The following is a 227,076-nucleotide window of genomic DNA, read 5'->3' as shown; positions in this document are numbered from 1 at the left end:
TCTTCAACTCTTCCCAGCACATTCTTATAAACCATCTGTAAAACAAGACTACAGACAGGAAGTAATTGAAAACTTAAAAGAATGAGAACAAGCCATCCAGACAAAAATGTCACGAGAAGACAGAAGAAGCTAGCAAAAGAAACTGAGAAGGACTTTGAAAGAGTGTGTAAACTTTTTTCTTAGACCTATTTTTTTTTTTTCTCAGACCAGTTTCAAAACAACCACCAAAATTCTGTGTGAGTGCAAAAGCTGTGCTACATGCTCCAGTGTCAGCACAACTTTGGAGAAAACTGTCAGTGTTTATAAAGAAAATGAAGGTATAAAGAAGAAAAAAGATACAGGGTTTCCCATGCTGCCACTTGCATTTTTGCTTCTAAGGCTTTTTACACACTGCAGACATGAGGCTACGGCTTCTGGTCCAAAATCTTGCCTCCATTTTGTCAAACACTGATGTTCATCCTTAACATGCCTTCCCCATACATTCATTTTAAAACTCAATCTCGCTTACCTGTTTCCCTCAAAATTCATTTTCAGGTCACAGTTCACTTTCCCTACCTGTTTCTTTCTCAAGTTGCACCAGGGGGAGGTCTAGATTAGATATCAAGAAAGATTTCTTTGCTGAAAGGGTAGTCTGGCATTGGGACAGGCTGCCCAGGGAAATGGTGGAATCACCAGCCCTTGAAATGTTCAAATAATGTGTGGATGTAGCACTTGGGGACATGGTTTATTGGTGACACAGTAGCGCTGGGTTAATGGTTGGACTTGATGATCTTAGAGGCCTTTTCCAACCCTAACTGGTTACATTCTATGGTATTTTTGGTCCTAATCAACTTTGTTTTCGTTGTATTATGAATAAAAAGGTACATCTACAACAGCATTTTGGTCTGCCACCAATAATAACAAAACACTCTCTTAAAATAATAAAACAACAATTTCAAAAAAGTGACAGGACCCAGTATATTAGAAGTTCACTTCACAGCTTTGCCAAGAAAATATATCCAGACCTTAAGCCTTTAACTGGTTCAGGGCCTGTACAACTGCACAGATCTTAATTGCTCATGAAGTCTGTCCAGCAAAGGAATATATTCTATTTCCCATTATGAGGTTGGAAGCCAGAAAGTTTTTTCTCTTTAGCCTATCAAACGTATTTTTTTCCAGAGTCTAATGAAACACAGAGAAAATAAACCCAGGGGTGGACATAAGAAACTTGCTAACTTAAAAATAATCTATTTCTTTTCCAATTTTGGGGCTTTGGTGAGCTGGGAGCATATAAAGTTTCAAGCTTTATCACAGTCTAATACAAACCTATTTTTTATTCCCACCTACAGGAGTGAGTAGATTGCCAGGAGCCCTTTATCAACAGGGCTTTGAGGGCTGTTCAACTTCTTGCCTATGAGCAGCAACACATTCAGGGGAAAAGCACTTCCAGTTAAAGGAGAGCAGGGGCAAAACCAACAAGAAGGCTTTCCTCAAAACTTTTTTGCATTTTGATCATGTTATGCAGGGAAAAAAAAAAAAAAAAAAAAAAAAAAAAAAAAAAAAAAAAAAAAAAAAGCGCACCATCTCCAGTGTGCTTTTTAGGCCTTTTTTTGTGCAATCCTATTGATGAAAAACTGCTGTAGGCTCAGCAAGGATACGAGCCAAGTGGTTTGGTGACTTTAATGGAGGCATGAATTCAGCTGCATGGGTAAGTGTGATAGCCCCATTATAGTAAAGTGCATAAACACACACTTTGCCTGGAATATATACACGATACATAAGTTAGGTTTTACTTAAGGACATTTCTCAATTACTGAGGCACTTTTTTTAAAAAAAAACACCACCGATACCAGGCTTGAAAATAACTTTCACAATGCTGCTGAAAGTGTCAATATGTTGAAAATAAAATTAATGGGTAATTTTAGAGCCTGAGGATATCTACGGAGAAAGGCAATTGGAACATCTTTAAAATGGCTAGCAATTTCGACATGCATTTCAGCTTCTATTGAAAACTTCTCATGAAGGCTGGGTTTAAAGACTGTAGGTTATAAACATTGTAATTTTTACTGATGTAATTATTCAAAGACGCCTCCTAGCTTAGCCTGCGCTTGCCATCATTGATTAAACTCTGGATACCAGTGAAAGATGGGTAAGAAGGTGGGAAAATCTGGTAGCCTGGGGTTGTGGTCCTAATCTCATGCTTACATTCACAAGTCTGTAGCTTTCAGCTTGATGACATTGTAAATAGAGTGATTAATAGACCTTTGTTATTTGCAATGTACACATTCAACAGTGCAGGTCAGATAAACTAGACAACATAAATTAACTACCTTATAGGCAGGTTTACATTACTGGAGCATCTGGTCCTCCCTGAATCAATTTGTACTGTAGGCAGGAATCCAGTGCAAGTCTTCTTTTAAATTAAAGTGTAAAAAAAAAAATAATATTCCAAATTTTCACTTGACTTAACTCTTTATCAAGTTGAGTTTTCCTAAACAGGTTCTCCCAATCTGAAGTAACCCAAAATACCTCTAGGGGTCCTGACTGCTTTTGCCTTTTCATGACCAGCATTTACCATGTGGTGCAATGGTGATCTGCTCAGCACAGTGGTAGCTTTTCAGGAAAGACAACTGCAGGAAATGGGTTTATCTGTGCAGCAAATAAAGCAGTTTACCATTTTTTGGCCTGCTAGATCCTTTCATAGAAGTAGCACATAGGAAATAATGCTCTACAGTTATGCATAATCATTTTTCTAAAGACTCCAAGGCATTAATTCTTTATCATACCCCACTATCCCTGCATGCCCTTGTCCCTCTCCAGCCTTCCTGCAGGCTCCCTGTAGGTATGGGAAGGGGCTCTAGAAGGTCTTCCCAAGCCACCAAACTTGTCAGGTGTGATTTGTCAGGAGTGAAGGCATATTGGCAGTCACCAATTACCACATTATTTACCATGAGCCTTAGCAGAGTTTCCAGAAGGACCTGCTCTATAACCTTGCCAGGCACCAAGGTAAGACTGACTGGCCTGTGGTTCCCTGGGTCTTCCTCATGCCCCTTTTTAAAAATGAGGGTTGTGTCTCCCCTTCTCCAATCAGTGGGAACTTCACCAGAGAGCCATCACTTCTTGAATATGATGGATAGTGACTCAGACACTTCCTTGGCGAGTTCCCTCAGAACCATGGATGTATCATATTAAATGTAAAACACTGCTGTTCCTATAATTTAGGTCATGAAATAAAAATGCTACCAGTGTTCCTACTTTAGGTTTTAATAATAATTTTCAATGACATGAAATAGTTTCATTACCACAACCTACCAGTGGTCAGTGATGTCAACTCAGAAAAAATGCTTCACACACTGAACAAATCGCACACAAAACTTACCTTTCATTATGCATTTTAATAACTGGAAGTCATTCAATTCTGATTTTTATACAACCAATTATACATTAACATATACACATACTCAAGTCCAGACACAGTGTATACATATTTTTGAATCTGCAGCAATATAAAATGAGTTCTACCTGTATATACATGTGCAAGTCTGAATAAGTCCTGAGTCATTTTAAAGTACTATTATTTAAATCCTGTAAATTTTAACTGATGCAAATAAACCTCAGGTTTTACAACTATTGTGAAGAAGCTATTTAAAAACCAATATATAGCACTTTGCATCAGCTTTGTGCATAGCTAGGAGCCCTGTACAGTGCAGAGTTTCCGATTACAGTCTGAATGATTACAAAATCTGAAAAGATGCTGACCATGTTATTCGGTAACTATTGCTTCCTTTGCTTCTTTATTAATGGTGAGTGATTTGTTCTGCCTCCAAACAACCAAACGTGGACTCTGGCAGGGTTTAAATTATATTCTTTCTGCTGCATATATTTTGTAAGCATTCAAGTTATCCAGGCCCTTTAATTCTTCTGAGAAAAACTATACAATTATACAGTCAAACAGTTAAACAGTGTATCTGGAAGGGAAACAAATGAAACAACAGTGGAGTAGGATCATTACCCTAAACATGACACTGCTATAAAGAAACAAAGGATGGGATTCTTTAAGGAACAGCTTGGACAGAAACCAAAAGGCTGCTCAGAAACCCTCTGTCAGCATGACACACTGCCATGGTAAACATGAGATGCTCTCCAATGGCCAGAACAAACTATCCGAGCAAATGAGAAGGAAGCACTGCTGCCAAGAAGGGGATCCAAACTCATCACAAGAGTCAGAATCTTTGTACAGTATTAACAGACCAAATAAATGTCTGTATACCCCATGCCAGGAGAATGCAGGCACCAACTTGAGAGCTGGTAAAGGATACAGGTTAGTGTGGCGGGGTAGCCATCTCTAATTGGAGCTGTTTGGATGCAACTTTCCAGGTATGGAGGAGATACAATATTTTTTTTTTTTTCTTTCCCTCATTCCTCTCACAAAAAAGTGAAGGCACCACTCCAACCATACTCCTCCAGGGCATAAGGATCCTGGCCCAAAACTTAGCTGGTGCCATGGCTGCTGTAGTCAAACACGCCTTTCCTGAAGAAGGGTGAGAATTCACAGACGGTGTACTTTGACAACGTTAGCCCCACTTTATCGATGTTCAGCGGAGATGATGGAGATTTCAGCATTGCAGAGAAAAAGCTCCTGAGGTATTTCTGTGGAATGAAATGTAAAATGTCATAAGGTTTTACTTGATCAAATTGATTACAACCCCTTTGAAAAATTAAATAACGGCAAAAGAACCCCGAAAAGATTTCCATGGGCTGTGAACAGTCCTTTCAATAACCATAAGCATTTAAATCCATCTATAAAACAGTCTACTGAAACGTCTGTATTAAGCTCAGGAAAAGCAGAAAAGAAGTATTTTCCACTTCCTTCCTATGCTCAGCTTGGCAACTCTTCTTTTTCTGTGGTTGTGTGATGCTTCCTGGTTTATTCTGCAGTCAGGTAATGCTTTCTGTTAATTGTGACAATGCTAATACTATTGTCCAGCATTACCAAACACAGCAGGTGCAAACCTCAAGTCCATTCTGCAGGATATTCACTACATATGGACACAAAAGGACTTTAAAAATCTTTCCCTCATGAAGCTTCCACAATCCTTGCATTGATTTGGGTTTGTTTTGATGAAGGCTATCTGCAGAAAGATTTGCGTGAATTCCATATTATGTCAGAACCTACCAGTATCTTTTCACTGAGTTGCCCTCAAATTTTCCTTTTCTTTTTTTTTATTTTTTCTTAAGTCTTACTAATGAGAAGAAGCATGTGGGAGACACTTCCTTCCCTTCCCATAGGTTAATATTCACCAACCACTGTGCAACTTGCAGCCACATTTGTACCCAGAGAAACTGGGGGATGTACATTAACGCAGTTAGTTTTCACAAACCTGACAATGCTTCCGTCACATTGGGGCTCATTTAGCGTGACTTAATTACTTAAAAATATAACTTTTGAATAAAACACTCTAGGTAAAAGGTTTGATCAGAGAGATACTACAAATGCATCCAGTGTCTCCCAAACACCTGAAGGGAAATTTCATCTGGAGCACAGGGATAAACTCCCTATGTGTACCAAAACCAGAAAGAGATAACATTCAAATAATTCACTAGTCTTGGATTCTGTGGGAAATATATTTGCAAGACAGAGAAGTACATTCTCCTCTGAAGAAGACAACATTTAGTTATTTGAATGCGGCAGCTTTGGGGTTATGGAAATGGTTTGTTCAGGAAACTGTCCTAATTGTTCACTCATTTCTCAAGAATTTCTCCAAACTATAACAACCTGCTATCTATTTAAGAAACCAGCTGTTTCGGTATTACAGAAAGAAGGAAAACAAACAAAAAAAAGCAAACAAAAAAAGCAGCTGAGACACAAACTATTCTCTTGGCAAAAATGGTGAAATTTTCTATTTCCTTCAGATCTGCCACAGGTGTTTTAATGTTCACAAAAAAAATTCATTACAAAAATGCTTGCAAGATGAACTGCAATAGACCAAGAGGTAATTTAAAGTGAGAAACAGAAAAACGTTTTTCATAATTAGTTCTCAAAGGAGGGTTCTTTACAAAAAGTCCCAAACCAGTAATTCCTGAAGGATGAATATGGAAGAAAATCAAATGTAAAACATAGCATTCTGTTAGCGTTTTAGCACTGTGCTGAAAAGTTACTGCAATAATTCTAGTTTATGACTACCAAAAGCTCAAAGGTACCAAAATATCTCACTGGGCACATCACAAGACTTACTGCATTCACCTTGGTATGCATGGCCAGATAATTGACTGTCATGCCTTTTCTGTAAAGCCATTACTCATTGTTTTGGCATGCTGGCTCTAATGGCAAAGTAAAAAAATCCCTCTGCTCTAAGCATACACTTCTGTGACACACTACGAACAGCAGGTACACTTCTTTTCCACATCCGTCCTCCAGAGTTGATGAGTGAATATCACAGGTTCTTTGAACACAAAATAGATCCTTGGGAAAATGGAAACAAGCAGACCCTACCAGATAACGACGGAATTAATTTTGTATGAAGGTTTCCTGCCATATGGCTTGACATTATGTGCTCTTCAACAACCACCTCTGAACAAATTAGCTCTCTTATAAAACCCAGATCTGCCTTTAACCCTGTCTGCAATGCTGATATGTTAACATAGCCCAGAGCTGCTGTGCCCTTGACACAAAGAAGCTGTTGCTTCACTGAAATACAGGCTGCTCTGCCCAAAGACATTGGCTGGGAGTATTCCCCTGTAGTGAGGAAACAGTGACTGATGGCAGAAGTGCTCACATCACAAGCACTGATCAAAGAGCTGTGGCAGGCCACTACAGGGGAAGGCTGTTCTGTCCTGTTGGCTGCAATGGACAGCAAAGTGGAAGAAAGTGACAGGGGAAATAGGAGAGTGATCCTTGCAACATATGGAAGGATGCTTCCCAAATTCAGATGTGACAAAGAGGGGACGAGGGTCACAGCAAGCTGGGAGAGGGCCAGGAACATATCAACACCAAGTGTCAGGAATGACCAAATGCTCCTTAGAGATCCAGAATTCTTAGGATTCAGCATGGACTTTGCTGCAGCCCAGGAGGCCGCTGCAAGCAGCTGGAGTAGGAACAAGGCTGGATAAAAAGATCTTCTCTGCCAGCACTCAGTGGACAGGAGGAGAGCCGTTTTCAAATCTTTTGTATTAAAATCCCTTTCCAGCAGCAGACACAATTTTTGTCTATTTACAGAACTCTTTTGATGTGTCCTTGGGAAAAAAATTCTTAGCAGAGACTGGCAAGCTCAGGATACCTTCATAGGTCCAAATTTTATACAAATTAATGATGTGATTTCCTACTGACAGCAACACTGTCCCTGGCATGCAAAGCACTGTGCAATAGTTACTAGGTTTGCACAATTACCTGGGGGAAAAAAACCAAAAAACTATTTAACTGCCAAAATATTCCAGCACGCTTGGTTTTATTACTCATTTTTGTTTGTTAGACTCTGGCCATTTGTTCTGGATTATTTAGTCTGGCAATCAGTGTTCCTCCAAATGCATTTTGGAGTTTCATTTCACTAACAGCATTTGACCTGCTACGCTGCTGGTTTGCTGGAAAAAAACCTAATGATACATTTCGGTGTGAGGGCACAAGACCCTGGCACTGTAACAGAGATGTAAAATGGGCAACTTACACATCAATCATGTTGGTTGTTCTGGCTAAACACTCAGGAACATCAGTTTAGAGAATAGAAATACTCTGCATGTACAAAACAAGGATAGGAAGCCAGGTTAAAAAGCTAATCCAAAATAAGAAAAGCAGTGGTGTTTGCCCTCTGTGAAGGCAATACAACCTTCAAGCCCTCTAACTAAGAACTTATTACAGCTGAACCTGCAAGTTTTAACTCTGCAAATGAAACTGAACTGGAGAAAGTGGTATGAGGCCCAAAGGCTTTTCTTTCTTTACCTAGTTGGAGTACTTCTCCCTCCCTTTTAATTATGTGAATAGCAAAATGGAAACCATTTAAAAAGCTTATTAAAAATCATTTTAATAAGGTTCACCTTTTTAGCAGTAGGCCAGTGTTCATCTTGTGCTCAATTCAACAGCACAACAAAGTCATTCTAACCATTTTTGCACTACTTTGTGATGTGGGGACTTCATAATTTTATACATTTTAATGTAAAGCCATATCTTAATTTAAAGTTATTAAAGTTACTACAATCCAAAAGCTTTCTAAAATGTGAAAGTCGTCTTATCATCCTTTCAGTTGTGGCATATTAAAGAGGAATTCAGTTCAGTGACATTGTTCTCCTAATCCATTACTAACAGTGATAGCCTCACAGATCAATAGTAGAGCTTAGCAAGAATTGTATTTTTTCATTAAAATTTGGTGTGTTTAAAAACTCATCAACTCTGGTACTTTCAGAAAGTGAAAACACTTCGAGCTTTTGCTTTCATACTGCTATTTCTAGCAATTTCCTAAAAAAAAAGTCAGTGCTTAAAATACTTTAGAAGTTACATTTTGAAATTGGCATTAGAAATACCGCCTGCTAATACACGTCAGAGCTGAAAGCACCGGAAAGTTTAATAAGACAAACCTTACAAGGCTTTGGGGACATTTTTAGACAATAGCTTCTTCTCTGTGAAACAATACCACCTTTTCAAGAACTACATGTCAATCTGACAGGCAAAATCTCTACCACAAGGTCATAGAAGGTCACTGGTGACAGAGGCAGGAGTAATTAACTTATTGCTCATCTAACTTCTAACATAGGCTTCCCTCTCCCTTTAATATAGTTCCTCCTAGCACCAATCACATAATTATTTTGTTGACTAGTGTTAAGTGCTGCAGGCTTTAAATCAGATCTTGATTTGAATTATCCATAGAGCAAAGCATACACAAGTATCACAGCTCTTCCGATTACCAAAAAAAAACCCCAAAGCCAGACAGATTGAAGCATTTTCCCTGACTCTAAAAAATCACATTATGTTGTAATTAGGTATTTGCAAAGTCAGCTCTTCCCAAGAAAGATTCTACCCCATAGCAAGCAGAAAGGTACATGATTTGCTTCCAATCTGTGATCACAAAACCAAGGATCTGTTCAAAAGATAAGGCTTGCAAAGGGAGCTACTGCAGTGCAGAAATGGGAGGGCATGTCCTCCTGCATTTGTCTACTAAAAAGAACTTGTTGTGCATATGCAAAGGAAAATCAACATTTGGAGGTCCATCTCCAAATTAACCAACTTTTTCTATTTTGGACATTTCCACTGATGTGTTTAAAAGAAGAAAATTACTACCAAGGTGGTTTTGCAAAATACCAAAAAATGCAGAAATGCCTGCTATTGGATCTAACTACATCCTACTGCCAAAAATAAAACTGTGCTGAAATGGCACCGACAAGTGGTGGTGTCCCACAGAGACTTCAGGGTAGCAAAAGGCCCTGTCTAGGGACACGCTTTATACAGAACATGGTAAGAAAATACACAAGTTAACCAAGAAAAATAGGATTCAAAGTTTTCATTGGACCTGCTTCTTCCTTGTGGTGGAGGGGTGGTTTTGTTTTGTTTTGGGTTGGTTTGGTTTTTCTTGGTGAGGTTTTTTTGTTTGGTTGGTTGGTTGGTTTTTTGTTGGGTTTTTTTTGTTTTTTTTTTTTTTTTTACTGGGAAAGAAGAATTAAGACACTATACAGGGAGATAAATTAGGATTGGAATGCAAAAGATGAAAACTCTTTGGAAAAGGGCTGCAAGCTAAGCCAGCTCTGCTTCATCCAGGACATGCACCACATCTCAATCACCACCCAAGAGTGGATTATCTGGATCAGGTATGGAAGACAAGGACAGCCATTAGCCACAACATAGAAAATTCGTTTACAAACTGAGTTCCAAGGTAGCAGGTTTTCTTATGCGAAATATCCCGACATTACATGTCAAGGCATATCCAAGCTGTCCAAACGTGTTTTGGAGGCAGTGATCCCAGCAGGCTCCTCCTACAGACTGCAAGTAGGTCATAAGTCAGTTCACCACAGTTAAGCATCCCCCTTATGTCTTCCACTGAAACCATCTCCCCACTGGGCCTACCTAAGGCACAAGGAATTTTTCTCCCATTTGTTGCCTGAAAGACAGGAATGACAATACTTAAGAGAGACAGAACATGTGGCCACAATGGGGAGGACGGGGAAAGCGTGCAGTTGGCTGCAGTCTCTTAGCTGGGGGGCTTTGTCTTGGGAAGTGCAGAGATACATTGAGACTTGACTAGAAGCCTTGACATACATTGCAAGATATTATAAAGCAGAAAGTGTGAAGGAGAGATACCTTTGCCCAGAAGGTATCCAGCTGCAGCAAGGCCTTTGGAAGACCACGGAGCAAGGAACCCAATGCTTGTGAGAACTGGCTGTGATAGAGATCCTTCTCTCAGATGGCAACCAAACCTCTGAGAGTCCAGAACTGGTGAAATGTACAACACTGACATGGTTCAAACTCTCACAACTAGGGACACAAGCCTATGCCTTAGCACCACTGCAGTGGATTGAGGAAGATAAGACAACGGGTGTAACGACAAGGAGGTTTCGAGTGTATGAAGACCTTGCACACCGCCCGACAGAAGCCCAAACGTCATCTGTGGAAACAGACCTGACAGAGCATATGTGGAAATTGGAATACAGGATTGCAAAGATTCATCAGAAACTCGGCAAGGAGCTTAGGGAGAACCCTTTTTGGGTTCTCTTTTCATTTATTTTTCCTCAGCTCAAAGAGTTAGGAGTTTTGAGCTGCCTTGGGGTGAATTACACGGGCACTGTCCCTACAACGCTCCTTTGGGCATGTTTAGAGGTACCTAAATGACTCTGGAACTAAGCAGATAAGAATCAAGCTTCTTTAAGCAGCTAAATTGCACTAAAAAATACTGTGATTTACATTTTTAGCCTCTCGGGGAAGTCTCTCTATGTTTTTCACGCACAGCATGATGCAGATTCCTTGAATCAGTGTTAGTTTCCTCCAGAGTTGTACAGGTGAAGCAGATTTTACCGCTACATCTCCAGAAGCACTTGAGTGACACTAAAATTTAATTTTACCCAAGGTGGTACTGAAATTTACTCAAATTCATATAGCTTTTTGAATTTTCTTAATGTGCAAGCATTCTAAGAGATGCTAGTTATGATTCAAGGTGAAACTGCTCTCTCAGGTTTTCAAAACCCACAATATTCATTATAGCTATTTGGAGCATTTTTCTGTGCAAGTCTAATGGCAGGAGCACATTATGCTGAATTACTATTATGCCACATCAATTGAATTAACTTCTGAAGTCAGTCTACATCCCAAATTATAATCTTATTCTGCCTAAAAAATGTTTAAAATCCACAGGACTTATTATTTCTTACAATGTCTGCATGCTAAAAGCTTACATTTATTGGCTTTAGGCAGCTCCAATGAAAACTGAATTGTAGGCTGGCAAGGAAGCAAAAAAAAAGGCAGCAAGGGCTTTGATTTACAGGTGGTCTATCAGTGTGAGTCTTCTTTGGGAAGTGAATGGCCATACTGAAAAGGATTAAAACAGACCTGACAAGTGAAGGAAGCCAAACTTTTCTCCAGAGCACGAGTCAAAACAAGTCCTGCCAAAATTTATTTAGAAAGAACAACAGGATTGAATTTAGCACACATCCCTGGGCCAGTAGTGACAGTGTGTAATCTGCTGGAGTGGACTTGGCAAACACCTACCAAACAACTTGACATTCATCACCCTCTGCTTCCTCTGGTGAAATCCCATACTGGAGGATGACTGATACACTTGTTTTGGAAAGGGGTAGCACCGAATTCAACCCAGTGTCCTTGGCTGAGCACACCTTTCATTCATCTGCCTACATCTCTATGTGCAGAGCCATCAATGGAGATTGTGATGAAGGTACACAACTTCAAAACTTGATTTGTGGGAGTATGTTGGGAAATTTATTCCATCCTGACAGCAAAACACATCAGGATGTGGAGCTAAACTGGAGCTCAAACTATAGGCTGTCCCGATTTCTAAACTTACTAAATCATGATAAACATACCTCCTTATTTTCTGATACTCTGAAATAGCTAAAAAGGAAAGGGAAAAATAAAAAGGCCTTCAAACTGAAAATCCTATTTAATTATTTGGTTGTAATGGAGATAAACATTTGATGACAAAAGATCATTTTTGAGGTAGGGACATGAAGATATACATATACATACACATAAAGAAAGAAATACCAAAATTCTTCTAAAGAGATACATATATTATGCCAAGTTACCTCTAGTAAACTCTGCAGAGCAAGGTTTCAGATCTGATTTTGAATCAGGCCCAGAGTTTGAGCCAAATGAGACCACACTTACCACTCCTTTTGCATCCAGTAGCCTGCTGAACCAGAGCTTAAAATTAACTCATCCAGAAAATAACCTCAGGCTATTGTTCTTTCTAAATGACCATCTTTATCACATGTTTCTATTACAAGAATAATGTCTTGCACTGTTGTGGGATAGTTGAAAGTCACCAGTGTTAATCAAAGTAACTTTTTATCGGTATGCCTTCAAGGGCTGACATGTGCAAAGTTCTGCTTCTTTGTATCTAGTGACTGCAACCAATCAGTAAAATTAACTTTACTTATTCATTTCTTGAAGCCAACAGGGTTTCACACAAGAAGCAGAACCACCCAAAAACTGATTAAATGCTTTGCTGCCGAGAACTGCTGCAACTCCTTATTGAGAGTTGATGCTTCAAAACCAGAAATGCCACGTGCCTTGGGCTGCCCTAATGATGTGGTGAAGGATGGGAGTCTGACACGGGAACTTGCTCTGAGATGGCTAACTGCAAAGTCTTACTGTCTGCCAGCAAGACTTCAGTGCTGCTGCTGAAAAGCAGTTATTTTTGTTCTTCAGTGGTTACTAGAGGTTATGAAAGGCACCTGGTGCAGACTGACTATACCTAAGTTAGAAAATGATCTATGACATGGATTTCATATAACTGATATTCACAATATGGCCCAGCCACACATACTCTTCTCTTGGTGGGTGCATCTATGCTCTTTCCTTCCCTGATCCCACTGCATCCCTATTCCTCTAGTGGGAAATTAAAGCCATCACTTCAAGATACTGCATTCTGTAGCTCAGACTCTGGGTATGGAACAATCCTCTCTAGGATTATCAAACACCAACACTGGCAGCAGTTTGCTTTTGCACCAGCAGTGCTACTGGTGTGCATTTAAACTTCTGAAAAAAGAGAAGAGTTTCCTTTTATTTTCCAGCAAGCATCAAATGTATTCTGAATGCGTTCTGAAGTTCATCTTACCTAGATTCTGCTAAGAACAATATTTACCACCACACTGTCAGAGGCAAACACATTCTTCAAGAGCAAGGCTGGTGAGCAGCTGCATAAAGCTCCTTTTAGACAGCTTTGGTATTAGGGGTGTTGTAAGCTGATGCCTGTGTCTCAAAATTTCCTTTTAGTAATAACTTCGAACAAACATGTACACAGTAGCTTTGAAACATGTATACAGTAGCTTTGTGACTAGTGTCAGGGGAAAAAAATCGAACAGAAGTGGTAACTCTAACCCCACTTCATAGGATTTTTGCAATATAAACATCAATTCCCCTATAACTACCATAGATTCTCTCAGTTAAATATATTTAGGAATGGGGCAGTGAAACAAAGACTTGTGGGGAGTACTAATGAAGTTCATACTGAATATTCAGGTGATGAATAATCTAAAATCTGAGCAAAATGTTTTTATCCTCATGAATTCAAGGAAAACCTCAAGGTCTGAGGCAGATTCAAACATTCTGTTTGCTCAAATTTGTTGACAAACATTTTGGGTTTTTTTCCTTCTCACACCTTTCTATTGCTGGCTTCCACCACAGTGTTAATTCAAAAATTAGTAAGAAAAATAAGAAGAATCAATCTAAGTTCAAGAAAAAAGGTGCTATTTCCATTATTTCACCTTTTCCTTAAGAATCAGATTCCTGGAGCCATCTCAACATAATGTTACTTTTAAAGGGGAAATACAGCACAGCAAAATTTAGAACCTTATTGAAAAAAGAAAACAAACCAAAAACCACAGAAATCATCACCTCCAAAGGAACTCAACTGAAAATGCAAACTCAAAACTAAACAAAGGATTTGACTTCTAAGTTAATCCAATTTTGAAAGGTTAATTTTGGCTGAAGGTAACAGCAGTATTTCAGCCAGTTCAGTGTCTACAATACTTTCCCCAGACAGTTCTACAGATTGAACAGCAAAATTGAATTATGCAGCTCATTCAAGATTTATTTCTGCCTCTTGCATTAACACCTATCATTGAAATCCTCATCGGCAGACATCAGGAAGTGAGGAGGTTAAGGACAATTATATTATTAATTTTAAATAAATTGAGCGTGTCTGTCTTTTAAAGAGGTTCAAAGTACCAAGACAAAAGAAGAGCAGAGGCAATGCCAGGAAGATGCATTTGCTTCTACAGAACTCGACATAGGCTCACATTACCTTACTGTTAACAGGTTGACTTTCATTCCCTGAGCTCTGGAAGTGGCAGCAAAACACAACACATGACTCCTGCTGACTGCTGAGCTTTATTTCTGGATCACAGGATATTCTGAGTTGGAAGGGACTCACAGGGATCAAGGTCAACTCTTAATGGAATGGTCAGTCTGGGGATGGAACCCACAACCTCGGTGGTACCAGCACCATACTCTAACCAACTGCTGATCCCTAAAAACCCCACCAGGGATTTTGCTTGTTTCTCCCTTTGCTGTCTGCAAACCAACCTGAGGAAATGCAGCTCTGAGAACAGGGAAGAGAAAACAGGGAACAGAGACAAGGAGACAGACTAAGGCTTGGGAGAGTTTTTGTTTTCCTTTAAGGAACAACCTGTTTGGATTTTGTTGGCATAACAGTTGTTTTTCCCTAAACACACTGGTGACAGCAAGAGCAGGAAAGAAAGGCTGGTGGGTCAACAAATGCAAGGCTTCTGACCAAAGAGTCAAGAAACGCAGCTCAATCTGCTAGGCCACCTTAGACTCCTGCCCAGTTTCTCTGGCTGCATAATGGGAAAACAGCTAAAAATAATCTTCATTACTACAACAAAGCATGAGTCTAAGAGTAGAAGAAAAAAGAAAAGCCAGGGGAATGATATGATACAGAAACACAGTATCCATAGAAGTTGGGATTTCAGAAAAATTTCTTTTTAGTGTCATTCACAGTCCTAGCAACGCACCAAGGAATAAAAGACACTTTGGAGTTAAAACAGGAATAGATACATTCACTGACTCAAGTATTTCTTGTGGCAAGTACTTCCTTTACAAATCTTTTCCTAAAAAAATACGAGAAATTGAATATACATCATCTGAATTCACTTTGAAAAAAGAATCCTACACTCTCACCTACTGATTTCTATTTGCAAAAAGGGACAGATACACACTAACTTCTGTTCATTAACTTTACCCAAAAAAACCTGGCTGTTTCATTTAAGGTGGATTTAATCAAGCAAGGTTGGCTCTGAAGTGAAATTACAATCTTTAAACTGCAAAACAAATAATTTAGAGCTTTGCCTTGCAACAGGTCCTTGATGAAAAGCTAAATTAATAGATTGCAACAGGGATTTGGGGTGGATAATTTTAAATACAATTTAGATGTGTTCTCTTAAGATGTATAGGTAAAAACTTGCACATTATTTTCCAAAGCTCTATGATAATGTCAAATACAGTTCAAAAGGCTTGACACCAACAAACCCCAAAGCAAAAGTGTTTACAGTGCAACTACATATCTGGTTAAGTAGATTAAGGAAATAATTTTTTTACTGGTACAAAAATACACATATTGAGAACTAGACTGGAATATGGACATGCCTTTATGCTATCTATCGAGGTTGTGAAAGAAAAAAAATTCATTTTGTGCTTCATGTAAGACAGTCTCACATAGGAAGTCAGTGGGAGGATGTTTTGTTGGTAGATCAAAGAAAAGGTGAAGTATGTAGAAAAAATTCAAACCACCTAAGAAAAGACTCCAGTCATAAGCAATCTACTTTTATATTAATTTCTCTAAAGCTCTACCCAATACCATTTTAGCTCTACAAAGAATATAATTCTTAATGACTTGCCCGATCAAGTAATCCCCATGTTGCTACAATATAGTTGCAAGGTGTGCAGTTTAGTCTTTGATCATGCCTCTTCTTCTTTCCCAAAATCCCACCTCCTGCCCCTGGGCTGCAGTAAAACATGCATTAACATAGAAATATAAAGGCCTAATGTGTGATAGGAGTTCAAAATCATGCTATCCACCCAGCCCTGTAGAACTACCAAAATAACTCAAATCCTCAAACTCATTGACCTTGTCCACAATAAAATTAATTTCTAAAATTAATTGAAAGACAAAGAATATGTTCACAAAGCTGGGTTATGAAATAAAACTCAAAGATGCCTAAATATCACTTTACTTCTGTCATGAGGTATTGGATATACTATGATAAAATAGTAAATCTCCAACAAACGGACTGCATTTAAAGTAGCAGTATTTTTTTTTAATTTTGTCTTGCACTTGTCTACAGTGAACACTTACCTCACCCACCACCTTGCCTCTTAAATAAATCTACCTCCCATGAACACCTCTAAGAGCTCCTTTTTTTTCCCCTAGACTAGGAGTAATTTCGTTTTTAAGAGATGTTTCCTTACTTTGCAATGTACTGCTGCCATCTCCTGTGTTAAACAAGGCAGCAAGTAACTTGATACTTACAACAGGCTATTTAATGTTGATCATGTGGGAATGGTTTCTGTTGGTCAAGCAGGGAGTACATTCCCACCTAAACACAGAGCAAAAGCCTGTTAAAAAGTTGGTATTACCTCTAAGTGACAGCGTCGTTCTGCAATCACTCGCTCATCCTTGTTTCCAAAGAGCTTCTTTGGAGGGAATTCTAAAGTGGCAACCTGGAAGACATTAAAGGATGAATCACCATCAGAAGTGACAAGCTCAAACGAGAAAATTCTTTTTAAACTACAAAGCAACTAGGAAGAAAAAAATTGCCAAATATTCATGAGCTACACTATATGCTATTAGTAAATATCACATTATACATTTCTACTGAGGTCATTGTGATCTGCTCTGTAGTGTTGTTAAGATAACAATGCATTTTGTCACTAGAGAGTGACTGGAAGAAAATTTAGGAATTGGACTGCCACTGTTTGTCCACATAAATATTAAAAATTTGCAATCCAAATGTGATGTGATCGTATCAAATAGGGAGGAAGAACAATTTCTGCAGGGAAGTGTATCTTAACAGACTGCATTTAGTATCTTTGTCATTTGTTTGGTTTTACTTATGTTCTATCACAAATGTAAGATCATTGGATCTAAGAACTATCACTGAAGTCATGCTCTGGGAGATGCATTGCTGGACTCCAGACAACACCTGACTTGAAGCTTTTGTTGTGCCCTGAACTACCGCTTCTTGTAACTCAGTTGTAGCTCAATGCCATTCAAACGTGTGTCCACGTTGGAAGCTGACAGCTTTATTTCTGAAGAGAATTCACACATGCAGCCAAATCCTGCTTTATCACACTGAAAATGAGAACAGTGGCACAACTTCTAAAAACAACTATTCATATTTCTACTTTTAGTTCTTCCAGAGAGGGGTTTAAAGCTATCTCCTCATTTCTTTCTCCATCCTATGGGGGAAAGGGAGGTGGGGAGAGAAGAAAAAGAAAGAGAGAGAGAGAGAGAGAGAGAGAGAGAGATTGAGAGAGAAGGAGGGAGGGAACTGCCTCCCCTTTTTTTTTATACCAATAAGTAAAATGCTTGAACTAATTAAAGCCAGTTATATCTGGAAAACACACAAAAGACTCAAGAGCTGGTAACAAGTGCCACTGAACTTGGTCTGCTAAGACACTGCTGGGAACAGTGCAGGAGCAAGCAGGCCCTCTCCCCATAATTTGAGTTTGCACTTGAAGGTAAATCAAACCCATTTTTTTCCCAGCACTCACATCATGAGACAGAATAACACAACCTCCCACTGGCACTGCTGGAGTTGTTTTGCAGGTGAAATCCCTGTGTAAAACTGCCTCCCGCATTAAATCCCCAGGCTGTTTGATAATATTGAACCAATAAAAAAGATGCATCATTTTCTAGTGTATCAGCACATACAGGACTGTAGAGAATTTACGGCTGGTTACAAGGAGCAGACATACACTGATTTAAATGAGGAGCTCCATTATTAACATTGAATGTAAGCATCTTTAAAATACAGAGGAATTCTGCAATACAAATAATTTATTCCCACTCTCTGATTCAACTCCAACTTCGATAATTTTAAAGAAATGTCTAGACATTTTAAAATTATAAAAGTGATGTGAGGCACCAGAGGAGATGGAAGAGATGTCTTCTCTCCAACAATCTTGCCAGTATGTCCCAATTATATTCTTCAAATAACCATATTCTCGGTCTGCCCTCCTTCATGTTGGCAGGACAAACAGTACACAACCAAACAGTATCTCATAATGATGTCCTGGGGACTTATTCTCACTCATTATTCACTTCTTCACCTATACACAGTTGAAAGTGCTATTATTTTCAAGGACTTCAAAATCCCACATCTGCAGAAATGATATTTTATTAAATAGTACTGCATCATGCCACTACCAGGAATAAGCAAGGTAAAACAACTACCACCACAATTCCCTCCTGGCCATAGGGAGATTTTTTTTTTATATTTATTTGTTAATAAATACTTCCATTATGGAATTTTAGAACAGTGTCTATTAAAAATCAATTTGCACAATGAACCTACCACTACAGCATCCTCAGACCTACTCTGTGGAGTCAAAGCAAGGTCTTAGAGCTAAAATCAGGAATTATTTCTTTATCCAAATTAAGTTCCATCTGAAAGGGAATTTGGGGACTAATTCTATATAACTGTGGGACGAGCAAGTTGTTTTCCTAAGTTTTCTGGATGCATCTTAGAAGAAAACCAGTTGTATTTTATAAAAGCAATGTGTTTTGCTGAACACTTTCAAACAGAAGTAGCTACTCACATTGTTTCAACATTCCTTAACTCCCAATTCAGTACCATGCACATATCTCTGAAACCAAAGTCCATAACTTCAGTCATGAATTTAATATGCAGGACAAAGGTCTCAGCCTTTGCTCTGCAATGTTCAAAGTCATAACACGTACCTGTATGAAAATCATGAGTTTATTGCTGGTCAAGAAGCAGGGATCTGAATACTTTGTATGTAATAAAAGCCACCGGAATGTCAATGTGCCAAACTATTCTCGACATACACATATATAGTTAATATGTTTGTAATATGCCAGTGTTGCCAGTATGTGTATAGTATGTATATGTATTTATATGAGTATAAATATATTTCTATGTATTTATATGTATATAAATATACCTATTTATACATATGTGCCACTTGGAAATATTTTTCACCCTACAGTGCTGCATTATAAATGACTAATCAATTACTGCAGATAGCAGAAGTTACAAACCTCAGGCCTGCTGGACCATTTCTGTATCTCACACTTTCCCAGTGGTCCCCTGGCTCCTCTTTTAGCCAAATAATTGGCAGATGGCTATCTCACAAATAAAGTACAAAGATTAATTTCTGTCACACAACAAATGACCATCCATCTACCCGACAGAAAATGCTCCAGCCACAAATTTAATCATCACTTCAACAACCCAGTTATTTCAATGGGTTCTACTTCACTACATGCCCACAGTCTAATGCTCACCAAAATAAGAAAAAGATATTTAAAATTCTGCAGGCTTGAGTTTCAGGCTATCCAAACACTTAATGCAGACATTACAGCACTAGTTCCCACCTACTATGTACCTTGAAAATTATCTTTGCAACATAAGAACTGGACAACCATGCAGCAAGGTGAATTATGCAGTCCTCTATGGGACTGAAATTTCAGTTTAATGGGAAGCCAGTCCACTGTACTGTATTTATATAAAAATATACTATGAGTATATTTACCAGACATAGTGTGCTTGTTATATATATATATACACATACATGCATGTATATATACATACACCATTGATCTTTGACACTGACTTATTATTTTAATGCAGGGGAAAATATGTTGGTGGAGTCCCACAGATATACAGAGTGATGATAAAACATCCTTATTTCATCATGATTTTGGTTCATAAAAAAATTAATTTAAAAAGCTCAGCAACACAAATACACCAAAGTAATGGTAAATGTCACAATAACTGTCTATAAAAATCCTCTGTCCTAAAGTACTGTTTGATATGCAGACTCTGAAAGCAATTGTGTGAGATTCAGCAAAGCAAGGTTCAACAGAATTTTGAGGTTTATTTAAAATACTTTACTCATTTAAGCCAAAGTGTAGTAGAAAATATTTCAATAAATTCAAATATTAGTGGTGCTACAGCACCTTTATGAAACAGTACAGTAACTTCAGTGGGGATAATCACTGTTACAGGTTAATGCACACAGTACAGTATGTGAGTGAGCAGCATTAGTTCTGGCACTGAAATATGTAAGAGATCTTGCAGGTATGGATTTTGCATCGAGATGTTTGCCTTGGTTCAAACACTGTGAGGGAGTTTCACACTATCCAGATTCAGGAGTATAAATTATTCTTTCAGAATTAAAGGTTTGTGTACCCTCAGGCTCCAATTAATTCTTCAAGGGTCTCACCTTGACTACGAGATGAACGTTTTGTGACAATGTAAGGCCTAACAGCGGAACTCGACAGGTAGCAAGGCAAATTATTCACCTTCCATGGAATTTCTGAAGCACACCCCTCCCCTCCCTGTCCCACTTCCTGCAGTGGCAATGGAAGCATTTGGCAGGCAGTCTTTTTTGGCAGGGATGTTTTGTCATTTTCCAGCGCTGCTGATGAGGTGATGTATTTTCTGTCAGGGGAAATTAAGAGGCATATTCCCCAGCCTGATAGGAAGAGAAAGCTTGAATGATTTCCCGAGAAGCTTCTGTACGTAGCGTGCAAGATTTCTAATTTTTATTTTGACAGCAGAAGCATCTCCCTACGAAAATTAATCACTGCATTGCTGCAATCCAAATTTCTGTATATCCACAGGGGTGTGCACAAACATGCATACTTGTACCATGGGCAAAGCTGGGACTATGCCTGGACCCAAAAGGCAAAGCCAAACGATATATTTGAAAACAGTACAGAGAGTCCTCAAGACTGCATATCAGCACTCCTAATGTCTTTCAGACATTAAACTTTTTACAGTTAATGATGTTTATCCTACCTGGCAATGGTTGCTAGGCAGTAGCAGCTGTAGAGAGAGGCAAACAGTCATTTGCAATTTACCCCCTCGTTTCTTTACACTAAAGGAAGGCCATGTTTTATTTCTGGGTCTAGTATTACTTAGAGGCATGTTATTTGTCTGTCTCAGCAATATTAGCTGTAAGAAACAATACTTAAATGCCACAATGGAGTATTTGTGAGTTAGTACAATCAACTTCAGCCAGTATTAGGTTCAGCCTCAAGTGGAAGGTGCTTCATACCCAGTGCACGTTAAAAAGCTGAATGGATTCCTCTTCTCCCACATTCCAGTCAGGAGACTGGTTTTTGGCAGGCATTTAATGCTGGTAAGAGCAGATGGCAGAACAGCAAGAGACCCATTTTTTTGTCACCTGTTCTATCCTACATACAACTCCAACCTCAAGATTCTAGGAACAGCACATACCTAACATCTATAGGGAAGCAAACCCTTTTAAAGTGAAACCATACTTCATAGTCTTCAACCGCTGAGCCCCAGGGAGAGATGCAATTTGGAGACTGGCCTTTTGGTAGCCAAGAGTGAAAATGAAGGCTCCAATACCATGAAATTCTCTGCCTGGGATGGGGTGCACTCTCATTTCAGAACCTTTATAAAAAACAGTCATCATCATTTGAAGGGTGTCCTTTAATTTCTACTATAATCTGTCAGAGACTCTTCACTGACATTATGTCTGCTCAGGGACCTGCTGGATTTAATTCAGGTCAGGGGTTTTATGGTGCAGCAGAACAGAACATGTTAATGAAAACTCTTGTGCAATACTTTGCAGATGATATTTCAAGATATAGTGGACCAAAGTAAAATACTGCATAATACAGTCATGTAGGCTTGTCACTTCTGAAACATGGAATTGTTCCAAGTGTTATGCTCCCTAAACATTAAAAAAAGTTCCGTTTTCTGACATCAAGCAAAAATCTACAGGATTGAAACATCTCATTATTTCTGGCTTTTACAGTCTATGTTTTAGTGCCTACAATAAGGTAAAAGACTTTTTTAAAGAAGACAAACAGGGCAGACATTGATGGAGGCTGAGTCATCTTTAACCTTTCATCTCAAATTCTCTTTGTACTTCAATGTTTTGATACATTTAAATGGGGGGAAAAGAGGGAAAAAGAAAATTAAGGAAATGCTAACTATTAAAATTAAAAAGTCAGTCATCTTTAATTCTCATGTTACTTTTACATTTTCTCATTTTTCAGAAAGTAGGTCTGACTTTTGATCCTTTGTACCAGAAATCTCTGTCACAGATGAGAAAAATCAAAGAGAAGAACATGCCACGGTTTTGCCGCCACTGTGGCTGCACCTGACTTGATTTTGCAGGAGTAATGAAAGAAAAAGCTCCTACTTTTAGTTTTTGAAGTTTAAACAAAGTAACTTAAGCCTCAATTTCTCAAGACCTACTAAGACTCCCAGAGTCTAAAGAAACTAGACAGAAGCCGTATTTTTATCTAGAAACTTGTGCCAATAGAGATTTTTCATGGGGGGGGAAAAAAACCAACCCAAACCACCACAAGTTTAATTTATATATATATTTATTTATATTTTGTCTGAAATAATTACCTTTTCTACACAATTTCATAAGAAAGCATTAGGCAAAGGTAAAAAGTTAACACTTACAGAACAGATTAAATGCTGCTTTATAAATTCTGAAAACAAACGGAGACCAAAGAGAAATCATTTGATATACTATCCACTAAAAATGAAAACAACAAAATAACATTTAAAAACACCTAAATCATATTTTCAGCTGATATAGCTCAAACTATTTAAAGTTAAGCGAAGAAACCTCTAAACTTATTTTCCTTAAACAAAATAGTAACACAGTCCTCCAGTATGTACACCCTTCAGTGCTCTCCCAACATGTCTGCTACAGGTAAGTCATACCCCCAGAGGACAGAGGGATCAGAGACATTCTTTTCCACTAACAATTAATCTGGGAGAGGGAATATCCAGGGAATTATTTTTTGGATATTCAGCTTGTGACCTACTTTTCCTCTTCCATTTCTAATGCTTTCTCTTTACTTTTTCCACCTCTCCCAACATGTTCTTCCCCCAGTTCCCAGCTTCTCAACTTGTCTCTGTTTCAATGTCATGCTTCTCTCCACTCCTGCATGACCTACCTAATTCTTTTCCTTACTCCACTGGGCCGTTTGCAATCCTCCCCACAACCTGCCAGAAAGGGAGAGGGATCTGATATTCTCAAAAGGCAGCATATCCAAGGACTAGCCAAAGCTCTGAGGTGGACTCGTATCAGCTTTCTTACGGAGGGAACCCCCTAGAGAAGGCTGAACTGCAGCAACAGAAGTCACTATTTATTATAACAAACAAGGGTAATTAACCTCCTAAACTGAGGAAAACTCAAATGACCAGGAAATAGGAAAAAGGAAGTAAGCAACCTTCCTCCTCCACAAAGGGTCTCTGCAGAGGGGTCCCCAGTCCCAGCCTAACAGTCAACCCTTCACTGTCTTTGAGGGGAGCAAACTCTGCTCCCAAGGCCTTTGCAGTGTTTTTGAGAGCTGAAGAGCTGCTTTAGGCTCATCCCTGCTATGTCTCAGCTCCCAGGCTTACAGCTCTCTGTTGTTTTCTGTCCTTGCTGCTACAGGCACCAGAGCCTGGATCTCCAAACACACACAAGGAAACGAGCATCTCCCTCATTCCTTGGGTAAGTCTGCTCTGAAAAACCTTAAATAAATTGGTTGGCAAACACTTCCCTTCTGACAAATGCAGGAGATTGCAGCAATGTACTAGAGTTTTGGGGTTTGGGGTTTTTGCCCCCTGGTATCTTCTGTACACAATTTATGCCACAATTTGGTTTCTAGACTCTTCACAGCATAGCCTCTTCCCTTCAAAGAAGCTGCTTTGCCCCATGTACAAGAGAACATTCTTTTCTTTCTGCTGTCCATCCTTTTTGCTCCATGCCAAAGGTTTACCTAACCACAGAACTGGCAAAATCTTTTCATTTCTGGCTGGCAGGGGCAGCTCCTGGTTTGCACGTTGCTTTTTGCTGGGCCCTAATGCCAGTAACCCAGTGAGCCAGGTTTGTTTTATTCCCTCCAGCACACATCCCATTGAGGTCTGAGTGCACTGGAGACCTTCTGAGGGTTAACCTGCCAAACAGGAAATTTGGCAACTTCTCCACTTTACCTAGATTGGTTACAATTCCTTGCTTTTTTCCTACTTATCTCACTGGAACACCAGACATATTTGTATCTATAGCTGTATCTACATCTATCTATCTATCTATCTATCTATCTATCTATCTATCTATCTATCTATCTCTCTCTCTATCTCTCTCTCTCTCTATCTCTCTCTATCTTAGTACCAAGAAGCACAAGCACTTATATCTCCCCCCATAAATATATGCAGCACTGTTGCAAGTCAGGATGCTGTGACTAAGCTCCAATACATTGGTATTCACCAATCAAGGAGCATCTTCTCAGGACACATAAGCTCTCACAGCTCTGTTGTCTTTAGTTCTGGGTAATTCTCATTGAACTTTCAACATCTCTTGTCAGTTACCTTCCTCAGACAGGCATAATTGTTTCTCCAAAGAATATTTCAACTCTGTCTGTCCCACTTAAGAGGGACAAGAACGCAAAAAGAGAAATTCCCCTCTGAAGCACCCTGAAACCTCCCTATGATGATGCAAAATGACCAAATAGGGTCAGACACCAAAGATTTCTCACTTTGAATCATGCCCACCTGCCCATCAATCAATCATTTATAATTATCAAAACCGTTTGAGAGCTCTCATATTCATGTCTCTCCTTTAAACCAGCAAGATGACCTAGACTTAATCTGCAGTTTTGGAGCTATGGTGAGATGTTGAGGCTGTGGTTTAGCAATGTAATTTTAACTCCATTTAGTTTGCTTCCTGCTACCGAGAAAAATCAAATTAACTGCAGCCAAAGAGATTACCTTGCACTACAGAGTATTTTCCTTAAAGCAATTCTAGACTCAGAATAATAGCATACCAAAATAGAGCCATAAACAAGAATCTATATCATATTTGACAAATTACTTCATTGTTTGGTCCATTACAAGCAGTACAATAACATTCAAATACAGAATACCTATGAAAATGAACAATAGGATGTAACAAAGTTCATGCAAACCTTGCATATTTCTATAAAATCATGCAGTTTGGGGATTTTAATCTTTTATAAAAATCAGAAGCTAATATAGCCAGGGCATCTTTCTAAATAGAAACAATGCCTGTATAGCTCTTAGGATTACCAATGAAGAAGAGACAGACAAAAATTGGCCCAAATGGAAAAGAAAATGTTTTAAGTTTCATATGCAGGCTGTAAAAAGGCAGAATAAGACATTGCCGAAGCAGAACACATCAACCAAAGGATATAGCTGCCTTAGAGGCAAACCCGTCAAAACCAAATAAAACCAATTAAATTTGAGCTGTAGATGTGTTTGGAAAATAAGCATGAAAAATTCCTAAGACACCATGTCTTTGCAACCTTGATTTTGCTGCCTAGTTTGTCTATCCCTCACCCTATGAGAAAAGTCTCTCAGGGGTAAAAATACCAGCATAGCATGGCAGACCATCATCTAAAGACAAGGGTATGTGCCAACCCAGAGATTAAATGAACAAGTTTAAAACCTTCTCTCTATGCTTTTAGGTAATGATTTTGCCAACTAAACATTAATCCTTCTTCATGTAGCCTCAGGTCTGGGTTAGTTCTTTAAAGAATCAGTAATATGTGCTGGTTTTGCAAGGTTGTGTCTTCAAAGTTCAACACATCAATCAATCTTTATAAAGGCATGACTCTTCTCAAAATGGTTATGGAGATCTCTGGAGAGTTTATTTTTCTTTCAAAAACGATTTGGGATTTGATTCATTATCTTCCTGCTGTGATTTCCAGCAAGGTCAAGGCAGTACCTGCAATAGCACAAGGCGGGCCATGCATCATCAACCCCTACCTTCACCATGGCTGCATACAACCTTGCCCCAGCTCTGCATCACATTCCTGCTGATGCTCCTGTGCCAATCCCACTTGGACTCCACGCTGAGAAGTCGCAGTACCATTTGATTTAAGAAACAGAAACAGGCTCAGAGAAGGGGATTTGCCACAGCAGTTTTTACAGCTCTCCCTAAGAAGGTTTGCTTGTTGCACATGAACACATCTCAGTGACATCTGGCAGCATTTATGCCATATCCCCATCTCATGTGGCTGACTAATACCATAAATTTCAGTCACCCTTGCCTTTGAGAAATGTTAATAATGAAAACTCATCAATGATTTGTACTGCTGACTAGATGGATGCCTTTCTGACTACTCAAAATTAATGGCAGATCTCAGGGTCTTAAAGAACAGCTGTCACAGAGAAATACACCTGCAAACAAACATGCAGGAGGCCTTCAAGTGTGATTTGTTAGAAGATATAAAGCGCTAACTCTCACAACAAACTGGACTGATTACAAGGAGAAGTTAGACAGCCTTCTGCGCCATTTAAAGTGATAAAACCAGAGAAAAGGCAAATGGGAAGCTTAAAAGGAATGACTCAGTCCCCTCTCCAACATTAAGAGTGATTGATAATCACACAGGTTATACATTCATTTTCACTTGTGTCTAGTCATACAGACACTTTAGAACTAGCTGCTTTATCACAGACTTAAAAACTAGCTGTAAGCCTCATACAAATTTTCCTTCCACTACTGCTGTGGCCAGTAGGTAAAGCTTAAAATGACGGGGAACTAAATAAATGCAATAAACTTAACAGATACATTTTTCAGGAGCTTGCTTCACAAAGGATTTTGAACGTTCAGGATAGAAAAGCAACTCTGTTTAGTTTAGTAACCACTGTTACTATCAGTTTCAGGAGCAATATCATATTTAGTACTGCTTTTGAAAGTCAGGAGAAGAACAGATACTTGGGGGGTAAGAATAGATATTTCTTTCCAAGTACAATAAAATGTATTGATCAAGCACTTAAAGCTAAATGCTTCGTGAGACCCACATAGACATGGAAATCTCAAAGACACACTCATGAAAAACCAACATGGTTTTGAGCCAACATCGTTCCTTAGGGCAGGGGAGAAAACAGGGATGTGTTTTCCCACTGCGAGAATTTGGGGGTAGATTACATGTCCGTAATTTTGTAATTCCCATCTATCAGACGGTTTCGAGAACAATGTTTTTCCCCAACAAACACTGCTTAACTGAGTCATGCTGCTCCAACTACACAAGTTCTAGTAAGCCAGGAAAACAGGGGAAAGCTAAAAAAACACGTTAGTTTTTTCACTGTTTTTTTTACGGTGACTTTTCAATGAGTTACAGCACATATGAGCCTTCAGGTACAATCAGAATGGAAATTATGCTGCTCAACCTATTTAAATAAAACCCTGCAATACATTAATTTGCAATTACTTTACACTACTGGTACTATCAAAAAAACTGAACTTAAAAGTAAAGGTCTCCTTATTCATTCCCTGATTTAAAAATAAAATTGGATTTAGATTTGAATGTAGAGTGATTAATTTAAGGATTTATAATACTGCTAAAGCTCTGTTTCAACATTTTTTCCATAGAGAACATTACAAGACTAGGACATGTAGTGTTTAGCAGCAGTTTTAAAGAAATTTTAAATATTTCCTGGAAAATGTAGAAGATACATTTAAACAGATTCAGAGTACCTGCACTGCTGACAACAGTGCACAACACAAATAGCAAAGCATCATTAATACCCAGCAGTACCTACTGTTAAGTATGACAGAAAATAATAAATTCAATAGAGAAGAAATTAACCAAACAAAATCATACCTTTAATTCTTTTTATGATTCACAGCATTTTAACCAATCATAGATAACCATTAATTAATCAAATGTTTTAAAAATGTGTCCCAAAGTTTGGCACCCAGGAGAAGAGTGCTTCTTCATCTCGCTCTCACTCACATCACTTACATTCTCATACTGAATTTTGGTTTTCAGACTTGGCCAGATAGCTTACCCTCCAACACTATTATCGCTGGCTTTGGTTCTGAAATATGTCCTACAGTAAACTGGACAACATCCTCTGCTTTCAGTCTTCTCCTGACATCTTCAATTCTATACCTGCAGCTCGATATTTTTCCCGAAAGCCACTTTTTTGTGTTTATTTTCATATTAAACCACAAGAGATTGTATTTTATTGATTTCTGTCATGCAGGCATGTCTAATATATATATATATATATTTTTTTTACTTGGGCTTTCTTGCTTTAGGCTCTCTAGAGGGATAAAGAATTCTCTTTTGTAAGATGGAGCTTTCTGTATGTTGTGTTGCAGAAACAGATGGTAAAAAGGCCCTTCCACTTTTTTTTTTTTCTTAAATATATTTACATTACAGCAGAGAAGAGAGCTTTACAGGAAGATCTCACTGTGAATACAAAACAAGGCATTTAGAAACATATTTAGTAACTGTACTACCAGGTGCACAGGCCAGAGAAATTAGTTTTCTTCCTTTCTTCTAAAGTCAAATAATTTTTAACTAAGAAAGACAGTATTATTTTCACCTTATTGAGTCTGAAAGACCATTAGCAGGAACATGATAAACTAATACTTTAAAAAGATCTTCAAACAAAAAATGCTTCTTGTAGATTGTAAAAATGCTAACCTTAAGGTTGGTTTTAGATCCATAGTATGGTTTGGGCTGGGAAGGACCTTAAAGCCCATCTCATTCCAACCCCCCTGCCATGGGAGGGATGCTTTCCATTAGACCAGGTTCCTCCAAGCCCTATACAACCTGACCTTGAACACTTCTGGGGATGATGCAGCCACAGCCTCCCTAGGCAACCTGTGCCAGTGCCTTACCAACCCCACACGGAAGAATTTCTTCCTAAGATCTCACCTAAACCTACCCTCTGTCAATTTAAAGCTAGTCCTGTCACTCCATGCCCTTGTCTCCAGTCCCTCTCCAGCTCTCCTGGAGCCCCTTTAGGTACTGGAAGGTGCCCAAGGTCTCCCCTAAGAGAGTCTTCTCTCCCCCAGGCAGCTCCCTCAGTCTACCTTCATGGGAGAGGCACTCCAGCACTCTGAGCACCTTTCCAACCTTCCTCTGGACTCTCCCCCAGGCCCACCTACTGCCCACCGTGCTCCACACGCAGTTGGTTTTCCAGGCCGCAAGCACACAATCCTGGGTCACACTGGTGTCATTGGCAAACATGTCCCTTCTTATTTGGGAGCACAAGGCTCAGCATAGCACTTCTGCTCTTTTACTCCTCTAGAGTAGCTAGAGAAACTAAAAGCCATAAATATATATTAAAATTAGTAATAATTGTTATTAGATACAGAGGAGAAACATTTTCAGAAGCTTTCCTTTGTTGCAGATTGCATCAGTTAAGAGTCACCTGTATCTCAATCCCATTTAGATAATGAATCACTCATTTGATGAATACAGCAACGCCAAAACAAACAGCTAAATATTCTCACTGTGGTGCAAAATCTGCAATCTGTATTTCCCTATTCATTCTCGCAGTGGTTCCAAAGAGAGGAAAAACCTGAAATATCCTACTCAAAAGCTGCCTCATGAAGCACAAGAGAGGCATGGTATAATTCTCCAGATTAAAGAGTGAATAAAATTTAGCAAACAGTTTCACATGTGCAGTTGTGTCAGTAATACCATCTAAATATGTAAGATAAAAATGCAACAGGCATTACAGCTGGAGCCTGGTAATTTTTGCTACTCTCTATGCTACTTGTTCAAAATTAACCAGGGTATTTTCACAAAAACTAGAGTCTGAGCTGGGTCACTGTATCAACTGATCTGAAAGGACTCTAAAGACCTACTTAATCTAGCAGCATATTCCTGACAAAGCCAACAAGAACAAGCTGTTCTTCACAAACCCCTTGGAAGGCAGTGAGACTGTCACTAACAGCTAATGATTAATGGAGTACATGTCCAGAAGTCCCCTGAAGGAAGGTAATAATAGAAAAAAAATACAGCAAAATCTCCAATCCTCCCCTCTGCTTTTCACTAAGCAGCACGAAAACAGAGACACGGGGTTGCAGCCTAAGGCATTCCCCAAGCCAACCAATAGTCAGAAACAGCTAAAAAATGGCTCAGTATCCATGAGCACCTAAACCTCCAGCTATATTGCCTAGAAATTATTCTCAGAGGCATTTCTCTCTCACAGATAGCTCTTATCCATACAAAACAGTTTTACTGATAAAACAACATGAATATTTCGATATTTCACAAATTCAGCAGGCAACCGAGCAGAGCCTTGAAAATCAGATTATCAAATAATCAAAGCAATTATTCTGTCAAATGGTTCATAATTCATAAATTGTGAGATGATGGACTCACACCTCTCTAAATGGTTTTTTTATTTCAGTTTCTGTGTTACTCATGTACAAGACTTTTGCACAGCACAATCAGTGAAAGCTGGCATTTGATTAAACTTGTTTCATTCTGAATCTATCAGAAGACTGAGAAAGCTCAGAGAACTGTTTGGAAGCTCACAGGTTTCACTTGCTGCTAGGGAAAGACCAAAAAAGACCAGGTCTCATCAACATCCCCATTAGGAAAGAAAGGAAAGGAGAAGAGATAGAGAGAAGCTGTATTTCTGCAGAATCATATGTACCAAGGCAAGGAAATTTTGCTGCACGAATCTAGCACCCAAAGCAACAACAAATTAATCCCCAAAATGGGTTTGCAAGGCTTTTAGACATTCAGATTCAGTTCTGTGACAAGAAATTCACACACTGATTTCATTTTCCAACCAGAAATAGATTGAGAATTTTGCATTATGCTGGAAGCAAATATGCTGGAGAGTTTGCTCTTGTCTCTGATGCTCTAGTCCTGGTTAGCAACTATGAATTCAGAGAGACTATTTGGAATAAAAACATTTCCCTGTAATCAAGCTTTCACTGAACTACATGATACTGTTAGCAGCAATACTTTTCACACTTTACTTATTGGAATGAATTATCCTGCTCATTTGTAGATAGATGTACTGAGAAATATGCTAAAAATTCCTTTTAAAAATTTCAGCAGTCTCATGGTGCAGAAAGAAAGGTTGGGTGAAGCTTCTAAGGACCTACCACTTAAATCCCATCTGTGAGTAATGGTAAACTAGGGTTGATATGGAAACATTACACATATAAACCTGCAGGCTTGCAGAATGTTCTGAACATAACATAATTAAAAATGGGAGCTGGAAACACGCATGTGACAGAATATGTTTCCTGTGTCTGCACTTCCTGGCTGCTCTGGGTGACAAGAGTATGAATGTTAAAATTAACTATACTGTAATTACTGTAATTTGTACTGAAGGAAGCTGAAGGCTAGGATCACACACTCGTATAATAGTATTAAAGGGTTTACACACAAATATGTGTCCTAAAACTTACCACTTTTTTTTTTTCTCTTCCAATATTTATGGGATGATGTATTATCAAGGCTACTAAATTCCCAGGCAAGAAAGTAAAAAATTTAGGTCTGTCCTTAATTTAGTATTCATGCTTCAAAAACTATTTTCTAAATGCTTTTCTACATATAATTCTGCCAGAATGCACATCATGGCATTTGCTATTTCCAAGTACATCGATGTTGCAAATAATTTTCACTTTCACCTGTGCCCTAATACACAATCTCCATTAAAAAAAAAGGCCTTTAGACTGTTTATACATTCCTGGTGCTTGGTGTTTGTCCTATGGTTCTCATATTAAATCTGTGACTCCTATTATATTTTACCATTGTTTAAAACCAAAACTACAGTACATTAGTCTTGATTATTCAGAAAAAAACCAAACCAAATTTGCTATTTCATATCCAGACACCCAGAAACATCCTTCCAGTTCAGCCAAAACACATCAACACATTATTTCTTCACTGGATCAAATTTTCAAAGAAATAGACAAATCTTATAATATTGTAAGAGACTATGCCTACCAAGGGGCATAGGGCTCCATGAAAGAACCTGAAGTGAGAATCCAGATCCAAATAAACTGGAACTTTCTAAAATAATGAGATAGCATTTGTAGCAAGATATGTACAACCATGTTCACTATTATATGCTACACCCTGCTCTCTCTAGTGCATGTAGCCCCTGATTTTAAATTGCTTCTTGGTCTCAAGAGTTTCTAAACATCAATGTCAACAACGAATGAATTTGTGAATAGATTGGGACTTCAGTTACTGCAGGATCAAGGCTTTGGCATAAGCACAGCAGGTTTCAGAACAAAATAATTTTCAACATGATCTTAGGAAAGTTCCATTACTTACAAATACACTACACTATGCTATTTAAAACTGAACACTAGAAGAGTCCAAATGTCCAGAATGTTACATCCAGTAAGAGTATTCTACCTAAAGCTTCCATACTACCTAAATACACAGTTACTAATGCCAGTAAAAAATCCAACGGTAAAACCAGCAGTTTCTGGCCAACCAGCTCTGATGCAATAAGCTTCAGACTTCTTCTGCCAGATCAGCTCCAAAGCTCCAGGCGCTCACTAGCTGCATGGCAACAGGCATGCCAGCCCTGCAAGCCAAGTACCTTGATCACAGAATATTAACATAAATGTTGCATTCAATAAAACTCTACAGCTGCAGAGTTATAAACCAGAACTGGAGCAGTCAGACAGCCAAGATCCCAGCCCAAACACTGCCCCAAGTGCTCTGCCCATGTCTTGCTGCTTTATTGCTCCACTCCTGGTTTCATTTCTGTTTGCATTCTTCATTGGAAGGGAGAGTTCTGTGTGTCTGGTAAGACATTAAAAAATAATTTAACCATTACATAAGTGCACAGAAATTGCCTAATTATCCTTGACATTATTGGCAAGGGGAAGAGTAAAAATCCCCAAATTTGCACCAATCACATTAAAATATTGCATTTCTCTGTCAGTGATCTCTTCCAGAATCCAAGGATGTTCTCCTAAAATTAATGACTTCACCTCAAATTCATCCCCTCTCCATTATCTGTGCCAGCAGTTCATGTTGAAGATTTCTTCCACTTACTACTTATCAAGAGCACCAGATGTATGGACTACTTAAAAAGGAAAGAGAGATCCTCCCCTGGCAGTCACCCAAAAAAGGAGTACAGAGTCAAAAGGAAAGGACAGCGAGATCAGTCAGTGGTGGCTCCATAAACAGTTCATGACTCTTCATTAATCATTACATAGCTGAACTTCACCTGAACAATGAGTAGTAGTAAAAAAGTGTCTAAAATTAACTTTAACAATTAAAAAACTTGTGTCTGCTCTATTTTAATCCAAACATTACATATTATGTGTTGGGTGGTTGTGAGTATGGATGGATGAAATAGGTACTGCCGTCACTGAGACACAAACATTTGTCTTTCTTCACTAGAATGCAAAATACTTCAGGTGAAAACCAGACAGACTACCTTTTGAGTTTTGAAAAATCTGAGGTATTTCAAAATATTTAAAAATGTTTCTTAAAAAGGCTTGTAACTAATGCTTTGATTTCAGCATATTATTGAAAGCATTCACTTAGTACTTCTGAAAAATCTGAGAAATATTTTATGCTCCTTGAGTTTCATGTAATTCTTACAGGTAATGACCCATAATTATTTTTAAACTACAAACAGTGCCTTTGTGCCTTAGACCCTAAAAAAACCACATATATATATACTTATAACCAGACTTCCATAAATCAAATACAGATATTACAGAAATTATTGCATTCTGTGAAATAAGCTAGAAGTCAATAGCTTTGGCATTCCAGCTGAACAGGACACACGTATGTCCTTATGCCGATGAATGAATCTATAAATGCAAGCATGCCTTGTAGCTTCTCCTTGGCAGCTCTCCAGGGATTTTCTAATATTTTAAGTCAAGAATCACTATTAGCAATAAAAATGCCTCTATGGAAGGTGCTTTCCTTAACAACATGTAGAGATTTTTATGCACACAGAAACAGTTTTCAAGATGATTGACAGGGAAGTCCATAAGCAGAGCCTACAGTGAAAGCCCCACAAAACCTGGATGCAAGTGGGACTTAAGGACTCCCACATGAAGGAGAGACTTCATAAACCTCGGATTTGGTTAGGAGAAAGCCAAATAGGAACTGTTTCTCTGCTCTCCTTTGAAAGAGGGTAGAGATAAGAAAGTGTTAGAAGAGTGAGGAAGTGTTAGGACAGTGAGATTTCCCTTGCAGCAAGACCAGAAGGCAAAGTTTCCTGCAGAAACCAACACTCTGGTACTATTCCAAAACCAGTAACTGGTAAGAAAAGATGAAGACACGGGGAAAAACAGGAGAATCTAACTATGGAAGTTCTCACTTTTCTATGAGAATGAAGAGTCCATTTGCTCTTATTCTCTGACTAATAACAAACAAAAGGTGCATTCATTAGAGAGACTACTGCAACTGAAAGCCAAGTATGGTCTTAATTAAAAAACCAAAAGTAATAAAACGGTCATTAACAATCTAGCAGTGAAAGAAAGCTGGAGCTAGGCAAATGACAGTCATGTAGACCCCCCCAAAAATAGACACTGTTAAATGCTTGGCAGTTATCTGCCACTGCCTCAGTCTCACCCTGCTGCAGCTTCTTCAGTCTTTCAAAATTTGCATGTGACACATTTTAGTTAGATAAGCAGTTGTCAGCAGCCCCTTAATTTCATTAGAAGAAACGTGCAGATATATAATATATATGACATCTTGTAAGACCAGAAGATATTAGATAAGTTTCTGCTTTTGAAAGAGATACTTTTTTTTTTTTTTAAAGCTTCCAATAAATCAGTTTGCCAAGACACCCCTTTGGGAATTCAGTGGCAGAAACATGAAATGCAAGATCAGCAGATTATTAAAATACTGATATAGTAACTCAGAGCTGAGCAACTAATGAACTGTAAAGTTCACTTCTAAAAGGAGGACACTCATATATTAAACATGCCCACAGTATTTTTGCTGTTCATTATAAATATTAATTTAGAGTGGGAAGGTGAACTGTGCAAGATAAAACTCAACTCTGATAGATTCTGATAAGATCCTTTTAAGGATCAAGTTTCTTTGGAATAATACATAGTGACTAAAGACACAACTCTGCCAAGTTTGGTATTAAAATGCATTTTAGCATCATGGTGAATCCTAAATTAGTTCAATGACAGAGGAGCAGAAGCAGACAGATGAGTTTCGATTTACTGAACAAACTGAATTGCTACTCACACTGCAAAACTAATCCAAAATTACCATAAATTAAAGCTATTTTAAATAAAGGTAAAAATATGGAAAGCCATCAATCATTCACATATGCAACACTGTTAATGAAATTTCTTCAAAGAAAACAAATGCCAAATCTTTACTGCAGCACACAGTATTTTGTGTTTCATCCATCACAACATGCTCTTCCCCTCTGATAAACAAGGACACAGTAGTTTGTAGAAATGCTGATGAGTAGAAGAAACCCACTGCATATTATATAGGTCACTTCTGCACTCAAACCTGCAATTCCCTTGTGATGTTCCATGTCTCAAAGCAGGAATGGACACAACACAACAGCCTGAACTGTGCAAAACAGAGAAGACATCATCAGGGGTTTCCAGAACAGGTACTCACATGCCAGTACCTATCTAAAACCACTAGCTGACATGATCAAATGCTTATCTTGCTTCTCCTAATTTTTAGCATGCTTGGTATTTAGCAAAATGAGCATATTTGAACCTCTCTGATAATTTAGTGAAAGTTGTGAAGTGAAAGCTCAGGCAAGGCTGGAAGAAGATACTATTGACAACCTTGTAAGACTTGGTATTTGCAGTGACCTACAAAACTTCTTCACAAAGGAACTGATAGCTTAATAAAAATATCATGTGTTTCCTACATGGAAATTAGACACTTATGCTTCTGCATAACTAAACCAATAATTCTGTTAATGCATTACATGTGAATCTCAGTAAGTTTACCTAAGACACAGAAGGGTCAATAAGGAACAAACTGGCACAATAAACTAGCAAATGTATTGGCCTTGCAAGCAAAACCACAGAGAAGAAAAAATAAAGAGAAAGAAGATAAAAGAAAATAAACTGCAAGAGAAAATTGCCTGTATACTTATAAATAAGTATATTATAAATAATAATATACTTATAAAGTGAGTAGTGTAGAGAACTTAAAATACAGATAAAATCTACAGGAAAAATATTAACTATGATCTGTTAACGACAACAAAACTTCAGCTGGGAAGACTCCAAGATGAAGTAAACCTATATACCTGTGCTCTAGGCTCCTGTTGTACACTCTGGGATGCTGGACTTTATTTTGACCTAATAATACTACTCATGTTGTCATGCTCCTTCAAAACAAGCAAATAAATAAGAATAAAAAAACCCCACTTCCTCCTGTGACACCAAAACAAGCCTGAATTTGTACTGTCAGTCACAAATGTTTGGATCAAAAAGGTGAAATTAATACACTGCAGCACACAGGACATTTTAATAGTGGCTTTAAGAACATCAGATTACTCCTGAATTCAATTACTACCTACAAGAACGAGCTGATCTCCCTCTGATGCAACTGTTAAAGAATTCAGTTGTTCCCCAATGTACTGCCAGGACCAATAACCAACTCTGAAGAAAACTAATCTAGCACATTTTCCTAAATGGGGAAAATCAGTCCGCACAGGGATTCAGGTGGCCCTTTTCCATGTCAACTGGATGACTGCCTGGCTTTTTTTTCTGGAGTTCGATGCAATTAGGATATTCCTGTTGACAGACTCTAACATCCAAGAGGAAATGGCAATTTATTCAAATAAAAATACTGATGTGATACTGATGTTCACAAGTAATATTTTTAAAGCATTTGTATACAGAGAACAATTCAATTTCCCATTAAAAACTCAGTTTTACCTTAAAAAAATTCTGTCATTTAAAAAAGATGAGTTATTTTTATTTTCTCTCTCTCTCTCCTTTTTCTTTTTTCAACTTTTTCTTAGATATTTGGTGCACAGCAGTTTCCATTTCTGGTTTTCATACTGTTTCGATACGTGCTCAATCTTGAGCCTCAGACTCAAGGTCTGTTCCATGCTCACTTCATTTTTAGCTTAAAGCATATGTTAACAAAGACCAAGAAAGCACGTACACACTATTGCATGTCTCTCCTTCTTGAACATATTCATATTTTTTAATGTACTGCCCATGAATATATGGCCTAAGCTTCTTGTCCTAACTCTCAAATCAGGGTCACTTTCACTGCTCCAATGATTTATTTCTTCTAATATCCAAGGAAACATGTAGGAAGGAAGAAAAATGTTAATAATTAGAGGTCACATGTGAAAAACTAAAATCTGTAATTCCGTAAACACTCCAATGAACTAAAGCTCCACCAGGCACAGCTCCTCATCCTGAATGCCCAGAGTCTCCAAAGTGATCAGATCAATTTTTTATTTTGCAGGGAAACCCCACATGAGCTGGCAAATCATCTGCTGCTAGAAGTGCTCTGTAAAGCTCCTGCCTTCCCAAGAGGGATGTGATGGTATCTTGCCCCTTTGTCCTACAAGCTTGAGGCCTTGTGCCATCTCAGGAAAGGCTATTTCTGGCATTTCGGGTCTCTCCTTGTTCCAGTGGGGTAGTGAGTTTTTCAGTTTGGTACCTAGAAATTATTGACTCTTTTTTCCTTGGCTGTTGGCATTCTGTTGTTTAGAAATGTGTTGTTTTTTCACTTACATCTACTTGTATGTCACTCCTTATTGGTGGGAAGGGATTGGTTGGAACGAAGGGGAAGGTTACTCATTTCAGAATGCCCATCTCTTTAAACTGTCTCAAACCAAGACACCATGTCAAAGGCCTTACAGATGAAAAGAGGTGACACTCACAGCTCTTCCCATGTGCACTGATATAGCTACTCTATCATTGAAGGTCACTAGATTGGTCAGGCAGGAACTGTGTTGGTGAAATTGTACTGGCTGTCTGAAATCACCTCCCTTTTTGAGTTAAACATATTTCAAACCACTTTTTTTCATGTCTCTACCCTTTTTCTGTAAAAGAAGTTTTACCAAAACTTACCTCGGGGTACTTCAGTTTTAAAGTTTTATGCAATTCCCGAAAACGACTGTACCGCCGAAATACTGTCCACGTCTCATCCAGGACTGTTATCTAGAGCAGACAATATAAAAAGGAGAAACAGAAGTAAACCCACACAGTGTACAACACTAAAATCCATGCAGTATACAAGGTCATAAGATTAAAATGGCCAGTTGTTAGCTGTCTTAAATCCAAAAACTTTTATAAGTTTACTTTATTTTTCTTTCATTACAGTGACAGAACTGTATTTAATAAGGAGCCCTGACTGCAAAGCAAAAAACCACCTGAATGCTTTTATTCCTTCATCGACAGTGGTTTGACAAGACTGTAAACACATGAAAACATTCCCAATCCCTTCTTGGTGCAGTTATTTGACTCTCAGTATTACAATCAGTGGGTGTTCCATTAATGAATAAATATCATCCAGAGTAAGTGTAGTGTAGCCTCTCGAAATATTCACAGGACTGTATATTCTTATACATAGACACTGACAATTAATAAATACATATTTCTTGGACACACAGAGCTCATTACCACATAGAATGGGATTCCAGTTTGTCGGGGAAAATATTGCACCAGCTTTTAGTAGAAGATATTCCTTTAAGACACTCTTGGTCTGTGTCTTCAAAACGGTGATGAACATTCCATTTATATAGGAAGTTTTCTTAAAATCAACATAATTACCCTTGTGAACAGAATGCATAACAGGAGCAAAGAGGGAGGGCAATCCAACCTTATCATCAGTCACTCAGAAAATTCTCACTAGAACTGAGATACTAAACACTATCTGAAATTCGATGACATTAATTAAGGACATTTCTAAGTGGGTCATAAAAAGTGTTGTGTTATATATATATGTGTGTTAGAGCTGGTACGATTGAAAAACAAATTTCAATGCTAAACAAAGTCTTAACTGGCCCCCAAAGCACAGAAATAATGTTATTAGGACTCCACTTGTATAAAGAGAATTACATTGCACCTGGCATGGCAATAGCATTTCTAGAACATGGCCTTTTCTCCTACCACTGATCCAACAAGCCTGGGTTGGGATTATCTTCCCCCATTTAAAAAAAACTGAATGACAGACTATACCCCCAGTAGGAATGGGACAGGGACATATGCAGATGTTTTGAACAACAAGTAAAGCAATTCTGAAAAGTCCTTTGCTTTTTACATAACTTGCTAATACAGTTGAAAGTACTTTCTTAAGAACAGAAACCATAGTTAAGTACATCTGCAAGACAGATTTTTGGAATATTCTTACCTAGGCACTGTTGTGAGCCTAGAATTGCCTCAGAATTGTGGGTTGTTTTGTTTTTCTCACTCAAAGGCACCATTTCCTATGTAAAACCTATAAATCTGAAAGGACATACCACAGTCCTGTCTCCTTATCTTTCCCCCTCATGATGACTGATAGAAAATAACCTAGGAGACATTTTCAATCGATTCCACTGTAAAGCACACCACAGAATTTGTCCTCTTTCTGCCCCATAGCAACAGAAGTAATACCATGGCAGGGGGAGATAAAAGCAATATTCCACTAATTGCTGAAAGCAATTAGAAAAAAAGAGGAAATGCCAAATTTCTTTATCTGGGCTGATTAAACTGTCCACAGTCATCATGAGAACTCGTATTTCTTCAAATGGACCTCGTTGAAACTGTTCCTCACACTACAGAAAAAGCATGTAAAAAGCTAGAAGTTTTCTAAAAATTTCCTGTAGCCTTTTTCTATTTTATTATTGAGGGTATTAACCTGATAAGGTTGACAGAATATTAGACTTTTTACTAATTTAGGCAGTTACAGGCCATGCATCATTTTCTTAAAGAACTATGCAGCAATGAGAACTGCCTGTGCTTTACTCCCACTCTGCAAGAGTTCACCAAACTCAGAAATAAATTTAGACTAGAAATGTTGACTTTTTGAGCAGATCCAACACAGCATCTGGCTGAACAGAAATGTAACTGGATCTGAAAGAAAGCACTGCTTGAGGCTGCATCTGCCTGGATCTTTTCTTATAGAGCACTCGTCAGACACCATTAAAAGGTTTTGAAACACAAGAAAACCAGTTTTGAAAGGATACCAAACAGGATAAATAAAAAGAGGGAACTCAGAACAATGAGGGGAAGCCGAATAAGAAGGCTTATCTACAAGTTTCACTGTTGTCAGGGGATCCCTGCTTGATTCCAGACTTTGTTTCTATCACCTGCTCTCAGGAGACCCTGTGAGTCTTCATGAGAGCTGGAGTTCCACCTTCCCTTGCCTTGCTGCTCCTTCTACCAATTCTGCAACCACAGACACTGTCATAACAGATGCCTCTGCTTTTATTGATGCAAAAGCTTTTCCCACGCTCTTTCTAGCACAGCCTTGTCTGAATATCTTGACACAACATGAAAGGAAGGGGAAAATACAAGAATAGTTCTCTGGCATACTAAGTCAGCTCTAACATAAATATGTTTAAGCTACTACTGTTTCATCATGTCTTTAAAGACAACACATAAAACTGTCACTCAAATGGAAGCTTTTTTGTAAATGAATCAATCAATTCATACAGAATACTTAATAGCAGACTAACACAAACAACTCCATGATATATTCCTGCTGCAAAAGGTGGTACTGTCTTAGCTCTAATATATGATCAGTTTCTTCCTGTTTTGAATTCTCTCCAGTCAGTTCTTGTGGGACACACTCAACATCTTTAATTAGGATCTGTATCCAGTGAAAGAACCTGTGAACAGAACATCCTGCTGGCCTATTCCCATTCATGTCTATATTGACAATAACCTGAACCTGCACTAAAACAATATATTGTTGATAGTATGTTAGGGTTGAAAGACTTAGGAATTGACCAAGAAGCTGCCAAGGAAAGTGGATCTCATTCTCTCTCTTCTGGCATATAAACAAAATAATCTTTACTACTGCATGTCACAAGACGAAATTTATATACTTGCAATATACAGAAATGTATTGTATTTGTTCCTCTATATAACAATATGCATGATTTAACTACAAACACAATGACAAGGAACATCTGTTGAAGAAAAGACCTCTGAGATACCCAGGATTCACAGTTTTGGGGACTGTCTTAAAATTCAACTCAATCATCACTTGACACTTTGTCAGGTTCCAGAGTGCTATGACACGCAGATAGGTCAGCTACCCATTTTCCCAAAAGCAAGAGGAACCTTGCTGAAGAAAGCTTATTTAGGGCAAAGGAAATGAGACTAGCAACACCTCAGTCCTCTCCCTCAACTGACATATATTTCAGAAGACCTGAAAATAAACTAAAATTAAGTGAAGTAAGGTTGAAATCAGGAATTATTTTGACAGCTGACATGGTATTCTGACCTACTAGGAAGAGATTAAATTAATAGGTACATTTAATCTCCACCCCCTGCACATTTTCCTGATTTTTAAGGCAAAAAACCCACAAACCCACTATTCCATGCGTTTTAATTTTCTATAGAATTTCTGTAGGAGCTTCTGAAGATTAATACAGATCAAAGTAGATCTGGGAGCTCTGCATGGAAAAAGTTTAAAATAGAAGAGTTTGTAGAAGGTCAAGATTGTAGCATGGAGCTAAATCCTGACTACAGCAGAAGCAATCCACTGTGACCTGGAGGGAAAGGAAAAAGCATTAGCAGTTGATTGATTCAAGTAAGAGAATGACTGTAAGAAACATCCCCAAAACTGCCAAACTACACATACTCTTTCAACTGCTCCCTCATGCTAAGATCTCATAGAGGCTTACATGGGTTTTACCAATGAAGGGAGAATACTTGGAAAAGAAATCCATCAACACATTCAGAACAGACGCTACCTTTTTATTTTAGCCATCTTCACTAACCATTACCTAGTCTAGTAAATCTCATGTGCCGAAAATTGAGTAGAAGAGTCCTTGGGGAAGTTTCATGTTCACTTACTCCTCTCTCAGCATCTCCCTGGCTCTGGGCTTTCATTAGCCCTGAGAAAATCAAAGTTCAACAGGCAAAAGGAAGTATTCCACCCAGAAATGGCATGATATGTTTCAAAATGAAAATTTTATTAGCACAAACAAAGCTGAGACTGCCCATCTTAATTAAAACCTTTTCAAAAGAGAGAGCAGTTCAAAAATGGTCCTTTACACTGTGAGGAAGGTCACTCCTTCACCTCACAGCAGCTAACAAAGCATCCGGCAGCACATTCAGTAAAGGAGGCTGCCAGTTCTGTCTCTGATGCCATGTACACCAGTTATGCCACACATATGTCCACACACACTGAGAACACATTTCCAATTAGATTTTAGATCCTGCTTTGAAAAACACTGGCTGCATACCAGAGGAAACAAAATTAATATGCTTTTTTCCCTCCCAGCATTTCTGTGCAGAAAATCAACTGAGAGTTCAGAGAAGCAACACCTTGTAAATGCAGAGGGAAGAATAAGAACAATAAAGATAGCCTGAAAGGAATCAAGCCTTTGTCATGCATATGTGTAAAATACTTTAATAACGCTTTCATTTTTCAGGTAAATGTTTCAAGTCTAGGCCTTTTCTATACCTGACACTTGCATCTCAATAAAAGGCATTCCTATAACCAAGATGAATTTAATCCTCATCTCCGGAACTCTTCAAATTGAACTGACATTGGCTCTGGAACTGCTCACCCCAAGAGTTTGGCCACTAAGCCTCCTCTGCAAAATCAACCCACTTGGAAAATACTTGTCTTTATAATGTCCTATACTGTGCATTCTTCTCACCTCTCTAATTTAACAATATTGAGGCCACTCATACACGAGAACCAAAAATTGCACTTAGTGGAACAAAAGCATGAAAGAAAAGCGAATGATAAGCACTTACCTTGATTTCAAACTCATAGTGTTCATCCTTTCCCTGCCCACACAGGACATACCGTGGAATACTAATTTTAATTGGGTCCTTTAGGTCATCTGGATTTGCTCCCAGTGAACGACAGACCATCCGCTTCCATGCACATACCAAATAGGGAGAAGAAAGGAAAACCAAAATCACTACATAAGGAAGAAAAGAAAAGAACTTCACTGAAAATGAGAAAGTGTTCTTGGTCAGAGGAGCAGGGAAAAAAGGGAGCAGAAATTACTTTTAAAATGAAGGAATTCTTTGAAAATCAAGTGGATCGTGTCTTATAAGCAAACCCTAGCATATTTTTATGCGTACAGAAATTAAGGTGAAGTGTATTAAAAAATATTCCTTTATTTGAAAAGGCATTTTCAGATTAGATATCAAAAACAAGGGAAAGCAGAAGACTTTTTATTACCTCCCTTTTAAAAAAATCAGTGTATTAATCAAGCTTTAACAGTTAACTCTAATTTTTGTATGTGTCTATCTTTTATAACAAACGTTTACAATACCATGCAAAGCTGCAGGGGTCTAGGCAATTCAAAAAACTCTTAAACTTCAGCAGTTCAAACCTATTTTATAATTAAATACGCAATTCACTGTCAGAACAGTTTCCTACTATTTTTTTTAATTATATCTGAATCCCAGGAAACTAAGCTATGATAAATTTGCACAGTCTGGACAAAACAATCTAAAAATTTATTTCCAGTGAGGGCTCATTCTTCTGACAGCCAGATGGAATAGGTAACTCTGAAATTATGTCAAAAAGAAAACATTTTTGCAACTGAAAAGATTCATGCTTTGCAGTCACTATGTCCCAAAAGTAGCATAAGCATTTAGAGTGAAAAAGCACAGAAACTGCCTTAAAGAAAGTCCTCCACTTGCTCCATTGAACATATTTGGTCTGAAAACCTTAATGAACTGGCACTTAAAAAAAAAAAAAATAACAGCAGCATGACAAATACAAGTCAACAACCAAAAAGATTGAAAAATGACCACTTTAAAGTTATGACTACATTATATATTTGTATTTAGCACTGCTATCCATCACTTGAGCTGTAACTGTATTCTCAACATTCATCTTCTTGTAGCAGCTCCCGGTGACTTCCAGTACACATGAGACTGTGTAGAAGTTGGAGAAGAATTTGAAACTCATTCATAAACACCTCTGCCTGTTACAGAGAGCCTTTTAACATCATGGCTCTCAAGAAAAGGAGGCTGTTATTTCATTCCCAGTCAATTATAAATGACAATGCAATCTCCCTTAACATTAGCGTTAATAAGAGTGAAAAAGAAAATACAAAGAAAGTGAATTTTTGTTCCACTGACTTAATCTAGAGTGTATTTACCACAAATGTTTTCTTTTATTTTAAGAAAACATAAAAAAAAGTTTATGTTTGAATGGAAAAAATATTTTTAGTGACTTTTTTTTCCACAACAAATACTGTCTTCTGTCCATTTTGCTCTTCTGTAACTACTGCCCACGATACTGGCTTTTCAGCTAAAATTCATTTCTGGAGCACTGAAATGTAAGCTGCTCTTTCCTCGGGGGAAAAGAGAAATTCATTCCCCTGAAAACAACATCATGTGTTTTAAAACAGCGATAAAACCATAAAGCACTCTTAAAGCCACCTCTGTCAACAGGTAATTTATTCCAGTCACTTTCAGAGAACTATTACAAACAGCTAATAGAGAGGAAAACAATCTCGAACACAGAGTGTTGTGGAAAATGTGGCCTAATACAATAAATAATGTTTTGATATCAATAAACAATGATCTTTATGTTTACATAGTGAAAATAGCAGAAATATTAGAACAAGATATACTGCTATGAAGTCCTTTTTCATGGAAGTGCAGGGTATTCACTGAGTTAGATTTTTAAAAAAGCACAGAAGCGAAAAAGCGTTCTTGGGAAACACAAGATGCACAAACACTTAACTTTGGAGTATAATCAGAAAAGAAATTGCTTGCAGAGATTGATTCCTTTAACAGCCTTGATCAGTCCTCTCAGATAGCACCACTCAATGCTGACTTTGGGCAAGGCCCAGAAGGAATGCCATAGTGATGTCACTGAGAGAGCCACTCCTGAGCAGGACTGACATGACAATACTACTCTGTCTACTCATTTGCATACACATTCTTTGCTAAAAAAACCCCCCAAATACCTCAAAATAACATGACATAGTTTGCTCAGTTTTGGACTTCCTGAAGGAAGTAGAAATGTAATGATAAAACCCCCCATAATTCTCTATCCAAACAAGTGTTCATCCTTCCAGACATAACTCCCCTACCCAATGCAAGCTATTTCTTTTTAAATCCCCTGTGAGTTACATTATCATGTCCTAACATATGGTAAAAACAAATGGGAAATGTTCTTCTACTAGGAGAGAGACTGAAGTCTAACTCTGTCTAGTAGATTTCACCTCTGCTTGGCAATATGCTTACAGAATTTAGAATTTCAGATTAGATACCACTGCCTTTTCTGCCAAGAGCCATCTTCCTTAAACAAGGCAGATGGCACATTCAAGCAACAGGATTCAAAAGATACTCAGCTCCCCTTACAAGGGAAGAAACAAAAGATAGGAGACAACAGCTCATTTATTATTCAAACATCTGCCAGGGGTAACAGGTAAAATACCCCTTGTCCTAAGCTAGAGGGAAGCCTTGACTAATGGAAATATTCTGCTAATGTCTAGTATCTCCATTTTTTTCTTGGGATGTAGTAATAAAAAGACTGTAAGAGACGCACTCTTACAGCATCAACAACCCCATCAGTAAGCAAGCAGGGAATGATGAAAGTAAGGCCAAGCACATTACATGGGCAGAACTCCAGAGTTAAACTCACTCCATCTGTCAGGCAGTGTCCTCAGTTGTCAACAACCTACTTGGAGCATGACAAACGTGCACACAGATGATAGACCCCAAAACATCTGTCCTGCCACAGTCGCTTGACCAAAGGTCAAAATGCTATTTAAAGCACAACTCCTTTTGCAGTCGTGAAAAATTTTGATATGAAAGTTCAATAAACGTTAAATGTAAAACTCTGAAGAAAAAGAGAATTGTCAATGCTAATATTTCCAAAATTGCATATATATAAAAACTGTAAACATCTATAGTATTAAGAGCATGCAGTGAAAATAAGATTAAAAAATCTGCAGATGTTTTGAAGTATTGAGATCAAGGGTATGAAGTAAATGAGGTGCATGAAAAACAAGGATAATAAAAAAGATTAAGGAAAAGACAATCAAGGAGGAATAGAGAAGACATTAATGAAGATAGATAGTATATGGCAGGAGCTAGAAAACACAGCCAAAATGGAAATCATGAGACAGAGCTGTAATTACAGTTTTCATCCACCTACCATATAACATAGAAACATTTAATTTCCTCACCTTCCCAAGGAATTGTATGAACAGCATATCAGAGATGTACAAAACGCAAGCACTCAATTAATAATTATTGCTTAGATGTGTGTACACAGACTGTGGTATTCCCTTAGAGCTCAAAGGTCCCTTTTCTCTATTGATTAAAAAAAAAAAAAAAAAAAAAAAGGAGGGGGTGGGGAAGGATTTTATCAATATTTATTAGCCTTTTATTTTGAATGTATCTAAACGTATTTGGATTTCAACACCTAGTCAAATGCATAATTTGTCAAATGGCTTCTTTGCTTGAACTGAATGTTAATTTCCAGATTTCCAAAGGGATATGCAAACTGTTTTGAAGAATTGATGGGATGACTGTCAGCTGATTATTTCTTTTTCACAGTTTTTAGAAAAACCAACTCTTGAATCAGGTCCAACCTTGCTCCTTTTAGAAAGCTCAATTTTTGTGGACTTCACTTTCTCTAACAAAACCGCACGATGGATATCGTTCAAACTGTACAACCAAAGGCCGTCCAGTTGTGATCGCTAGCATGAAGTATCTAAAATGTTAGGTGCAGAAAAAAAGACATTATTTTTCTTTAAGAGATCAACATGAGTAGTTGTAAGAACAAGACTCCTTTACATAATCTGCTTAGCACAGTGTATTTTCACTGATGCTCACAGCAGTACATGAATGTCACCTAATCAAGGTTTAATACTTCCCATGTTTTCATACAGTAAGTAAACCAGGTCAGCTAACTCAGTTTGAAATTTACAGGACAATCATACTCCATTTGAAAGAACTAATTCATTTATTTCTGAAGTCCAGTCCAGTGAAATCTGCATCACATTGTCTTTTAAGAGCTGGTGATTTAAATAAACATCATCATCCAAACAATCAAACTGTAACATTAAAATTTCTCATTATGATGCTGCAAATTCTTTGAGTGAATTGTTTGTCATAGGGAAATATTGTGAGTAAACCATCTTCAGCAGAACACAGAAGTTGAATATTCTGTCCAGCAAAGCCAGTTTGAATTTCCTTTACAGTGCTGATAGGAACCTCATGAAACACTGCCAAGGAACTCTGGCAGGTGCCTTGTTCAGCTGACAAAACAACACACAGAATGGAACTGAACAAAGGCATGCAAGCACGCTCTGGGTCCAGTTTTCTGCAACTGCCAACAGCGAGCCAATAGATACCTTTCAACTCCTCCATCCTAACAGAACTTTGAGGCAAAGCACAGATGAAAAATTCCAGTACTTTTTCCAGAGAATAGACCTAAAGTTTCAGAAGGACATCTTAATACTAAATTGTTTAGTGTCATAACACTAAACTGTTTTCTAGCTCTTTGTTTTTCCAAAGACATGTAAATTCTTCAGGAGGCTTTCTCACAAAAGCGTCAGAGATCTCCCTCCCTATGCACATTGTGACAGCCTCTTGCATGGGGGGATTCAGGCTGAAGATTTTCAGTATGAGCTTTAGCACCATCACTAGTGCGGGATATGTCTTGTTTCATGCCTGACTTGAGGAACACATTTACTTGCAAATTCCTTACTGTGGTGGTTTTGCCAGGAAGCGATTTTCCCAAGGAAGTTCTAGCAAAACCCAATCAGTGACCAGGGTTGAATACTGATATCTGGATAAACCAGTAGAAAGTTGAGGAAATACACAAGATAAAATCTGAGAATTGGGGGAAAGCCTCAGGACAGGTAAGGGGGTGGCGGGGCGGGCCCCGAGCCTGGTGGGATTGGCCGGATCGGGCCCGGTGACTCCAGGCAGAGGGAAGGGAGGAGAGTACGCTCCCTCCCGGCTGCTGGACACAGGAAAGGGGGGAACCCCACAAAAAAATCCCACAGCTGTTCCCCTTCCCTCCCCAGAGTACTCCAGCCACTGTTAGCAAGACCCCTTGCTGGGAGGAGCCCAACCCCAGGAGAGATGATGCAAATGAGACCACGAGCGGCTCTGCATTGTGCGTTGGAAGCTGAGAATTACTACACTGGTCTTCAACTATCACTTGCACTGTCTTTAACGGGCTGTTATCTTTATAAGGTTTTGTTTCAGAATGCACATTAGACTGAGAAAAGAGAAGGCACAATATGCTAAAGCCAGTTTGCTCATTAGCACCCATTAAAGGATCCTGCAGGAGACACCTGTTTCGAGTGGGAACAATCAGATCCAGTTCTTGAGCAGTCACCATCTGGAGAAGTAATTATTTTATCATCAAAATTATTGAAATTTTCAACCTTGTGGAGTGAATAAGCCACATCAATAAAGTCAAAACTATGTAAAGAAGTAGTTAAACCATTCTGATATAGAACATTCTTACTCTTTAAAGTATTAGTACTTTTAGAGTGAATTAAAATACTTTTAATATCACAATGACAAGCAAAGCTCTCCTGCTCTGAGTTACTCCTCTCATTCCGAAACACCTTCTCTAATGTACAAGGGGAGGAGAGTCTTCCAGAACTGGAAAATAAATCCAGCATCTCCTTATATACCTTCTGTCTCTTATAGTTTCTTACTCCTGCATTTTCTCCCCACAACTCAGAAGCACAATTCCCATCTTTAGACAGAAATGGAACGCCATAGAGTGGCTGCCACTGTTGACTTTTCTGTTAAAAACCCCAAAAGAAGAAAATAAAAATGTCTTTGTAAAATGTTCTGACCTGAACATTTCTTAAACTGAGGATTGATTTTGATTAGATTTATACAATCGTTCAAAATCAGTACAATCTCTCAAAATTAGAGAGAAAACCCAACAGAAGTGATGGAGATCAGATTAAGGAATAGTTGATCTTTTTAACCCACCTCTGCTTCTTCTGTGTACAGTATCCATTTCACTTGGTTTATATTTGCTTTACCCAAAAAACCCAGGAAACTCAACAGGCAATGCAGAAACTTACAAGCCCTTAATTCTTTTTCCTACACATGCACAAAAAAGTAACTCCATAATAGCAAGGAGAGTGTGAAAAGTGCAACACAGCTGAAAACCCACAGTGTAAAAATTAAAAAACTACAAATTCAAGGCGCCGCAGTCCTCCTACTGCTACAGTTTAAATCCATGAAGATATTTAGGATTTACTCACCAAGACAGTAAATGTGTTTCAAGCGGCAGTTAGACAACTAAATATGGTGGGAGGGGTCTAAGCCTCAGTTTAAAAATACATAAATACAAGTACCAATCCTTCAGAACACACGCAGCTTGCCTGTTCTTCTTGTCAACTTATAGACACCCTTCCAGAAGTTCATTGTGAGTCAAAAATGTTCCATGTATTCTGAATTCAGACAATCATTAAATGCTCATTAAATGTTTTTCTCCTCTAAAAAGAATGAAAGGGATACTGTTCCAAATTACGAATCATGGCAAAACAATGAAGAAAGATCCACCCTAACACCAAACAAGGAAAAGCTAGGTCCAATCTGAAACAAAATCACTTTGATCCAGCTGGTAAGATGCACCACGACCTCTGTTAGCTGTTAATCTTGCTGTGAATTCAAAATTCTAATTATGCAGCTAAACTTTATGAAATTTAATTACAGGGCATGCCATAATTTAAGACAACAATTTCATTCTGACAAATTATGACCTACCTCATACTTCAACTTGCGTTGAAGAGTGCTGTTATTATGCCTCTCATTATCCTAAGCAGAAAAAAGGGTAGAGGAGGTTATTAAAAAGTGCCTTTCTTGCATAAGTTAATTTAAAAGTATTCAGAGGAAGAGACTTTCTCTATGATAGACAAAAATAACAATATTTATTAAACCACTGGCTTAGTAGTCCATCAATCCACTCTTTGGATAAATTAGATCACCAGTTTTTGAACAGACACTTGTTTGCAAGTATGAAATTCCATCCAGAAGAACATTAATTTTCATCAATTAAATTTTTCTGACATAAAATGAAGATTTTATTTTATCTGCAGACTTCTTATCGGCATTTACACACTCTTTCCTGCCAAAAAAACCCCAAAATACAGCAAAAAAATCCCACTGGAAACAAAAATATGATTAAAATTTAAAAACTGGTATCATACCTCATTTACTGTTTACATTTTTTGGTAAATTAAATGCAAGCAAACACAGGAAAACGTGAAAAGTACTGAATGACAAAACTAAATCAGTGGTTAGACATGGTCCATTGAAGGTCAGGATGTCCCACCCATTTCTGCTCACCTTGAAACTTTCTGTAGACCAGGAAGCACTAACATGATTATCCTCAGTTTTATGATGAATATTCTGGAGCCTTCTCTGCACTTCTTGTTCAATAAAGGCATTTATCCTTTAAGATACAGAAAAATGTGTGTGTGTATGGGAAAATAGACTAAAAGGCTCTTTGAAATGCTTTTAACCCTGAGTACTGCACAGCTCTGCATTGGGAGGCTTAATGTTAGACCAGTTTTATCTCTCCTTAAGGAAGGAACACTGACTTTGGAACGAGTGTTTTTAATAAAGGTTTAAGACAATTCAATTCACTTTGTTGCCTTAAGTGTATATGAAGCAAATCCATATAGACAAGTAACTGTCAACTCAAAAACTATTTAAATGCCTTTCAGCCTACAGTTTGCCAACCCTCTATTCCAAAACTGCACAGGAGCAACAGGTGAGGCTATTTGTTACTTACAGTAGAACATCAATTTTATTTCCAGATCAGTCTTCCAGTACAATCACAGTATTTAAATCAAATCCAAATCTAGCAGAATGGTCTTTCAAAGTATTTCTTTTCTAAAGCTACTGTTCGCATTCCATTTCAGGAAACAATTTTACCTACCTATCATCAACCACTGGGGCAGCAGGTGGCTGTGGCTTTGTTGGGCTGGCAGGGGAAGTGCTTTGGGAGAGTCTCTCATCTAACATTCCATGGTTTCCTTTCTGAGCTCCATCACCCTCATAGATTTTTTGCTTCAGCTGCTGAATTTCCTGGTCCAGGCTATAAAGATATGGTAACACGTAATTTGCTTTGGTTTAGAGTTGATTCACATAGTTCTGATGGGAAGTAATGTGTCTACACTGGTATACATGTACATAAGATTGTAGATACTAATATTTATGAAGGTTTAAAAATCATAATTTTTCCTTAAGCATATTTAGATTGGAAAATAGAGACAGCTCAAAACCATATTCCAAGAGTAGTATTAAGTCAAAAAAACAACTTCAATAATTTCCATCACAAGCGGTATCTAAATTTGTATATTAAATATTAACTCCTAAGACTTAGTCGATCTATTAGAAACATTTGAATAAATTCTCATTTTTACAGAACTCTATCAATGACCTCAGGTATTACACTCCACCGTGAAAGTAAATGAAGAAACACAGCAAAAGAAAATGAAAAACTCAAAATACAGCACTAATACAAAAAAAACCCCAAAGAAAACCTAAAACACTCATGTGACAAAACTTATCTATAAGAAAATCTTTAAATTGTGTACTACACATGTACATTTTCCAGTTGTTCCACCTGTATATACGTTTTTGAAAATTCACCTACAAAATAAACAAATAGTATTTCTTCTATATATACAGCTAAGAAATCATCTTTGGAAACCTCCTTGCTCTCTTAAACAAATAAATTTAATTCCAGCTTTATGCACAGAACACAAGATGTAAAATTGGGTACTGTGTTTCTGACTAAAAATGCCTGAGGCATTTGGTATGAAATAAGAAGCGCTTATTGCAATATTCATCACATTACAACCAAGTAATCTGCAGAACTTTCACTTGTAATGTAGCTGAGATTAGATTAGTAACACAGTAATAATCTTCCCCATTTTCATTACGATTTTTGTCTCCAAAAGTAATTGTTTTTCTAGAGGTTACTTAGAAATCAAATAATAAAAGAAAGTAAGTTCTTGCAAAAAGAGGAGAAACTATGCAAAGCTGAGATTCTACCACTTCTGCTACAATTGTATATATCTAAATTGAAGTGCAATTCTATATTCCATCCTGGGGGTTAAATAAGAAAATTAGAGAGATGATGAATGCTGAGGCTGAATTGTTACTTCAGTTTTAGAGTGGATTTTGCAGCACTTCCAGAAGTTATCTATTTCTTTTGATTAGCAGCAAAACAATCTTGTGTCCTGAGGGTAAGTGAATGAAAGATGGCAGATGTGTACAGCAAAGTGTTTGCATCCACGGAAAATCAATTTAACTACAAAAATCAGAATCACATTAAAGAAACAAAGCTCAGCTCTTGGTTTGTAAACATCCTCCTGTGAGAAGATATCAGCTAGGAATTTAGCCTTGTGATGCATCCACCAGTAGGTACACTGAACTGTGCCCCACCACTTGCCTCAAAGATGGCTCTAAAGTTGCTTTAGGTTCATTCTACTGCCCGAAGCCTCTGCCACTAAAGCTAAAATATGTGTAAATATCCCAGTTTAAGTTATCTCAAATTATCATTTTGGGGGTCATCCCTGTTGTCTTGGGGTGATTCATAATGATATTGAATCCCATAATTTTAAAAAGCTCCCTGCCAAAGTTTTTTCACAGCATGGTATTTGTCGCTGGCTGCTTGGTCTTTGAGTAGGCAAAGCCTTTTCTTTCCTTCGTGATGTGCTTTTTGTTGTTTCTGGGTTTTTTTGGGGGGTTGTTTTGTTTGTTTGTTTTTTGTTTGTTTTTCCTTGGATCAGAGAAATTGCAGCCTTGAGCCACCTTGACAACAAACTCTGCAGAATCTGATCTGAACCACAGCACATCATTCCCTAATGTGATCTAGATATTCAATAAGAAATGTATATAATTCATATGCTTACTATGGCATCATATAGTGTGAAATGTAAACTCAGAAACAAGAGCAATAAGTAGCCTGAAATGTTTAACATGCTCTCATGTATCTTTAGAACTTTGTCTTGCCTCAACATTCACAAAAACATTCTGAATTTAATTATTTAGGCTCGTGGGCTATTCACTGAAGGACTTCAAAGTTTTGTTTAGCCTGTGCAAGAAGACTTTGAAGTAAACAAGAAAAAAAAAAAAAAAAACAACAACAAAACAGGGAGAAAAAGAGGAGAAAAAAAAAGATCTTTTCACTTCCTTGCTATCTTCTCCAAACCTCAGTTTTCTGGCTGACAACATGTTTTTTTACTTATCACACAACCCTATTTTAGTGGAACCTCCAGTTGTTTATAGCTCACTTTAGTCAAGTGAGATGCTTAGTACAGAAAATGAGATTTTATGTTCATGACAATTATGGAAAATAATGGCAATATACACAAAATGATGAATCAGTGTTGAAAATGCTTAACTAAAAGCCAAACAATGTAGCTAAAAATGTTGAAAAAGTGACCTCTACACAGTCTTTATAAAGCAACTCTTCTGATAATGGTTTAAAAGGAATGGAATACAGAAGAGCTCTTCAATTTGGCTACAGGCAAGTTTCTTCTTTTAGGTGTTTTTTTCCACATCTGTTTGAAGGGCTTATGAAAAAAAATTCTGATAAATTAGTGAAATATTTTAAAAACAGATGACAAATGCTACCTCAAGAAAAAAAAAAAACTCATTTTTTTCACTGACAGTCACAGGTTTTAAAGCTCCAGTATAAGCAAATCAGGTGGCACATTTTAAAATGGCAATTCTGCACTTCTTCCATGCTGCAAGGATTGAACATATTAATCTTAGTTAATTTTTGCTCAGATCAAAAAAAAAAAAAACAACCCAGAAGATTTCTTCCTCTTCTTCCACACAGAAAGATCCTTCCCTACCTGACTGACTTTGAGCCTCCAATATTTATTATAAATGTTATGCTACAAGATATCTTGAGTGTAACCAAGACATTCCTTGTGTGCCTAAAAGGGATTGTCATCACACTGGGCAGTACTAAAGCCTCTGTATATTTTCCAATATTTTCCAAATTTTATATGGATTTATGGCTAACTTATTTTTTTTTAGCCTTGAAATCAGGGCTATTAAAAAATTAAACATTTACTTCCAATTACTTTTAATACCAGAATGGTTCAGTACATCACCAGTTGAGAGAGACAGTTGGTAGGTTTACTCTAAGTCTCCAAATCTTGAAAAAACTTCTAACTTGTTACTAATAAAGAAAGAAAAATGTTATACAGAAATAATTTAAGAGAAAAATGGTGTTAGATGGCACATTTGCTGTAAGGGCAGAACATAAGAAAGTCAGCTTTCTACACAGGTAAAACAATTCAAGTGCTGTGATGGCTAATGCAAATAATATCCTGCTGAGGATGGGTAAGTATCCAAACATACCAGAACTTAATAAGTGAGCGAGAATCCTTTAAAAAGCAGTTGAGCTTTAATTCTGGATAAAAACCTGAAACTCAAGAAACTTAAGTACTGGGACAATGAACAAGTTGTGCTCTCAACATTCAAGGTATAAAAATATTCCCCTTTAGTGGGCAGGTTCTGATAAATGGAAGATATTGCAGCACTCACCGTTCTCGGTCCTGTTCAAGAGCTTTCTGCTCAGCTTCCAGACTCGCCTGCAGCCCTGCCTGCTCCCCACAGCTGTTGTTCAAGGTGGCCAGCTTCTGCTTCTGCTCTTCAATTTCAAAGTCTATGGTGGAACGACGCCGCAAGGCAGAATGTCTCCTTTCTAACTTAGCAACAGCTTGCTCCAGTGCCTCTCTCTGCTGCTTTTCCCTTGATTCAAGTATTTCTTTTTCCTTTTTCCGAACCTTTCCTTCCTGCCGAGCTACATTGGCCGTGAATTCAAAGGTTTCTTGAAGCTGCTGCAGCTGATTTGTGCTAGCCCTATACTGGGCAAGCTGCTCTTCTTTTTCTTCTATTTCTTTCTCTATTTGATAGAGAGTATTATCTAACCCTAACAAGCCCCTGTCAAGGACTTCAGAAGCTCTTTGTTTTTCCTCCAGCAGAGCTGGCAAATGATTACTCTTCAGGTACTCAAGCTGGCGTACTTTAGACTGGAGCCTGTATTCCACTGGCTTTATCTTGTCAACCTCTTCAGCCTTGAGTATGGCATCCATAAGGTTGTCATCATCTCTCTTGAGATTTAAATGTTCTTCATGTGAAAATTTTAAGTGCTCCAGAGCACTTTTTTCATCTGCTATTTCCTTTTCCAGGTGATCCATTTGTTGAATTAAATCTTTTTCCAAAATAGCCAACTGTTCCAGCTGTTTCCTTTTAAACTCTACAAAATCATGCTGTGCTTTTTCTAACTCTTCATGGTTCTCATCACCTTCAGATCGGGCTTCCTTGACTTTCAAAAGAGATTCTCTGATCTCTTCAAGATCTCTTCTCTCTTCTTCTACTCTTTGCACATCCCCTCTCTTCAGGAGCTCTATCATGACCTGCTTCTCTCGAAGCTGCTCCTCTAGGTGAGCCACCAGCATCACCTGTTCTCTTTCCTGTTCTTCAAGTCTCTTTTTTTCTGATTCCAGCTTAAGATACTGCTCATCTTTTTCCTTTTTTAGTTTTTCTAGTTCACGAAAAATCTGCATTTTCTCTGCTTTTTCATTATGATTCAGTTCTTGTAGTCGCTGCAACTCCTCTTTGACCCGGGCAAAAATTTCTTCCTGCTGCTTTTTCTTTTGAAGCTCTATCTCCTGTTGCTCCCGTAATCTCTCTTCTTCGAATTTTTCTTTTTCAGCCAGCAAATCCTTTAACCTGCTTTCAATGTGAACAGTTCTCCGTTTCAGACTCTCCTCCTGTTTTCGGATTTGCAGCTGAACTATTTCTGTCTCTTTGCGCTGTGACTCCACTTCTTGCTGCATCCTTACAAGTTCTGCTTTGTCAGATTTTTGTTTTTCTTCCATCTCTTCTATTTGTTTCCTACAGTGAAACATTTACATGAAGTTAAAAAGGTTTGGACTATGATTTTTGACTATATATAACCATTTGGTTTTTTTAATAGGGTTGTTTTTTTTTTTTTGCTACAGGTTAAGATCATTGCTTGGAAATGACTCAATGCCTAAGACAAATCAAAAAGAGATTCATATAGTCTGTGTCAGTATAAAAAGCTGTACGAATATGAAGTAGTAGGAAGACGTTATATATAGCACTTACATTATTAAAACATTAGTTCTGTCAAATAAAAATATTAATAGAACATATCCATGCACACAGTGCAGAATAAATATGTGGATTTTTTAATGTACATATATTCTCATGCACAAAAACTTGTATTGAAGGACTCAATTAGCAATTTAAGCCGACAGAAGAATTAAAGCAATGTTTTCACTTTAGGTAACTCCATCTGAATTACTGATAAACAGGATTATAAGATTTAAGACAAATTATTATGTCCTGTGTAATCTGTCATACTTGAGGGTTACCATTATCCCCATAATACAAGTAGAGACAACCTGCAAGTGGACTGGTTATTTTGCCAGAAGTCAGAAGAATTAAGGCAAATCAACTTCTGAATTCAAAGAACTGAATTCAATCTGAATTCAAATTCTACCAACATAACAAAAAAGGATAAATATCAGTGATCCTATGTTGCATTAGTTGCTGAAGAGTATCTCAGTGCTTCAGAGCTTCAGGATTTTTCTGAATTTACTTCACTTAGTCCAACTGCATAAAGAGCTCTATCAAAATGGAGCACACCATCTAAAGCTCAGAGGGCAGAAAGGTTTTCAGGTTGTGAATCTAATCAGTGCTGATATCTGCAACAAGGCACAGCTATCACTTCCACAGACTTAGCAGGTATGATAAGCCAAAACAATCAACTCAGTTTGCCAACTAACAACATTTTTTTTTGTATTTCAAACCAACTTCCACATAATGTTCTGAAAGGCATGATTAATATGCCCATTCCACACCACAGTTTGATAAGAGAAGCAGAAGGTAACACGTGAGTTTCTCCTATCACAATTCAATCCAGAGACAATTAAACCACAAAAAAGAGATATGAATTAAGAATGTGATTTGCCATCTTTTAAAGTTAAACCATGAAAATTAAGAGCAAAGGCAATTCATTGTATCTCTACAATCTATCCAGAGTTTCTTCGCTAAACATCAGTTGGCTCCAACTCAGCTAGTTAGGATTGTCTGCTTGCTGAATAACAGCATGATTCCAAATTTGTGATTTAGAAGAGTCTACAACTTGTATACATAGACACACATACACACGTAAATACCACAGAGAACAATGTTACCTTTTACTTTCTAATTTTTCAAGCTCCTCTCGTTGCTGTCTCTCGAATTCTAGCCTGATTAAAAAAAAGATAAAGAATACAGCTAAAATGTTGTCTTCTGAATATCACAAACACAGGAAGACATGATGCAATTTTCTGTCTGTTTAGATGATAATGATACAAATGAAGTTTTGTAAGACTACTTTCTACAAGAACAGAAAATAGTTCCTTCATTAAGGTTACAAATTAGGCATCATGCTGACACGAGTATAAAAAGAAAAAAAAAATTAACTTCTCGGGGAAAAAGTATTTTAAAAGTAAAGGGAGACATACAGATGATTAGCATAGCCTCTGTGAGTTAACTACATGCAGACATGGCAATCAATACACAGAAATTTCATTTCTCTACCTGAGACAGATGGGTCCTTTTACAGGGAAAAGACTGCCATGGGAGGCAGGGGGAAACAGAGCGATCAATTGAGAAAGGAATTGATAGAAAAAACATATTAGCAGTACAGAATACTTAAAAATCAACAGCACTTTGTTTTACTGGAGGTTAAATTGGTTAGATTCATGGAACATTTCTCATATTACATCTCAGAAGAAGGATTCAAATAATTATTCTTTCTAAACACATTTTTCAAATGTCAGTGGCAGCTGAAGTAATTCTCTTCATCCTATGGTTTATTAACTCAGTCACTTCTGAGAGGGGAAAGGGCTGCAAACTGACAGTAGTGTGTGCTAATAGTTCTGCCATTTCCTTCCAAGAAAAAGAAGAAAATCCCAAACATTCCTAGGGTGTAATCAGTGGGGTTGAAAAACCCCAAAGTACATATTCAAGCACAGAACACAATTCAAACCCATTTAAGATTTTAATGCATTTAGTTTGACAAGGTTCTGAGTAAACACGGGACAGCATTTTATGTAATTTTTTAGTATCAGCTTTTATTTTTCTTATTTTAATTTCATTTGAAAGATTTATCTTTTATTTCAGGAACTTTTTAATAGCAAATATTAAAAAAGGCAGAAAGAACCTATATATGGATTAAGTTACTCAACCAAATATACACATATTCAGTCATTTCAGGTTTGTTACAGCATAAGGATATGCAGGTTAGTGAAACAGTCCATAAATACTGAAAAAACTGTAAGATTGCATCACAAGTTAACTTCAAGTTTTTGATAAGCTGCAGTTTAAGACATCATCACCACAATTACATAGATAGGTTTCTAAAAATAAGGAAATTTTAATATTTCTTTTTGAAGCCATAGAAATGCATACAACAAAAAGAAATTGCCCTTGGAAATATGCAAATAGTACACTAATAATCTAACTTTTATTGTTATCGATTGTAACAAACTGTCATTCCTGCATGTTCAAGAAGTCTCTTTCTAATGGTTGCAACAAGGGAGAATGACTACCTGCACAAATTCCATATTTAATTTTTCCCTATTTCTCACAAATTCATTTCAAAGAATGTCCTCCACAATCCCTAAGTGATTAGCCAAGGTAGATTTTTATACCCAGATCCAGCCATTCAAGCTTTCATGTGACTGTCTCACCAAAAGTCCCATCACATTTGCATTAAACTAAGGTGGGCGCTTTACAGCACAAGGATAGATGATGATAACTTAGTTTTTTAAATTTGGTCACAATTGCTGTAGCAGCAATGCTGCAGAAATCCACTAAGTGGATGTAAAATCCACAGAGCGCTGAAAGGGAACAAGCAGCCCAGGAAGCAAAAACTTAATCCAGAGGTTAACATGTGCTTTGGGTTCTCCTTCCCCCCCCCCTTTTTTTTTTTTATTAAAGCTATACCTCAAAATTTCTCCCTTTGGCTATGATCTGCTATGTGAAATTGAGAGCTTTTAGCTATCACTTCTCATCTAGGGCTTGGCTGGCAAAATGCCATAATTAGTCCAGCCCAGAATAATACAGACCCTGGGGAATGCTACTCTGGTTTGTGGAAATGCAGGTTTCCTTTGGGTGCTGTCAGCTGTAGACCATCCTTGCTTAGACAGTTGGCAAAGAACAATTTGATTGTGTTCTCATGCTTGGTTAAGCCACAGTGAAGGAAAATGTTAGAACAGCTAACAAAACATGCAAAACCCAGAGCAAAACCTTTTGGTGTCTTGACTGTCCCATAAAACACATAATTTGGCGGATATTATTTTAAATAAGCATAAAAATGGTAACTAAGTTTTGATTGAGATCTAATACAAAGAAAATGAACCATCACAGCAATCAGTCTGCTATGAAAACAGATCAGTGGTTTTCACTTTGAGGAACTGCCTCTAAAACCTTCAACGTTGGTGTTGTAACAATAAGTTTTACCTTAGACTGAAATGAAGTTGGAGGTGCCCAAAAAGCTGTTCAGGAAAAAGGGAGTGAGTTGTGCAAAACTGGTTCTTTCTTCAGTGAAAATGGTTCTTTCCCAAAGCAAAATATGGACCATCATTACCACTCCAGTCAACAGCCTCCAAAAGCAACACTGAGGTGTTTTAAAAATGCACGTTTAGTGTATTTTAGACCACTAAATACTTCTATGAAGCCAAGAGTTAGTGCTACCTGGAGATGCCTCAGATGGTTAGAGCTCCACAGAAGGCTCTCCAGTAATGAGGTTATTCACAATGTCTCCATTCTCTAAGGCGCCCTTCTTCTGCAGGGTAAGAATGATGCCAGTCTCCATTATCTGGCTGCCTATTTTCTTAATATATTTAGGAACTCACCACTTTTGAGACCTCTAGAATATTTGCTTCAAACTCATTGTGGGCTCAAAGTTATTTCAGGACAGGAGAGAATCTGGGGAGGCAGGACAGGCCTGACAGGAGTAACCTTGCTTCCTTAAAAAGCTACTACAAAACCATCTCAGCATCACAAAAGAAAAAAACTAAAACCACTGAGGTTATAACAGATCACTGTCAGCTTTACAAGGCACATACACAAGAATCATGTTTTTGTGTTTAGTCTATCCTAATAAAAATCTTCTTTCACATAACCTCGATTCCCTTCATTCATGTGAGCACCACTGTGAATAGAAAAAAGCATATTAGCTTGAAATTAAAAAGAAACACACAGATATTGAAGACTGGAATATACTCTTTCTTCTTTTGTAGATCTACCACAAAGGAACTTAATCTGATCAGTGTTGAATTAAACAGACACCATTTTCCTGGGAAGTGTGTCATATCTAGTGATAAGAGCAGTGTAGATAAGCTGCAGAGAAAGGAAGTTTGTTCTGCAAGCACAGTGCTACAGTGGCTTAATTTGCACAGCACAAAAGTGCAATCTGATTCCACATCTGTTAGCAAAGACTGAGCACTGGCAGAACAACAGAGATGTTACACTGCTGTTCAGCATGCCAATTAATGAGATTAATTTAAAAAAAATAAATAAATAAAAAACCATACTAAAATGTCAGAGGCAGTTCATGCCTCAAACATTGCTACAGAGTTTTGCTCATTATAAGAAAAACTGTATAAAGGAGCAACAACAAAAGAAGCCTCCCTGAAGATACCTCACTAGGACTTTGGACTGCAAATTAAACCACTAAGATTAGATAAAGGGAAAACCCATCCTTTAATCATCTCAGGCCTAGGAAAAAAAAAAAAAAAGAAACCAAACAAAGCTGAAGAAGAGGAATGTATCCACAAGAAAGGCAAATGCAGCAGAGATTCTTCCCTGGCTGAGTTTGGGAAGCCTGCAGTAGCCAGGTTTACACAGATTCCCCCCTGAAACGATGTGAGGGGAGTGGAAGAAGTTTCAGGTGCAACCTCTGGTCAGAGGCAGTGAACACCCATCCTCCTTTTGCACAAAGTGGCCCAGCCGTGGAATCCCCAACCCCACAGGACACATTCACATGGCAGGCAGCTGAAGGGGTGTTTTACAGTTACAGTAACATGTAGCTAAGAAAAGGTTCACAAATGAAATCTTCTGAAAAAATCTACATGCAAAATTCTCTTTTACCCAAAGCTCATTATCTGAAGCAGTGTTCCATGACACTAGATTAAAGACAAAGGCTGGGAAGAAGTAGAACAACGAATTTTGTACATTGAGCCAAAATTTTATGCAAGAAGATAGTTTCCCACATATGGGAAATCAACAGCCAAACAAAAAGGCACACACAAGAAAAGATCATCCATCTGAAAACACTATTAAGGACAGTGCTGGTTTTTACATGGAAAAGATCCAGATACAGTAAGCAAGATCCCTCAGCTGCTTTCACAACTGAAGGTAACACTCCACAGGCTCATCTGCCATTGATTGCTAAAGATGCTGGATCTTACCAGATTTCAACCTACAAAACTTGCAAATTTAGCTACCTCTTTATGTTATTAATACTGAAACTGGCAGAAAACGCTAAATTAATAACAGGCAGAATTCTAATCGGCCATGAAAACTGCTCAGAGAAAACCCCAAAGGGCCAGCTACTGAATCCTGGCCTGCACTGGTGGTTGGCAGTTTAACATCATGTTGAGAGAAACTGACACACCAACCTACAGCAGGAAAGGGTCTTAGCATTGCTCCTGAGAAAACAAACAAATAAACAAACAAACTAGATTTAGTGTAGGATATTCTTTTCCATTCTGCACTTTTCCAGAGTGCGAGATGCTCCACCACACTTCTTGGGTACAATTACCCTGCCTTTGATTAATCAGATATGATTTATTGAATGTTTCATCCAGGCTGAACACAATCTAAGAAGAACAACCACTCTGGCACAGCAGTTGCTTGGCAGTATTCTTAGCTGGAAGTAGAGAGTTTGGAGTATGCTTTATTCAAAACATATTTAACTTGCATTTGTCCCAGCTCCCTGTTACCCTTAAAATAACACCTTCTGATCTCTTATCATCTCTTTGTGACAACCTCACCACACAATCAGAAAAATTACTGGGCTGTTTGAAGAGAAGATGTTTAAAAAAAACAGCATTAGCATCAACATAAATGAATTTAAAATTGTCAGGGTATCCCAGCCTAAGGTGAAAAGCTGCTGTTGCCTAACTGCTGTCCAGAAAGATGTATCAATTATGGAAGGTGCTTTCTCCCATTGATTTGTAGGGCTCGGGTAAATGGCAGTGCAACCTTCAGAGCCTGCCTTTGCAGCAGTATAAAAGAGAGACTCCCAAGTAAAACTTGGGAATAAAGTTGCACTATCCAAGGATATAATTCAATTTACAGTCAATTTTTCAAAAGCACACATATGGTTAAATTGCCTCATCTCATACTCAAAACACAGGCCCTAGCTATGGAAAAAAAAAATCAGAACAAAACACCATCAGTTCTCTGCAAGTCACTTTAGGAACAGTGGAAAAATCACTAAAACCAGCTTCTCTACCATAAGCATTCTATGTCATTGTAACTGCATAATAAAACTTTTTTCCATATTTTAATTTGGCCACTTACTCAGTGGTACTGGCAGAGAACACAAAACATTCATTTCTCAGCCTTTTTATGTTTGTACTGGTATTATATGAACTCAAGAAATCTTAATTTTCAGTTCAAAATGCATTTTTCTCAGCAAAAACAGTTAGCTTGTAACTCTGAAGAAAATACACACATAAAATTTGCCATGTCATTATTTTGCTGAACTGCTTTAGCCATAATGCTTCTCAAACATTTCCAACAGCTAAAATGAAGAATGATTGGAATTATAACAACTTTATTTTAGAATATACTCACCCTGGATTATAAAGCATAACTGCTGACAGATTCTCACAAGATTTAGAAAGATCAGTCATAGACAAGCTGAAGGAAGACAGCAGTCCACTCTAACAACAGATCATAAAATAAAAGTATTAGACAAGCTTACAAACTCTTACTTTGACGAAATATTAACTAAGTACATGAAGCAATGAAAAAAAAAAGGCATCATACAACAATCAAGGGCATGCCTGTACTAGAAATAAAATTGTGAAAAGGTTTAAATTTACCAAACACTGATTTCATCTCACCTTTCTTTTCTCCCTCAGCTTAGCAGCTTCTTTAGGGTGGTTAAAGCGAAACATGTTGGTTCTTCCAAGCAATATAACAGCACCTGATAAGAAAAAAACACACACAGCATTCACTGCCAACATTCTGCAGCTGGAAGCACCATGTCATATTTCAGACAGGCCACATGTAAGCAAAGACAAAAAGAAAATGCATTTTCACAGGTGTATAACCATGCAGAGTCACAGCTCCCTTAACTGATGGATACAGTGTATTCCTTCCTCTTCCTACTCCAACAAAAATGAAACCCACACATGTGCACACACTGGATGAGTATGACTGACTCCAGGTCAAGCATGTTCATGGAGCTCAGTTAAAGAATAAAAACAGGGAGAGGAAGCAGCTGCCCAGATTTGATCTATATTCTCTTTAACAGCGCTACTTTGGAAGCCACCAGCAGATGCAGATTCAACAGGAACATCCACAAATGTGACCAAGAACAAACTTGTCCGTCCACTACTGATCACTGGTCAGGTTTGAATCCAACTGCACCAAAAGCTCCAGATCTCCATTATTTGTGCTCTCATGTTTTTCGTCTCCACGTGGAACACTGAAGTTTATTGTTATTCAAAACAGGATTGTTAGACTTTAATACCCAACAGCTATTTTCTCATGGAAGAACCTTGAATAATTCATTTTGCTCAATGCACATCCATTATTATATTTAATCAGTTAAGGTATAGGTCACAAATAAAGAGATTCTGAGCAATTTGAATCACATTTTAAAGACATTGGTACCAAGATTAATACTTCCCTACTAAGAAGTATATTGTCAGTGATGTCTCACTACTGTCAAAACATGGAAGTCTTCCAAGTTCACCACCTCAGAATCAAGCATTTATCTGGCAGTCAGTACAAAGCATTTTTCAAAAGAAAAAGCACTCCATTACACTCACAGTATGAAAAAAACCCTGTATTTAAACTCATCACTACAAATTCTTACCATCTGATAATGACATGATGTCCTTAGCAAGGGATGCTTCTCTTATAATCAGCTAAATTAGGAATATCAACTCAAATTGGGTGATCCAGTCTTAGCAAAAAAATGGCAGACAGCACTAAAATCACATCTTACTGTCTACACAACACCTGAGCTTCGGATCACATTTGCAGTTTACCTCAGTCAAATCTCAAAAAGAATTACCTTTCATAAATCTGTAGGATATTCCTTCAGTTACTTTCAAGTGAAGACAAAAATAATTAATTGTAAACATTTGTGACCACTTCACTAGGTGGTATTCACTTCATGGAAATAATTTAATTAAATTTTCAGAATTAATAGTTGAAAATACGTGTCTCTAACTTCATAAATTTTGAGGAAGGCAGGAGAGAGAGACTGAACAGGAAGCACATGAGAGTCAGTCCTAAATAATGGGTCATTTGAATAACTCCTAGGTTTCTCTTTTAAATGCAGAAGGGTTGACAGTTTGGCCTAAAACCCTGAAAACTTATTCTAAGGTGAGGATATATTTAAGGTAAATGACAAACTGTAATTGTGAATATTAACTCGGTTACCTTCAGAAATCCTACTTGTGACTAAAAAAATATTTTCTCAGTTACATTTACAAAAACACCAGGTTAGCCAGAACTTGCAAATGATCAAAGAAATCCATAGAAGGAAGTGACAACTGATTACCCTGCCTCTTATTATTTTTAAACTCCATGATGGGCTAAAAATTTACCACATTTTCAAATGAACAGCTATCAATGATGAACGGAAGCATTTAAATACATCAGCAGTTAATCAGTATTACCTAAAAGCAGGTATTTAAGGATGCTGACACTTCATGCTGTGAGACTAAATGCTAACACAGCTGGGAGAAATGGATTGCACACGAGTCCTTAAACTGGTGATTTCATCAGTTTTGCACACCTACTGTCACAGTTGCCACCTTCCTCTCAGACTCAGTTTCAGACATATAAAAGGTCAGCTTAGGCAGCAGTTTTTTACAACCCTAGCAACCCTTTCCCCTTTAAGTTGCAAATTTTTCTCTAAAGAAATTTGTGAGGGGAAAAATGTCGTGTTTCCACTTTCAGCAGTACAAAAATCAAGTTGCAATATGCATCTGAAAGAGGGAAACAGCATCCAAACTCCTACTTTCTTCTGAGGCACATTGAACATTTTCTGCCTATAAAATGTGGCAGGATGAAATAAAGATGATTAATCACAACTCAATTTCCAGAGTTGTTTGCTATTAATGTCAATGTTTCTGTTGTTAAGAATTTATACATGAGATTTACTCAAACCTAAGAGACAAAGGGGGGTTGGGATTTTTTCCCCCCTACCTGTAATAGAAACAAGTATACATGCCTCTCATTTTGCATGAAGAAATAGGCACCCTAAAAAAATGAGTCACGTAATCTCTCTACACCAAATCTCCTTGCTTTCTGCAAGCAGCCTTTACAGAAGAGTTTGTTAAGAGTTCAGAGAAGGATGCAGGACTCCCCTTGTTTAACACTGCATTCTCATTTTGTTAGCCTAAGCTTATTCTGAAAGTTGCTTTTCAGGGAAGTAATGTGAGATTGTTTTTCAGCAGCTCAGCTGTGTCACAGCCTCACTCCTAAACAGGTCTTTTTCAGCTCCTTGCTAAATGGGAAGATATTCTGGATGCTCCTGGAACATAAAACATTGTGAAGCTCTCCTGCAGCACTCACCAGCTCACTTGTCAGACAGTCCTTTCCAGGCCAACACAATATATCTTGTTCCCAGCTGTCCCAGTTGCTTTTTAATTTTCAGATTTTAAAGCTTTTACATTAAAAATGTAATTCTGTAAACCTCCTCCCTAAGGGTTAGCCTCCTCCTTTTTGTCACTTCCTATAGTTGCAGAGAACAGATACTCCAGCTCAATCTCCTGCTGGACAGGAGAATTTGGCAGCAGTATTAAGTAGGACCAGCCTGAAACTTGGGGAGAGGGGCAAGGGTGTGTCTGACATTATTTTAGTCCTCCAGAGATCTATATCCTTTTCCTTAATGTTACAGCAATCTAGCATGGAATTCCCTCTTGTGTAAAAGCGAACAGAATCAAAGGGTAACTATCAAATCATAACCAAGATTATGAAGTTTTTGGGGTTTAGGATTTTTCCTTTTGTTTGTTTCTCTTAGGGAATTTTCTCCCATTTTGCTGCTAAGAAATAAAAACAACCGGGACTTAAGAGACAAAAGTTGCCAAGCTCAGGAGAGGAGAGCACTGGCTGCACTTCTCTTATCTGAGGGTTTCTTTTGGAGGGGCAGAGATACCAAAGAATTTGGCTGGGGAAAAGGAGACTGGGTGCAGCTCCTAGCTCTCTTGCTCTCTTGGCTTTGGAGGAAAACACTCAAGCTGCTGCTTGGGAGGGGGAAATTCGCTGCCATTGCCAGAGCCCAGCCCTGCTTGGTTTCTCCTCCTGTGAGTCCTTGCTCCCGAGAGCAGCCATTGAACTAGGACCTTACTGGAACCCTGTCTCACTTGAAAAGAACCCTTGCCATCTGTTTGTGTGCCTCAGGGGAAAAGACCGGGACCCTGACCCCCTTCTGGGAAGGCGTATCTTTCCAGCTGAGAAGCCCAATTGCCACTGCTCAGATCCGCTGCTTTCTGCCGCTGCTTTGGGCTTTTTCACTGCACTCTAACCACGCACCCCCTGCCTGCTGGGACACCCTGCAGCCCCTGCTACAGCTGCTGAGTTTCGGCTATCCCAGGTGAGCCCTGCCATCCCAGCCACCGCTGCGAGGTTCCTGCTGCAACCCATTCCTGCCATTCAGCCCACCCGCCATCGCAGAGAGAGGATGTGGCACACGGCGCCCCCTGCAGGCGCGGGGGAATCCGCTCACCCACCCTGCCCGGCCGGGAGCCACCAGCGCCCCCCGCCGGCTGTGAGCGGAACTGCACCGCAGGGGAAAGCACCACAGCCCAGAGAGAGAAGGCCGGGACTGGGGTTGTGTTCTGTTTGTTTGTTCGCCTCGTTATCCATTCACATACCAGCAAAAAACTGTTATTCCTTTTCCACTCTCTTTGTCTGAAAGCCCCTTAATTTCAAGTTACAATAATTCAGAGGGAAGGGGATCATATTCTCCATTCCAAGGGAGGTTCCCACCTTCCAAACCAAGACAGACATGGTTGAAATGGATAAAGAATTCTCTTTTCACCACATGGCAATTCTTTGACACCAAAAACACCATAGAGTTTTCCTGGTGGTTTTGGATTAGAGTTGAGAAGACATAAAATTAAAACTAACTAAACAATAATCCCTTTATATACACACAGATTTTTTTTCAGTATTGTCAGCAGGAAGAAGCAAAGGGGCTGCCTGAAAAATGACATTTGGAAAAGTAATACCTTGGTTGAGGTGTGTGGGTTCTGTAATCTGAATACCATTGACAGAACACTGCGCTCCATTCAGTGGGATGAGGTTCACAGTACCATTGAGATTTTCAAAGATGCAATGCTCACTTTCCAGATCAAGGCCATGAAGAACTAAACACAAAGAAATAGGATAACATAATTAGACTCCTCACAACTAGTAAGATTAACATGCTAATAATAATTTATTAAAAAAACATTGCACTACATGTCGGAGAGCATATTTTCTCTTTATTCCAGACAATATTTTCTTCCTTCCTTTATCACGTCCTGTATGCCTTAAATATTTATTGTTTTATTCTAGTGGAAAGAAGTGTGCTAGGCTGGTTTTGCATTATTTTTGGTGTAATGCTCATTATTCCTGTGCTTTGATGCCTGAGTAGCAAATGCTCCTTTCTTTGCTATAAAAACCAGAAAAGTGCAATTCACATATTTGTACAGAGAGATTCTTTGACCTGTTTCACAAGGAAATAATGAAAACTTGTAGACCTTAAGGCAACCATGCTTAAATCTAAACAGACGGGATATAAGACACCATTGTAGACAAAAGGATGGTTGAAGTAAATTTCTCATGTCCTAAGACATTCAGGGCTTTCATCAATCAGTTATGCTACTTCCCATTTTTTCTTCAAATAATGTGTGATTAGGTGTATTGTTTAATAACACAAGGCATCACAAGTTTGGTAGTTTCACGGAATTTATTAGAGTAATTTAAACCCAGGCAACTTTTGGCCCATGAGAATCTACCAAACTGAGTTATTTGACTCTCAGATTTTCACCCAAGAATTAAAGGATACAGTTTACTTAATGAAACTGTCTTCCAGAAACTTATGTAAAATTTACGTGATAGGACAGTCCAGATCTGACAGTTAGTCGCATTGGTAAGAAATCAATAGGAAAACCAGTAGATTTTTACCAATTTTCACATTTTTTTAAAACTCAAATCTGAAGTCCCAAGACTACCTTAGGTATAATAGCACAACATAACAATGCTGTCATTATATAAAGGTTAAGAGAATGATTTTGCAGTAATTGCAACAGGTGCTATATGAGAAAGGACAGTATTTTTACAGTGTGCTATTTCAAGAGAAGCAAGAAATAAATTAGTAACAAGTATATAAATATACTTAAAGCCCACAAGCTATGCTAGAAGTCGTGCTCTTTGAAGCAAATCTCATGCAATTCAGCTTTCAGATTTTCTAAAAATTAAAATATGCAAAACACAAAACAACTAACTGAAAAAGGGAAAAAATGTATGAAGCTTAGTTCACGTTAGGATACTGGAAGAAGAAAGAGTACAAAAATGCCAAATTCCATACCAATATCCTGTTCTGTTATAGCATCTTCTCGGCCAACATATGTTTGGCCCTCCTAATTAAGAGAGAAACACACATTATTTCCAGTTGGAATCTCTTTATCTCCCCCACAAGAATATAATTTATCCTTCCACTTTCTCAGGGAAACCTGAATGAAATATATATTTAAACATACATGAAAAAAAGGAATCATGTAGCATTTTAAGAATGTTTTCACAGTCTTTATTTTACAATATTTTCAGCAAATTCAAGTTTTAACTGTCCAGTGCAGAAGCACTTTTGTAGTTTTGAGACAATCTAGATTTAGATTTTTAAGGTCAAGCTTTATAATTACATGAATAACAAACCAATACATACACATAAAAATATGAAACACCTGTATTCATAAAAATATGAAACTCTCAACCTGAGAGTTGACTCTCAGGATAAACCTAAACAGATATTTTAATTTCATTATTTACAACCTCTTAGGACCTTTTCCTACTGCAGCAGAGAAGCATTAAGAGCTTTTCTTACCACAGTAATGTAATCAGCCCTATATATAGATAGCAAATCAATACTGTAATTTTTCTACTGCAAAAAATTGTGAGGAATATAAAGGCTATGGAAACACAGATGTGTATTTACCTTCAAGTGGTACAAGATGATACCAGTACTGAGAAGATCATCATCAATGCCAATGAGATGAGGGAGTTCAGAATCTAACACAACACCTATCCCTTCTTTCCTCAGAGCCAAAGTTTGTTCCTATAAAGGACAAAAGTCTATCAGGACGTGCAAGAAATACCCATCTTCCTTCTCTTTCTAAACCACATTTAATGTAACTTCTTCTCTGTAATATCACACAAAAGAATGAGAATTTTTTTACAATTTTTTGATTTTACATTTTAAATGTGACTTCTTTACTTTTATTAAGCATTCCAAGTTTGCTGTTGAGGAAACCTGTGAAGGTGTTATTTGAAGGAAAGCAGACCAACAGCTCAATTATACCAGAGAAGAAATATCAATCAGGAGTGTAACAAAGCAATGTTGTCTAAAAGCAAGCCATGTGTCACCTTTCACAATGGTAAGGGGAATTTCAAACTCCTCAGCATTCAGTACAGCTAAAGAACAGAAAACTGAAAACTTTTTAGCAGTCCTTTAAGTAACCTGAACCTTGCACAATATAAACCCCAGACTCCTGACAATTCAGTAAACCTAAGCAGTTGAAATAATATGCAATGTAAGAAAAAGCACTGCCAGTAGTAAATAAATGTCAGAAATATTCACAGCACATAACTTCAATGATTGAAAATTCCTTTGGGTGACACTGTACATAGGCTGAAGCATCATTCAGCAGGACTTCAGGTGGGAGGTATCAGCCTTGGATAAAGTAATGTATGCTGGGACAAAGTAATGTATGCTGTAGTACACAACAGTCTATGCAATAAATAAAAAAATAATTCTAGATTTGAAACAAGTTTTAGTATTTAAAAAGTTCAATTTTCAAGTTGAAGCAGTATCCTACTGGCTCCTAGGCCTGAAAGATAACAACAATAGAGATTGTGAATGTGCACACATGCACACAATCTTTCAAGACAAATGTGTTTTTCTATGTAAAAGAGCTAAGCCCTGACAATCTGTGAAGCAGAGACAATGTCAGCAAGTATTCCTGTGTATTACAAGGAGCACACTTTTCTCCTGGTGCTAATAAAAATGGAATAAGTTTTCTGACAGTTGCATGACTACTCCTTTTCCAAGTCATCAAATACCTTCTACTGGGCCGAAAAGACACCACAGTGTAAGGAAAAACAACACATAGATTGCTATACGTATTTTCCCAAGTACAGCAACCTGCAAGTCTAAAGAAGAAAGCAGATGTAAAATCTCGTTTCCCTGCAGGAAAAATTGCATTCTCAATATTGATACTGTCAAAAAATTCCAAGTATGGATATATCTGGGCAAGATGAGACGTTGACACAGCTTATAAGATTCTGCAAAACAAAACTGGGAAATGTTACTCTGGTCATGGACGAATTAAAAAGTTCTCCAGCATTCAGAGACAAAAGAAATAAGCTGTGATTCATGTGCAGCTCAGACATTCACAATGCATCCCAGATATTTGTTCATATTATAAATGAGTCACATCATAAACCTAAAAAATACAGCTTAATTAATTGTTCAAGGGAAGAAGTAATTTCAGTCCAAAATACCTCCACATATTAGATATTTACTGAGTAGCATCTACTGTTATAATTTAGAATGTTCCCATATGACGAGGATGAAAACAAGACCCTGAGGACTGGTGACCGGTTACTGCTAGCACCTTCAGCCCAATAGAACTGATAAAATATTAAAAGCTGAATATTTTTTTCCACAGCACAACAAAGCATTTGCCAATGTCCCTGACAGAGGAAGAAAATAACCATCCCAGGAGACAAAAAAATTATCACCGGGTGAGAAAAATAGCTCAGAAATAATTAAGAAAAAAGAAACAATATGATTCTTTATTTTCCAGTCTTTGCATATTCAACACATTCTTACTATAATAAGAAATTAATCATGTATAATTGTGATTTAGAACAGATGGATTGCTTTTTTATTCAGATCTAAAATTAAAGAACATAAATTAATTGAGTTTCTAGAGTTACATTTTGTAATTGACTACCATTCACGCACAGAATGCGTCCTGTTAATGGAAATTTTATAAGAAATGCAGCAGACAGTAGCTGTGATTAACTGTAATTTTTTTTTTAGTTTAATACAGGCTGTAAATAAGCTTTTATCCTCAGATACAATTTATTAAAACAACCTGAATCTTAATCAGATACCCAGAGTAACTCCTGAACTTTAATTGCTTGGCTTAAAATTTAATTCCAAATCCAAAAGCTTCTGCAAGGATGCCTCAAAAGCCAAACTGTGCACTTTTGCCCCAAAATGAAATCATAGCAAGATCACCAACAATAAATCTTGATTACTCTGTTCTTTAACAGTGAGAGAAGGAAAAGCAAAAGGCCCAAAAGAAGTAATCAAACTGCCCCTCTTTCATTCTAGACAGCATAGGAAGAATGTTTCTGAAGAGGGACAGACCTCTTTTGAAATAAACTGAAGGGCTGTAATCTACTACAAGGCAGAGAAATTATAAGGTTTAATCCACTATTTGGTTCACTTCCATTTGGGCAACATAATTTGAAGTGGTGAATCCATAACTCAAATGACAAGAGCATAAAAATCACTGTCCCCACTAAAAATTACTAATTCAGAAAATTCATGAAAATCTCAAGATGCAGTTGAAGAAAGCTGAATGTACCCACATGCTTCTTAGCTTGAATTATCCTTGAACAGAAAAGTGTTAACATACTCCCTTGGTATTTAAGCTATGTTCACAAGTTGTGGAAAATAAAGCAAGCCAAATATTATCCACAAAGGAGCACTTAGGTTGGTACAAATGGTTGCTGTTTCAAGAGGAGAAAAAGTTTTTTTTCTTTGGGAGCTGCTAGATCAAATGGACGCACTTGAAGAGTAGAAACTCAGAAAGTAATTCTGAGACAGAATACAAAAACCCGTCCTTAAGTCAAAGTTAAAATAAAAGGATTATATTGCATATTCAAATTCTCATCTCTCTGAATTCAGCTCTGACTCAGCTGTCAGAAATATCCTGATACAGTAAATTCACTTACATTTATAGAGAGAGATATAAAAGCTTTTGTAAAATCTCATTTCCTTTGTACTGATAATACTAAGTTTAGTGTACTAACTGATAAAGTGGCACCTCTAAACTGAGATATGATCTGGTAGTTTCAGAACAAATCTATGATTAAAGTATTCACTTGAGGTGAAAAGTTCATCATTGTCATATACAACTACCCATTATAAAGACCACTGCTGTGACACACAGGATGTCTTTAAATGGATCTCTTTAAATGCACACACTAAAAAAGAAGCACACAGCTATACTTCTTTTGGCCAACAAGATATTGAATTAAATTTAAAAAGAAAGTAGATCCAGAAGGCATTTTTAACATTCCTTTACCAGTCTAACAGTAGAGGAAAACATTATGCTGCTATTGTCCCAGCACATATTAAAGAGCACATCTAATTAGTGCGCTGCAGTGAACGGAACCTCCCAGGGGAGTTCAACTTTTGTCATGCCTTCCAATGCAAAAATGCAATTCCTTTATTTAAATACTGAACAGAGAGCTGCTGGTACACAGTCCTGAGAATATACTGTAAAGACACTTTCAGTAAAACATGACAATTTACTTAGCCAGCATGATGTTCTGATTTCTACATTTAAATTATGAAAAAAAACCCCACATAATACCAAATTAAAAAAATGACGTGGAAAAATATGCAATGGCAAAGGTCTTGGCATTAATATTTAACCAGACTATATATGAGAAAATTCTTATGCCAACAGGTACTTCGGGTGCATTTGATTTTATTGAAAATATGCTATTATATCCCAAGTTCACAAAAATGTCTGACTATACTCAATGGCCCGGGACTAACATTAAGTCCTCTATAAAACATATAGACATAAACCGCACACAAGCCAAGTTCTTAATTCTTAATTGGTTTTCCTCCAGCTATGTATTCAATATACTTTGCATTTCCTTTAAATCATTGAAAACAAATGTTTCATACCTAGAGAAAAACTATATCAGAGTGTTCAGGATTCAAATGCTCCTGAAAAAGTTGATTTTGAAACCCAGCAGATACATGGCATTAAAGAGTCTATGTAAACAGAGAGAGGAAATAGGGTGAAGCAGCCTCAGCTGGTCATGCCATAATCAGCATGGGTGAAAATCCAAAACTTCTCCTGCTGAAGTCAGAAATTTATATATTCACCATCAGAGGACTACAGAAGATTAGGTGACTTAAAATCACAATTCCATTGCAGAGGTTCCGGACAAACACAGGAAGCAGAGGGCTGTACTGCTGGATTACAGCCAAAACATATAAGGCAATAGATGTATCACACTCTCCACAAATAGATAGGTAAATCCACTTCAAACCCAGTTCATACATCCGTGCTCTAAGAAGGCTACACTGTTTGAGTTTACAGAGTTAATCCTCCCACACAAAGAGAAAATGAGACAGAAGTGTGGGCAGGACTGTTTTGAATGTGCAAGAAACCCAAGGGGGGAAATTCCCCAACAAGCAGTGCTCACTTGATGCTTCTTGTATGAAGAAGTAGGAAAGAAAATTGATTATCAGGAGTTCAAAACCAAAAAGCAATCCCTTGTTGTTAAATACAAGGACTCTGCAGACACCAATAATTTACATGGCTGCAAGAAATTACCTGGAAAAAAAGGTGAGGAAGGGAAAAGAGGTACTTGTGGACGAAGGCACAGGGTATCCATGGCCTGGGGTTGCCTAACTTCAAGAATCACAGACACAGAAGGCATGGAGTTTTCTGGAGAAGGATTGCTATCTGCTTGCCCTATTTTATACTCCAAAACTGAGTACAGCTGAATAAACCATAACTCACCTACACGGAGCTTATTTCCATCATTTGGGTGGTACAGTCCTAATGCAGGCTTTGAACAGATTAAAAATAACAGGATATAAGAGGAATATACTGCAGACAGACCTCTGTTTCTGTTGACATAAATTATCTGAATAATTCTAGACATAACTCTTCTCAAAATGCTACATAAACAGATTGACTACTCCTCTGAATTTTCAACTGCATTGCATGCTAATTACTGTATTTATAAAGATGATAGGCAACTACTGAAGTTGCACTCACAGTATTAAGAGGCAAGTGTAGCAAAAAATTAGTAAAACTTCTGGTAAGCCCCAGAAAACACAAGCAAGGTGATTTGATTGGTTCTGTAATTAAAAGAAAACTTGAGGAATTTTACCTCTGCTTGAAACACCAGCAGTATTTCTCCTCAGGAGAAACAACTGAAAAGTGACCACCCGTGTCCTGAGTGCTGTGTCCAAATACCAGAACAAATAATTTTATAGATTACACTCAGGCTCTCATCCATTACATAATGTAAAATCATTTCAAATATTTGGTCTGAACTTGGTAGTAGCTAGTTAATATTCAAGCACTTTTGCATCACTATTGACATTCAGCTGAACTAATAATTTTCCTTCTTCAGCCTTTATTCCCTGATACTGGCAGCAGTGGTTATACTATGCCAAACTCCAAGCATTTCCCCCCCAGGAGATGACCAGGTTCACCATATCCCAGCATTTAGCACATCCTTTCTCAAGGTCTGTGTACAGTTTTGCCAGCACCATGTACACTCATCTTTTCCATTCACTGCACAGAATATTTATCAGAATATCTCTCTGATCCTTCCAGATTCTTGTGTCTTTCATGTAGATGTGACAGTAAAGTCTCACACCACCCTCCTCTTCCACAGTGTATTATGTCCTTTGCACTGCAAACTATTTACCATCAACCACTCTTCTGTTATCCTTAGACTCACCCAATCCTCTCTCAAATGCTCTGCTAGAAAAATTAGCTTTAGTACCAGCATTTAAAGAAACCACTAAACATGATTAAGCCCAAAAATGTGCTCCAGGACCACCTCCCCAAAACCCCTACAATTACAAACTTCCCTCCCCTCCCAGTAGCACTGCTTCCATCACATCCTCTGTATAAGCATTTCTATTATATTTAAATCCTTATTTTCACATATAAATAAGGAAATAGCTTCCTCTACATCCCAGGGTCAAATGCTCCATCAACATCCACCAAGATGAGAACCAGTCTCACTGTTCTGCTGTTTCTAGCAAGAATCACTGTTAAATAGAACTAGATCCAGCACACACTGAGCAGACAAACCAGGATCAAGAAAAAACACACAGACTACAGACAACATGACGAATATTCATTAAATAGGAAATGACTAAAACCCAAGAGATTTACAGGGAATTATTTGTGATTTTGAAAGACATGGCAGAAAAAGAGACACCATTTCAAGGAAGTCTTCTCAAGAAAAGCAAATTAAATTTTCCTCACTAGCTGTTCAGAAGGCAGTATCGGTCAAGTTTTTGAGTCCTTTCATAATTCACTTCAGCATAACAAATGTAAGTCAGAGCAACAGTTCTGAATTTAACATTTGCATTTAGCTTTAAATACTTAGTTCCACAGGGTAATGTTGCAGCAAATTATTTTTTCATCTGTTTTATTTTGAGAACAAAGTTTATAACTGCTTTTCTGGAAAGTGATGAAGGTATAATCACCTTACCTTCTTTCCCAGGCATTATGTGCTAGGCTTTACTAGGTCAGTTAAAGAAAATACAAGTTGTCACTTATGTGATGCTTTTAAAGCAAATTCAAGGCCTATTAAAAGGTCAGAAATCATAAAAAATATATTCCACTTGATCTCAAGGCAAACATTTGAGGATGTTACAAAAAGATAGGATAAAGTGCCCTTTAAAGACTATCAGTTGGATTTTGTGTACCGAAAGCATAAAATAATTGGTGTGTTAAGCTCGCACAAATAGCATTAGCAACGGGTTGTCCATCATAAAGTGACTAGGATTTTTGATACTACTCCTTTGTAAGACAGGTAAACTCAGCTGGGAAAACTGAACTTCTCTTATGAAAATGTCTTCCCTTTATTCTAATTCCAGTGAAATAGATCTCAACAAAAAATACACTCCAATTCCATCATTAATACTATAGAAGTTAAGCTTATAAAAATACAGATATAAAAACTGCATAATTATACACAACATACTGCCAATTGGCTTTAATCCTCTAAACTGAGTAATTTCTAGTAAAATGATTGAAAGCCAGAAGATACGCGGAAAATGCCCATGTCTTTATATTACATGTAATAAAACTACAATTTATTTCACACTTCTAATAGTGAAATGAAAACGAACAAGTCATTCAAACTTGCAACAGCCCAGTACAATAATTAAACTGCTTTGAAGGACAACATAAGAGGACACCAAATGCTTCAGTTGTAATTGCAATACAATGACCTCAATTTCAATTATGCACAATAATGAATCACACGTACAGATGCCAAACAAGATCACGGCAGCCTTTAAAAAGGTAGGCTGAAAAAGAGGATAAACACAAAATAGGGGGAAAGGACAAGATGACAAGAGTGCAAATCCAGAAATACAGTCACAGGAAATATGTACCATATGAATCAAAGGGAAGTGTCCTTTAAAACTAACTTAAATAAAAGCAACCTATACTGAGATATCTACAACCTGGCATCAGTTCGTAATAGCAAGGTCAATCTAATAAAAAACAAAGCAACTGAAATAATATCTCATCGGCAAGACAGACATCCCCAGTAATGACTGAAGGGTAAAGTTCCCATCACTTTTTGGTAAGTTTAGCAAAAATTGAATAGAAAAATTGAATAGAAATATGAATAGAAAAGTTCAGAAGGGAGGAATCTCTAGCACTGTACTATGTAATTTAAACTACAATATATTATGGCATTCTTGGCAGATTGCAGTTTTGCCACATTTGAGTATTGTAAAAATTTAGTCCATGAAAGGGAACTAGCACAGCTTTGCCATCTACTAATAGAAATGAAAGATGCAAACCTGCTGTACTTTTAGGGAAAAAAATGCAAAGCTACCTACCCAAAACTCAAGCAGCAACCACTGATAATTGCTTTTGGCTAATTGATCTGAACCTTAAATTGGATGGTTGTCACTTTCTTTGTATTCTGCCAAAAACCTTCAGGGAAATACTTTTCATTAGCTAATATAAAACAATAAAAGGGGAAGTCGTGTTCTCTCATAAAGGAGGTATGGTATTTGTTATATTTACTTCCTGTAAGAAGTGAGGTAAGTTTTATTTCTTCAGTGGACAAGCTTTATGTTATTTTTAAAACTTTACTGAGGTCTGAAAACACGAGTGTGAAAATGCTGTGTATTATGGCAGCCTTGTCTCTCACCTGAATTCTCAGTGACTCCTGACAGGTACTACTGCACCTCAAAACTATAGATCTGCTGGAGGGGATGCATTCCACTATGTAAATGACCTCAAAATACAGGATTAATGAACTGATATGGTGTAAAATAGAGCACTTTTTAATGACTTATAATGACTGACAAGTGAGTATCACCAGCCATAACAAATGGAGAGCAAATCCCCTCTTTCATCCTAAGCCTTTGAGCATACAGGACACCAAGGTTCGTAACTTCAGCAGTTAAAAAAGACCTCACAGTGGGTCTAAATCTAACCATTTGAACAAAACACAGACTAGATGTTTGAAATATTCATTTAAATGCTTCACTAACATAAACTATCAGGAGCACATGAAAAATCTCTTTCAAAAATGCTGCCAAAAAAGACTGTGACACAGAAGCAACCCTGAATTTAACATGTGCAATACATCCTTTCCTAACGAAAACAAGGTGACACGTGTATTAAGACCAACAAGAGCACTGGTAAACAAATCTACTTTTTGAAACCAGGACAAACTTTGGTATTGCTTTACCAGAAGCAATCTATGGCATTTAACTTTTAAATATGTTATTTTATTAATAGAGAAGACTTTTAGATTTACTCTTTTATTATGATTATGTAAAGCAGCTTATTCTTAGACAAAACTACAGAGATTTAAACATAAAACCAAATATAACCAAATTCTCTCCCAGGCATATTTCAATTAAGAGCATTAATGACTGTTTAAATTCAGCTAATCAATTTAGGTCTTAAGAGACTAGCAACTTTAAAGAAAAATGGCCAAAAGAAAATTCCTCAGGAGGAAAACCTCTCAAATTTCCCTGGGTTAGGGATACAGTAAGACACAATTTCCATGGGTTAATAGATTCTTAACCTTAAAATCCTCCTTTGCCTTTCTGTTATGACCCCTATACATGACTGTAACTCTGGAACCATCAAGGTCAATCAGACTGTGGTCTCCTTCCTTCCACAAGTCCATGTTGGATTTTTGAGCTATCTCTCCACTGACTGAAACCAGAGAAAGAAATAATAAGAGACAGCAAGGTGATCAAGTAATTAAAGACTGTTAAGAGAGGCAAAGGGCAGGCAGACTACTGTAAACCAGCTGGGCACTTCAAATATCTACATTTCAGCTGCTCAGAAGTGTGACTTCATACCTACCACATTATCAGTTGCATTTCTCAATGCAAAAAGCTTTCCTTGCAAAGTTGGGATATGCAACCAAAAAGACAAATGGGTCTGTGCTTTCTTATTAAGGCCAATTAACAACTCAAATGAACACCAGAAATCTGAAACTATATGCTTCTCCTCTTTCACACAGATAATTCTTGGTTGTGTTACAGTCTGCCTGAGTGTAAGATTTACTGTTTTTGCAAAATTCAGAGTATCCCTGCAGCACATAACTAGTAAATTAACAATTTTTGCAGATCAATTGGCATATCAATATTTCAAAGTCTGATTTTCTCAGTTGTAATCAAAAAGCTGTCACCACAGAAGCTGCAGAAGCAAAAATAACAGGCAGATCCCACTGAGGGGGAAAAAAAACAAACGGAAAAAAAAAACAAACAGAAAAACCACACACACAAACCACAAACAAGCAAACAAACAAAAAAAAAGGCAAACAACTCAGACAACTATGGACATGCCATTCTTCCATGCAAAACATAATGCATAATCGGGTATCCTAATTGGGTTTTTAAAAGCTTTTGGATAGCTCATCTTGTTCCTTAGAGCAATCAAACTTTGTATGATGTCTGCAAGGTAGAATTTTAAATTGTTTCCCTTGACCAGAGATTCTTCCTGAAAACAAACATCTCCACATTCAACTGGAAAAAAACAAGACAGACAAATCATGGCTTTTTGGAAGATTCAAATATGTTCTTTTCATGAGCCACACAAGCAGCTTTTTTGGCCTACTGTTGTAGAATCATAGAAGCATTTGGGTTGAAAGGGACCCTCACAGGGCACCTTCAACTAGATCAGGTTTTTCTGGGTTTTTTTTTGGAGCTCAGAGCTCCACCCATCACCTCGTCAAACCCTTGTGCTGACCATGCCGTTATCCAGTTGAAAGTATAAGTCTGATAGCCTGAGCTCAGGAATGCAAATGATGGAGGATGCTAAGAAGCTTCCAAGGGCAGGTAATAAACCAGTTTCACTCCCTACTGCATTAAACTGTTTCTTCAGATAATCAAAGGTCTTGAGCACCTTTGGATTGCTATGAAGAAGCTGAAATGCTGTTCTTGATGTTTTGAAACACGACCCATCTCAGATTTGTTTCCTTATGCTCTGTGAACACAGCAACAAAAAGAGAACAACAAGGGGCAATGAAAAACAAAACAATGGAAACATAAATAAACTTCTGACCTTTGACAATCAAGGGTTAGAGCAGTGTCTGTTCAGAAAGATACTTTTTAACACACATGTACCACAGAGTGAATCTGATAACTGAATTAAACACATTCAGAACAAATCCTTCAGCAAGTTGGTCCAGATGTTGCAAATAGGACATCGAAAGAAATGAAATGTGAATATTAAACAAAAAGTTCTACAGATGTTGACATTCTGAAGATGATTAAATCCTTGTCTGGTCTGTTGTGGATTAATTAGTCCTAATTATGTTTTCTATATTTACATAAGGGCAAAAACTCCAGACATAGAAATGCTGATATTCATGGATGAACTATTGCAAGGCCAGAAGCTGCCTGAAACCACAAGTCTTTTGCTGAAAAAGTTTCTGCAAAACAATGAGACTGCTTCCACAGTGAAAAAAAAATAATTAAATGCCCCACAGAATTCTTTCTAAACCCTGTGTTTTTAAGATATTCATACAGCCAAATCCACTTCAAAACAAATGGGAATCAGACAACCAAAATATCTTCAAGCACTAAGTGATACTTCAGTACCTGAAATAGGGAAAACCTGAAACACTAGCCCATTACCCTCCAACAAATAGAACTGAATCTGCACTCTCTTTAAACAGACTCCTATTGGATTAGTCAATCACTGCTGACAAGATATTTTGGTCCTTCTGGGAAGACTATAGTGGAAAGAGAAGGATATTAAGTTACATCAGATTGTCAGGGTTCAGTATACTCTATACTATGTCTCAGTAACATTTCATTCTCAGAAGGAAAAATATATAAGTGCATCAGAAGAAAAAATTCCGTATAATAAAGCAATCTTTCTGTGAACCAACTGGAAAAACCTACAAGAGTCAGAAAAATTGTCTGGAAACAACAGGGATATGTTCAGAGTGTTGCAAAATGTGGAATGTGTAAAATTTTTTTAAGGAAGTATGTTCTTTAATGCTTAATCTTTGTTACACTTTCAAGCCTAATCAACAGTAAGGGAGATTTAACCCATAAATCAGAGAGCAGCAAACAAGCTCCAAGTGATGTCCAGGTGTTAGAAAAACAAAGTTCTCATTGGTAAAATTGCTTAGTTAAGGTTTAGGGCTGGATGTGCTTCGGTGATCTCAGACTTAAGGAGAAGTTAACAAACCTTGGGAAGAAGGATGTACCACTTATAGCGGGCCCAGAGAATGCAGAATTTATGGGTCACAAGGACACATGGCAGAAATTCCAAGATAGGAAAAAAACTAATAAACCAAGCTCACCAGCTGTGCTGAAATCAGCTTCAAACTGGGTAAAAGGTTATTTTGGCAGGGGCAGATCACAACCACCAACCCTAGAAATCCACAGACCCAAAAGAAGAGAAAGCCTGAGCATGCAGACTAATTCACATGGGAAGTCAGAGAATCGTTAACCAACAGAAGAGGGAATATCAATTAAGAAGAGAACTAGGTGACTTGTAGCCAATGTACACTAATTCCTTTGTTTGTTAAAAAGTATAAATAGTAAAAAGTTCTAACAGCTGGTGTGCTTGTTTTGTGGAATACCACCCAGACACCCAGGGCTGTTCAACTCTGAAATAAATGTTCAATGTCTCTCCAGTGTGTGTAATTATTGCTTTGTTGCACACCAGGTAACACATCTGATTTTTGTGGACAAGAGCTTTTCATGCTTGCATTGAGGGGTTAAACTACCGAAGGCTGAAGAGATGGAAGTGACCCCCTCCTTACTTTCGAATGCTGCACTGTCATCCAGAAGATAGACAGACATTTCATCAGTAGTTTTCCAACTAGCATATACATAGTAACCTCCCAATATAAGAAAACACTGGAAATGGATGTCAATAAAAACTAGAAATGCCAGCATTAGGGAAGTTATTGATAAGAAGATTGAAAATGGAAATAGATTTCTCTATGCATAACATTGCCCAAAGAACTAAAAGGAAATTTCGCTTCAAAGTATGAAAAGCATTTACTGTATGGACAAGGGGAACAGAAGGTAGGAGAGGAGTAAAAAAATATTTCAAAAGATGGAAATCTGGTTTGGGCTTACTAGTAACATTTCCTTAAAAGGTGAAGGAATAAGCACAGCTGAAAATTTAGTTTTCTATGTTTTGGATGAAAACTGGTTACCTGAACACCCTTCTTGTTCTATAGGTTGGTTCCCATAAAAATACTTATCATAAACAGATTAGACAAGACAAAACACTAACAGCTGAAAAAAAATTGATTGTGTCTAATTGTGACTGACAAGACAATTCCAGGGTTTAAAAATGAAGTGTTCCAAGCACACAATTCTGAAATGTCTGAGATTCTCACTGAAGTGACAGCCTACACATTAAAGTAGGGAAAGCTCTTTTGCTCTGTATTGTACCAGTGAAGCTGCTCCTCTTCTTAGTGGGTGTCAGTTTAAAAAAACTTCAGTTTTTATAAAGCTGCATGTACAATATCAAATTTCTATCCCATGTTTTATTTCAGTTTGACCCAGGTATGGCTTCTGGAATAACAAAATAAATTTTGAATCACTAGCCTCAAAAGTAGTACACGTTATTTGGGAGGCAATGCAAAGAAAGGAGGAGATGTGGAGGTGTATGCTTTATCATTTGTGCTCATGCCAAAATTATGTTTGGGACTATCCTGGGACTTCAATAAAACACTTTTGATAATTAAAAATAATGTTCTTCCTTTACAGGCAATAAAACAATTATCTGTATAGCCATCAATTATGAAAGGGGATATTGATTTCCTTATGTTGGATAAGGCACAAACTCTTACTATGTCTTCTCCTTCTAGATAATGGAACCAAGAACTAACACTATACTGTTAGTTGTACTGGTTTCAGTGCATTTAAAACAAAAAGTTTAGTAGAAGTAAGACACTTCATTCTTCTGAGATGAAGAAACTTCTCCCATCCAAAACCATCACTGCAGAAACTTCTTAAGAGGTTTTCTCCCCATTTCCCAGAGCATTAGATCGTAGCACCCTCATCAAGCAAGAAAGGCCAATTAAAGAGTCAGCAAAAAGCAAGATCAGAAAAGTGCAGTTTTGCTGTGAGCAGCTTACTGTGAAAATGCAGGTGCTCCAGCATCAGCCCAGAAAGGCATCAATGCTGTCTGCAATGAACACCAGTCAAAAAGGCAGATGTAGAATGCAAAACCGCTTAAATGAGCAACAGCTAAGACAGTGAATCTAAAACGATGGAAAATTATTGATGCAATTCCAGTAAAAAGTAAGGAAATTACAGGAGCAGTTCTTAAGTCTCATGAGGTCAGCTTACCTTTTCCATTTTTTTTTTTCCATTATTTTTCATTATTTCTCTTTCCCTCTTGGAACAGATTGTCATGAGCTCACTGCTGACATACAACTGGCTACTAATACACAGAAACCCCACAGTTGTGGTGGCATATCAAAGCACCTCTACATTTCTTGTGCTGCTAGGATTTCCATCAGAAGCCTTGGCATGTTCAACGTTAATTTTCAGGAAATCTGGCCTTCATTCCTGGAATTCCAATGACCAACTTCAGCTGAAATGCCTGCTTCTTGACACTACACACTTTGTACAGACAGAACTACTTCTGATATCTGAGAAAATCCCCCAGACAGAGCTGCACGATTTAGCTAATTGTAACCAGAGGTTTCTGTTTTGGCTTTCTGGACACTAGTCTGTAAAATCTTGTGTCTTATAAAACTTAAACCATCAAAGCTGCTATTTTCCATGCTGGAACATCTGCTGCAGGCTGGTTCCTGTCCCTGCTAGCCTGGTCTAAGGGAAAACTATTCTTCTGTTTCAAGAAGCAAGGCACCCAGAGCAAATTTGGTTTGTCCCAAATGGAGACTTCAGACTCTCCTGTATGTGAACACACTGAGCACACAGTAGCCTCAAAGGGCGAGTAAGTCTACATATAGCAACACTGACATTCAGAGCAGAGAACAAGACTGTTCTTGCCACTACTGATGCTACCAAGCAGGAGATATTTTACCTCCCAGCTAGGAGACAGCAACTCCACCCTCAGTATTCTTCATACTGATCTCAAATAAGGGGAAAAGGCCTGGCTGGAAGACAAAAAGGCTATTTTCATTCATCTCTTCTTCCATAAGCAGTACAAAACAGCCTTTAATTACATGATAACATATTTTCTGCAGGACTTGTAAATAATTCATTTCATAGACTTTGTTCTGGGAATGAACCAAGAAGGCAGCAGACTATTAGCTACAGGACTCCTACCTCATTTGTTGCTAAAGCTGGATTATGAATGAATCAGGGAATTATAGAGAGGAAAAAAACCTAGGCTCACAGCAAATACATTTACTAATTTTAAAAGCTATTTTGCAGGTTTTTATGTTTCTAGGGCAATGGGAGAATTAAGTGTTTCACTTATCTAGAGTTCTGTTAACTGTTTACCTAGATACTCATCTCTACTTCAGTAGAGACTAATCTAAAGTAACAGACTGCTTTAAATCTGTGAATTTCTTCCTCTGGATCAACATGTAACCCATGCTATTGAATGAAATTGGAGGAAGAAGAAGGACTATGCATGCTAGCAAGCAACAACCACCAAGGAGAAAAAACAGACTTCAGGACTAGCAACACAATGGTAAAGACTTTTGCAGAGGAATATACACGGTTAGAGGCACATTCCTGATGGGCTGCAACAGCCACAGTCTGTGCTGCCACCTGTGTTTAAGACTGCATGAATCAAGGCTGATGCCCAGCTGACATTTAAGATGCAAAGTCAGGTGGACAACAGTACCATGCACTCAAAGGTATCACAATCACACAGCAATAAACTCCTAAATGTTCTGCTAAAAACCCACCAGCAGAATAAAATGGCTCCAGCATTTCATACCACATTGTCATTAGAAACAGCTCATTTGTGAGGCAGATATAAATTTGGGTTTCAACTAAACTGCGGATGTTGGAATGCCTCTTTCCCATCCCATAGCCAAATCCAAAGAGAAATTTACATTTTGTCTCTTTCTTTCTTAATCCTTCTCTGCTGATCCTTTGGGAGAAACAGTTTTTAGGATAGATTTTTTTTTCTTTCAGGAGCTTCCAGTGATTTCAATTTAGGCCACCTTCCTGGCACAAGATAATTAACAGGAAAGCAGAACAAATGCCCAGGAGGAATTGTTGAACAAGTGGCATGTGAGCTGTAGAAAGAATTTCAAAAGCAACCCGTTCTGTCTGACTCCCATTCATTTGAAAACAGTCTACAAGCTTTAGTGATGCATTAAAGCTGAGCATGGCCTGAATAATCTATAAATGCAGGGCCCCACTTGGAAGGAGGAGGGCAGTGAAATATTTGGCTACTCCTAGACACTGGAGGCCCTCTTCTGAAATACACAGCCTGATCAACCAAACGATTCAACCCTGGCTTAATCAGTGCTTGGTGAGCTCAGAAACTGTAGTTCCCAGTTGTGCTTTTCTTATGGCCCAGCTGGTTTCAAGTGGAAAAAACCAGTCAAAAATTGAAATTAAAAACAATCAGTAGCATGAGCATCTCTTGATCACAACTTTCTAGCAGAAACTGAAAGTTAAAAGTGGTTAGTCCACCACAAAGGCATCACAAGCAGCTGTAGCATCGGCAAGCGAAAAAGGAGATTTCTTAATCAGATGAACACAGGTGGCAGAAAGACTTGAAAGCAGACAATTATTCCTTTTGAAATCTACTTTTGACTGCTGCACTCAGCATTCCTCAGGTGGCTGGGACCCTTTCAATACTGCTTCTATTAGGAAAAGAGCTACAGCAGATGAGTAGTTCCAGTTCCCAATTCAGTATTTCTTTCATGCTCTGACAACAGCAAGGCACGGCTGAGATGGACGAAACAGTGAAAAAAAGAACTGTTGAGTGAAGAGCAATAAGAGGTGCTCCTCTGAAGAAAAAGCAATTTGTATCTCAGGACAACCATATAACCCATTAAAGAGTTTCCGTCTGTTTGCTTTCATAGAAAATTCTCTCCATTCTCTTTTCTCTCTTCTCAGTTTGCATTAACCTAGGTATACTTACCAGACTGAAGAAAAGAGGATTATTAGGTAAAGTCATAATCATCACTTAATAATGGCACCTGTTCAGTCATACAGTATGAAAAAACAATGTCTCTTTAAGGTAAAACAAATCATATTTGGATAATCTCTGTCCAAATTCAAATTCCAAAGGAGCAATCTTCTGACCAGAATAGATGATGTTATAAACTATAAACACTGCTAGTAACTGCTACACTTGGGAAATAAATACATAATGCACAAGGCCAGGTATAAGAAAACAAATTCTAATACAACTGAGAACTAAACTTAATATTACTTGTCACTGCTCAGGAGACAGGAGCTGTGGGTAAATATTGCAAAAGGACCAAAACCAGTAAACATTCCCTTGTTAGCAGATAACTTTCTTAAAAAAGATGGAAAAAAACTGAACAAACTTATTAAATTTTCATGTACTGAAACTCAATTATAAGTCTACAGAAGTGATTAATCAAGAGAAAAAATGTTAAAAAGAAGCAGTTATAAATAGGAACTGCATATCATTGCCACTCCTGTTTCAACTGCAATATCCAGTGAAAGTAATTAGCACAAGCGGCCTGGTGAAAGACTTCTATGTCCAAAAGTCTGTTTCCCTTCTCAACTGTACTACCTAATAAAATAAAAGATACTGCCTTTCTCAGGAACTGATATTCTACACCTCTAAAATATCACTGATAGAAATTTAAGAAAATAAATCTATTTTAAAGGCTTTAGCTAAATTTGTCAAACATTCTAGATATACTGTCAGTTGAAAAAGAGGGTTGAAAAATGCACTGAAAAATAACTGCAATAAATCTTAATGTACATAATCACTTTGCAGTGCATTACGACTGTGAATTGTTGTTCAGAAGTGTTTTTGTCAGAACAGTTACTCAGGTTCTTCAGGACTTGCTCCTAAAGCAATGTTTTGGCATTCTCCTAAACTTACTTTAGTGGATGTGAACAGCAATGAAATTCAAGATACTGCAAATAATTTTCCCTTAAAATAACTGAATTAAATCCAAATTAGGCATGCAGAAGAACCTGATTATTGTATCTGCAGTGACATCTAGTGCAAGAAATCAAAACCACAGTTAAACAGGCTTCTAGAGAAAAGATGCTATTTTTCACTTATTGAGTGATTACTGACCAAGATAAACAAGAATAATTAACATCAGCCCTCTTAAAACTTTCATAGTATCTTTTCCTCTGCACAGCACTCACAAGCCAGCTGAAGGCAATTCTCTTAAACATAATATGTTAAAGAGAGTCTACTTAATGTGAATGTGCATTTTTCTTTTCCATACAAATTCAGTTTGATAAATGAGCATATAATATTGCTGGATATATTACATAATTGCTGGAGGACAAACAACTGTTGAGAAAGCCAACATCCCCAGGAACAGAGTTGTTACTCTATTTATTCTCTGAACTTTTCTAAAAGAAAACAAATTCAGCAGCAACATCTGACTTAAATTCTTCCTGCCAGCTCCACAGCTGTGCAATCCAGTGTTAATTTTGCAGAGATTTTTAAACCTCTTAAAAATTCCAGCCGATGACACAGCTTTTAGAAAGGAAACAAAAACTGGAAGCATGCAATCAGAGTTTTCTAATACAAACAGATGATAAAAGAAGTTATAAAATATCAAATAAGATTTGTTCAAGTTGAAGTGCAGATGTAATTCCCCCTTTAGAAATAGGCAGATATGCTTCAAAAACAGCCAACAACAGACATTATACCAAAATGCAACACCAAGATGTCTAACTAACAAGTTTACAAAAATGATTCACTTACTGAAATATGAAAAAACAAACAAAAAAAAAAACCTTAGAAACAATTCCTGCCAAACATACAAATAAACACATATGCTAAAAGCTGTGAATGGTTTAAATACAGTATCATGTAGACATTGTTTTATATACAAATGCATACCAGTCTTGTAACTCCATTTTTTCCATTTGACCTGTAAATAGAACCAATTTTAGAACCTGTTCTCCACAGGCATGTGAGCAGAGGTCATTAAAATCCACATGCACTTTTAAAGGGCAGGATTAAAGCCTATTTACTTTTTAGAAGTTCTGCTGTTTGTTTTTCAGGAGCCCAGGAGCTTGTACAACTCCTCTACCCTGCCTCAATCAAAAGTGGAAGTAGACACCAGAATTTAAGGTGAAAGCAGAAGGTGCTAATTGAGAGCACTTCTCACCTGAGGACTGAGCTTCTTAAAGCAATGACATGAAAGAATGAAGAAAACAAATGCTCATCAAAGGGCGGCATACTGGGGTAGAACACAAGTGAGAAGAGAAAAAGCAGAGAAATGGGTCATGCTTAACAGGTAGTAACAAAAAAAGCACCAAACAGCAAAATGGTGATGTATGCCCAGCGTTTCAGGCAGAAGAACCCAGACAATAATTTAGTTTAATAGTTTAAATACCATTCAGCAACTGTGACTGAAAAATTATCTGGAAATGCAAATAAATGTAGACAAATGCAGCATTTACACAGAACACAACAAACTGCTCTTGAGAGAATTCACTATGGTATGCAAGCCACCATGGAAAGCAAATTGTTAAAATAAAATATATTTGCTTGTGCCACCCTAATCTACACCTTGTAATGAACAACACAACTGCTCTTGAGTTTTGGTCTCCTCGTGTCTTTACTGCATATAGCCAAGAATCCCAAAGAAAGAAAATTTCCCCGCTTAGATTAATATGTCCACCAAAATAATTGTTTGGTATTAGTCTGTATTTATTCATCATGGCAAGTCAAGGGTATTCCATTTCCCCCCCAAAAAGAGGCATGATATAAACAAACAGTAGAAGTTAATGCTTGAAGTTAAGCAGTTTTCAGACAGTTTTCTTCCTCATGTAGAACAACCATTGTTAAGGCATAACTGTGCGCTGTTAAGCAGTAGTCAACCAAACAGCACAAAAAAGCAGAAAAATAATCAAATAAATCATCAATAAACAGTGTTCAACAACATCTTTGCACACCATGTGGTAAAGTGCTGGTAGCAGAATTAGTATTATTGATGCAAGTGAGGTGGTGTCACTAAATCCAGAAGGACAAAGCCAGTTAAGTAGTGACAAGTTAAACTATTGATCACAAGGATTAGAGACACACACACACAAAAAAAATCCCGTCCTTTAACAGACTGAAGATAAAACTCTCTACATCCTTTGACATCAGTTGACCACCAACCCACAAAGCCAATGACATGATTAGAATCAAACAGGATAAGTAAATAAAAGGGGACTTTAAACCTACTTCAAACTAAAAAAAAAAAAAATTATAAAGAGCATTTAAATACATATGACATAGATTAAAAAGGGAACAGCTCAAAGTCATACCAGTTTCTACACAAACAGAAAAAGGGAAAGAAATTCAAAAGCAAGTTGTGAAGTAAAACCAGCAGAGAATTACATAAAGGAGTCCACATTTTAAAAAGAATAATCTAAAAGCTGGTAAAGGTTAGAGAAAAAAATTGAAACATGCTCAAAGGATGAAAAGAAAAAAAAGTGCCACTAAAAAAAAAAAAAAAAAGATTTCTAGGAGAATGACAACAGATGCAGTCAAATAAAGCAGCCACATCAAAAGAAGTATTGTACCAATTAATGCCTCAAGGCAAGAGAAAAATCAAAAGTTGGATGGGTTATCCTAACATCTTAGACTCCACGACTGATCTTTAGCACAACAGTACTAAAAGAACTAAACTAAGGAAAAGAGCAAACAGGATTTCTTCCCTCCTCCCCTTCTTTTTGGGAATGTATATGAAAGAACATTGGGAGAAGGCAAAAAAACACTTCACACAAAGATCCAATGAGCTTGAGATGAAAGCTAAATGTTCCAGTTAAGTGCTGAGGCTGCAAGACATCTGAAGACAGAGAAGCAATGTAAAGCAACTCTGTTCTGTATGGTGCAATCCTTTGGTGACATTTAAAGAAATAACCCAAAGCCTGTGGACTTAAAACCAAACACTCTCACTTTGGGTTCTGATGCAGTATTTTACCCAATGGTGAAGCATCATCCACATATTTATTAAATTTATTAAGCATTAAAATATCCTTGCTTTTATTAAAAACAAGGACAGGTGACAGATTGTAATACTAAGTAAGGTTAGAGTGAGAAGATCAAGGATGAAAACAAACATCACTTCTAGAAACAACACTTGGCACTTCAGGCAGATCAACACCACCAAGAACTTGCCATGCTACACAATACAGAATCCTTCATACAAAATCAGCACAAATTGAAACTCTGATGTATGCAGTGTCTTAAGCTTTGAATATAGAAAATGAGAAGATTAGGTGTGAGTTGACATTAATTCAGACTCCAGAGGAAGCCAGTCACCCTCCAAAAGGATTCTTCCAAAGCACAGAAGAAAGAGAGCAACCATCAGTGCTACCATGCCCAGCCAACATTTGTCTAATTGGTCACCAACAGACTGAAGGACTATACAAGATGTTCACAGCTGATGGTGGCATTCAGACACTGCACACTACCCCAAGTCCAAAACTAACCATGTTTGCAGACAGGAGAGTTCAACATACTCAGCCTAAAGATGGAAAAATGTAACCTCAGGTTAAGTACACACAAATGCCAAAGGGGATAAAAGTCAGAAGTAAGGAAGAATACTGGGATGCACATATGGTACAGTGCTGACTAGAATAATTGAATTTTAAGCTGGCAAATGCCTTTTATCAAAAACTTGCCTCCACACGGTATTTTCTGTTCCTTGGTATTTTCTAGCTGGGTAGTATTTTCCATTCTCTATTAATTATTTTCAAGGTAGCATTTAGATGCTGCTGGTCTAATTTTAAACAGGGCTCAAAATAACTAGCAAGGGTGAAAAAATTTAAGGAATATCTTCCCTGCAAAACATTGTTTCTTTGTCAGGCATCTTTGCCTGATAAAAGCACTGTATTTATTAAAAGCCAGGTAACTTTTTCCAGCAGTATCTGCTGATCTAGTGGAAGACACCAGCATGCCTGCCCTGTGATTCTACTTGTATTTTACAAGGCTTATGCAAAATCCTTTCAATTATTTTGGATTTAAACATAAACAGATTTTTCCATCAGCCTGTGAGAATGATTTGATATCATGTGAACTTTAATATTTAGAATTTAGTACAAAAAAGCATAATTACATACAATAAAGTAGGGAATCCCATTCAGCTACAAACAAGTGCATAAGCCTAAAAGATTTGGAGCAAAATGTGTTAGAAACTGAAAAGCAAAGGGTTTTTAATTCTCCAAGCCTGCTGCAGGGCAGGAACTGGAAAGCATCAGCTACCTCAGGATAGCAAAGCCAGGGGGAGGCAAGGGCAAGGAGGTTTTAAATATAATACAAACATGAAGTTCTAAGTACCTTAATGAAGAATGCCCTGAAAGTCACTGAATTATGGCATGGGGGGAGTGGCAGGTGTAACTTCAGTGATGTGGCCATACAAAGACAGTCTCACTTCACAGAGTGCCAAGACAATCTGTTTTTACAAATTACAATGTCTACAGTCTCTGTGTGCAAGGGAGGGACGTAAACGACAAAACAAAAACCCCAGTGAACTCACAGAGAATCCATAACAAAAACCACCACTGCTCTCTAAAGTTTAAACTCTGCTTTCCAGGGACTCAGCCTGGCAAACTTCCAAAAATCCCTTCCCCACTCATATGCTGTCAGTGATTTCACAAATCATTAAACAAGAAGTGAATAAAAATATGGAAACCTTCAGTGAAATGGTGTAAAATAAAACAGTACAACTAAGAAATATTCTGCAGGTTTTCAGGGGGTTTGGGACAAAGAAAGTTTAATCAATTGCCTTTATCCCAAAAGTAGCGTATAAGCTATATTCATACACTCAAATATCATCCTATGAGAGTGCAGTTCATACAGAAGCTGCAAGAATTATGCTAAAAAAGCTCAGTACTAGAAAATCAGAAATTACTGTTTCTGTGTTTAAGTCCTTTAGATCCAAGTATTTAACAAATGCAGCTTTCCCTTGATTATATGTATTGTTCAGTTAACACCTCTTCTGATTCTATAATTTCTGTGCATGAATCAGTGCATTTGCTTTCAAAGCTTCCCATGTGCAGCATAATGTTCACTTCCACAATTGACCAAAATTCACAAATGCTGCATGTGACAGTGGACTTCCAAATCCATGCATGAATAAAGAGAGAATTAACGAAGTTCCATGTATGTACAGATGCTTCAAAATAACAAAACAACAGAAATAACATAAAGTTGTAGCCAAAACATCTCTGACGAATATGCAATTGAAAATTTCCAGTTCAGTATCTAGATAGACATTAAACAGTCCATTCTGTCATGCCAACTGCTAAGTACTTCCCAACCCTGATCCATTCTCTCTGCTATTTGTGCTTTATTTTTAAGCACAGAGCCATTCAACTCATATGGAAGTGAGATCAAAGACAGTAGTGGACTTGAAGAAAAAAATTTAAGAAATCAAAAAGTGATACAAGAGAAAAATCAAGTTTGAGTTCAGTGACACTGAGAATTAAAAAAATCACTTGCTTGAATTGCACTACAAACAAGTTATGTTCAGCAAATGATGAAAGCTTAAGCTTTGTTTTCAAAAGTTTTATTTAACAGAACAGTTAAAACATTTGGCAACAAAAGTACTAGCTAACATGTTAAAAAAACACATTGTGGGAATTATTCCTCTGTGTGCGTGCTTGTACAAATGCATGTGTGTGCTTGTACAAATGCACAGAATTATCAAGTAGCCCATTAAATTATAACCTCATTCTGCCACCTTAATCATGCACCAAATACCAATATAAAATCTCACCAGGACAAGGGAAAATCTATATTTACTGTGTACCACATCCACTGAGATACCCAATGTAAGACAAGAAGTGATTACTGTTGATACCACACAAACACCAAGGATATGAGGGATCCACTTGTCCCTGGCCCAGGCTCTCTGCATTTGTAACTCAATAAAACTATTCAGTAATTGTAAGATTTGTTAGAGAGAAGCTGTTTTGCACTGTGGGGTCACTATGGTGAGTAACAGAAAGAGTTAGGCCGAAGAAGATGACTTAGAAAAATAACTTTTTTTAAAGGAAAAATACTAAGGCTAGGTCAAATGCCAAGAGGAAAATTTATTTATTTGCCTTACTTTCAGAATATCTTGAGTTTCATTCCACTTGTTTGTCCACTCTTTGGTCAGTTCTTGTACCTATGAAAAAAAAAATATTGAAGAAAATCACATCTCTTCTAAAGTTCTTGATAAATGAATTCTCAGAGAAGTTCTAAGTATTTATGTAATTCTTCATGAATCTTAATACTTAAGCATTTACAAGAGCACTGAAGCTGCAGCAATAAGTTGCCATACCTACAACACTTCTCCCTCAAAACACAAAATTGTTATTTACACTGTAAGATGAAATGGAAGTCCAGGATAATTACTTCAAATAACTGTCTACCTTCAAATAGTTTCATAAAGTGCTTCAATCCTACAAAGTCTACTGCCATAGACTGATCCCTCAGCTGTAACAGGACAGATCCCTTCCCATGGTACAGGTAGGCATGTTAAGGCAAAGATCCCTCCAGAGGATGGCATGCAGAGGGAGAGGCAGACCAGGAGCCTTCAGGAGTTCATCAGAGCAAAAATTTGCAAGTTAGAAACTCTCCACTTCGTTGTCGTCAGCAGGGAAGTGAGAAGATGCTTGCAAAGGCATTACAGACGGGGAGCACTGGGTATAGAATCATTTAGGTTAGAAAGGATCTTAAGATCATCAAGTCCAACTGTTAAGCCAGCACTGTCAAGCCACTCCTGAACCATATCCCTCTGAAGTGCCACATTTATAAGGTGTTTTAAATCTCTCCAGAGACGGTGAATCAAGCAGCTTTTTCCAGCACTTGACAACCCTTCCCATGAAGAAATTTTTCCTAATATCCAATCTAAACTTCCCCTGGAGCAACCTGAGGCCATTTCCTCTTGTCCTGTTGCTTTTTACCTGTGAGAAAACTGATCCCCACTTGTAGAGAGTGCGGTCACCCCTGAGTCTTCCTACCCTCCAGCAGACAAACACACCCACACACCTTATTGCCATCTACAACTGGACTAAGGGTGCACTTGTTTCCCTCATCCAGATCATCACCAAATATATTAAATAGGACTAGCCCAAATACTGAGCCCTGGGGAACACCACTGGTGACTGGCTGCCAACTGGATTTAACTCCACCACTCTTCTTGGCTCAGCCATTCAGAGAGTTTTCTGAAACAATGCACCTGTGCAAGCCATGAGCAGACAGTTCCCCCAAGGAAATGCTGTGGGAGACAGCACCAAAGGTTTTCCTAAAGTCCAGGGAAACAACACTCACAGCCTTTTCCTCATCCACCAGGTCATCCTCTCAAAGGAAGAGATGATGTTGGTCAAGCAGGATGTGCCTTTCCTGAACCCATCCTAAACTCAGGGCCCTGGTTCCCCTGGTTGTTCTGTACGTGTTGTGTGACTGCACTCAAGCTGACCCAACCCACTCCATGAAGTTCCCCCAAACTGAGGTCAGACCAACAGAAGGCTCAGGATTTGTCCTTCCTCTCCTCATCAAGCAGTTGTCCACCTCTTGAGTTAACTTTCATATAATGCCATTGCTCAAAGAAAGATGATGTTGATGCAGCAGCTCCAAACATCTCCCCATTTGCTATCTGCATTTTTTGGTCTTTGCAGGTCAGCTCCAAATTAATCCATGACAGCTACAGAAACTTCTCTCATCTCTACCTGCATCTCAAGATTTTAACAAAGACAAGTAAGCACACTTTTCAATGCACCACTATAGTTCCTAGTGCTGCTAACTGAAACATTAAAACAAAATCGATTTTAAAAGATTAAAGAAAAACATGAAGAAAATCTATCACAGCTCTATTCACCATACCAGAACAATTTGTATTGCTCAGAAACATTTCATCTCATTTTTAATTAAATTTTTAAAATGAAACATTTTTAAATTAAACTACTCCAAATTATTCTTATATAAGGAAAATCACCTCATTAAAGAAAGTCACCATATACTTGTCAGGCAATATAAATATGGTGATAAAGTCTGTAAATCTATATAAACAAATTAGTTATTGCACTCATTCAATTATAAAAAAGCTATAACCACTGCAATATCTACCAAGAATTTTCAGCAATTATGTCTACTGTAATTATCATGAATAGTAATCACATAATCTTTTAACAAGCCTGACAAAGGTAATAAAATATGCTTGATATACACCCCACACAGCAGGGCCAACACTTCTGAGCAGGGTAAGCAATGGTTACTGTCAGAACATGAATAACATATTCTAATTAGCCGAGAGTCAGCAATTTATATTACTGAGCTACTCTTAGATAGAAGCTTTTTGTTTGTACTCAAAAGTAAGACTAAGGATATGAATAAAATAGGATTCTCAAAGTAGGACATTAATATTCTGATTTTAAAGGTCCAAGCAGCACTACTGGAAACCCTACCATTTAAACCAGCTAAGGAGCCCCTTTTTTTAAAGGCATCACATCTACATTTGATTGGCATCTTTTGACGATATTCAGAACTAAACATTTGCTGCCATGTAGTTGAATAATTCCAATACTTCCCTCTTGCCCCTTCCAAAGTATGACTTTTATTCTTTTTTTTTAAACCAATTTGCAACAGCTTTCAAAGCAAGCTAATATACAGAAAAGAATTAACACAGAATGATACAATAAAGAATGAAAGATTGCTAGTCAGAGAAATGATAGTACCCTTATACCTAGATTCTTCTGGATGCTGTGAGTTATCCAAACTGTCTGGAAACTTTTTCCAGTCTCTACACTTGGCTGGATTATTGAAAAACCTTGGTGAGAAGCACACTGTGAAGTACACCTAGATCTAAGACTCCTCCAAAAAGGTAGCTAATTAGGCACTTAACATATTTGTACACACAAGATTTAAATACTGAAATTTTGTAAAACTCTACCCCACACCACAAGTAATTTATTACCTGAAAGCATAGAAGAGGTGACCATTCTCCCCATAAATCTTCAGCTGTTTTTTCTACACACCAAATATTTTGTTACTGTGATTACTTGCTACACATTACTATGATTTAGTGGCTTTTCCCTCTCTAATCTATTTACAAACATACTTTTTTAGTGAGGCAAGCTGGTCAGGGAACAAGTCTTTTCATTTCATATTCAGAAACAGAACTGCTACATAAATATCAAAGATATATTTTGTTCTTAGTTACAATGTTATATTAGTAGGATAACAAAATTACTAATTCACACACTTTTTTTTTTTTTTTTTAAAGCATCAATGTAATTATGCTGGTGGGACAAAACTTAATTGCACATTAAAGAAAAAAATCCTGAAAATTACAAACATTCCTGCATCCAGAGTACCCACCTTTCCTTTTATTTGATGTTTAAAAACTGCTGTAAGAAATTAGAACTCACCCTTGCTTCATTCTGCTGAAGCTTTTCTTCCATACTTAAAGCTGTTGGAGAATCCAAGAGTGCAATCTAAAATTGTAAAAGATAAACACCAATTCAAAAAGAAAACAGTCACAATTTCTGGGGGAACCAATTGAAATGCAATTGTTGAACTTTTCTGAGTCTTTAGCGTAAACTCCTTTGAACTTTAATATGTATCATTTTACCTTGAAATACTGTAAATAGAATAATCAAAATCCTGTCAAAGCTGATATTTCAAATACAAATTGGTTTGAGAGTATTATTTTCACTCACTACATATGTATGGTCACACACACAGAAAGTAGATACATTTATAACAGGTAACTCCTAATACAGCTCTATCTTTCTAAAATCATGAAAATTTATTATGCATGAGTAGTTATCCATTCTGCCTTAATACATATGTATATTGCTTTATCTTTAATAACTGTATCTAAGGTAATTGGCCTTAGAAGAGGAAAATTACTAAACACAAACACACAGGCAGTACTCATTGTATGTGACCTTCTACACTGAATCCAGCACCATATTTTGGTAATCAGTATCTTCAGCTCTACAGCAGCATTTGCAATACAGTGTTCTGGTCATACAAAGGAAAACCAGTGAAGAAGTTATGGAGAGATTTATACTACTGTGCATAGTAACACACCACCTGCTGTTTTATCAACCATCACAACTTCAATCAACTTTTTCTCTACTGTCTCCCACACAGCCATCTACCACATCCTACCACTGAACCAGATTTATTTTGCAATAACCACTATTTTAGAGCTTGAAACTAGGTCAAAGCATTTAAACTTCAAGGGGGTCCACGTTACATCTACTTTTCTAACTCTAAATCCAGCCATAATTTGAAAATAAATTATTTTTCCCTCTTAAAGAATATGAAACAAACACAAGTAATTCGACTCCATAAAGAGTTTTTTAATTGTTTGTAACATAGCAGAGCTCTCTGCTCTGATCCTCTACAACACCAATTTCTGCTTCCAACCAATGGTTCCCATCCCCTTTTTCAGCAATTTTTTTTATAGCATGAAATCCAGCTGAAGTCCCACCCTTCTTCTAACAATGGTCCATGCTGAACTGACATTTCACCTTGCACAGACCATCTGAAACAGAATCACATAGTTCTAGAAACAAATCTGAAGTAGTACTTCAGATACTTCCAAATTATATTTGCTCAAATAAGAAATGTAGCAGTCCTGAATGACATTATGTAGAAGAGACAACTGGCCTGAGCCATTTGGATCTTCGTTATTGTTACTTTGGTTTCACCACCCTGGCAACACAGGAGAAACTAAACTTAACTGAGCCTGTGCAGTGACTGTTTATAGCAGATCATACTGACAGAGCAAGAAAGAGAATCATGCCAAAGTGAAGCAGAGCATGATTTTTGCTTGCTTACACTACCACTGAAAATATTTTTACGTATTTAGCATGTTATGTGCCTTCTAATGTACTGTACAGCCAAACACAAATAAAATGTATTGTTTAAATCCATTCATACTCTACATTTTCATATTTATACATCTTAAATACTTTAAACTTTCTACTTAAGATACTACATAAAATACCTCTCTAGTCCATCAGGACAGACCCAGAAGGTAAGTTTCTGCTCAGTTTCCTTATGCTGTCTTGACTACCTGCTCCACACTGCGATCCAGCTCAGATTATATTAGAAGAAACCTAAAAGCTTTAAGATGACAACCTTTTCCCCTCTTATGTTGAAAGATCTGCTGGCCATATGGAAACTGATTCAATCAGGAAAAACTAATATTCATTCACAGCCTCATAGAGCTCGTTCACTCAAATCAATATAATGAAAGATAATTATCTCATTACATCCTAGAAATAGATGTTATAACTCAAGGAAAATTACACATAAATTCCAAGTAAAGCTAACCTGATTCCCCTGAGCAAGCAGGGCTTTTAACCGGGCTATTTCAGCTCTCAGTTCACGGATCAGTTTGACGTTGGGATCCTCATTAATTGTAGGCTTGTTGATGATGTTTTTGGCTCTATTTGCATAGCGAAGAGTACTTAAAGTTTCTCCATAATTGACATCAGCAGGTGAAATAGCTAAGGACATGAAATCAGAAGCAGTTTATCTAGAAGCATATGTTTCATTTACTGAAGTTAGTTTATATTTTAAGAGTCAGATAAATTCCATGCGGGTGAAGAGAGAAATATCTCATTTACCAGTATGGATACAAGTTGTTCCAACTAACTCTCCACCTAACTCCACTTTCATGTCACTATAACTTTGCATAAGTAAACACTGTATGAAATAAGTGTATTAGGATAATCAGGTCTATCAACCAAGTGTTGCAAAGAAATCTTGCTGCCAATCTATTTAATATTTACATTTCCCCAGTAAACATAAATAAGGTCTTAACTGGATAAATGTCCTATATACTTCACAGGCTTTTTTACAATTTTTTTACAAGAACAGTCAGGAAACAGTGAATATTTTTTAAGTATTAATGTAATCGTTGAAAAGACATTCCAGGTAAAACCCAGTAGGGAAATTTAACAGCATCAAAACAAAAAATAACCAGACAGAAGAACCAAAACAAGAGAGAGCTTCTGTAATTTACAAACCCAGCTGTTCTCCTGAGCTGCAGGCATCTGGGAGCACACAGAACTGTCAGCTATCTGATCCAAGAGAAACCAGTATTGTTTTTCAAACAACCTAACCAGGAAAACCAATGCAATTTAAATACAAGTCCTAATGCGATCCTTCCCTTAATTCTCCTAACAATATATATGAGGTTCCAAATTGAAAAGATAATTAAGGCATCCAAATAAATGAGTGGTAACAGAAGAGAAAACCATCCAGATATCTTAATGATCAAACTGAACAAGAGATCCAGAGAATCAGACAATGAAACACCTGAAAAACTAATCAAGCAACTAAAATAATCTGTCCTTTCTCATTCTCTCAAAAGCCTTTTTTTTTTGGTTTTTTTTGGGTTTTTTTTGTTTTGTTTTGTTTTTTTGTGGCAGAGACACTCTAAGCTACAGGAGATGCACTTGGAAAAAGCCTATACTTCCCCTAGCTCACACTCTCACTTCCCTGCTTTATCTACTGTCTACTCCCCATTACTCAATTATTCTCTTTCTGGAAGGATATTAAAAGATGTTACAGAAATATATGACAAATCAAAATCAGAAATATTTTTCTACAGCCTTTCCCTGCGGTCTGAAGTGATCTTGCTGCATTTTGTTGTGCTTAATTATAGAAGAGGCAGGACAAATCTACCTGGATAGCTTCGCTAGGCTGTTAGGGAATTCTACCACATCCCAGTAGATGGAGAAATGATCAACCATCAGGGCTCTGCCTAGCAGAAGCATCACTAATGGATGAGGAAGCAGCTGAAAAAGATCCTGGGTACTGTAATCATTAGTATAGGCACAGAAAGCTCATTGTGTTTCTAAAACTTCTCTTCCCAATCCCTCCTTAAAAAAAAAAAAAAAAAAAAAAAAAAAAAAAAAAAAAAAAAAAAAAGCTACTCTACCATGGAACTGCAAGAAAGCGGCAAGAAGGAAGTTGCCAGCACAGCCTTATTTAAAGAGCCAGAAAACCAAAGCAGAGTCTGGTCCACCATCATCTCTTGGCACTACTATGATTCCCCTGAGGAAAACAAGTGGCACGGATTCCAAAAACATCCCCAAAATTCTGCAACAAAGGAACTGCTATTGAGAGAATGTGACAAGTGCTGAAGGACCAGAAATTGATCTGATACATTTTATTCCCTCAATTCTGCTATCCCACATTCCTATAAGGGGACTGCACCAGTTAAGGTCACATTTCATTGGAGCAGGAAAGAGTGAGAGAAATTTCAGAGCTGCTTTTCTCCTCACATCCAGTGGTACCTCGACGAGCTTGACAAGTGGGCCCACAAGGATGTAATGAGGGACAAAAAATCCAAGTGCAAGGTGCAATCCCACATATGAATACAGACCGGGAAAAGATCTCATCTCAGAAAAAAACTCAGGGGTTCTTCTTGGTGGGTGAACATGAGCCAGCAGCCTGTGCTCAAAGTCCAGAAAGCCTGCTGCATCCTGGGCTGGCAACTGGTTTTAAGCTAAAAGTGGAGAGATTTAGATTAGATATTAGGACAAAATTCTTTAACCAGAGGGTGGTGAGACACTGAAACAGTGAAGTACTAAGGCCTGAACAACAGGCCCTGAGCCAAAGTTGATACACAGATGAACCTTCCAACCAAATGTTGATTGTATGTTTGGTCATTAACAGAGTACTGTTATATATATGTTCATTTATTGGCAAAACATGTATTTACCTTTACATATCTAGAAACTGGGTAAGGCTACATCTGGCCTAATTAACCAGGGTATTATGATCAAAGACAACTCCCTTGGTTCCTCCTTGAGTCCATGCCAGGCTTTGGGAGAAAGCCAACAGGAGAATGAAATCAAAAATTATGTCAGCTCATTTGTTTAACAGTATAAAAACTGGGCCACTGTGATAGCAGAGTGGGGGAGCCTCATGGCCTGAGATGGACCCACCACAGGAGCTTCCAGTTACCAGGTGTGGTTCTCCAGTCCTTCACTGACAGCTTCCCCCCACAGCTGATGTCTCATGGACCTGGGTGATGGATCTTTATTAGGGTAACCTGGTGATGTATCTTCCTTAATCACTACAGGCATTCTTTCATCATAATGATTAGGTGCACTTCTTAGTTTATCTTTTTGTAATTCTTTGCTAATTATCATGTGCTTTGCTTAGCTTATCCTTTTGTGATTGTTTACAGTTTTACATTATAGTAAATGACACTGTTCCTTTATTTGCTGTCTGGGCCTCTGACCCTACCCACCAGCAAAACAAGGCTGGGGTGGATGGAGCACTGAGCAACCTGGTCTAGTGAAAGGTGTCCCCATTCATGGCAGGAAGGATGGAACTAAACAACCTTTAAGGTCCCTTCCAACCCAAACCATTCTGTGATTTCCAACATCCAAAATCCTCACCTCCCCTTAAACATCATCCTGACTTCACTTTGCTTTTTTGGGAATGGAATTCCCATTCCAATTTGCTGACAAACCTGCAGTACACATGGCACAGGTAAGGGTTTTAAACTAAGTGATCCTTGCAGACCTTCATACTGGTAAAAAAGAAGCCATAAGAGTTTTCAAGACAACTGATCATAATTAAATTCAGACAAGAAGTTAAAAATGTTGTCTGCTTTTAGAAGGTTAGACCAAAGTCATGGCCTTTCCCACAGGATGCCAAAAGAGAGCAGGTTGCTACTAATGCAACAAAAAACAACAGTTTGGAACAGCAACTGATTCACACACCAGTATGAGACAAGATGCACAAAGCTTTAATCACACTGTGCACAGTGTAAGTAAAAGACAGAGTGTTACTAGAAAGCTCAGAGAGAAAGAAATCACTAATATGTGAAAACCACGTTCTGCCTTAACAAAACATCTGGAGTCTAGATATTTACATCCACTTCTATTAAGCATGAACTATTCAGAATTCCAAAAGAGTAAACTAAAAACACCTACTGGCAATCATTATAGTTTTGGAGTTTCCTCCTAGGCTATCTTTTAATAGCCAAGTCAACACTGAGTCTCTGTAAGGCACAAATACTTGTTTCTTCTTTGAAAGAGGATTTGTTGCATCCTGAGATAAATCAGCTGTGAGGAGAAGGTAGAAAAAAGAATCAAAATTAGGTCTTTTCATTCCTTTTTAAAAACATGTTAGGCCATTATTTGTGTAAGTAAACAGGAAGGTATCTAATGACTAAAAACACCTCAAGACAGACAAGCACAAAAAAAACAGAGACTTACCTAAGGCAGAAATTACGTTTCCCAGAGTAACTAGAGATTTGTTAATATTCCCTCCTTCCTTTAATCTAACCCCTGTGGCACCAGTGGCATCTGCTCTCTCACTTCCAGCAAGATCTACCAAATGAATCTTGCTAACAGTTTCACAAGGCATTTCAGAATCAAATTTAGCCTACAGAAAAGAAAAAAATAAAACAAAGAAAATAATGTTAAGCTAAGAAATACTGCACTTTTACTGAATCAAATTTAGTGGCCTTTGTGACACGACTGAATTTAACTTGTTTACAACAGCAGGTCTTGAGAAGACAGTTGTATTAGAGGTGCTACTGAAAGACATTTGATAATGAATGGTTGCATAACTCCCATATTATTTCTTTAAATTGTAATTTCTGCAACATTTTAGTCATTTACAGACAAGTTGTGACACTGTGAGTGGTAATTTACATGATCCAGTGACCACGAGCTGCATTCATTTTATTAAGCTTGCAAAATTTTTATTACATTTATATATCGCTTTCAACAAGTTATAGCATGCACACACAAATTTACACCCAATTTCTCCCCCACCTCCAAGTCCTATTCATCCGGCAGGCTATCCACGGGCTTTCTAAAAAGCCCCCAAAAACAACAAAAACAAAGAGCAGGACTCATGAAAAAAGGAGTTTGCCACATGTCCAATCTCTCTAAGGAGTTTTGTTTTGTTACCTGAGTGAAGTTGATTGTGAAAATGGCATGTGACCTGCTACTAACATCATTCATTCCAGTTGCAGCTGTCGTCCTATTTATATTTCCTGCATCCATAAGTTCCTCAACATCAGTATAATTTTGGACTAAATGTTTAGACAAGTCTGAAGAAAAGCAGAGTGTTACAGTATGCTCATATATGTCCTTAATTTTCTATACAAAAATATTCAAATTATCCTCACTACTGCAAATTATTGCTGCAATTAGCATTTATTGTCATACTTTAGACCCTAAAGAAATGAATGAGGCTTCATACGAACACTGGACAACTTACACATTTACAGTAAAAAAGAAAAAAATATGTAATGTTACTAAATTATTTAGTAGAATAACATGAGCATAATCCCACAAGAGACATGAACCTTCTCTGGCAGAGAACAGATTAAGACAATTAGATCCTAATAGGTTTTCATTTCATCTAAATATCTAAGATTTTTAGGTTATAGTCAACAGCTATCAAAACCAATTGCATCTCTTAACATTACTTAAAAATGTGTTATAAATTTACAGATAAAAAATCTCTGTAATAATTTTGGGACTGAGAAAGCAAGTAGAGATGAAAAATTAGAAGCTATTCCTTCAAAGCTTTTTACCTGCATCCATCATAATTTATATTTTAAACCATAAGATGCCCTATGCAATTAGACACTACATTTCAGAATAGATAAAGGTAATAAAATATGCAGTGTAAAACAACTGAAATGCTTTTACCCTCAACATAAGGCCCTTCTTTTGGATGTTCCCGTATTCGTAAATTATTCGTTTTTGACGATTTCCGTCGTAGAAGATCTCTCACGCGCTCATTATAAATTTCCAAATAACTGAAAGAAAAAGAACAGAAAGCCACTGACTGACTCAAGAGCCTTTTATAAAAGGAAAGCCATTTTAACACGAGTTTGAAAGCGAGATGCTTGGAGAAAGAAAATAGATCCAAAAGTGGTTTAAGATAATGACTACAAGGTATTGTGTCATAAAGGAAAAAGCCAAAAAAAGCAAGAAGGAAGTGGAAAGAAAGCAGACATTAGCAAGAACAAGATCTCCTAATGTTAGCCTGAAATAAAGGGTAAAAAAAAGGAAGATGCTGTCCAGTAGCAAAGGCATTTGCACCATCATATAAATGAAGCAATATGCACAGCTCTTGGATTGAAGGTGTAAGTACTATGCATTTTGACTACAAGTGCCAAGAAAAATCAATTACAGGACTGAGGCTGAGCATAAAAAGTTATTTTTGAAAAATATGCACTTTTCCCAGAGATAAACTGAAACAGAGTGCTTGTAACTGAAACAAGTTTGATAATCTGCAAACTCTTAACATGCCAAGACCTACCTGACTTCTGTTCGAAAGGATGCCTCATTCCGCTTTGTTTTTTCACTTATTTTGCTGAATAACCCTTCACAAATTCGAGGTATCAAACCTGCATCACCCTGAAAACAACAATAATTCTTAATTCCAAGGCCATACATGCATGCACAACATATTTTGAAAAAAAGAGAACACCCTAGATGACTAGTGGAGAGTTTAAGACTCCAGAAAGGGGGAAAAAAATCAAAGCTTTTCAGCAAATACTCTCTGGCCTTTTGTTTAACTGCAGCCACATTGCCACTTCAACCCTTTTGTGTGTTGAATGTACAACCAGCTACATTTCTTTGCTACTGGAATACATTTTGTCTCTCTCATTCAGTTTGAATAATCCCAACTGCTTAAGGCAGAGACTGGCTCCCCAGCGTAAGTCATGAACTGCCTTATCTCACCAGTATCTTAATGCTTCTGTCTCATTTCACTGTGGAATTGGCAACAACTGCAGAGAACAGGACAAGAACCATCTCCAAACAGCCATGGGGCATTCTCATTCAAACCCCCAACTCCCAGCCCTTCCTGTGTTGAAAAGTGCAGCAAGTCCTCTGAATAAATTAGTACACAATGACAAAATTAAACCTTCATTCACTGTATCCCACGATCCAGCCAAATTAAATTTGATATTTAACTACTGAATGTTTATCTCTGCAGATAGAGAGTTTTTATGCATGAAATGCTTGGCTGGTTTAATAAAGCAAACTGACTAAAACCTACCCCACAGAGATACCCAGAAATTTGGCATGCAGCTTCCCTTGGTGGTCCATGCAGAGCCCTCTCCAGCCAAGCAGTCAGCTATGGAGAGGGTTTTCCCCAGCAGCAGAGGAGCAGGAGAGGACCACACAGGTCTGGTCTCATCTGACATGGGGGTGCTCACTCCCAGCTGCCCCATTCCCCCCAAGTCTGATTATGTAAGTGACCAACAACCTGCAGAGTACATCTCCCCACTGCTTAGGGCAGTTAACACTTCCTCAGAGCCATGGTTCCCTGGAATAACGGGACAGACAGACACACACAGATGAGCTTTGGGGTAAGAGGTCCGGCCAATGGACTCCCCCTGCACTAAACTGTCAGAGTGAGTGCTCCATGAGCAAAGATTCCTCTTCTACTTGGACCCCCTACAAAAATCCAAGCTTTTTTTGCCCAAGCTCACTCAAATTTGCTTCCATAATGGTCCCTCTGCCCTCCTTCTTCAGCTTCCTTCTGCAGTCTCTGTCACAGCAATCTTCTTCCAGGTGCCAACTCCGAGTTCCTCTTCCTCATTCCTTTGCCCAGATAAAATTCCCAATTCATCACCCAGCCACTTCCGGTTTTTAATTATATTTTATCCCTCCATTTTGCCTTTTCCCAGCTTCTTCCTCCTCTTAATCAAAGCCTCTCTATCCTTCTCAAACCAAGCTTCAGTCTTTGAAATAATAATCCATTCTCTGCTCCTATCTTTCCTAGTTCTTCACATGACTGCACCTTGGGTTAAAAAAAAACCCAAAACCCAAAAAATCCCTAGATTAAGGGAGAAGCTTGCAGAATAATCAGGCTTTTTGTTGGGTTTTGTTTTTTGGGGTTTTTTTTGTTTTGTTTTGGTTTGGTTTTTGTTTGTTTGTTTGTTTGTTTTCTGGGACAGCTGCCTCTGGCAACGGAGGAGCAGCCTTTTCTTGACAATATATGTCAATTATCAACCTCGATTTCCAGGTAAAGATTCATGGGTCAGTGTTGGAAATTCCCACACACATTTTATTTTCATTTTTTTTAAACAATGGAAGAGGGAAAATACTTTTCTTTCATCTCATGCTTGGAAACACCTGAATAGTTTTAATTAAAGCTTAAGGGAAAAAATATGGAAGATCTATCACAAAGTTTTAGGCAAACCACTGGTGTCTGAAATAATTCAGCAACCACAAAGAGAGGCTTAAAATAGGAAGCACAAGCTCTAATTGAGTCATTTCAACCTTAGCAACAGAGTGCTGAGAGAGGAAGGACACACAATTCCTAGAGTGTTATGCTAGTAAAATGTACATCTAAAAGAATGTACATTCTTTATTGGAAACTATATTTAAACACTTTCTCCTTTTCACCCCCTAGAGCTGAAAGGCAGGATCAACTACAGCTTGGACTATTTTTTTTTTTCTGGCCTACAGAGTTTCCAAACATGAAAATCAGAAGAACCAAAATAGGTAGTTCACTCCAAAGCTGAATATTCTCATTAAAAGCCTGCTGTTCTTCTTCTGTGCTATCTAACCAGAAAACTCCTTATTGTAATTTAAATCTACTGAGTTTTGCCCATCTACCTTGACCATAAGGAGCAAATTTATTCTCTTCCTTTCTTCTGTAGCAGCCTTTCATGTCTTGGAAGATTTTTAATCCCCGATAGTCTTGCCTTCTCTGCATCCCCAAGTCTGACTTTCCTGATGTTTTATAGACCTCTGCTCATTTCAGTATCTCTGCTCAACATTCTAACGGCCCACATATTTCTTGAAATGATTGCTTTGCACAGAATTGCAAAGCAATTGCAGAAGAAGCCTTCCAGAGACAAGAACAGCAAATATTGAAAACTAAATGAGAACGGAACCCAGACTTTTTAAAGAGAAGTAGGGAAAAAAGAATATTTATTTCCAATTCAAGTTTTCTTATAGCACTGTAATCTCTCTGACAGGGCCATCAATTTTGAAGCATTTAACTTGCCAGCTGAGTATATTTTATATGCACTCTATACAAAGCCAGATTAAAGTATTTATGGATCATGCCAAGAAGATTAGACCTTTATTACTGGATAGTGTCAAACAAACTTCAGCTTCTATTCATTTGCTAACTGTTTTGATGATTACAGTCATTATATACAGTGAGGCAGTCTCATAAAAATGTCACTTTTATATATTTCTGAAATAGAAAGCCACATCTAGGTTGTGAGATCTTTTCTGGTTACAAAAGTCTATTCTGCTTATGATATTGAGGTAAATATAAAGCTACTTATTTTGTGACAACTGAAAGAAAAAGGTTTATGGCTAATTTACTCTCCTAAGCTAGAAGAGGTGCAAAGAGCCCAATCTTACTACATTTCAGAAGAGTGATGTATCCAAAGGATGATAAGTGTTAATATTCCCCTTCTCATTTCTACTGGAAGAAGACACAATACATTTCTTTTCCCAAGGATTAAAGAATGAAACCTGCAGAGGCTGCCTGGTGAACAGGCTTAATCAATCAGCCTTTTTAAACTGCTGCACTCCCAAAAGTTTAGTGGGTTCTCTCTGTCCTTGGACAGTCACAGAGGCAACTGTGAGAAACCACTCCCATCCTTTACTCACAAACTGCCAAATACTTCCTATCACACCTTCCTCTTCCTGCAGTGCTCAATAGGACATAATCCTTAAAATTAAATTTACCGTAGAATGTCACAACAGTTTGATGAACTACTGTCACGCCCAATTTCTGCTTCTCATCTGACAGCCTTCTCTAAGGACCTATTTTGGTCTTCTCACTCTTCAAAAGAGGTTTAAAAAGTACAGATCTTCAGAAAAAGCTAGTAAGTTTCTCAAAATCAGTATCTCCTTTTTTTCTGTCTCAAGTTGGGCATAGAAAGTCAGCCATAACATTTGAAATTTTTGGCTTTGTTACTGAACAAAAATTACTGAGTTTTGTCCAAAAAAACCCGAGCATCACTCAAATAAACTTCTTCTAACGATAAAAGAAACAGCTTCCAAAACCTCTGATTACTAGGAGGTGTGATACATGGAAGGGTTAGTAGCATACAGACAAAAGCAGTATTAAAAATTCCATTAAAACATGCTCCTGCATAATTTTAATCCATTGCAACAAAAATATACACCTGCTCACACGATGTGGTGCAAGAAGTGGACATTGTCCACCTGGAATTCTCCAAGGCCTTCTCAACATGCTTTCCCACAGCCTGCTGCTAAAGAAACTAATGTGTTATGCTCTAGACTATGGGGTGGGTAGGAATTGGCTTACAGGCTGCACACAGAGCGTGCTGGCAAACAGCTCCCTGTAAAACTAGAAAGGAGTGGGGGCTCCAGGAATCAATATCGGGCCCAATGCTGTTTAATTCCTCATAAGTGACCTGAACAATGGGACCAAGTGTACCACAACAAAGTCTGATGAAGACACCACACTGAGTGGGGAAGTTGACAGTTCAGAAGGGACAGCCAACCTGGAGGAAGACCTGGATAAGCTGGAATAGTGAGCTAACAAGAATCTCAGGAAGTTCAACAAACATAAGGTCTTGCACACGAGAACATAATCCAGGAGTGCAGCAAAGGCTGAGATCTATCTGGCTGGGAAGAAGCTCTGGGGAAAGGGACTTGGGGGTCCTGTGGACAGCAAGTACAATATGAGAAAATGGTGTGGCAAAGGAAGACAACAGGATGCTGCACTGCAGCATAAAAAGGGCATCATAACAACCAGGGCAGAGATTATAAAGTCATTATCCCACTCCACTCAGCACTTGTCAGGCCACACCTGGTACACTGCATTCAGTTTTGGTCTCTGCCATACAAAAAAGATGTGGACAGGCTGGAAAGGGTCCAGATAAGGGCCACAAGGATGACCAAAGGACTGGGAAGCTTCCATGTGAGGAACGGCAGAGAGAGGTGGATTTGTTCAGCCTTGAGAATAAAAGGCTTATAGGAGACCTCATAACCATGTTCCAGTACCTAACAAGTGCCTACAGAGAAGATGGAAACCCCTATTCTCAAGGAGTCACAAGCAAAAGACCAGTGCTAATAGATACAAATTACTCCTGCAGAGAACAGGACTGGATACAAGAGGACCATTTTTCATGAGAACAATCAGCAATTGGAATAATGTCCCCAGGGGACTGGTGGATTCCCCAACAATGGACACTTTTAAGATTCATCTGAACAGGAGGCTGTGCCATCTTGTTTTAACCATGCTTTTGCCAAGAAAAGTTGTATCAGGTGATCCTTGAGGGCCCTTCCAAGCTGGTGTTCCATGGTTCTGTGAAAGCACAACATACCGCATTTCCCATCATGGTATAGGACTTCCCAGATCCTGTCTGTCCATAAGCAAAAACACAGGCATTATAACCTTCAAATGCAGATTTAAGCACATCTGTACCAAGGTTTTTGAAAACCTAAAAATAAAGAAAATAATGTTTAAGTCAACAGAAGCTTGGGGAAGAAGATTGTCATTAGCCCAGCATGGCAAATATTGAAGAATACCCCAACAAAATGGCAAAACACACATTTACTATAGGAGAGGAAATTAATATTTCAAATAAAATACTAAGTCTTATTACCAGGTTTCATTTACAGCACTGCAGTGGTTTGTTTTTTATTTCTTTTTCTGTCATGGAATACTTGACATGTCAAATTGCCACTTTCTTTTCTAAAGTCCCAATTTCTTTCAGCAATCTCAGCTACTCCATTCACTTTTCATTGTTACTATCTACTCACTTTCTGTATCTTTGCCAACTCTCCACATTCTGCAAATAACCAGCCCCCTCTCAAAAGAAAACATTTCGTTGATTCTGTCAGTTTCTTCCTTTGTCATTTTGAAGGGTTTTGGTTGGTTGATTTTGGTTTTTTGCTTTAATCAAGTGTAAGAACATGACCCATAACCTTCTCTGTATTTTCCCATTAAGTGGCTTTCACGTAGCAATGCTTTTTAGGTTGGCAAACATGGAAACTTGTTTTTAATGTGGTAAGTGACCCTCTTTCATCATTTAACCCCTTCTCTTTTACCCTCAACATGCAATAACTGGTAATGATCCCTCCTCCACATCTCATAATATGGGACTCTGTTCTCACCTAATAAATTCAGCTCTCACCAGATGCCTTCACCACCTTCCTCTGCAATACTGGCTCCAACATCCCTCACAGATTTACCTGACCTTTCATCATCATTATCCTTCATTTCAATCCATACCCCTCACTGGGAAGGACTGGGGTACCATTTCTCCCAATTAAAATATTAATCTGTGTCTCACCATCAAGACATGATTTTAAAAAATCTCATAGATGCTCCACATAGTTTGGCTACTTGTCTGCACTTTATGTGGTTCAAATTCTCCAAGGCATACAAAGCCATTTTTAATTGTGAATGGCACACACACAGTATAATCTCACAGCTTCTCCCTGGAAGAGGAGTGCTGAGTAATTTCTTTAATCACTAATCTTCAAATGTGCCTTTAGAATAATTCCCTTGATCTTCTCTCAAGCAAAGGAGTTACAGTTCTGTACCCAGTTATATTTCTCAGAGAAGAAGAACATAAAGATCAGCCAAAGCTACTTTATTCTTTCCCCTATTTTTCTCTGTGCCCAAGTTTTTACCTCACCAAGTCTATAAGCACTACTGCTTTGATGGGATTGTCCTTGTTAAAAATTTGTGTATGTCTTGCACGTGACTGGAGGTCGTGCCCAGGACAGGTACAGCCTTGTCTGAACACAAAGGCTTAAAATACAGGTTAGAAGAAAAGATTGCCTGGATGGGACACCAGTTTGTCACAAAAGGGCAGTTAATATTAAAATTCTATTTGTTTCTCAGTCAGGAATTCACACTAAGAAGCTTGATGGCAAATTGCCATCCCCACTCTAACTCTGGAATACTAAAGTGTACTTTGCATTTACAAGACGCATTGATAAGGCATGTAGTATTAGACACATTTCCACTTCTTATTTTTCTGCCTTTCAAATGGAAAAATATAACAATCATGAACAAAGGGCACTAGGCAACCACATCACCAACAATCAAGATCAATTTTATTCCCTGGCAAGATGAATGTGAAAAAGAGGCCCTTCTATGCCAGTGGTGCAGTAAACTAGAATTTCTGTAGGAACTTGATAAGAGCTTAACTACAAAGTCTTCCAATTAAATATGAAATTATTAACACAAGCAAAACAGTAGCTTGTGCAGCATATGTCTAGGAATTACACTCCTATAGTTTAAAAACTCATTTTGTTTTCGATGTGCTGCACACAGTGTAATTAAAACAACACCTGAAAAACAATATTTTTTGTAGCTAAGCAAGAGAAGTTCACACTCCTGCCAGTACAGATAAAGGAGGTGTCCAAGGTTGTGGAACACACTGCAACAGCAGAATATTGAACACAGACGTTGAAGCCATGTTCACAATTTATCCTATTATTATCAATCATAAAACTCACAGCCTTAAAAAAATATTGCTGCAGCCATCACTATACAGGCATTTTAATTTATTTTTATTTCTATAGACTCCTGACCTGGGCAAGTAATCTTGCCTCTACCTGACCCACTCTGGAACAGGTAAATGGCACCAGAAGGAAAAACCTTGAAAAGGGAAACTTACAACTTATATGTGGAAACTGGACATCAATATAGACTACAACTTGCAAATGGTTGTTTTGACAAGAATTAACTTTATTTTTCACAGCAAATTTGGATTCTGGAAATAAACTGCACTGTAACAGCAAGAGCCTGCTAACACCATGAATCTCTTCTGAGGTTCCTCTAACGTGGTCTTGTCTTGATAGAGCTTTCCAGAAGTATCTAAAGGCAGGTATCTGGAAGATCCAAGAATTAAATACCTAATAATTTAAGTCACAATTGGTGCATAAGAAGAAGCTTCATTCAGCATCAGAGCAGAAAAATACATGATCAAAGCTGCTTTAGTTAAAATAAATAAAAATCTGACCCTGCATCCTCAATTTAAAGCATTTGCTAAAATTCCAGCAAAGCCATATGGCCTGAAACATCTGCCTAAAACCATTGACTAGAATCTGGGGTTCATATCATTGCTCCCAAAAACATTAGTACCTCAATTTGCCACAGTGCTGAAGTAATCAGGGTATTTCTACACTGATGGCCAAATAAAATATATGTTTCCTGGTATATCAAAAAACATAGCAAAAAAAATGTGGTAGTTAAAAGAACATCATCAAGAAATAACAATCCAGAAAATTGAAGAATATACGTGATCAAATGTTTGGATGAAACCTTAATATCTCACTGAAATAAAAGAAATATTCAGAATATAAGAGGATGTATCACTTACCATGATGGTTAAATGAACAATTCCAAGTCTAAATTCCCTATCAATTATAGTAATGAGATATATATATAGATATAGATATAGATATAGATATAGATATAGATATATAGGCAAAACTTGTCATTCTCATAAATATTTAAAAACAGCTTCAACTTACTGTTTTTTATGACTAATTTTAATGGTGAGGCTTTCTAGGATTAGCCACTACAGCATCCCTGATTTCAAGGGTTCCTGAACAGATGGGATACACACTAAGAAGCTATTTACACACCTGGCTTACAGGATATTCAGTAAACCACTGTATTATTTTAAGGGGGAAAAAACAACTCTCACTTGAAGCTTACAGCATCAAAAGCAAAAGAGAAGTCAGCAGTCACAACTTACTTGTGATTCATTTAATAAATTTATTAGGGAATGGGAAAGAACCAAAAAGTTCAACAAAAGTTCAATGTTCACATGAAATGCAAGGTCAGAGAGTCTGTCTGCTCATCTGAATAACACCTATAGCTCTCAGTTTAATTTTCTCTTCTGACCATACAGAAAGAAAAACTGTTTTGTCCTTTCCTAAGGTGAATACTCAAGGAAAGAGGAAAAAAGAATCTTCTTCAATGCGTACCAACGCTTTAGGACCAAAAAGAAAAAAAACTAAAACCCACCAAAAAAAATCCACACCATACTTCAACCAGATAAGAATGTTTCTTAGTGAATTTAAGTTATATGCTCGTTTCATAAAAGTGGTTTTTTTTCTAAAGAGCTTTTCAAAACAAATTTCACTGTTTAGAGATGTTTTCTAACTTGACCTTATACAATACTAATCAGACAAAGAACTTCAAAGAAGGCATTCAGCCTGCTGTATTAGAAAACACACCACTTACATTTTTAGGTAAGCTTAAAAAAAAAAAAACAAAGCAAAATTCAAACTCTCAGGCACCTAGAAAATTTCTAAATTACGGAAGAAGCACTTTCAATGGGAAGAAGTTTCATGGAATGCTTTCAAGCCAAAGAAAAGGGAAAGGAAAAATATCAATTATTAACATTCAGAAATCGTACCATTTCTTGGCAAACAAAGCTGGGACTTTTACTGTCTGCTGAGAAATAGGAAAAATCATAGGTAAATGTTTTGGTTCTTTCTCGTCCGGTGTCTCCAGTAGCACCCTCTGGTATCTATTAAAACAAAAAAGAAAATAGAGCCGGTACAACACATCCTGATGAAGTAATAAAAAACATTTGACAATAAATAATCAGAATGTAAATCTAACATAATGTTATGCACTTTTAGAAATGTTTGACAACAGGTCAGATTATGATTCCAGCCACACTGACAAAATCAGGAGGAGGTACAAGAAAGACAACCATGCCATAAAGCAGCACAGCAGGAATTATCTGGATTTCAGCTGACTCCTTCTAACCCCACAGCACATTTTTGTCACAATGCTTAGGTTCAGTTAAATGGCTCCATGTATGATGTTATTATCATCAGGGATTATCCTACACATATAATTTATAGGAGTCACTGTGAACAGCATTTCAACATGGAGTCATAATTAAAAAGGTGTGACATACCTGCTGTTTAAGGCAATCATCATGTTCAGGACATGACAGCTGACACTGGACTTCAGCAATACCCACCATGCTCCAAATAATCCTGAAGAAACTACACACTGAAACTCCTTTTCATATATTAGTCATGAGAAACCACCGTGCAAAAACCAATTTGCTGCACATGGCTTCTCTTGCTGAGAGAAATGTTAAAATATACCATCAAAGGTTACAGCAAGTGATGGGTACTTTGGGTTTGCTTCATTTTCATGGGAATTTCAGGAGACTTCTACAGATGAAGCAAAGATTTAATAGCTATCATTCTATTGTTAGCTTTCATCTCCCAGCTAAGTAATGACCTGAGAAATAAAACTTTGAAGAAATGATGAGACGGAGCTTATAGAGTGGTCTTCAGAAAACCACAGAGTAACCTGGTTTTCCCAAAGCATTACTTTAACACTGTATTTTAACAACTAGGGGCTAGTGATCACAGTGGAGCAAGCATCACTGTTTCGTCCAGTCATATTTTGGCAGCTATTGAGTTACAGCTTCCTTTCATAAATTGTGTTTACTCACCTTTAAGTTTGTGATTGTTGTTTTGTTTTTTTCCATTGAAATAATAAACTTTGCATTAAGATCTTTCTCCCTGAAAAAAGAAAAAACAAACAAACAAAAAAGGACAAACTTGAGTATGTTAAATAAAACACACCACCGTTATGCAGAGTCATATTTCCACCCATGAGCCTGCCACAGTCAATACTCAGAATAATTACTTTTTATTTTTTAATCCCTGTGCTCAATGTTTATCTACTTCTATGGCATATATTTGAAGTACTTGGGCTTGCCTCCAAATCCCTTCATCTAAAAACAGAGCAGAAGCTTGAGGAAACCTGCTTCAGAAATCTAACTCTGCAAGTCAATTAAGTGGTTTGTTCTTAACTGGAAGTACTCTGATCCAAAGCCCAGTTAAGTCAAATAAATGGCTTGAAGGAAGGGCAAAACAGAACACAAAATAAGCCCCAGCTTCGCACCAACATTCCAGCAGCAGCAGCTCCCACTCATTCACATAGGTAACAGGGACTGAATGTTTAAACCACAAAAACCTAATATTATAAAACTCTCTTAGAAATAAGCTACCAAACGTGTTTTGAGTTCTGATGCAGTGAAGGAGAGAGACTCTACTACCAAAAAAGAATTACACAACAGGTTTGTGGCTTCCCAAAGCACCAGGATGCCAGGAAGGAAAAAAGTCCAGTTCCAAAGAAGAGTTTTCATGCACTCTCCTTTATTTCACAATTGTTTCTGTTTTCAAAAACACCATAAAAATTTGTCAGCTAGGTGTTTAAACGCAGCATGTAACAACCTGCTTGCCAGAGATGCAATTTCCCTATTGTTAGTCAGGAGCGCCAATACAGGCTGCTCCTGAATGACAACCCTGAGCACACCACCTCCCGCGCTAATGAAAACATGCACGTGGGGAAACGAGCCAGAAGGGAAAGGTGAGCAGCACAGACCTCACTCCTCAAATGTTGACATGCCCATCCCAAAATCATCTGCTGAGTCACCTGATAAACTGGTGTGCCTGACCCGTGCAGAGCAAAGCAAAGCTTTAAAGCAATAAAGGGCTGCTTCACCATATCACAAAATATCTCAGCAACTACTGGATATTCGCTTGCACCAGCACAAAATGTAAAAGAAAAACTTCTTCCCAATAAAAGGACAACTGAATTCAGGACTATAGTGTTAATCTTCTTCATGGTGCACTAGATCACCCAATCTGTGTTCCTCCAGCTACTCTGTTCATATTCAGTTTTCCAGCAGAAATAGCAAAGAAAAGTAAAACTCATTTTAAAATCTACATAAATGAATAAAGATTAGACAAATAAAAACATTTAATTAAATATCAACACATTAGGTTATTTTCTAAGCTAATAAAAGAGAAAATTGTAATAATTACAGCATTAATTATACAACTGAATTTAGATCTACCATGGAAAGCTTTGAGGCATACCTTATGATTACTAGATCGAGACTGAAGAAACACCAAAATACAGCTACAGATAATAAACAGGGGAATAAAGAAAAGTAACCAATGGTATTTTTTTTTTGCAGGAAACAGATCTTGGCATTGCAGTAATGCAGCCTGTGGATGGCTCCCAGTCATCCTCCTCTTCCAGAGCCTCTACCTGTCTGCAGCCATTTGCTCAGCAAAGGTGTAATATGTAATTTGGCCCAATTAAAGGGTCAATCCTACTATAAAAATGTCTTTCAAATATAAACTGTAACTTGCTTCTTCTAGGAAGTCTGTAAGGACTCTAGGCAGGAAGAGCCTTGGGCCAGAATTATTGGGTTTTTAATTTTTATTTCTTTATGTTTAAGATGTTCAAGGGGAAATAATCAAGTGTGTCAGTGCTTTCTTTCCCAGGCCTAGCCAGCTCTCCACATTACTCTGCTAAAGCTACTCAGTAATGGAATACTGGTACAAAATATTCAAAGTCTAACATCCAGATATGAACTACACAAAATTCTGAGAAGCCTAAAGTAATTAATACTGATAATATTACTAAACGTTGTTAAAGAATGAGGATTTCAAAGTTTTAAAAAAGGACCTTGGAAAGCACTCGCCAATAATACAATTCATAAACAGAATTTTGCATTTTTGAAGGAGAAGGGGTACTAAGACGACAACCTGAAACAGGAAGACTAGGATCAGAATAAATAAGCCAAGCTGAAAGAAGTGGGGGGGGGAAAAAAAGAATCAAATACCCAAGCTTCATTTTAATACGAGACAGATGCACATAATTTATTGTACACACACAGAGTTTGAGAGCATCTCATAAAAACCAATTGCTCGGTTGATGTCAATTACTTCCAGGCACCCATTTAATGCAGTTCATCAGGGCCAAGTCACTTTCAAAAAGTTTTGATTGCCAAGTTCCACCTTGGTAAAAAGTTGTCCTGGTTTGTAACAGATTTGTTTCCTCCGAAGGGCAGAATTCAGCAGCTGGTTTGGGAGATAACCTCCTCGGAGAAAAGTGGAACAAACTGTTTATTTAACAAGCGAAGCGCTCACAAACGTGAGAAAATGAGTAATATTAAACAATGAAACTTCTCGTTTTTCTGAAGAGATGGAAATTTAGGAAGTCTTGTGGTTCACAGTCTTTTTGTGGGGTGTGGCTCAGCTCAGTCCCACCGTCCAGGCTTGCACGGCAGCTTCTGGGGAGGCCGGGCAACTCTCCCAGTGTTCTGGACTGCAGAGAAGCCCAACAGTTCCAGGGAAAAAAATAATCCTTGGAGAAACCTTTCTTGCCGTAGCTAACGAGGAAAACCAGCAAAAAAAAGCAAGGAGAACTCCCTGGTTTTTTTTCTCTCTCTCTCTACGACGGGGAACTCGGAGAGCGCGGCCGTGAACTCGGAGAAAGCTGAACTCTTTTATGTTTTAAATACAGCACCAAAAATTTCCAGCGCTTCTCTCTCTGAGCCCAGCTTAAAGCTACAAGACCCACTTCTGAGCAAAATCACAGACGATGGGGATACCAGCATGATAAAGTCAGCCCAGCACAAGGCTCAGGCTGTAAAGAGCTGTAATTTTAGTGTTGGATAACCCGGCAGCACCCAGCAGCTCTACCAACATCCACAGGAACTACTTGCCCACCTCATCCAGGGATGAGCTTCAGCCACTGACCAAAGATTCTGCAAATTCCCGCCTCCATCACAGAGCAATATAAAGGCACCGGCTGCCAAAACTGGTTCACAATTAAGGCTTTGATGATTTAAGAAATCCTGCTTCCCTCCTGAGCCAAATCTGCGCTCAGGGACAGCCTCCAGGATGTTCTCACTGCTCCTTCATACACCACGTGCAGTCCCAGGATTACAAGGGAAGGGAAACTTATAACCTGCGATCCCGTGACTCCTAACCAAATAAAGTGATCATGCGGGCAAGTTTCTTGGCACAGACACCAGAAAATACATCAGCCCAGTGCTGTAATTACCCCTCTACTATTGCTCAATTCAGCCAGTCATCCAGCAATTAATTACAAGGAGGAAAGAGGAAAGGGGAGATCAGAAAAACTACTTCAGATAATACTGACACCTTAATATAAAACAATGTCAGTGTTAGTACCAGATATGTTTAAAAGAATTAGTATCCTTCTCCTGTAATTGACTTGCTAGATGGATTACTTGGGCCAAGTTTTAATAATTACTTCACAAGGGGAACATGGGTTGTGAAAAACTGCCCTAAACTGAAAGTAATTTAGAAGCTGTACCAAAACACGGCAGCTCATGGAACAACTCCAACAGAACTATCTGCAGGTCAAGCTTCTTTCTCTCCCTCCCTTACATTCCCTGCTTATTTTGAGGGCAAAGGCCAGAGCAGTTTTTGCATCTCCACGGGGATCTAGCTGAAACCATACTAGAGACAGCCAAATATTAGCAGTATCTCCAGATTTCAAGGCACCTTCCAATGACCCCTGCTCATTAAATCTCTTACCCACCCCACACTTTTTGAAGATCCTCCCACAGAAGGGAGAGGAGCATGAAAAGGTGAAAGAGTACTGTGACTTCAAATATAAATCAACAAAGGAAGCTTTAGAAAAAGCTTTATTATTGACCTGCAAAATCTGTTTCGTCTTTTTCAGAAGTTCATTTTTAAGTTCCTTCCTTTAAGGTCCTTCAATGGAAGGTTATTAAAAGAGTGATTTTTTATTTATCTGTTCTGTACTATTCAGACATTAGAGCATTTATTATAGCTTAACCCACTAAAAATTCATGATATTATGACTTCCTTTACGGGAATGATTGTAATGACCTGTCAAACATGCCTCTTAAGTGAACAGAAAGAATGAGATTCATTTCATCCATGGGGTGGTAGGGAAAAAACCTAAAAGGACAGAACAGAAAGTGCCAGTTTTCCCAAAGAGCATTTAAAAAGTTCACTTCAGCAAACCTCCAAGGCTGCACAGCCAAGGACACTGTCTGCAGAGCACCTGTGTTGAAATAGGTGGTCTGTAAAATATACTCTTGGAAATACATTTGACTGAAGAAATGTAATGGAAAATCTGTTGGAAAAGGATTATACTGAAGAGGAGATGTACGATTTTGTTCTTCAACTACTCAAAAACATAGTCTGAAAGTTCATAAAAGTTCATGCACACTGGCTTTTCTTTTCAGCAAAGTTCCTTCTGCTTAAGTTTGCATTTTAGGCACAATGTTAGTTATTTCCTGCTTCATCACTCTTCTTGTTCACTACCAAGATGAATTTCTAGGATCACAAAGTGAAAGCATGAGAGTTATTTAATAGCCGGGAGAATTCAAGGTTGAATTTAACTGAAAAACAAGCACAGTAAAGAAGAATTCTGAAGTAACACACAATGTCTTTTTCCTGTTAGAGGTTTTTGTTTGGTTTATTTTTTGGGTTGTTTTTAACATCTTCAATGCTGATCAAATCATTTAGTGGAAAGTACACTTTTTAAAAATGCAATTCAGTATGTAGGTACAGTTAAAAACTGGTAGCCTGTAAATAAAATATCTTCATTACCGTTGGGGTTTTTTTTTTCCCATTAACATCAATTACAAGTAGTTTCAATGTAATGCTGGCTGAGACCCAAAACCAGAACAAATCAAACAATCTGACCTAGTCACACCATTCTGGAAATTAACCATGGTTTGGGTCACTGGTCCTACATGATTACACTGTATGAAAATCACAGCTGTGCCCACAGCTGGCCAATAGCACAGCATATCCTAAGCTCCCTGAGACCAACAGAGAAAAAAGGTGAATGAATCCCTCTGAACCCTGATCTCCAAGTGATGCCATGGTGTTGACTGATATGGCTACAAGACCATATTTCAATGGCTGAAGCCATATTTATACCAACATGTTAAAGTTAACACCTGTACATTGTACATCAAGCAGCAGAACCACAGTCAGAAGTCCTGCAGACTCAGTTTGAAAGGAGAAATTAAGGTGTGCAGTGAGAGCTGGCAAGGCTGGCAGCCTTCCCCTTGTTCAGGAGAGCTCTGGAGGCTCCTTGACAGCTGCCCATTTTCTTTGACAGCACATCTTCATTATCTTCAAGACCTCTACTATGCTGTCAAAGCCAGCTGACATCAGCCAACAGATTGAAAAGCCCTAAATGAGCCCAGGCTGGCTGACAGATGAGCTGTGCCAGCTCCTGAGCTTCACCTCACTTTCAGCCAGAGAACAGAACAGAAGGAAAAACTCCTGGGGATGGAAATGAAAAGAAACAGCTTTTTGATTGCATGATCAGACTGCATTTGTCTCAGTAAGAAACAAACTCTGCACCTATTTGGTACTTGGAAAGAGAATTTTATTGTAAAGCATGTTTCGTATGGGCATAGGGTGTTCTGATCAACAGAATCTTCATAATTTGCAAGTGCAGATTTTTGATGATACCTCCATTCCTTCTACAGGTTTAAAAAAAAAAAAAAGGGCAAATTTTGAAAAGAATTAAAAGAGAGAGTTCTGCTAGTCCCAGGACTTTCTCCACTGTGCAGCTGAAACCAGAACAATAAATCCAGTGACAGAATCCAGTGACACAAGGGAAATCTTGTATATGTCATGAAATAGAAATAATCTCTAAGTCTATACTAGTACACACATATTGGTTCTTGTATGAAGGACAGCCTAGATTAAATGCTTTCAGCCATAAGAATAAATTCTACCAACAGCACTGAAAGCCAGCAGTACAATATACTGCAGTAAGGCTCCTAAAATATGAACATGCAGGTGTCCTTGTGCTGTCTTCTGTCAAATGATATCTGGTGTTCTTGGGAAAACTATGCACGCCCCCAGTAACACACGCAGATTGATCACTGTATTAAATCACACACCTGACCTGCTCTTAAATTTGTTTTAACAGTATTTTAGGTAGCTCCACCTCCGAAGAACACAGATCACAACTGGTGAGTGGCCACATATGCAGATTTTTAAATCCTAAGCAGCAGCTAAGTTTTATTGTATCTACACACAGCATGATCTCCCAATAACCTGGGAAAGGTTTAATCATCAATTAGAAAACTGCATCAACAGAAACTTTCCTGCTTTGCCTGCATACTGAACAGGTTCAGTAATGGTCTTACCAGCAGGAACTGGTCCTGCACAGCTAAAGTTTAAAATAGCCACATGTGAATCCTCTTCTGACACATTTCTGATAGCAGCCTTTAAGAAAATGTAGCAAAACCCCATCTTTGGCAGATGCAACATAAAATATAACCTCAAACCCAACTGTTGACATGAATGACACTCTGGAATTCTCTTGTAACTATTATACCACTATGAATGTTATCTAGGACTCCTGGATTTCAGCCCATGTGATACTTTGTGTATTTGTTTTACTATCTTGTTTCTTCCAATTTGTTCTTTTATCCCTACTATCCCAAGTCGAAGTCAGTATTGTCTTAACCTCTTGTAGAGCAAAACATGATTCAGAAATTCAGTTTCTCTGCAGAGCCCTTGTCTTTTGGAGTAGGAAGTCCTCAAATTAGAAATTCAGGGGAGAAAAAAATTGTGCCTGACTTCATGGCTCTTTAGCTCCTCAGGTAATCCATAAGGCTTTTCTACTGTCATTTTTTTCTCCTTTACTGAGACACACAGAAACAATCTGGACTGAACAACAAATGAGTTCAGTTATCTGAGTACAAATATCTTTCCAATGTATAACCACACAGAAAAATTACGGGCTTACTCCAAGTTTCTGCATCTCACTATTGCTTCGTATTTACAACAAAAACTCTTTGGAGAAGAGTCTTCATAAAACTAATACTTGAAGTGTCTGACTCTTCAACAATAAGAACTTCAGCCCATGAGCAATTAAGATGGTGAGTGCCATCTATGCACTCTTTCTGTTAAATAATTCTGAAAAATTCTCACTAAGTAAATAACCCTGGCTTTGCACTCATGGTCTCTGCAAAATCAGAGTACATTACTCTTCAATCAGTTGTTCTCACCAACAATACCTGCCTTTCAGACACTCAGACTTCTAAGATACTTCAAGTCCAAGGGCTCAGTCAGGTTAGAAGAGCTGAGTGCTAATCCCATTTATTTCATAACTAGTCTTAATTTCAAATAAACCAAGCCTTAAAAACAAACACACTCGCCTTTCTCTCGCTTCAGTTCACCAGGAAAGCTACAATTCAGAGAGACTTATACACCTTTTTTTCTTTCTGATCTCAGGGAATTCTTAACAAAAATGAGGAGTTAAAAGGATTTTATTGTTCATCATTTCAGTGATGTGACATGCACAGGCAACCTGGCAACATGTTTGATAACACTAAAACAAAGGACTTGGAAAACACTATTCTAAAACCAGGCTTTTAAGTTCAAAATGCTTAAGACCAGAAAGTTTTGGGGATTGCAAACTGTAAATGAGGCAAGTCAAAATACATGGATGTGTCCATCCATGCTGCCACTGTGCTCCAGCCCTGCTGGCATTGGAAGGTTTTTGTTCTTCAACGCTATAGGGGGAGACAGACAAAACAAGGTGATGAATGTGACAAATCCACAGGCTTGAAAAATGTTTTGAAGTATTTCCATTAATGCACTAAAGAGGACAGAAAAACAGGCACACATAAGCAGAGGCTGTAAGTGGGCTCACAGCCGACTTCTGATGGTTTATTGAAAATTAACTGGCACTCCCAGATATTTACTCTTCAGTTAGTGGGGATCCAGTACTTGGCTGAAACTCATCGGAGCTGTTTCTGCAGCAGACAAGTCTGCTCCAGTTTTGCTGCTCACCAACACAAGGATAAAGCTTTGCACTTGATCCATCTTCTCTGAAACATGAAAAGAGTAAGATGCACTTTTAAAGACTGCACACCCCATTTTTTCTCACTGCTGTGTATAAAGCTGTGCAAAAACCACTGAACAGGAGGTCTGAGATAAAATGGCAAGCACAGGAGCAACTTAAAAGTCAACCAGGTCTAGTCTCACCTTCCCATTGAAGCAAGATTTCCTCTAATGACTTTCTTAAAAAGGTATTAGCTCTATCCAGCTGCCTGAGCTTTCGTTCCCCTCAGGAGATTCTTATACAACCTGCACTATCTCACCAGCAGTAATTCCTTAGATACTGTTTAAGCTGATCCATTATTAGCTTCACTCCATTACTCCGGAGATATTAAGAAGGAGCCATAACTAAGTATTTAATTTCTCTTTTCTGCATTTAAGCCCTGAAAATATGTCTAGATTTGCATCTCCTAACCTGTTCTGGTAGTCATAACACACAGAATTACACCTGTAGCTTGACAGTCTTTGAATCAAGGACTCACATCATTTTTGCTGATGTTTTCCAATGTAATTCAGATAATAAGCTTCCACAAACAGAATTTTATGAGATATTAACACCAGGGGCTTGCTGGGGGAAACACCAACCACAGCTTCAGTGTTTGTTTGGCTCTGAAATGTATTTGCAAACAAGGATTACAGTGAAGAGTGCAACACACTCCTAAATTCCAATCCATTGCTTCTAAGCACAAAAGCTTCAAAAATTAACCACCAAGAGAAAGGCCATAGAAAGAAGAGGAAAACAAGTCATTAACATTCAAAGACCATGTACTTCAGCACAGGTGAGAAACTGCAGAGAAAAAAACACCAGAGAGTGCTGGCAATTCTCTAGTGCTAAGCCCCTCCCTAAATTTCAGCTCCCTAAACATCCCTAACCCTTTTCAGCTCCCTTGAGCACTGCTGACGTTTGCTGTCATGGAGAAGCCTAAAGAGAGTCCAACAAGTTTCTCTAGAATATCCTGACCTGTGGCATACAAATTCCCAGTCAACTCTCATCCTTGACTTGAACTCTTATTTTAGCAAAGGACACTTTCCTCAGACTCTGCTCCTTAACCCAGCTGCCCAGTACTGTGTTTTACCATTACCAAACACACGCTTACAGCACCTTCAATTTATGCTCTTCAGAAGAGCAACTGCTCTGCTTTACACTTGCAATGTTCTCCCTAAACTCCTGAGGAAAAAAAAAAACACCCAAAATAACTTGGGTGGTTTTTTCCTCACCTCCCAACTGCTTCTTCCATTCCTACATGAACAGACCTGAACTATTTCTCTACCACTATTTACTACCCTTACACACACACAAAAAAAATTTCCTTTAAATAGACTGATTATAAGATTTCTGGCAGCTCTTATTCTTATATATGACAACCAAGACTTTTCTGTAAGGCCACTAGGCTCTTTTTTTTTTTTTTTAATTTTTATTTTCTGGTCCTGCAAGTCAATGCTCTGCTGTGAGCAAGCTGTTGCTTCTACTTCAGTTGCTTCAACAGCAGGTTTTTCAGCCTTTCCTCATTTTTTAATGATCTGTCTAGAGCCTGATAACTCAGCTTACTACAGCCCTTTCTCAAATATATGATCTGTGTAGATAGCATTTAAAGGACCCTCACAATATCCAGCACCTATGAATCCTAGCAAACACTGCTACCTCAATTGCATCTTCACTCCAGAACTACAGACAGCAGTGACAACAGCAAAACCACCAGCTCTGAGACTTTGATAATCCTTGAGGGCATTTTTACCTAACCACAAATGTTTATGTCATGATTTACTGTTGATATCTGTTCTCAAAGAACACATTCTCAGCACGTCTAACATCAAGTACCACCAAAAACAGGGATCAACAGTCCCTGCAGAACAGGTCTGCATGTCCTACCCACCTCTCTTTATCCTCAAGTTTTACATCTTGAACGCATGGCCACACAAAAATCACGTCATTTCACCTCCAGGGTAAAGCATGGATCAGATTGCCCACTTTGTAATCCACAACTGAACAAATACTAGGTAGTGATTATTAAGGAGAGATGACATGGATGTTTTCAGGTTGATGTTCACACCTCTGCTCCTCCCTGTAGGAGAGGACCTATCCTGAGAAGACTCATGCCCACACCATAGAACAGAATTTTTCCTACACTTTGTTCCTTTAAAAGAGGTGAGAGGTAGAAAGCAAAAACATTTCTCGATGTCTCTTACAAAGCTCAGAACACTTTTTCTTTCAGATTTCAAGTGCTCTTAGCATCAAGTTTACATGATTCAAGACCTTGGATCAGTCCACACCATTATTCAGTGATCCGGTGCTAACAACAGAAGCAGAACACTGATGAAGAGTAGGGACTTATATGTACATATTTACATAGCTTACTTCCAGGGAGAGAAATGGACCTACTTTGAAAAAAAAGGAAAAATCTGTCAGAAGGTTCTGCACACAAAATGTGGCAAGGGAAAAAAGCCACACTCAGAACAGTCAGTTCATCTTGCCAACTCAGCATCAAAGTAAATTTTTACTGGATTCAAACTCAACCACATAAAAAGGCAGAGATTCACCCCAGGCACACCAGAGCCTCACCCTACGCTTAAGGATCTTCCAACTTCTTTTTATAGCAGAGAAACTGTACATGACTATAAATCAAATTACAAGCACCACTATTAAAATGGAAGTCCGAACAGCTACCACAGGAAACGGCAAACTCAGCTTGCTGATAAATGGCTTCTCCTCATTGGTACAGTAGTTAAGAAAGTGATAGTATTGCAACACTTGGCCATATATTTAAGCTCTGAGTTACACATCTGAGATCACTCTGGACACCTCTTAAGAGCAACAACAAGCAATCAGTGTTTGGAAACAGATGCAGTAAAAATTTCCCCAAGTATTTCAGAGACATATGACACTCAGCTATGAGTGTCCTTCCTTCTAATCCCTCCATCGTTCTTCATTCCACCTGTGATACACTGATGTTATACACATTTTGTCAAAACACTCTCTCTTTATAAGCTAATGAAAATTAAGAATGTACACAGTAACTTGAAAAATATACAGTAACTCGTACTTTAAATTTATAATTTATGAGACACCAATTCATTCCCTCTTCCCTGCATTGACAATCCTACAATGCATTTTTCATGCATGTTTTTTGCTTTTCAATTCTAAAAAGCATGGATATTTAATTACAAATTTCATGCTCCCAGTAAGTTCCTCCCTAAATCACTTGTAAACATTTAGAATGGAAATTAAGATTTCAGCTGGCTCTTCACTGTTTACCTGTTTATTTCTTTTTTACTGCTACAAAAACACTCCAGTCACAAGTTCCTTGTAAAACAAAACAGTTTTTATATCTCTGTCCTTTGCGTTGCTCTATTAATTTGAACTGTTGAAAACTCTGCTATTAATACTCCAGCCTGGATTGTGCAAGCAGTTATTTTTAAAGATAAGATATTGGTCATAAATTTCCTAAGGTACTCTGCCTCCAGCTCTTGCATACAGCGGAGTTGCTTAGACTTACAGTCATAACCAAGACATTACCCAAGAGGGCCAACCTTACATCTAATGAATAATCACACAGATTGTATTTGTGGATTAAAGTATCAGATCTTAACCCAAACAAATCCCAGAGTCACACAAAAGCCGTCTGTAAGCAATAGAACGTATTTTCTCTGTCTCCCCACCATCAAATAGAAAAGCTTTTAAACTTCATGCCATGATTGTAAATGGCTGCATGACCACAGTGTCTGACAGGTACTTCTGCCATCCCCATCGGTCACCTCTGTTTGGAGAGCAAATCCAAGGAGTGTGTTCAGGCAGGAGAAAAAAAAAAAACAAACTGATCATTTAAACATGAAATCAAATTAGATTTTCTATTTCATTATATTGGCAGTAAGAAGAGAGCCATGAAAAAGTCTAGGCAACTCATTTAAATGAGCATCTAAAAATGCTGAGAGCACTGGGTAAGCACAGAGAAGAACTTAGTGCAGTGCACACCCTGATTGTCAGCCGCATGTTTGCAGGTAAGGACAGCACATGACCTTCGTTTAGTCTGTTCAGCCAGTTAAATACAATAATTAGTTTATGCAAATACAAGGAACAGGCGAAAAGGCTTAAAAATCTGAAAAAGCTTGCATCCCACTGTTACTTCATTAATTAAACGCCAAACAGAACAGAGCTATGAGGTGTAAGAACTGAGAGCCGCAAGAATTAGTGGCAGCATTTGGAAGAATCAAGTTGACGTTTCCTTTACTAAGTATCGAAACATTTTTTCTTATTTGGAATATTTTAGATGGCTTTATTTAACTGACTGTCTTGGAGTGATTCATAACCATAATGTATCCCGTAACCATCTGAGCCCAGAAATCACTCCTGTATCTTTAAGACCCCGCAGCAAGGAATCTTCGAGGGGAGGTAGGAAGTTGGATTTTGGAGCAGGCGTTTTTTAAAAGCTGCCCGCCCACGTTCGTATTGCTCAGGCAAAGGGGTTTCTTTCTTTAGCTGCGATGGCGATCTCCGGGCTGCCCTGAGGGCGAATTCCGCAGCTTTCCGTCCCAGAGCCGGAGGCATCGCGCCCATCGCTGCCATTCCCCGCGTCCAGCCGGGAGGAAAAGCCGATCCCGAGCGTCCCCAGCCCCGCTGGCTCCTCGCCTGCCGTGCCCGCTGTCCTCTGCCTTGTCCCGGGGAGATGGGACGAGGCATCGGGCTTTCCTCTGCTGCTGGAACTGCGCCGTGAAGTTCTTGCCTCGCTTGACGCTGTATTGTCTCTCTGTTCCAGTGGCGTGGTGAGGACTAGCAGTTATTTACTTTCTTTTCCTACCTGTTGGCATCCTGGTTGTTAATAAACCGTGGTTTTTAAACTTTCCTCTGTTACTGTTCATTTCTTATTGGTGGAAAGGGATTATTGGAGACCTAAAGGAGATAATTCATTGCAGCACGTTCTTCTTTAAATTGTCTCAAACCAAGACACTGACAAAAGTATAAAAGTGGATTCCTGGAATGCTAATTGAATTCTAGTTTACATAAAGAAGAAACATGACACGAAATGGAAGCAAGAAAATACTTGACTCCATGCCCACCCACCCATGGGCAACCTGTTCCAGTGCTCCGCTACCCTCAGAGTAAAGAAGTCCTTCATGTTAAGCTGGAACTTCTTGTGGTTTAGGTTGTGATTGCTCCTCGTCCTGTCACTGGGAACCATTGAAAAGAGTCTGGCACTCTCCTCTTGGCACGGAGATATTTGTCTGCATTGATGAGATTCCCAGAGTCTTCTTTAAAGACTCTGGACAGATGCACATAAAGTGATGCATGTGTTTGAACTGTGCAGATGCTGCACATAAGACAAAACAGAGCTGGAATTAGGTGAGGTTTATCAGAATCCCAGATAACATATTATGCAGAAGACAACAACTAGTGACCAGCCACCTGAAGTCTTCTGTTCAGTATGTGAGCAAAGAGTGCCTCAAATCTGATTACACTTCTCAACAGTCCCATCTTATGAATGTGGACTGTGTTGGAAAATGAACCTTAGAAATCACGGTGTCCAAACCCATTACCTTGCCAAAGCAAAATACATCAAACACCCAAGCTCACTTCCCTGCTGATTTCTGTCCAGTGACAAAAGCCAAGACTTCAGCCAGCTGGCAGGTTTTTTGCTGCCTTTACAGAAACTTACAGCTATAAGCACAGACTTAAAGGCTGTCCTGGCAATTCTGTGTTGAATGAGGGAAACCAAATGACAAACGGAGACTCACCAAGTAACTGAACTTTATAAGCTCATGCTACAACTGGTTTCAAAGCAGTAACTGTAACGCCATTAGACACATTTTTATTACATTATGCAGAGATAGAGACAAAAGATTTCAGGGTAATATCTGTGTAACACAATTTGGGATGTTACTCCAAGAAGAATTGTTAAGGACTTTAACAGCACCACTGAAAGGAACAAACTCTTTCCAGGTCAAGTCAGGGAAAACAAAAACTAAAAATAAATCACAGAAGAAGGAAAAAAAGCGTTAGCTAAGCAATGGAACAGTAAGTAATCCTTAAACAACCCTCTTCCCCACCAGGTTTCATTCCAAAATCCATGTTCATGCCATATTACACAATTAGCAGTGCTGTGACACCACACAGTGCAACTGCTCCCTAACACAGGAATCTCCCTATAACCATTCATCAACTGTGACTTCACTAATTAAAAATGACTCATGACATAAGCTGCATTTTATTATTAAACTTCAAGCAAGCCAAAGCAAATTTAACTAAATTAAATTTAACTCCATACAGCGTCATGTTAAGGATTTTGAAATTTAAGTGCTGGAGAATGAACACCTGGTTGTAAAATTCCTTTGCATTGGCAGAAAGGCCCCTCCTCTGTAAAATTCTCTAGGGATTCAAAAAGGCAAAGGGAGCAGAGCTGAGAGAAGACACATGCGAGGAACACTTGCCAAGGTGTCCCTGACTAGGTGGTCTCCAGGGGCCACTTCCAGCTCTTAACAATTCTGAGAAAACACTAGGCAAAATATGATTACTGCTCCTGGCTTACAGTTCACCATGCCTTTCCTAGTGCAACAGGAAAAGCTACTGGATCCTCTCAGGCTTAGGATCTCAGCTTTACAAAACACAGCATGAGTCCAGCAGTGACTGACAGAGAGGTACACACCAGTGACTCCAGTGCTGGCTCCCACACCAAACACAGCTGTGCCTCTGAAAAAAATCAGTACTTAAAATCAGCATCCCAGGGCACTAAATCCAGCTTCCTTATAATGTTTCATAAGGATCTAACATCATCCCATAAACTCCAAGGTTTTAGCAACTCAAACTGGTAGGCTCTTCACAGTTTGCACGGTCAGACACCAGTTTTCAGAGTCATGTTCCCACACAAATGTCACAATGGTGACAAAGACCATTTTCTCAGCTTGCCCCTTGGAGCACACCAGGCTTCTGTCTGGTTTGCCCTTTTCCATGGTACCACAAACCATTTTCATCATTTTCTTGGTATGCTCAGGTCCAGCCCCATCCAAGTTATCCTCTCACATGCAACAGAGACACCAGGAACAGAATCTTGGATATTCCTTCACCACAACACTTACAAACTTCCACTCACAGGTTACAGGTCTTGTTTCCACTGCCTGTCACAACTACCAGCCTTCTCTTCTGTCATGTGCTTTCCATTTCTGTGTCTCTTTTGTCTCTTGGTAGGTGCAGTCCTCCTGCAAAAACTCCTCCATGCTACCAAAACACTGCACATAACAAGTCTTATTAATACCCTGAAGACCTGTGCTAACTGTTGTCAGAGATTCTTGAAGGAAAATTGGAATGTATATATAGAATAATTTTTAAAAATTTAAGAACCATATATTTAGACCCAAGGGAGAGAGCAGGGGGATGCAAGAGGGGTGTCACAAGATTATTCACCAGCCCAGACCCATCTCAGCTCCATCTGCCTAAATTACGCAAAACCAGCCTGCAATATTTTCCTCTTCCTACTTTCATCAACTCTGTTTTCAGAAGGTTTGTCTTTCCCTCACTGAAAACAACAAGATATTGAACAGCTTTCAGAACGTGGCAAATTGTGTGTTTTAAACACCTGAATCAGATCAAGCGAGAGGGAGAGATGGGCTGTCTGCTTTTAACCACTTTTCTTTTGAACAGGCTACATCACTTCAGAGCAAGGGAGGAACAAGAGCACTGGCAGAATTGGATCATTTTCCACATGTGGTTCTTAAATTAGACCATTAACTCTCCATCATGCATTTTATGCACATATTTCATGAAAGAAAACGCTGTTTATTTCCCACACACTTCTCAGGAAGTGGGTGATTAATTCCTGTCTATACAGTAAATGCAGCAGACTGCCTGGTTTATATATATATATCCATATATATATTATATAGATAGATATAGATATGCATATTTTGAGCATAAGCTGATAACCTTTAACCATAATGGCTCCAAATGAACTAGACAACACTCTCACTCAAGCAGGTAGAAAAGGCTGCTCTTTCCAGATAAAAGAGGTTCCTTTCACATTTTAGAAGCCTGACTGTGCATCCTCGGCAGATCTCTCCTCTCAAAGAGTTTTCTGTCTCCACCAGAGTAACTTTTCCGTCATTACAGGAGGACCAAAGCCATGCTTCAGACCGGGACAGAGTGAACTTCCCAGGCAAAGACCCGACTTCACCCGGGAACCACTTCCCAACCTCCCGGGGAGGAGAAGCAGCGCTGCCAGCACTGGCTCCTGCCGGGCAGAGCGGCTCAGCCGAGCGCCGGGAGCCCCCCGGCAGAGCTCCGCCTCCACACGGCGGCTGTCACCGCCCGCACCGCCGGGACACGGCGCTCCCCGCGCCCCTCGCCAGCGACACCGCTCCCGGAGCCAAGGCGGCCGGGCCGGCCCCTCCTCACTCACCTGCGGTTCATCGGCCGCACTCGCACGGCCACTTTCACGGAGGCCATGGCTCATCCCCGCCACGCCGGGCTGTCCCTGGGCACCGCCGCCGCGCCCCGCCCGCCGCCGGGACCGGGCCGGGCCGCCCCCAGCCTGGGCCGTGTCGCTATGGGGACCGCCACCCTGCCCCGGCCGGCCCTACGGCGGCCGCGCAGGGACAGAACGCCCCACGCCGTGCGCATGGCCGGCCGCGCTGAGGAGCTGCGGGAGACGGAGGAGCGGACACGGGAGGAGGAGGAGGAGGAGGAGGAGGAAGGCCGGGAAGAGGAGCTTTGAGAAGAGGGGTAAAGACAGATACTGTGGGTGGGCATATGGGAATTTCTCCCTAGGGTCGTCCACCGCGGTACATTTATTGGAGGATTGTATGCTCCTGTACATACATATCCATATATGTACATATATACATATATACACATATATATACATGTGTATACACATATATCACAGAATCGCAGATTCAGTTAGGTTGGAAAAGACCTCTGAGATCATCGAGTCCAACCTCCGACTAAACACCATTGTGTCAACTAGACCAGGGCACGTCCAGTCTTTCCTTAAACACCTCCAGGGACAGTGACTCCATCATCTCCACGGGCAGCTCATTCCAGCCTCTAATCACCCCTTCTGGGAAGGAACTTCCTGGAGTCCAACATGAACCTCCCCTGGTGTGGCTTAAGGTTACAAAGGGGGTCAACCCTCACCTGCCTACAACCTCTTTTCAGGAAACTACTTGGTTATATACACACATATATGCACATATATATATATATATACACATGTATACAGCCCTCTTCTTTAGTAATTAATACAGTGTGACTTATCAGGGGTGAGGTCACCCGTAATCCTTTCTTCTACACCTACATACACTAAAATTTAAATTTTTTCTGTGGTCTGCTGGGCCACAGGAAAGAAGAGTTTGGAAATAACCTTTGAGTTGGATCAGGGCAATCAAGCAAGCAAAGACTCAAAGCACTAAGTGTACGTCATCATTTCTAAGATGTGTTGGGCTTGATCCAGAACTCAGCCAGAACAGGTTCAGCCAAAGCTTAGTTAGAACTGAACTACAAAGTCACCAGCCTGCCTGTGCTGCTCTGATCTCCTGCTAATTGCTTCATTCACTCTTCTAGGAACTCATTTTCCTTTTGCTGTGCTTTGCACTTCTGTTCAGTTCCAAAGCATTTTAAACATACTTCTTGTGGAAGTAAGCAAATAAGGTGTATAACAGGAAAACAAATGTACTGCTCACATTTAGATATATGTTCTGTAGGAGAAAACTTACTCCTTTAACACACAAATGTCACCTTGAACTTTGACTGAAAACACAGCCACTACATTTTTATTTCAAAATATTCATGGGAGATGGCTTTTGCACAACAGAAGTTTACCGTACACAGAAACTTTTCTCATTACAAAGAGCACTCTGAGTTTCACAGAGTGAAACTCAGCATTTTAAATGTGTTGCTGACTTCTTAAAAGTGAGATTGTGTTTGTCCCCTCTCCTGCTTCACTTTCACTTAAGGAGCCTGATAAGGAAAAGGATGCTACAGAGAAGTGGAAATGAAGAATAAGTGGTTGTATTTGACATTTAATTTCTGCACAGTTGGAAAGAGAAATTAGATTGTCTATTGTTCAGCTCATTAATTTTCCCATCCAAGAACATCCAATCATCCAAGAACATAGCAGAATGTTGTTTCATTATTAAATATAATAGAGAGACCTTCTGATATTTTTTCTTATCAAGTTCCTGTTATTTACAATTCATGGGCAGTGGCAGTCTCTGAGCTCTCTCTTCTGCTCTTTTTCTGGTGCCTCATTCAATTAACACCGAGGCAATCTGTTATATCCAAAAGATAGCAAGGCCTGATAAGCAAGCAAGCAAGCTGCAGAAAGATCTAATAATATTTAATGAATTACTGCAGTGCCATGTTTAGGGATGTTCTCTTGGGAGATCTCTCCTGGGATTTACACAACACATTACCATGTCACTACTTGGGAACAAGAAGAGCTGTATTTTTTGAGGCTATGTCAGGGACAAGCTGTTGGATATGCCAGCGCAGTTTTATTTGTGAGGCCAAGGAAATGCCTTGTGTACATCCAGCACTGCCATTTACTCCTGGCTTTTTTAAAACACAGGCAATGCATTCCCCCTTACTCCTCGTTTAAGCACCCTTTTTATCACTTTTATTGGTGCTAAAGACAGAGGAAGTTCGAAACTGCAAAGTCTCTTCCAGAGAAATCTCTTACAGATTTTCCAGCGAGACATGAGACTGAGCACCCACACATTGTCATCTTGTATCCCTGAACAAGTCACAGTGCTGGAGGACCACAGACTTTAGCACCGAGAACCATTTCTTCCTCCTCCATCTGGAGAAGCAAAACAGATAATGCTCATGCCGACATCCCTAGCAAGAGATAAAGGCTGTGAAGGGCACCTGTCGGGCATGGTAAACCCAGGAACTCAGCTATGTTTGCTGTCAGGGTATCTGGATTTAAGGCAGGAAAATGTTCTTCCTTTAGTGGCCACTGCTTCTCCTCAAAAATAAATCATGGCATGAAGATTAAATCATTCCATACTGGAAAAGAAAGAAGAGTGAAGAAGACCTGAAGCAGCTTTTAAGTGTCCACTTTCCTGCTCAGCAATGTTTCACTAACAGGTTGAACATTGCTGGTCAGAGGCAGCACAGTGCAATTCTGCACATCCTCCTTGCTGGAAGCTAGAGGGAGAATAGTCTGGTTTCAAACCAGAGCTGAAAGAATTTTGTTAGAGAGGTACCAACTGCTTTTCAACTGCTGAATTACTGATCCAGAAAAAAAATTGCAAAAAAAAAAATTGCAAAATCACACCTGCTATGTGATGATCACGTTAAAAACTTGCTGGTCTTCACTAGAGTTCAAAATACTCTAAAGATACAAATGTAGTTTTAGTCAACATGTCAAGTGATATAGTTTCCTATATCTGCTATTAAGTATAACAACTATAACAATTATTTAAATATCACTTTCTTATTGGCAAAAGTTGTGTGTATAAACACATAAAACACTGGTAGAGTGCTGCACTGATAGCTGACTGCATAAAAAACCCAATAGCATTTATGTGGGCTGTGAGAAGCATCATTGCTGCTATAATGGTGATGGCATATTTACAAAATTTACATGGGATGTTGTTGTACACATACTTCCAGATGGTGACTTTTCCCAGAGAGAATTTACGTTTCCCCTCCTTGCCTTGGAATAAATACAGTAATATTATTGTTGGCAATAACAATATTGCTAAAAAAATGTCTGGAGCATCCACTCAGTCAAGCCATGGGGGCAGATATGCTGCAGCATAGCTCTTTCTGTGCCAGGAACCTACAGCCAGAATAGAGAAGATAGGTAACAGAACACAGGAAGAAAGAAGGAAAAGGAGATGCACAGAGTCACCCAAGAAGTCTATGAGAACAGAGGTTTTCTGAACCATTTGCTTACAGCCCAGCACCTGGATCACACAGACTTCAGGGAAAGAGCACAGCCAGAACTCAGAGTATGTTGTTTTGGAAAACCAGAGAACAGCTCTCAGCATCCCTCCTCCAATCCTTCTGCTGCTTCAAAAGAAGAAAAATCTAACCATGTAATGTCATGCTTGCATTTTATCTCATGTACCTGCCCAATATGGCATGTCACAGAGAAACAAGCTCTGACTCCAAACAAAGCCCAACCTGCTCATGTATGAAATCAAGTCTAGCAAATCAATAAAGCCCTGAAATTTAAGTCGGTGCAATTTTAAGGTACATTTCCCATTGAAATGAAACACCTCATGACAGTGTTTAGTCAGAAGACATGTTGTTAATCCCACATGGAAAAGCAGCATTAATCAGTATGTTTCTAAAAAGTATGTTTTCACAAAGAAGCAGCAGCCCTGGGCAGCGAATATTTTGCAGGCTAAATAGAGATCACAGTTTTCAGCCAGGATGTTTAGAATGTATCCCTAAACTGCCTCCCAACCAAGAGAGTCCCAAAAAACATTCCTTCGAGTAAGGGTAGTTTGCTTGCTAACTCCATCACAGACATTTTCCAGGTGCCCACCCACCACCAAGCCACTGTGAAGTCAGCATTCATCCCCCAAGGAAAGGCATCTTCATGAAGAAAATGCAGGTGGCACTTGCCTTGAAGAGAACCAGCTGTATCCATGATGACTCTTTTTTTGTTCTGTTTTGTCCTCTTGCTGAAGCACCCCTCCAAAGAATGAGATCTGTCTCTTTCATCTCCCCATTTTCATGTCCCATCAGCTGGACAGGTGTTTAGGGTCTGACCAAAGTAAAGTTCACATCCCTTACAGTGCTGACCCTTCAACTATTGATAACTGTCCCCTGCTGAAACCACAGAACAGGGGAGGTGACATGTGAGGAGAAGACCCATAACCCTCAAAACCACATCCACAATTACTGCACATGCTCTAAAAAGGCAAATCAGAGGCCAAACCATGCTAAAGGATTCCTGGGCATGTAAACGAGTTCAAAGAAATGTTTGATTATGTCTAATCTTTATGAATATGTATTTGACCATTGCAATAGAAAGGGTATATAAGAAGATTTGCTATGATTAGCTGGGGTGCCTCTGGCTATGGCTACACACCCAGCGCTGTTACTTTTGCTTTATTGATTTGTCCCCTATTTCATCCCCTATTGTCATTTGCCCTAAAACCTCCATCTTGCCTTATATATAGTACTATATACTAAAACCTGAAACTCTAATTTTTCCGCCGTGTGATATTACACACTTCTATTCAAGTTACACACCCATAATCCCAATGCTGTCACTCAATTTTGGAAGCCTTTTCCGAGGCCTCAGGTCGAATGCAGTGTTTCCTTGGGGGTCAGTGCCTGTCAACACAGAAAGTCTAAAATCCTCAGTGCCCAGGGTTCCAATAGATCTGTTGCATCAGGCTGCAGTGCTCTGGTGCAGGGTCTGGGGACCCTTTGGGGGGGGCCTTTGATGGCCTGTGTCACCCTCTCTGCTGTGGATCAGCCTTTTCCCTGGGGCTCCACAGCTGAGCTGCTCTGCACAGCAGAGGATGGGCAGTCACTGCCTCTCACCAGAGTATTTCTCACCACATGCCCAAAGCCTCTTTCCCCCTCACCCTTCAGTGTGAGGGTCTGTGCAAAGCCCCACAGCTGATAGCCCTGGGGCTGCAGTCTCCACCCTGAAGGTATTAGGCTTTTCAAAGTCCTTCATGAAAATGTTTAGGTCGTAAACTATAATATTTCAATCTCTGACAGCTGGGGACTTTGCTGTCCAGCAGACACTTCTTTCATTTGCACTTGTAATCTGAAATCTGTACCCACTAACAAGGATGTTTTTCAGTCTAGAGAAAGACTGGACTGGTTAAAAAAAAACCCAACGAAATAACCAAAAAATTTTCTGCTGAGTTAGGATTAGGACATGGTTTGGAAAGAGAGGATTTAGAAAGAGAAAGGAAAAGAGTGTTGTTCCCTGTTCTTGGTTACAGAGAACTTCCACCAGTATTCTGATTCCAGGAGACATTTCTCTTTCATTTCCATTCTGTCTGTTTTATTGGATTATGCAGGGAATCTGGATCCTCTGAGGAGCATCTCCTTTGACTCTCACTCCTCCCAACCTCCCTCCCCAGCCTTGGTAAGGCTTTAGTTAATGTTGAGATGTTTAACAAATGAATCGACCTTTATGCACTGTGTCTGTCTTCCCCAAGAACTTGTTCATACTGAAATGTTGTCAGCTTCGCAGCATGTGGAGGCAGAGGAGATCTAATGCATGGTCTTATCATCAAGAAAAAAAAAGCCGTGTATTGACAGAGTCTATACAGAGGTTTGTATTGATACTGTTAATAATTTAATGTTGTATAGTGAACTTAGTTACATTTTAAAAAGATCTGAGCATACCCTGCAACAGCAAATTTTCTGTGGGTTTCTCTCTGGCAGCTGGCTCTGGTTTGAAGTCCAGGCAAAGGCATTTTTTTGGATCATTAACATTGCCCTGTGACCAAGATTTTTTCCTGCAATGGTTGTTTTCTTGGATCAAACTGTCCAGGTATTGAGAAAATGAGTAATGTGTTTCAATCACACTTAGCAGATCTAAAGGGTTAGCTTCCTCTTGCTGTAATATATGGCTCTGGCAGTGTTAGTCCAAAATGAGTTTAAGATGGATTTCCTGAAGGAAAGGTTCATGGCATATAGTCTGGCTGCTGAACAGAATTTTTTAGGGTGACAGCATCCCCAGCCAATGTACTCAAAGGCTGCAATTGCTGAACAGAGTCAGCATGGGAACATCCCCAAAAATCCACAAAAATTTACCATTTAAATTTACCATTTGCCATTTAAATTTACCAATCCACAAAAAATTAACCATTTTGAAGGGCTCAGGGAAGTCGAGAAAGACAAGCCCTGAGATAGGAGCTGTGACACAATCCATGACTCTAGTCATTTATACATGTGTGGTCTCAGCATGCAGGGGCAGGAGTTGACACCATCACAGCCAAAATGAACTGGGAAAAGTCACACAGAGACTTAAGGACCAAGCACTGAGGAATGTTATTCTTCTTCTCCTAACTGACAGATCCACTTGGGCTAAAGGACAGGTTACTCCCTTCCCAGGATATGGATTTCTCCCTTTGATTATCACCTGAAATTTAGCATTTTCTGAATTCCTAAGTGGCAGTAACAGCCACGAGTCTTGTTTGCTGCTTAGCTATGAAGAGCAGGCATGGATGCAGAGTGACATTGATCAACAAATGTGACCCATTAGTGCCTCTCCCTCAGACTTGTTTTGGCTGCCAGTTCCCACTCACAGTTCCTGTTTTCAGGAGATCAGAGGGTAATTTGCCAGAGCTGAGAAGCTGTGGGCTGTCCCTCACTGGGCTGGCTGCAGATAAGCATCGTGTGCTTGGATGGAGACCAAGGCAAAGGGAATCTTTAGCAGGAATGCTCAAATCCATCACAGGAAAATGTGATCAGAAGTATCTTTTATGCCTTTATTTAATGCTGTAATATTGCACAGGACAGCCTGTAGAAATTTTTCTTTTTCACAGAAAATGCATTTTCAGCCCCGAAATCTCAATTTGTCATTATATGTGAATGATTAACACTGCTTTATTCCTAACACAGTGTTGGGAAAGACTAAATATGCACAGAGACTGATGGACTGTTAAAAACCTAGATAAAAAAAAGAACAAAAAACACTTCACAAGCTAGCAAAATCACTGTTGTGGTGGGAATGTCTCCCTGTGAGGGAAATCACACTTCTGGCAGCAATGCAGACTTACTTTCATGTAGCAACCAGGAGATCACATTTTCACATTTATCTGCAAAATAACTAACCACAAAGTAATGAAGTTGTATTAGCTGAATGGGATTCTCCAGGATGAACTACCACTTCACACAGAATTCAGGAGGGAGAAGCAGGAGTAGGACTTTATAGTACCTTTGTCTTGCAAGAAAACAAACAAACAACCTTTTAAAATAAAATTTTTCAATGCTAGACCCACTAGAAGTGGGGTGATAGATGACTTGGTCAAGAGAACAAGCAACAGTTTGTTCAGTTTTAACAGAAAATAATGATTTTCCTCTGAAACAGCAATAATAAATAATTTCTCATGCTAGTGTATTCTTTCTTCCCCTGGTTAGTGAAGCTCTCTTGACTAAATTACAGTTTGTCAAGCAGTGTATTAAATAATCAAGTGTGTAAGCTGCCATTAATAAATGTCAGATGAATGTGTGGAGGTTCTTTTCTTTCAGATCAAGCAGCAATACACTCAAACATCTTTTTAGTGGCTGTGAAACAGCCTTATTAAATGAAGAGCAGTACATTTCCCCCCTTCTGTATGGTGTTTTTCTATGTCTCCCTGCCTATTATTGGCTGTTTTATTGTCCCCCAAACAGGGCCAGCCAGGTTCATTTTCTGAATGGTTACAGTTAATTCAGGTGGTTCGAGTGAAGCTTTGCCAAGCACATTGCCAAGCTCTAATCAATACTAAATTTGTCCTGCTATCACGTTGTCCAGCCTCTCTGCTTTGTTAGTTTGCAGAGATCACATACGAAGAGCCTGTGACCAATGATCTGTAAATCACTGTGGACTCCTCAGCTTTGGGCAACAGCAGCTAGTCCAACTGCTCAGCAAATCCTGATTTATAGGGAGCAATTCCTTCCCTTTCACACCTTCCGACTGAATATAGATCACCAAGTTGTTTACCCATCAAAGAACATTTTCTGTTTTCAATGTGAGGCTTTGTGTATACTGACTTTGCAAGTGCTCACAGCGCCGGTTTGTACTTGCTAGGAAATTTCCTGTCACTTTGTTCATTGTCTTTGTCCAATATTTAGTGATTTTGTATCACCTTCTCCCTGACACAGCAGAACAGAGCAGTCAAAGGCCACAGAAAAAAATACTGCAGACAAATCCAGTCATGTCACAAAGCATTTGCACTTGTGCTCCTTTCTAGCATGTGGGTTTGAGATGAAATTATTTCCATACTGATGAACTAGAGTAACTTTGCTTATCCCAGTCTTCCTACAGGAAATAACATCTGTGAAAACTGTGAAGCATCACTGTGTGTGGACCCAATCGAGGCCATGAGGAGGGCATGAAGCCTTGATGCTTCCACCATACACAGCTCTTGGTTATTTGTACCTCAGAGAATTTTGTTGAATGTAGAAAAGGAAGATGAAGAAATAAAACCCCTTGATTTTTACTAGAGGACTCATAATAAACAGCAGCAATAACAATGGAAGGCTGAGTTTCCTTGACCTTAAGCAAAGGGCAGGAGGGGGGAGCTGGTGGCTGCAAAGATATTTTAAAGAACCCTGTGCCCTTTGTTTTGTTTCTCCAGAGCTGTTTTGGCAACCTCTGATGAAGCAGGCACCTGTACAAGCTGAAAGTGCGTTCCCAGCCCATTATATTGGTGATGAATCATAACTGGTTATTTAGGGGCTGCAGGTACTTCTTCTAAGAAATTTGAAGTAATTTTTACAGTACTTCAAGCCTTCAGGGACTTTTAAATAAACAACATAAATGACCATTTTGGTGAATATGAGAGCGCTATACCTCTGTTTGGGGATCAAGGAAACAGAAGTAATTCAAATACACCTTAGGGAAGTGAGGAGGAATGAATGTCACTTTTATTGAACTGGCAGGCAGACTCAAATCCCATTTGAGGAGCTGGAAAGATGCCCTTTTTTCTGCCTTATTGCATTCAAATTCTGCAAGAGTAAATAAATTAGGTGCCCTTAAAGTGACTCTGAGCAAGTATAAGTGTTGCTTGCTGTGCTGGATGAAATATAGAAGCCATTAATTCCTTCTTACTTTGTGTCAGGTTGACAGGGTTTTGTATTTTTTTTAGAGCGTCTGCTTTATGGGCAGTTGAAGGACTTTATTTAAAAAATAATTTATAAAATGTCAATTTTTGATTCTGTGAGACCCAATTCCTTTATCTCCATTGACTCAATAAAAAATAAGCAGTTTTGAACATTGATACTAAATTATAAAGTTACGTGGGCGGATGGAGGTATAAAACAGTACAGCGAGCCTTTCTGAAAAAGAATTTTAATGTATTGTTCAGGCTTGGATTTCAAAACCGTACTTTATCTTATGAACTAATGCTAAGACAATAAACCAAAGAAAAATAAATAGCTAGAACCCTAAAACTTGACCAGGACTGCTGCCCGTCATGTTCTGAATTTGTCACATGTATGCATTGCACAAGGAATCCACTGGCACACCATTTCCCGCACCATGCTTTGCTGTAAACAGCTGCAGAACACCCAGTTTTCTTCCACCAGTGAATGACACTTCAGCCAACAGCTTATTTGCCTTTGGCTTTTATTTTTGACTCCCTTTAATCCATGTTTTTTTTTAAATACTTCCTACATGCTCTGGAATCCGGAGTAATTTATTTTATTTCCTGAAATATTCCCTGAAATTTCCTGAAGTTTATTTTTTTTTCCTGAAATATTACTGAACTAAGAACTCTACCTAATAATATTTCTACTTCTTTGCAAAGAGATAGCCTACCTCAATATAATTTACAGCTTAAGCAGACACTACTTCATTGATTATGAAGTAGTTCCCCTGCAAGAACTCCTTTTCTATATGTAAACCTTTGCAACTTCAAACTGTTTCTGAAAAAAAAACCAGCCTGCCTAGTAATTCATAGAAATGAAGGCATGCAGCCTCCAAAATTATTCCAAAAATTCAAGGGCTGCCACCTCAATCTCCGCTCTGTTTATTTGTTCTGAGATTTTGCCTCAGATTTTCAAAATCAAATTTTTTGATTTTCAAAGCACCTTCAGGAAGCTACACTTTAAAAAAAAAAAAAATTACACCACCTTTTCAATATTGGAACTGTTAAAATGCATATTATAAAGTTGGCTTTTCCCAGACATTAGAATGAATACTATATGTGTAATTGTACTGTATATTTTGTTTGTTTGTTTGTTAATGGAGTTTAGAAAAGTGATGAGTGTATTTTCTGACCGTGACATAATGTAGGTGGTCAGAGGACTGAGTTTTTTCTTTCTGACATCTGAAAGCAACCAGGCCAAAAAGTCCGGAGAGGAGTTGTCACCTTGTCGCACCCCCATGAAGGCTGCTGGATTTCTGGGGGTTTGTTTTTTGTTTGTTTTCTTTTTAATCAAAATAAAAACAACCAAAAAACCTCAAGAAGAAAATTTATGAGACCTAAATAAATCTATCAGATAAGATGATTGAAAGGACACAGCAATCCTTAAATATCGAAGTCTGAAAAGAGTGAAAGGTGTGCTGCTGGCTGACTTTATGCCAGGCACCCTCGGCCGAGAAACTTTTGCTTTCTGCCTCTTAATAGTCTATTTTCACTTTTTCCTCAAACTTATAAATTTTAAAAAGGGAGCGGAACTCGTTCTTTCACGGATTCAAACTGAAAAGAGGGCAGGTTGAGAGCACGTGTTGGGAAGAAGAAATACTTTACTGCACAGAGTTTGCCCAGAGAGGCTGTGCCATTGCGGGGTGTTCTTGGCTAGGTTGGATAGGGCTGGGAGCAACCCAGTCCGGTGGAATGTGTCCATGACCTTTCAGGTCCTTCCAACCCAAACCACTCCACGCTTTCCCGTGTTGCTGCGAAGAAACGAAACAAACAAAACCAACTAAACAAACAAAAAACCACCCCAACAAAATTATCCTCCCCAACAGGACAGAGACAAACTCTGGCGCAAGAAATGCCCGTTTCGGCCGACAGCAAGCTTTCATCCCTTTTTATCCCTGTCCCGTTTTTATCCCCTTTTATTTTCCCTCTCATCCCGCTCGCCATCGGCGCTATCGGCGCTCGGCGCATCGACTGCTCCGCGAGCGGCTGGGCCGCCTGCGCCGCGTGCCGGCAGGGCGGGACGGGCAGGCCGCCATTGAGAGCGGCGGGCGCACAGGGGAAGGGGAGGTGAGGGGCTCTGGCATCTGGGAGCCAGGTGGGGCTGCCTCGGGATCCCGCTCTCTGGGAGTTCCTCGGGAAGCTCTCGCCCGCCCGGAAAGGGCAGGAGCGGGACGGGTGTGCGGCCTGCGGACATACAGACAGACTAGGCGCACCTCAGGCGGGGCTGGGAAGTGTCGCCGGCCTTGGCAATTGTCGCTAACGCCTCCTCTGTGTGCTTTGCCCGCAGGCTGGTTCCTAGGTGCCGCCCAGGATGGACATCAGGCCGAACCACACCATCTACATCAACAATATCAACGACAAGATCAAGAAGGAAGGTACGGGGGGCTGCCGGTGGCCTCAGGAGCGGGGAGGTTGGCCGGCGGGGCTGCTCACGCTCTTGCGCACGGCATTTGTGTTACAAAGGGGCTTTTAGGAGCTCCCCGAGGACTCTGGAGTGCCGGACAGGGCTGAGCTCTCGGTAAACCCGTGTAATGAAACAATTTAAGCGAAAAAATGCACCGCCCGCTCGATCAGGTTGCTCAGATCTCCCTGCAGCTCTGGAACGCTTTCGGGCGTGGGGAGTCCGCAGTCTCTCTGGGCAGCCTGCTCCAGTGCCTCACCATCCTGACAGTAAAGAATACTTTCCCAATATCACATCTAAGCCTCCTCTCCGTTTGAGGCCATTCCCCTTGTCCTGTCACTCCAAGCCCTTGTAAATAGTCCCTCTCCATCTTGTACATCCTTTCAGGTACTGCAGGAAGACCACAGTTAAGGCACTGCTGAGCCTTCTTTTTTCCAGGCTGAACAACCCCAGATCTCTCAGACTTTTCTCCATCCCTCTGATCAACTTGGTGGCCTCCTGGACTTGCACCAACAATATTTAGGGAATGTGTTTTGATAGAAAACCTTCTTTTAATTAAAAAAACACCACAGTATAGTCAGTCAGGAGCATGTGGAGAAAGTGACAGTGGACTGGCATTACCAAGTGTCAGCAGCAGTAAAGAAGAGGCAGCATTCTTACATTGCTAAAACAGTTCAAATGTAAGGGTTTTGTGTTAGAATGCTTGCACAGTACAGGTTATTTATTTAGCTTGATTTGCATAGGACTAAGGTTTAATTTGGCATGTAGTCAGGTGGTTATAAGTAATTAAAGTAAATCCATTGCAGCTGTAAGCTGCACTAGTCTCGCACAAAAATCACTTGGATCCAGAACATGAAAAAATACTTCATGTGAGTGAGAAAATTATTTAAGCAGTTAGAACCAGCTTTAATTAGCCTTTAGGTCGTTACTATTTTGCTACATTCTTGTTTTACATCATATCTCTTTACTGCTGCTTGTTTCAGTTTTGATTTTCTCATCAGTCCGGGATGGCTGTCATGCATCATCCTTGATTGTGTGAGAGAGTGTGTGTGCATATACATGTATGAAAACATGTTTTTAATACCCTCGTGTAATTGTTACTCCCTCTGAATGGTAGAAGGCATGGCACTACACCTCCTTCACTACCTGAGTCCTTGAGGTACGACACAAAATGTTGCACACCAGCTTGCAAAAAGTGGGCAAATAAACTTGTACTCATGCAGCAGTTTTGACAAGCTCGTGTGCTAAGAACTGTGTGAGTTAAAGCTTGTAAAAAACATTGTTCCCAAAGGACAGCAGGCTCTGCAGAAGTGGAAATTTGCATGTAACCTGTTCTAATCTGTTTTCTCCTCTGGTCCCCAGAGCTGAAGAGGTCCCTGTATGCTTTATTCTCCCAGTTTGGTCATGTGGTCGACATCGTGGCTTTAAAAACCATGAAGATGAGAGGACAGGCATTTGTTATATTTAAAGAACTTGGGTCATCTACCAATGCTTTGAGACAGCTACAAGGCTTTCCCTTTTATGGGAAACCAATGGTGAGTTCTTTTGTTACCTTTGTAAAGAAGAACAATACCCTGATGGCGTGATACAGTGTTTGGGTGCTTGCACTCTGGGAATGAACTGTAATATGTAGTTGTTACTAAAGGATTACTCAGTCAGGGCACATCCTGATGAGCATCAGCATTTGTGCAGGCTGGAGGGATGCTGGAGAGACTGCAGTTACAACACTTAACATTTGGATTTCTTAATGGGGGGCTTTTTTGTTTTTCTGTGCTGGATTAGGGTTTTTAAGATCTTGAATACTTTAATTTTACTCATCGTGTCTTTCATTGAACTGGGTAAATTAATTCTGTAATATTATTGAAATTGGATTAGTTTTCAGTTACTTTATGTGTAGAGTAACATTAACTGCTCTTAGATTTGTAACGAGTAGCTAGACTGTGATGCTTCCTTTTTGAGGTTACAGTGAGCAGGGTGAAGATCTCCAGTTTGCTTTCCAGATGTGACCAGTGATTTTTCTTTTTTTTCTTTTAATTCATGGCTAGTTCTGCTTGACAATGTTAAAATATAAAAGGTTCCTGCAAAAAAAAAAAAAAAAAAAAAAAAAGCATAAATACACCGTTCATGTAAGTAGTGCAAAATGTTCAGTGTTATTAATTGCAGAATATAATCTGGTTTTCTTTTTTCTTTCACAAAGCGTATTCAGTATGCAAAAACAGACTCCGATATCATCTCTAAAATGCGGGGGACTTTTGCTGATAAGGAAAAAAGAAAGGAAAAGAAGAAAGCCAAAACTCTGGAGCAGTCAGCAAATGCACCAAATAAAAAGGTTATCCAGGTGAGCTGCTTCTCTGTTGAGAAAAATCAAAACAAAATAAAACCACACAAAAGCTATTCCAAATAATTCTTTAGGACTTGATGTTGTCTTTTGTTACTTAAAAGAGTAGCCTCTGCTAAGGAAAGGAAAAAAAGGAGAGTGTGCTTATCTTTAGTACTGGCCTCAAGTGCTCAACCAGCTTTTCTCTTCAGTGTTTTAATACCATGTTGCCCAATAAGGACAGAAGAATGGTAAATGAGGACAAAATAATTAATTTACAGTAGATGTTAGATGTTGGATTAACAGGAATTAGGTTGGAATTTATCTCCACTAAGGGCTGGCCTGCCTTAAGTAATAACATTTAGTAGTTTTTGTGCTGAAGAATAGCAGAAAACATCAAGGCACCTGACCAGATCTCCCCAGTTTTTATATTCTTGTGCACCTGCTCACCAGCAGAGCATGAGAAACTGGGAAGTCCTTGATGTAAACAGGCATTACTTATCAACAACCAAAACATCAGTTTGTTATCAGTGGTACTCTGCTACTAAATTCAAAGCACGCTGTACTAAGAAGAAAATGAATTCTATCCCAGGTGAAACCAGGATACCTGTCTGGGCCTTCATTTTCAAAACTACTTCCTCCCTGTCTATTAAATCAGCTCCTGTAATGTGGAGAAGTACTTGACTCAGCCATTAGATTGATCAGATAGTGCTGATGTAATTTCCTTTGATTGCCTGGATTTGGAGCTCAGCAAAATTCACACACTTTGTTCCCTTTGGGAAGTTTCTCATAGGCACCAAATGTTCCTTGGATTGCGGCTCAAAAAAACCCCTTAACATGTGTCTTGAATTGTAGAGAATCATGGTGATGTGTACCTGTTTATTTCTAAAGGAACATCTTTCTAAAATTATTTTATACTTACTTGCTAGGGAGCAACACAGAATTCAGCCAATGCCCCAGGGACTACACCACAGAATCAGGTAATGCTTTTTTATCACTAAAAGCACTAATGTTTATAATTATTCTCTATGAATGATAATCTGTTACACGTGGAAACTTGAGGATATATTTTACAGCTTTGTTTTTGTCCTATGAGACATCTGTCTAACAGCTACATGACAGTAAACAAACAAAACAGATCCCTTTTTTCTCTGTCTGGTTGGCAGGAAATGAGAATCTGCAGTTTCTCATTACTACACAGAAAACACACTATTGCCAAATCATACTGGATTCTTAGATTTGGACTGTGCTTAGTATCAGTTGAAGGTTTCCCAATTTTTTTCATTGCTGATAAGTTCCCTTTAACTTACTTTGTTCCAGCAGTGAATAAGGAAAACGAAGACAACACAGGATGCCAAAACACCCTGCCTAAAAGCTTTATTTTTGGAATATGGGGGTTCTCTGCTTGGTTTTTTTTCTCACTAGTGTCTTATTTTCCAAAGGATTGTGTGGAGATGTAGGAACAACTCCCTGCACTTTACCTTTTCTGCTCAGTGAACTTCTAAATGATTCATGTTAGAAGTGAAAGGGGTAAAGAGCCAGGATTTGCAGGAGAGCAAGAACCATAGAAGATTATCTTTGCCTGCTCTGCATCTTTCTTAAGGTCTGCCATTGCATCAGCAGGGAAAAAAGGTCTTGCTCCCTGGATTTTCAGGCACAATATGTATGCCAGTTTGCATCAAAGCACAACACTGAGTGTTTGGATATTCTTTGTTTGGATATTTCTTTGAACTCCAGAAGCTTATTTTCTAATGGCACTGCCTGGAATATTTCCATCAGTAAAAGGAGATTTTTATTTGAGGCTTTTTATTTGGCACTGCTCTGAGGATGTTTGAAGTTGGGGTGTCCAGTTTATTTTTTGATGTACTCGATGACTTGAAGATTCCAGTATCAGCAAGTGACTGCTCAGCTTCGTCTGTGGTTGGTGGTTACAAATTCATATTAGCAGGCAAATCTGTTAACAGACCAAATCTCTAAATGGGGTTTCTAATTAAGAAATTTAAATTGAGCTCTGTAATAAAACCCATGTGGGTTTTGTGAATTTTGATTGCCCAGAGATCTTCATTATTTTGGTAGAACTGCAGGTGAACAGGGCTGGGCTTCCCACTGATTTCCAGAAGGATGTGAGTCTTTCATACATTCCACACAGGTGTCTTGGACAGCCCTGCAGCCACTCCTTTGGCACCTGGATGTGAAGACTACTGCAGTGTCAGCTCTTGGCTAGTTGAGTTTAAATGTGGCATTAAGATACATTTGTGTTGTGATTTTTGTGGAAATCAAACCCTCTCCAAATTAATATATCCATGTTAAAGAACAAAGGTGCTCTGTGTGCATATTGATAAAAGTGTGGTGAAGGCCAGATAGAATGTTATGAGCAAAACTAAAGAAATGTGAGTCTTGGTTCAAATAATCATGCAGACAGATGGAAAGGAACTGCATGAAACTATGTATCGTCTTCTGAGCTTTGATCTTCTGTTGTTGCAGGTGCCTGATAACCCACCAAACTATATCCTCTTCCTTAATAATTTGCCTGAGGAAACAAATGAGATGATGCTCTCCATGTTATTTAATCAGTAAGTTTTGAATAGAAATTATTTTCTTCTTTGAATTCTTCTGTAACCTGTGTGTGTTTTCTCAGTTGGCAAGCTCAGTTTTTAGTAGAAATAAGAGTTTCTTCTGAAGGTATTTCAGTTGTTTGTCTTACTGCGAAGGGTTTCAGATGTCAGTTCTGATGACTTGGTTCAGAAAGCAAATCCATTCTTTTTTGTAGCTGTTTTTGACCGTGTAATTTATCTGCTATCAATTTGCACTGAATTTTAAGCTGGTGGCTGTAATACTGAAGTCTTTAGGATAGCAGGAGCAGTTTCAAAACCAGTTAAGTTGCTTCTGTATGTGTACAGCACTGATTAAACTGCTTCCACATCATATTCCTTAATTGAGGCATAGTTCCAATGATAGAACATATAAAACCCTTCAGTTTGAACCTTTTATTAGTAATAATTACTGCACTAGTAGATGCTTCTGATAAGAGAGATGCATTACTGAGCTAAGAAGTATTTTTGACTCTGACCTTACTATTTTAAAGGTTCCCTGGATTCAAAGAAGTTCGCTTGGTCCCCGGGCGCCACGACATCGCCTTCGTGGAGTTTGAAAACGAGAACCAAGCAGGGGCTGCTCGAGATGCTCTCCAGGGATTCAAGATCACCCCATCTCACGCCATGAAAATCACCTATGCAAAGAAATAACTTTATGCTCCTGTAAAGGAGTGGTGTGGAAAGGTGTTTGTGTTTTTTTAAACACCGATAACTCTGGTCAGCTGGCGTGTTGGCTGTTCTCTGCAGAAAACATAAGACTGGAATAGAATGGCTACAATGACCAGGGCTCGTCTGGGATTTCCACAGATCACCTGGATAATAGTAACTTTTTCTGTTGGAATACTAGTTTTTATAAAATAAAATTTAAATATGCTGTTTTCAAGCCTTTTTTTTTTATTTTTTCCTCAAGTCTGTCTCATTATCGATTAGCCTTGCAGGGCTTTATTCAGTTTAAGAACTTTTAAGGTGATCCTTATTTCTCAGAAGTGAGTGCTAAAAACAGCCGTCTTTCCAGAGCAAAAAGGATGACCAGGAATGCTGAATGCCAGCATATTCAGAAGAAATACAGCATTCAAGCTCATTATCAAGGGGACAGCTGTTTTTCACTTAGGAAATACAGCTTATCATTAGTAGGCTTTTTTTTCCCCCAGGTGTAGTTGGAAATAGAAATAGTTTGGCAGTAATGTGATTCAACTTGATTTTGTCTTGGTGGCTGGCAGTAGAAGCAAGTCCTGAGAGGAAACACAAAAGTTTCCAGTTTTTAGCCAGGATTTTCCAAAATACATGTCCTAATGCTTCTGGGTTTCTCAGATTTGATTTACTTTATTTTTTTTCTCATTTGTTAAAAACTTTATAGGTTTTGTGTGACATGAAATACACTGGATGCAGTGAAGTAATCAGATATAGTATTGTGAGTTGTAACTGTTCCAAATATTTCGAAAGAAATCACTTTAAAAAGCTGTAGTGTTTTGTATCTGCAGCATAAGACACCTTTTTTTTTGCACAAGACGTGGAAAATGGAAGTTTCACCTGCTCCCAGAGTACATTGCAAGATGATGCCTCTTTAACAGTCATCTCAATTACTGCCCTATCTCCGTTTATGTTTTTTTTCCATTCTTTTTGGTGATTTCATGTGTGATTTCACAAGTACTCTAATACTTGCAAATGAAAATTGTTTCAATGTGCCTGTAAGAGCAAAAATGACAGTCATTCCCTCATAACCTTGGATTTTTTTCTTCCCGCAGTCATAAATTTATGGGTAATAATTATGCTGCCATTTCATCCCACTAGTTTGTGTGCACATGACTACCATCGCTTTTCACATTTATTCACCTGAAGGGTTTGGAGCTGTCTGTGGAGGAAGCTGGACACAATCTAAGGGAGGTTGGAGGAAGGAGTAAAGGGCTGAAAGGCTCGAGGGGAATGTGATGAAGTCAGCTGTGATGGGAAGGTGATGCTAGAAGTTGCATGATGCATTTTCTTTTTAAGGAGTGTGGGATTTCTGGTGACAGCTGACAGATTCCTGCTGTTCTGTCTGGGAACTGAAAGCTGGTACAGGCAGCAGCTCTTCATGAATCAGGAAACACTGGTTCACTGGAGTGCAATTTGGGAATTTCCAAACTTGCCCTTGGTTATTTCTCAGTGCTGATCCAGACCAGCCTGACAGCTGTGCTGTTGTAAAGGGGTTGTAAAGGGGACCTTTTAAGTCAGCCTGTGGCACTGCTCAATGCCTTGTACCTGCAAATCCTCAACAGAGTTCAGCTAGGCAAAGAAAAGTGAAATGGTTGCCATCCTGGCATGACCTCTGTGTTTTGCTCTCCCTGTACAGGTATGCAGTGCTTGAATTCTTGGATTTCAAATTTTAATTGCTGACTTAAAAAGCCTTTTCACTGCCTTGCAGCTCCCTAATGGTTTATTTACATTGCATCCATCTGGTATTGTCCCAATAGGTCCTTTCTGTAGACAGAAACGGGAATGAATCTCTGCCACTGAGGGTTTTTGTTCCAGGGAAGATTGTACTTGTCATTGAGCATTTGTGAAAATTAAGGATAGAAGGATTAAGAAGGATGTAATTTTGTTTGCTTCTTGCCAGGATCAGACTTAATTTTCATTCTCAGACTTTACTTCAAGTATGATTCAGGCTGTGGACAGCTTTAGGAGGGCTGAGGGTGTTTAAGTAATACAGCTGTTTATGAAAATGTTAATACAGAATGGCTTTGGGAGGGGATTCAGCTTTATGAGTCGGTCCTGTGGTTTTCCCCCTGTTTATGGCTCCTCTCATGTGATATTGCCACAGCCCCTTCCTATTAGCCTGGTGTGTTTTTCCATAAAATATGGGGATTGCTGGACCTGGCACGCACTCAGCAAGTGCTGCAGCAAAGAAGAATGACATGAGGTGTTTATTTGATGATCTTACTTTTGTGTCTCACATTAATGTATCCTCTGGCAACTGGAATTTTTATGGAGAAACTTGCCAGCAAAAAGCTGTGTACTGATGATGACTGTGTGTGTCAGTAAATTTGCTTTAACTCTGAGGACAAAGTAGTTTTAAAAATAAGTTGGGGTGAAAGGAAAACTGCTTGTTTAGCTCTGTCATATATTTGTTTTGTCAACTGGCTATGTAGAATGTCACATGCAGTTTTACAAAAAAATGGGGTTTGTAAAGGGACATTTTTCATTTAAGTGAAAAGTGTAGGGAGGGATTCTAACTTTCAGTGCTGAAATTGCTTCTAAAGCTGCTGTTTTGGTTACTGGAGAATAGAAAAATGCACAAAACAAATTATTGAAGACTTTGACTGTTTCAAGATAACCTTTTATTTGTAGGAATAGTTTTACTACAAAGTCACGTGTATTTATATTTCTGTAAAAGTATGTATGTATTTAAATTCATTAACCTCATTCTTTTGTTGCTTTTTTTCCCCCCCAGACACCAATTCCCTTGCCAAAGCAGAAGAGGATTATAATGCTTCAGACTGCAGATTCATTAATATTACGAAGGGCCAGTTGATTTATCTTTTCTCAAAACTAATGAATGAAAAAGACTGGAGAAATCTGGGCTTCAAGTATAAGAGTTGATTCTTGTGTATGTGAACAAATTAGATGTAGTTTAACCCACATTGCTGTCAAGAAATGGATGCAAATGCTGAGCTATTGTGGGGCCTAAAGCAGCAACTTAATTTTGAAAGTGAATATTTAAACTGGTTGAGGAGACTTGAAGAACTTAAATATTTTTCTTTTTTAAATGAAATATCTTCAATAGCTATATGGTAATTATGAACTGAACCTTTACAGAATGGCTCAACAGCTTATTTCTCTGACCATTTATGAAAACAGTGGAGGAGAAAGCTTTTATCACAGGGGTCTTTCAAGTCCTAAATTTACGGGAAGCAAATATAAAGATCAGCTGTGTTTACAAAAAAGATCCAGATAAACTATAAGCAGTATTCATTTAGACAAAAGATGTATGCCTAGATCAGAACTTCTGTCAATGGTTTTGTTTCATGTGCCAGCTGATTGGAACCTAGGAAATGTAAAACCAGATTAGGAACACTACTGATAATTCCTTTTTGACTAAGTGATAAACCAGCTCAAACCAGATAAGGATTGTTTTACAGTATCTAATTATATACCCCCTTGCTTGAAGGCTTATGGAGAACAGTATGAAGACCATATGGGGACAGTTGGTTATTTCCCTAGCAGTTTAGTGTCAGAACAACATGTCGATCAAGAAGCAAATAAGACTGTTCCTACAAGGGTAAGGAATTTACAAAAGCCCAGCTGGCCACATAATTATACTTGGCTATGTAATGGTAATTTGCTGTAAAATTAAATCTTTGTTGTGGCAGTTGATTGTAGCATATCACAGATGCTTGGGCAAATATACGGGCAAATAACCTCAATAAAATCCCTAAGATAACCTCTGATACAGCAGACATTGTAAATGTTGCAATAAAGGCTTGATCCTTTTTATTTGAATAGTATTCCTTTAAGGTCAGGTAAGTTTTACCCAAAGCTTTCTTTCTCAGATGTTACAGCCTGGATATTGTGCTGTAGACTTTGGTAATGTGTACTAGTGCACCTTCTATTAATTGTTTAGGTAGATAGATAGTGTCATACAGGACTTGTGATTATTGTGAGACCATGCTTGCTTTCTCATTACAAAGCTAATGGTGCCTCAAAAAATTGAGTTTAAAGGGTTTTGGAAACACATTGGCATTCTGTGAGTGAGTAGGCTGCATTGCTGGAAGAATGGTTGTCCCTGATAATGCACAATAGTGCATTTTACTCCAAAAAAAATCATGTTTTACTAAGTATCTGAAACACTTCACAGAGAAGTGGGAGAGGAGGGTCCTTTCTCAGAAGCCAGCATGGTTTGGCTTACAACCAACAGTTACTGGTAACTTATTTCTGTGCTTAAAACCAAATTGAGTGTTGGGTTTAAAGTACTTGCCTTCATCCATCCCCAATATTTTTAGCTATATGCTGTTTTGCAGCATATGGCAACATACAATTAGCATTTCAATCTTGAAATCGTATCTGGAGTCTTCAATCCTAGGTCCAGATTATTAGATGGGCTTCATTACCACAGAGGAAATAAGTGAAAGGAAGAATTTTGTTTCATGTTAACAGTTGCAAGGATTTGCACCAGACAAGCTTTATTTGAGGAGGTACGCATCTTAGTTAAGTGGTTGCTTTTCTTGACACTACATTAGGTTATTCTGAATTTGGCCCAGAAGCATTGGCAACAATCAATTAGTCAAAGAGCAAGAAAGAACTACTACAACACATTTTAAGCTCTTTTCTCAGTGATATCAAAATCCAGTCTCTTGCTCACAGCTCTGTAACCTTCTCCCAAACCACTGGCAATGTTTTTGCCTTGCTTTCATGGCCTTGCACCTGCCAAGCCCAATAGTGGTGTAAGATGGGCTCTCTTTGGAAGGGATTGCCATTTAAATGAGGAGATCTGATGATGCCCAGAGTTGAAAAATGAATCAGCATGGAGCACAAATGGCACTATGTGAAGGAATGTCTGATACGGAACTCGATAGGGAAAAGCAGTAAGGGGGGACACCTGCTACACTGGAGAGAAGCCTGAAAGAGAACAATAACCTGAGGCCGTCTGTGTTTCCAACCCTCCTTTTATTTCAGGGGTTTTTTTTCCTCCCAAAAGGGTAATGTTCACTGTTGGAATCAATGTATGCCATTAGCTGCAGACCTTGCTATAATAAACTTTTCTGCCTGTGGACCTCTCTCAGCATCCGTTTGTGCAGCACTTGGGGTAATAATCCATGTCTGTTGGTTGATGTTTGAGCAATAGATCTCAAAGGGTTGTTTTTGGTTTTTTGGGATTTTTTTCTCAATGCTGCTACTTCTGAACCATTGAATCAAACTGAATACAATGGGCAGAACACAAAATGCTGTGTGTACATCGGAGTGGTGATGTTGGGTTGCCTGCCTTCCCTCAGGCATTCAAAATTGGCCATTTGCTGGCTGAATACTCTGCTTAGCAGGAAGCAGGTGCTCTGCAGCAGCTCCCTGGCTCTTGCTTGCAATGGGCAGCTAAGCGGGATACACTGGACACACTGCTCTGTTGTAAATGAACCACACAGTGTTATAATTCTCTGTTGTAAATGAACCACACAGTGTTATAATTCTCTGCAGCAGATCCATGTAGGCACATAAGACAATAGCAGGAAGGAAGCAACATGCTCTGGAACTCTTTTCCCTGCCAGAAGTTTTCAAGCAGAGTGCTGGCATTTGTTTTCTAGTCAACAGTTCGCTGAGTGTACTGCATAGCCTCAGTCCAAGTCATCCTTTTCATGTGGGATTAGGAATTGTTTAAGGATAAAGGGTTACATAGGACTAACTGATCCAGGTATTGGACTGTAGGAATACAAACCAAAAAAAAAAAAAAAAAAAAAAAGGGGGAAGATGAATGAATTGTTTGAAATTAAGAGAGAAGGAGGTATTGTCTAATTAATTTTTAGAATTCAAGGCAGGAACAAATTATCTCAGTTATGCAAAATGAGTCAAAAGACAAAAGACCTTCTTCTATTCCAGAATCCTTGAATATATAATAGTGTACTTTGCATATATTATAGCATATTCTGTGTACAGCATATTCATTTACCTTTGGAGAGCAATAAAAGAATGTTAATCCTTCAGTAATCTCAAAACATTTTTCCTCTTAACTGTTTCTCTTCAAGACATTAATTTCTTTTGTGACTAGCACTGAGACCAGGCAATCTCTTGGCTGCTACCAGGGAAAGCTGACAGGAGGAAATCTGGGCACCCTGTCTGAACACACAGCACTTTCTGTAAGAGATATTTGTGAAACAAGTAACCTTTCTTCAAAACAAGAAAATTTTTATTTATAGGGAGCGATTTGGGATGAGGACACAGTCCCACACAGAATTTGTTCTGCAGAAATTTTTTATATCCACACACTTTGTTGCTTGTTAATAAACCTGAGAGCCTTTGAACTGCTTTAAGTGTCTGTGGTCTAAGTAAGATATGCATGGGATTAGATGCCTGACCTTGATATGCATTTTCCTGCCACAACCTTACACCATGTATTAGCTATTAAAAATGCCTTCCTTGGATGAGCCATCTGTGACTCGCTGGGATAAATCTCATGGTTGTAAGAGTTATCTAGCAACCAGGAAAACACCAGCAACTAAATATGAGCTTTAGCAGCGTGTCAAAAAGAGCCTCTCACCTCCTGTGTGTGTCGGTACAGGTTATTTTCAGGCTAAAACCATGTCTCTAAGCCAGGGGAAAAACAATCACATGGGTTGGAAGGGACTTTTAAATGCCATGTAGTCCAAACCCCCTGCAAAGACCAGGGACATCTTCAACCAGAACATGTCATTCAGCATTCTGTCCAACCTGACCCTGAATGTTTCCAGGGGTGGGGTATCCACCACCTGTGCCAGAGTTTCACGGCCCTCACTGTAAAAAACTTTCTTATGTACAACCTAAACCCACCTGTGTTTTGTTCTATTACAACAGGCCCGACAAGTTTGTCCCCATCTTTCTTAGAAGCCCCTTTCAAGTGCTGAAGGGCTGCTGTAAGGTCTTCATGTGTCCATTTTAGACAGGCTGTGTGGTGGGAATGCACCCTTCACCTGGATACACATGGGAAGCAGTGAATACTGAGAGAGCACCTGTGGCAGTATGAGTTTGCAAACACCAGACAAGATACGTTAAATTTTCCTGTGGCTATGAATAAAAATTGTGAGGTGAGATTTAGCACTTGCTATTGGAAAATGTGAGTTTTCCCTCAAACCATCGTTTCATATAAATTGCTTACAGATATTAAATTACCCAGTTCTACGTGGATGTGGAAGATGCACACACTGCACAAGATGAAGCCTTATATACACGTCTCCACAAAGATACCATCCTTTCCTCTTCAATTACAGTGCAGGAGCTCCAGGCCAGAACTGGACATTCTGTGGTATAAAATAAGGCCAGTGTTTGTAGTCCTTAACATTGCACCTAATCCTTCACCCAAGTCCTTATGAAAAAACTTGCAGACATAGCTGCTTTCAGCTCCTGTTTGCTCTTTAGCCAGCTTGTATGAGCTATGGATATTCCATAGACGTGTGGATCCTGTATGTGGACAGCAAATCAACTAAGAGGAGAATGCTTTCAATTCAGGATGCCTACATCAGGGTGTAGGTACACATACATTATCCTTTTCTGGGTTGCACGAAGGGCAATGTTTGGAGTCTCACAGAAAAACAGCTTGCTAGTACTTTTTTGGCAGCCATCGTGACAGAATGTGGGCATTATTCCTCTTTGTCTTTTCCCTGGCTACCATCAGAGATCCCGTTCAAAATGACTTCTTCTGTACAGAGAAATAACTCAGCGAGCTTGAAGAGGGCATCAGAATCTGTCTTTGCTACTCGAAAATCTAATTCTGAGGAAGGCTGGATCAGGGTCGATTTTGTGGTATTCATAAAGCATCTGACTGTGAAGGAACATTGTCATGGCAAAGCTTCTTGTCTCCTGAATTCAGTCTCTAATGGTCAGCTGTGGGACGGTCTCCTATCCAGTGTAGCTTTGTTGCAGCTTTTGTCTGCACAGTGTCACAGGTGCTTGTGTAAAAACTGTCACCACATAAACACTGACAACCTATGCTACAGTCTGAATTCAGGTATGATAGAGCAGATAAACTCCTGGCTTCATTATATGACTTCTGGCAGGATGATTTTTTTAAAGTTGTGCAGAGAATTGTAACTTCATCCGTTAGTATTCTGGCATGTTATACAAGGAATGAGCAATTCTTGATGTCTTTGCCCATGGCATATCTGAGGGCAATCCCTTACTGTGTAAATGCTCCACTGAGAAGGCATGTGAGTAGATTCTCTTTGCACAAGGGATGGTGTGTGATTTGCTCAGAAGAGTGGAGATACTGAGTCTGTCATGGTCTTCTTACTCTAGAGGAGATGCACTGTGTGCCTCAATTATCATTTACTCACCTGAATCAAATCAGCACTGTGATTTTTTCAGAATGCTTAACTTAAAATCCCCATTACTACAAAAGAAAAATGAAACTCTTGAATTTAGAGAAAAATCTCAGTTTCTACCCTTTACAAAAGTAGGGAAGTATGGCACTAACATTAAAGGTAAACAAAATGATCCTGGACTTGTATGATGAGACCTGGGATTAGTGGGGAAGGGAGAAATGGCAGGGGAGCACAGGATGTCTGTAGGGAACTTTTGAGTGCTTGCAGATCATTGCACTATTAATGTGAAACTGACAGTAAAAGATCAATATCTTTGGCACTGAGCTCGTATCTGCTTCTGGCATTTCACCTGCAGAAGAACACACTTTGCTATTCAGACCCCTCAGTGTTCATGCTGTACCTGCCTGAAATAAAGAGGAACTGGGTTTCAGGAGGAGATGAGAATCAATATTATGCAAGGAGGCATTGAAAGGTGCTTTGGGTTTTACAGAATCCTTCTTTTTCCCCTACAGTGATTATTGTCCCTGCTGTTTCTTTATGGAAATCACAGCAGTTTCACTGATATTGTTTCAGTAATAAACTGAAAATAAACTTTCACTGGATAAGATCTCACAGTCTGTTTCAGTTCATTGTGTCTCAGGATAGGGGAAATATATGCACACCTGGATGCGGATGTCAGGTTTGCATTTAAACAAAGTTGGGTAGCACACTTGATGTGGCCTCAAAATGCACACTTAACTCATGGCATCTATTTGGCTGAACTTACATATTAAGTTTTCAACCTCAGGCAGGGATTTAGAAGTTTTAAAAACAGCCTGCTGCGTACTTTTCAGCGAGGATGTCTTTGAAGAAGTGTAATAATGCCAAGTCATTTCCTTAGGTAAAAAGCTTGTTAAGAAAACCTTTCCACTGCCATGGAACAGTGGGAGCAGCAATGTTGGATAAGTGCAGGGTGACATCCAGTGGCCGGCTTCTGCTTGGCTCTGGGAAGGACTGGTTAGAACATCACAGGGACAAACAACCCAGCTGGGAGGTCCCCTGGGGGGTCTCCTGCCCAAATCCCACCAAACCCACATTAGAGCCCTCACAGATTTGCCCTGTCTTGAAAACCCCCAAGAAATTCAGGTAATTTGTTCCTTAATTTATCCCCATTGTGAAAATTATTTTCTTTAAAATCTGTTTGGTTTTGTAGGGGTTTTTTTTCCAATTTAGGTCCCTTTTCCTCCACAGAACGCCTCAGCAAAGAGCCCAGATCCATCTTTTTAATAAACCCCTGTAGTTTCTGGGAGGCTGCTTTGTGTCCCCCTGGAATTCTTTCTTTCCCATGTTCAAGAAGTGCAGCTCGCACAGCCTCTGCTCTTGGGGTTTCTGAACTCTCCCCACCCTCTGTTTCTTTAACAAGTTCCAGTTTCATAGCAGCAGACCAGGTTTCTGAGTTGACTTGTTGGAGAGGATGAAATGTGTGCTGGGCTATTCTCCCTCACCCAGACTACTTTTTTTGAGCAGTTTTATTTTAAGAAGATGCCTGTCTGATATGAATCTGAGACCTCTCATAACCTTGAAATTTAGGATGCCTTAGTATGAAATAGCCAAGTAAGGAAAATAATAACTGGAGAAAATAATTGCTAACTTTGGGGCTTGTGTTGATTTTTAAAAAGAACTTGCTATTTAATTATTCCTGGCTTATATTTATTTACTGGAAATACTTGATTTAAGCTGAAAGATAGTTTGTTTTTCTTTCCTATTCTCTGGCAAAGAGGAGATGCTTTATCTTCTCTTGGCCGATACTGATCTGTCTGTGTGTTTTTTTCCCTTACAGTCTGTAGGTGTAGAAGAAAGGATTACAGGTGACCTGGCCCCTGATAAGTCACAGCTGTACAAATTACCAAAGAAAAGGAACAGCCTTGCCCTTCATAGGCAACAGTTGTCACTGATAAAGTCAAGTGTGATAAAAGGGGTGGGTTGGCTGGTTAGGAAGGTCTAGAGGAAGAGGATCTTGAGGAGCCTTGAAGAAGAAAGAATGATCCAGAGGAACACAAAGAACGAAACAAGGAAGAGAGTATCTGCTGTGAGGTCAGTCTGGGACTGATGGGGTCAGAGCCTGCAGTCGTAGGTAGGTAAAAGCCTGTGGTCAGAGGTGGCAAGGAAATACTTGCAGTCGTATTCCGGCAGGAAATAACTAGCAGTCAGAGTCTGCAGCTGGAACTTGTAGTAGGAGCTTGCTGTAGTCAGAGACAGGATGGCTAAGCTGTAAAGAAGAATAAACTGGGACCCTTTTTGTGTTATTAAATGAGGGTCTGTGTCTTGACTCATTTCTACCCCTTGATGGCTTGGGAAGGCTGACCTGGAACAGAGACTGAACACAGCTAGAGAATAACATAGATGTTTATTGAAGGGCCTTTAAGAGTACACCTTGGGCAGGACAAGAGCCTAACCAGGGCTACACCCAAGGTGGACTAAGAATGGTCACAAAATAGATGACTGGTCACAAGGTCTCACACTTTTATAAGTTTTGGTCTATTTTCATATTGGGGTTTAATTGTCCAAGTTACTCCTTCAGGTTGTGAAGCCTCATCCTTCTTGTTTTCTTTCTTCAGTCCACTGTTGTTTGTGCTTTTGGGCCTGAAAGTTGTCCTTGGTCTTCAGCAGGAAAAGGATTTGTTTTGTCTCCCTGCTCTGTGAAGAGAGCTGACTGGCACTTAATAGGAGGCTCAGAACTACACCCCTAGGCAGCACAGAGTGAAAAACATGAAAGCTAAAACTCAAGGTATCAGCCTAATGAGGGGTCTGCTGCAACAACAGTCTCCCACTGCAATTGGTTTTCTTGAACTGGTACGGCTGTGCCATCAGCCCCAGAGATGGAACAAAACAGCTTTCAAGTTTAGAAATGGCTGCTTTTTTTGGGGTGGATGATGAAAACTGTTTTGGGATGGGTGAATAGTGTTAAGTCAATACAAATAAGAAGGAGCCAGTGTGAGACTGATTGTTCTTCCTGCTCAGACTGAAATTACATTGCCAGCCTACGACAAGCAGAAGCTCAAAATATACAGTATTGGGGAAAACTGCAGGACTGATTAGTAAATACTGTTGAATATTTGTAAACATGTAATAGTGGCGTTTCTCAGCATCAGCTAAACAAGGGTGTGAATGTCTCTGTAGAGTATAAAATGTAGAAGAATGTTTAGTTTGGAGCAAGCACAAAAGCTGTAAAACTTGGCTTAGATGATATTATGGTCAGAATGCAACTTAAGGCTAGTTTTCCTGTCTGTATTGTAATGGCTATGGTTATATTTGCTATAGCAAAGCACTGCCTACGGCCAGGCCCTCAAACTGTGGTAGTGCTGTTAAGATTTGTTAAAGAGAGATTTGTTTTTATTTTGTTTCTTTAGATGGCTTTGAAGGTTAGGATTTCCCCCCCCCCCCCTTTCTCTCAGGGGACTTTCTCCTACCTGGTGGCTGAGAGATAATAATGACTGGTACCTAAGAGAGAAAAAGAAGTGGTCAAGGCTGGGGAGAAGGGATGCAGCTGGCTGCAGGCTCTTAGCTGGGAAGAGCTAATTTTTGGGAGCTATTTACTCTTGGGAAGAGCAGGGATACCCTGAGATTTTTGGCTGGGAGGTCAGGGGGCTGGGCTCAACGCCTGGCTTGCTCTGGGGATTGAAGGGGAATGGTCGAGCTGCAGCTACTGTGGGAGAATTATCTGCCACTGCAGTGTCCTGCCCAGCATGAGTTACAATAATTTGGAGGGAAGGGAGTCACATTTTTCATTCGGGAGGAGGTTCCTGCCTTCCTTGGCAGGTCTTTCAAACCAATGGGAAATTTCCAATTTTCAAACAGATGGGAAATTCCGAACAAATTATATTGGGTTTCACTACTGTATTTTTACTGAAGGGTGTGTAAAATTGCTCACGGGGTGGACTAGGTCTGGGGGTGTAGTACCTAGCTCTAATCAGAGTTTTTTCTTCCCATATGGCACCCCCTTGGAACAGCAAAGAGCTGCCAAGTCCATCTGTTGATGGCAGTGTTGGAATACAGCCCACACCAGTCAGTATCCTGTTACAAAACTGTTTCCAGTGATTTTTTTTCCCCCCTGAAGATTGCTGAAGTCAGGCAGGCTTGCTGTGAGTCAGAGGTGGAGAAATTCCTCTGCGTTTACAATAGCCCGAGGGACTGGGCATTCAGCTGTGATGCAGGGAAATCCTGTTTCAAATTCCTCATAGCTCAAACTCTGGCTGAGTGCGTCCTACTTGTCCTCACTTCTGAAGGATACTGAGGCAGCTATTGGTGACAGAACGGGATGGGTCTCAGTTTTGGTGCAGAACAGAGAAATTCTGCAGTAGGAAGTTTTATAAGATAAAAACTCATTGTCCCTTCAGACTATTAGAGGATTTTGAAAGTCTGAGTGAAATATGAGTCTGCTGTTCCCATTAATGGCTTCTTGTGGGTGGTGTAGCTGACAATGAATTCTTGTTTTCTCTTTAGAAAGAGTAACACAGTTTTTTTGCAATCAAAATGTAGCTAGCTTGATGGCTGGGATGTTCTTTAGGCAGTAAAATTTCTAGCACTGGTCATGTAGAGTCAGGCTAGTTTAATATACTGTACAGCATGTGTTGATGATGATGCCAGGCAAACCCTTCGTTTACTGTAGTTTATTTGACATGGAAATAGATCTTCACAATGTTCCACACACTGTGCTTTGAAAACTCTGCAAGGAGATGTAATAGAAAAACTCTAAGCTGTCTTCATTAAGGATATCAGTATATATATCCTCATCCTCCAATTTATATTGCTTCTTAAAAACAACGGCAAAAGGCAAGGCAGTTCTGAAAGGGACAATGTGATGATTCCTGGGGAAAGTTTAAAATAAAAGTGTAGCAGTATGAAAAACAATAGGAAAAGCAGAAGCTGCAAAGTACGATGATTTTTTAATGTGTCATCCCACTAACACTGTATGGGGGAAAAGTACAGAGTTGCCAAAACTTTATTTGGGCTGTAGCCCCTTCTCAGGACAGTGCAAGTGGAGAGGTTAAGAAATGGAGATGCCCAGACCTTACCCAAGTAGATGAGATGTGTAACTGTTTTCCGGTTCTGTTCTAGATCTGTTTCTCGTGTCTGTTTCTAAATCTGACCTCTCACTGTGTTGCCATTCTTGCTCAGCATATAACTCATTTTACTAAAATTAGTAAATTGATTAGGTATGGCAAGGAAAGACAAGGTTGGATAGGCAGATACCCACCACTGTAGGGAAGGCAAGGCCAGTGAGAAGAAAGCAAAGCAAGGCAATGGAATGTTAGGCAAGAGAAGGCTCAGAAGCTGTAGGCATGGAAGGGCTTAGGAATGTAAGTCAGTGGAACAAAGGGATGAAATAAAGGGTTTAACATTCTTGGTAACAATTCTGGCCAGCGATTGTGGCCAAGTGGTTATTTATTTGCCAAGAATGTCCCAAGAAACAAAAATTTTCCAAGGTTTATATCCACTGCAACACAAACTCCCCCTCCTCATGCCTGCCCAGTATGTTACATCACAAAATAGATATCTAATTGCTTCTTTGTTATGAAGCAAGACTACCACCCAGTGTCCTCTTCTGGCAATTTTGAGCAGTCTCTTTTTTCATTCATCACATTCATTTTCATTATGCTGCCTTCCAGATGACCTGTTCAGGCTGCCTGTGTATGGCACCTGCTCAGCCTTTTCCTGTTGAGTCCCCATTTTTTATCTTATCCAACCAAAGCTAGAACATTTTGCCCATCTCTAGTTATACTTTAACTTAGAGCTCTGCTACTTTACAATACTAATTTAATTTCTTAGTTAACTGTCTATTGATTAAGTTTTGCAGGTGGGTTATATTTGTTAAAACTTCTGCAGTTTCTGAGCTCCAAGTTGCTCCCTAGTTTTCTCAGGGTATTCACTGAGGCAAAATCAGCCACTGGCTTAAACTAAAAACACTTGAAATAACAAAATCACAAAAACATAGAGTTCTTAGCTAACTGCCACAGAGCTTCTCATAAATGCAGGGGATCTTTGAATTTCTGCCTAAATTCAAGGTGAGACAAGATCTAGAAAGAGAGGCTAGGGAGTTAGAGATTTTTTTTTGGTTTTGTCTGGGGGGGGCTTTTGTTTTGTTTTGGGTTTTTTGGTGGGTTGGTTTTGGGTTGGGCTTTCAATCTAAAGCTAGGTTTAAGTTGTTTTGCTTGATGGGCGTTGTGAAGCCCTGGCAGCTGTGGAAGATAGGCATTGGTTTTCATGGGGGAAAATTTTTTTCATGGGAGAACTGCTCTTGTGTGTTCATGCTACAAGTTGTGGTTTTCAATAGGCAGTGCATGTGCTCCCTTCACTATTTGTAGATAACAAAGAAGAGTGAAATGATGACTCCTATATTTAAAGGCTTTCAGGGCCTCTCATCCTTATTTTTTTCTGTTCCACAGCCTGAGATACAGCTAATCCCCATGCAGCTTTCTTGTTTTGGCTTGTCTGCCTCTAGGGACACCATTGGGAGAAGTTTTCTTGATTTATTTACAGAACAAAATATCATTGTGAATGTGCAAATGTAGCACATTGTGTTTGCCACTTAAGGAGCACTGGATACAGTGACTTATTTTTCCTACTCAGTGCTTTTAAATGCTTTTGTTTGGCAGGTGTGCGTGAAGTTAGCTGTTTCCATGTTGTTGCACTAGTGGACTACATGCATTCCTATAAACAAATGCATTCTTTTAACCAAAGAAAATCCTCTGGTTTCACCCAATGTGTGGGGATGTAGCTGGGCTGTCTTCCAAGAGTAAACAGGCAGATGCTTTGGATGAGAAAGGCTATGGTTCTTGCTCTGTGGAATGCCTCCTTGTACCTTTTTCTTTCTTTTTTCCTTTTTCAAAAGGTTTATCTGAACCTTTGTTTATGCTTCCTCTCTAATTTCTTGAGGTTACCACGGGGGTAGCAGCAAAGGGGGTAAAGTACATGGGTATGAATTTGGTGAGTTCCTGGCTCTGACTTTTGGACCTGAGAAGGAGGAGGCTGGATTCTGTCCCTCTCTCTGTGCAGAAATGTGTGCAGCCTTTACAGACACGGGATTCCTGGGGCTGGCAGCTGGAAGTGTGTTTTGTTGCTGCCCGTTCCCATCCTGATGACTTAACAAGGTTTTGCTCTCTGTGGAGTTTGACACAATTAATTCCTCTTGTTATAGAATGCTGGACTCATTTTCAGGGAAGAGCTTGTTTTGCTCAGTCTAATTCATCATTTTTCAGTAGCGTGCTAGAAAGAAGAGGCCTATGACAAAATCAAGTCCACCCTTGTAATGGCTAAGCTGAAACAGGGTAATTGTGTCTGGGGGAAGAAGGGTTTTTTTGCAGCTACAGGTATCTAATGTGGTATTCAAAGAGCTTTGTCTTGTACCCCTATGGATATTTTCCAGGTACACTGCAAGCTGCTGCACTTCAAGTGCTGAAATACTGAAGCCACGTGCTCAGAAGATTTTGCTGAAAGAGAGTGATTTATCTTGGACCTAATGTTCTAACAACCACCTGAGTTTAAATAATAGCAATGTCAATGGTTGTGAATAAAGCTCCATAATTTGAAGGCAGTGGTGGATGGTCTCCTTTTCCATATAAACATTGGAAATGGCCCTCATGAGAAACTGTGAAATTGAAACTCACTGCTGCTTAGTTCTGAGATTATATTTTTGTTTTCTGAGTTACAGCTTGTGTGTAGGAGGGGAAAATGGGCTCTTGCCTCTAGGTCTGCCCAGCATTGTTACAGGAGGCAAATTGAAATGTAGCAGCAATATGCAGCTGAGAGTGTGGCTGGATGCTTTCCCTCCAGTGCTGATGGGTCTTGACAGCTTGTACAGTCTTCTATAAACAAACATGACAATTAAAGTCTCTTCTTTGTTCCAGCTGAAAGAAATGCAGTTTAGTTTTTCTGAAGTTTAGCTTTTCTGAAATCTAAAACAAGTTTCCTTATGTGAATTCCTTTTCCAGATATGCTTCTGTGCTCTTTTGTACCATGGGAGGCTAAAACAGTAATTATGAGGCAGAGAATTCTTACTTACTTGAAAGCCTGGGTTAGTTCTTTTTACATCAAGATTGATATAATTTTTGCCTCCCACCTTAGCATATACTTGCTTAGAAACTGTAGTCAGAGATTGTAAGCAGCATTGTTTTAACTGTTTAACCAGTTGAACAATTAGGAAGGGAGAAAATGGAGAGTTACTTTGTGAATGTTGCCTAAAACTGGGCATAACTTAGCTTTCAGCTGACTGGTAGAAAATGAGATCAGATGATGCTGTAAAAGATGAGTGGCCTTTAGGACAGATGGAAGATCCCCTGTGCCTGATAACACTGCACAGCTGAGAATTGAGACAGCAGAGCAGCGCATGGCGAAACACAGCATGTACCATTTAGGCAGTTTGGAACGGGTCACTAAGTATAGCTGTAAATCTGTGCGGTAGAAGAGCAGCTGGTTTATTTGGTTACTGAATTCACCAATATTTAGTGAAATCTCTTTCTGACTTGGGACATGGATTAGATGGTGGCAGATAACTTCAGTTCTGCCTCATTCTTTGTGAGTTGTAGCCATACATGTTACTTGCAGATTTAAGAGCCAGGGTTGATTGTGCTCAACAAAATTGCTGGGGCTTTGTTTCTCCCCTGTCTTTGCTACTCATTAGGGTTTAGGTAGATTGACTCCTCATTCATGAAGCAGTAAGGTAATTTTCAGCACTACACATGCATTTTAATCTTACTAACAATTTGCAACATGCTAATTTAGAGTGGAGCCTTTTTCCATTTTCAAGGGCCCTGTAGGTCTATTAAACTGTGTTTGTATCTGTATGAATACAGCGACATCGTTAGCATAAACCATTTGGAATTACAGTGCAGAAGGTCAAGAATACAAGGCTTTATTGATAGCATTTCAGGAATGATGGCTTTTATTTGGAGGGTGGATAGAAAGGTATAGAATTTAAAAAGGAGTCTAAAATATGCATTAAATGTACAGGCCAGATTCCTATTTCCTGCCACAAGGAATGTTTCTCAGACTACATAAATCAAGGTCATTGGTACGGACAGTCCTGACAGTTGGTTATTTACAGTCAGAGTTTTTCTACTTGCAAAAGCACTTTCCTGACATTAGAGGATCTGTTGTGGTCTTGGAGAGAGGTCCAAAAGAATGAAACAATCAAGTAAAACCAAAATTGATATGGTATGTGTCTGTAGAGCCTTACTTAAGATGGTCAGAATGTAGTACAAATTAAGTCTGGGACAAAGGTGCTACCTTTATTTACTGGTTGGCAGTTTTCTGGTAGGGGAGGAAAACCAAAAACTCAAGAATCTGACAGACTGCAAGTCACTTTTGAATGCAAGTAACACATTCTAATGGCTTTCATGAAAAAAAACCCCAAACCCAACAAAAAACCAAACCAGAAAACCCCCTTGACACAATACCAATATAAAACCTAAATGTTAAGTATTTCTGTGGCTTGCCACTATTGAAAAAATAGTTCAAGGCTTTGGTTTTCTTGTTGCAGGATTAAAAAACGTGGTGGCGATATGGAAGAGCCTTGTGGTTATGCTCAAGGCTATTCTTATACCCTCAGACTTCAACTAGATGTTTCATATTGATTTTGAGGTGGAACTCATCACTGGAACTTGATGGGTTTGGAGGAAATCTTTCTTTTGGGTGAAAGAACATCAGAAACCCTTCGAAAATGCTTTTTGTCATTGATGCCTTAGGAAGGCTGACCTGAAACAAACTGGAGAGTAAAGTAGGTATTTATTGAAAGGTCTCCAAGATCCACCTTGGGCAGGACAGGGCTTGACTAGGGCTACACCCAGGGTGGACTAAGAATGGTCAGAAAATGGCTGAGTGGTCATGAGGTCTTACATTTTTATAAGTTTTGGTTCATTTGCATATTGGCGTTTAATTGTCGAATTCCAGTTCCAGGTTGTGAGGTCCCATCCTTCTTGTTCCTCCCTCCAGCCCACTGTTGTTTGTGGGTTTTGGCCTGAAAGTTGTCCTTGGTCTCCAGCAGGAAAAGGATTTCTTTGTCTCCCTACTCTGTGAAGAGAGTTTACTGACACTTAATATCAGGCTCAGCACTGCACCCCTAGGCAGCACGGAATCTGAAATACATGAAAGCTAAAACTTACGGCATGATTTTGATACTACTAGGTTTACTACTACTGCTGTCACTGTACTCCCTCGAGTTGACTTCGGTGCACAGAGAAAAATCCAACTGCCGGGTTTTACCTGGAGGAGAAGCCGTTTCCAGGTTGCAGGATGGGCTTGAAGCCACCGGGTGGCAGAGGAGACTGAAGGAACTGAGACAGCGAGCTGCAGTGCCTTGGTTTGCGCTCCCAGGTGCGAAAGAGACCTGATATAAAGCACCGGAGCTCCTTGCTGGTATCTTCTAGTGGATTTTTCAGGAACTGGAAAAGCAAAGAGAAGGGAAGATTCCAGGAAAACCGAAGAATTCTGCTGGCCAGCTTAAATGGCTATGCAAGTACTGGATTGGGAAGGCAGTGCATGATCTAACACACAGTTATGAGGTTGACTTGGAATAACATCCGTGTCCAAAAGCTTTCAATCTATGTCCTTCCTTTCCTCTTTGCTTCTCATCTTAAATTTAAACTATTGCCTACTTGAAAGAAGATGAAATGAAAAAAAGAGATCCAACTGTTTCCTCTTATTTGGTGTACTGACAAGAGAGAAGTAGTGGTTTTGGTTTTTTTTTTTGTAAGGTACTAGACTATTCCCACCTTCCTGTTGTGTGTGAGAGGGTCTCACACTCTGAGCTATGCTGCCTTTACCCCCACTATCTCTGGCAAGATTATACTTGCACTTCATGATTATGGCTTTAAAAGAAAGTGGAAAAAAAAATTGAGCTGCATCAGTTCCTCCGATGGAGCAATTCTGTATTCACTTCATGCTTAGCTTGATAGATTGGTTTTAGTTAGGATCTTTTGCTTGGTTTATAGTGAGAAGTGTTTGTGCTGCAGCTCATTACTTGAGGTCTCTGCACCTGTATATGAGCCCACAAATTACCACTGCCCACCATGAAGCCTGGAGCTGAATGAGAACCCCCGGTGACTTGGGAGAGGGACACAGCGGAGGAGCAGAGTGTTGTCCATTTTGCTCTCTCTGTGCCTTGGGGTGGACTGGAGCACCTGGCATATAATTTGAGAGATGTTGAAGCTGCCCCGTTAACTCTCAGTGAACTATTCAGCATTCCCTCTGTTGACATTTAGCTGTTAAACAGGGAAAAAACCCACATGGCAGAGTCTGGTGAGCGAGCAGCAGACAGCTTGTTATTACGTCAGCAGTAAAGTCCACTTATTCTTTTCTTAGCATCAATGAATAATCTAGTTTCGCACTCCATTGGAAGTGTTAATTAGCTAAAACTGGGGTGTGGGCACTATGTGACTGGTTAACAACAGTTGCCTGGAGATCTGAGGCTTTGCAAGTTTGGTAGGAATAACACCTTTTTAAGACCGCAGAGATTCCTGGGTGATAGCATGCAGGAATCAAATAGCACGGGAAACACAGGCAGCACAAGTCACTGAAAGAAGAGGGTGCTAGAAAATAATTGTTATGATAATAATTTTGAAGCTATTTCTGACGTAAACTACTTTTCAAAGGCAAGTGAGGGGCAGTGTCAGTGAGCCAATGTTTTCCTTTGCAGGTAGAGCCTGGGACATGCATCTGTTCCTCCTGTCCTGGACATGTAATTTATGGCTGAACTGTTCTCTGATTCATAAAAAGCAGGGGAAATCATTCATCTAGGGCCTGGTGCTCTGATTCTCGTGTGATTCCTTTCATGTTTAGAGTAAAGCTTACCTAATAGGTGCTTACCCTTCTTCCCTCCAAGCTGCAAATTAATGTAATTAGCAAACAAAGCCTGTTGTAGGTTTTCCATTGAAGCTGCAAAAATACAAACAGACAGAGAAGCATCAAGGCACTTTTTCTTTCTTGTTTAAACATTTTAAATGTCATTGATCACTTTACGGAATTAATCTTGCAAGGTTAAAAAAACCCTAAGAGGAGAAATGGTGTGAAAAGGGTAGGCTGTGAAAAAAACCAGGGTGGATGTTAATGCAAGTACTCTGGTTGTCAGTGATTCAAGCAAACAAGACACTTAGAGGTAGGTTGGCTGGAGAATATTTCTATAATAGGGAGAAATGAAGTGTGTAGCATAGTAAATACGATCTGAAGAGCCATTTCCTGAGAACCATTTTTGTTTGTGTCATAGCACACCATTAAAAAACAGTGGCTGTGTGTTCCTGTGTTTTTGTGCTGAGACTTTCCATTCTCTGCTGTGAGCTACAGTGATATGGGGGGTTCCTGTGGGGAAATGAAAATTTCTAGGAAGTGTAGGTGCTAAAGAGAGCAAAGGGTTGCTTCTCAGCATATGCAGAGTTTGCCTTGAAATAGGAGCCCAGAAAACAATCTGTGAAATTTCCTCAGTCATGATTTGAGTTCAAATTTGCCTGGGAGAACAACTAGATGACTGATTTTTTATGTTTTATTTTTTTTTTTTTATTTTCCAGTTGGAGTTTAGAGGTATATCCTTGGCTTTTAGTGTTTGACCAAAATCTGACAGGTTGTTTAATGAGACAGGTTAAACAGCGATTTCTTTTGCTTGCTTTACTGCATTTTGAGCATACCTACCACTGCCTCTCATGTTCTGCAATTTTTAACTTACTTTCTTTTGGTGTCCCTTGCTCTTGGCTGGATTTAAAGGCTGTGCTGCTCAGTTATGCTGAGCTCCTGCACTGTGTTACGAGGAGCAGATGCTGCAAACCCAGGAGCTGGGTACGTGCTCCAGGGCCTTAAATGAGTTAGTGCTGCACTCTCTCCATGTGGGTTGCAGCAGTGTGTAGGAAACAGCTGAAGGGAGGGAACAGTGTGTGCTGACCCTTTGTGCTCTTACACCCCTCCTTTGAATCCTCCAGGGACACGAAGACGACGTTGTCCTTCAGCTTGTGACGGGCCCATGCATTGATAAATGGCGAGGTTCACAAATGTAAATCGATCATCACCAGGCCTAAAATTCTGGCTTCTTTCAAGACAGAAAGAAGCCAGCTTTCTTTCTTTTTACCATTTCCCTCAGAGCAAACAGTGCTGGTTAAGCTTTGACAAGCTGAGCATGGAAGGAGTAGAATACTGGTGCTTTTTCCATGAATAAAACATGTTTTTATGCAGCTATTGTTTTCATACCTAAACTGGGGTTGAACTTGTTTTTACAGGTCATACTATTGCAAATGTAACAAACACTGAAATTTGGGCACAATTTCTATATAACCACATAAATAACCTAATTAGAAGCCCAGATTTTTCCCATTTTCTAACGGTGTTAAAAGGCAGCTATGAAACACAACAATTTTTCTTATTATATTTGTACTTGATGTTAAATGAGTCACGAAGTGAGGCAGTGGATAAAGTAGTTTGGGAGAAGGAGGGAGAACTAGTTCTCTACAGTGTCATCCTTATCTTCATTGAATGAGTCATCAACCCCTCCCCTGCTATGAAACCGACTCCAGCTCTACAGCTGGAAACTTGCATTGGAAGTAAAGATGTGAAAACCAATCCTACCCCACCGAGTTACAGTCCAAATATTGCCTGTGGGTGTAAACACTTCAAAATCATCCTTGTCTGAGCTGCAGCATAAACAATCTGTGCTCAAGAAATGGTTTTTCACACTTATCTCTGCTGATGAAGCGTGCAGGATTTTGAATCTACCTGACTCCTTGTTTCAAGGGTGTTTTGTTGTGATTTTTGGTTACTGAGTTATTGCTATTTGATGGGAGATACTGTGAAATAAAAAATGTTGCTATTATAAGAAAAGTAAAAGCCAAAATGCTCCTCAAATGAAGTGTCTTATCTTCCCTTCTCAAGGATTGCTTTAGAAACAGTCTAGAGCCTTTTTTCTCTAATTCTTCTTGGTCAAGGTTGCAGTGTTCTAGAGGCCAAGACACATCAAGGACAATAAATCTGTGGAGGCTAAAAGTTAGAATGGAAGCCTGGCCGTGAGGTTATAAAGATTGTTACAGGTTGTCTTGTCATAGTTTGGTGAGGGCAAAAGAAACAACCAGAAAAGTTTATTAAATGCTTGATGTGCTAGGTTCACTTGACAGAAAAGTTCTGTTTTTAAATTTTTCTTCAGGCATCTCAGTGGCAGCTGTTCTGATCTCACAGGAAGATTTTTTCAGTTCAGCCCTTGATCCCATTGCTCATTCTGCCATCAGTTCTCCTGCAAGTGTTTTCCTCAATTCCTATTCCTCTTCCTATTTCCTGCATATCTGCTGAACACCAGTGTACTGGACTGTGCAGCAAGAATGGTTCTGTTTTGGGGTGTTGCTGCAGCTGTGGAAGTGGAATGACATTCCTGTCACTTGTTCCCTGCTCACCCTCAGTTCCAGAGAGAAATGCAGGAGAGAATCTGCTTTTGTGTTCCTGGCTTTTAGCCTAGAAAAAGTGACACCCATGCTTGGATTTCATAAAGGGAAAATGGCACTGTTCCGCTTGCACTGCCAGCTCTGAGGTACTTGCTCCCATTTCTTCCTCACTGTATGCTACAGCTATTATTAAAGAGATGTGAAGTCATTCTTCCAAAAAAAAAAAAAAAAAAAATCTCCCACTAGATGGAGTGTTGACAGCAGGGTGATCCTGTTAAGGGATACCTATTTCCTGACATATACAGATGTTCTCTGGAACTTTCACGTAGATCCAGATTTTCTCCCCGGCTGAGATTTTTGTTGTGACCTAACAGCTTAATTTAGATGCTAAAACAAGCCTCCTAATTTTTAGGAATCTAATTTCCCTTGGGCATGGTTTGAAGCCATCTCCTGTTTAGATGGTAAATAGAACCATGAATGAAGTACTAATGATTAACATTTACATTGGCAATAAACAAAGAGCTCATTTTGATTAAAAAGAACCCCAAAACAAATGGACTTTTCCTGGATCTGAGTGTATTTGGGTGGGAGGGTTTGGAAAGGAGGTAAAAGTATGAGATGCAGACCTTATTTTATAAGTTTCATTTTACAAGACCGTTTTTTTTTTTTTAAATTACAAAGCCTGTTGATTGATGTGGCAGATAGATGCAGCCTGGACACGCATGTATGAGTGTTATCAATAATCCATTAACTTCTGCTGCCACAATGAGAGCTGAGTTGGTCATGGCTTTGTGCAGCCAAGGTGGAATTTGGGGGATGTGATAGCAGAATGGCACTTTAATGGGAAATGGAGGTGCAAGCAGGCTGGATTATGAAAATGAGTTGGTCCCAAAAAACACTGGCACTTCTTTTTTTATGCTTGAACAAAGCTCACGTTTGTCTGGATGTCACTTAGATTTTTATGGTGTCACACGAGAAAGGAAATATAGAAACTTATTACAAGTCTTTGCAAGGAGAAGGAAGTGATGGCAAAGAACCAGGGAAGAGAAAACTATTCAGAGTTGTTTGCTAATGATTGTTATAGGAAATGTAGTTCTGTAGGAGAAACACAGCAGGAAGACTGACTGTACGAATTAAATCTGTTAGTGACCAAGTTAAATGAAAAAGATATCACTGCAGAAAAGTATGGAGAAGTCATGGAATGGGTCTTGGGTTGCTCTAAAGCCTTGAATACAAATCTCTTTCTAGTCCATGGCCAAGAACCTGGCAATGTGTAGTAGAAGCAAAATCAGTCAAATCCCAAGAGGGCTAATCCATAAAACTTTAGAGGTTGAAGGAGGAAACTGGTAACTGCATATTGGCACAAACCTTTGAAGGGGTGACAGAAGGTGTGTTTCAAACAAAGTCACTTACAGTGGCAGGTGGGACAACTTAAATTCTTGTTTCTTTTCTACTAAGAACATTTCTACTGGAACATATTGCTCTAAGTACCTGGATATATTTGTGGCTTACAGGTATGGTGGACTCTGTCTGGATGTTTAAAGTTTGAGTTTTTTGAGAGAGTCAGCTCACCTTTCTTTTCAGCATGGCCAAAGAGTAATGATGCAAATGATCTTTCTAAATATTTTCTTAAAGTCCTCTTTTGGTAGAGTATTTTAAATAGTATAAAGTATTGAGCGACTTAGTATGCAACAATGAACAGCTTTTCAAAAATCTGCTCAGTTGTAAAGCTGATGTCTCTAAACCCAGTAAAGTTTCAGCCTTGGCACATGTGGAGGTTCTGCAACATCAGAACATAAACCATTTAAAGATCTCTAGGCATATCCTTGCAAGCTGATGAACAACAACTCAGTTACAGGTGATGGTTTTCCATCAGAAAGCAATAGAGCAGAAATACAGAATGGGCAAATGTTTGCAAGAGGACAGGAGGAAAGTAAACATGTTCATGATGGCTGCTTATCATGAGCTGGCTGACGAGGGCAGCCAGCAGATGTCATAGAATGTATTATTTTTGTTCTTTCCGCAGTCTATTTACGTATCTTAGCTAAGTGCATTAAAGCTTTAATTCAGACACAATAACTCTGCCTTGCTTCATACTGGAAAAATAGACCTTTTCCAGTGAGCTAGAATGAACAGATGCAGTTTCAAATAGCTGGCAGATGTTAGAAACTAGCAAGCAGGAATCAGTTTGAGGGGCCTGTCTGGGGGAGATGGGTCTCCCTGGAATTAGGAGAGAGGGAAGAAACTGAGGAGGATTTTCCCAAAAAAATTGCAAACAATTCTGTAAGGACTTTTTTTTTTTTTTTAGCTTAGGTGATCAAAGTCCTAATAAATTCCAGAAATCTCTTCTCTTACACCTCCCTTTGGGTTTCTTTTTTTTGTGCTTGTTTCTGTTTTTTTGCTTTTTTGTTTTGCAGCCCAGGTGAGACTGCTAGCTTGGATATGTATTTAGGGCATAAGAATGGTCAGTCATAAGTCTCCAGAAGTTATCTAATATCTAAGAACAAAGTAGGTTTTCTATTACCTCTTTGCAGAATTAGAATGAGAATAAGATAAATGGAAATAAGGACCATGTGTAAAAGACAGCAGAAAGAACCATGTGATTAGTAGAATTTTTTTTTTTTTTTTTTGCAACTCTTAAAGAACTGGTTCTTACCATCCAGCAGTTTCACTGAAGTTTTTAAGAATCTCTGGATTGCTACTGGATTAAAAACTGAAAATTAATGTTGTGGGCAAGGTGCTTGCAATGATGCAGATTATCTTGTTCATTATGTTTTATAAAGGACTACTAAGAAACTCAGTTGTTTATTAAAATCTATTTTCAGTCTGCTTGTTAGACCATGCTGTATTGTTGTTCTGTTTCTTTGAGAAAAGATATTACAAAGACTATCATTCTTCTCAAGGGAAAGAAAAGCCCAAAACCATAGACCAGCAACATTAATTAGGCAGATTTGACTGTGTAAGGTGAGAGCACAGAATGGACTTTAAAGAAAGTACTTTGCTTTTTGTTGTTACACAGTGGTGGAAAAAGGCATAGTCATTCACCCTGGGAGCTAAGGTTCCTCAGGTAAAACATGGGAGTTTTAACTCCTCACTGACTACAACAGGAATCACAGATCAGGTGAGGCTGGAAGGCAGCTCTGGAGACTATTTAGTCTCCAGACCCCCTCTCCCCAAGCAAGGTTAATTAGAGGTTTTCATGGCAGTGTCTGATTGGGTGTTCTCTCTCCAAGGATGGGTATTCCACAGCTCCACTGGGCAACCTGTTCTAGACTTTTCCTGAAACTTTTCTAAACATTTCTTGTTTAATACAGAATTTACTGGACTTCAGTTTATGGGCACCTCTGAGAAGTGTCTGGCTCTCTCCTCACTGACTGTGCTCTGTCCTTCTGCCCTGCTTTTATATCCTCACCAATACTCCTAACCCTTCTTTTCTCCAGCTTTTCCCATTCTCTCCTCACATGTCTGCTGCTCCAAGCCCCTCTCACTTGTAGCTATCTACTGGCCTCAGTCCAGGGTATCTGTGTCTCTCAGAACTAGAGCTGGCGGTGATGATGTGAGTGAGCACCCTTCTAAATGGCAGCATAGTATTGAGTTGGCTATTGTAAATAGAGAGGGAAAGAGAGACTAAGGATCAATATGATGCTTGCCATCAGTTAAAACCCAGTCAGGAGAAAACTATCTCCTGGCAGCCTTAGTTTATTTTTTGAAACAGAAATGCTAAGTTTAGAGTGTCTGCTGATTGTGCCAATACTTTCATTTTTGAGAAGGTGGGGGGACTATTCTTGCAGCAGGATCTAAGATGAGCCTGGCCTCAGTAGTGGTGTTTCATTCACAGACAAAGGGACACTGTGCATCTTCTGAATGTTTTTCTGGTTTTAACCCTGTTATTACAAGATTGGTGAATGTGCATTCTGTGTGTGTAATTCAAGTCTCCAGATCCAGAAAACCGAATATCCAAAGCACAGTTTTCATTTTGTCTAGTATCTGTTGGTGAATGTTGTTAATATGGAAAATGTATGACAGTGCTGTCATCAGTGTCTTGCTGCAGTAATAACTGTTGTCTTTTCTCAACAACATACATGCAAGTGTGTGATGAAGTGTGTTTTTGAAATGAGCAGATGCTCTAAAACTGGGGAAAAAATTCATTTTGTTTATATAGGATTTCTCTGTCTACAACAGATCTGAGTAATGCTAATCACTCCTTTTGTTCTTACAAATCTTGCCATTTTTTCTTGCTTACAATTATTCAAATATGACCCCTTCCTGAAACACAATTTATGAAATGATCAGACTTTAAAAAGTTCCCAAAATCTAGCCAAGTAGTTCCTCCCTCCATGCCAAAGAAAAGCTACTCAGATGCTACTTGTTTTTCATATGTATATGCCATATATATTCATAGAAAAAAAAAATCCACGTCTACCTGTTCTTGTAATTTAAAAATTATATATTTCTGATGGCAGGTTTGTTAATTGTAGGATATGAGGGCAATTCTGGGAAAAGATCTATCAGCTGATGTTGGTGATAATTCAGTGGTTTCCCTGCTGATAAAACAATAGGTGTAACTGATGTCCCTGGTACCTGTAAGGCTGGAAAAAAAAAAATCAAGACCCACACATATACCAACTCCCTAAAAAACACATATATACCCACACACACATGCAACCCTCCTTCACCCTCACTCACCCCACAAAACCCAAATCTCAAAAAACCCTGACAAACAAAACAACTCGCACAGCTGACCAGTTGAAAGTTTTCCTTCAGATACAAAGATCTTTTGTGTGCTCAGCATCCCCAATACCTTCAAAAGAGTGAAGTCTTTCCACGTAGGAAAGAGAAGATCAAGGGCATTAATTTAATGTAGGATAACAGAAGCTGGGACTGAAGTAGCTCTTAAGGATTTGAGGTGTCAGGAAACTATAGAAGTTCTTGCCTTTAATCTTTCCCCTGTTTCAGCCTCACACTGAGGTGATTAGGCTGAAAGACTGGGCACTGAGGAAGTTTCCAACTTAGTTTTCATGTTGTCCTCAGGCCAACTGGCTCCCTGAGCTAATAGACAGGGATGGGGAGCTGAATAACCTCCCTGGAATCCAGGAGGAAGCAGTTAGTGACTTGCTGAGCTACTTAGATGCTCACAGGTCTATGGGATTGCTAATTGGACTGTGATTAAAAGTATCAAGAAGGAGAAATTGGTAAGGAAACGAAGCTTAAAAACAGAACAACCAAAAAAGCCCATAAAGTTTCCCTAGCAACAGTGATTTCTAGTCTTGTAGACCAAAACTGCTTTTTGAGAGTTTGCCCAAACCCCAGAATCAATGCACTGCTTTCCTCTTGAGGACATGGGAAAAATAAGTAAAAGATTTTGCTAACCCTGGGTGTGATGAGAAATGGAAGGCCCAAATAAATGCTCTCTAGGGATCACTTACTTCAGGCTTCAAATTTTGAATCTTCAAGCAACCCTCATCTTTCATGGCAAGGGGTTCTCTAGTTTATGGCTGTCCATTGAGTAATGTTTTTTCATCAGCCCTCCTTCAATGGTGCAATGAACAAGCTAAAACGTGGAAATACTGAACTTGAGCAAATGCCTTCTCAATACCATAGTTAGTTGCAGGTGCTGAGCTCATATTTTACCACAGCTCCTGTTAAAACAGTCTTGAAAATATGTGACAGCTGAAGTCATCCTACAGAAGTGCCAGATGAACAAAACTATTCCTTAGTATTTGTAGGATTTGGATTTCTGGTTCCTGGGATAGTTTTGTACTTCTGAGATTAATTTTTTTATGGCATAAAATACAAATTTAGTTGGATCTCTAGGCTAAAACATCTGCTTCCCTTGAGGAGTAGAATAAGAAATCTAGGTTTTCAGGAGCATAATTTAAAGGTTTGCATTTGGTCTTTTGTTTAGAGTGCCTAGAGAAGGATCTGTGCTCTTCCAGTTGCACATACATGGAAATCCTTGGCATCCCTATAAGACCCATCCATATCCTTCCATTACAAACGGCAGCATGATAACAAGAGTTTAGGAAAAAAAAAAAAACTAATCAAGAGTTTAAATTGGGGAGGTAGAATTAGAGTTTTTCCATCCCTGTGGCACTGCAAAAAACACTTCCATTACGTGAGTTGCCTTGGTACGTACTGTGCATGTCTCCTTGTGCTCCGGATTTGAGAGGCAGCCTGTGACTGCACTTTGTTAGCTGGTAGCTCTTGAACACTGACCTAAATTAAAACTTCATATGCATAGGGACAGTGCCAGGCTCCGCTTTGGTTTGTGTGATGATGTAGGATAACAGGTTGCTATGGTAAAAAACTGTGGTGACGACAAGCTGCGCGATGTCAAGCTAATATAAGGTGGTTTTAGCAAAATGAGGAAAAGTATGTTGAGGGAAATATTAGGCAGATATTTTGGTGGATAATGCTATTTATAGTTAATGAAAAGGAATACTGTTCTACCTGCATTGCTTGTCTTTGGATACTGTATCCAAACCAGATGAGGCTCATGTAGATCTCTGGCCATTCGTTCCCGTCAGTGTGCTCAGGCAAATGGGATCTAATTGATGGAGAAACATCGTCATTTCATTTTGTGCAGGCGATTTATAAATTTCCTAAGATTAAGCTGAATCACAGATGCTTCTGTGAGTGGAATAATACAGTATTTAAAGAAAAACACAAGTAGGTCCAGGGAGATATCCTCATTTTTGTTATCCAGCTTTCCTAAATTGCTCCTCTTTTTGAGAAGTATGCAACAATGTCCCTCAGTTCCCAAAATTTTTAGAAGTACAGTGTCATCAAGTGGATTCACACTAAGTATTAAGCTATAAAGGAGGGGCATACAGAACCTGTATCTGTTGCTCAAATGAGCTAAGATAAGCCTTATTTTTATTAGTACCTGATTGTTCATGTAGTAGAATTTTTTAATGTGTCTTATTCTAAAAAGACAATCTTCCCATTTCTTGCTTCATCATGGTTAAAAATTAAGGTTTTCTGACTATTTTTTAGCCACTTTTTCAATACAGTTATGAATAAATGGTGAGAGAGAGAGTGCAGTAAATGAAGGCAATTATTGTTTTAGTTCTGAGGAACAAAGATATTGGGAGATCTTGTCATCAGATAACCAAGTCACAACATAAATAGAATACTTAGAATACACTAATTAGAATAATTAGAGATACGCTGAGGATTTAGTAAAGCTGAGGGGACACTGTGACACTTGCCTGATGTTTATATATTTGAGTTTGGCTTGAAGTTTTGCTTGCCGTTATTAAGCCATTTTCTATAAAGGGGATCCTAAGATGTCAGTGCTCTAGCAATGGTCAATTTATAAGGGAATAACAGCCGAAAAATGGGTATGTGGGCTGCAAAGTGGGAACACTACTGGTTGTCTAAATTTCTCAGCAGAAAATGTGGAAAACTTGATGGGCTCTTAGAATAGGAGAATTGGTGTGGATAAAATGGCAAAAGGGCAACATAACACTTATAACACTTAAAGGATATTATTATAATAGTTGTTCATTTGTTAACCCCTTTTTTCCTCCGAAGATAACTGCACATAAGCTCAAAGCATGATGTCCTTTAAAATTTTCTTTCTAGAAGGATGAAAAAACCTTACACTTTATAGTTTTTTATAGTCTAAGTCAATTTCCTGTCTTGTGAACTCTTAGCTGAGTTGAGAGAAATAGCTGCTGGTTTTCTTTAACATTTGACCTTTTGTCCTTTCACACATCACATTTAATTGTTGGTATAATTTTGATCGAGGCAAAGGTATTTCCAAAGCTTCCTGTCAGACTTTTTCCGTCTTGTTTCTAAAGTTTATACCAAATGGATTTTTCTCAGCTCTGCTGCATGCTGGTTGAGGAATGAAGCTTTTAAGTCCATAACAAATAGATGGCTGCAGTATTGCCTCTTCTCAAAACAATATTGAAGCTGGTGAGGCTGGGATTTTATGACTGCTAGGAACATTTTAAGGTGTCCCTGTGCTTTGCCCTTTCTCTGATTTGATGTTTGCCCTCCTCTAGTCTCTCTGGATCCCAAGGTTGGCTCAGGCAGGGGTGAAGATTTTACAGTGGGTTGTGACTGTCTCAAATCATCATCACTGGGAAGAACATGGTGTATTTTTAAAACACTTTCTAAGAAGAGTTCTTACCTTTCTTTTTCTTGTCTGTCTTGCATTTCCACATTGCATCTAAATTAACTACATGTATGGTATTTAATTTCTTAACTATTATCTGTTTATTACCTCTAAAATGGTTAATACCTATTTTTCCCAGTTCTTGGCTGTTTCCTATTTTTATATCTGCCTTTAATTGGGTTCTTTATATCCTTGGGCTCTCCAGTGGTGTCCCTATCACCTTGTGCCCATATGCCTTGCACCAGGGGATGTTCATGTGGGTAGTTTTGGTTGGTTGGTTTGTCTTCATTTCTGGTTTGGCTTTTAAAGAAAGAGCAGATTGTTCTGGGATGTTTAATATCCCTTCAACTGAAGGTGATGTGTGGCCTTTTTGCAGAACAGCTGCTGGGATGAACCAGCCAACCTTCTAATGCTTGACCTTCCCAGCCCTGACCCCAGATGGTCCCAGGGGATGCCTGGAGACCCTTCTGAGTCATTCCATGCAGGAGAGATCCTGTATCCATTGGGGAAATCCCGTGGCAATCACTCACACAACAGAGATAGTGAAGATCAGCTGGTATTGTTGAGGGAGACCAGAGTTTAAAAAGTCTTTTGCTGACTGTTGGAGTCCTAGAAACTTAGAATCTGGAGTTTTGGTGTATAGTAATACATGTGAGCCAAGATGGAGGATTATGGGTGCTGTCTTTGTGCTTCTTCATGGGTTGGGTAGTTTTCTGTAAATAATGTAAATAGATAAGGTATAATAAACATTCCAAGTGCAAACTCGATCCTTTGTTTCCTGTGCTATTCATCCTGACCTTGGCAGAGAGAACAAGAAGCCAAAACTGTCACAGGTGACTACCAAAACCTTTATGGGTTATAACAGGCCAGAGTGCTGCATTTTTACTATCTCAGAAGAGAGGAACTAAGAAATCTGAGTAGCTTATTAGGAAAACTGTAGAGCAGTGCAGGCTAAGGCAAAAAATACATTTATCTACTAATGTTACTATGATGATAGCTTAAAAAAAAAAGTTATATATAGATTTCTTCCCATGACTTAAAAAAAAAAATCTATTCTCTCTCCCTGTAAAACCATCCCTCTCTCTACCAGCTGCAGCACCAATAATACCTTCAGTAGAATTTTAAGACAGAAGTTAACAGGATTGAATTAAGGGGGAATTAGGCTATCAGGCAAACTGACAGATGGCTTTTCATCCAAAAACGCAGAGAAGTTTAAAAAATGATTGTGCCAGCCTCTATCTATTGAACTATCAGGGATGGGATTTCTCTCACTTTTCTTTTTCTACCTCCTGTTTTTTCCACCCAGGCTGCCAGGTTAATTTCCTGGATACACACATCTTGGGTGGCTGCCTCCAAAGCCTGACAAGCCAGTTGGTGCCAGCTGTGGTTCCCTGCCCAGATGTGTGGGAATGAGGCTGGATTTTTGATTTGTGGCCTGGTGGAAGTCTCAGAACTACTGCAGTAGCTTGGGCTGTGGGAGTTTCTGCCTCTGCCAGCTCTGCTGCTCAGCTCTAGGCAGTGTTTGAGACAAGCTCAGTGCAGCTTTCCCCGTTCTTGTCCATGGGTTTTCTACTGTCAGCCTCCTCCTGCTCTGCCTTCCATATTCTCCACTTTCTGCCATCAGCTGCTCTTTTCCTGTCTCTTGTAATCACTTTCTTATTCTCAGCCTACTCCAGTCGAGTGACATTATTTATAATACTGGGAAAAGACGAGAATGAGGACCCAACAGTGTCATCTTGCACTGCATTTTGATGGATAATTGGAAATTGGAGAAATTGAGTTAATTGGCTGTACTACGCGTGCTTTCCATGCCACCCACTTTGCTCCACTGTGCTGAGATGAGCCAGTGGAAAAAACCACAGGCTCTTTCTCTGTCCTAAAAAACTCAGTGAAGAAGAGTTTATTAAGGAAGTTTGGAAGTCGAGGTACTTTTTGGTCTATCTATTTACTTCTCATCTTCTTGAAGCTTATGTGGAACAGAGATGCAGGCTTTTGAAGTGGTGGGTGCTTTATCAAATAAAAAAACCACTACACTTCAATCTCCTTTGGAGGAGCAAAATAAATGGATTTCTCTTTTACCAGCATCTTGTTGCATTTTGAGATTTTTGGTAAATAGCATTGTCTGCCGAGTTTCATGTCTTAAAATTGTTGAGAATTTTAGTTCTCTTAAAAGTCAAATATGTGGTTTACACATGTGCATTATCCAAGTGTTTTTTGGGCAGCCATACATTCTGGTTTGCAGGCTGCAATGTTTTAAATTTTGGCGCACAATTTTATTTGAAAGTCAAATAAAAGTCAAGTCCAGATGTATTTCCTTATCACTGCTGTACTTCATGTGAGCTTCCAAGACAGAATACATCCTTAGCTTTTCTAATAAGAAATGCGATGTGCTGTTCACATTTTCCAAGATGTAACTCCCTAAGTTTTTAGCACCTTCCCTAGGAATCTAATCAGATGGGCTCTTTTAGCAGCAGTTTGAAGGAATAGGTAATTTCAGGCAAGTGAGTGTTATAGCAAATATTAACTCATGTCTGTCTTTACTATTAAAAGAAAGCAAAGGAAAGAAAATGAGAGCTGCCACGGTGTGGCCTTTTGTTTGCAGAACCCTGGCCAATGACACGATTTCAAAGCTCAATGTCACAGCCAATCCATTCTTGTTGTTTCTGGGGAAAAGCCACGAAGGAGATGCCTTGGAAAGAACACAATTTAATTTGCAGGGCTGAGGGAAGACTCAAATGGCCCAGGGAACAACTTGTAAGTCAGTACCTTAGATGCAGAGAATAGCTGTTTTAAGAGGATATTTGTTTTCTGTACCAAAGTCTTTTTTCCCCCCTAACCTGACACCAGACTGAATGTCAGCAATCAAAATGTTATGAGCAATTATGTATCCCAGCTAAATACAGAGATATCATGCACTTTTTTCCCCCCTCTGCCAAGGCAAGTAATCTAGTTCTATATTTTGCTTATTTTAATGAGATGTTTTAATTTTATTCTTCCCGGATGTAAAAATAAACTATTTTCAGTAAACAGCCTATTGAAAGCTTAGATGATCTGGTGATTTATCAAGTGTTGGCTGCCAAGGAATGAGACTCAAGAATTTTTTTTGTCAGGTGCTTTGAAAAATGTTTGTTTGCTTTCATAATGGAACTGGAGTGTGGGCGAGTGTATAAGGTAGGGATCTAGCTATCTCTTTACATAAAAATACATTCTTAAGTAAACATGCTGATATGCACACAATCATAATTAGTAATTATGGCAATTTCTGAATAAGAGGTGAAGATCAAATTTATCTGAAAGGAGTGCAGTTCTTCCCACCTCTCGAAAGAAAGACATATACTAGTAAGGAAGCTTGAGAGAGAGCTACAAGCAATAGATTGTGTTCAGCACCCAAAATTACTTCCAGTTTGGGCTTGAAAAATGTTAGACCTTGGTCCATTGCTAATAGAATCAATTCAACTTCTGTCCTGACCTTCTCTGTGAACTGTGTCAGATTTTTACTACAGAAGAATCTGACATAATATAAAAAGCTTCTGTTATCACATTAGGAGCTCTTGGGCCAGAGTCATCAAGTTTAGTTTAGTGAAATGCAATGCAAATTTGTAATGTGGAGCTGATTGAGGACCCTGTAAATTTGTTAGTCAAGCCATTGCAGAACATAAAGTTATTTTCTGAAAATGCAAGTTCTCTGACTGGAAATGGTACATTCAGCTCTGAGAAGGTTTCTGCTGGGAATTGGTGGAACAGTCCTCAAATATAAAATTAAGAGGATTACACAATGTACTCCTTTCGAACCTACATAGATTATTGTTGCTCTTCTTGCTGCTGTATGTAATTCATATTCCACCTTATGTGGAGCTTTCATCTTGCAAATAGTTGTTTGTGGTTAAACTCTATATAAGTGGCGCCCTTTTATGCTGCTGAGAAGACATTGAGGGCAGTCAAGTGTTTTAGTCTTTCCTCAACATAGCATTTAAAGATTTTGCTCTCTTCCCTGCATTCTTTCTGTCATGCCAGGAGAAGTTTTGCAGCGAGGGGCAAAACTCCCTCCATTCCTGTGCCATTCAGTTGATGCTCCTTTATGGAGCGCATTCTTCAGTGCCAAGAAGTAGCTCTTTTTCTAAAAACTACTCCAAGCTTGCCTCTTTATAAGAGCCTGGGATTTACAAGGTTTTTTTTTTTTTTTTCCTTTTGGCTGGGAAATTTGTTTGTGAGTGGGAGAGGGTAGATTTTGTTGCAGCATATATGTTGCCTAGAAAAACCTCTTCATGTTAAATAAAGCCATGTAATTTCTCTATTCCTCTCTTCGGAGGAATTTTAAATCTCACATTGTAGCAATAAGGATAGATTAGCTTTATATATGAAAGCCATCTTTTTGTTCATTTTTTATTTCAGTTTTCAAGTGGACAGGAAAACTTTTGAAAAGCAAAAGGTAGACCTCAGGTGTCAAAAATATTTAGCACTCTTCAGCAAAAGTCTGCTGCTTTTTACTTTTTTAGTTCAGTGTGGAAATTGATCATGCATTTCGTTCCTTTAGTCCTTAATTAAGGCCTCTTAAACTTAGTAATGGAACAAATCTTCCTATTACTTCAAAGCAAATTATAGACAAGGCTCATATTTTTAAGGATTTAAATTGCCATTTATGATTGCTCTTTTTCAAGTTTTAAGCTAAGGTCGTTATGGCCCAGAACGCAAATACTGTATTATCCTTATTAAAGTGGAGGAGAAATGAAATGTTTTTGACATTTTCCAGAATAGCTGCAGTTTTGCTGTCTGAAAGATTGAAGCTGCAGTGCCATAAGATGAGTAGGAAGAAGTAAAATTGGAGAGATTTTAGGTGGTGGGGTTTTAATGATTTATAGGAGCTGACATCTTATATGCTGTTTTGGGAGTAGATACCTGTTTTTTCCAGTCCCATACACCACCATTTTAGCTAATTGTGAAATGACTCAGCATTATCTCTCAGTATAGACTATTATATACTAAAATCTGGCACCCTAGCTTTATGCCAGCTCAGGTACAACTTGTGCTGGCAAAATGTATTTTTGTTTTGGAAGGCAAGTCCTTGAGACGAAGGAATTCTTCAGTAACCTTTACAGAGGTTTCAGCATTCATTAGAGTAAATATCCTGTGCTTATGGGAAGGTGAGGTTTTCTTTATATTTTTATTCGTTTTCTCTGTGCTGAACTCAAAAAAGGAATCAGCTGATTTCTTATCTTAATAACTTGGTGTATTATCATTTGCTTACAGCTGTGATTTCCTGTTGGTTATTTTGTTAGATTACTGGTTTCTGTCTCAAGGAAATATTTATCTGGTGTATGTTCATGTGCATTGGACAGTCCTCTCCCCTTCTTTCTCACACACTCTAGCATTGGTATTCAGAGCTCGACACTGCAAGGCTGGAAATTTGCTCTAACAAGAGGGGGAGATGTTGAAACCCCGGAAACTGAAAATTTCAGGATTTCTGTGCTAAAAGGCACTGGCACTCAAGCAAGCACTAAATTTGACTTGAGGCCACGGAACAGGCTTCCAAAATTGAGTGATAGCACTGGGGTTGTGGGTGTGTCGTTTGAATAGCATTGTGTGATCTCACAGGGTTGGAAAACTTAGATTTTAAGATTTTAGTAAATTGTAATACATGTGAAGCAATATGGGGGATTTCGGGCGTTGTCTAAGTCATCCTTCACCTTCTTCATGGTTTTGGGTATTTTTTTCTACTTGGGTGAAAGGGTCTGCATTGAGGACTTTGGGTGGTCAGTTATTGAGTAAAAAGTGTAGATAATCTAGGTGTCATCTAGTTATTGGGTAGTTGGAGCTTGGGGGACCTTGAAAAAGAGTTAGAGGCATCTCCATTTTCTACCTTGTTAGCTGGAGCTCACAACTCATGTGATTGCAAATAATAAACAGAGTCCAAACACAAAAACTGTGTCTCCCGTGCTTTAATCCCAGCTCTAATGCATGGAAAAGATAAGAAACAGACAGAAATTGTGTTGAAAGTGCATTCCATGAACATGCCCTTTCCATGGGTGTTCCTGCATGATGAGTGAGCTTTGCCAGGCTTTACCACCCTTGTTGGAAGTGTTGGCATCCCCAGAAGAGCAGCGAGTGGTGTCAGTGGCAGATGCCTCAGCCTGGTGCTGCTGATGGAGCTTGTGCTTGGATGCTGTGAGGTATTGCCCTGTGCTGTGTGATCAGTCACTGAAACAGGCTGTGCTGGAGTATTACGGCATTTTCACTCTGCAGTCCAGCACCTGCACACCAAAACACTTTTGCTTTCTTTAAAAACACAGGTGCTGTAGAAAGGTCTCAGTTATTCTTCACGTAACTAGAATTAAAAGGCAAGAGGTCTGAGAGCTGGGGAGGGGACAGACCTCAAGATATTTCTAATAGAAGAAAGGTGAGGGATTAAATAAGGTGAGCTACAGGAGGAAAGGGGACACTGACATAAACTTCACTTGCCTGAAAATAAGTAGCAGCAAAAAAAAAAAAAAAAGGCTAGTTTTCTTTAAAACATACTACAGGATCAGTAAAATGTGGTAGGTTTGCATACCATGAATAAAACATTAATTCATACTTAGGCTTCCCATATTCCTTATGTGAAAGGGAATGAGCACTTCAGGTTGCAGATACATAAAAGATATCGACTTTATAACATGTAGCACGATTTTCTTCTGTAGGTCTCTACCATGTACTTTGCAGAGGAGGGATGGACCAATAGTTTTCATCCCTACACATCTGGTTTTTGTAAATAGTCATGGTAGCATATCGGTAACTTGCAGAAAGTGTGATGACAGGAGCTGCACTGTGCATGTTGGGCCCCAGAGCAGGATTCTATCATCTTCTTGTCTGCACAGATCTACGTGTAGAAATATGCACTATGACAGCTTTAGGTAACCAGGCCCTGGAGGGTTTTATTTACCTTTTATGTGGCTAGAATTGCCTGCTGATGCAGGAAAAGAGAAATGAGAGTATGGACATTAGTACGAGTGAAAAAATGGCAGGTAGAGATCTGCCTTTAGGTTGCAGAAAATTGTATCTTGCTTTGAGCTTGTTGTATCTGTAGAACTTTAGCCTGGGTGCTAAGACTATTTGTGCTTTTGTATCCTAATATGGAATCTGAAGATGGAACTGCTCACAGTTAAAATATACCTCTCAAGCCCACCGGGGCTTTCATCATCTAATTGTTCATTGTGCCTGAAAAATTCAGACATGTCCCCAAGGGCTTCTCTGCCCTCTCGGGGAATCCTGCAAACAGAAGGAAGGCAGAAGGCCCTGCATGTTGATGTACTCCTGTGAGCTTGCTGATAAGCTCAGGGAGAGATGTATTTCTGGGATACAGGGCAGAGAGGAGCAGGATGGATGAACTGAGAGCTCTTTTCAGATGAACATTGCCATGGAAACCACTGCCATTCCTCTGTGTTTGCAGATGTACTTTGGACACTTACCTCTTGTGAAGTCAAGCTCATATATCAAATTTGTGATGCAGAAGTGCCTCAGAGATCCCCGGGCTGTGCCTGCAGGAAGTCAGCACTGCTAAAATAGGGCTGATCAACCTCCACAGTTGGGTGGGCTAATTAATGTCTGCCTCAGCTCTTCATGGTTTGTTGTGAGTGGGAATAAGTGTGGTGCCCTGTCAGGCCTGCTGTGATCCCTGCTGAGGAAGAAAGCCTGCCCAGACTCTTTGTGACAAGGAATATCTGTCTCGTTCTCAACTCTGGATTTGAGTTCCCTTTTGTGCCTTCCTCCAGCCAGCTGTAAAAAATAGCATGGATATTTTGGTTTTTTTTTTTTTTGAACGAGTTGAAAAAATTTTGTCAACAACACTTATCATAAGAAATCTTCCATAAATATCTCTACATTAATGGAAGAATGGGCACAACACTTGAAGTTGTTACATATGATGAAGAGACATTGAGCTCCTCTGTCTCTGTAATCAGTGAAGGTTTGCATGACAGGATTTCCACTCATAATCCACTTGCTAGCTTATTTGCCAAGGAAATCTTAAAATTCACACCCATTCTATGTTGTTTTTTTTTTTTGTCCTTCATCTCTGGGACCTAGGACAGAAGGTGTTTGTGTAAGAAGATGCTGGAAGTCTCTGGGTGGATTGCCAATCACAGACATCTCTCTTCTGGCCTTGCAAGAGAGCAAGTGAGTGTGGCGGAGAGAACCTGTCCTCAGAGGGACAGGGAAGAGACAGACTGTTGCTCTTTTGTCAGATTTTTGGCTCTCGTTTTGTTAATTTTGTAGGTGCTGGAAGGTGATTTGAATTTATAAACTGAAATCTGTTGGGTTTGGGCATGTAAATGTACCTGAAAAATCTCAACTATTCTGGGATCTGTTACGTTTACCTCCACAGTGTTATATAGTGTCTTATTTTGTTTTCCTGGGTCTGCCTGTGGATCTTTATAAATAATTTATCATCTTTTCTTGTTGAGATTTAAGCCTGTTCTTCTTATGTTAAAGAAAGTGTGAGAGACCAATTTTTTTTCCTGTTTACAGACCTGGAATAGTACTTCTAGTTTTCTACTGTTGTGTCATATACCTCCTTGATGCAGCTTGAAAAAAAAAATTAGACTGAAAATATGATTAAATATTGTGACCAAACTTTACTTTCTGTATTTACTGAGCTTTGTGTCCCCTGTTTTAAAGAGTTTTATTCTATAGAGAAAATGAAAGCTGGGATTCTGAGTGAAGAATTGGATTCCACAAGCTGGAATTCCAGGAGAAACTTTTCTTCTTGGAACCAGCTCTACAAATCTTCAAAGTCCTTACAGAGGATCACTCCTTTTGGCATGTATTTCTTGGTCCTCTGCTCCCTGTGTTTATAAAATGGAGCTCTCCTGCTTGTTTTCATCACATTAGAGGCAGTCAGCCTCTTGGCAGGATAAGGAAAGGTTGTTTCTATTTACAGGTTTTTTTTCATGCTAATGCTGCTTTCAAATATTGCTAATGATCCAGCAATTATTTCTAACCATCCTTTTAGTTTCCTGTGACCTTTTTTCCTGTGACCTTGCTTCTTTATTGCCTGTTGCAGTTATTTTTTTTGCCCTTGAAGATACAGGGGAAACAAGAGACCAGGATCCATTGATTTTTGAAAGACTTGCATAGCTCTGGGGGCAAAGCTGAGCAGTTCTGTGAATGACATTTACAATTAGCCCCAATATACACATCTTGAATTCTCCCAGCTGAGAGTGGGTGTGAGCTAAGGAGGTGTGACTCCTGTGAGATAATTTAGTCTGTTGACACCTTTCTGTGATCTACATTAAGTCTTCTAGTTGGGTTCATGTGAAAAAGTGGGGCTGTGAAGGTAAACTTGGAGAGTCCATGTGCAGAAGTTTAGGAACTATTGTATCCCTTAAGTAGGAATTGTGTTATTTATGGGCTGCCCTTGGGAAGACTCTGGAAGAGAGTAGTAATTGCTCACTGTTTCTGTATAATAAAGGATGGTTAGCTTCCCTTATACACTGTAGAATATTTGGTAGACTGTTTTTCCGAAAGCCAGTATTTTAGATGGAGTCATGGTAGTAAGGGTACAAAACCATAATAAGGATGTGTGACTTAATTGTTCTGGATTATGATGGAGTTCTGTTGGGAACTTCAGTCACTGCTGCACGAAACAAAGGTGGATAATTGTTCTGGAAAAGCATGTATCTTGCAAGATTGGATATTTAACAGCAAGAGTTTCTTTGTCTGGGGATGTGTACAGTTACTACAAAAAAGCGACTTTGCCAAGGAGAATAAAGCACCCAGTGTGCTGCCTTTGTGAAGTGCAGAGATAATTTTAAGCACAAAACTAGTTTTTATCAGGGTGGCGAATGCTGGGAGCTGTGGACAATGGCAGAGAGAGTTTTATTGTGTTTCAGCTTAATGATGCAGTGCAGGAAAGTCGGTGTTGAATCAGAGCTGCTCTGTAATCATTTATCAGGGTCAGGGAAAGGGTGTTCTCTACAGAGGGAACATGCTGTGCCTGAGATCCAAGGACGATGCTGCTGGCCAATGTATGCGTGTTCTTCCAGGATAATGTTGCATAAGAACCAGGAGCAAGGGATAAACAATTTGCTGTCCTTGGACTTGGGATCCTGCTGAAAAGGATTTGAATGAGACCTTTCCATCACACAAATGTCTATTTTCCAAGTACCACTTGTTTACTGAAGCACATTGGCAAATAAATGTATGGCAAATTCCAAAGAATCCCAGACAGAGTCAAAGAAGCACCTCAGTGCTCAATAAACTTCCAATTAAAAAATAATTGGAAATCCAGACAGATAAAAGCACTTAGGCTCTGGCATTACACCTTTCCTACCACAGGCCCTTGGTGATATTTGTCATCACTAAGGAAAAAAAAGGAATGCAAGTGCTGTAGGTTCAAGTGCAGTAGAAATAGCTAAGAAAACTACACTGGGATCAGTTTTACATGGAGGGAAAACAGAAGCCCAAAAATTAGCGTACTTTTAGAACTGGCAAAGAGAAATATTGAAGCTGGGAGTATAGAGTATTTGGAGAAGGGGTCTGGAGAAGAGAAGCCATGCTGGCTTGTTCTGTGGCCTTGAGTGAGTCTCAGTGAGCACAAAAAAATAATGGTTTGCCAGATTTTCAAAGAGATTGTATGGTTATATCCACCCTTGGAGATTCTCAATGATCTCCCACCAAGGGAAGAAGAGGATTTAGCACTCCTCTATTTTGAGGAAATGCAACTACTAAAATAATGCTAGAGCATAATGGAGAGTGACTAGATTCACCTGGGAAATGACATGGGAAATGAAGAAGTTACATTTACAGAAGAAAACATTTAGGAATTGTTTTCTCTTTGATAGAATTTCATTCAAGTTGGGAAAGTGGGAATTTTTTTTTTCTTTTTCCCTGAGGGACGAAGTCCTTGGTCCTATTATTGAACTGAAGGCTATGATGTGAATGATTATGCTCAGGGCGAGCTGAATGCAGTGAAGGGCCATGGTGTTCTCTGGCATTGCCCTTGCGTGTTGTGCAGAGAGAAAGACTCACTGAATATGATCTGTTCCTGCAAATGAACCTGTGTGCCATGATTTTGGTACTGCTGTACTGATTGCTAGTCGAGCAGTAGGTCTGCCCGTTTGATCTTGAGAGACCCAAATTGGTATTCCAGGGGAGAAAAGGTGGTCACAGAGAATTTATTTTTTGTTTTGAAGTGAGGGACCTCAACATAGATCCTCCTAGAAAAGGTCCTGTGGTCCCCCTCTCTCTACCTGTAAAGCCTTGTGGAGTGGAAAATTTGCAAAGAGATGGGGAGGCATGGGGTCAAAACTCCAAAGGTGCAGGAATTTAACTGCATGTGGAAGGGGGAATGTGAGCAGAAAAGCATCTGGGGGCTGTGTGCCATGGCACTCATTAGTGCTCCTCTCTAATGCCTCTGTAAAGAAGTAGAATTGTAGTGTCACAGGTAAAAGGGACTACTAGCCCCAGATATTGCTTTTTGCCAGTGTCCTATTCCCCATCTGTGCTAGCAACAGAAATGCATGATGGAGTTACCTTAAACACTCTCTGGGAGCTAGGTGCATGACCACAAGACAGATGTGCAAAAAATAAGACTTCTCTGGTCATTAAGAACATTCAAAGCCCATTTTATTCCTTTTTTTTTTAAATTTAAATTATTTAAAATGATTTATTTTATTAATTATTTTATCAAATTATTACTGAATAACTTTCTATAATCCTTGTGACGAACTCAACGTATTTGAGGGCAGAAGACTGACAAAAGTCACAGCTAAAATTCAGCCCTCCATGCAACATGTAAAACTTTATAAATCAATTACACAGACTTTATAAGAATTTGCACTATGTTAGATAGGCTGGGCTGAAACTTGCTAATAAGTAAGTTACAGAGCTCTCTGTCAGATGTGCCCAAGGAATAACAGCAGCATTTAGGAACTCCAGGGAAATAAAGCACTGTGGTAAGTCAGCCCTTAGAGGAATACTCTAAAGGGAGGGAAAGGAAGAAAAGAACTACATTAGCTATTCGCTTGACAATTTTTGGCCTGGGGGTAATTCTTCCAGGCAGTGTCACGCAGATAGGAAATTTATTTTGTTGTTTTGGAGGCAACTTTTCCTTTAAAGCGAGATACCATTCCAGACATTTTCTTCTCCATAAGCACAGCTTGTGCAAATGAGGAAAGCTCTGTTCTTTGCTGGAACCTGGGGAGCCTGTCCTGTAATTGGAACAAACAGCAGAAGAATCCCTAATGCTCACTACACTAGTTATTCTGCACAGAGCTTTCTCTGTTACCAAAATATCCATGTCTGACCTTTTTCTGAAAGCTGGGGAAGGGGCTGAGCATCTGTTAAGCACTCAGGTGGGAAGACAGATCCAGAAGGTGAGGTCACACGTGGGTATGTCAGTCAGGAAGACAGTCCTGATTCTGTGGAAGGCTTCTAATATGATTTGAAGCAGTTTAATCAGGGACACTGCTCTCTTATTACCCTAATGGCAAACAGCAGGGTCAAAGCCCCTTGCCTCACAAGGGTAATGTAATGACTAACATTTTCTGAAATATTTGGATGTCAAGAGTGATGGTAGCAAAGCAAAAAATAGATTTTTTGTGCTTTGAAATGTATTGCATAAAGCCTGTGCTTACTTACCTGTGCTAAATGAGCTCTAGAATGTAATGAGAAGATCTGAAACGAGATGTTTTTAGTTATTAGAGTTATGTGTTTCTGGCCCTTCCCCCATCCTTCTGATATACTGTTGTTATAGCAACAGTGTTTCTATCAATAGATTCATAAGAACTACTAAACCATCCTTGCACTTTTACCTGCTTTGGCTCAGTCAAGCTTATGTTTATTTTTTTTAACCAGAGTAAATGTAATCATAATTTTGAGCAGCACTTCACTTGCTCAAAGTGGGCTGTGACAAATTCATCATATCTGCTCTAAAGTACTGTTTTTTCTTTACACAACTTGTATTAAATAACAGTACTTATTACTGTACTACAACAGCAGTGTTGTATTTCTTCTTTAAAGTTCTAAAGCTGGACAAAGAGGACTTCACAGCCACTTTCTTGCCACTTTAATAGCCATGGATGAATAGAAGTGGTATGATCGAGTTCATATGCAGTTTATCAAAAAGGATTATATATCATTTTGCTGTCACACACCCTATTTATAAGATTCTGCATTGCTCTGAGAAGGGACATTGGAAGGAGGGGTTGTCTTGGATATCACAGGATGTGCAGCTCCACACAGCAATGCCAGAACTTGCTGATCATCTCCAATCCTATACAAGAGCAGCAAAGTGGCACTCTGACAGGATCATGGAAGAGTCATGAGGAAGTCCCAAAATAACAGATGGCAGTAAAGCACTGCTTAGGGTCTCCTACCCACAAGGAATGGAGGTGTGTGACATTACAGGCTTCCAGATGGCAGGGTGTAGAAAAGACACTTTCATGATCTGCTCTTGTGAATCCTAACCATGCCGCAGAAAGGTAGAATTATTTAGAGGGAGGAGGTGTTTTAAACATTTTTTTGAGTGATATTTCACTAGTTGGATGTGTTTACTCAAGTCGCATTATGAAGTAATTTCTGGACAGGTAGAGCAGAAACTTACACGCATTTGTGTCGTTCAAGAGCTTGGTGTGGTCAGCTCATTTCCTTAGTTGCACTTGAAGTCTTAGTTTTTATTGCCTAGAACAAAGCAGTTCCTTCCTGTAAAAATGTCCAGAAAGCATCTTATGACCAAACACGAAGAAATAAAAATGGTCAATACTTGACACATCATAAGAATATTCCATATTGGGTTGTGTCTTTAACTTCCTTTTGTTTGTTTGGGAAATATCCCTCAAAATGGATTTAATCTGAAGTGTTGTTTCAATCTGAGGGCTGTGACTTGGAAACCCTCATCTATTAATTAATTGTTGACTAGCACAGGTCTTGGGTAGTTCCTCCTTTTATAATATGAAAAATGTAAACTGCAGTCTGATGTTCAATAAATATATTTATTTTTATTATATAAGTCTTAGAATAAATCTTAGTGAAAGAATGATCTTGGGTCTTAGAAATAATCACTGGACACAAAATTACTTTTTTTCCCCCTGTTCATAAACTGGTTTTTTTTTTTCCACTTTGCTCATACTCTTTTTCTCCTTATTGGCGGAGAGGGGTTGGCTGAAACTAAGGGGAGGAAACTCCTTTTAGAATGTGCACCCCCTCAAACTGTCTTAAAAAAAGACAGTAGCCATCACTGCACATTGCTTGGAACACAATTTGCAGTTGATGTGTTCTAAGTGTGCTGAAATACCCGTGTGTTTTGGGGTTTAGAGAGCAAGTAAGGCCATGTTGAGATTTGGGTTAATTAAGAAAAAAAAAGGCTACTATTCTGAACAAATGCATCTGAAGATATTTACCTGCTCATTGTTTCATGAACTTTTGGTCTCTGCATGGGTTTTAGCAGTTAGTGAGCTCTTACCAGCCCTGGTCTCAATAACCAGCTTTTAAGACTTTTATGTATAATTTCAACATACAGGAAGCATTTGGAGGACTTATTTTCTTTGCCTCTTGCTTTTAGGCTGTATCCATGTACACTAATAGTTCTGTGAACCAAACAGCAAATGAAAAAACTTGCCGGTGGGGCCTTTACATCTCCATTGAACATTGCCTGTCAGGTTTCTGTGGGACTGGATTTAGCCTGGCTTTCTGGACTGAGTGCTGGCATCAAATGGAAGCTGCCCAGAGGTTCACGCATTGATTGACTCCTCTGTGCCATGGAAGTTTGGGCATGCAGTCACTGAATACTTCTGGAGGTGATGCTATCATTGCCTTCATACCCTGTAGGCACAAACAAGCTGCAACAAAGAGTAGTGTGCTTTTCCCAGCCTCTATATTTTTTTACCACATTTCCCAAGTTTTTTCTTTGATAATTAAGCTAATTCTTGTGTATATGGGGAAATGGAGAGATCCTAACCTGCTCTGATGGATTCCTGTACTGGACTGTGCTTTACGAGTAGTACAGTGACTTTAGAAAATCTTTATAATGTACAATAAACACTTACTGGAAAAATTAATATGCTTTTTTAAAACCAATTAAATACAGTTCTGTCATTAGTGGTATTCATCATTCATTGGCATTCACTAGCTGCCCCAGTTGGTTTGCATTGCAAATTAATTTAATTTTTCATGGATGGCTATAAATGTGCATGAGCTATGTTATTCATATGTAAATATTCTTTTGATTAAATCCATCTTCACTTGCCAATGCCCTAAAATGCTTTGATGTTTAATATTCTTCAAGCTTGTGGGCCAGGATTTTAGCCATGCTGCATTTTTCAGTAGTTTATGTCTGCTCCCACAGTGTCTTTCACATCTCCTCAACAAAAGGGACTATAGCAACACTTCCTCTCTCTAACTGGGAGCATTGGTTTCCTATACATCAGAGTTTATTGGATGCTTGATTGAAAATTCTGGTTTGATGTATTTCTTTGAATTACTTGGAACATTTTCAAACCCACTTTTTTTTTTCCTAGGTTAAAATTAAGATGATGATGGTGATAACCTCTGAATTCTGGCAAGAGAGCTTTTCCACATTCTTACATGCTGATCCCAAGCCAGTTATTAGTTGGGGGGCTTGATTTGCAGCCAGAAGGTAGCCTCCTCCCAAGAGAAAACTGTGAGATATTTGTTTGAAAATATCATGCTCATTTTATTTCTATAGCTGACGATTATAAAAATAAACTTTCATGTCTAAGCAGCACAGCTGACTTGGAGGCCAACTGCCATCAGCTTGCAGAAGTCTTTAATTTGCTTTTGGGACCCAGTCCTCTAAGAGCTGGCTTGAAGGATGCAAATCCTCAATAGGTTTCCTTGCGCAGCAATATTGAGGTCTGCTGCACCACCTCTAAGAGAAAGCCATAGTTCAGCTGCTGGTCCTCACGCTGGCGATTCCAGGAGGACAAATCAGGGGCTGCTGGATCTCGCCCAGTAGTTTAATTGAAGGGGATAAGTTCACCTTGGATCCTACTGACAATGTGCCAGAGGGAAAAGTGTCTCACCTCTAAGAAAAGGGGTACATGTGTGCTTTTGGGCAATAAACCACCAGAAGGCGTAAAGACTAAGAGCACAATTTCTCTCATCTCAGAAGAAACTCATTGTGATTTACATTCCTGTAACTGAGGAAAAAAAAAGTCTCAGAAGACGTCATCCAATTGGAGAAAAGGTTAGGTTTGCACATTTACTGTCTATAATTTCTCTTCCTCAGCTACTGTTGGTCAGACCTGTGTGTGTGAAATGCAAATGCACATGTGGGAGAGTGAGAGAGAATGTCATATCACAGAACAAATTTGAGCAGGCCTGGGAGTGAAGATATTCAGAGAAAACTTGTCCATTAGTCACTCACCCTTACTGCTTTTTCTGCTGCCTTTCATGTCTTCACTTGCATCTCCTAAAAGTATTTTCTTTATGAATGTGATTGTAAAAAGGCTAAATGTAGGCTGTTGTAATGCTGGGTTCAGAAGTACAACATCTAATTAGAATTAAAGCAATAAATGTATATCTATCTGAGGAATGGACATAACTATGATTGTAGTGGTAATGAATCCATCGTTATTATGAGGTACTTAACAAAACTGTGATGATTTACCTTGTGAAGGAACAAGCTGCACACTTTAAGTCTCAAGAATTACTCTATTTGGTTTTCTATATAAAAAGGATTTTTATCTTCCTTTAGACCTTTCCAGTTCTAGATCTTTCTGGGGAATGAAATTAAGAAACTGGGTGTACAGTTGTAGATAAACCAGTAATACTGTTTTTACTTTAAACAATATTGTTCTATGTTAGAACAACTGGATTAGACTTGTGAAAAACTTGAATTTTTCACTCTAAGAGGCTTGGAGTGCTAATTCTTGTGTCAGTGTAATTGAAGAACTCTCACAGGCTCCTGGTGGAAAGGCTGCAAAGCTATCAGTGCCCCTTCTGCTGTTAGGACTTCCCAATTTGTCTCATTGCAGCCATAGGATGGAAAAAACTCCCATCCTGCAGCAGCCCCCCACCTCTCTGTATCACCTTCCTCACTATCCCAAGACTGTGTAAGATAAACTCAACACGTATCTGAGTGTCTAATCTGAACAGAGAGAAAGCCTTGCATGCAATTGGAAAATACCTCTGTGCTCACTTCACTGACCTAAGGTGTGGAAATGACTATTAGGATCTCCTGCCGAAGGAGAGGGGATTCTTCACCTCGTGCACGTTGCATTTGGAGCCTGATCACACCTGTGACCATGGAAGAGCTCTGAAGGGGCAAAGGCTTAAACCCGCTTTCTGCAGTCACTTCTGCAGTGACCATGTGTCAGGGGGAAAAAGTGAGCGTCCAAGCTAAACTTGTGGGAATTCTCCCAAAGGATCCCATGTGGCAAGGCCAAACCATTTTTGGGAATGCTATCTAGGTCTTTACCTATAGGTTTCTTGCTATAGTTTCCAAAGCCAATGTCATGCCTGACATGAGTTTCTTTGGTAGTGATTAGTATCTCAAAATGGCACTTTGATTTTTTTTTTTTTCTTACGGGCAGGGGTGATCAGGAAAACATCTGTCTGAAATAGGAATAATTAGGAAGCTCTCTTATTTTTATTTTGGTTTACTGCAACCAAAGACTAAATCTGTGCATTTATTTTTTCCTCTACTTATTCCCCTCCTATCACACATAGGTAAAAACATCCTGGTATTAATTCCCATTAGAGGAATGGAGCAGGTGAGTATTTCATACACTGGAATGAATAGTTTTATGTAATGAATATTTTTTTTTTTTTTTTTGCCAACTCAGTACATCCAGTGGCTGATAATTCTATTTAGAAGTAGAAATGACTGGGACTCTAATATTTCAAAGTATTTCACAGCAATTTTAGAATACTGTGAAGGAGGGAAATGTCAGTAGCTGCCATTTTAGTGTAACGAAATGTTCAGAATTGAACTTCAGTTATGCAAGAGCATTGAAGGAATGATATTCGTACCTAATGCCCTTAAGAGGGCGCTTAATCACCACTGCTTTTGTTTTTAACATCATCTGTTATAATAATGTGATTTTTAAAAAAAATCTTCAACTATACTACGCTAACATCTGACTGCAACCTCTTTGGGCTGGTTATGGTCACTGGCATCAATATCTACAAGTATACAGCCATACTCCATTAGCTAGGGTTAGTCTATATAATAGTTGTGTCAGTTTATAGGAGTGCCACTTCCACCCAGAGCAGAGGGGCAAAGAAGTTTCCCACCTCTTAAAAGAAACAGCTTTTTGTTGCACAGAAGGGTTCTGATTTGATTTGAGGTTTTCTTTGGCTCTGCCTTTTCTGTGACAGTCGTCAGCTGTAATAAACTTTGAAGCTTCCTCCTCTGAAGCTGTTGTTCTTTGTGTAAACTACTGCCTAAGCAGGGGTGCAGGAGAAGACTCTGAAGGGTAAGGAACAGCTCTGGTAACAAAATTCAACTATCAAGTGTCTATTTTCTTTCTAAAGCAACTGCTGAGAAATTATGTTCTATTTTCTTGGAAAGGTTCTTTCCAGTTAGAATATCTGCTTGTTTGCAATCATTGTGGCAGCTGGACAGATGTGGCAATCAATGCTTTTCCTCAAACAAAATAGGATTTGTCAAAAGATCTGTTAGTCCAGACCTAGATCTTGGTATCACAGTCTGTTCTTTCCCGCACAGAAGACTGGACAATGAGAAGTATTTGGTACAAACTTGGTGTCTCCACAATTGCATTATGTCACATGCCACTAGCAGCAACTTCAATGCAAACATATATGCAAATTTTGTAACACATAAATGATCACAAAATTTACTTATGCGTCGTCTGTTTGGGAATAAAGGAGACCTGATTTCCACTCTTCCTTGCCCTTTCATCCTTTTAGATTTGGCATGTTTATGTGGACTTGAAAGATTGCTTTAAGATTGATTTAATTGGAGACAGCTAAACTGTGGGATTTGCAGGGAAGAGCTCAACTCTGGTGACAGTGTTCTGCTTGATTTTTAAAGCCTTCATTTTCCGTATATGATTGATGTCTTTTGTGTGAGTTTGAAGGAGTAAGAACATGTTTCAGTGGCTTGTACACAAGCATGAAGATTGCCTGTAGGTCCCAGACAGAATAATCACATCAGCACTTCATATACTGTATTCTGTAGCAACATGGGATCTTATGGTTGTAGACATCAAGGCTTCATAGTGTGAATTTATGAAGGCATCACTTGTTTATCGTTTCAAAACATGCTGAACACATGTATTCTCATAAAGCTTTGTGATCATACAAGTTGAACAAGTGCAGGCAGTTACTTCAAGGCAGCAATGAAAGCAGATCTTTCTCAGGCTCTTTTATAGCTGAAATTAAGTCTGAACATTTGTTTCTCTCTCATATATGTCTGTGTGGCATCCTTCAGCTGAAACCTGCTAACTTATTCCAGTGTTGTACAGGTGGGATCTGGCTATTTAACTGCTCTCTGTACCTTGTTACCCTTTGTTTAACATTCATCTACAGAGACCACTGATATTAAGAAGTGCATATCTCTAGGACACAATTTCACATGAATAGACAGGGTATAGCTTCTGACACTGAAATAATTATATATATAATTTCTGAGAATATGAAACATTGCTTTGTACCTCTATCACTTCATAAAGCTGAATCTCATGAAATAAGCACTGCCTGTTTTGCCTAAAGTTAATGGGAAAGGATATTTAATTAGTTTGTCACAGATCTGGGGGACTGCTGCGTCTTCTTTTTGGTCTTGACCAGGTTATTGAATATTTTGTTCACAAAACTGATGAAAGAGACTATTTGGCCTTCCATCCTCCTTCCATCCTCCTTCCATCCTCCTTCCATCCTCCTTCCATCCTCCTTCCATCCTCCTTCCATCCTCCTTCCATCCTCCTTCCATCCTCCTTCCATCCTCCTTCCATCCTCCTTCCATCCTCCTTCCATCCTCCTTCCATCCTCCTTCCATCCTCCTTCCATCCTCCTTCCATCCTCCTTCCATCCTCCTTCCATCCTCCTTCCATCCTCCTTCCATCCTCCTTCCATCCTCCTTCCATCCTCCTTCCATCCTCCTTCCATCCTCCTTCCATCCTCCTTCCATCCTCGAGTGGTAAAGGGAGACTTAAGGGTTCACAAGCTCTAGGAAAGGTGGTTCTAGAGGCTTTTTATTTAACATCTGAGAAGCTCCTCCAGTGGCTAAGTGACTTGAAATTATTGCTGATGTGTCGTGAAAATAAAGGAGCAGCTTCCAGAGGTAGCAGTGGAGAGATCTCTGTTTCGTATTTTTATTTTATTATTTGGTTGTGTTTTCACTGCTCGCATTGAAATTTCCTCTGCTACTTAGAGTGGAGCTCACAAGTGGAACCTTGTAAAAGAATAGGTTGTATCATATGGCCTCATAATCACTACGAAATGGTGCAGGGAGAAGTGCTCCTGAACAAAGCTGCTGTAATTACCACCAGCAAGCATAATCTCCTGTCAGAACTCTAACAACTCCTAAAACACCTTCTGTCCATTTGAGTTGCTTTTGTTGTTGAAAGGTGAAAAATTATTTAAACTGAAATCTGGAAAACTCTGGAGCTAGAAATTAGCATACAAAAATTTTGCCTGTGAAGACTGTCTATGGTGAAGTGTTCATCATGCATAAATATATAATGTAACGATACTATTAATGGAGTTGCTCAGACATTGATTACAGCTTCATTAAGTGAGATTACTCACTGTGATCTCAGCGCTACAAATTAGATTTTGGTAATTTGACCTATTCTTTAATTTAGTGAAATAGAAAAATAAATTGCTTAGGCAGGATGCAATGTTAGAAAATATTTTTCTAACGTTTAGTGAAATGTTTGTTTACGAACAATAAATATTAACAAAATACCTGTTTATTCAAGATAGACAAGTTCATCTAAAATATTTTTAAAGGTAATATCTTTATATTAAAAGCCTTGGCACATCTTATTTTCATTCACTTTTAATTTCCTTGTCATAAGAAAGCTCTTCCAATTGCAGTGTGGGCATTTCTGCACCTTAATTTGGGCAAAGGCATTTCCAATAACTTTAAAAACTGGACAGTAACAGCATGTCAGGGAGATGCAGCCCTATCTGGTAAATATTTCTGAGGAATGCTATGTTAAAGAGATCTGTTTGCACACAGAATAAGAGATGCCAGGTCTCTTTTATCAGTAAATGCAAAAGTGGAATTTGCCAGCATGTGTAATAAATTACTCTCAGAATGAATTGAGGGCTTTTGCTTAAAACATAACCCAAAACTTGAGAAACATATGTCCAGTTTTTAAAAATCTTGTGGTCTGCAGCATAGTCCAGGGACGTGGAACATCAGCATGAGTTAAACAAATCAATTTATGCTACAATGGGTGTTATGAAGGTTGTGTCCACCCTCCATGGGATTTTGTACTGAAGGAATACTTTAAGCATCATGACTTGATGTTATGGTAGGTGGATCAGTACTCCAGGAAGTTTAACTTTCTAAAAGATGGATCTCTTATTGCAAATGATGGATATAATTTTCAGAGGGCTGCATTGAGAAATGCATTGGAGTGATGCATTTGTTGTGTGGCTCTTTTTATGTGATCCTATTTATCATCTGGTAACCATCCAAATGTTTACTTCATTTATGAAGTTCAGCTCCTTAAGGGCTTTATCTGAATAGGATGTTTTGACATGACTCTGAAAAATTTATTATGCTCATCTTTACAGTGAATGTCCCAGTTCAGAGACAAACTTCAGAGAAAACACTCTGGAATCAATGTTTCTTCTAAAGAGAAGGGCTTCAGTAATCCCTTTTGCTAGTGAGAAAAATGAATGCCAGTGGGTGAAAGTGAAAAAAATCCTGTTTACTGACAGACTGAAGTGCCAGTGCAGCATGGGAAAAAAAATTGAATAAATGCTAGATATTGAACTTTCAGAACCTTACACCTCACCCCCATCCCTCCCATTCCACCCCCCTTCCAGCAGAACAGAACCCCCCCACCCCCCCCAAAAAAAAAAAAAAAAAAACTAAAAAAACCCCTCCACAAAACCCCAAAATGACTGGGGAAGAAAACACACTGGCTGCCCACTGGCAGGGAAGGCAAAACGGCAGCTGGCCCCTTTGTCTCAGGGAAGGGAAAAAGGGAGTTTTCTCAGCAGCTTGGGCAAAACAGATGGAAACCTGCTGAACCTCTGGGGTTGGTCTCCTCCTCACTGTAGATGAAGCTGCTGGATTTTGGTGTCTTTTCCCTTGTTGGTTCAGCTTTTCCCAAGGTCTTGGGCTGACCTTCTGCTGGTCTCCTACAGGTCCTAGTTATCCACCTTGGCGATTGTCTGATTTTGGACCAAAACTAAGCTGAATAGTTCAAGAAAAAAAACTAAACAGAAGCCACCAAAAAGATTGCTGCTGCAGCCTCCAGACCAGGGGAAGGTAAAAAACCCCCTTTTTGCTTAAGCTAGCAAAAAACTAACCTAGCTAAACAACAAATAATGTCCAGTCTGGGCTGCAACCAGCACACTCTGGAGAGTCTTTGAGCAAAGCCTGTGCCAGGTTTCCCCAGGCTCCTGCCCCTCTCCTAGATCCACCTGAGAGCTACTCAGCCATTCTGAACATAAAGCAGATGATCAGGAATAGAGTGTCATCATTAAATCACCACAAGACAGTGCATTAAAACATGTAGATTAGTAGAGTTACCATTACCTCTGAGGAGTGCTCAAAATGTCTCTTGATCCACGGCTTGATTCATGGAAGCCTATTGCACAATTTAGAACCTATTTATTTCTCTCGAGTTTAAGTGCTAATTTTCAGGGTCTTGTGTATCTCACACTATCTAGAATCCTACCCCTGCAAATACGGAAATTTTTAGATCACTCCTGCAAAAATTTACAGAGGGTTCTCCTCCTTCCAAACACAGTACACATTCCCTAATATAACATCAACTATATTGTTATTCTATTTTTGCACAGACAAAACTATCAATATTCAGTTATGTAATCACCTAAATTTTACTCATTACTTTTAAAAGCTATAGGAAGAAAACATAGTACAAGGTTGGATCTTGAATTTCTGATTTTCATTTCCCTCAGACACAGTTATTAAATACATGATCATGAATAACTCGTAGAAATTTAACTTCTATTTTGTATTTTTAGCTCAACTTTCAGTACTAATCACTCAGGCTTTGTGAGAAACAGCACGCTGAAATGTTTGTGAAATAACCTTACTCTGACTTCAGCTTTCCTAAAATAGTCCCCCAAACATGGATAAACATTACATGCTGTGAAAGAGACCTCCCCTGCTAAGTGTTTGTAGCTCCAGTTAACACCAATTTACATGAGGAATTTGAATGCTTGCTAGTATTATCTGTCTTGCTTATAAATGCATGTTGTCAGATGTATATCAATAAACATCTCATAGCAGATGAAAAAGGAAAAATGTTGATATTATGACTGATGTGGAAGTTTTCATTACTAGGACTGTTAATTTCTTAGATTATTAACTGAGTTTCTTAGTTCCTTAATTTATAGCCCGAGCCATAGGATTTCAGGGCGAATACATCACATAATTGATGGTGTGTCACCTTACAAACACCAAAAAGGAGATTGTCTCAGGATGGTGGGGGATCTTTCACCACATTCAGTATCTTTTTTGCAGATGCAACCCACTGAATGTGCAGAGTGATGTTCTTTGCCATTCCTTTTCAGAACCGCATATTTCAAAAGACATCAGAGAGAGCCTACCCTGGCAGGTCTGTAAGTGTGGATGCAGTCCATGCATGGTGTCTGAAGAATGTGTGAATGTTGCTTGAGTCTCCCTTCCTGGAGCTTGGCCAGACAGAGCTGGTTTCCCTGTGCTACACTAGTGACAATGACTGCATCTGGAGAAAGTTCTGAGCCAGACCCATCACATCAGGAGCGACAGCATCTCCAATCCCAGCACTGGCACTCTGTCACCCTTGTGATTGTTATGGTTCCTTCTGTATGTCCTCCAGGTCACAGGGGGTTCTTTTTGTTCCACTTGGGGTTTGCCCACGTTTTAACTATCTGAAATTCTTACACTGTTTCCTGCCTCAAGAAGCTTGATCTTGAGATAGAGCAGCAGCCATTGCAAGATATCCCCAGTGGTGCCCCTAAAACCTGCAGTGGCAAGTGAGCAGCTCTTTATATGTGCTTTCAGATTTAGATCAGCTTTACGTCAATTGCAATCACCTCTGTTTCTCATAATCCCTAGTTGACATAATATGTTTTTTCCTCCTTCTGTTTTAACACAAGCTCAGACTTTGGACAAAGCCAGTTTTCTATGCTTATACTCTATTCAATACTGGGGCTGGGTGTAGATTCATATATTCTAGTAAGTAGGGCTTTCCAGCTTCCTTAACCAATATACCATGACAAATCTGGCCCCCATGACGAGTTTCTTCAATGTTGCTAGATTCAGATCTGATCAGCTAATGGGTAGTTTCATATACTTAGTGGTGTAGAAGATTTTTGGCAGTTGAAGTCAAGCCAAGCTAGAATGGAAGGCATTATTTAACAGATTTTAGTAGTTTGTCAGTCGTCACATGGATGGCCCTTCACTGTCCCAGGAGATAGATCATCTAAGACCTTTTCCTCTCTCCTGTTCTCTACCTGAAATAATGTCTGAAGGTTGCAAGCTTTGCCCAAATGTGCTGTTCTCACATACTGCAGAAGCCATGGATGTGTGAGGTGCCCAAAACTCCTGTAACATACTATTGCCAGTCATTCTTTTCCCGTCACTAGGAGGCTGTGTTGTGAAGGTGATGCACAGCTCCTGGGAGATGTACTGCTCAAACCCTTCCCCTTGTCACTGAGCAGCCAGGCCAGTAAAGGCTTTTGATCGCTGTCACTGTGGCTTGGTTTGGAAGTTGAAAGGCTCTGTTCTCTATTGATTGATTTGTGTAATAGCATCAGGGATGAAATAACCACTAGAGATAAAGGAAGAGAACCCTTGCTTTTATGCTGGAACAGTTCATCCTTAAATACTACATCCCATGAACCAAATGGCTCACAAAAAACAGTTGTGGGAAGGCTGCTTTGCCAGTGGGAGGGATTCATGTTACAGCAGGTTGGGTGGAACCTCTGCTTGTGAAAATTAGAACCACGTTAGAAAAGTTCACGGAGACCTGTCTCCCATGAGAAAGACCCCATGGCATAGCAAAAGAGACTCCTCTCCCTAAGCAAATTGAAGAAAAAATTTTAAAAGTGACAAACTGACTAAAAATCTCCATATTTTGTCTCCCTGTGCCGTCAGTGGGAAGGAAAAAATGGCTGAGGGGGGAAGAGAAGGTGCCCTAAAGGTTTATTTTAGTTCTCATTACCTTCTTTTTAATTCTCTTTATAAAATTTTTCTGTATATCTTTTAAGTTTTGAGCCTGTTTTGCCCTTAGACTGTTTTCTCCTAATCCTTATCTCACCCCATAAGCCTTTTAATTGTTCTTTCCTCCTCCTCTGCTCCACTATAGCAGAGGAGAATGAGTGAATAATTTTTTTCATGGGTACCTGGCTTCTATCCAGTGTCAACCCCCTGACACATTTATCATGACGTTTTGCTAAACAGCATGTTTTTGCTCAAGCATGTAAATGTCAAGGAGTAGAGCTCCTAGCAACCAGTCTGCAAAGATATTTTCAACACGAAAAGAAGGTTCACAGAGTGTGTTGGCAGATGTATGTTTGTTAGTGCTCAATGACTGACCCAGTAGCAGCCTCAGGTAGAGAGGCTCTTCCTTATCTCTTTTATTTTAGTTATTACCTGAGGACAATAATAGTTAGCATGATAGGTGTGCCCCAGCCAGATGTTTTCTAGTTAGCTCAGTTCTCTCAAACCAATCCAGAGACCTTTTATGCAGGGAGGGTGGTGGGCGGACAACCTTTCAAGATTAAATCCCCATATAATAAGATGAGAGAAGGCCTTGATAGTCATCCAGTCCATTTTTCCCTCTGAAGGCAGCATTTGTGTCATACCCTGACAAAAGTTTCTTTTGAAAAAAATTCCTTTGATGGAAATCCTGCCTTTCCATTGACTATTCAGTTAGAAGAACCATTGTCCTTTTTGAAAGAGAGACCTTTGGTTCTGCTTTTCTTCAGAGGCAACCTGATTTTTCATTTGTGTAGATTTAAGCCTCACTCTTCTGTCTTTGCTCACTATGAGTGTGGAGAATATATAGGATTGCAAGAAATGCTCTTGTCGTCTAACACTGCTGTCTGCCTCCAGCAGCAATCACACCCAGAGGCCTGAGCAAGAGTTACTAAATTTTCCATTTGATTCTTCCTCTCCTTGTGACGATTTTGGTTTTGTTTTGAATGTTTTTTCTTCTCTCTTTTTTTTTTTTTTTTTTTTTTTTTTAATTTTCAGATGATTCCTCTTTAAACTGTATGCTCATTGTACACACTCTCCCAGTGTGTACAGTCTTGTCTTCTAGACTTCTGACCATTGCCCAGTTGATTGATGTCTTTGTGTTCTGGTTTGAAGGCAAATTGTTGGGAGGAATTAACTCCCCGCAAATATCTTCTGAGACATTCCAAGGCAGGACCACAATTTAACAGGAAAATTACAATAAAGGCAATAGCACAGAAACAGTGGTTTAAACTGGCAAAGTCAGAATACGACTTGGCACCCTGTTGGTCAGGGTAGCAGTGTGATTAAAGGGTAGCCACAGCCCTGTTGGAGTGATGGACGTGGTCCTGTCAAAGTGGTGATCCTGTAGAAAAAGGTCTGGTCCTTTTGTGGAGGTCCAGTAGTGGCTATCAAGCTCTTGTCCTCTGAGAATCCAGTGGTTGTGGTCTCGTGGTGTCCCAAGCCTCAGATTATATCCAGGTGGGAATGTTTGGTTCCTCCCCCAGGGCAGGGCATCTCACAATGGGATGATGAAATTCTCAGTCACTCTGGGAGACCTTCACAGCCCAGTAGTGGATTTGGCCCCCTCAGGGTGGCTGCTGCTTCCCTGGAGGGAGTTATCACTGCTCAGTCATGGAGAGGATAAAGAACACTGCCCCACCATTTTTACCAGCTTGTGTGGTGGTAAAAGAATGCACACTTTTGGTTAAACCTTACATTGTAACCCAAAACAACAGCCTTTTGATTACAGATGTTCCTGTAGCTCAGCATAATAAGACAGTCCAATTAACAGTCCACCAGGAGTAGTGACGGTGGGCTTTGTATAATCTTGGAATGAACATATATGTCATTTAGTTAGGCTGCAGGCTACCACACTTACTGAATATTTTCCCTTGGTGGCAAGAGATGTTTGTTTTGCTGTTTGAAGGACCAGAAGCAATATTAAAACCAAAAGAAAGCATGACTTAAGTTTGCTAATAGCAGCAGAGGATGAATAGACACAATTAATTTTATTTTCTTGCTTGACAATTTACTTAATAATCACAGATTTTTTTTTTCTTCAATCTCAAATGACTATATTAAACAAAATTAAAAAGGGGGGGAAAGGAAACAAAAGGCATCCTAGCACATTGGGATGATTCAATTCTGCTGATTCTAGATGCCTTTTCTCTCTGCACAGAGTTGTGTGTGTCACTGCCACATTGGGTTGCTGCTTCTCTGTCTGCAGAGGTAAGCAGAGTTGCAAGCATCTTAATAAGATGTAAATGACCAGATAAACCAGCAACCATTAGTGGAGAAGGGCAAGAGTGCCTCAAATGCCCCTTTTCAATTTGCTGATCCACCCTTTGCTCTCTAGTTGAGCTAAAGCAACGGCATTGTTCTTCAACTATTTTTCTCCAAAATCCAGGGATCTTATGTGTGCCTCTTTGCCCATACCAGAGAAATTGGGGGAAACAGAGGAAATGACAGTCTGACTTGGAGCTGTCAGTGTATCAGTATCTTTTGTTTCGCAATCAACTTGATGACAGAGCTCTCAGCCCTTTAGCTACAAGTCCTTGCCATGTCTGTTGTGTTGTTTAACAAACAAAAGTGACATTGCTGCCATTCGAGCAGCAACTTTTCGTCTGACAATTTCTGTTGAGACATTTCCTTCACTACAATTTTGTGTAGAAATGCAGATGTTGAAAAAGGCAAGAAAACTTGAAACTACCTTAAGAACTGCCAGTGAAATTATGGATAAAAATTTGTGCTTAAAAATTTCCTCAACAAAAGGATGTTGCTTACCTACCAGCTCTGTCACCATTACATCATGGGTCAATGGAGACTGTTGAATCTGGGAAGAGAATTTTATTCAAAAATATTTTGTTATGAAACTGACAGTTTTCTGGGTCATGTTATCCCTGCGGGCTAAATGGTGAGATGGTTTTGATCAGAGGAAGGGCACAGAGGATCTCTTAGTGTAAACTCTTCTACAGGTGACTGCATATTCATTCTCCTGTTCCTGGTTCTCCTGATGATGGTTCTTGACTCAGCTGTAACATTTAAAAGAGGAAAATTCTAGGATGGAATAGGATCGTGGCATAACCACTTAAGGTGCAGTACCAGGAGGATTGAAAGAAGTCAGTATGTTGTGTTATTCTGATGTGGGGGTTAATTAAAATAAAAGAGGATCAAGTGCTCCTGCTCACTCAGAGCCCTGGTTTACTTCCCGAACAGATGCTCTGTCTCCTTTCCTTCTTGATACAACCGTGATTGAAGCAGCAAATTTCCCCTACAAAATGTGTATGCAGTTGTCTGCTGTGGTCATCAGGAGCAGGGGAAGCTCTGCTGACTCTCAGTGGTTCTGTATCTGGGCACAAAAAAGACTTCTCTGGTTCATTCTCTCACACATAGTATCAAGTTGTTTTGTGCAAATCTGTATCGTTCCTGATTGTCTTTTCAACACAATCCTGCCTGTCAGAGTAGGTTAGTAATCTGAGGAATCTCAGGAATCCTGCACCCCAAACCCTTCCTGATATGAACCACATATGGCTTTGAGAAGCTTCCTGTATTTGAATAGGCATGGGACTTGCTGTAGCAGTGTGAAAACTCACATGCTGGACGCTTTCACAGAATTTTAGTAATCTCACAATGCCCACAAAGGAATGAAAAGGAGCCCTGGAACAATTACCAGGCTCTCTCAGCCAGGAAATGAAAAAGCTGTTTGTACGGAACAATGCTTCAGGTCACCAGGGTTTGCAAACCTACTGCACATCCTCATAATCAGGTGGAGTGGCGATATAAAAGAAACATCTTCCTGGAGGTGATAATTATTTTTAATTCCCTTTGTTCTGTTAGCTGGTTAATGGAACAGTTTTGATATTGTACAGAGGGATAATTTTCTGCCATTTTGACACCTTCAGCTGCATGCAGTGCTGTTGGGTTTGGGGCATGAGAGACTTTTATTAGGCCAGCTTGATTCCTTCTTATTTCTTGTAAGTTCTGCTTTGGAGGTTCTAAATATACATATGGAATTCTGATCATAATTTTCCTTCATTTGTAAAAATAAGCAATGTGAGAGTGCAAACAGTCTGCCTTGGTCTCAAAAAGCAGTGTCAGCACTATTTTAGCTCATAGTCACAAGGTTGTTTCCCCCCCTTCTAAATTTTTAATGAGACAAGCTTATATAGCACAAAATTATATTTGAAAAGCATTTTAATTCAGCTTGATTGGAGTATCACGAAGAATTTACACAATTTACACTTATGTATGTAGAAAGAAGTGGGAACAAGAATTATGCAGTAGCATAATCTTTAAATGGCTGCTTCTATTTTGATTTTATTTGCTTAGAATAATAGCTAAAGCCTTATATGGCCAGAGAAAGCACCACTCATGGTTCAGTGAACAAAAGGATAAATAAGTTCAATTTCGTGCAAGCTTTGTTAGATGGATTTGTTCAGTGTCAAATCAATATTTTGGTTGTTTTTAGCTAGAAATAGTTGAGCAGGATTGATGGCTAACAAGTTATCAATAGACTGAAATGAATCCTTGGCAAAAAAAGGTGAGTTCACAATGAACAAAGGAGAGGGGTCATTGTTAAATATCTTGATTGTCTCAGGATATCTCAAGATCTCCAATTATTCATTTTCAGAAGTATTCTGCTTTTTAGAGCTGACAGCTTTTAAAGATGCCAGCAATTTAGGCTGAACTCTCATAGTAAGGGCAAGGAACTGAAACGTTTTTTTGTATGTTCTGGGACATGTTGAAAAGACTTTTTGTGTTACCTATGAAATATGTGTAGACAAGGTAATGCTGCATTTTAATTTGGTTTAAGTGCATTAAGAGTAATTAATTTTCTTTTTCTCTCTGCAGTTTACACTCTCTGATGTTTGAATAAAACAAAGGTATGGATTAAAAAAGGTACCATTTTAAAAGAATTTTGGGCTAAATACCAAATTCTCAAAACTACCAGGTAAACGCCCTGTTCTAGAGCTTTTAGGTGCATTTACATGGTCTCATTAAAACAAATTCTGTCTGTGTGTGCAGCTCTATGATCTTTCATCAGTCAGATTTGATGTTCTGTAGAGGAGCTGCAGAGATTAATTTCTTTCCATCTCTTTCTTCTCACAAACAGATCTCGTTTTTATTATTTATCCATCACAATCTTCAAATTATTTGATAATGCAGCTGCTGATGTTCCATCCATGAAATCAATTGTCTTGTGAAGGTTAGTGACATAAGGACATGTGTTGAGGTTTTTTTTTTTTGTAATGGGAATTTTCCTGTGAAAATAGCAGCACACTGACACTCAGATTCATAAATATATCGTAGTCAGAGCTTTCTGCTCTACAATCACTTGTAAAGAAAAAAATAACAAACCAGACCAGGTGAAGATCTCCTCAAGTAGTGAGGATCATTCATGTAATGAGACCAATTTGAAATAAATACTACTGAAAAACACATGGTGTGTAACTAACCAGCTGCCATTTCCAAATGTTATAGAATCCTTTGTCCTCAGAGTGGGACAGCAAAGCCTAGGTCAAATTATCTTTAAATTCAACGTGTTCTGCTCTGGTGATATATCCAGGCTTAGAGCTGAGAGACAGAGAAGGTATTTTGAGTCTGTAATTCAGTTTTCCACTAACAATCTCGCAAGATTGTTAATGATCCGGGTAAATTGTTTAATGTACTTTTGTATATCTTTCAATATTTTTAGTAGGTCTTGTTTTTCTTTATAAATCAATTTACTTCAGCGATGGTGGGCACTGAATTTCATCTCAAATGTATTCACTTACCATTTTGTGGCATGTCAAGAAATGAGCCAGGTCTAAAAGAAGAGGTGTGTATAAAAAGTGCAGTTTTTAAACGGTGTAACACTGATAACCTCCCATGATTAACACATAAAACAGAGATGTTCCATTTTCTCTTTTCTTTGTTAATTCTTATCAGTTTTTTGAGAATGCCAGTGTTGTGTATTTTTAAACAGATATTGACACATACGCATGCAATAACTTAATATGCATCTTTACTGGACTTTCTTAATGATTTATCAAATTCTAAGAGATTTCTAAGGCTGCTTAAGGCAAACTTAGCTTGTCAGTACTAGGAGATAATGTTATGTTTGGGCTTGGTCGCTGTACTGTTTCCTGGATAGAAGTTTTTATTTAATAAAAGGGGTACTCTGGACTCTATTTCCCCTTGAGGGACTGCAGGAGAGAGTCAAAGTGTTTCTAAATGTGTTTTGCGCTCACTACAGACAGCATGAGGGCGTACTCCTTAGCTACTCTTTGTTCCTTCACTTTGTTGAATCATTACTGCCTATATTGAAGAAGAAATGAAAAATGCTAGATTAAGCAAGACTTTGTCCTTGTGTAGGCCTTATTTGAGGAAGAACTTAGTAAGTGGAAAACCTACTTGGAGATAAACCCAGCCCTTCTCCTTTAAAATTTTCTCAATACTGTTTGAAGAGATCCTTTTTGTTCAGAATAGACCAAATCTGATATTAGGATGGGAGAGCTTGTGTAGGAATAGAATCTTTCATTTAAATTGAACCTGCTTTAATGAGATATTTTATAGGTGATTGGGTTTTCCGTTTAAATAAAGGAAGGATTCAGATTGTGGATTGGGCTTTGACCCCTGCTAGCCTTGACTTCCTCTCTGTCAGCTCTGCTCTAGGCACAGCAAGAAAGAAAGATTCCCGTGGAATGGCTTTTATTGTGAAGGGTGGCAGGAATGACTTCCCTGACTCAATGTGTGAAGTGGCCTCCCAAACAAATACAATTTTGGTGTGCTTATTTATAGCATGCTGCACTTTCTTGTCTTATTCATGACCAGGGTGCCAATTTGCAAGCACACAAGGTATTTTCCTTTAAGTTGATGGAGCAGACAAAGAGATAAGTAAGAAAACAGGAAAATGATTTTTTTTTTTTTCTCCATGGACCGGGATAGGAGTAAAATCCCACTGTCCTGATTCTCAGCCTTGTGCTTTGTCTTAAAACCTGCACTGCTCAAATTGACTCCCTTGATAAACCTCAGATGTCATAAATTTGAGGTGTGATAAACTTCCTGCTTGTCTCCTCCTTCCTTTCTTGGGCTGGCCAAGGTTAAGAGGCTGTAGGTTAATTTTTTAATCTCCCATAGTGAGAAAGACACAAGTGTCCCAAGCGGAAGCAGTTTGAGCATCTCCCTACATACATCTTTCTGCACAACATCAATGCCACAGACTCTGGGGCTTTTTTTCGCTCAATCTCTAATTCTCTTTAATCATATGAGGCAGTGTGAGCCAGCATTCGGCTTTTTGATTTTTTTTTGTTAGCCTCTCCTGCTTGACTTGGATATTTTGATGTTGTTCAGGGACATCAAATGTTTTGATGACTCAGAGTAAGACACGCAATTCAGTGTAACAAACCCGTTCCTGTGATAGAGGACCTTTTAGTTTGCTCAGCCAGGAGCTATAACTCAAGCAGCACAACAAATTAATATCTCCTTGATGGCTTCTCTGGTCTGGGGGTATATTAACTAAAAGTTGTTGTGCACAACAGGAAAACAAGTGCATTTTCATCAAACAGCAGAGAGCATGCAGAGTGAATGATGGAGGCCAGTAATTGAAACGTAAACACTGAAGTACAATCATCCATTCCTGGGAGGAGTGTATGTGAGAAGATAAACCTGAGAAACTTTAACCTAAGGACATTTTAGGTGAGATTGGAAAAGGCAGCAGAATGCTGCAGGAAGGATGTGGAGATGGTGCTGCCCAGCACCCTCCCTGTGGCAGGAACAGGGCACAAGGAAAATATTGGTATTTTATCTTTCCCAAGGAAAGGGAGATATACACGTGTATTTGACAAGACTTGGTAAATATACAACTGTACATGACAAGTGATGGAATTCACGTGTGAATTCTCCCTCTTGGGATGGCTCAGTAACTGCAGTGCTGTGGGGTAGAAGGATGATGTTCAGATGCTTTCTAGGTATTCAAGACAGAATAGCTCCTTCAGCCTCTCCTATGTCAGGAAAAAAACTGGTCAGTTCTGTAAGGGATTTGTGCCAAGTACGAGGTTCAAAATGTTTGGATGGTTTCTGTTTGTGGAGAATTCACTGGTGTCAGTAGTGATAACTGGCTATTAGAGAGTGAGGACTCAAGGAGCAGTACTTTTTGGGATCCTTCTGGGTGTTTCCTGGAGTTCCTCAATATGCTGTCCAGTTTTCTTTTCTGTTTCACAGCACATTGCTATGTAGAGGTGGAACATTTACCCCCTCCTAACCTCCAACCTATTTTATGCTTCAATTTTGTGAATAATTTTTTCTTTTCTTTAAATATTTCTGGCTAGCTGTAATCAAAACTACAGCTCAACTTCTCCCTTATTAGACTCTCTGTTCACATGACTTGAGGGTTTTGATTTTTAGTCCTAAGTAAATGCTTCTGTCAAGTGAGTAAAAACATGTAGTTGATCACAGGTCCCAGGGAAGTGTTTTGTGGGCAAGGCAAAAGCAAGGATGATTTCTAAGTTACTGTAAATCACTGAGGGCTGGCAATTTTGCTACAGTTTGGGCCTTGAAAAAGTGTTGCCTTCCGTCTCTTAATACTGTCTGACAAAAGAATGTAAGAAATCAAGATGTTGACATTCTACCCCACTAGTGGATAATGAATAAGGCGTCAGTAAAGTCTATAGAGGCTATATGGTCTGGCTGGTTTGCTCTATTAGCCTGTTTTCAAAGTCCAATTTAGTATTTTAATATGTGGTCTAACTAACAGTGCAGCCCTTCTACAATAAAGAAAAAATGTTGGGTTTTTTTTTGTTCATCCTCTTCCAGAAGTTTTTGGTTTTCTTTTGGCAGAAATAGTCTTAATTTTCTACTTTGGCAATTATGTTGAATTATGCTTTATTTAATGTTAATAATGTTTATGGAGTTCTCTCTGAGATGGCTGTGTATCCCTGCTTAAAAATAGATGTTTATAAAAGAACTAAAATTACTTCCTGGCTAGTTGATTGGATCATTGCAATTTTGTTAGACCCATTGTGTACAGAGAGGCAAGTCTCATGTTTTCTGGATGCTCTTTTGAATGCATCAGCCAGGAGCATATCTGACAACATTTATTATTACCAGGAGAGTTTCAGGGAGCTTTGAGTGACAGCTGAAGTACTGAGCTGATTTCCTGTATTGCCATCCCTTAGCCCAGCCTTGGCACTGAACGAGAATTGTATTAATATTTCATAAGATAAGCCTGTGATAACATTTTGAATACAGATTGTGTAGCAGAGAAATGAGAGAAGCAGCCAGGGGCACGTCCTCAGACACCATCAATTTGCCCCAGTGGGCTATGGAGGTGCGCTGCATTTTGACATCGTTCCTTTGAGTACTTCCCACTGGAGAAAACTTCCCTAGTTTTCTCAAACTGTAGACTGTACATAGAATTTAAAACTCCCCAGAGAGCAAAATGTTCTCCTTATTTACTTTTAGGCCTGGGAAGTTGTGCTGGGTTTGTCTGGGGTAAAGTTAACTTTCTTCACAGTGGCTGATGTGGGGCTGTGTTTTGGATTTTTGCTGAACATGGGGCTGATAATATAGAAATGGTTTAGTCATTGCTGAGCAGGGCTTACACAGAGCCAAACGGGATTTTCCATGCTGTCTGGCATCATGCTCAGTGTATAAAGTGGAGGAAAGACGGAGGAAGAGTGGGATGTTTGGAGTGATGACATTTGTCTACCCAAAGAACTGTTACATGTGATGGAGATGGCTGAACACCTGCCTGTCCTTGGGAAACTCTGAATTAATTCCTTGTTTTGCTTTGCTTGCATATGCAGCTTTTGCTTTCCCTATTAAACTGTCTTTACCTCAACCCATGAGTTTTCCAGCTTTTACCTTTCCCTTCTCTCCCTGATCTTGCTGGTGGGGCAGCGAGCTGCCTGAGGCTTGGCTGCGGGCTGAGGTGAAACTATGACAAAAGTCAAGCTGGTTGCTGCTGTTTCAAGGTGTAAAACTGCTGTTTGGGGCAGAAGACAGGTGTGACTGTGCCTCAGCTCTGTGATTCCCTCTGAAGCAGCCCACTAAGGCTCCAGGTCTCTGTCCCAGCCCTTCCTCTTTTCTCTGCTCTTCAATTTCTGTAACAGAAACAGCCCAGCGTAGCCTGGCCTCTGTGACCTTTCACCACAGGATGAGAGGAAATAGAGCTCCAAATTTGGCTACTTACAGGAGGAAACAGCTTTGGAGACACTGCAGAAGTGCAGAGAGGTGACTACACCCGTGATGATCCCTGTGCACCATGGACAGCTCCCCCACTTTCTTGGCTCCATCGCTCTCCTTTCACAACAGATGAATTTTAAATTATCTCTGTACCAATAACATGAACTCAAAAGATATGAGTGGGAGACAGCTGCTTCAAAATATTTTTTCCTTAACTAGGCAGTTGTGAAATTTTCCTTGGTTGTGGACAGAGCAGAAGAGATATCAAGGTTTTTAGCATTCAGGACATCAATTGTGCCTCACAGGGACAGCACTGCGCTTTATCTAAGAAAGTGGGAAGTGAACAAAAATTGCTCTACTTGTTGCCTGAACCTAACCTTAACAGAAACAGCTTTATCCTATCATGGCACCATTGATGTAAGGCTATGCCAATTAAACTGTATCTAGAAAAATATAATTCTTTTAAATATTGATCCATTTTATTCAGTGGCAAGAACCTCTGGTGCTTTGTAACTAATTATAATTTAAATCTTATTATTATTACGATTTAAGATGAGCATGAATTATGAATCCAATCCAGGTTAAAAAGAAAAGATAAAAAGCTCTCTTATGGTACCCTTTCTCAGTGGTTATTTGTATTCAAAATTGGGCTGAATGCTCTTTTTTTTTTTTGGTACCTCAGTTACGAACATTTTGCTTTTATTGACAAACCTGCAGCTTTAGGATGGAAACAGTTTGCAGCTGATTAGGGATGGTGTGCCTGGCAATTTCTTGCTAATCTCTCTTATTATGCCCTTCATAAAAACGGTAGTCATGGTATAAATCCTAGTTTAAATCAATACCTGGAAGTGCTAATCTCCGAAGAGGAAAATGTCAAATACCTCCTGCTGCGTGCAAAGCCTCAAACTCTATGGCATAAACATTAAAGGCTACTGAAATGATTCAGCTTTTTTTTTATTATTATTTTTTCCTTTACACAAGGTATTGCACTTTCTTTTCTAGCATTTCACATGTCATTTACCTTTCTTATATAAACAGTACCTTAATGGTGTTGGATGCGTGACATGTCTGACAGTGACACATGGTCACTGTTCACCCTGTGGAGGAGCCACTGATGGTCCCAGGTATTATCTTTGACTGTGCCTTGAATTCTGGAGTCAGCTTCCTTCCTTGCTCATGGGATCTCTTCTGAGAAAGGTTTCTGAAAGCCCTAAGTGTTAGTTGCATGTGTAAGTGTAGTGTAGCACTTAAATGATCCATGCAAAGAATCCTGCAGCCAAAATGTGTGGCAAATTTAGTTTTGGGACTTTAAACCCAGATTTGAATACTTACCATCAGCATCCCATCCCATCCCCATGACATATAGGTGTTTTTAAACCCCTGCCCTTTGCTCTGCAGTGCCAAAGGGGAAAAGGCAAGTGAGTGAGTCTGAAAGATCACTTAGAAATGAGGACATAGTGTGATTCAAGGTAAAAAGACTTCACCTGCCTGCCCACTGTTTCTGTTCCATCTCTGCAGAAGTATGTGCTCTGGTTTCTAAATTAAATTTGTTCTCATAAAAATATTTCAGTACTTAGAGAGTATTTTTGCTTTTACTGATCTCCTTGGTCCTCTGCAAAGACAAGCTGCTTGAGTTCCATAGTGCATTAGCAAACCTAATTCTATTAAGTACTTTTTTGTAGATTTTTCATGATTGAGATTATCAAACTGAGAAGGACAGAAATTTTCTATATAAATTTTAAAACCTTGGAAATTTTATTTTCATAAATAAAATTTTTATTTTTATAAGCTACATATATGTACCTTATAAGGTACATACAAGTTTGTTTTCATAAGGCACACATATGAATTTTGTTTGTCATTGTGTTAGCTCCGTTGCAAAAACAGCAAGCCAGATTTCAAAAGTCTTTAGTTTCCTTTCATTATGTCCATGGATAAAGAACCATGGATCCATCACTGATTCTATCTCAGCCCCAGGAAGATCCAAGGAGTACTGAGCCATTAGCATCTGCAGATATGTCTCAATGTTCTCTTCATTTCAGAGAGCGGCATTTTCTGAAACACGTTCTAGTAGCCCTTGAAATACAAGCAGCAGAGCGTGCATCAGGCAGAAGTGATTGGGGCTTGGAGGTCTCTGTAATCCTGAGTAACAAATTAACAAAGTATTAACAGATTAGTGACTAAGGCTGCACTAGACTAAAGTTTTACTAGGAAGAGACACCTGAGTTGGGGTGGTGTTCCCCTACTGATGGAATAGCATGAGAGAGGGATGACTGCTAGAAGAGAATCACAGTGTGTGTAAATACAGACACAAATAAACGTATCAGGGGTTGCAGGTACCCCAGGAGTGATTTGGACCCTTAAGAAGTTGGGTTTTTTTGAGATAGGGACAGCTTCTCTTATAAAAGCTCTGTTCTCTTGAGGATTTTTTGACATGTTTTAAAAAAACACCTAACCTGTTTTCAGCTACCATCTTCAATTATACATAGTGGCACTCATTTCTTTCTGTAAATATAGAGTCAGAAAGAATATGTCTAACAGCGAGCATCTTTTTACAGCTCTCCAGCTGGGAGGACTAGCACTATTCTATCATTTCACAAAAGAAGGTGTAGTTTCTGTCTGGCTTTTGGCAACTTTTGGAAGCCAGAAGCAAATAAGTGTTGAAAGCTTCTGAATAGTAAATTTGCAGCTTTATACTTAAGACAGCTACTGCCAGATTCTTTTCACATTAGCAGTCAGCACTGTGTGCAAGCACACTCTGGGGCACAGTCTGCGTGTCTGAGATGACTACCACCAAATAAAAACAGTGCAGAATTGCAATCTGTTCTGCCTCCATTGCATCAGTGGAATTTCTGATGACTTCAGCACAAGTTGTGTTGTCTGATGCAGCTGAAGCAGCGCCTTTGCTCTTCCGGGAATGAAGCAATTTAGTTTTATTTTAAAGGATGGAGGCATTTTGCACCTCAACGTTTTCACATTACAGCAAAGACTAAATGTAATTCAAGTGACCTCTCAGAAATTTGTGTGGTGAATCCAGTAGGTGGGTTGAACCTTACTGTGGCTCCAGGGAACTGTATGATAAATTAATAACTGTTCACCAGTTGGATTTGTTTGCAGAGTCTTTAGGGCATACTCTGATGATGCTCTGCTGAAAAGGCGCTGCATTCCAGCCCTTCCAGATGTACAGAGACTGCATTAGCTGATGATTTAGAGCTGGTGGTAGTTGCTTTGCAAGATACTATGTCAAATATTAGGATCAATAAATATGGAGATGAACACTGGGCAGTTGTAGCAGAAATGGAAACCATCTCAGAGAAACTGCCTGGAAGGAGGCAAACAGGAGGCTTCTTGTTTGCCATGACAGAAATATGCATATTGTTCACACCTTTGCTCAGTTTTTAAATCTCCCATAGCAGTTTCTCACATGGGCTTTGCACACATTTTGGCCCCATCTCTTCCGTATCTGTCTCTTTCCAAACCTTTTTTTTTTTTTTTTTTCCTAAATTTTCATTGGTTAATCAATCTTTCACTTCTTTGCCTCTTTCATTTTCTTCTGCATCCCCATTGCCTTCTCTCCTGGCTTCTCCTTTCCCTCAGCCTCATACGTTCTTTCTTCAGGCACCTTTGCCACTTTGTCTTTATTAATTCCATCTCTACATTTTCCTGGGCAGCATGCAGGGGCCAACTGGCAGGGTGTAATAACTCTTGCCACATCCAAATGGGAGTAGGGCTGAAGCTTCTTGAGCCCTTAAAACCATTCCAGACAGTTCAGAAGGGGAGCTGCAGCTCAGTTTCTTCTTTAGGGAGGCTCTGAGACCCACATCCTTTCCCAAAGAGACCCTCAAGGTACAACTAGAACCTGAGTTGTCATGTTTGGATCAAGGTCTCCTGGACGTTTTGTAGAGAAGGTCAGGTCACGATTCTCTTGCCATATATTTTTGGATTTTTGCCCTCTGTTACCCTTGGTTTAATTAGTCAGAACTGGTAAAGTTAGGTACAAAAGGTACAGGTGTTATCCTGCCAGAAGGATATGTTTTTATAGCAATAATGTGCCGAGTCTTAAATGCCCCTTCTTCATCAGTGCTTTCCCTAGATATGTGATTCTCTGATTGTGTTTTTCAGAGCAGCCCTATCCCTTCTCTTCTGTTTTGGTTGACTGAAAACACCCAGCTGGACTTTGCAGTGTTTGGGCTGACTGTTGGTTCCCATGACTGTCTTAGTTGTTTGGGTTTTTTTTTTTTTAATACCTGCAGCAATCTCAATCTTTCTTGAATCTGAGTGACCAGAATTATTTATGTTATTCCAAATATTCCCAGTGCAACTAATTAAATTCTTGACTACAGAGAAAGCTTGTTTTTGTCAGAAATTTTAGGTGACTAACAATTGCCAATGGCTGTCAGCAGAAAAATAGCTAATAAATACTTGAATTTCAGATGCTCTTTAAGCTTGCAACAAACACTGATTTTAAGATGTAATTTCCTTTAGGCATATGTGAGTAGTTAATATGATTTTTATGCCTTCTTTCCAGAAGTCATTCTCCCCTCCTAGCATTTGCTTGACTTCCCTCTGTACATTCAATAAAAGAAATTCAGATCTGACATCTTAGCCAAACCCTTGGAGGTCAAGAAAGCTGCAATAAGCCCATGTGCCCGGAGCCACAAAGATTTCCTTCTCCTGCTGTTTTGAGGGCCAGCTCACAGCCCGCTCCTGCTTTGATTTGCTGGTGACCTTTCCTTTCTGTGTTCAGCCCTGTGGAGACTCTCATGAGGGATGCTACTGAAACAAAGAGAATCACTTCCTGAGAAGAGAAATGCCAGACCTCAAACAGGCAGCTGAAGAAGCCAAGGATAAATTAGAATACTCTGTTCTTGAGAAGGAAAAGATAGTTTCTCTGACAAAAAATTAGGATCCTTGTAGACTCCAGTCAGTTGCTTCTGGAGAGAACCAACGTGGCACTTTGTGTTTCCTTATAAAGTTCAATGCAAGTGTTTTGACACTGGGTGCCTGATTAAATTAGATATCCCTAATTTATATATGTGTCCCTTGTATGTAGGTGAATGTCACACTGGAATTGAGGGAATTCAGTCTCTGAATTCATGTGTTTAACCACTTCCCCTTGAGGGTATGCAATCACCACACAGGTTCTCTTTTAAAAATCCTTTTGTCAGGACCATCATTTATCATGGATATGTGGGTACTTTTATTAAGATGACTAATACATTACTAGCAAACACTGTTTAAAGAATATTAACAGACTGCTTAATTGTTCCCCAATGGTATAATGGGGACACTTAAACCGTGTCTACACAGCAGTGCCAAGCTGTCATGGTCACATCTTAACCACACTGATTCGATGTGTGACTTTCAAAGTATGAACAGATGAATGGTTCTGGTCCATCTGCACTGGGCTACTTCAGGAAGAAATGGTACCTGCAAGGTAGCAGGAGTGAAAATGAGACGTTAATCTCATCGTGGCTGTCGTTTATGTGACTGGATGGAAGTGAAAAATGAAAAACAAAAAAAAAATCCCTAAACAAATAAATTCCTCTACTCTTTATGAAGGAGGAGTTATTTCCCAGCTGTACCTGTCAAGGAACTTGTTTCAGTAAAGAAGGGAGAGAAGGAGGAGAGTTGTAAACTGATTTACACACGTTTTCATGAAAGCCAGAATAAGGGAAGTTCACAGGTTTTTATCTAAACTGATTCAGTTAAAGAGCTGAAACATTTATTTTTATTTATTTATTTTTTTAATCCCAGTATGTATTCAAGGCTTTTGTAGAATAAAGACAATAATTACCATTAGCGCTAAGCCGCTTTTATCCCCAGAGCTCAAGTGCTTTGGAAGGATGAGTGTTACCAATCTGATTGAATGGTTCCACCTGCCCAGTTAGAGAGGCTTGAGGCAATTGTTGGAAAACCTGGTGAATGGAGCTCAGGCTGTATGGGATGGGACAGTGGGGAAAGACTCCTTGACCTTTTTCTCTGAGACTGTGTCCTACTCCTCAGAGCTGGAGTTACTTGTGTGTATTCTTGTTGGAGTGAGAGTTCACATGAGGTAGAATGTAAAGGAGATAAAGGTTCTTTTATATAAATTCTTTCACTTTTGGAAATTACCTCCATGGAGTATTGAAGGTGAAAATAGCCACTTTTTTGTTTGACTGTCTTGTTTTTCTCTACTGAACAGCACTCTGTCTTTGCCCTGAAATGGTTTAAAAGAAGCTGGAAGGTATTTCTGCTAAAACTCAGTGATGTTCAGTGTTACAAATCACCTCGTTCCCAGGATAAAATCTGTTGAACAGAAGCATCACTGCTCACAGTGCTGTTCTGACTCCTTGGTGTAGCTCAGGAAAATGGGAAGGGTCATTGCTGCTGATTTAATTGAGTTGATTTGTTGAAACAGAGGCAATTACAAATCACCCTGTCAAATCAGTAAAGCAGACAGTGTCACCTGGGCCTCAGAGTACTTTTTATTAAAGGGTTGCCTTGGAAAGGAAGAGAAAATCCAGCAATAGAACTGAAGATGAGGTGGTTAAGATAGAAAACATGCATGAATTTCTTGTGTGAGGGGCTGAATATCCCCACTTGTCCTCTTGGAAAGGTAAAAACCGGATGAATCATGATTTATCTGGTGCCTGAGGTCTTCAGCTGAGAGTGAGGAGTTCTAGGCTCTAATCACTTTTCCAAGACCCTGCTTTATTTTTTATCCAGTGACTCCTGAATATGAAGTGCATAAACAGTCTTTTTACCCAGTCTATGCTTTAGGTGGTTCCAGGCTACAGGATTTAAGCATTGTGTTTCTGGACTTGGTTAAACTTTATCTCCTTGAAGCTTTAAACCCTCTTTGGGATATGGTACTACTGTACATTGGGTCATAAGCCTCAGACACATCACCTAAGATTTGGTTGAGATTTCAGGAGTTTTCAAAATGGAATAAGGGACACATTTTGCTAAGGTTGTTTGAAAATGGAGATTTGAGGGCTTGAATAAGTTCCGTGCTCTTGAAAGCTTTATTCATATTTAGAGATTCATGCTTTTTACTCCTCTCATACTGCTGGACTTTTCCTTAGTGGCTTTTACGTACAATTCAATAGTTCTAGGGGAAAAAAAAAGAAAACAATTCAAAAAATATTTTTCAAATTCCACAGGCCAACGAGCCAAACCAGTAGTGCAGTGAATTGTTAAAAAGCCCTGGTCTTACAGCTGTTGTATGACACATGGTGATGACCTATAACCCACTGTGTTGTCCCTGGGAGAAAGAACTTTGAGGGTGACTGTGAAGGGGAGGAACACCGGAGTGTGCTAGCATTGTTTTATAGAAGCTTTGAGGTAGGCTGAGTCTTTCAGCTGGAGAAACCGAACATCTGGTTATTGACTGTGTTTATTCCTACAGCAGTAAACAGAAGAGTCGAGAACAAAGTCAGAACAAAATCTCTCATTGTATAGATTGCCTGACACGTTGTGCACATTTTGTGCAGCATGGCTGGTGCCACCTCAGTGGAGCCTGTGTGTTTCACCAGCTGTTGGAGTATTACCCACGCAGGAAAGAGCTCAGGAGAGAGGCACTGAAAGATTTAGAGCAATGCCACCTAGTGCTAAAATTAAATCTCCTGAAATAAATAAATAAATAAATGTAAATTTTTTCAGGCTGTATGTTTTTATTTCTTTACTTTTTTTGGCAATTCCACTTGTTAGCATTAAGCTTGGACATCAAAAAACCACCTTGAGGCATAGAGGATTTGCTCACCACCAGCTTGGATTTGCAATTATGGCTCATATCTCACCGAGGGCAGCAGGGAGAGCTGACCAGGGGGAGCCTTCTTGCCTCACTTCTCCTGTCTCATATCAGTTAGTGGCTGGATGCTGATACCACTACTTAGCAGGAGGGTGTGCATCTGAATTTGACCATTTTAAGCCTTTGATGCCTGATTGTGAATCATTTTCCCCCACAACACCTGCTTGAATAAGATGACCATCTGTTCCTTATTTTTTAAAAAAAAATATTTTTTTTGGTGTTGTTCAGCCTATATCAGTTTAATATAAGGACATACTTTGTCCCACATTTTGGCAGTGATCACACAGAGGAGTCTATACAAAGATACAATGATTTGATAAGATCCATGATCGTTGCATAGGAAATAGAACATTGCAGGCTTTCCTTTTCCAGTACTCATTTTTCTGGTTGTATCTTCCCTCCCCCCCCCCCCCCCCCCAAATTTCTTTTCATTTTTCTATTTTTGGGTCATCCAAACAGGTATTCAACATCTGCAATGCATTACTGCGATCCTTTAACAATGAAAAATTTTTAGGACTGTTCTACATTATGCACTTCCATAAGAAGACAGAATTGATGTATTTCCCACTGAGACTGTTTTTATCTCATGATGCCCTTTATGATGTTGGTGAGTCTTCTGTTTAATTTCTTCATGGAAGGTGTCACCATGTTTCAAAGAGATGGCTCCAGAAAGTAACCTGAACAGGATATGATAAACAAAACCAAAATGGTGCCCAAACCACACAGTAAAATAAATTTTAGTTTTCCCACACTAAGATGTTAATTGAAGACTTGCAGTCTCATCTCTTCATTGAGGCTTCTTTATTTTCTACAAGTGAAATAAAGATGTAGCTAAACACCAGGTTCTTGTAGTAGTTTTGAAATGAACTCTTGAGCACAGCCTGCACATGTTTTTGTTGTGTTCATTACAGTCATCTCACGGAAGAAATAGTAGCAGGTAATGCATTTCTTTGTGAACAGAATGATGATAAGACAGGTGTTTAGGCGCTAAGTCATATTTTTTTCCTGGTGATTTACTTGTTCCTTTTTTTTTTTTTTCTTTCTTACTGAAAATTTGCTTTTTTAAATTCAGAATGTGTAGTGGCTTTTTGGTGAATTGTTTAGGAAGCCATGAGTCTGCTTAGTGTGACAATATACATTTATTTCTTAATGACTTGGAAAAGGACAGCACTAGAGAAGCAAAGGTAAGATGTGTTTGTTTTCATGCTAAAAATCCAAATAAAATTATTTCTGCCAGAGGAGAATTTCAAAGAATGAACAGCTTTGTTATCCATCTCCCACTGAATTTCTGTGGGCTTGGTATGGCCTGGCTTTTAGAAAATCCTCAATTTTTCTTTACAAGAGGTTGTTTATTGCTGTTATCTACAGCACAAGCACTTTGGAACCTCTGAGTGGAATTAAGTCTCTTTGTCCAAACAGTAATCACTACACCAGATGCAAGATGAAGGGAAAAAAAAGCTGAGTTTTCATTTCTCCCTTTGCCTTTCCCATTGCTAACCTCTAGCAAACAGATTTTTTGTGGCACAGCTGGTGACAGAGGGCTGGGGTGGTGGGTGGTGGCAGCCCAACCTCAATCTTACCACGCTGGGATGTGGCACGCTGATTCTCCTGATTCCCAAGCCAGGATCTCTGGTAGACTCCTCTGTGCTTTGTTTCCCAGTTTTTAGGTTGTGCCAGCATTCCAGCTTCAGTGCCTCCCTGCTACGAGTGGAAAAACACCACTTAGGTGTTTTAGTTTTCCTTAGGTTTCCACCTTAGGAAAAGGTTTTTAGGCAGAGGCTGAGAATGAGGCACCCAAATGTGACAAAACTGGAAAGGTAGCTATGAAGAGATCCTGAAGGAAATCAATCTCAACAGCGGTAAACATCTGTTAACTTAAAACTGATATTTTGGTGTGATGCTTTAAGCTATTTTGTGGATTTCCTTTTAATTCCTGCTGACATGAGGGGAAAGCTGCTGGTCTGTAGCCTTATCCAGGGTGGGAGGTGAGCTGCAGGTGTGTGAAATTTGTACTAGGAAGATCACAGACTAATTCACCTCAGTCATTAACCAAGCACCTTAAGTCTGGTAGTACTTGGCCGCTGAATTGTGAGACAGTCGAACAAAGCTGCCCAGCAGAGATGGTGGAGATCATTTGCTTGGATTTGCCTGTACTTTTCTATGGGCTGCAAGGCTTTAATTTGCTATAAAAATACAGAAACTTAGTAAGTTTCAGCAAAAGGATATTTATATGAAGAAGTTGTTACGTGTTTATTTTCCTATCAACAAGTAGAACAAAGTCATGGAAGAGTTTAATTTGCCTTTTAGAAACTTGAAATCTCAAAGATAAACTTGAAAGAAACCTATATTTATCTGGATATATGATGCCACATGTCTAATTTATGAATGCAAAATTAAGTCTGTTAATAGGGAGCTTTAAGCTCAGATGGGGATAACTTCTTTTATTTTCAATCTTGACTTTATAAGTTACTTTTATGTGATTATTCCTCTTGGTTTTTCTTTAAAACCAAGTCCTGAGAAATGGATTATGGGTTTTCTTCTGAGGAGTTTTTTTTGGTTGGGGTGGGGTTTTTTTGTGGTTTTTTGGGGGGGGGAGTTTGTTGGGTTTTTTTGTTTTGGGGTTTTTTTGGGGGGGGTTGTTTGTTTTGGTTTTTGTTTGGGGTTTGTTTGTTTTGGTTGGAAGTGAAGCCTGAGATTTTAATGTGTGGAAATAAAAAAATTCTATAAACATATACATTTCATATACATGATCATGAACTGCTAAGATAAAAATTATCAAAACTTCTCTGAGGGGCATAATATGTTTGAATAAATGAAGTCTAAAATGAGAACCAGAAGATCTTTCAACACTTATTTGTTAGGAATCAAACACTCCCCAAAAATTGTCATGGAACTGTCAACACCACATGTGAGTTATGATTGCAATAAATTGCATTTTTGGGGACAGCTGTTTTGTTTTATTGTTTGAGCCAAATGTTCACTATTACTGTTCCACAAAGTTGAAGAGCTCATTATTATTTATGTCCCACCTGCATGTTGTCACCCATTTCTCTCTGTCAAGGAGATGAACAGTTCCAAGGGCTCAGAAAGCTGAACAAACTGTAATTACTGCATTCTATTGCTCAGCATTTCTGTAATTAATTTGAGACACAGTTGGGAGCTTCCCCAAGTGAAGTTAGATTAGTTAGTAATTGATGAAACTTTCATCACCTGTGTGGGTGGATCTCTTGGAGATCAACTTTCTGGATCTTTTGATGTTTTGTTTTGAATTCTAATTTTTTTTTTTTTCCTGATGGATGATCTCTGTCCCTAACTCCACATATCCAGTCGTTTTCTTTGCCCAATCACTCCCATGGTCAACAGACATCATTTTACCTTGGGGTTTCTTGTACCGTTTTCCCTAAGTCTGTTGTTGGATTTTCATTTTGTTTTGGCTTTTTTTTTTTTTTTTTTTTAATGCTACTATTTCCAGGTCTGGCTTAGAAGCTTTCTCTCACCCTTTGTTATCTTCTAAAATGTCACTGAGACCATCTGCTCCAAACTGACTCTGCTGAGCAATTCTAGTTCTCTAAGACCATTTGCACAGACATTATTTTTGCAGACAGACTGTCTTCAGCAAAGACTAAGTAGCAGGAAAAAAGCAAATAAGTCTGGCAAAAGTGGCAAGCAAATCCTTTTAAAATAAATGAGCCACGTATTTTTATTACTTTTAGTACCTCTTTGCCATAGCTGCCTAAGCTGAACATTTGTCTACGTGGATGTTAAGCAGCGGCTAAGAGTCGGATTCAGGAAACAACTTCTGTGCTTGGATAATCATATTCCTACTTAGCAAACAGATATGTTTGCTAAATGTACATGCCATAGTCTCTTGAGCCTTTCAGCACGGGCCCAACCTCAAACCCTTCCATCAAGGGCTTTATTTTTCTGTTTTGTAAATGTATATTTTACCCGTGAGCTATTTCTCTCTGTTGATTTTGGATTGTACCCTCATTAAGTGAGCGTAGGGGATTATGCTCACTGGTTATCTCAATAGTTTTCACTTCCCTGTCAGGTACCATGCTGCTTAACAGCCCCTCTGGTTCTTATGTCTGGGAGTAATAAATCAAAAATAAATCAAAACCCAAACTGCTCGAAGAGGTAATTACACC

At 39.0% G+C, this 227,076-nt stretch overlaps 3 protein-coding genes and 1 long non-coding RNA gene across 11 annotated transcripts; 2 read left to right on the top strand and 2 right to left on the bottom strand.

Moving 5' to 3' along the window:
- Positions 1–4,402: 4,402 nt before the first annotated feature.
- On the bottom strand, positions 4,403–131,591 carry KIF16B (kinesin family member 16B). 7 transcript variants are annotated; one of them, XM_066177785.1, is made up of 27 exons: positions 131,462–131,588; positions 114,851–114,920; positions 113,786–113,899; positions 109,724–109,840; positions 104,710–104,807; positions 104,094–104,203; positions 103,344–103,486; positions 102,642–102,810; positions 102,357–102,488; positions 98,731–98,906; positions 96,810–96,875; positions 93,506–93,565; positions 69,750–69,869; positions 69,126–69,177; positions 67,783–67,920; positions 63,433–63,515; positions 63,161–63,249; positions 57,890–57,922; positions 57,502–57,555; positions 54,818–56,173; positions 51,186–51,344; positions 50,591–50,696; positions 50,010–50,059; positions 43,034–43,172; positions 38,183–38,272; positions 16,787–16,870; positions 4,403–4,629 (listed from the first exon to the last, which is right to left on the bottom strand). In XM_066177785.1, exons 1-27 carry the CDS (start codon positions 131,506–131,508, stop codon positions 4,471–4,473), a joined length of 4,014 nt encoding a protein of 1,337 aa, XP_066033882.1. In that variant the 5' UTR covers positions 131,509–131,588; the 3' UTR covers positions 4,403–4,470. The 7 variants fall into 7 exon arrangements, with proteins under 7 accessions (XP_066033882.1, XP_066033883.1, XP_066033884.1 ...); XM_066177786.1 differs by having other exon boundaries at positions 43,034–43,156; positions 50,009–50,059; positions 131,462–131,587; XM_066177787.1 differs by lacking the exon at positions 57,890–57,922 and having other exon boundaries at positions 43,034–43,156; positions 50,009–50,059; positions 131,462–131,586.
- LOC136286332 (uncharacterized) lies at positions 86,064–88,492 on the bottom strand. Its single transcript, XR_010719853.1, has 3 exons — positions 88,431–88,492; positions 88,297–88,327; positions 86,064–86,174 (listed from the first exon to the last, which is right to left on the bottom strand). It is a non-coding gene; the product is annotated as an uncharacterized lncRNA (long non-coding RNA).
- An 11,243-nt stretch (positions 131,592–142,834) lies between the features above and the next one.
- Positions 142,835–149,041, top strand: SNRPB2 (small nuclear ribonucleoprotein polypeptide B2). Of its 2 annotated transcripts, none has more exons than XM_066177779.1 (7): positions 142,835–142,913; positions 143,134–143,221; positions 144,610–144,782; positions 145,445–145,585; positions 146,494–146,544; positions 148,049–148,137; positions 148,650–149,041. In XM_066177779.1, the coding sequence occupies exons 2-7, from the start codon at positions 143,158–143,160 to the stop codon at positions 148,807–148,809; spliced, it is 678 nt and encodes a 225-aa protein (XP_066033876.1). In that variant the 5' UTR covers positions 142,835–142,913; positions 143,134–143,157; the 3' UTR covers positions 148,810–149,041. The 2 variants fall into 2 exon arrangements, with proteins under 2 accessions (XP_066033876.1, XP_066033877.1); XM_066177780.1 differs by having other exon boundaries at positions 142,876–142,941.
- Positions 149,042–149,117: 76 nt separating this feature from the next.
- OTOR (otoraplin) lies at positions 149,118–153,896 on the top strand. The gene is given in 5 exon segments (XM_066177781.1): positions 149,118–151,043; positions 151,045–151,168; positions 151,586–151,700; positions 151,702–151,729; positions 152,303–153,896. Coding segments are annotated over 5 exon segments (498 nt in total). The 5' UTR covers positions 149,118–150,992; the 3' UTR covers positions 152,483–153,896.
- The last annotated feature ends 73,180 nt before the right edge of the window (positions 153,897–227,076 follow it).

This window comes from Chamaea fasciata, unplaced genomic scaffold (genome assembly GCF_029207755.1).
Source record: "Chamaea fasciata isolate MVZ Bird 193981 ecotype frontalis unplaced genomic scaffold, bChaFas1.0.hap1 SCAF_3, whole genome shotgun sequence".
Taxonomy (NCBI): Eukaryota; Metazoa; Chordata; class Aves; order Passeriformes; family Sylviidae; genus Chamaea; species Chamaea fasciata.
This window is presented reverse-complemented; position numbering and strand designations above follow the sequence as displayed.

What these genes read in the sequence shown, in the direction of transcription:
- KIF16B (XM_066177782.1), bottom strand. Translation starts at nt 131,508, where the DNA reads ATGGCCTCCGTGAAAGTGGCCGTGCGAGTGCGGCCGATGAACCGCAG. An exon ending in AAACGTAATTTCTGCCTTAG is followed by an intron (nt 102,489 to 102,641) that starts GTAAGTCTCTGT and finishes TTCTCCTCACAG; the next exon opens with CTGATTTATCTCAGGATGCA. An exon ending in AAAGGACCCATCTGTCTCAG is followed by an intron (nt 57,556 to 57,889) that starts GTAGAGAAATGA and finishes TTTTTTAATCAG; the next exon opens with GCTAGAATTCGAGAGACAGC.
- SNRPB2 (XM_066177779.1), top strand. Translation starts at nt 143,158, where the DNA reads ATGGACATCAGGCCGAACCACACCATCTACATCAACAATATCAACGAC. An exon ending in CCTTTTATGGGAAACCAATG is followed by an intron (nt 144,783 to 145,444) that starts GTGAGTTCTTTT and finishes TCTTTCACAAAG; the next exon opens with CGTATTCAGTATGCAAAAAC. An exon ending in GGACTACACCACAGAATCAG is followed by an intron (nt 146,545 to 148,048) that starts GTAATGCTTTTT and finishes CTGTTGTTGCAG; the next exon opens with GTGCCTGATAACCCACCAAA.